The 288358-nt window shown below is 43.2% G+C and overlaps 3 protein-coding genes across 3 annotated transcripts; 1 reads left to right on the top strand and 2 right to left on the bottom strand.

The window, feature by feature from the left end:
* Positions 1 to 69090: 69090 nt before the first annotated feature.
* Wwc2 (WW and C2 domain containing 2) lies at positions 69091 to 227307 on the top strand. Its single transcript, XM_051182385.1, has 23 exons — positions 69091 to 69518; positions 133075 to 133184; positions 151139 to 151342; positions 152529 to 152605; positions 164273 to 164352; positions 168684 to 168813; positions 172504 to 172650; positions 173813 to 173886; positions 177507 to 177749; positions 183420 to 183509; positions 184021 to 184637; positions 188619 to 188748; positions 189275 to 189355; positions 189433 to 189519; positions 192947 to 193139; positions 195311 to 195475; positions 205430 to 205551; positions 207852 to 208035; positions 212815 to 212979; positions 214190 to 214282; positions 215026 to 215268; positions 220914 to 221041; positions 224629 to 227307. Exons 1-23 carry the CDS (start codon positions 69388 to 69390, stop codon positions 224693 to 224695), a joined length of 3561 nt encoding a protein of 1186 aa, XP_051038342.1. The 5' UTR covers positions 69091 to 69387; the 3' UTR covers positions 224696 to 227307.
* A 1106-nt stretch (positions 227308 to 228413) lies between these two features.
* LOC127220545 (claudin-22) lies at positions 228414 to 229102 on the bottom strand. The gene has a single exon (XM_051182406.1). The coding sequence runs from the start codon at positions 229099 to 229101 to the stop codon at positions 228439 to 228441; it is 663 nt and encodes a 220-aa protein (XP_051038363.1). The 5' UTR covers position 229102; the 3' UTR covers positions 228414 to 228438.
* A 1371-nt stretch (positions 229103 to 230473) lies between these two features.
* LOC127220547 (claudin-22) lies at positions 230474 to 231429 on the bottom strand. The gene has a single exon (XM_051182407.1). It carries the CDS (start codon positions 231204 to 231206, stop codon positions 230544 to 230546), a length of 663 nt encoding a protein of 220 aa, XP_051038364.1. The 5' UTR covers positions 231207 to 231429; the 3' UTR covers positions 230474 to 230543.
* Between the last annotated feature and the right edge of the window lie 56929 nt (positions 231430 to 288358).

The raw sequence follows: 288358 nt of genomic DNA, 5'->3' as shown, positions 1-288358 counted from the left end.
CAAAAAAAATGTGGTCAGGCCTATCAGAGAAATAACCAGGTCCCTGGTACCAACATTTGTCTTAGGGTTTTTATTGCTGTGAAGAGACATATGACCACAGCAATTCTTAAAAAGAAAACATTGAATTGGGGTGGTTCGCTGACAGTTTCAGTCCATTATCATCATGAAAGGGAACATGGTGGCATGCAGGCAGACATACATCTTGCAGGCAACAAGAAGTTGACTCCGACATTGGGTGGTATCCTGAGCTTAGGAAACCCCAGAGCCTGCTCCCACAATGACACACTTCCTCCAGAAAGGCCATAGCCACTCCAACACAGCTACACCTCCTGATAGTGCCACTCCCTATGAGATTATTGGGACCAGCTATATTCAAGCTACCACACAAGCTAGCAAGGTTCCTACTGGAAATGGGTTTGGGAGCACAAATATCACCTAGGAGATGATGACAGATGAGGAACCTGCTGAGATATCAAGAGTGTCGTGTATTAAAGATGAGGCCTCAATGACTTAGGATTCTTTTGCTAAAACTGGATATTGCAGGAAGGTGCCCAGATGACTGAAGTGCAGCCCCTGGAAGGATCTTTATTGATGGAGGTATACATAATGACCAAGGCATCCAATTTGCTGCACTCTGAAGGGTCTCAGAGCATCCACAAAAAGAACTGTGCCATCAATATTTTGGCCTGTTTTATAAAACAAACAAGTCTCTCCTTCATTTTTTTTAAACTTGCATGTGTGCTTACCTTATACTATGACATCTTCCAAATTAAGAGACACCTGGTATTTTTATTGTGCATGGGTAATATATTTACAGATTCATGCTTACTGTGAGTTAGGCTATTTATAGTATTTTGTCAAAGCAATCCTATATCATGTAGCTTTCATGATATTAAAAATTACACAAAACAATTGGCTGAAAAGATGTCTGAGTGGTTAAGTGTTTGCTCTGAAGTTACAAGGACCAAATTTTGGATCCTAACAGTCACAAAACACACTGATATAATTAATGTCTTTAGACCCATCTCCTAGGTCAGCAGAGCCAGGAGAAATGCTGAGGCTTAGTCTTCCAGCCTAAACAGACCCTGCCTCAAAGAATAGGCAGAGTCATAGAGGAGAACATGTGATGCCTTCTTTTGGTGTCTGCATACCTACACCACCATGCACATCAGTGTATACCAATGCATGTGCGCACACACACACACACACACACACACACAAATAAATAAAATCTTCAAAAAGTTAGATGAAATGAATTAGATTTTAAAACCTTTTATAAACCAAATTAATCAAGATAATAAGCATTCCCAGTTAATTTCACATCTATACTGTATAGTCACACTTATACTGTAGTTATAGGATCATAGCACAGAGAGACATGCACTCCCTCACAACTCAGATGACAGAGAGAGATGACATGCCTTGCATGTGCAGAATCATTCTGCTTAGCAAGGGGACACTGTATGAAATTTAAAGCGCCTGGAAATGCAAAATATTTGTTTTTCTGGAAAATCTAAAACCCCACACTTCCTCATTTCCTCTGGGACATGGTGAGAATCCCTTGCAGTCAGGCAAGGTCTAATTGGCTCACTAAAAAACACCGGTGAGGCTCATTGTACTGGGATTCTATCCATATGTGGTTTTCATTCCCAGAACCAAGTCCTTTCATCTCTTCCCGTGTCTTCCAAAACTTCAGTACCCTTGTTGGTAAAGAGTACAGATTGTCATTTCAGTTTTGAGAGTCATTCAGAAAGAAAGAATCATACTACAAGCTTGGGACCAGAAACAGATTGAATTCATTAAAAAAAAAAAAAAAAAGTACAAGCCAAACTGTTCATCTCTGGTACATGAAAAATTATCACTGTTGTTGTTAAAACCATATGCTCTAGGTAAGAGGACAGGTTTTGTATTCACTGTGACATTTGTTCTGAGGAATGTTAATGCACTTAATGCTAGTATGTGCTTAGCAATAATTTGCAAATTTGAAAAACAACTCAGAGTTCAAAAGTAAGGGAAATACAAGCCTTTGCTTGAGGGATTTCTCAATTTTGTCTGGATGTTAGATCATCAGTAAAGATTTACTATATTTGACAATGTTTTATAGCTCGAGGTATGTAGATTTAACTTTTTAAAATTTATTGTGTGTGTGTGTGTGTGTGTGTGTGTGTGTGTGTGTGTGTGTGTACCACATGTGTGCAGGAACTCCAGGAGGCCAGAAGAGGACACAACTGCTGAGCTATCTCTCCAACCTTCAAATTTAGCATTTTTTTTTAGAAAATATTTATTTTAATTTTTGTCTGTGAGAGTGTCTGAAGTGTGTGTGCCATATGTGTGTAGATACCCGAGGAGGCTAGAAAAGAGACTGGATTCCTTGGTTCTGCAGAAAAGAATAAAACGATACCCCAGTAAGATTTACAAGAAACAAAGGGAAGCATGAGGGATTGGAATGACAATTTAAAGAAATAAAAACATTGAGTAATAATCCTGAATCAATCAATAGTAACAGTGAAGTCATTCCTAGACACACAAAATGGTGATGACTCATTTCTAGCTAGCTCAGCAGACTTCAAAGCTAAACCCAAGTGATCCTTGACATCATTGTCTCCCAAAAACATTTGACATAATCCAGCCCCCTTTCTCAATGGAGCCAGTCAACTACAGCCATATTCCCAGAAGAAGTATGTCCATTCATAGCCTGGAAAAGGAGTGTTAATAGGTTTTACCCATAATAGTAAAAATTTAAAAGCAATTCAAATGTCCAACTAGTAACGTGTGGGAGAAACAATATGTAGTACACTTACACAATGAGATACTGCTCATCAATAAGAAGAAATGGTACACTAATGCATGCTATACCATGAATGACTCTTGAAACATACTAGATGAGGATATGGCTCAATGGTACAGTGCTTGCCTACTATGCACTGAGACTCCTGGTTCAGGCTATAGCACTATTGAAATTGCAATTCATATGGAATCTCAAAACCAGTGAGGTTTCTAGACATAGAAAATATATTAGTTGTCACCTAGCACCACACAGAACAAGGGATTGGAAGGTGATGCCTAAAGGTAGAAGGCCTTCTTTATGGGCATATTAGTCAGCTGTACATTACTGTATTGGTTACTTTTCTTTATCACACTATGATAAATACTATGACCAAAGCAACTCCAGGAGAAAAGAATTTCTATTGGCTTGTGATTCCAGAGGGCAAGAGTCCATAATAGTGGACTCATGACATAGCAACAGGAGCGGGCAACTGGCTGATCACATTTTATCTGCACTCAGGAAGTGAGCAGAGAGAAGAGGGAGTGGAGCAGAGCCCTCAAAGCCCGCCCCTAATGATGCACTCCCCCAAAAATCCTCCACTTCTAAAGATTCCATAACCTCCCCAAACAGCACCACCAAATGGGACAGAGTAGTCACACACACATGAAGGAAATTTCCCATCCAAACCACTCTACAGTCACTGAAACAAATACCTGAGAGGTCAACTTAACTCCTAAAGAGAAAAGCTCATGGTTTTACACAGTCTGGCTCGGGACAGCTCATCTTGTGGGCTAGGCCTGTGGTAGTTTATGTGCCAGGAGAACATTGAAGAGCAGTACTGCTCATAACCCATGGAGGAGGCCTAAGAGGGAAAGATAAGAGCCAAGAACCATACGGCATTCCTAAAATCATGTCCTTAGTAATCTAAGGACCTCCTATCAATCCCCAAGTCTTATAGGTTCTCTTGCCTCCAATATCACCATGCTGGCAATAAGCCTTGACCACATGCCTAGCGAGGACATTTACGATCCAAGCTACAGCAGAGGGCAATGAAGATTTTCCTAAAATCAGAAAAGCAAAGCAACCAGCCACTAGCTCTTATCTCTACCTCAGACTGAAAGTTGATCCTAGCTCCACTACACCTCAGACTACAATCCAAGACTGCTATGCTCTCCTCAGTGTGGCTGGAGAATCCTGAGACTGAATGCCAGCTCTGAGACCTTGCTCCTATCCTATATACCTCCCTAATGCTGGGATTAAAGCATGTGATCCCAGGTTCTGGGATCAAAGGTATGAGCTCTGTTACTCTTAACTCTTGTGTAGGCCAAGATGGCCTTGAACTAACAGAGATCCATCTACCTCTTAATCCTGAGTTCTGGGATTAAAAGGGTATACCACCACTGCCTGATCTCTATAGCTTGAGGCTGACTTTGCTTTCTGAATCCTCAGAAATAAATTATAAACAATAAATCACCACATCTCTCTCTCTCTCTCTCTCTCTCTCTCTCTCTCTCTCTCTCTGCATGCAGGTGGGCATGTACATCAGTGTGTTATTATTTACATAGGTTATATCTCAGACTCTTCTTGGTCTCAAGAGCCCGCAGGCTATAAAGATCTTCCATGCATAGAATCAAGATGTAGTGTAGAGACCCTCTCAAAGGATGGTCAGAAATTGCCATTGCATTTTCTCCCCAGAAACTTGGTGTGTGAACATCTCAGCTTTGCCAAAAGAAGTGAGCAAAGACAAGATGAGTAAAATGTCTCTTACCAGAGAGAGTATCTCTGACCTTGCAATTGCCTTTCTGCCATTCTTGTCAGCTAAGATAGCAACAACGCTGGCCTAGACAGTCGTGGATCGAAGATGGTTAGAGCCACTTACTGCATGGAATGTGAGCAAGTGTCCCTGCAGAGATGGAACACGTGCCCTGAACTGCGGCATGAATGGAACACAAACTGCTATCTTATTTGATTCTCAGCTTTTAAGTAGAGTTGCCATGGAGAGCAGCTTTCTGCTTCCTTTTGTTGTCTTCATTGTGTACTTCAAGATGATAAACCCTTCCTTGGACTACAGCTTCCAGGATTCACTGGTTACTAGGAAAGGTTACCTAAGAAGCCATGAAGATTGGCAGGAGAAGACTCATCTGTGGGAGCTCAGCCAGTCTCCACATGCCGATCATCTCCAACATCACATGTAACTAAGCTACCAAGGGACAGCCTCCCTCAGTATTCCCTGTGAACTGCTCTTCCTCAAACCAACAGCTAGGAAGTGTCTCTCACCAAGATAACAAGGCTGAAGTTATTTTCTTAAAATCTATTCTAAGTAAACATATACCAAGTATCCCCAATTTTGAGAAAAAATAATCATAGATAAAACGAATTTTGAAATGTTGGTATAACACCACCAGTGAGCAATGCCATGCCTGACCTCATGGGAGAAGTGACATTCAAATGTATACCAGTGAAGACCAGGTTTATTCAATATCTTCAAGGAGGAGAGGCCCCTCGCAGGCTCCTTTAATAGTAATGTACCTTTTCCTCGTGTTCCCAGAATCCCCTGCATGCAGCATTCTACTGAGGGTGATGTGACAAGAGTTCACTGTCAACTTGACACAATCTAGAATCACCTGAGATGGAGGCCTCTGGACACTTCTGTAGAGCAGTGATTCTCAAATTCCCTAATGCTACAACCCTTTAATACAATTCCTCATGTGGTGGTGTCCTCAAACCATAAAGTTATTTTCGCTGTCACTTTGTAACTGTAATTTTGCTCCTGTTGTGAGTCATAATGTAAATAGCTGATATGCAGGATGTCTGATACTCCATCCCTGTGAAAGGGTCGTTTGACAACAACACCCCCCCTCCCCGTCGTGACCCACAGGTTGAGAACCACTATGTAGAGCCTTGTGTTGGTTATGTTAGCTGATGTGGGGAGACCTGTGTTGACCTTAGGCTGGAGATCCTGGATGGTGTGAAGAGAGAAAAGGAGCAGAAGAGCATCTTGTGTTGCTCCCTCTCTGTTTCCTGACTCTGTGTGGTGTGACCAGCTCATCAAGCTCCTGCTGCCTTGACTTCTCCGCCATGATGAACTAGGAGCAAAATAAACAGTTTTCCCTTGAGTTGTTGTTGTTATCACCTCAACAACAGGAAAGAAAGCTAAGACAGAAAGTGGTGCCAGGAAGTGGGGCTATTGCTGTGGGTCTTTGGCCACTGAAACTGTTTTGTGACTGGAATGGGAAAGAATTTGGAACTTCAGTTAGAAAAAGGGTAGCATGGGGAAACATTCTCCTGGGAGTTTAAGAGGACAAGAATATTGAAAGACACATGGACAATGGGAGCCCAGGTCAGAGGTGAACAAGGACTCTGCTAGGAACTGGGCTAGGGACCATCCGTGTGGTGCTGTGACGAAGACTCATGGCTTAATTCTGCCTGTGTCCTGCGAACCTTACTGAAAATGAGTTTAGAGTTCATGGATTCATTTGTTTGGCAAGGAAAATCTCAAGCTAGGAAAGCATCCAGATGGGTTCTGAGAAAGCATCTGCAATTGTTAAGAAGATGAAAACCACCAGGAAAGGTGGCCTGAAGGTGCCCCTCCCACCATCCCCACTCCTCTTCTGGAGATCCCATTCATTCAAGGGTTCCCTCATCCACAAAAGCAGCTACCTCAGAAAATATTTGCTCTGGGTTGCTTTCATCAAGGAGTTTAATCATAGCAACAGCTGAGCACATCTGGGAGATACCCCTTGAGTTTTCTTATCCTCTGCCCTGTGACTTTAAGATGCTGAAAACATAGAGCTCAAGGAAATAGCCCGGTCATGAAAGTGCCTGTTGTATAAACATGAGGACCTGAGTTCAAATCCCCAGCACCCACATGGGAGTCATGTCCCACATATGCTTGCACCTTTAACCCCAGAACTAGGGGAGATGTAGGACAGAAATGGATTGATTCCTGGAGCTCATCCCTGACTAGCCTAGCGAATTGAGTTCCAGGCCCTATGAGAGACCCTGGCTCAAAGCAGAAGGAGGAGAGTGGTTAGCCAAGAAGATGCTGTGATGTCCACCTCTGGCCTCCGCACACACATACATGTACATATCACACAGACACACAGCCACACATCCCCCGATCCACCACCACACATTTTTAGAGTATGACAGTGGTGGGAAACCACCCCAGACAGGTGCTAGGACGCCTTCCCTTTCTAATGGTTCAGCTCACACAAACTTTGTTTCCTAATCAAAATTATTTTCTAATATATAAAATTACCTCCAGTTTCTCCATATAAACTATTTACAAAATATTAGCTTTGTGCTTAGACTTGGTTCCCATTCCCAGTTATAACTGTGTTTGTATGATATTCCAAAATCCAAAGCCCAAACAAACATTAAAAAAACCTGAAACAAACAAACAAAAAACAGAACTAAACTCTAAAGTACTTCAAAGCACCTTCAAAGACACTTCTCTGTCCAACAAAGAAAACTCACACTGTGATGGCCTTACTTCTTCTTTACTATTTAATATTGTTTACTTCTGTATATCTACACACAGATTTGATCTGTGGGTACAAGGCTGACTGAACTAATTCCAAAGGGTCCAGAACACTCAGCAAGAAACTTGAATGGTACCTTCTCTATCATCAGAAAGTAGCATTTGGCAAGTGTCCAGAAGCATTTTTGAAACTATCAGGTATTCTCATGGAGGAGTATTTTTTTAAGGTACCAGCTGAAGGATAGGTGCTTTTGAATATGCATTCTCATGCCTAGGATTCTCATGACTCTAGGATTGCTGAAATTACACTACCACCTTGAAATCCTTGTTATTTGTTTATGGACGAAAACGGCTTATCTAGTCAGAATCAAACATAAAGCCACATGCAACTGTACTTTCTGGTATTAATATTCTGTGAAATAAGGTGACATTAGAGAGGGATTAGCTCCCGCCGATGCACAATTTTACATAAATGAATGCCTGATCCTATAGTTTCTCAGCAGACCTTCGAGGCTGCAAATCACAAACACAGCATCAGATCCTCTTGCCTCTCCTCCCACGTGCCCTAAACAAACAGTAACCTTGAATCATGATTTCATTATCGTAGACAGTAGAATTCCATCAACTATCTAGAGCACCGACAACATCAAAGTTATGGAAGGAAATCTAAGCCCAAATTCTCAGTTTACCCATTTCAAGCAATAATCTACAAATCCAGCTCCCACATATCCGGAAAGTCATAAATATTCAACGCCTTGGAGTCTTTTCCAATGTTCAAATGAGAAGGCACAGCTTGCTTTTTAGAATAAGTTTTGAACTGCAACTCATAAATAACAAGGTATGTCACCGAAGACCAAATAGTTATCTTTCCTTTAGTGTAAACAAAATGTCCTGGGATTGGGCCTCGGAAGAAAGATTCTTGGTGACATATGGAGAAGCTCAAGAACGTATCTCTGTTCTTCTCTATAAACATAGTTCTAGCTACCAGTAGCTATTGCATAAGCTGTGCATTATATCACACTTGAGGCTTTTTAGCGGGCAATTTTTCACACGCATATAAGTGAAAACAAGACATTTTCTGTATCCAATAAGTTACTAGCCTCTGAGACCAATAAGGGAAATTTTGAATTGACAATTTTCTTCAGAGAAGCTGTGAATAAAGGAGCCTGGCAAGGAATAACTAAATAATATTCTCTTCTATGTAATGCTTCAATAAATCCAGTTTTTTTCCCCTCTAACTAAGATGTATTGGTGCAATAAAGGTAAGTAACATTGCATGCCCCAGACATATTTTACATTTATTCTGGCTAAACACCAGGTACAATCTAATTTCTACAATAAGTGAATTGGAAAACTCATGCATCTTATTATTTGATTGGTTTTTACTTTAAGAGCTAAAAGAAAATTTGCATAACAGACTTTTTTAAAAGATAGAATCCTGCTATATGGTCCAGACTGGCCTCAACCATGGTGCTCTCCTGCCTTAGCCTTCTGAGTGTTGAGAGTTCAGCTGTGTGCCACCATGTCTGGCAAGAGTTAACTTTATAAAGTTTATCAAAGTTAAAATTATCCTTTGAAAGAGTCTGGCATGTGTTGGAAGGCAGATCTATAAAAATGCATAAATGCTATACTGTATTTACAGCCAACCACTCCAAAAATCCATAATCAAATGAACAATTAAGCCTGAAAAGATAAAACTATAAAAATAAATAAGCATACAGCTCTTACAGAGCAAAATAAGACATACTAAGCCAGAAGAATTTGTATTTAAGATTTATTTATTATATATAGTGTTCTGTCTCCGTGTATCCCTGCAGGCCAGAAGAGGGCACCAGATCTCATTACAGGTGGTTGTGAGCCAGCATGTGGTTGCTGGGAATTGAACTCAGGACCTCTGGAAGACCAGCTACTGTTCTTAACCACTGAGCCATCTCTCTAACCCCCCCCAGAAGAAGTTTTTAATATTGATTTATTCTATTTTATGTATATGAGCTTTTTGTGTGCATGTATGTTAGACTCCATACACAGAGAGGCCAAATATAGGTGTTGGATCCCCTTAAAAGGTAATTATGGATGATTATGAGCCATCATGGGGATGCCGGGAACTGAACTCAGATCCTCTGCAAGAATAGCAAGTACTTTTAATCAAAGAGCCTTCTCTTCAGTCTCCTTTTAACTGAAGTTGTTCATGCATCCTGAACACCAGATGTCTAGCAGGACCATCTCAGCCCATGAGCCTTTGTAGAAAAACATACCAGCCATGCTCTAGGACTAGAGACTTAGTGAGGCTTACACATTCTGGCTAAGAATGAACACACACACACACACACACACACACACGCACACACACACATATACATATACATATACATACACATACACATACACATATACATATACATATATATATGCATCACCAAATGGACTCAGCAGGCTATGTATACACACAAACTTCCATATACGTAACAATAGTAATTAAAGAAGAGGTCAGGAATTGGAGAGGCAGCTTTAGTGGGAACCCAACAAGAGTAGGAGGGAGAAAGTAGAGGGCTGAAATTCTCAAAATATGTGTTATTAAAAAAAAGAAGAAGAAAAAGGAGTGTCATCCCCTCACTTTGAATAAGAGCTTGGAATACTTCCTTTTGCATGTGTGCAGTTCTGAGCGGTTGCACATAATGTACAAGAAGTCTACCACTCAGACAGGGTCTCGCTATATTTCCCAGCCTGGTCTTTTTTATTTCTTTATTTTTATGTGCGTTGGTGCTTTGCTTCCATATATGTCTATGTAAGGGCATAGGTTCTCCAGAACTGTCTAACAGACAGCAGTGAGCTGCCATGTAGGTGCTGGGAATTGAACCCAGGTACTCTGGAAAAGCAGTCAGTGCTCTTACCCACTGTGCCATCTCCCCAGCCCCCCAGACCGGTCTTGAACTCACATTGCAGGCAGGACAAACACTCAGCCTGTGCTTCTCCTGCCTCAATCTTCCCAGCAACTGGAATCACAGACCTCCACCTCCAGACCCCATACACTATTAGCCTGTATGTTTATGACTCTGAAGACTGTTCACTCAATCAGGGCGGTGGTGGCGCTCTCCTTTGATCCCAGCACTGCAGAGGCAGAGGCAGAGGCAGGCCAATCTCTGTGAGTTCAAGGTCAGCCTGCTCTACAGAGTGAGTTCCAGGACAGGCTCCAAAGCTACCCAGAGAAACCCTGTCTTTAAAAAAAAAAAAAAAAAAAAAAATTCCCTCCTCACTTCTCCTCCTCCCCCCGCCCGCCCTCTCCTCCTAACCTCCCAGTCTCCCTCTCTCCTCCCTCTCCATCACTTTATCTTTCCTCTTCTCTTTTTTCTCTTCCCCTCCCCCACAATCCTTCACTCCTTAATCTGTCACCCTGTCAACAGCCCTCTAAAACAAGTAACATCATTATCTTTCCATGTACTGTAGTAACACGGGACTCTACTGGAAAGGGCAGAGGTCAGCACACAGAGCCCCTGAACACACTTGCTATGTTCTATCTTTCATTTGGGTAACAGATACATTGAGACATCTGTCTTTAAATCATACATAACCTTTTATTTTAATTATTTGTATTTCCTACAGCATGCATGTGGAGGTCAGAAGACAACTGGCAGGACTCAGGTCTCTCCTACCATGTAGGTTTTGGGAACTGAACTCAGGTAATCAGGTTTGGGACTAAGCGCCTTTACCCGCTGAGCCATCTTGCTGGCCCATATCTGTTTTACATACTGTATCATATTGTAGTATGACACGATTAAAGTTCTCCTTAACAGGGTTAGCTCTCTTTTACCATGTGGTCATGTTGCTACTTCCCTAACGATGGGCACACATGATCCACAAATTTTCTCAGTCATTATGGATCTGAAGGTGGTACCCATCAAACAAACCACTCATCACATAAAATTAGCCAGCATTTAAAACAGAACACAAATGCATGCCAACCATTTGAGCAAAGGAGCCCATGACAGAACCAAAGACCCAAGTGTTACACTCAAGGCTTTGCAGGCTCAGCCTCCTCCACTACAATCCTGGCCGTGATTTTAACTAATTAGAAAGTGCACTTTAACCTAAGAGTTGTTATTCTTTCTTGCAAATCCACAGATCTCATCAGCAGGTTTTCCCAATGGCCCTCAGACACTCTGGCCAACCTTCAAGCACTATTATATCATGAATTATAATAAGCAACTAGTTTGAACTTGGAACTCCAGGCCCAATATTCAAATTACTTTTTATAACAACTTGGAAAATCATATTTGTGTCACAGTAACTTTTGAGGGGACAGTAACCTGTGACTCTATGCAAATGAATTGCATGTGCATAGAAATCTTATTTTCCACCCTTAATTTAATTTTAACTGCAGGAAAACTGTACCTGCCTAGAGGCTACTGGAAACATACTTGAGTCTACCCCACCTTAGGAGTTCCCTGGAATTCTGTCCATGCTTTTTAGACTCCATATTGGTTAGATAGCTAATACCACAAGAAAAATTCACGTCTCCTGAGCCAGCCTGCAGCGCTATAGAAAGCCAATGCTGCTGTAACAGAAATTCTATTCACTGGGAACTTTCCAGTGACTACAGGCAGAGAGAGAGAGAGAGAGAGAGAGAGAGAGAGAGAGAGAGAGAGAATCATTACAGATTTCTTGAGAGTGACTGGAGCCATAACCAGGACTCTTGGATGTGTGACAACTACATGGCCTTAAAGTAGCTGTTAAGTCACAGAACCGTGAAGCTCAAAGGTAACTTAGAAAAGATTTAACTCAAATATCCTTAGGGAGCTCAGGCTCTTGGAGGCTAAAGGGCTCTCTCAAGGTCATCCAGTAAGCCTTGGACAAGATCACAAGTGGGGTCTTTAATGTTTTCTTGAACTCCCTGCCCCACTGACGGTAAGGAATAAAATAAGAGTCTTAGTCTGTCAAGTGTCTGCATATCCCAATTGTTTACTGGTTAGTGGCTCCCCAGGCTAGTGACATCTACTTAACACCTACTTTCCATCTGTCTTTAGTTTACCATCGAAAGCTACCTACATTTTTCTCACTGAAATAGTGTCACACGGGAAACAACATCCACTGGGTATATCTTACCTGCCAATTACATAGCTACCTGCTGTTTAGAGTCAAGAACTGGCAGTCAAGCTGAGTGATGGTGGCGCACACCTTCAATCCCAGCACTCAGGATGCAGAGGTAGGTGAATCTCTGAGTTTGAGGCCACCCTTGTCTACAGAGTGAGTTCCAGGGGAGCCAAGATTACACAGAGAAACCCTGCCTCAAAAAAAAAAAAAAAGACAAACAAAAAAAGAGAACTGGCAACAAATGCCTTTGTAGAAAATATAACCAATAACCAATTTCATAATATCCATCAGTAGAAATTTACCTTAGAGAAATGTTTTCAGAGATGCAGATGGAGATCAGTTTGTAGGGTGCTGGCTCTTCATGCATGAATCCTGGGGCTCACTCCCTAGCACCAAAGGGAGAAATATCATGTAATGTCCAATCAGAAAGCAGAATACATCCCACCACTAAAAAGACTGACACTGGATGATTTCCCTGAGCCATATAGCCAGTCTTAGCAATATTGTGAGTTCCAGGCCAGCCTGGGCTACAAAGAGAGACACTGTCTCCAAAACTGAATGAACAAAAGAGGAAGAGGTATGCACATGCATGTGCATATGCACACAGACACACACATGCATACATACAAGTGGGGAGAGCCTTATAATAACCCCTTTAAATTGAAATGTAATCCAACAATTGCACTTTTCCAATGAAAATTTCTCCCTAATTAACTGGGAACTTTTACAATACCTCTGAGCATAAGTCCCAAAGAACTGATACATGGGATTCCTATAGATATTAATATACAACTGTGCACAGTAATGTTATTCATAATTGCCAAAGGGTGAAAATGCTGTGTCTATCAACAAATGACTTATAGACCCACTTGCATGTATGTGCACACACACACTCACTAAATCGATTGCTACTCCCCTTTTAAAAGCAATGGAAGAGAAGGTGGCAAAGAATAAAGTCTCTAGGAATGTGACTCCCCTCCTAGGTGACAACTGCACAATCACAGTTGGTAACATCACCACTTTGGAACTCAGGAGTCTGTTGAAGGCCTGTGGTAGATTCCAGGGTAAAGCTTGAGTAGTGCTTCGCTAATTAATTTTGGCCAGTGTCTCTTTGAAGCTTCTTTGCATGGTAACAGCTACCCATCTCTCACCGCCAGGCCTGAGGCAGGCAGCTGAATAATGTGTACAGGCCAAGGGACCCAAAAGTGCCAGTTCCCCAAATCTCCAGGGTCTGTGCTGTGACCACTGGTTGCTCATTCCAGAGATGCAACTGGAAAGATGTGTGCTGCCGTGTCCCATGCTGCCACAAGCCCCTCCACTTCTGGCTGAAGTGACTTCAGAGAATCAAAGGAGACTACACCTTAGCCTGTGGCTCCCAGGGCTTCTCCCTTTTCCTCTTTCAGAGGCCAGATGTTAAAACCATTAGTCCGTTCACAAGCAACTGAATTTATGGGACAGATACAAAGTGGCCATGCTTGTCCAAGTCAGGAATTGCCTTAGGCCAATCTTTGTCACAGAGATGGACCACAATAAGAACAATAACAACAAGATCCACATCCTACTGGGCATGGTGTCACAGGCACAGGCACTTAGACTAGGTAGAACAGAGGCAGGCGGATCTCTGTGGGTTTGAGGCCACCCTGTTCTACATAGTAAGTTCCAGACACAGCTACATAGAAGGAGTCTGTGTCACTAAAAATCACAAAATACAAATAATCTTTAAAAAGCAAAATCTGGGTAAAGGAAAGAATATGATACTAAAATCACCTGGGGTGGAAAGATGGCTCAGCAGTTAGGAGTTAGGAGCACTGACTGCTCTTCCAGAGGGCCTGGGTTCAATTCCCAGCACCCACATGGCAGCTCACAACTATCTGTAACTCCAGTTCCAGGGAATCTGATGCCTTCTTCCAATGTTCATGGGCTCCTGCAAATATGTATACCTACATATACTCTCAGGCACACACACACACATAATGTTAAATAGATTTTTCTTTTAAGAATCACCTTATTGTTAGATTCAAGAATACAATTTTTGGTTAAATATCAAGTCACAAAACAAACAAAGAAATAGGAAAGTATGCCCTGTTCTCGGGATGAGGATCCAAAGGATCTGCCCCTTGGAAAACCTGATGAGATACGAACCATTGCTTTAATTGCAGAAATTAGTAAAACCAGCCTGAAACCGAACATTTTTTCCACAGAGCTGGAAAGTGATGTATATGTAGCGTGCTGGGAACAAAAGACACCCATGGTCTTAGGGATGGAACCCTCATGCTGCAATACTGACATACAGGGCAAGTTGTGCCTACCAGTGCAATAGTGGCGATTGTTATGGGGTAGCTATTTCCATAAGAGGGATTTTTGTACTCAGTACTACTGTAGTCCTGGGGATCAAGCCATTAAGCCCATGGTTGGGGAGGTTCTTTTCTAGAGTTGAACTGCTTTTCTTTTCTTTCTTTCTTTCTTTTTTTTTTTTTTTTTTTTTTTTTGTTTTTGTTTTGCTAAGTGGTCGTACTTATACACACATATGATGATGAGTGCTGATCCCTAATCAGGACATGTGTATTAAGACCACTGCTACCAAGACTCAGGGAACTTTTTGGAAGAGGAGCCTGAAAGAATTCAAGAGCCTGAAAGATAGGAAGTACCATGAAATGCGTTCTTCTAGTCATGGCATGGCTAGCTCACTCACAAACTCACAGCCTCTAGGTTGCCTGCATAAGATCAAGCCAACCAAAGTTGTAGCATAGATGGAGAGATGATCTCTGGGCCCCAACCATTCCTGAGGGGCTATTGGTAGTGGATAGATGCTCAGGGAGAGAGAATTATTCTTTTTGAGGATGTGGCCACTGATAGATTCTCCAGGCTCTAGTGAATGGCCACATACCCATGCACTGCACTATATGGTTCACACTAACTGGGCTTAGTGGGTTACCAAAAAAAAAAAAAAAAAGACATGAAGTTGGGGGGATAAGGGGAACACAGGGAGAGGCAGGAAATGTGGAGTAGGTATGATCATATACATGTAGGAAGTTCTCAAAGAATAAATATAAATGATAAGTTCTTTATAAAGAAATTAAAAACCTAATAAGAGTCAGCAAGATGGTTCATCAAGTAAAGCCACTTACCGCCAAGCCTGACTAGCTGAATTTGATCCCCAGGTCCCACTTGGTGGAAGTAGAAAAATGACTCTCGAAAGTTGATCTCTGACCTCCACTCACACAGCATGGCATGAGTGTTCAAATACCTCAGACACCCATACACAGACAGGCACAAAGTGAAAACAGAGGACTCAAGGCCACATTTCATCAACAGATGAAAATCCATGGACCACTATAGAATGTAATATAATTATAATTTTGCAGTCTAACTCTAACTCCACATTTTGTTTTCTCCATAATTTAGGAGAATTGTGCATTTCTGTGAGTTAGTCTGCTAGGGGCTACACTATGTAGAAAGATACCTCTTTCTTTGTACAGAAGGAACTAAGAAATGAATAATGAATTTAAGCTTCAGTAAAAAAACAAAACAAACAAAAACCCAGCAAAACACAAAAGAAGAGTGTAGTGCATAAAACAAATGGAGAAAATGTTAGCACCTCCTTCTTAGTAATTAACTGTTCTTTAAAATCAGATCAACCATTCCTCTCCAAATTAAAAAAGTACTCTCCCTCAGTCACTCCCAGCAAGTGACAAAATGAGGAACATTCATGGGCACAAGAGAACTGACCCCATTCTATCAGGAGGTGGGCAGGATTTCCTCTCAGAGAGGGCGTGTTAGAAAATGTTCAGGTGGACATTTGACTCAGATAAACAAGGGCCTTCAGACAGGTAAGAGATCTGACTCAATTCGTATTTACTGCCTCTTTACAATCAGCTTTATTGTCGGGACACTTGACAATGAAGAAGTTATCATTTATTTCCATTGCTGAAACAAAATACTTGACAAAAACAAATCAAGCAGAGAAGGGTTTGTTTTGGGTCAGAGTTTGAGAGTAAATCCATCATGGTAGGGAAGTCGTTACGGTCCGAATGTGAGGCAGCTGGTTACATTCCATTCATAGTTAGGAAGCAGAGAAAGATGAACGATGGTATGCATATCATATTCCCCAGTTCATTCATTTAAGACTACAGCCATGATAAACAACAGCAGGGTAAGTCTTCCAACTTCAGCAAACCCAGTTTAAAAAACACCCTCACACTCATGCCCAAAGGCTTGGCTCTGACACGATCCCTGCCAAACTGACTGACAATCTACAATAGCCATCACAACATACATAGTACCATCAGTGTGTGAATCTAAACACACTGTGAGTTCGAGCTATATGTGGAAGACATACGCAGTTCATCAGTTTACTAGCCTTCACCTGTACAAAAGGTGTCATCAGTAAGGCATTACAGTAGACAAGCTTTCATTGATGTCAGTAATGTGAGTTTACAGGACAGTGCTGATTCTAACATCCTGAGGGAATTAACAACACAATACCTGCCACACAGCCTGTCATTGTGTACCAGGAACTCCAGGCGACCAAAGAGCAAGCTGCTTGCCTGCTTTATATCAAGACCCGGAAGTGTGGTAGTGCAAGTGCTGGAAGGCAGGAGCTGGAGTTCTACATGAAGAAGACCAAAGCCAGAAAGTCCAATAAATCATCATGAGTCCAACATGTAATAAGGCCAAAAAAAAAAAAAAAAAAGGTTCAAATATGGCTGGAGAGAGAAGGTTAAGAGCACTGGGTACTGTTCCAGAGGACCTGAGTTCTTTTCCAAGCACCCACATGGTGGCTCCCAACCATCTGTAACTCCAGTCAGATCTGACACCCTCTTCTGAACTCCTTGGGCACTACATGTACATGGTATGTAGATATGTAAGTAGATAAAGCATTCATATACAAAATAAATAAATGAAAATATCAAAAACAAAAATTAAGAAGGTCCAAGTAATCCAAAGGAAAAGTGGAAATGAACACATGACTACAGACTCAATACAAATAAAAAAGACTATGAGGGAGTATTATGAACAGGTGTACAGTGATAAACTGAGCAGCTTAGATGAAATGCTTAGAGGTGCAAATCCTACCAAAACTTAATCCCAAAATCGAAATAAACATAAGCAAGCTCAATCAGTGATCATAAATCACCCAGCAAAGGAAAAGCCCTGGATCTAATGGCTTCACAGGTGAATCCTACCTCATATTTACAGAATCAACACTGATTCTTTTCAAACACTTCCCAAAATACTATAAAGGAAGGTACTTGTCATATTCATTCTATGAGGCTAACATTACCCTGATAGTAAAGCCAGGCAATCACACACACACACACACACACACACACACACACACACACAAACCAACAACAAAGACCAAACAGCTGCAAACCAACAATCTTTTATAAATATTGTTACAAAACTTCTCACCAAGTACTACTACCAGCTGAGTTCAGCAGCAGGGAGAAAAGAATAAATGTCATGACTAAGCGGGATTTATTCCTGTAATCAAGGAAGTTCTTCATGTAAGCACTGAGCCATGTAAGACATCACCTAACAGAATGTAGGGGGGAAAGCCCACAGTAATCTCAACTGATACAGGAAAGAATTCCACGTAGTAGAACACATTTTAAGAGGGGAAAGAAAGTGTCTCCATGAAACAGTAGCCAATTATAAAAATCCACAGTGGACATCAATAGTGCAAAACTAAAAAAATGTTAAGTCAATGATCAGGAATGACTTCTGTTTTTGACACATCTAGTCAACATAACATTTAAAAACTCTAAATAAAATAGGTATTCAAGAAAAATAAATGAAGTTGGGGAGTATAACCCTCAGGACTTATGTTACAAAAAACAAAATATGAAGTCAGATACAGTGACGTATTTGTAATCCCAGCTATAGGAGGTAAAGATAGACAGAATTGGGGCTTTCTGGTCAACCAACCCTGCCAAAGTAAGTGGTATCCTGAGGAATAGGAACTAAGAATAGCCTATGTCTTCACAAAAAAAAAAAAAAAAAAAAAAACAAAAAAAAAAAACAAAAAAAACTCACACAAGTACAAACAAATAAACAAATAACTAAACACATGACATTCATATTATTCATATTGGGAAGAAAGTAAAATTATCTTTGTTTGTAGATAACATGATCTCAAATGAAGAAAACCCTAAAGACTCCATAAAAAAAAAATAGGATTGAGATGTAAATTCATCAGGACTGGAAAGATGGATCAGAGGCTAAGAGCATTTGTTTGGCTTTATTTTTTATTTATTTGTTGGTTTTTTGAGACAGAATTTCTCTATGTAGCCTTGGCTGTTCTGAAACTCACTCTGTAGACCAGGCTGGCCTCGAACTCACAGAGTTCTACCTGCCTCTCCCTCCTGAATGCTGGGATTAAAGTGATTAAAGGCATGGACCACCCCTGCCAGGCTTGCATTTGTTGTTCCTATAGAGGACTCAGTTGAGTTCCCAGCACTGACATGACATCTCATAACCATCCTTACCTTCAGTTTCAGGGGAATCTAGAATCTTCTTCTGGCCTCCTCAGGCACCAGGCACAAATGAAGTACACATATATACATGCAAACATCATACACATAAAAAATAAACACATTTCAATAAAGAAATCCTTCAAAGTAGCAAAATACACAACACACAAAGATCAGTTGTGTTTGCAATGTGTTGAAAATGAGCAAACTGGAAGGGAGTTATGACTGTACTTCTCACTAACAAAACAATATCATCAGCAAAAATAAAATACTCAGGGATCAACCAAGGAGATAAAGGTCTTGTACAATGAAAACTTTAAAATATTGCTGAAAGACATTTAAACAGACAAAGCTAAAAGCATATAGCAAGCACTTGGGAGGCAAAAACAGACAGATCTCTGTGAGTTTGAGACCAGTTTGGTCTGTAAAATTGAGTTCCAGAACAACCAAGACAGTTACATAGAGAAATCCTGGCCCTTCCCCCCAAAAAAAGTTTATGGATTGGAAGCCTTATTAATATTAATATATCAGTTTTGTGAAAATAATCTGTAAATTAAATGCAAACCTTATGAATATTCTATTCATTTTATTTTATTTTTGGTTGCAGAAGTAGAAAAGTCCATGCTATTCACATAGAGAATCAAAGAATCTCAAATCCCTAAAACAATGTCAGAAAACAAAAACAACAAAGATGGAGGATGCATGATGGGGTTGTTCTTCTGTGTATATGTTTCTCTTATTGGTTGATGAATAAAACACTGTTGGACCAATGACCAATGAGGCAGGAAGATAGGCAGGACTAGGAGAGGAGGAGAAGTTTGGGAAAGTGTAGGCAGAGAGCAGTCACAATGTAGCCTGCTGAAGAAGTTGCAAGTCCAGCGTTCTCTGGTAAGCTAAGACCACATGGAAATCCATAGATTAATAGAAATGGGTTAGTAATTAAGACAGAGCTAGCCAGTAAGAAACCCTAGTCACCAGCCGACAGTTCATAACTAATAATAGTGTCTGTGTGCTCATTTGTTACAAGGCATCTGCTGAACCAGGTGGGAAATCTTGTAACAATGTAGTCTTCTTAACTAAAGCTTCATACAAAGATAAAATAACCAGAAGTGTGTTTCTGGTAGCTCAAGAGAGATGCATGCCACCCAGACAGCAGAGTGATTGTGTAGGATCCACGGGACTCTGGGTTCAGTCACCACCATTGCACAAATCCGGCATGGTGGTGCACACATATTATCCCAGATCTCATGGGTAGAGGCCTGAGGAACAGAAATCCGAGGTCACTCTTGGCTACAAAGTGAGTTCACCACCAGCCTGGATTATAGGAGAATCTGTCTGAAAAGACAAAACAAAGCAAAGGTGTTGTTCTGACACCCAGGCAGGATGACTGACCAAGGAAATCGAAAAGAAAGCCGAAGGTAAATGCTTACATTCAACAAATGCCTTTTGGATAAGGGCTTTAAAACCTCAGAATGAGGTAAAGACAGTTTCCAAAAAAGGTACTAAGAAAGTAGATTTGTACATTTAGAAGAGTGTGGTTGAACCCTTACCAAATAGCATGCACAAAAATTAACCTGAAATGAATCTCAGACTTAACACATTATAACACTCTTAGTGAGTAAAAAACAAAACAAACATAAAACTAGGAGCTGGATCAACAGCTCAGCCATTAAGAGAACTGACTGCTACTCCAAAAGACTCTGGTTCAATTCCCAACACCCACCTGGGGGCTTACAGCATCCATATCTCCAGTTCCAAGGGATCTGATGTCCTCGTCTCTGGGCACCAGGCACATAATGTGGTGTACAAACACACATGCAGGCAAAACATCCATTATACATATGCAAAGTATGAGATAACAAATAAATAAATTTAAAAAAATACATCAAAATCTTCATGGAATTGACTTGGGAAATAATGTCTTGTATATGACACCAAAGCATAGACAACCAAAGGAAAGAACCAACAAATTGAACATAAAAATTTGTGCATCAAAAACTAGTTTCAGCTGGGCCACAGTGACACACACCTTTAATCCCAGTACTCGGAGGCAGAGGCAGGAGGATCTCTGTGAGTTCAAGGCCAACCTGGTCTACAGAGGGAGTTCCAGGACAGTGAGGGCTACACAGAGAAACCCTGTCTCCAAAAACAAAAACAAAAAAAGCAACCCAACCCACAAACAAGATGTACGTGAAAAGATACTCAACTATTAACCATTAAGAAAATAATGAATACTATGAGGAAACACCACTTCTCACACATTATGTGGCTACTATCAAAAAAAGATGAGACATGCCTGGTACCCTAGGCCTAGAACCTCAGCTGCTTAGGATACTGAGGCAACTTAGTTGGGCCCTATCTCAAAATGCATATCAACAGAAACGGTAGAAATATAGTTCAGGGGTAGAGGAGTTGCCTAGCATGCTTGAGCCCCTGTGTTTAATCAATGCTACAAGAAAAACAAAATAATAAGGTGTTGCCGTCTGCTTCAGTTGCCAATCCTAGGAAGAGAGAGCTTCAGTTGAGGAATGGCAGCATCTCTTGGATTGGCTTGTGGGCATGCCTACAGGGCAGGGCATTTTTTTATTGCTACACTCACTGTGGATGGTGCCATCCCAGGGCAGGTGACCCTGGGTTGTATAAAGAAGGTGCCTAAGCAAGCCACAGAGCAAGCCAATGTGCATCATTCCTTCACAATCTCTGACTCATTTCTACCTCTAGGTTCTTACTTGAGTTCCTGTCATAGCTCCCTTCAATATTAGGCTACAACCTATAAAACAAGTAAAGCCTTTTCTCCTCAAATTGTTTTGGTTATAGTGTTTTATCACAGCAGCAGATAAGCAAACTAGGACATTTAGGAGATCAACAACAACAACAAAAACAGTGAAAGAAAAATAACAAGTAGGGCTGGAGAGATGGCTCAGTGGTTAACAACACATGCTGCTCTTTCCATGGATCAAGTATGGGTCCCAGCAGCCACATCAGGAGGCAGCTCAAAATGCCTGTAACTCCATGGGATCTCATGCTTCTGGCCTCCTTGGACACATGTACTCATATGTACATACCCATACACAGGCACATGCAATACATATTGCTTTACAAATGAAAAATAGCTATCATTAAAGCAGAATGGAATTCCAGCATTTGCCATATTATGGGTGGGTGAACCCTTAAAAACATATGCTAAGTGGCAGAAGCTAGCCACAAACATATAAATATTCATGATCCCACTTATATGAAGGACTTGGAACCCAGGCTTGAAGACAAGGAGTAGAATATTAGTTGGTAGGGGCTGAGGCAAGGAAAAATGATGAGGATTTTAGAGGCCCAGAGAGTTTGTTTTATAAAATAGAAGTGGATGATGGCAATGGTTGTAGAACAGTATATAACAGCAATATTTAATTAAAATGAGCCGGGTGAGAGTAGTACACACCTTTAATCCCAGCAGAGGCAGGCAGATCTCTGTGAGTTCCAGGCAGCCTGATCTACAAGAGCTAGTTCCAGGACAACCTCCAAAGCCACAGAGAAGCCATGTCTCGGAAAAAAAAAAAAACAAAAACAAAAAAAAAAATCACCTAAAATGGTTAAGATGGTATGTATATTTTAACACAATAAAATAACAGAAACAAATAGGAAAAAAATCCTGATGCATATTACAACACAAATGAACATTGAAGACATCACGGCATTGGAATTAAGTCAGACACAAAAGAACAAACACATGTTTTCATTCCCTTAAGGCACCTGGAAGTAGTCAGCTTCGTGGAATATAAGGGGAACAGTGGTTCCCAGGAATGGAGAGATGAGGGGGAAATTAGGAGCTAATATTTCTGGTGGGGATGATGCATGTTCTGGAAATGAATGATGGGGATGGTATCACAACCAAGTGTGCATACTTTCTTTGAACTATGTTGCCTAGGCTGGCCTTGAACACACAGCAATCCTCCTGTCTCAGCCTCTTAGCTGTACCACCAAGCCCTGACTTCTAAGGGAAGATACTTAGTGTCATCAAACAGTATACTTAAATATCATTGGACTGGTGATTTTTATGCTATGTATATCTGACCATAATGGAAAAAAAGGAGAGATGTCTCCGTAGAATTTAGAATCAGTATGTAGAAGGCATGAGAGAATCGGCAGGCTATAAAGAAGAGCTGCCTTCTAAAGAGACAGATTTATCACTAAATTATGTTTCTCCTTCCTGAAAGCCAGGAAGGAATTGATGTTGGGATGTGAGACACTCCTACCAGCATGGTGGGACATTGCAAGGAAGTCGCTGTTATCTTGATCCTGTACCTGAACAAATCTGCTCATATTTGCTGTGGCACTTTGATGTGTACCCCAGCCATCAAGCCCTCCATGGCTGTGTAAACTTCTCCTCTTGCCCCCGACCCCGGGGTGACCTGGCACGTTAGTGACTCCTAACTGAGGTAAATGATACAGCCCAGAAATAATGGCAACTGTCAGATCTCTCCCTTTTATCTACCTCCTTCTCCTGTGAACTGTTTCTCCCTAACTCCCTCCTACCAGGTATCAAAACCACAGATGAAGAAGAAAGGAGTTACCTGAAGCATTGTGTGCCCCTGTAAGAAATCCAATTATTTATGGTCACAGAAGCCAGTTTTTTTTTTTTTTTCAAGCACATTCGTGAATGACCTAAATGTAGAGTTTTCTTCCTAAGATGAACAACGTTCTTTCTTTATCCTGCATTTATAGTCTTAACAATTCCTTTCCTCCTTCAAGATGAAGACACTAGTTTATGAATATAATGTTGGACCTGGTTACAATTACAGGGTAGGCTTGGTACTCTAGACCTTTCTTTCTTAGGATTTGTTTCTTTTCTTTTCTTTTTTATTATTTAATAGTTCCTAGCTGATGCGATTTTTTTAAAGATGGCTAAGTAAGACCATTGATGCCAAAGATTTCTGCCTTGTCTGTGATCTGTCCAGGGTAGGAAAACAACAAAAAAGAATTCAATCATTGCAGCCAGTATCACTGTCCTCTGTATACATCGTGACTTCCAATGTGTAAATCTGTAAATGCCACATTAGTGGAAGACTTCATTTTGTTTTCTGAAAACATGTCATACTACCCTGCCCTCGTGCCTATTAAACCCAAGCAACTAGAGCATTCTAACAGAGTCCATGGACTAGAGAGATGGAGAAACTCTGAGTCCCTGTCCTCAATGGTGCCCTTTCCTGCAAGCCGGAGGTTCATTTTTCTTTTTTTAAGGAATTTTGCCACTCCTGTGTGTGAGATGAATTCACCAGGGAATCCTGAGGAGTTAGAGAATAGAAAGTCAAAAGGAGACCTAGCGATGGGCTCTACTTATTAGGCATAGTCTGTTCCTTTTCTGGACTTCCACGTTCAGAAAGAACAGGTGGCTCCACGGGTCCATCATGGACCACAACAAAAGTGAGTTGGCCAGTTCACTGAACAACCACCCTGGGTGAGTCACAATTTTCTTTTTTCCCTTTGCCTAGCAATGCTCAGCCTTAAGAATAAAGTTACTCCCACCACCAGAAAGAAGGGTCTCAGGCATTTCCCCCAAGAGACTCCCATCTCCCCCAGAAATGTCAGTGCCACTCCACTGGCACCCTGGATATCTCTATTTCTGATCTATGTTAGTACTTCATAACAATGACACGATTTCTATGTCTTTCCAAGAATTTTAGCTTCACTAGGGACAGTGTTGTCCCCACTTGAAGGTGCTTAGAGTAGATGTGATGAGAAGGTGCTGTGGTGTGACATCTTCCTATGGCCAGTCTGGCAGAATGGGAAGACACGCTGACTCTGGGCTGGAATGTGCCAGGTCTGTGCACAAGCTCCACTCTTCCGTAGCTAGACCAGCTAAATTTAGGAAATGCCCACACTTTCTCAAGGCTCGGTAGACTCAGCTAGAGGGTGGGAACCATGCCTCTCCTCAGGATTGTGATGGTGTGTGTATTACAGAAAAACGCACTTGTCTCTCTGAAACATGCCTGCATCTGAAATACAAAATTCTGAGGCTAAAGATGTAGTTGGTAGAGTACTTGCCTAGTGTGCATGAAGCCCTGTGTTTGACCCCTGTGCTAAATAAAACTAAATATGGCAGTGTGCATGTATGGAGAGGCAGAGGCAGGAAAGCAAGGTCATCTCCAGCCATACAGCAAGTCCAAAGCTGGTCCTGGCTACATGTGATTCTGTCTCTATAAGGAGAAAGAGGGTGGGTAGTAGCGGTGCACACAATTAATCCCAGCACTCAGAAGGCAAAGGCAGGCAGATCTCAGTGAGTTTCAAGACAGCCAGGACTGTTACACAGAGAAGCCCTGTCTCAGGAAAGAAAGAAAAAAAAGGAAGGAAGGGAGGGAGGGAGGGAGGGAGGGAGGGAGGGAGGGAGGGAGGGAGAGGAAAAGGAGGGGGCAAGAGGAGAAAGATACAACATTTTGTTTTATGAGATCTAATTTACAAATGAAATCTAACTTACAAATGAATGTAATGGTGTGAAATGTTACATACCATGAGCTAGCAAACATAACCATGCATCAGGGCAGAATAAAAAGTTACATGCATGCTCAAGCTTTACAATTCCTTTGCACTTGAGAAAATCTGGAAACATTCATCACACTCTCCTCTGTGCTTCCCTTCTGTGATCAACTTTCATTATTCTTCATTTACAGCTCCGCGGTTAGGATACCAATGAGATAGAAACTGGGTTTTGTTTTTGTTTTCTGAGAGAAGCTGCATCAGGCTCCACTCAAAAGATATTTAAACCTCCCGGGTGAAAATCCAAAGATGACTGGCCTTCTCTGGTTCATCTACCCATATGTTACCATCTATCTCAAAGTCAGGGTTAGTTTTCTTTAGAATATAACATATTGATTGATGGTGATGGGAGTGTTTTGGAAGGTCTAAGCTGGGATGAGAAGGTATAAAGAGTAAGGGTTTTCCTCCCGCTGCCGGTCTTGTACCACTGCCGCGCCAGCCCCAATTAACACACCGAGACTCTGTATTTGATACAATGCTGTTAACCAGGTACTAGTTTCTTATCGGCTAGCTCTGCCTTAAAAATTAATCCATTTTTGTTAATCTAAGTATTTTCACGTGGTTTCATCTTACCGGGGAATGGGGCCGGCCTCTGGTCTCCCCAGTCTCTCCATGCTGACTCCTCCTTACTACTTCCTCTTTCCTCCTTGTCTCCTAGTCCCACCCATCTTGCTTTCCCATTGGCCAGCAGAGCTTTATTCATTAACCAGTATGAGAGACATATTTACAGAATGACATCTCCTATCAAAAAGGACATATGTATATATATATATATGTATGTATGTATGTATGTATGTATGTATGTATTCTTCAAAGCAATGTGTTTCCAAGATACTCACCTCCCAGGGAGTAGAAAATGTACATCACACATGCTTAAATTGAATAAAATCAGTCATTTTATGTAAGTAAATAGTCAAGATTTGAAGACACTAAATATCAAAAACTAAGTTGAGCTTCTGGTGTGACGATCCATGTTTCCTCCATAAGTATGAGTGGTGAACAACAGGTGTTCCTGAATTGGCTTGTCATGAGCTGTTAGAATTTGTGTGTTGTCAGTCACCCCTGAAAACAGTGAATGGTGAGTCAGAGTCCCTCATGGAGAACATGCCCCCTTGTGAGAGAAAATATACAAGTCCACCATGTCCCCTTGTACATACCAGGGCTGTGCTGTATGTTGATTTGTGGATTTGTTCTTGGCATAGACACAGATAAGCAGTCCTTGGTGTGTGCAGTATACAAAAACTATGGCCAACACCACAGGGTGACCATAAGTTTCATTTCCAGTTCACACACAGTCCAATATGGGCCCAGGGACTATCCTAGCCTTCTGTGTCATTAAGCAAGGTTGCTTACAATAGCTGATGTAATCTGTCCCACCTGCAACTTCAGTTCAGAAGTGACACTCATCTCTACTTCCCTTCTGCCTGGAACCAGTCACTGCTCAAGGGTGTGGGGGACTGCTAAGTGCATGAGGGAGTCTGAGCTTCAGGCACTGTCCAAAAGTGGGTTCTTCCTCAAAACCCTGGAGTAGGGGACTAACTTCAACCTCTTAGGGTCTAGAGTCTATTTCTCCTCAAACGTATAGGCCCTGTCTGCCTTTGAGGATAAACTCGGTGTTGTTGGCTATAGCAGTAGGAACTGTGTTTAGAAAGCCTTGGCTTCTCACATGGCTCTAAGTTGGCTCCTATTAAAGGGATAAATTTTAGGCTTAAGAGGCCAATCCATATTGCTTGATAGGACAAATACTCATTGCTGGCCATTTGAGCATCTTATCTACAAATGACTTTTTTTTTTCCAAAGTATTTATGGAATCAAATAGGATTTTGTCTCCCAGAACTGTGTTGCTTTTGATAAAGGCTGATATTCAAACCCAAGTTAATCTGGAACGTGCAGGCACCTGGGACCACTGATAATGACAAATGAGACTGGCCCCATAAACACAGATGGCTGGTAAGCTTGTGGTAAGAAGGACTCATTTTCAGGTATGTGATCAGGCATGATGGAGCCAAGTTATTTTCTATCATGAACTTTTAATGTTTTTGGCATACTTGAAAAGTGTAATAAAAAGGGAAAGGTGTTCATCAATATTAGCAGATCTCAGTTATCCTACTGTTGCATAGTAACATCATCAATTATGTATGCTTCCCATAGGGCAGTGGGTTTCAAGGGAGTGAAAACTGAACACAAAGACTTCTTGCTTTCTCTCCAGCTTCGGTCATTAGCCCCCAGCATGCCCCATCCCCATCCCTGCCCTCTCACAGCAATCTGCTGGCAAGCCAAAGCGCTAGGCCTTAAAGGACTAGGTGGTCTCTTCCTCCAGTTCTTGGTGAGTGAAGCATGATTTTAAAGAAGTGACGTGGTCTAAAATGGCCACTTGTTCACTGTATAAGAGGCACAATTTTGTTGTGAGTGTGACACATGCATTTGCCCTTTCCCCTTTGGACTGATATAACAGCTTGACATTTTGGCTGCAATCACACACACACACACACACACACACACAGAGAGAGAGAGAGAGAGAGTATAGAGATAGCAAGCTAGGAGACAATATTGAACTTTTGCATGTGTATTGAACTTTTGCATTTGAGTGTCTCCTTACCAGCTGGGCTCAGGTCTTGACATGTTCCTGGTTAATTCACACCCTGGAGGCCAGACAGCAAACTCTGCTGAAGGTGACAGTGTGAGAGCCTCAGGCTGAGCCAGAGCCTGGACTGGGGTGAACAAAACGTGTAGGCTGGTGCTAATGGAACAGGACAGGATGGAGAGAAAGAATAGTGCTGGGTTGTCTTGCCCATTGTTCACAGGACGTAGCATGTGCACGTGGCTGGTGGGTTCCCACATTGCCAATTCTGTTCCCAAGCAGACAAGGAGCACCTTGGGGCTTAGCACCCCACCCCTGCCCCGTTTTTCTCAACATTCTGCCTTCAGTTTTGGCTCCTTCTCCTTTCTTACAAAAGCATTTCAGGTTCCTGGTGGTAGAAGTGTGTAAGAGACAAAGGGCTAAGAATTAGAGATCACAGCCTGCAAAGGGGCAGAGGTAAGATACCTCTAAGGACTGTAGCCAAGTGGCCTAGTTACTTCAACTAGACCAAACCTTCCAAAGTCCCACAGCCTCCCAAAACATCACCAGCTGCAGAGAACAAGCCACGTAACCATGAGCTTGTGGACATCTCAGATTCTTAGACATTTTCATCGTCTGGACAGCATTCCCTGCCAGCTGGCATGGCTGAGTGCAGCATAGGATCCCAGGCCAGACTGACTTCAGCTGGGGTTCACTCAGATCAGCCAGGGAAGGACTCAGTGCCAGGCCTGCCAGACCCACAAACAAACTTCAACAGTTAGTAAAACCAGTCAAGCACCAAGCCTTGTCTTACAACACCGTGGCATATTATGACACCAGCAGAAGCTTTACAGGAATAATAGTAATAGTAATAATAATAATAATAATAATAATAATAATAATAGAAAGATCATTTAAATTAATTTCCCAGGACACTTACAGCAACATTTTTAAAATTCAGAATGACAAGTCTATGGATCATTTAGGGACCTTGGTTTCTGCAAATGGAAATCTTACAAGTTGCCCTCGTTATCCGATGTTTTTTGCTGTTTCATTGTAAGTAACCAACCAGAATGAATCCTGAGAGGCATGGTGCCTGGCAGAATACTTACCAGCCAGTCACACAGCAGAGGGACCCAAGCTATTCAGACTAGGTTAAACTTTTACAATAAAGTCACTGATGGAACCGAACTACACTCTGAGTGCCATTGACCCTGCTGGCTGGTGTCTCTGCTGCATTCTCTGGTCCCTATTCCTCTTTTTCCTATGGGTTTTTGGACAAAGCTGACTTGAACTTGACACATTCCTCGGCTTCAAAAGTTTCCATTAGATGGTGACATTCAAATATCGAAAGGCCTCATACATTTTCTTTAAATCTAGATTTCCATCTTCTCATTTAAAAATATCAGATCTGCTGGTTCACACTTGTAATCTCAGCACTTGGGGAGAAGAGGCAAGAAGATCATAGTTAGAAGTCAGCAAGAGCTGCACATAGCCAGACCCTATCTCAAACAAGCAAATAAAAACCAGAAGCTATAATATCAACACTTGGCATGAATTACTATATGCAACGTTGACTGCACGTGAGAGAGACTGAGTCATTGGTAGTTTGGGTGAGAACAGTAGTCATACTCGATTACATAATCACAGCCCTCATGAAATGTTTACCATGTTTAATTCTCACTCCATGCTTATGAGGAAAGGTTGAGGCTCATAACATTACCCTGGGAAGGTTTCTGCTTTGTCTCTTTTCTTCCTGAAGGAAAAATTTCAGCTGGATGATAAAGATAGTCACAATAGAAGTTTACTTAACAAAGCAAAGTGAAGTGGAGGACCCACTCCAGAGAGAATAGAGTATACTGTCCTGAAATCAAATGAGTAACATAGTGGGTCTGTGACATGGGTTTTTAGGGCAGCTTGTGAATATTTACGGGATAAGTGACATATTCATGGAGTAAGATTGCGGCTTAACTTCTCAAATCACAGTGAACTGAATCTCCCTTTTGAGATATTTCTTCCCATGATCCTCTTGAAAAGTACAAAACAAAAACAGGAAAGGTCAAAATCCACACTGTGCAAAGCAGTAAGGAGTCCGCACTCAGAGCTTGGAGTGTTTCTAAGCCTTCTACAGAGGAGGACAATGACGTGTGCCCTTAGATATTCAGACTCTACACAGATAAGCAACACATTAAAATCTTGTATGTAGAAATGCTCAGTTGGGGCTGGAGAGATAAGAAGATGACACACTTGGGAGCATGTATTTCCTTTGCAGAGAACCTGAGTTTGGTTCCCAACACCCTCATCAGGTGGCTCACAATCATGTGTAATTATAGCTCTACAGCTCTAAGGAATCTGATGGCCTCCAGGGATACCCTCTCTAGTGTGCACACTCTCATACAGGAATGCATGTGCATGCACGTGCACGCGCGCACACACACACGCACACACACACACACACACACACACACACTTAAATAATAATAATATTTTACAAAGGAAATGCTGGATTACATTGATTGTTGTCCTATCAGGCTTCCTCAGATATTTACCACTTTTCAATTTTAGATAGATGCTAGACGGTTCTTGGCCTTGCTAATGGTCCTGAGCAAAGACTGCTTAACTGACAGCAGCATTATATACACTCAAGCTACACTTTAGTTTTTGTTTCTGTCCTTCAGCAAACACCTATTGAGCATCTGTTAGGACTTATCCATCAAGGTATATAATGCTTTCATCTGGTTCATCATAGACATTCACATAAATATACACAGAATGGGCAGAAGATGGAAGAGGAGGTGGCTTCCGTTGGCAGGAAGTAGAGTCAGCAAACCAAAGCTTATCAAAGATATTTTCCTTGTTAAAATCAGAGTGCATCAATGTCATTGTGAAAACAGGATGCAGAGCTCGTCTGACATATTTTGAACCATTTAAAGACAAGCATTTGTATGCTGCAAGCCACAAACAGGTGGCCACTCCAGTGAGGACTTTCTAAGCCATCTGCTAGTCGCCTAATGAGGCTAGTAACCATCATTGTTTACAGTTAGGCATTGGGGGGCCATGGGGATTTGTTTATAACAGAAGCTTCAGTGCATCACGGCAGAAGCTAACAGAGTTTCTTCACTGAGGCTAATTACAGATATAATAAAAAAACATTTTTTTTAATCTCTTGGAGTCCAGAGAAGAACCTGAGTTGGCAAAAGTGCAAACCATAGTACTCGCTCTGTTCTCCATCTAGTGATTGATATTTAACTATTAACGATCCCAGGCTAGCGATGGGTTCTTTGCTCCAGGTTGCTTAATCACAGGATGCTCTGTGAGCCATCTGGACCCAAGGATGTTTGCACAGAAGATCTATGTATGGAGTATGCAAACCCTTAGCAAGGCCCACAAAAGATTTTGAACATGCTTTGTGTTGTTTTGTTTTGATAAACAAGCGATTACTTGGAAGTTATGCCCTCCTGGTACCCAAGCTGAATTTTCTGGCTTAGTTAATTTAGGAAAAAAAAAAAAAAAAAAAAAAAAAGAGGTGGCAAATGAGAAACACTTTGGCTTAGACTCATGGAGACAAAGAAAACTGAAGGGCCAAGTCAAATTTTACTTTTTAACCAACATTAGAGACCTAAAGATGTAATCCAAATTACACCGGCCTTGGTCTTTCGAAAATGGCAGATTCTCCATGGTCCATTTGGAGGAAAATTGTGGCCTGTTGCATTAATGGATGGCAGCCTCTTCATTGTGGCATCGTAACTAGGAAGACTTGGTCACAGTATGTTCTTACATGGTTTCCTGCTGTGAACACTGCCAAAGCCTGTCAGAGCTGAGAAAGGCTTTCTACTTAGTTAGAACTGCCTGGGGGGCAGGTGATTTGTTCACAGATAGAGCCCTTGGCTCCCTTGCATAAGCACCCAGCTCTGCTCCCCAATACTATGGGGAGTAGGGGAGAAAGAGAGATAGAGAGAGAATATACAGCTATTAATAGGAATAAGAAACAACTACAAGAAGGAAAAATATCTGTATTGGTGAAGTATTTCTCACTTAATCCACAGTTTCCAGGGTCAGAGCTAACTCAGGAATATATCCATGTCTTGAAGAACAGCCAATTTGAAACTTAGAAAATGGAGGCAAAAGACAGGAACTAGAAAGGACATAATCCAGTGCTGATTAAAGGTATACAGTCTGAATACCCCTTAACTGAAATACTTGATAATAGATTTTGAATATTTTTTTTTTAATTTGGGAACATTGACATACATAATGAGGTATTTGGAGAATGAAAACAAAGTATAAAACCCAAGTTAATTTGTTTTCACATTTACCTTTTCAATAGACCCTGAGGATAATTCTGTGCAGTGTTTTTAACCATTGAATGTAGGAAGGAAGTTTCATATAGTAGGATTTTCCAGTATCATGGTGGTGCTCAAACATTTCAGATTGTGGAGCATGTCCAATTTTTAATGTTTGGATTAAAGCTGCTCAATATTTAGAACTTCTGGAGGTGACAGAAGCCATGGGATAGATGTAATTCAGACCATAAGTCACTTCCAGAATTTTGCCTCACTGCAGGCAACTTCAGCGGGTATCTATAGGCTTGCTTACCTACCTGCAAAACATAAATTTAAAAATAAAAGAAAAACCTAAAATTGATTAGATTTCAATATTGTATGTGCCTATAAGCACTGTTGATGGTTTTGATGGATATTAATATCCAGCAAATATGGTATACTATTTTTTGACTATGTGCTTCCAATTAATGTAAGTGATACTGTTTATTATATATGTACCACATACGCTTTTTAATTTCTCTTCTTGCTTTACATTTTACCAAGCTGGTGGCCCAAAACGGTCTATTGTAGCATAAAAAGCAATAATGAAAACATCCCATCCACGCTGTAGTTCAGAATATCATCCTCCGTGTAGTAATCAAGTACACAGGCACAATGCGAATCCTTGCATGTTGGAGCAAGTAAATCTGTGATGGTGATGACTTCACCCAAGCACCAAGAAGGAAAGTGAGGGTGGGATGCAGGCTGATGACTATCTGAAAATTAGATTTCATCCAAGCAGTCCTGTCACTTTTTATTTCCGTGTATTGTCTGGATCAAAATTTTGTCACATAATGACACAAAACCATCCAAGTGTCTGTATCATGTTCACACAAACAAGGTGTCCTTTCTGATACCCATAGGAAGTTTCCAAAGGTAAAAACTAAGTATTGTTTTCCAAATAGGAAAATAATCAATTGTCTCGTGGAAAGAAAGGAAGAAGAAATGTCAGTAACAGGGTCAGGGGTATGGCAATTAAAAATTAGTGTTGGAGAGATAGCTCAGTGGTTAAAAGCACTTGCTCTTCCAAAAGACTCAGGTTTGATCCCTAGCACATTTGTGGGTGCTTAAAAAGATCTGGAACTCCAGTTCCAGTACCTCCTTCTGGCCTCAAGGGCACCAGGCACACACTCAGTGTGCACACATTTTGCAGGCAAAACACTCACACTAATTTTTAAAAAGTGAATAAATTGTTTTTGAAAAGACAGCATGAGTTCACAGGAATATTACTCAGACAAACAACAACCAAAGACCAAAGCAAGCAAATAAAATCAAACATAAAGCCAGAGTTGTGAGATGGATTAGAGGGTAAACTGACTTACTGTGCAAACTCAGTGACCTGGGTTAGTGTTCCTGATTGGAACCCACATGCAGCTAGAAAAAGAGAACCAACTCTATAAAGTTGCTCTCTGATTTCCATATGTGTACTGTAGCATTAAAGCCCACATATGCACATTACATGCATACACACAACCACAACAATAAATACAATTTATTTTAAACAAAGTATGAAGCCAGCCCTGAAGTTCTTGGCTGATATTATAAGGTAGAAGCAGAAAGCGAACAAGTTTTGGCAAAACATCTATATCAGAAGCCACTGGCTGAACAACACACTAGCTCAGAATTCCTTGTTCTACTGTGTTAGTTTTCCTCTCTGTGGGACAGGAATCCCAGTGTCTGTATCATGTTCACACAAACAAGGTGTCCTTTCTGATACCCATGTACTGTATATGTGCAGTACATCTCAGAAAAAGATTCTATGGTTTTAACATGTATCAATCTCTAATGAGCCACGCTGTATAACACAGTCATTTTCTTGTTTCATTAAGGATTATTTGGGAAGCTGAATGGTCTTTATGACCACAGGCATCAAAGCTGATCAGTGATATACTAGCGTTCTAAAGAGGTGTACCTAAAGAGGTATTCTAAAGAGGTATATCTCAGGGGTAGAATGCCTGCCTGCCTGCCTGCCTGCCTGCCTGCCTGCCTGCCTGCCTGCCTGCCTGCCTGCCTGCCTGCCTGCCTGGTCTTGGATTTGATCCCTGACCCTGCTAAGAAATGGAAATGAAAGATACACCTCAAACTAATGCATTCACTGTCTTAGTTATGGAGCAAGTGGTGGACAAAAGTCGCCATTGGCTCTCAGTGAGAACTGAATGAAATAATGCAATATGTCAGTATAACAGAGCTGCCATGCTACCTGTCCCCTGTGTGAGGAAAAGGATGGTGAGTAGAGCCTGTTTTTCTATGCTGAGGAAATTCTGGTAACTTAAAAGATGGCTACACAAAATTTCAACCTTTAGATAACTTTGATGAAGTCTCTGTCATCCATAATGACCCTTCTATGACTGGCAGGGACTTACTGCCAATGCTTTAATGGGAATACATTTGCTGGATCTCAGGTCCAAACTCTGTCTTGCAGCCTTGACTTGACATGAATGTTGGCTTAGCATCTTACAGAGCAGCGAACACACACTGTAGCCAAAGCACTCATCATGTTTTCAAGGGTTATATTCCATAGCATGCAGAAGAGCTGACAAGCCATTACATACTTCCTGACATCCTGGGGGCAGGAGACATAATAACAGCACACTAGAACATGGGGACTCTGTAATGGGGTGAGACATTAAAAAGGACTATGGGTCACTCCCTAACAGAGTCTCCACATGCCAAGTTGATGTGTTCTGATAAAGACATCAGAGCCAGGACAGCAGCTAAAACGGAGTATGATATGATTGCATTTGTGACTGTCCACTGCCATGTGCCATGATTCCTTCATATCCATTTTCACATTATAGGAGCTAGAGTGGTAAGTTAGATGGGACTATGAGGAGCCTATCTTTGAGCTACATAAATTGTCAAGGGTACCACTAATTCCAGCTATCTCACTCAAGAGGGAGTTGTGTTAGGAGCATCCATACTTTTTCTTTTCTATTAGTTTAATTGTGTGTGTGTGTGTGTGTGTGTGTGTGTGTGTGTGTGTGTGTGTGTGTGTGTTTAAGCACCACTCAAATGTGGAGGTCAGGGGACAACTTGCCAGAGTTTTCATTCCTTTTACCACATGATTCCAGGGCTAGACCTCAGATCATCTGTCTTGGCCTCAAGTGCCATTACCCACTGAGCCTCTTGCAGGCCCATGTGACTTTTTCTGCATAACTATTATTCTAGGATTCAAGAAATCCTTGTTCATAAAACTGATGGAGGGACACTGCCAGCTAAGTGATGAGACCAATTTATGTATTATGTATTGTAGACCAAGGCGACGACACCTGGGGCTGGAGGGGCCAGGGTCAGTAGAAGAATGTTTCTGGAATTGACAGGACCCAGGGACTCAATACACAATGCTGTTAAGGACATGTATGCATGTATGTTCGTATGTATGTGAGAATATGTGCTTACACATCTGTGGAAGTGCCTTATGGAGGCCAGAAGAGAGTGTGGGTCCCCCAGAGGTGGAGTTATCGGTGCTTATGAGTCACCCAATGTAGGAGCTGGAAATCAAACTCCAGCTTTGGAAGAGCAGCCAGTGTTCTTCACCCTGAGCCTCCTGGTCTCTGGTGTTCTGTGAGTCTCTTATCTTCAGTGCTGTTAAATAGACCAGTTCTATCGCATCATCTCATGTCAGATTGGGCCTAAGAAACAGTGCACTGAGTTTCTTGATGGCCCGGGTACCCTCATCTGTGCATCCTTATCCCCTCCATCAATGAAGTGTCTGCTCAAGACAGGCAGTCAGCTGCTCTCACAGAGAGGCCTGTGTTAGCTCCTCTATCTCTCTAAATGTTTTGGTCTTTTCTCAGAAGCCTCGAAAGTTCTGTCTTTACTTCAGGCAATATTTTTCTGAGTTGCAGAGTTATGCAAGCAGTGTGCTAGATCCACTTCCTGGGACTCCTGCTAGGGAGCTAAGCCAGTCTTCTTCTACTCTTACATTTCAACAGTGTCATGTTTATCAATCAAACATACACACCAGTTCCAGAGTGTGTCAGCCACAGTCTGAGGGGCTTGGTGCCAGCTCCTCCTCCCTGAGTCGGGTTGCATTGACAATTGACCCTTATTATGAGTTTGTAGCCAGTAAATATGCTGGCAGATCCCAAGGTGGACAAACACTTTCCTGTCTTACTCCAGACTCTTCAGAAGACAGAAAGCCAGTATATTCTAACAAGGTAGTGAGAGCCACATCTACAGCTCCAGAGCCTTTAATACAGCAGTTAAAAGTTTTCTCCAAGAATCTAAACCTAAGCCGTAAGTTCCTGATCTTTGCCATCCATATTTAGCTCTGGACACCTCTGTCTGTGTTTGGCAATAAACCAGTGTAGGACGATTAATAAAAAATAATAATAATAAAACCCAGAGACAGATATTGGTGTTCAAGCTGAAGGTCAGAAAAGCAAAGCATTCAAGCCACTAGAGAGATCTTACCTCTACCAAGGCTAAGACCAAGGAGGGGCAATCGATCCTGTCCTCACCGTGACTGTAGCCTGCAATCCTCTCCATCAAAACCTCAACTGCTCTCAGAGACTGTACTGAGCTCCTGCCTTAAACTAGATTAAAAGAACAGAGACTTAAGAAGCCAGAGCAAAGAAAGATGAAAACAAATTCTAGTCTGGTCAACACAGTGAATGAAATGACGCCTGCCCCCACACTGATGTGGATGGTCCTGCTTGTGGATGCTATGAATCTTCCTTGATGCCCTGAGACCTCCCCATGTTGGAAATTTTAAGTACTTGTCTCTTACAGCTCTCTTCCTCCCCACCCAGCTGTAGAACTCCTGTGCTTTCAAGACTGATCAAACAAGGTTGTTCTCATAACTTTCCAGTGTGCAGTGCCTGTGCCTTGACTCCAGATGTGGGTGGTGCATGACTTCCTCCTATGCTTAGCCCATCCCCTGGCTTGGGCATATGAGCCCATTGCTCTCTGTAATAAACGGCGGCAGCTTCCTCTTCACTTCTCATGGTGGTCTGTTAAGTGTTTCAATCCCGACACACTCGGTCCATCTTGGTACTCTGGCCGCGCGTGTGAGGCATCCCCCATCCTGATTTTCTACCCATCATTGCATGTGTGGGGAGGGAGGGCTGTAGTCTGGCTCTTTCTCTGTATTCCATGTACCTTGAGAGTCAGAAACTCCTCCCCACATCTTCTTGGCCCTACATAAGAACTAGATATCTTCCTTATGTGGCAAGGTAGGAAACAGTGCTGACTGAGAGTATCCATGGCTCAAACATATGTGACTCCAGGATTTGCCAAGGAAACAGACAAAACCAATAGAAGCTGAGAAGTAGAATATTATCTGCCAGACAGAACGGCAGAATGGCAGTGAACACAGAGAACTGGGCAGGGACTCCCAAGTTCAGAAGCAGTATGTGTTCAGGAATTCTCAGATTACAGTATCTTCAAGGACACTCGATCCGGTCTACAGCTAAGATCCTGTACACCAAAGAAAAAGGGCCGAAAGCCCCACCACTCCAGGTCTGAACCAGTAGGATGTGGTGTTTCAGAGGAACTCAAATACTTGCTAAGGACAAAGTCTCTTGAGTGTGAAAACAAATGGCTGGACACAAGTTGGGTTCAAAGCTGGGCGATGGTGGTGCCCACCTTTAATCCCAGCACTTGGGAGGCATAGGCAAGTGCAAATCTCTGAGTTTGAGGCCAGCCTGGTCTACAGAGTGACTTCCAGGATAGCCAGGGCTACGCATTGAAATTCTGTCTCAAAACAAAAACAAGTCATTTTTGCTGTAGTCTACTTACAAGGTTTACGTGGTACTGGGACTAATTATTTGTGAGAATGAATTCATTCTGTCAAATTAAACAGCATTTTCCACCACACTGGGCCCATAATTAATCAAGAGCTCAGAGTTAAGGTTTTAACTGAACTGAAAGCAAAAGCATGTGAAAACACTTACTGAGGTTTGTGGAAAAGAGAAACTTGCAACCCTTATTATCCTGGATACTCCAACAATGCAAAGGTTTCTCTCACTTTCCTCTGTAGCATCTTGCAATCAGTATGAGAAATCCAGAGTGTCTAGGAACTGGGGTCCTGAGAAAGGTGTCAGCATCAAGGAAACACAGGGAGAAGAGAATGCTGCTGGTATGATGTCTCTCGGGCCATCCTGCCTGTGTGAAACAACAGACCTCTTTGGAAACAGGTCAGCATTTTTCATGGTGTAGGTTCTAAAGCAGTCCCTGGTACCACAAAGCCCAACCCTGCTTTGTAGTCAACCTCATTGTTTTATAGTTACTTGAAGATTAGTTTATGTCCTTGTATTAGCTTCCCAGCTCAATGGTTGGATCCATGAATCCAGGTCTTTGCCTGAATAGAATGAGCATCCATAGAGGTCGCTCAATGTGTGCTTCATATGTTGACTGAGTAGAAATTAAACAATGACCAACTATATGAGAACAAAGGCCATTTATTCCAAGGTTGCTGTAGGTGGGACTTGCCACTGCTGGTTTGCGTCTTGGCAGCCCAAGGGAGAAAACCAAAGTGAAAGTTTTATGGTGGGAAAGGAAAAAGCCTTGGGTATGCCTTGCTCAGGTCCTCTTGGCACAGGAAGCTGCAAGCAGGCCAAGGAAAATGGGGTCTCCAGGAGTTTGCTCAAGGGTATGTGTTTGACTCTTTTGTTGATGTTAGGTGAGGAACAGGGATTAAAATTAAGGACACTATAATTTAAGTCAGGTGGTGGTTGTGCATGCCTTTAATCCCAGCATTTGGGAGGCAGAGACAGGTGGATCTCAATGAGTTCAAGACCAGCCTGGTCTACAAAGTGAATTCCAGGGCAGCCAGAGCTGTTACAGGGAGAAACCCGCCTTGAAAAACAAAAACAAAGAAAACAAAAAACAAAGGACACTATAACTTATTAATCAAGTCCTGGCCACTGGTTAGAGAGGCTATTGTTTGGCTCCCTGGATTGTTAGCATGTACCAGTTGTTATCAGCTGACTTATCAGTCTGTCTTATGGCCAAGTGGCTTCCTAAGCTAGGGCTACAGTTATGGTTAAGGTTCTGTCTAAATATGCTCTAATTCTTGACTGTTTACAGTCTCTTAATTAACTGAATATTCTTTCCCCCAGCTTATATTAAGGAACAGACTTCTCTAGAATAGTTGGGAAACTGCCGGTCTTGCTAAAACTTTTTCTAATGTGTCTAGTATTCTTGATGCCTTGAGGGCTGTTTCAAATCCCATCTGGATTTGGAGGATCATTTCCAATCTGTGGTGATATTTAAGACAGGTTTCAAAAAGAGAATAGCAATCATCCAGTAGTCAATTGGGAAGCTACACCTGGTGATAAAAGAAAACTAGGAACTGGAAAGGCGTGTATCAACCTGTGAGGTACCTCCTGTGGAGTTACCTCATGCAAAATTGAAGACTCAGTGAAGATTGGGAAAGTAATCATTGGATAAGTATTGATACATTTCACATATTAAATAATATTAAATATGAAAAAAATGACTTGAGCAACAACATCTATAGGTATTCTTTTTTGGTTTTTCCAGACAGGCTTTCTCTTTATAGGTATTGCCATTCTATACAGTTTAATCTTAGTGTTAGTCTTAATAATTGCTATTAACAGTTGATGTTAATTGATAGGACCCCCATTAATTTGTGTGTGTGTGTGTGTGTGTGTGTGTGTGTGTGTGTGTGTGTGTGTTACCAAGTAGAGCCATATTCTCAATGCTGGAGCCTTAGGGTAGAATTTGAGACTTGCACAACAAACTTAACAAAGAATAAGATTCTAGAATAGGTTTATGACCTTTGTTAGGCTTGGCAGCACACATCTGTAATATAAGCACTCAGAAGGCTGAGACAGGCAGATTGAAAGTTTAAGGTCAACCTGAAGCTACATGGTAAGTTCCAGGTCTGAACTACATGGTGCAACTTTGTCACAAAACTAAACTAAACATGGAAAGCTTACTTCGTATAATAGGACCTGTCTATCACCTACCTACTCCACCTCAGAACAATGAGGCTAGAGGGCTAAGAGTTTGAGCTCAACCTAGGCAAACAGTGAGACTATTTTGGTATGAAATTGATGTCCTCCATGGTGTTGGACATTTGAATAGCAGATTCCCGGCTGATGGCAATGTCTGAGATGTGGCCTTATTGAAGGACGTATGTCGCTGGAGGCAGGCTTAAAAAGTTTTGAGTTCATTCTCTCTGCTTCATGCTTGCTGTTCAAGACGTGAGCCCCAACTGCTCCAGCAACCATGCCTACTGTCCCATTTCCTACTAAGATGGACTCTAGTCCTCTGGAAACTTTAACACAAATAAACTCTTTCTTGGTCATGCATTTTATTATGGAAAATAGACAAGGAATTAATACAGGCCCCATTCAAAAAATATTAAATAAAAGACAGACAACTTATCAGCTGAGAATTCAGATCTACGTCTTCACAGTGTATGTTCATAAACTTTAATTACTGCTATTAAAGGGAGCACCACATATGGTTAGACTACCCTAAAATGTAAGGTGGCAGATGTCTATAAATATTAAAATCCTGTAATTATCAGTACAGTTCATTAATTATCTGTCATTTGGATCTTACTTAAAAATAGGCCTGATATTTATTTCCAAACACTCAGCCATTTAATGAACAGGCCCTGTGTGAGAGAAAGGAGATGAAGCAAGATGAGAGAGGCCTCTTTCAGGTGCTATTTTACTTCAATAACCACACAATTAGAAGTATTGTGTTGATTTCCAATTTGAATACCCCAAACCAGAATTTAATCTGAGCTGAAGTGCACTTAACTTCCCCTTTCTGTAAGTCTGTCCTACTAGATGCAAACAGCCATTTGTTTGTTGCTATTTTTCACTTACATTACCTTCTTTGTTCTCGATATTTCCCCATTTCTTACTCCTTGTAAGCGTTCATCCTTTTTCTTTTTCTGTTTCCTAAGCCTCTGAACTGTTTATTGTGCAAACCATCTCTAATTGTGAGGGCGACAGGAATTTGCTCTGCAGGTTTTGTTCCTCACCCCCTCTTAGGCTTGGGATGTAAAACAAGTGAACTAAAAGAAGCTTGTGAATAAGCATTGTCTTTGCTGGTGGGGAAACTCCGAATGTTCTGCACAAGGCATTAGGAAAACGGGATTGATTTCAGCTACTCTATCATAAATTTAGATCGAGATTTGCACTTGATATATTGATAGCTGTTTGCTGATGGCCTCACTATAGTCAAATTAAGCTTTAAAAGTTCGATTTCTGAAACATTGCCCATTAAGTATCAAAGGGAGTGGGGGCGTGTCCAAATACATTAAAGTAAATGGCAAATTATTTTCTTTAAAATTCCATTATTGGGGCCAGTGAGATGATTCGGTGGCTAAAGGTTCTTGCTGCCAAGCCCGGGGATCTGATTCAATCCCTGGGGCCCACTGAGGTAAATGAACTTTCAGAGCACTGTGGTATATGGACTCTCTATCATCTATCTATTTATCTATCTATATCTCTATATCTCATATACAGACTCACAATAAATAAATAAATGTAAAACTTGAAATTTGAAAAGCCATTATTTGATAAATCTATTTACATTTTTAAATCTACTTTTTGATTTCTGCATACTTTCTAAATTTCTGGTGAGGCGTGATGGTAAACACCTTTAATCCTAGTCCTTAGGAGGCAGAAACAGGAGGGTCCGTGTGAGTTCAAGACCAGCCTGATCTATATAGTGAATTCTAGGCTAAGCAGGACTATACAGAGAGATCCTGTTTTTGTTGTTTAAATTCATCTTTTTCCTGAAATTTATTTTAAAAAGCACTGTTATCAGTGTCTTATCTTATAAAATACCATTACCTTCCTATGTTATTTCAATTGTATTTTCATTTAATATCTAGATGATTGAAAACTAAACAACCCCCTTCAGAAAATGCTACTACAAGCTCCTGTCCCCACAACGTTCCTTGTCATCTCCTCGACATTGCTTTGGACTCTTGTTTTTGTAAGGGTGGGGGGAGGAGATACCAGCAGAAGAATCCTTGTCCCAATTTAGTAGCAACAAAACGGTACCACAAGCTGATGTTTTCAATGTTATACCCTTTTCTTCTCCCATTAATATGAAAAATATCAAAAACACAGGTCTCTCATCTCAAACAGTCTCTGCACTCTGGGAAAAGGGCAAATCATCCATGCAACACTTTTAATTCTATGTTGCTGGACTTCATCTCTCAACACTTATTAAGGATTTTGGTGCCTATTCATCTATTCATAAGTAAAATTCATTTATAACTTTTCTGTCATGTGCTATTCTAGTTACTAGTGCAGTGAGTTCAATAACCCTCATTCTTTTTATTCTTTTTTCTTTTTCTTTTAACTTGAGAACAGGTTTGTATTATCCAGGGAACCATCTGTTGCAAACTTAACACTTGTAGGTTTGGGAGTCTTCTCATGGGTTGACTTTTAACTACCTGATAGAATTATCTCATGATTATTGACATGTGAAGTTTTTTATTCCTTTTCAAGTCCCTTTTTGTAAATTATATTTATTTTAGGAACTGTCCCTCTTATCTAAGTTGTAAATTCTCTTATAGTTTCTCAAAACCTCTACTTCTTGCACAGGAGCTTATTTTCTTCTCCTGTGTGTGTGTGTGTGTGTGTGTGTGTGTGTGTGTGTGTGTGTGTTTTCATATTGAGTCATGCTTGATGGCCTTTCCATTTCATTGAAGCTTTTGCACTCTTTTCTGTATTGCTTGGTTGGTTTTAGTGCATTGATTTCTGCTTCTTATTGATTCCCAACATTAACCCTTATATTATTAATCCCCTTTCCTATTTGGGGGAAATACTCTGCTGAGTGTTTATCTCATTAATTTTCTATCTTTTTCTTTTGTACTAAGATACACAAATAATTTGCTATGCTTTTCATGGAATCATAGTTTTACATAAAAACCATTACACAATCACACATTTATGTACTTTCCAAGTGAAGTAGCTTAGGGTTGTGATAAAGAGACTGTGTCTTCAAGCCCTAGGCAAGTTATTAAATCACTCTACCTCAGTTTCTTTGTAAAGTGGCGATGATAATAGATCTTTCTGTATGGTATAGAGGATTCAATGAGTTGATACATAGAAATGTATAGAGGAATGTACGACTCATGGTAGATGCTCAGTTGCTGTTCAAATTTCTAATTGTCTTTCAACTATGGATCTTTTGTTACTTTTAGAAGTTTTTTTATTTCTAAAAATGTAAAACATTGTCTACTATTAATTTCAGATCAATTGGATTAAGGTAAGAGAATGTGAATGATATAACTAAATGGGTTAATCCAAGTTAAATCTCAAAATCATTTTTTTTTTTTGAGGTTCTGTGTGAATGTAAGGAAAATGCAACCCTTACATTCACACAGAACCTCAAAAGTCCCTGAACAACCCAAGAAACCTTGGAGGAGGAGGAGGGGGAGGAGGGGGAGGAGTAAGCAGCAGCAACAGACACTGGGAGGAGTCATCACACAACTGGATTGCAAACTATACAATGAAGTCATTGGAATGAAAAGAGAAAAGTACTGGAGTAAAAAGACTCCTCAGAGAGAGAGAGAGATCAATCCAGCACTTACAGCCAGGTTTTTCTTACCTCACAAACACACAGCAGAGAAAGGGTATTCCCATCAACAAATGGTTCCGTAAAAATTGGTTATTTACATGCGGAAGAATGAGGCTCTCTCCTACTGCATATGGAAACCCACTCAAACTGAAGTCAAAAGAGAGAAATGAGGGGTGAGGGTGCTGAGTTCAATGCCTGGAACCAAGCTTTAAAAAAAAAAAAATCTTTGTTGATGTGTATTTGTCATCTCAGCACTGGGGCAGGGGCAGGAGGACCCCTGGGGCTTGCTGATCATCCAGCCTAGCCTAGTAGTTGAGCCCCAGGGTAATGAGAGACTAAGAGACCCTGTCACAAGAACAAGGTGTATAACTCCTGATGAACAATCCCTGAGGTTGACCTCTGGTGCACGCGCACACACACACACACACACACACACACACACACACATACACACACACACACACCAGGGAGTGGGGAAAATACTTGCCATCAGACATCTAATGTTAATGTCCCAAGTGTATGAACCCTCAAACAATCCACTGTCACAAAAACAATTTTAAAATGGACACAAGTCCCAAACAAATGCTCCTCACAAAAAGGATTTCGATGGCTAAGAGGTGTGTGAGAAGATGCCGTGCCTCAGAAAGCATCAGGAAAATGCAGATTAAACCTTGATGAGACATCACTTCATACCCACCTCCACAGTGACACACCTCCTCCAACAAAGCCACACCTATTCCAATAAGGGCATGCCTCCTAATAGTGTCATTTCCTTTGGGGGACATTTTCTTTCTAACCACCACAAATGGTAATCAGTGGCAGCTCAAAAGTACAATGTTTTAGCTAAACATAAGGATTAAGTCTGAGAACCACTGTGACTATACAATGAATATAACCAATATAACCTATGTATTGTGTGTTTCAAAGCAATAGACCAGAATAAATTCCAGATGTATCATCACAAAAACGTTAAATGGGATGATAGATACATTGTTATAGATGTATCTTACTCTAATCACTCCATATTATGTATATATACACTTATTAATGTCAGTGTACCCCATAAATGTAATACAATTATGATTTGCCTATAGAGATAATGTAATATGGACTGGAGAAATGGCTCAGCAGTTAATTGCTCTATCAGACACAAGTTTAGTTCCCATCATCCAAGTCAAGTGGCTCACAACCTCCTGTAACTCCGTACCCTGAGGATCTGATGCACTCATCTGTCCTCCTTGGGAACATGAAATGATGGAGATAAACAGATAACTATGAAAACCAGCATCCTGGAGTAACCCTCTGGTTCTGCATGAACATCACCACTGCAGAACGAGTGCGACCCCTCTCCTCTTCCTATTTCCCACCTTGGATGGAGTAGCCATGAGCAGGGCTGCTCCTCTGTGCTTTTTATTCTTGCTCTGAACACTAAATAGAAACTTCAACTTGAAGTTTAACAAAGAGCTATGCAGCAAGGGTGTGAGCACAATTCACATAGAGAATTTGCAGAACAACCTGACACACATCCTTCTTCGAGCTCTCGCTTCCCTCTCCGCCCAGAGGCTGCACCTCTCCTGCTGTTTGAGTAATGACTTCTTTGCTCTTTATTTCCCACTTGCATACATTCTAAACAACACAATATCATTTTGATGGTTTGGGAACTTGACATCAAACTTTAAATGAGCACTATGTTTAAGTTCCTTAGAGACCAGGGTTCCCCTTAGCATTGGTTCTTGGGAATTGTTTGCAGCTGTAACTGACCTCTTGACATGGCTATGTAGCAATCATCCTATGATGTATTCATTACTTTTTCGTTGTGGTGACCAAATACTTGACAAGAAGCCACTTAAGGAAAGAAAGGTTTGTTTTGACTTGTAGTTTGAGAGGACAAAACCCATAGTGGAGGGAAAGACTTTGTAGCCACAGGTGGCTCCTCGGCCATGGGAATTTTCGGATGGGACTCCTCAATCTCCTCCCACTTTGGGGAACAGGAAGCAGAAACAGAACATGAAATCCACCACAGGAAGTAGTGAGCTACTTTCTCCAGCTAGACCTTCTGTGTCTGGCTTAGTTCACCCCTTGGTGCTCTTAACAACTGAAGAATTATGATGTAAGGCCCATCCACTTCACAAACTAGTATCCTTGACACCCTGGTCTCCTCCCACCATGTGAGTCAAATAAACCACCAGGGATGCTGAAGAAAAAAAAAAAAAAAAAAAAACCTGTGGCCAAGAACCTTTTAGATGAGCTGTGATGTAGCCAACAAACTGTTCATTGTTTCTGCTGTAGTGTTGTTTTTCATTTTATTTTGAAATAGAAAATACAGAAAATGTTCCAAAACATGCACATCACAGTTAAGGAGTAGCCTAAACCACGTATTCACATAACAGGCCACACCCCCAACCCTTCAGCCCTGCCAAAGGTAACAGCCTTGAGAGGAAGCCATTGAAGAGAGCTCTTAGGGATTGTGATAAGGAATCTGAGGTGTAGCTCTCCATAACTGATGGCTTCTGGCAGGGCAGAGCTGTGGGGGCGGAGGGGAGGGGGAGACACGACCATCTCAGTTCTATTTAAGGACAGGCCACTGAGAATTTGAGCATGCTCCGGTGAGTATATAGATAACACATCATACTGGTCTTTTGTTTTTAAACCCTTTTTTCAGGGAGGGGAGGTCACAAGGGAGGGGACATGGAAGGGCTGGGAAGTGAGTGTGATTGGGGTGCATGATGTGAAATTATTTTTTTAATAAAATGAAAAAAATTTTAAAAAAAGAAGAAATAAAAGGGTTTGCAGACAAGACTTTATGTTGCAGCGCTGCCTAGCATGCAGAAGGTCCTAGATTCCCAGCTCCGCAAGGGAAAACACACCCTATCCAGAGCCCTTAAAAGTTCCGCCACCCTGGACTTCTGCACTAGAGACCTTAAGCCATTGTGTGACCTTTCTAAGGATCACTTTCTTGTTCTCGCTGTCAATCCACTGTCTAAAAATGTACAATTTGCCTTATTAGACTCTATAAAAGTAGAATTCGATTGCACGTTATTTTTTGACCTTTGTTCATATTTAAGTTCCATTTAAGTTATGATATAAAAATGATTGTCTTAACTACTTTAAAATGTGCTCTTCAGTAACAGGAAGTGCAGTCACATTCTACTGTCCCCGATGCCATGCAGCCATTGAAAAATCTCAGGTCTGATCCTACTGTGTAGCTGGCCTTTCCTTCCTGTCGCCAGCCCCAAGGACCACCTTTACCTTCAGTCTTTATGAGTGGAGGACAGGCTAGAGAAATGGGTTGGTGGTTAAGAGCACTTATCAGTTTTGCAAAAGACCCAGGATGGTTCACAGTTAACTCCAGTTCCAGGGACCTGACACTTTCTTCTGACCTCGACCAGCACCAGGCATAACTGAAGTGCACACACATACATGCAGACAAAACGCTCACACTCACAAAATAAATTGATTAATTTAAATTTTTTTGAAGAAAGAAAAGTAGCTAGCTGGGTGTGGAGGTGCGTACTTTTAATCCCATCCCTAGGAAAATGGAGACAGTGAGAAGACCCCCCCCCCAAAAAAAAAAAAAAACCCTGGATGAGCCAGAGGAGTGAATGACACCTGAGGTGTCCTGTGGCCTCTGCACACATTGACAAACACACACAGGTCTACCTGCACCCATGAGCATGTACATGCACAGCACTGACTAAACTAATAATGATGACGTCTTGGGTATTGAAAACTAAACCATAGAGATACAATTGGTATAGCCATGACGGTGCACACCTTTCATCCCAGCACTCAGGAGGCAGAGTTCAAAGCCAGACAGGGAATTCCAGGACTTTGGGGAGCCTGTCAAAAATAAAGAGAAAAGAAGGGAGGGAGGGAGAGAGGAAGAAAAAGAAGAAACGAAAGAAAAGAAAAAAGGAAGGAAGGAGAAGGAAAGAGGGAGGGAAGAAGCAAGCAAGGAAGGAAAGAAAAGAGGAGAATTCTCTACAGAGGAGAATTTGCCACATCTATTAAAATCACAACTATCTATACTCTTTGATTTAGCAATCCCACAAAAAATTCTAGGGATTTCTTAGAAGGTAACATATCCCATGTCATGATTTGTCTTGACTGTTGTTTATTTTGCTTGCAAGCAAGGGCATTTTATGTAACTGCATCCTTGGAATAAACAGAGTCCTGGACTGTTGAAGTCCCTCAGAATTCTCTGAGTGTCGATGGCTGTCCCTGTGGTATCTTTGGGGTTTTATAAACCTCACTGCCTGAAAATGCTCTACACTCAAATCCCAGTTTAAATGCATTGAGAAAAAAAAATCGCATTATTTAGAGTGCATGATAAATTACTCTGGGAAGTAGCAAATATTTTTCTATTATAAACAAAATAGCCACTGATTTATCTGTTTTTCAGCTGCAGAAAATGGCCTGGGTGAAGTAGACTACATTTCCAAAGCTTTTAAGCTATTTGTTCAAATTCAGAATAAATTCTTCCCCAAAACAGTTTTATTACTAATGATTATATTCGAAAACACCCTTAAGAAGGCTGATTTAATCCACAGTGAAATGATTTGAATATTTATGATAGAAATAGTAAAAAGCAACATTTATTATTTCTAGAAAATTGAAAATGGAAGAGACGAGTGATCTTTTTTCTTCTATGTCAGTGTCTCATAAAGAGTACGTAGGGCGAGCAAACAGCACAGCTAGTTGCAATGGCCATAAGAGATTTCTGGAGGAGAATTCTAGAGTCTTCTGAGGCATTTAGAAGTTAATGGGGAAAAAAATTATTAGTTTAGAATTTTCATTTGTCTGGGGAAAATGTCTAACCATGTTACACTTATGCTTGATAGTTGTGGGTAGTGTCACTGATGGCACAAAAAAAAGGAACCTCGGAAAGAAGGCAAATTGGGGAACCAACGAAGGACTGAGAAAGTAAGGGCGATGGAGGGAGGAGGGTTAAAGAGAATGTGAATCCCAAGAGCGAATGTGTGTAGGGTTAAATAAACTGGATTGCAAACAGTAACACTAAGAAAAGGTGGAGACATAGCCGCTCCCTGACTAATTGTCACATTGCCTGGCCTTCCTAGAAGTTAATAAGAGTTCATTAAAGAGAGCAGAACCCCGCGAACTCCAAGTAGGATGCTCCTGAATGGTTTGGGGGCAGATGTTAGTTACCCTTCCTGACCACCAGGTGGCAGCAGCAACTCATGGCCCCTCGATTGTCCCAGATAAAACCCAGGCAGACAAAAGTCAGCCTACAAATGGCTCCTAATAGAGGAAGGATTCATGTGGTTTTTTCAACTCATCAAGCGAAATACAGCTAAGGTAATCTCTTTAGTAGAATTTTGTTCCCAACGTAGTATCCACATACAACCCCCCTCCATATTTCCTCATCTTTAATTATTAATATCAAGTCAAACACACATGGAATTGGGTCAATGAGATGGCTCAGTGGCAAAAGTGCTTGTTGCCTAACCTAGTGACCTAAATTTGATCCCCCAGACATACATGGTAGATGGGACCAATTCCAGAAAGTTGTCATCTGACCTTCACAGATGCTCCCTGGTACATGGGCACACACACACACACACACACACACACACACACACACACACACACCCCTTCACACAAACATGTTAAAATCTTTAATTAAAAAAACACACACACATATGAAATGGGTGATGGCAACAGTTTTGATGACCAATGTTCAGGAAGAATTACTGTTATACCATGATGCCTTTAGCCATGAATTGACCTATTTCCCCAAAATACAATTATTTGATGCTTTATTATTTCAGGCTCAGTCACATATGAATACTCCTCTGGGTATTGCTAAAATAAAAATAAGTGAAACAGATTAAAAGCTATATTTACTTGCCCCCAAAGGAGCTCCTTCTTTGAAACCTTTCTTCCAGTCCATGCAGAAGGATGATACCAAAATGGATTGAAAGTTGAAGAAAGTAAAACAAATTGGAATGTAAAATGAGTCATTCTTATGGCATGTTGATGGAGATTGACAGAAGCCATTCGGAAGTCAAGACACAACCTGAGAGATATGTTGTTGTGGTTGTTTGCTTTGTGTAGTGCTAGGAACCAAACATGTGGCCCCACACAGGCTAGGTCATTTCTCTACCACTGAACTGTACCCAAGCCCTGTGTGTGGCTTCTGTCTCTGATTTAGTATTAGTTGCTGTGAGTCTTGTTCTGCTCTGTGTGGTCATGAATACTTCCTGTGCTCCCCTTTCTCCATGTTCAAGCACTCCCTCTCTGCTCTCCATGGTCAACCATGTTCCCACCAGTAGGGTTCCTTCTAGCTCTGAGTGCACAGCCCACAGCCATCTCTCCTTTACCAGCTCAGCTCTCTGTCTGCTGAATGAGCATCTGTGATGGCAAATGTATGAACCCCAGGGCTCCCAAATCTTTCAAAGTGAGGTTCCATTTCTCATTCATGTGGCTAAGGATGCCATACAAGAATGCTAATTTGGGCACAGCTCGTTGGCCTCACTGGACATGCATTTGATTGGAAAGGATTAGGACTTGTGCTTCTGACAGCTTCATGAGTGCTCCTTGACATGGCCCACTGGGAAGGGTGAGGAGAGGATGAGGCAGCCTTGGAGTTCTAAGCCAAGGTACATAAGGATTGAAGACACACAAGCGAATGTTGTCAATTCCACAGTCATTGTATAAAGGTGATGAGAGTGAATGGAGGTAAAAACAGTGTTTCTGTTCAGGGCATAGTGATACTTGCTCTAAATCCCAGCACTCGGGAGACAGAAGCAGACGGGCCTCTGTGAGCTCAGGACCAGCCTGGTCTGTATAATGAGGTCCAGAATATCCAGGGCTACAAGTGAGACTCTGCCCCCAAAATTAATTAATTAATTAACTAACTAACTATCTTAGGAGGGTTTTTTTGCTTTGATAGGACACCATGACCACAGCAACTCTCTTATGAAGGAAAACATTTAACTGGGGCTGGCTTACAGTTCAGAGATTTAGTCCTTTACCGTCATGGCAGGGAGCATGGCAGCATGCAGGCAGACATGGTGCTGGAGAGGCAGCTCAAGGTTCTACATCTGGATGGGCAGGCAGCTGGGAGAGAGAGAGAGAGAGAGGGGGAGAGAGAGAGAGAGAGAGAGGGAGAGAGAGAGAGAGAGAGAGAGAGAGAGAGAGAGAGAGAGAATGAGACTGGGCCTGGCTTGAGATTTTGAAATTTCAAAGTCCCCCCCACACACAGTGATACACTTCCTCCAACAAGGCCACATGTTCTAATCCTTATGAGCCTACGGAGGGCATTTTCATTCAAACCACCACAGCAGTATTTGTGTAGAAACTCAGAATGTCCTCCATTTTATGTACCATATGGAGACAATTTGGGGGGGACATATTGTCTTTACAAGGACAACACATTCACAGAAAGAAAAAAAAAAGATTATTATTTGCAGGGCAACCACCCTGCTGGTTTTGGAAAGTCTTTCATGGAAGAAACATAAAGAACATGGGTGATTTCATAAAATCAGAGTTGGTGTGTGTGTGTGTGTGTGTGTGTGTGTGTGTGTGTGTATGAGTGTTTGGCCTGAATGCATGCATGGATGGTGCTCTTGGAGACAGGGAGAGAACATCAGATCCCCTAATGGTGTGAGCCACCACGTAGGTTCTGGGAACTGAACCCAAGTCCTCTGCAAGAGCAGCAAGTGCTCCTAACTGCTGAGCTCCACTGTTTTGTTTTGTTTTTAATATCCTGAAAATGAAGGACATTTACTAGGTCATAGGAAGCCATGAATGCCAATGGAAGTAATCCCAGCCCTCGCCTGTTAAGTTAGGCAAGGAGTTGCACCAAATTTCAGAGTTGAAACCAATATAATTTGTGCTTTAGGGGAACATTTCTCAAGGAATTTAAAACAAACAAACAAAAAAAAAAAACAGGACATAATTGCAGAATATTGGGTAAGAGGTGCTGGGTTCTGGATCCATATAGTAATTGAAAGTGGTAAAAGATAGATATTGAAGAGAACTAAAAACAATGGGTTTTATATAGTATTTAGGAACAAGGGCTGATAGAAAGGCATGAATGATGATTGAATTTCATAACTTTGGCCACTACAAAATAATAGTCATTAAGAGTGTATGGGAAAAAACACATATGAGAGGCAATGACTGAGTGGGCATTGTATCGGCTGTAGTGTGCCAGCTCTGGTGTTGACCTCAGACCCTCACACATCAGCATCACAGGAAGCTATGTTGAAGCTTTGAAAAAGGAAAATAAACTCCAACAAGCTGATGCAATGTTCATATGTGATTTCAAGATGACCAAAACCAGAGCTACAGATTTTGGGATTCTTTGGCATAGAGATGTCAATGAAAAATAGTATGGTACAGAAAGAGAAGGAATAAAAGAAGGGAGGGAAGGAGGGAGGGGCAAGAAACAGCTTAGGGGGCCCACAACCCTCCCACCCTGCCTCTGATATTCAACAAGACAGATCCTGGTACTTAGACAGATGAGCCTAGAAAACATTTGGATTCTAGATCAGAAAGCTTTTCTTCTCAAGCCATTGTAAATGCCATGTCTCGGTAAGGAGACAAACAGGAACACCAGACTGAGAAGACTGCCAGGGGGTGGAAGATGAGGGCAACAAAAGATGGAGGGAGCGAACCAATTCTAAATGGTGCCTTCTGTCAGGAACACCCAGACACATGATCCCAACACCCACATAATCCCTGAGGTAGGTGATATATGAAAAACTGGGAAGTAAGGCGAAACCAGGAACCAAACAAAGAGTTTTTGTGACCCCAGACTCCATGATATTCCCTAAGCACCAACCGGGTGGGCCATGGCATTGTGTCAAATAATTGAAGCCAAGGAGCAGCTAGGCATTGTGGAAAATTTGGCAACATTTAGGTGAAAGGTTTCTGAACACACAACAACAAAAGAAAACATGTAACAAAGCTGAGATGTTTTCTAGCAGAGCTTGCCGGTGTGGCACTGTGACTTCACTGCAGCCTTGATTTGGGGCTGTGCATGGGAAAAGCACATTGGCCACTGACCATGCCTCCAACAGTTCAGCTCAGACTGGACTGTCCAACGTTATTGGCTACAGTGTTTCACTGTGCATACAAAGTTTTCTGCTCTGTTTGGTTGGTTGGTTTGTTTTTCTAGACAGAGTTTCTCTGTGTAGCTTTGGAGCCTGTCCTGGAACTCCAGACCCCAGATATGCACGTCCACGTATTCCAAATGTATGTGTGTGCATGTGTTACCTCTGTGTCATTAAAAGAAAATGAGGAGAGGAAGGGAGATGGCAGGTTTTGAATGCTCAAGCTGTCCAGCTGGTCTCTGAGCAGGGCTTCAAGAATCCGGATGTCAGCCCTTCCTGTGGCTAGTCAGCTTTACACAGCTCTCAGTAGCATGCCTGTGTTCCGGTAGTGGTGGGGCTGCACATTTAAAGAGACTCAGGCGAGGTGTGAAGCTAAATGGCAAGGTGTGAAGCCCAGACTGGCAAGCTGTGAAGTCCAGAGTACAGAGGTGTGAAGCCCGAGTGGCACTCTGGAGCAACAGGGTCACAGGCTGAACTTAATTGACAGGTAGGAGATTATCTCTTCTCTCTAGATTGCACCTTCAACTTTTCAAAAGAGGCTATGAATTCTGCCACCAAAGAAGAAAATGTCGTTGTGCTAAACAAATCTCTTGTCAAATCTTTACTCCCACCCCCCAGCAAAACACAGCAATGAATATTGTAGCCATCTTACTCCAATCAACAGTACGGTTGTTAAGAATCTGACAGTGATTGGATGGCTATCTCTGTGTGTGCAGAGATGCCCGTGGGCATTCAAAAACACACATGTACATGGATTTGGAGGCCAGAGAACAACCTCAGTTGTCGTTCCTCAGAAACTGCCTGAATCCTTTCCCCAGTCCTGGATAGCTTTAAATTTTGTTTTGTTTTTCAAGACAGGGTTTCTTTGTATTGCTTTGGAGGCTGTCCTAGAACTAGCTCTGTAGACCAGGCTAGCCTGGAACTCACAGAGATCCACCTGCCTCTGCCTCCTAAGTGCTGGGATTAAAGGCGTGTGCCACCAATGTCCGGCTGCTATGGAATTTTTTAACTGAACATTTGCAAACATTCTTACTTGTTGCCTTACATAAATGGCTATGCAAATGGTTTTGTTATGGGCAACCTTTCTACAGTTACGTACAAGTTTGTTCTAGTGCTATGACCTGTATGTCTGCCTTCTCCTAAGAAATACAACTGATAGGTGACTCTGGTGTACGGTTAGTCACAGACATCCCAATCTGAAGTTTCTCCAGGCATTGAGCCCAAAGCAACTCTATGGTGCTTGACCTCTTATTTTTGTTTTACTGGATGCTTTATAAAATCTTATTCTATCATTTAATTGGACTTTGTTATATAAAACAAAAAAAATCTTATTACATTGTCCATGACACTTCCACAGAACAAAATATAAGAATGGACTAGAGGATAGGCAGTGGTGGTATACACCTTTAATCCCAGCACTAGGGAGGCAGAGGCAGGCAGATCTCTGTGAGTTTGTGGGTTCAAGTCCAGCCTGAACTACAGAGTGAGTTCCAGGACAAGCTCCAAAGCCACACAGAGAAATCCTGTCTTGAAAAACAAACAAACAGAACAATAGAAAAAAGAGAAAGAGAATGGACTAGCATGGTGACACTTATCTGTAATCTTGGTTTATGGGAGGCTGAGGCAGGAGGATCAGGAGTTCAAGGTCATGTTCAGTTATTTGATGAATATGAGGCTGCCCTGATCTGCTTAAGACACTGTCTCAAACAAAACAAAATGTAATATATATATATATATACACACACACAGATAAATGTGTATATGTCATAAGTTTATGCATTATACTGCTATATATCATCTACCTAAAGTATAAGATTATACAGTTTACAACCACAATAACAGCAGAAATGACTTTTTATTAGTTACAATATAAGAGCCAAAATAGACAGGAGAATTTTCTGGCCTTCATGGCAGGTCAGCGACCATCTGTTTCCTCTGTATTTAGCTGTCTGAACAGTTGGGCTGCATTTCCTCTGCATAATGCTTAACTTTTAAGACCAAAAAGGTCTTTCTAAGGACGGTGTGCAGATGTGCTGTATTGCAAATTCAGATAGGCATTTATATGTACCTCAGTTTATTTCTGAGATAGCTGATGGAATTTGGTCTAGAATTATATTTTTGGATCATTTAACCCGTGATTGTCCCCAGCTTGATTAATATAGTATATAATCCTGCACAAAAGAGCCATTTAAGAATATGGTATTTTTGAGATATTGACAGCTCATATAAACTGTAAAAGCAAAATATTATTTAGAATTAGTACTATTAGAATTTTTTTTTTTCTGAGTCAGTCAATGATGTCACACACCTTTAATCTCAGCACCTGAGAGGCAGTGGCAGGCAGATCTCTGAAAGTTCCAGGCAAGACTAGTCTACAAAGCAAGTTCCAGGACAGGTTCTAAAGCGACACAGATATCCTGTCTTAAAAAACAATTTTTATTTTTCTGGACTTGGGATGCACTTCAGTGTTAGAACACTATGCTAATATGACCCCACAATCGACTCTTAGCACTACAGAGAAGGAGGAGGAGGAAGAGAAGAAGAAGAACCATGGTACATGATGAGGTCTGTATACAACACAATACAATAAGGGTTGCCGGGCATTGGTGGCGCCTGCCTTTAATTCCAACACTCATGAGGCAGAGGCAGGTGGATCTCTGTGAGTTAGAGGCCAGCCTGGTCTACAGAGCTAGTTCCAGGACAGGCTCTAAAGCAATACAGAGAAACCCTGTCTCCAAAAACCAACAAAGAAAAAAAAAAAAAAAAAAACCAATACAATAAAGATTATTGTTGCATACTAAATAAATGATGTTTCAAAGTACCCGATGTGACCTATATTCATTCCTTGGCATTCACCTGGGGTGGTTTGAGTGAGAATGGTCCCCACAGGCTTATGTTTGATGCTTGGTTTCCACCTAGTGAACTGTTTAGTAAAGACTAGGAGGTGTGGTCTTGTTGTGGGAGGCATGTCCCTGGGGGGTGGGCTTTAAGGTTCCAAAAGCTTACACCAGGCCCAGTCTGAATTTCTCTGCTGGTTCTTGTAGGTAAGATGCAAGCTGTCATCTACATTTCCAGTGCCTGCCTACCTGCTACCATGTTCCCCGCCATGACGGTCATGGGCTCACCTCTTGGAACTGTAAGCAAGCTCCCAGTTAAAAGCTTTCTTTTGTAAGATGCCTGAGTCAAGGTGTCTCTTTACAGAAATAGAAAAGAAGCCAAGGACATTACCAATGCTGTACAAATTGAACTAAAGTGAATGCCTATCAAAGAAGAATCATAGGCCTTGAAGAAATCTCGAGAAACAAAGGGCAACTTTAGGTGAAAAAAAAAATCACCCTTCTTCTTCTCCTGAGAGAGAGAGAGAGAGAGAGAGAGAGAGAGAGAGAGAGAGAGAGGAGAGAGAAAGAGAGAGAAAGAGAGAGAAAGAGAGAGAGAGAATTACATTCATATGCTTAAAAAATGTCTTCCAACAAGGAGAGCTCACATTGCAGCTTAAGTAGGTTTGGTGTTTGCTGTTTTGAAGAAGTTGTTCTCTAAGTTATTTTTCTTCAGTGAAGACTTTATTTGAAATAATTGCATCTGTGGTTTATGGGGTGGAATGCTCCCACGCAAGCTTCACCCAATCCCCCATAATGCTAAAGCCTACAAAACCATTTGTCCCAGGAAGAAATTCAGTGCTTTGCCATCCACTAGATTCCAGTCCAGGGAACATTTAGTCATCATACCACCGAATCTTCTCTGCCCTTGCTGCCTCCTCAGACTCCTCTGTTCTCCCCAACTTGTAGACTGTGTCCCAGTCTGGGCTTAACTGAAGTTTTCCCATGATAAAAAGGAGTTAGGGGCTAGGGGGAAAGTACTCAAAGGAATGGACTGCCCTTCTTATCAGCATATTTCGGGGGACTACACTAGCCATATGACTTATCACTAGTACTGTTCACCTTAATCCAGTAGTTTACTAGTGTTTGCCAGTATGAAGTTACTCCATTTTAACAAAGGTGTCTCTACCTCCAAGCAACACTCAAGGGCTGAAGGATTAGGACTCTTCTCCTACTTATACATTCATTCAACCAACCAATCAGTCAATATTCTGGCTTTGGATTCATGCATAATTTTATTTTGGGTTATAATCCAATATGTTTGGGGTTTTTGTTTTGTTTTGTTTTTGTTCAGACAGGGTTTCATGTGGTAGCCTGAGATCGTCTTGAGCTCTATACATGACCAAGGATGACCTTACAACCCTGCTTCTTGTTTCTTCCAACCCTCAAGTGCTGGGATGATAGCATCACACCTGGCTTGGCTTATAGTTCAACCCTATGTTACTTATTCTGTTGCTCAAAATATCCCAATAGTAAGATGGGTTAATGGGTAAGTGTAGTGAGATAGTCCTTCTGTGGCACTGACCACGCCCATTGGGGGTGGAGCCATGGGCGGAAGTGACCTGTGGAAGGAGGTCGGAGAGAGAGCCAGGAAAATCTCACTACAGGTAAGTGTGCTTTATATATGAACATGAGGTAAATGGGGAGCCCCGAATCCCACATAAAAGCCAGATACAGAGGTATACATTTGCAAACCCAGTACCAGGAGGAGGAAACAGGCGAGGCTCCAGAGCCCACTGGCTAGCCCATGTAGCACAAGTGGCAACCTCCAGTTTCAATGAGAGACTTTGCCTCACTAAATAAGTAAATAATAAGGTAGAGAGTGAGAGATAAAGACACACAATCTAACTTCTGTCCTGCACACATGTACAGACAGGTACATACACCCGAACACACATATGTACACATGCACAGCACACACACACACGCACACACACGCGCGCACACACACACACACACACACACACAAATAATGAGTTTCATTATGGTGTTTTCATGCCTGTATCCATCACGCTTCTATCACATCTAATTAAATCACTACAAAGCCCTGAATGTTCTGCTCACTGTTGCCTTCCTTCCCTGCCACTCTGCAGTGATGTAGCTAAGAACACAGACATCAGGGCCAGTCCCTTGGCTTGAGCCCTGGCTTTATTACTCACTAGCTGCATGACCTTGGCTTGACAAGTTCATCACCTATACTTTGTAACAGTTGTATTCAGGAGTGTGGTGATACATTGTTTATGATCCAATAAAGCCACTAAATATCAGATGGCAAAGCCAGCCACACTAGTTAGGCATACAAGCTGGGCAGTGGTGGCACACGCCCTTAATCCCAGGACTCAGGAGACAGAGGCAGATGGATCTCTGTGAGATCAAGGCCACCCAGGGCTACATGAGAGTGAATCAGTCTAAAAGAGAAACGGAGCTCATGCCTTTAACCCCAGCACTAGAGAGGTCTATAAGGAAGAAGCAAAGGGTCCCATGTGAGATTCAGTTTCCAGTCACAGGGAAGACAGGATCTCCATTTCAGCCTTGGTAGAGATGAGAGCTACTGGCTGGCTGCTTTGTTTCTCTGATCTTCAGCTTGAACCCCCATATCTGTCTCTGGGTTTATATTATTAGCCAGGAGGCTAAGGCAAGTGCATACCCACAGATACAAGGCCAGAACGGATTATATAGTGAGTTCCAAGACAGCCTAGGCTACAGAATGAGATGCTCTTGTCTCAGAAAAAGAGAAAAGAAAAGAGCATTGACTAAATGGGTTCATACAAGTAAACCGCACAAAGTAGTGCCCTGCTCACAGTAAAGTGCTAAATAATTAACTCTTTCAAAAGTCTCAATAAGATTTATTGGACAAAAATAATCAATAGCCAACAGGAGCTTGATGTCTAAGTTCTAAAGGTGTTTGTAAATATTCAAAAATCAATATACTACATAAAGGAAAACCATCTCAGTGGTGGGAAAAAAAATTCATTCATTTAATATTTATTCTCGAGGATCACTGTGTGTCTCTGGCAAGTCTTTTAACAGTCGCTTCTCCACATTGCATCCCTGTTGTTCAAGTACAATGTGGTAGGGGCTGCTTTCACTCCCTCTTGCCATTATTATGGGTTTTCTGCTGTGCATATCTTCTTTATGCTTGAAAACTGATTTTTTCTTTTTTCTTTTTTTTAAGTTTTACATCAAGTCGGATCTTCCTTTAGGTATGAAGTTTTTATTTGACGATGTAGCATTCCATCACTTTAATATTCCCAGTGAGAAAACGGAGCAGCAGTGTTGGTATGCATCTTTGACATTTTAGGAATATTTTAAATCTTTGAAGCGACAGCTCCTTTAAAAATGGAAAAATATCTGAAATATTTAGGCTTGACAAAAAATACAAACGATGTGTCCTGAACCCATCATTTATACTTATCTCCTTGGGACACTGTGCAAGTTCTGTAGGCAGCCTGTGCTATTTCCTTTGAAGGGTATGTCTATTGATCTGTAATTAAATGAGGTCTTACATGGTTAGGAAAAACTGAAACATTACAGATCTGGAGAGGACATTTAGAAAAGTCTTTTAATTAAAGAAAGACTGTGGAATGTCTTACTTTGGTTCCAATGCTGTGATGAAACTCCCTGACCAAAAGCAACCTGGGGAGGAAAAGGTTAGTTTCACATTACAATTTATGGTCTATCTTGAATGGAAGATGGGGCAGGAGCTCCAGGAGCAAACCTGAACTCCAGAACAAAAGCAGAAACTGGGGAGGGGAGGTACTATTTACTTGCTTGCTCTCTGGGGCCCACTCAGCCTGCTTCCTTATACCACCCCGCACAGCCTGCTCAGGGATGGCACTGCCCACAGTGTGTGGGGTCCTCCCACACCAATTATCAGACAAGAAAATGCCCCACAGATTGCCCTACTGGGCAATCTTTCCTAGGAATTTCCTCAGTTAGCTGACAAAACAACCAAGCAGCATGTGGATCTTATTCTAGAAAAGCTAAAGGTCGTGCCTAAACAGATGTGATCTGACTCTCTTTCCCCAAATCATTTAATGTAATATGCTAAGCCTGTGACTAGGCATTTTACACAATGATTCCAACTGACTTCTCATCAGACAAATGTGGAAGAGCAGATATAATCTAAGAGCAGATTCTATATGTGGAAACTAAGGCCCAGAGGGAAGATGATCCGCACATCCCATGTGCATCAAGCACCTTCCTTTCTAGAACACTGGGGAAGTAAAACAGAAATGTATCAGAAAAGCTGGGTTGATGTGCTGCTGTGGGTTGCTGGTGGGATTATAAACTGGCACAGCTGTTTTGTTTTGCTTTTTGCTTTTCGAGACAGGGTTTCTCTGTATTCCTTTGGAGCCTGTCCTGGAAGTAGCTCTTTAGACCAGGCTGGCCTTGAACACACAGAGGTCGATAAACTGGCACAGCTCCTCTGGCAGACAGGCAATGCATATCATAGGACTAAATGTGCATATTACTGAAGCAGTAACTTAGGATGGAAAAGGAATTTCTTTAAAAAAAAAAAGCTTTTTAAACATGTATTTCTTTTTTTTAAAATAGTGTGTGTTTGTGTGTGTATGCACATGCATGCGTACACACAAAAAACAGAGAATCATGCCTATGGGAGTTAGAGAACAAATAACTTAAGGGAGGTGGCTCTCTCCTTGTACCATTAAACTCAAGTCATCAAGCATCAAGCTTGCCACCAAATGCCTGTACCTGGTAGGACATCTGTCCAGCCCACAAAAGGTATTCTTTAGCTGACCACTTGCATCAGAAGCACCGAGGTTGCCGTGGAGGATGCCTACCTCGAGGCCCCATTCAGATAGACTGGATTGGACTCTCTGGGCATGGGGGGTTGGCAATCTGCATTTGTAGATGTTCCCCATGAAACTTTCATGTTCACTAAGAGTTAGGAAATGCTGTCCTATCAGGGGAACTGAGGCTTGAAAGATCACAAGGGCAAGAAGCAGTGGTAACACACACCTTTAGTCCCAACAGAGGCAGGTGGATCTCTGTGAGTTCAAGACCAGCCTAGCCTACAAGAGCTAGTTCCAGACAGGCTCCAAAGCCACAGAGAAACCCTGCCTCAAAAAAACCAAAAAAAAAAAAAAAAAAAAAAAAAAGTCAGAAGCACAACAACTTAGAAGGGCTATCCTGTAGTAAATATCAGAGTCCAGGGGCACAAAAACATCCACTTGTGTGGGGAATGGGGAATGAGATAAGCGGGGAAAGGATGGATTTCCTAGAGAACAGCTTTGGGTAGAGCATCAGCACCCAAGAAGATGAATGGCTGAAGGGACAGGATGCCTTGGTGTGGGGAGTTTGAGCTTGAGGGGGTGCAGGGCGCCCCTGTGCAGGTAAAGGTTTTGATAAGGCAGTTGGCCAGTCATGAGGTATGCAGACCTGAGTAAGGAGGACATCTGGGTGAATGAAGGGAAGTGACAGTTCCAGCAGATGGTTCTACACAGAGGCATTGATGCAATGTAATGCATAAGTGTGTTCGGGTGAGAAGGGTAGGAAACAAAAGTGTACTGGCCTGAGGATTGGGTTTGAAGTAAAAGAACTGTGTAGTTTAGACAGACAGACAGGCCTGCAAATACTTCTAAACACAATAGTGAATCCATCTAGCTGTCCAGCCCCTCCGTCTCGAAGGAACCAGAGCCCTTAGAGAAATAGGGATGCCAGCTTTGGGATGGAGAACGTAAGAGGACCCCCTGACAGGAAGGTGGGGTGGTGATGGGAGATTCTGTAAATATGTTTCTCATACTGGTTAATGAATAAAGCACTCTTGGCCAATAGGAAAGCAAGATAGGCAGACTAGGAGACAAGGAGGATTCCAGGAAGGAGTAAGGAAGAATCAAGATGGAGAGTCTGGAGAGAGCAGGATGCCAGCTGGCTCTCGGTAAGATAACCATGTGGAAATATTAGATTAACAGAAATGGGTTAATAATTAAGACAGAGCTAGCCGAAAAGAAACAAGTAACTGGCCTACAACAGCATTATATCAAATACAGAGACTCTGTGTATTATTGGGGCTGGCATGGCGGCAGGACAAGACCAGCGGTGGGCTGGCGGGGTTTGCTCTGGTTTATAGTTTGAGGGGATGTAGCCCATCTCGGAAGAGATGGCATGGCAGTGTGTGAGGTGGAAGGCCATGCTGCATCAACAGCCAGGAAGTAGAGAGGGAACAGGAAGTGCCACCAGTCCCCACCCCCACGCCCCCAGTGACCTCTTACCACCAGTAGGGCTCTACTTGCTACGTGCTCCAAAACCTTTTGAAGCAGTGCCAAAAAGCAGGAGTCCAAGTCTGTAGGGGACATTTTACATTCAAACTGGATCCCTTCTCATTATTTGAAGCAGAAATGTTCCTGCCCCCAAATGTGGAAGTCCAGATAAACCAACATGGGAGATGGAAACTACCTTTTGCCTGCTTGCCTTCACTCTTGCTGGCAAGGTCATCTGCCCCACTTCCGAAGCACTCCTTCCAACTTCCAGATAGTTGTGGTAGCATAAGGCACTAAGCTCAGCACTCAGGAGGCAGAGGCAGGAGGATCTCTGTGGGTATGAGGACAGTCTGGTCTACATAGAGAGTCCCAGACCAGCCAGGCTACATAGTATAGTGAGATCTGAGACCTGGAGAGAAAGAGAGGGACAGGGAAGAGGGGAGAGGGAAGGGGAGGGGAGGGAAGGGGAAGAAGTTGCCACCACTACAGGATGCTTAAGGGACAGTTAAGGCCATTTGTAAACTAAGATTATTTAGTAATTATAAAGTTTGCTTATTCATTTATTTTTGGTAATCCTAAGATTTAGGAGGCTGAGGCAGAAGGATTGCTATGGGTTAGTTCAAGGCCGGACTGGGCAACATAGTGAGTTCTAGGACAGCCTGGGCTACAGAGTAAGATCCTGTAGCTCTAGTTTGAACTAACAGTTTGGAGAGATAGAGCTTTGTATTGTAACATTACCATAGACAGATCTTATTTGCCTACATGTACCTATCAACTAGCAAGAGAACTACTGGATTCTTTTTAGAAGAATAATCTTTAACAAAATATTTGCCTCTACACTAACCATGCTAATGGTAGGCACATTTTTACTCAGTAAAGCTTGCTTCCCAGGGTTGGAATAAGTGTTGAGCGATCCTCAACACTTGAAGACAGTTCTATAGCATTTGTGTGTGTGTGTGTGTGTGTGTGTGTGTGTGTGTGTGTGTGTGTGAGTATGATGGGGGGCGGTGGAAGTGGGGGAGCTTAAGGCAGGAGCCTGGAATCAGGAATTCTGGAGGAACGCTGCTTGTTCTCTGGTTCCCTAACAGCTTAGCCAGCATCTGCTAAGGGGGTAACATCACCCACAGTGGGCTGGACCCTCCTGCATCAGTTAACAATCACGAAAATCACCACAGACATGCCCACAGATCAGACTGATCAGAGCATTTCCTCCATAGAGGCTTTCCTCTCAGATGATCCTAGCCTCAAATTGACAGCAAATATTAACTAAGAGAACCACCTTTTTTTTTTTTTTTTTAATCACAATTGGCAAACTATTTTCCTCTTTATTTAATTTGACTATCTCTCACTCAAAATAAACTTGGGAAATTATACTATAGATAGGTTACTTTCTTTTCCTTCCTTCCCTTCCTCCCCTTCCTTTTTCTTTTCTTTCTTCCTTTCTTTCTTTTCTTTTCTTTTTCTTTTCTTTTTTTCTTTTTCTTTTTTTTTTTTTTTTTGTTGTTGGTTTTTCTTGTTTTGGGTTCTTCTGTATAATAGCCCTGGCTGTCCTGGGACTCCCTCTGTAGACCAGGCTGGCCTCAAAGTCACAGAGATCCTCCTGCCTCTGCTTCCTGAGTGTTGGAACTAAAGGCATGTGCCACCACCATCTGGCCTAGACAGGGTTCTTTTAGTTATTTGTTGTTGTTTTTGTTTTTGTTTTTTTTCTTTGTGGTTATGGTGCTGGTGAGTAGGAAAACAGTGTTGTTGTTTATAGCCCAGGCTGGCCTTGAACTTGTTCTCTAGATGAGAATAACCTTGAACTCCTGATAAGCTGCCTCTATCTCCCAAGTCACAGGTATGTGTGTGATGTTGTTTTTAAGAGTGTCTTCTTATCTGAGGTTGGCTTCAAAGCTCAGGGTTTTGTTTTTTTCTTTCTTTCTTCTCCCCTCCTATGATCTCTTTGCTGGGTTTACAGGCCTAGGCCACACTTCCACACTTTTCTTACAGACAGGTTCACACCATTAAGTTAACATCAGGAGACAAGAACAGAGAGAGGAGGGGGGGAGGAAGTGAGAGAGGGAGGGAGGGGAGCGAGAGAAAAGGAAAGGAGAGAGTCCTCTTGTCTGTTTCCCAGCTTCCAGAGTTACATTTGTAAAGAGTTACTCAAAGGGGTTTGCAGAGCTGTAATTCTATTGTCACTATGACCTTGTATTTCATTGACAGAAAGACAAACTTACAGTAAGAATATTTGTTATTAGTGCACTGGAGTCTGTTCTCTCCTTTCACCATGTAGTTCCTAGGAATCTAGCTCAGGTCATAAGGCTGGATAGCAAGTTCTGCATGCTGAGCTATCTCACTGGCTCCAAGATAAAAATGTTAATGAGAAATCAGAGGGACAAGGAAAAAGAAGAGAGATAGTTTAAAGAGACTGAGATGAGGACACACACAGTGTGTGTGAGTGTGTGTGTGTGTGTGTGTGTGTGTGTGTGTGTGTGTGTGTGTGTGTCTGTCTGTCTACAGGGAGGCCAAAGGAAAACCTCTGGTATGGATTCCTGCCTTCCATCTAGTCTCTAGCTAGGTATGGTAGCTCATATCTTTAATCCCAGCACTTGGGAGGCAGAGAAAGGATCTCTGTGAGTTCAAGGTCAATCTGGTCTACATAAAAGAGTTCTGGGACATCAAGGGCTACATGGAGAAAGACAAGACATGAGGTAGTGTCTGTCTGTTTGCCCATTGCTGCATAGGTCAGGCTGGCTGACACCTGAGCTCCAGAGCAGTCTCCTGCCTCTGCCTCTCACCTGCTAGGAATACTGTGAGTGTGTGAGTGCAGACATGTGGCTACAGTGCCTGGCTTTGTGTGGGATCTGGGCATTCAAACTCAGGACCTTCTCAATGCATGCCAAGTGCTTTTTACCCATCAAGCCATCTCCCTAGTTTCCGCAATCACAGAAGAAGGAGGAGGAGGAAAAGGAAGAGAAGTTGCTACTTTTTCCATAGAAAATAAAATCGGGGTGGAGGAAAAGCTACAAATTAAAATAGAACTCTGTATTATATCTATTTCAGAGTATGAAAATAGATCCTTTGATCGCCTTACACAAGCTCATGACATCTGAGCATCTTTTCTTTGTAAGATGTGTTGACTCTGGCTTTTGATGGAGGTGAGGGATCACCTAGGGTCCTCTGGGTGCTAGGCAAGTACTTTACAACTGACCTACATTCTTCACCTGAGAGGTTGGGGGGGGGATGACAGCACGGGCCGAGACGGGGTGGGGGATTCTTGGCATTGTTCACTATCTTCTTGGTAATAACAGAGTCTGCTCATTGGGGTCTCCTACAAAAGATTAATGTAAACCCATACCTGGCTGGTGTTGAATGTTATTGAGTCAGAATGATTGTTTTGGCCTAAGGTGTTGGTACAATAATTAACTGGAAGAGAAGTGGTTATGGTAATGAGAGATTCCAGTTTGGCCCAGCACTGGGAATTTTTAAAGATTAGCATACTTAGCTTCTGAAAGACCTTTTTAGATGATAAAGCTTAGGAAATGTGGGTTAGGTTACCTATTCATAATAACTAAACACACCATTTAACTAGTTTGGTTGCACAAGTGCAAAAAAAAAAACTCCTAAGTTTGATTCAGGAAAAACAGGAGGGTGGGAGGGTGAGGGTGTCCTCTTTATTTAGAATTTCCGTTTATCTAATCCTTGATATCCTTGAGAAAACATGAGACTTTAAAATATTGAAACCAGTTCGCCTTGCCTTACACAGAGTCAATTCACTACCCGAACAGTAAAAGCTGTGGACAATGGTTCATTCGAAGTCGGTTTCCACGCTAGCGACTAATTCTTACACACCTCACTGGAAGTGGAGGCCATAAAGAAATAAACAAAATTGTATCACGTTACTGAAGAGGTACAGGCCAAGAATAGGATTATAGATGAGCTACTTAATTCCGTTCCACTTGCATTTGCTTCCTCCTCAAGTCTCGATCCTGTAGCTTCAGCAATCTACAAACTTCCAGCAGGTATTCCGACAGCCTGACCTTTTCAATGAGCTGTGCCTCTTTGCCAAGCGCCTCTCATTTCTAAACTCAGATCCTATATCAGATTCCCCTGTGGACTTCCTCATCTCCAGCTCTGAATTTCTTTCAACTGTCTGAAAACTTGGACGCATCCCAGATTCCAACTTCTAGTCTATTCACCTCTCCCTTCTTAATCTAATCAGTTGCAAATTCTTGCCAGGTCATTCCTTTTCATCCCCCATACCTTATTTCTAATCCTAGCTCTTGTCTATCTCAAATGTACACACTATCACTGTGACCTCCTTAACTGGATGGCTCCAGCCAGTCTTGGGTTCCTTCATGCCAGATGCATTTTTGAACTTGGCTGTTCATTGCTCCCAGCTCCCCGCTGTGCCTGTCCATTTTGGTATTGCATCTGTGCCCTAACCCTTCTCATGATCATTTACCTTCTGTGTAACTCTTGGACAGCTCCAGTCTTGCAATAACCTCCCTCCGTTAAGAACTGTGCTGTACCCTTGACATGGAGCTATTGTTTAGGAGACTATGTGGATCTTTACATTTTCTGTCCCCACCCCAAACTGCATTGTAATGCTACTGAAGTTTCCTTATGTCTTTTTGCCTCTTGACTATTCTTAATATAGCTGGGGCCTTGTTCCTTTTTTTTTTTTTTTTTTTTTTTTTTGAGGCTTGGTGATTAACGGGACAATAAATGCCACCAAATACTATGAGCTAGTTTGTATTCCTCATTGTCTTCATAGAAATTGAGTAATATAGCTGGGCGATGGTGGAGCACACCTTCAGTCCCAGCACTAGAGAGGCAGAGGCAGGCGGATGTCTGTGAGTTTGAGACCAGCCTGGTCTACAAGACTAGTTCCAGAACAGGCTCCAAAGACACAGAGAAACCCTGTCTTGAAAAACAAAAACAAACAAACAAACAAAAAGAAAAAGAAATTGAGTAATATTTAGCCGAAAACTTACCAAACTTAGCTATACTGAGGACTTCTGTGCAGTATCCCCCCCCACCCCCCCCACTGTGAAGCAAGCCAAACAATTGTAACACCAAAGCATACTGCTTTACTTTTGAGTTATAAGGTATCTGACAAGCTAGCACAATGCATAGTTTCAATTTCTTTAGGGGAAGGGAGAAACTCACTAAATAAGCAAGACTCAAAGTAGGATGGCTGGTTTTAGTTGCTGATTACATTTTGGCCATGTGAATGGGCCACTCAGCATAGATCATTATACATCAATAGTCGAAGAGGTTAATTTTAGACAAGCTCCCTATGCCCACCAGGATGTGTCATTCCACTGAGGACTGGGCCTTGACCTATCATCTCCAGATTAGTGGGTTGAGGAAGAGTACAGGTTAGGGAGTGGAAACTTCCCTCAACAAAACATAAAGCCCAGCTTCCATAGGCCTTGGCATTATGCGGAAGACTTAGATAAAGTGAGCCTTTCTCTTGGGAACCTCTGTTTTTCTCTGATTGTCCTCCCAGTGTTCCTGACTTTTCACTTTGGTGTGTGTGTGTGTGTGTGTGTGTGTGTGTGTGTGTGTGTGTGTGTGTGTTGGGGGGGCAGGGATGGCTTTCAAATTTCTGCTAGTGCAGAAAGGGCTTCATTACTAAGAGTCCTTCCAGGGCTGTGAGTCCTTATCTGGAAGCTTGTTTCAAGCCTCTGCCCTTACTGTCTAGTTCAATGCTCAATTTCTATAACAAATGCCCAGACATAGAACATGTCCTGGTCCATGCCAGGTTCTGACAAACTGAGAAGTTGTTACATTAGCAGGTTATTACATTGTTGTTACATTAGCAGGGTAGGGTTAAGAGAATTGGTCCCAAGAGACAATGACTGGGCTCTGGGGCCTTTCTTCCTAAGCTGCTGCCGGTTCTAAAGAATGTGCTTAGAGACCCGGAGCATACCAGTGAAGGGTGGTGGTACACAGAAAACTGTAAAGGTTCAGGGGCAGAAAGGCTCCCAGACAGAAGGACAAGGGACATTGCAAGCTCTGTGTCTTGACTTTGCCAGGGCTTTGTCTTCTGAGGGGTCTGACACCCAGCTCCTACCAAGGGCGGACTAGCACTTAATAGCTGAATAAAGAAATGCTTGTGAGAGAAGATCTACATCTCATATCAGATGAACCTTTCACCCTGCTTTAGGGTCCCTTCGGTGTGATCATCAACGCCTTCTGGGCCCGGTTGATTGGGATTGGGGTGGGGAACTTCCCGGGATAGACAGCTGGAAAGAACTAGAATATTGAACGCAGCCATGTCCCTTGGACTTAAAGCCAGCCGGGATCGCCAGATGCAGAGGGCCCTGGCCCTGCCGGTGCAGCGCCCCGACGCGGCAGGGAGGCGCGGGTGGTTCGGATCCCCAGGGCCCGCGGGTGGCGAGTGTTGGCGACAGCGGCAGGGTGGCCCGGTCTCTTCTTAGGATCAGGCCGGTGTTCACCCGTAGGCCATTAGAGCGGACGTGTCACGGCGCTCACAGATCGGGAACCCGCCTTCACTTTGCTCCCCGAGGCCCGCGAGGACCTTGGTGAGGTCACCGAGGGCCAGACTCCCAGCAGAGGGCTTGGGGGCGCCGCGGTCCCGGACACGCCCCGGACACACTCCCAGCGCTTTTGCACACTTCCCCACCGCCGGGAACCGCCAAGGCACGGGGCGCGGCGTGGGGGAGTTTCTGTGCCCTCGCTGTTTGTTAGGACTTCTTCCCAGGACAGCATTCCCCACCCTTTCCTCTCGAAAGTCTTGTGGTTTCCCTAGAAGACGGAAAGAAGTTGAGAAGCTTGCAGACTTTTCATTTGCCATCTTTCTCGCCCTGGAACTCTTAAATCCCCAAAGGGTCTGCTCGAAAGGAGATAACTCGGGGTGGAGAGGTGGGAGCGAGCTGTGCATTCCTTCGCCCTCCCGCCTCCCACCTGGTCTGGCCGCTCCCTTCCCCCCCCAAACTACCCCCGCCCCGGGAGTGCAGCCCGGCGTCCCGCCGCGGCCACCCCGGCAGCTGCAGGGTTAAGCTCAGGAATGTGGCGGCGAGGAATGTGCATGCAGATGAGGCGAGCGCGGGGCGGGGCCGGGGGCGGGGCGCATGCTAATCGCACGCAAATGAGGAGGCCAGTCGCCGCTGGGCCGTTGCTCTGCGGAGCTTCCCGGATCCGAGCCCAGACGGCGTCGGCCGGGGCAGCCTGGGCGCCGCGACCCTCGGCGGCCACAGGGGGACGGGGAGGAGGAGGAAGAGGCGGAGGCAGCGGCGGCAAGGAGGAGGAGGGCTCGCTCGCCTGTTCCGACGCAGATATGGTGGACTGATCCCCGGCAGGACCGAGAGCAGGGATTCCCGAGGCTTCCCCGCGCGTGGCCCGCCGCTCGTCCTGCGCCCCGCACGCCCCTCGCCGGTGCCCGCGTTCCCGCTGCGCCCCGTGCCCGGTCCCTATGGAGGCGCCGCTCGCCGGCGAGGCCGCCGACCATGCCTAGGAGGGCCGGGAGCGGGCAGCTGCCGCTACCCCGGGGCTGGGAGGAGGCCAGGGACTACGACGGCAAGGTCTTCTATATCGATCACAACACCAGGAGGACCAGCTGGATCGACCCCCGGGACAGGTGGGAAGCGGGGCCCCGGCCGGGCGTGGGGACCCGCCTCGGAAGTGTGGCGGCGGCTGTTGTCTGGGAGACCTGGCGGGCGCGGGGGGCGTGGGGCGTCGCCAGCTCTGCACCCCTGAGGTCTCTGGGTTGGGCGCGGGACCGCCGGCCTAGGCGCGGTTGTATCTATCTGCCCGCCAGGCGCCCCTTTTTGGGCCCCATTGCCCACTGCCTTCCCCACGCCCCTCCGGGACTTGTAGACACTCCCTGCCCCCAAGGGAAGGGCTGGGTTGGTGCTTCAGGCTGGTACCCCAAGTTCAGCTAGCCGGATCAGGGTAAGGGATACTTGAGTCCTCTGTAGACCTCCGGTTCTCTTTAAAGTTGGTCAGATGGAGGCAGAGGGCACCGTTCGACCTCTGTAAGGCACTCTGGGCTTGGGGCCTCCTGGAGGCCTAAGTGCACAGTGAGCAGCTAGCCATCTGGGCCACCTGTGGCATCTCTCCAGCCATCCTTGACTCCTGAGCTTTGACTGCAAGCTTTTGCTAGGGTGTGCCCCCAACCATGCTCTAGGTCGGGAGCATGGAACGTGGAGAGGGATCCCACTCCTGGCTGGACTTTTCTAGATTTGCCCCTCGGACTTTATAAACACTGTTTTGGAGTTTTGCTTCTTGCAATTATTCCTCACCTGATAACTTGAACTTGGTCAGATTTTCTTGTTGAAGTGGAATGCTCACTGGGACTGAACCCTGGCTACGGGTAGCCCAGACTTGGGCTTAGGCTTAATTTTGGACAGGTCTCTCAATACTAGCGTTTTGTTTTTACCTGGAGATCTGAAGCACACAGGCATTTAAGAAGTTCAGGAGTTGAAGTTTCGTGGAGTGCTCGCAAATGTTCCATGTCCCAACTTTCTTTTTACTCTTAGGGAAAGCATTTCTTAAAGTTGTTAGAAGACCACTAGGAGGGCATAGTATGGTGTCACACCTCTGTAAAAACTCAGCACTTGGGAGGCGAAAGGAGGAGGGTCCGGAGTTCAAGACCAATCTGGGTATAGGAGACCTTATCTTAAACAAACAAACAAACAAACAAACAAATCCCCCAAAACTATGTTAAGAACACTTTTACTTGTAAATTTGAAATCTGTCCATTCTAGGAGCTATTCCTTTTTGTTTTGTTTTATATTTCTAAAGTGCCTCATATGGTAGGTATGTAACTCAGGTTGGCTGGCTTGGAACTTATTATGTAACACAGGCTGTTCCAAACTCATAGCAATCCCCATGTCTCAGCCTCTTCCATGCAGGAATTACAGGTGCCAGCCACCATTCTAGATTAGTTCCTCCTTGTAAACTTGACATATACTCAGGGATGTCCCTGTCATTTACAGTTTTATATTTTCTGAAAAGTCTTACTGGCTTTTTATGTGATATGGGTTATAGTCTTTTCAGGTGCTTTTCTTATTGAACAACCCCCCCCCCCCAACTTCTTAGTTTGAACCGGAAATGCTTTTCCTAGAACTTTTGAAAGTTATTACAGAGCAGTTATAAGAAAGTCCCGTGCATCATAAATTCATGGACAATCCTTGTTAAATTATCCATGAAGATCTGGGTTTAGGTTTCCATCCCACTGAGGAAAGACACCTGTACCCAGGCCCCCCACAGCCCCACGGGCCATTGCTGGCCTGCTGAAAGTTATGACAAGAGTCACGCCTTCGAAGTCTCTCCAGGCATATTAGTTGTCATAAACTTCATGCTCCTGAGCCTGTTACTTAAGCTGTTGCACTTTGAAACTACTTAACAGATAGTAAATGTGGGGTGCCGATGGTGTGCACACAACAGTGGTTTGTGAGGCACCTGTATAAATATTTGACTTTTACAGTTGAGCGTGTGGTAGTTCTGTCTGATACTCAGAGTTTCAAGTTAACTTCAGCCCATGCTTGTACTTTCTAGGCATTTTACATCCTCTGCCACCTCAGCTTTCAAATGTATCGTTACTTCATCTCATTTGTCTACCAAAGAGGATTATAGGACTATGCAGTGGCTGGGTGAAGCAAATAGAAAGCGAAGTTTTATTACTTGGCTTCTCCGTATCGCTGCTGCTGCTGCTGCTTCTTCTTCTCCTTCTTCTTCTTTTTCGAGAAAGGGTGTCTCTGTATTGCTTTAAAGCCTGTCCTGGAACTAGCTCTGTAGACCAGGGTGGCCTCAAACTCTGAAGAGATCCACCATCCTATGCCTCCTGAGTTCTGGGACTAAAGATGTGCATCACCAACGCCCGGCTTTGTATCACTGTTTCTTATATAAGCCAGACATGCCTTTTACTTTTAGCTGGAATGGATTGTCAATTACTGTGAATGCTGTCTTTAGGAAAGTGGGAACCAAGTACTGTGTTCGGGACAAACAGTTTTGACCAAGTTGAATTCCTTTTTTTTCCATTTTCCTTACAGCTGTTAGTTAGGTCTTTAAGTACCAGGAGATATACATTTGAATTATTAGAAATATTTCTGAGTTGTGGTGTGAGAACTTTAAAAGATAGTACATGAAATCAGCCACTGTGACATGCTTTCTTTTAGTGCAACTGAAAAATAGTATGTTTTCCTAAGTAGTGTCAGGACTGATTAGAGATTTGGAGTAACCACTAACTCCTGTTAATTTTGCTACACAGCAAACATATGGATAGAGAGATGTTCCCCGGGCCAGTAGGAACTTTGAGGATTCTTTTGCATGATCAGATTGCAAACCCTGAAAGGAAAAAGAAAAGTGACTTGAGGTACCGTGGCCCTCAGTGGTTTTGGATCTTTAAAGCCACTTAATTGAAGTGCTTGGAATGATGTCTCCATTCATTATTGCTATTTTTATTATGTTAAGAGTGAGGATTTTGCTTTTGATAGTTCATCAGAATTCATCTAGTATCTTTGCTGGGCATTGGTGGCTCGTGCCTTTAATCCCAGCACTCCAGAGGCAGAGACAGGCAGATCTCTGTGAGTTCGAGGCCAGCCTGGTCTACAGAGCTAGTTCCAGAACCAGAACAGGCTCCAAAGCTACACAGAGAAACCCTGCCTCGAAAATTAAAAAACAAAACAAAACAAAAATCTAGTATTTCTGATTGGACAGAGAATTATGCTAAGTGAAGGAGGAGGCTGGGGAATTTTTTAAAATTAATTTTTATTTACATTAAAGACAATCTTATTTTACATACCAATCCCAGTTCCCTCTCCCTCCTGTCCTCCCATTCCCCTCACTATCCCTCCATCCCACCCCTCATCCACTCTTCAGGGAGGATGAGGCCTCCCATGGGGGCTCATCAAGTCTGTTACATTATTTGTGGCCGAGTGGAGGCCCTCCCCCATGTATCTAGGCAGAGAATATCCCTCCATAGGGAATGGGTTCCAAAAAGCCCATTCATACACTAGGGGTAAATATTGGCTCTGCTGCCAGTGGCCACAAGCCCCCCAACTGTCACCCATGTTCAGGGGGCCAGTTTTACAGCAACATAATTTCATACAAGGAGTACTGCAGCTAGTGCATGGGACCCAGTCACACGATGCAGACTTTGCTTGGGATGTACTAGACCTCTTACTGCTCTGTCTTGTATTATGTTGGACCAAGTTTTGGCATCAACTCTAGAATGTGGATAACATCACATCCTCATTGTGATATTTTCAGGGTCATGATTAGGACCCAGCCAACAGTTTTGTCTGTTCCATGAGTGTGTAGTGCCTTTGGAGGCCAGAAGAGAGCATCAGGTCCCCTGGGGTTGGAGTTGCAGATGATTGAGAGCTGCCATGTGGATGCTGGGCAATGAACCCTGCCTGGGTTCTCTATAAGAGCAGCCAGTGCCCTTAGCTGCTGAGCTGTCTCTCCAGCCCTTCGTTAACACTTGACCTTCGGGATTGAGCCGTGGTTCAGGAAGACCCTGATAATAGTGGAGACCACGTCATATTTACTGGGCTCTGTGAAGGTGATCTCCTTTTATTCTCCCTTCAGTTCTCTTGAGGTAGGTTTTTCTTACCTCATAATGACAGTTGAGGAGCAACCAGAGAAGCTAGCACTGGTCAAGTGTGTCATCAGGGTCTGGTACTACGCAATGTGTTTGTAGAGCAGGGGTTCTCAACCTGCCTAGTGCTGCAACCCTTTATTACTGTTCCTCATGTGCCGGTGACCCTAACCATAAAATTATTTTCATTGCTACTTCATAACTTTAAATTTGCTCTGTTATGAATCGTAGTGCAAATGCCTGTGTTTGCAGATGGTCTTAGGTGACCTCTGTGAAAAGGGTCAAGACCCACAGGTTGAGAACCACAGTCTAGAGCTTGTGCCTGGTTCCTTGGCTTCATGGAGGCTTTGTTTCCTGAGGTTGTTATTTTGTGGGTTCTCTCTCCTGTCCCCCTCTTATTTTGCTCACCATGAACACTTTTTGACTACCCCAGTTGGTATTAATGGTGGATCATAAATCATGGTCAAATGGGCTGGGGTTTTAGAGCACTACCTTCAACACAGGAGAAGCTGGAATTGGGAAGGATTGATTCATGGCCTCTTGAGTAGAGGGCTGAGTGGGCAGGCATTAGCATTTTGCACACTTCCCATCCTTGTGCTAGATGCTAGTCTGAGATGCAGTAATTTTGTCCAGTGAGGCAATTTTATGTTATGATGGACTCTAATCTGTAGTTTATGCCTAAGGTCAGGTAGAGAGTGAGTTGTAGCTTCAAAGTGAAGAGAGACTTGTGGTGGTGTATGAACGAAGGAGGCAGGAGTGCTCGCTCCCTGCATTACTGATGTCAGAGCAGCCTCTGTGTCCACACTCAGTTGTCAATCTCCTTTCCTTTCAAATCGGGTTAAGTACTGAACCAACATTTCTCAAGTCTTAATTCCATATTACTGCCTTATGTGCCTTTTGTTTGTGTTAATTGTTAACTGAATGTTGGTTAGGTCAATTAATTGAAGGCTAAAATCAAAGAGTGTAATTTGAGCTACTCTCCTATTTTTAGTTTCTGATTGGGCTTCCAGAAAAAAAAAATCAAACATACATACATACATACATATCAATCATACCCTGAGCTACCAACAACCAGAGACTATCAATTTTCCAGGTGTATTAGAAATAATGAGAGAAGTGAGCTGCTACATCTCAAAGCATATGAATATGTGAATTACTTATAAGTGCAGAAAACCCACCATCAGCTCCAATAGTCTTAATTGTACTGCTGTGGTTATAGTTGCTGGATATTGTTCCTTCCCAGCAGGCTTAGCGTCTGGGTGCCAAGTGATGCTGAAAGTTAGCTGAATGATTATGGTGTTTGAAGTTGTGGAGGGGTTGTAAATAGAGTTTGGACTTTTAATCACTTGAGGAAGTGTTAAACTAAACTATGATGTCTCCTAAGAATCCCCATAGAAATATTTCTAGTTTCCAGCACAGTTTGCTCCTATGCTTGCCAGAGTGAGCAATCATTGCTTGGTATATTTGAATGACTAAGGTTTCTTCTGTGACTTTAATGGTCTTCAGTATGTAGTTTAATTTTTCTGTAAGGTTCAGGACAATAGTTGGTTTTTCAAGAAAAACTGGTATTTATAAACACACTATTTGTTTTGAGCTGCAAATTGCTAAGTTGTCAGCTACAGTCAGCCATTGTGACATGTGGTCTACAAGCAAGTGGTATTTAACTTTAATGAGAGGAAGCCTGGTACATTTCGAAGTGTGGAAGCTGCCTGCAGGCCCTGCTCTGCCTTGTAAATGCCATTTGCTTCCCTTTCTTGGTAAAATTCTGTAGAAAGTGAGGTTTTCTGTGTGTGTGCCTGGCTTCATCTTGCTGGTGTGGGAGTTGGTGATACTATGTATCACCTCCTGTGTTGGCTGGAATCCAGTGGCAGTTCTGGGAGCCTGGTTTGCTATAGGTCCGAAGTAGAGATTATTTTTATGGTATGTAGGTAGCTCAACCAAGGTTTCGTTTGGTAAGTTAACAAATCCTTGACACCTATCAGATTTATTTTATTGTCGTTGTGTTGTTACTGCCACTATTAATGCATTTATTTTGGAGAAAATCTCTAGTCTAGGTTGGTGTTCACCTTTCTGTGTAGTTGAAGGATGACCTGAAGAGGGAGAGGAAGTAGATTGCTGGTGACGATGTTGTGTATATGTGTGTGTCTGTGTGTAGGTGTGTGTGTGTATGTGTGTGATGTGTGTGAGTGTGTGTGTGTAGGACTAAACTTGATGTTGAGATTCTTCCTCCATTGCTTTTCACCTTATACGTTGAGTTGTGGTCTCTCACTGAACTCAGAATTTAGCAATTCCAGATACTCTAACTAGCCAGCAACTCCGGGAATCCTAAAGAAGTAGGCTTTGATGCCAGTGAAGGAATGGACTTGCCAGGGAGAGTGAGGGCAAGTCGGCCAAGAGTGGGCATGTCCTTTCCCCCTGTCCTTTATTTATATAGGCTGCCACCAAAAGGTGTGGGCCTAGATTTAAGGGGGAACTTTCCACTTGAAAAGATCTGGGTTTAGGGTGGGTCTTCCCATCTCAAATGATTCAATCAAAAAAAAAAAAAAAAAAAAAAAAAAAAAAATCCTTCACTGGTATACCCAGCTGCATTGGGTTTTAGTTAATTCCAGATGTAATCAAGTTGACAACCAAGAATAGCCACCATACCCTGTTCCTGCTTCCTGAGTGCTATGATTCCGGGTGGTCTGTCTACCTTCATTCATGTGAATTCTGGAAATCTAACCTCTGGTCCTCACATTTAAACAGCAACTGCTTACCCTCTGGGTGATCTCCCAAGCCCCTTTTAGTAATTTATTTTCAAAAATTTAAAATTGTAACATATGACATGCACGCATACACTCACACTCACAGGCATGCACACACAGACACACGTGTGCACTCACTTGTGCATGTGTACACCTGCACAAGCACACATAGTCTTGGGAACCACAGCCCCACCCAGTGTGGAGGTCGGAGGACAATGGGTATGAGTAGGTTCTCTTTTTCCACCATGGGAGTATACCTTGATCATCAGGCTTGGTTCTGTAGCCATCTCATCAATCCATTGGTCTTTATTTGTGAGTTGGAACCTCTCTCTATAGCTCACGGCTGCTTTGACATCTTGAATCTGCTGTTTCACCTTTCCTGGTGCTGAGAGTGGAGAGTGGAGGTCCACACTGCCTTGCCTGGCCTTAGAAACTTGTAAAAAGAATTGTACATACAGATATGGGAAAAATATCCAACAAAAAGTACCAAAATTTAAAGGTAGAATAGCAGTAGGAGGTATTTAGTATTTAGTATTATGTCTTCATATATGGAAATTCTAGGTTTTGTATGTGTGTGTGAGTGTGTATGTATGTAGGCTAGAAAATGACTTTGGCTGTCATCCCAGAAACATCATCCACCTCTTTTGAGACTGGGTCTCTCAGGTGGTCTGGAGCTTACCAGTTAGGCTAGATGGACTTGTCTCTGAGTCCCAGGGATCCTCCTATCTCTGCTTCCTTAGGGCTGAGATTACAAGTATATAACACGTAGAGCATTTTACTCAATGTGCTCAATACTTTTATGCCAGTTTGGCACAAACAATAGTCATCTGAGAGGAGGGAACCTAATTAAGAAAATGTCTCCACGAGATGGGATTGTAGGCAGTCCTGTAGGTCATGTTCTTAATTAGTGATTGATGGGGGAGGGCTAACGTGGAATAATAAGGATCTGGAAAAACAGATAGGCTAAATAGATGTTTATTTAGGGAGAAATAACTTAACAACAGAGACAGATGAATGCCAACAGGTTCCCGTCCCAAGGATGCCTCTGGGAGAGTCCCTACTTCAGACCCCAGGTCATGTTCACACCTGTCCCTACCCCCAGTGGACATGGTCAGTGTAACAGGTGCTGACAGAGTGAATATCTCACTACAGAGGGCTAAGCTTATTGTGGGTGGTGCCATCCCTGGGCTGGTGGTCCTGGTTGCTGTAGTAGGCTGAGCAAGCCAGTGAGCAACATTCCTCTGTTGCAGAGGAATTGTCCACACAAACATTCTACTATCCCAATAAAGCAACCTTGAATCTAGGATGGAGGCATCGATTGGATGAATGGGATTAGTCATAAGGTTCTTGGAGGGCTTTGCAGGGTGAATAGAGAGGTCAGTAAGGGACTCAAGAGGAGTTGGAAGTCTGGAGAATGTGGAGAGAGGATTGGCCAATCACTCTGCTCTCTTTGGATTTTTCAGGTCTTTATTTCAATTTCTGACTCCCAGGTTTTTATTGTACTAGAATAAATTAGGTAATAATTTCCCCCATGGCCTCTGCATCAGCTCCTCCCTCCAGGTTCCTGCCATGCTTGTGTTCCTGTCCTGGCTTCCTTCAGTGTTGAACTGCCACCTTGAAGTGCGAGCTGAATGAGCCCTTTCCTCCCCAAGTTTCTTTGGTGTTTCCTTACAGCAGTAGTAACCCTAACCAAGACACATGGGTTTGAGCCATTGAACTCAGGGTCTGTTGCTAGCAAGACAAGTGATTTATTGACTGAGCTAGGCTTGCACTGGGAAAATTAACTTTTCTATGGCATGTTGATATTATTTATACCAGTCACAAGCTGGTGATGATGATCAAACAAAATAATCCCATGTACTAACCTTACTGTATACTGAGAGCTGAAACTTGTTATAGTCAAGAGTGTCCCCCAATATACTATATTTACTTTTGTTTTGTGAATAATTTTTTTCGTGTATTGTTAGCTCTGCTTTTAGTAAATAACTCATAGTTCCAGAAGTGTAATAGTGAGAATATTTGAGAGCTGGAGAGATGGCTTAGTGGCTAAGACCACTGGCTAATCTTCCAGAGGACCTGGATTTAAGTCCTAGCACTCACATGGCAGCTCATAACTGTCTGTAACTCTTATCCTAGGGGAAATCTGTGGCCCCCTTCTGGCCGTTGAGGGCACTGCATGCATATGGTACACATACTGCAGGCTAAACACTCATACACTTTTTTAAAAAAAAGTGAGAATGTTTGGAAATAGAACTACCTGGGCCATTATAGGATAGCACAATTAGGCTTTGAGGATTAGTTCTTCACATCATAGCTTATGAGGAGTTCGGAAATATAGTCTTCACCACTCCTGTGTGTGCAGAGGCTTTCCTCTGTGTGCCATGGCCTGTGCTGATTACCAGTTCTGAATGTGAGCGACAGAGAGTTGTGCTATAAAATCCCGATTGAAATTCTGTCTTACTAATAGACCATGGAGGAGTGTGTGTGTGGGTTGGTTTTTTTTGTTTGTTTGTTTGTTTTTATTTTATTGATGTTTCTGTTATATAAGAAGGCTGTTTTATTAAGTTGCAGTGATCCTCAATAAAATTTAAAACATGGTAGGCAACTTTTATTGCAGCAGATTTGAAGGACACACAGTTTTGTTTAGTGTAAAACTTTAATCCCTCAGTTTCCTATGCACGTGATAGTCAGTAAAGATAAGGGTTCAGTTTTTCTTTCTCCCTTGAAATTATGGGGAGAATGTTTGCACCAAATCTGTGCTATCACGGTACTGGCCAAGGTGAGGTTTTGGGTGGTCAGTAATCCTGACCCACATGGCATATTTTTATTTTTCCTGGTTATCAGGGGATTTGAATTTGGTTGAAACAGTTCTTATATTTACTTTCCCCTTTGCTTCCCTTCATTTCTGCTGAGTGGTGGAATTTATGACACTTCTTAAGACAGTTAAAAATGTGAACTGGTGTTTGACTTGGCAGGATGTTTAGTGCCCTGGTTTGCTATAGATACCAGGAACCAATGTGGGTGTCTGACTCGGTCCTTGTCTCCGCTCTAGTGCTTTGCCTGTAGGATGTGTGTAGATGCATTCTTGCTGGGTTTCCTAATGTCTCATATACAAGGAGCACACCTGCGTGCCTGCATCACTAATGATTTCATAAAATTCATTCCTGTTCATTGAAGATAGAGACCTGCTTTGTATGTGTACCACCCCATTTTGTTCCTCCTTAGATTACCTGTCCCCAGCGGACACTGCATTCACTGAACAGCTCTGTAAGAAGGAGGTATAAGATGCAACCATTTGCCCCTACTTAGTTTACCTGGCATTACCCTCTTGTCATTCACTCACACATTCACATATTCATCAAACATGTATTGAAACCAGTATTCAGGCACTGATAGATCAAGAGGACACAGCGTTGAGCAAAATAAATAAGGTCTGACTTTCGTAATTCTTATATTCTAGTTTGGGGAAGGGCAAAGAAAATAATGTTCATCATCCTTCACTGTGGCCATGGTGAGGTGACAATGATGTCGTTGGAAACTGCTTTGAGTTGGGAGGTTGTTCGTTTTTGAGGAGCTAAATTTATCTAAGAACATCCATCCACATGGAGATCTTGGGGGAGACTAAATGGTGTAGGCCTACTAGAAGGCCAAGAGACTTCCAGACCAGGGCTTTAGGGTAGGGTAGCCTCTAGGAGTGTGACTATTACATATCAGCTAATGGAGATGATGTTGGACGTTTGATGATGGATTTTTACTAGCCATGGTTTCAGTGTGTGATAGAGAACATCTCCTTCAGTTTCGAAGGTCTTGGGCTGCCTTCTCCCAAACAGATGTGCTTGATGTATTTAAGACGCTGAACTGGAAGGCCTTTCTTTAGTGGTGCTGTGGGGCTGAGACTGAGCGAAAAGGACCTGACCATTTTCGTCTTGTAGAATGTTTCACTTCAAGCTTTTGGAAGGCCTTAAAAGCTGGAGATTTTTAGTTGGTCATGGAGAGTGCTATAGTCCCACCTCTTGGGAGGCAGGTGCAGGGTTGTGAGTTTGAGGGCAACCTGAGCTACAAGAAGCTTAGTGGTAGAATGCTCACCTAGCTTGTGCAGGGTCTTGGACTCAGTCCCCAGTATGGGGTAAAAATTGAAAAGACTCCAGACTCTGTGTTTTATTTATATATGTAAAGACGGCTCAGGAGGTAAAGTGAACACCTGATGACCCAAAATCCATGTAGCAACATCTCTAATCCCAGCATTCCCACTGTGAGGTGGGAGCCAAGAGACAGGAGAATCATCTCAGGCCACACAGGAACAAAAACAGGCAGAGCCCTGCCTGCATAAGGTGAAAGGCAGGAACCAACTCCTGCCCTCTGACGGCCACATGTGAGTCATGGTGTTTGCATGCCTGATTGTGTGTGTGCGTGTGCATATGCAATACATGAAATAAATACAAATAACGGAGACCACTCCTCTCTGGAGAGGGGATCATAGATGCTGTTTCTGTGAGAAACTGTTGGAGCTTGTACTAAAACGATGGCCTCTTAAATGGGAAACAGTGAATGGATTTCTGTTTTCAGGGTAGTAAAAAAGAACATGCTAATGGTTTAGGTGCCTGAAACCCGAGAGCAGGGAGGATGGAAGCTTTTCTGAATTACTGTTGGGCAAGGACCAAGAGGGGTGTGGTTGACTGTGCTTGACTGCATTGGAAACCCAGAGTTCTTTTTCAGATGTCTAGGTCTAAGCTGTTCAAAAAGGATACCTAGTAGACATCTGGATGTAGAAGCTGGAATGGAGGAGACAGCTCAGAACTGGAGATGCTGAAGTGGGTATGAACAGCATTTAAAGCTGTTGACCCTTGAGTCATGTGCCAGTGTGTTTTCGTGTTTTGAAACTGTTCCAGCCAGGATGGCTTAATTTTTGTTTTCACTAGAACATATGTAATACTTACTGACAACTACTGTGCTAAAGAAGATGATAACGATGATGGTAATGTTGATAAATACCATTCACTGAACCTTTTTCATGTTGTCTCAGGCTATGTGAGGGCAGGCACTGTGTCTTGTTCTATATTTTAGTGTCCACCTGTAAGCAAGCTCTTAACTTACTAGGCAAATGAAACCTTTGATAAGCCCATTAGCACCCTCTTCTGTTTTTTGAATGAGGCTTGAATTTGTCCTCCATAGATTCAGGGGATGTCTTAGGTCTTCCGGGAGCTTCTCTGAACAAATGCTCAAAATTCTCTAAGGAGGGAACCAGCTTGGCCACACTCCTGTCTGTGTGGCTTCCTGCACCGTGATGCCATCCTTCACAAGGTCTTCACCAGAGCTGGGTACAAGGTGCCTGGACTTCGACCTCAAGGCCTTCTTTCTTAAAAATGTTAGCCACCTTTGAATACCTTTGTATTATGAAACTGAGTTAAGGCAAGGCGGTGGTGGTGCATACCTTTGATCCCAGCACTTAACTTGGGAGGCAGAGGCAGGAGAATCTCTGTAGGTTAGAGACCAGCCTGGTCTACAAAGTGATTTCTGGGACAGCCAGGACTGTTACATAGAGAAGCCTTGTCTCAAAAACTAAACCAAACCAAACACCCCAAAAACCAAACCAAACTAAATACCCCCCATTTTAGCATCTGAGAGCTTGCAAGTTTAAGTGACTTGTCTTGAGAACACAAAGCTTTGGAGGGGTGGCAGAACCAGGCTTGTGTGTTGGACTTCAAAGCCATGCTTTAGCCACATGTTGTCTACAAGTTACTCCTTGTACAGCCTTTATCCTCCTGTCTGGGGCTTGGGAGTCATAGCTACTTTTGAGGACTTAGTCTAAATTTCATCATTTGAAACTTCCTCCAATCTTAGCTGCATCTTATCTCGTAGGACCTTAATTGCTCAACTTGATTCTAGCTTCTGTAATGTGTACGGTGTTTGCCACCTCCAGCTGGATTACTGCCTTCTCCGAGTTTGTCCTCTAATCTTCCCAGGCGATCGGGTAGGTACCACTTAGTCAAATCATGCACAGCATTATTTATTTATGCGGCCCTCAGGACACATAGCAAAGATACCCCGTGGGTATTAGTTGCACAAATTCAGTCTAATTTGATTCTGTCACTTCTGCCTTATTCCAGTGTTTTAGCCTCTTTCAGAGACTGAGATGTGATACACTGTAAATCCTCTTTATCCCTGTCCTCTGGTTCTAAAACCTCTTTGCCCTTGGATTGTGGCCTCCTCCTGACTCACTCAGTAACCGCTTTCCGCCACCTGGGCCCTCCAAGCTTGTCCTCCCTGAACTGTCTGTAATGGAGCAGACCTTCTGATAAAGCCAGGGCTGCTTCCAGGGCCTTCCTTTCCTGTGCATCCCTTTTCATCAGTGTCAGACCTGTTGTGATCCACTGTGTGAGCGAGCCTGAATCCCATTCTAGATGTGAGAATTACAGACCTTATTGGAATTCCTTTCTACCCTGAGACTTGTAATTGGTCCTAAATCTTGGTTGGGATAGGGTAAGGTGGGGTAATGCCAGTATATTGTTAATCCCAACCATATAATAGTATGCTTTAAATGTCTTAGATTTGGATCCACAGCCTTTATAAATAGCAAGTGACAGAAATCAGGGTGTATGGTGTTTCACTTGATTTGCTTTTTAGCCTATGGGCCTAACCTGGAAGGATCTATTTAGAAGGATGATTGTAGAGAAAACATGTGATTTGCACATTCTCTCTTCCTGTCTGAACTGTACTTTTTTTTTTTTTTTTTTTTTTTTTTTTGAGTTTGTAGTAATTGACCAGCATGCCACATACTTGCTTCTATTTGGGCATCTGGTGTTCCTAACACTTCTACTGTTTACTTCCTCAGAGAGGCAAGTTTGTGAACTCTAATTAAACGCTTAGATTATGCATGCAAAAAAATCTTTTGTTCCTATGTTGCTATGAGCAACAGTTGGAAAAGTTAACCTTCCCTATCACAAGGAGTTGTAGACAGATATGTGAATTTTAGCAGATTTTTTAAGGAGCCATCATTCAGTGTTGAGTGTTCTACCTATGACAGAAACTGCTACTTGACCATAATTATGGTGAAGGAAGAAGGCAGTAGATGTGAATAACCACATTGACAGAACATTCCTAAAATACTATTCAAATGAGGCGAGGCTTTGCTGGGCAGTGGCAGAGTAGCCAAGCATTGAGTATTTTAGCCACTTGTCTGACTGGATTTGCTGTTGTGAACTAAAAAGAAGCTGTGCTCAGTGGCTTGCATGGAAAGGCCATGACTTACCTGACTTTTCTTGATGTATGGAAGGCTTTTCTTTCTTTCTTCCCCATACAACATTATCTCTTTCTCTCCCCACTCTGGGTTTCAGTGCCCCTACCATCTTGTCCACATCTGACCCAGTCCTTCTTGATGACAGGTCAGAGTTGTTATCCGATTCTGTTGCATGACTTTTAAATTATATTTCAGTGTGCTTTTTATGCTAACAGTGTTTACCAAAATTAGTGGCGGTAATGAAGATTGACCCATTTGGATAAAAGTCTTGCCCTCAGCCCTCCCTGCCTTTGAACACAGACAGGCTTCATATATTCTTTCCCAGAAGTCACTGGGAATTAGGCTGGACTGTGCAAGTCAGGTTCACAGTGCTGAGAAGTGCCCCCACAGAGAGAGGTTGATAGTGATGATGCAATTACTTTTCCCTCTCAGGGTCCAGCACTCATTGAGGAGGAGCAGGTGTCCTCTCCTGGCATGTTCTCCTCTACCCCAGCTCTGTTGAGAGCAGACCCTGAGGTGATAGTCAGACAAAGTTTGTGAGGGATTCTAGAAGGGCCAGCTGAGGGTCCATCTTCAGGAGGAGTGCAGGCTCGCACAATTGTTGTTCAATGAAGCTGTAGATTGTCCATATATGTTCCAATGATTTTTTAAAAAGTAATATTTTAGGATCAAATATTCAGATTCCGTTTTGCATATATTAAGATGATAGTTTTTTGTTTGTTTGTTCATTTGTTTTCCTTTTGCTTTTTGGGACAGGGTTTCTCTGTGTAGTACTAGCTGTCCTGGGATGTGATTTGTAGACCAGGCTGGTCTCGAACTCACAGAGATCTGCCTGCCTCTGCCTCCCAAGTGTTGGGATCAAAAGTATGAACCACCATGCCTCAGCCAAGAAGTCAGTTTTTAAACTATAAGGATAATCTTAATTGTCAATTCTAAAAGACTCTGGATTATGCTTAATTGACATTTAAGCAATCCATCCATTGATGTTTGTTGAAGGGCTTTTAAAAAAGGAGACTGCGACGTCCAAATGACAGCAGTGGTACTCTTTGTAGCTGTAGGGAGAAACATCACTAAACATCACTTTACAAATAAAAAAAATAAATCATTCTAAGTTAATCAGTAATTTGGAGAGAAAAAAAAAAAAAAAAAAACAGGAAAGCTGGGTTTCCTTTTCTGGTCTCAGGACAATGAGGAATCAGTTGGAAAACCAGTTATCCTAAGAATTTTAGGGTCAGCTACCTGAAAGGGTGTTTATTTATACATTTTATTGAAAAGCTCCGGTATTCACATTCATGAAATCATGGCATAAAGATGACATATTGTGAATTGATAACAAAAAAAGATACTTAATTCTGAGGTACAATGATCACCACCATGGTTTCATTTGAGTTAAAACAATTCTTAAAGCCATACCTTCTGACATCTGCACACTAGTCATTTTGAACAAGGAATCTTTATTAATGGCTCTTCTGGGAGGAAATAGAAGCAGATTGCAGGAAGTTGAAGTTTATGTAATAGTTTTGGAGGCCACGTGAAATGATTCTATACATAAATTCATAAAACTCTACCTTTACAAGAAAGGAAATGTACAAATATTTCAAATTTGTAACTGAGTGCAAAAGTAGTTAATATTATTGACTTTCCTGTGCCTTTATCTGCACAAAAATTGTCTGAGCTCTTCTGCTGCAAGATACACTTGACTATGTAAAACACATTCCCATTTGTTTTTCATAGCATTGGAGATGCTGGGCCCACATGTGGTAAGAGCTCCGCCTTGAGCTGTCCCACAGTTCCCAAATCACGGTTTAACAAAGGACATTGCAGGAGAGCATGGTGTATTAAACTCTTGTGATGATTGCTGCCCTAATGTAGAGGTACAAAGTTGTCTGTGGGTGCAGGGCTGTCAATGGAGGGAATGAATATCTTTGGTTTCTATGGCTTTTAGTTTTGCTGGGTTAAAATACCACCACCTGGTTACTTGATTTAGTTAAACATTAGTCCAAGTTAAAAAGTTTTATGCAGTTGAAGATCATCCAAACTGAAAATACCTTGCTTCTTTTTTTCAGTGACATGAAAAGGCTATAAAGTTGAAATTTTCACGTTCATAAGTAAAGTTTTATCATAACAAAGCCCTCTCTCTCATTTACAGCTTGCCTGTCTTCTCACTCTGATGGCAGAGTTCCTGGCTCTAAGTGTGTGTGTGTGTGTGTGTGTGTGTGTGTGTTTTTCTAGCGCTGTCACTTAAGGACCAACTAGGCATACATTATGAGCATAACCTATATCATCTAACATAAACAATAGCTTATAATTCATAGAAATGTAAACAGTTTATTTTGTCTTTAGAATTTTAATGAACCATATATTCTTTAAGCTTTCACATACATTCTTCATGTAATTCTTTTAAATTAATATTTTTTATTTTGTGTGTGTGTGTGTGTGTGTGTGTGTGTATGTGTTCCATAGGCCAATTTAACTGTGGTCTTCACTTACTCTTCACCCTTAGCTGTGGAGGCAGGTCTCTCAGTGAACCTGTAGCTCAGTATTTGGTTAGGCTGCTGGCCATCGAGCCCCAGAGATCCTCCCATCTCTGCAGTGCCAGACTACAGCAGGCACATATTACTACAGCCAAATTCTCATGTGGGTACTGGAGATTCGAACTCAGGGCCTCGTGCTTGTGTGGCTAGAACCTGACTGAGTGAGCCACCTTCCTACCTTATCTCACTTAATTCTTACCACAACATCTTGAAGTGAATATGTTCAGTTGTTCCAATTTCATTTGTTGTTGTTTTCATAAAAAACAAAAACAAAACAAAAAAAACCAAAAAACAAAAACAAAACAAACAAACAAACAAACAAAAAAAACCCCAAATCTGTTGTTTATTATTTCTGCTGACTTTCCTGAGCTCTGAAAGTCTCTTCTTGCCATGACACTGTCCTTGGGACACAGTGAAAGCACCTTTCCCCACCTCGCTGTGGAACGGAAGATGCTCTATTGTTCTCTCCAGGACAGGTTCTACCAGCCACTCTCTTACATGAGTTTAAATGTGTTACTTTTGAAAGGGTACTAGCTGGACAGGTACACAGTTTGAATGAATAAAGGCATGCTGCTGTGACTTGGCCTTGGCTTCGTGTGTCTTTTCAGGGTTCCTGGCTGTCTATGGCCTTGGTCTCCAGTGTGACTGTGTTTTGGGGTGGTGGGGAAGTTCAAAGGTTCGAATCACATGAGGTTCTGAGGCCAGAGGGCTGCTGCCATCTGAAGGGAATAAGGTAGTTCTTTTGGGACCCAGTAGCTCTTAATTTTGGTTTTTATTTGTTTGATTTTTCATAACAGGGTTTCTCTGTTAGTAGTCCTAGCTGTCTTGGAACTCACTTTGTAGAGCAGGCTGGCCTTGAACTCACAGAGATCTGCCTGCCTCTGCCTCCTGAGTGCTAGGGTTAAAGGTGTACAGCCACCACCGCCCAGCTATTTGGACCCAATATTTCTTGCCAGACTAAGTGGTTACAGAAACTGGAGCTCCAAGCCCGGTCTTTCAGTGGCTTCCTGTCTGGCCCTTCCTCTTGCACAGGCTCCTGCCATTGTGATTTTGTTCCCATAAGATCCTCACCAGGACCCAGCTAATGATAATGGCCTTGAACTTCCAGAACCCCTAAGTGTCTAAACCACTTTTCTTTGTAAAGTTTTCCAGGCTCCAATATTATTAAAGTAATAAGAATTGTACTAAAACATACATTCAATGAGAAGAAATCATCCATTGCTCCTGGATCCCCTTTTCTTTTCCCAAAGGAGCCCCCTATGGTGTCAAACCAGGGAGAAAGGCAGCCTGAAAGCAGGCCGAGGCTGAGGTGAGTTCTCGAACTGTAGGATCTAGCTGGTTAAAGAGGAGCTAGTCTGTGCTCTGGAGTGCCTTGATGCTGTCCTGGAAAGCTGGGGGGGGGGGGAGTTGTCGGGGGACTACTGCTGCCAGTGAGAGAGGTACAAAGGTCATTGAAAACCTGGCCCTAAAAGATGTGGGATGAGCACCAGGAAACTGACCTCCAAGGAGCTGAGCTTGGTGTAGAAGAGGTGGCTTGGAAGTTGGTTGTTACAATTGATGAAGGAGACTTGGAACCTGTGGGAAGGGTGAGGTAACCTGGCAGTTCTGCTGTGGCCAGCTGGATGAGCAGATCACACTGATGGATGGTTCCATCTGGACACCTCTGGAGAAGAGGAGCCCCCAAAGAAGGCAAATCAGAGGAAGAGTTAAAGATTTTTAATGACACACTAAAGGAGGCAGGGACCTCGGCAGAGCTGGCTGAGGGGTGACTGATGGCCTGGAAGATAGGTACCAAAGATAGGTACCTGCTCAGGAAGGATGCTGGACTAGGCTCTGCTTCTTTCCATCTGACCAGGATTCCTGAGGCCAGAATCTTTAACTTTGCTTTCTCCCTTCTCTCTCTACCCTTCACCCCTCTTTATAAAGAACCCACTTGGGCTAGGGGCTGAGCACATTTGGGAACAACACTTAAAAGACTGAGCAGCATGTCAAGTGTCTGTAAAAGCATGTTGCAATGTACACGCTTTATAATTACTTTTTGTTGCTGTTGTAGCAGCCATTGGCAGGAGACTCCAAGTAATTGCACGGCTCTTGCAAGCAGCAATCTACTTCCTTTCTGCTTTGGGAAGGTAGATTTTTAGCCTAATGCAAAGTGCTGGAAACTCGGGCGATGGAGCTGCCTTGCTGAGTTCCAGATGGAGCCCAGGCAAAGACTTCACCAAGGGAAACCTCTTTAAACTGTACCCAAGTACCAGTCAAGCCTGAAGGGGTGTCTAGGATGAGTTAACCACCCCCAGAATAGTAATACAATACTGCACTGTGAAGGTTTTCAGCTGTAGTATCTTATAAACAACTTTATTTCTTGATTGATTGATTGATTGATTGATTGATTGATGAGAGACATGCTAAAAGTTCTTTGTCCAAACCGGTCTCTAATTCTTTCCAAACCTAAAAGTAAATGGCAAAATATCATTACCTAAGTCTTGGTATTATAGACACACATTTTCATTTCTTTTTATTTTTAAATAAACAGTAGGCATGTATTTTAAATATTTCTGCAAGCTTCTTATGTAGACATAGTTTGTGACTTAAGGCACCAATATGATAAATTTTACTAATACATTTCCTAACTTTGAATTTGGATCCAGAGCTCATTTGACTCTTTAGAAATGTATATACTAGATTCTGTTGATTCTACTGCTAATATTTTATGACACCACCCCCTACCCCACCCCAGTGCTGAGAACCAAATGTAGGGCCTGGCTCTTGCTAGGTCAGCGTTTTACCTCCTGGCTAAGTCCCCAAGCACCTATAATGGTGGTAGGTATTTCTGAGAGTGGTCTGATCCCACCATGACTCTCAGAGTTCTATTCACTGGGTCGTGGTGTTATGGTTATGATTTTATAAATTTTTTTTTTTTTTTGTTCTAGAGTAGTTTGGCTTCTTAGAGTTGGGTGTCCCTTGCAGTTGGGTGTTTCCTGCAGTAGGGTGTTTTTTTGCAGTTGGTGTCCAGAGTGTGTTTGTTCTTAAACTTTTTTAGGATTGGGGGATTATTCTTGTCCTTTTTTTCTGCATGGGCAGTTCATTTAAACACAGTTCACCTCTGGCTTTTCCTCTCCCCCTTGCCTTACTTAGGTTGCTTAATTGTTCAGATATGTGTGTTATCTCTTCTTAAAGTAACTGCCACCTTGAATATTTTGGTAGTAGTAGATTTAAAAATTTTTTTCCTCTGAGTCAATGATTTTTCACTTTTTGCCTTTATTTTTTCCTTCTTTCTGCTTTTATTCTTTTTTTTAATTTTTTGAGACAGGGTTTCTCTGTGTAGCCCTGGCTGTCCTGGAACTCACTCCGTAGACCAGGCTGACCTTGAACTCACAGAGATCCACCTGACTCTGCCTCCTTAGTGCTGGAATTAAAGGCCTGGCCTTCTACATTGATTTTCAGTTTTTGAAAATTTTTATTAATGGTAATTTGACATTTTGTTTTTGTTATGTTTTATTCATTTTAATTTTAATAATTATAAGGATAAGTTGTTTTAAATGAAAAAAGTTAATTTTATTGTACTTAAAAAGCTTTATTATTACTATTATTTATTTATTTATTGTTTTCTGAGACAGGGTTTCTCTGTATTGCTTTGGAGCTTGTCCTGGAACTCACTCTGCCTTATGCCTCTGCCTCCCGAGTGCTGGGAATAAAGGTGTGCGCCACCAATGCCTGGCTATTATTATTTTATGTATATGGGTGTTTTGCCTTCTTCTATTTCTGTGCACCGTGTGTGTGTGTGTGTGTGTGTGTGTGTGTGTGTGTGTGTGTGTGTGTGTGTGGTGCCTGCTGAGGCCAGAGACAGTTTTGGATTCCCTGGAACTGCAGTTTCAGATGACTATATGATGCTGTGTAGATGTTAGGAATTAATCCCAGGTTTTCTGAAAGAGCAGTCAGTGCTCTTAATCACTGAGCCAACTATCTCTCCAGCTCCTTGGTTGTATTTTTGAAAAGACTTATTTTATTTTCAGTTGTGTATACCTGAAAATCAAGGACTCAGTGTAAAGTCTTGGATGTCTGGCTTGCAGCGCTTCCTCCCTGGCCTCATACAGCATCAAGCCCATTGAAAATGTTCGATGCTCAACTTAGTGTGTCATTTTAGGAATTATTTTAATTTCAAAATAATAAACTGTGCCACTTTTGTCTGTGGGTGTTTTATTTATCTGAGTGTTTCAGGAGAATTCGCTCTTATTATCATGGCCCTGTGTGTAGATGAGAAGGGAGTAGCCCCGTTCCATGTTCCTAAGTGCACAGCATAGACATGCTGATTCCCGTGAGTGCACACTGCACGTGAGATAGAACGCTGGCCTCCCCAGGGCTGGTCCAGGGCAAGACCAGGCACCGCACTAGAGTGAGGCAGTTGTCTGTGACTCCTGCAGAGACGAGGGCAGCACTGCCTGACTCTTAGAATGGGGGTTCCCTGTGATTTTGGTGGCCCAGGGTCTAGGTTTACCTGATGCAAGCCAACCTCAGGTGTTGTTCCTCAGGGCCACACACCTTGTCTTTTGAGATGGGGTCTTCCTCTGGGACCCGAGGCTCCCAGATTAAGTTGGAGTGGCTGGCCAGTGATCCCCCAGATACCTGCCTGTTCCTGTCTTCCCAGAACTGGGATTATAAACACATGGCACGGCCCCGTTTTTAAGTGGCTTGCAGGGATTGAACTCAAAGGACCCTTAAGTACTTCACCATCCGAGCCCTCTCCTCAGCCCCTTAGTTGCATTTTGTACTAGGTACAAGATTGTGTGGATATGTGTAGGTGGTGTGTCTGCTAGTGATTGCTATGTAACAGCTAGCTTTGTGTTGTGGCTTCTGTAACAGCTTCTGTACATTGTGACGATATTCACTTGACGTTGGAATTTCTTCAGAATGCTGTACCACATTTGTGAGTCAGAGTGCCATTCTCAGTGTCTGTGGAACAAGTACCCTCAGCGCTGTCAGGCATTCTCCTCTCCCTACCCGAAGTCACCTCCCTTCCGTGGCTTTAAGACAAACTGCTGTCTTCTCCACCTTTCTCTTAACTCAGTGTTGTTTCCTTCACTGGAGCACACATCATTTGTTTCTGTCTTTCGTGATGACACTTCGTGATGAGCTGGTTAGCATGCTCCTCAATGTGGGTTTGTCTGATGCCATTTGATTTTTGGGCATGTAGCTCAGCACAGCACTACATAAAATGACTTTATGTCCTCATGTGTCACATCTAGAGGCACGACATGGTCCTCTGCTCTGTTGTATCTTTTGATTGCCCTGAAAGATGGTCCCTTGTTTTGCACTGTACGTTACTATTTTTGAATATTTCTTTTAAATGTATTTACTTTTATGTGCATTGGTGTTTTGCCATGGATGTCAGATCCCCTAGAACTGGAATTACAGACAGTTGTGATCTGCCATGTGGGTGTTGGGAATTGAACCCTGGTACTCTAGAAAATCAGGCACTGAACCACATCTCTCCAGCCCCTATTTTTAAATCTTAAAACCAAAATCTAGTGCTGGGAGCTGTCAAGAAGCTCAGTGGGTAAAAGACTTTGTGTACAAGGCTGAGTTCTGTCCCCAGAACTCATGTAAAAAGACAGGTGGCACACACCTACAATCCCAGCACTCAAGGGAGAAACAAGAGAAACCCCACCTTAGCAAGGTGGGGTGAGAACCAACTCTCAAATGTCATCTATGACTTCTGCATGTGCGCACAGCATGTGTGTGCTCCTACTCACACACACCGTACATACACAAGACACATGCACAATAATAATAACAGCCCAGTGATAGGGACATTTGATAAACTGTATTTATTGAATCACTTAGTGGAAAAATTATTAAGTGTATTTTTATCCTCTTTTCAGGATGCTCTGTATTGGCAGATAGATGTCATCTTCAAACTATGTGTTTCAAAATAACCTCATGTAATAGACATCATTCACAAATTTGAACGTCTTCAGCATTTTTGTCAGGTATATTAGTAAATACATGATGACTAGTGGAAGTGCAAGGAAAAAGATTTGAAAGTGTGAATTATAACTTGGACTCTACCTGGGTAAAAGATGTGGCTTGGTTTCTGCTAGGGGATCTTCTATGACCAGAGGAATAAATCCTGCATTTTCTTGTGACCTTAAACCTGGAGATGTATGTATGTATGTATGTATGTATGTATGTATGTATGTATCTATCTATCTTTTTTCTTTTGAGACAGGGTTTCTCTGTGTATCCTGGCTGTCCTAGAACTCACTCTGTAAATCAGACTGCCTTTAACTCGGAGATCTGCCTGCCTCTGCCTCTGCCTCCTGAGTGCCGGGATTAAAGGCGTGCGCCATCACTGCCCAGTGTTGATCATCTATTTTACTACTTGGACTAAGACCCTTCAGGAGTCTTGGAAAAAGACATGTTGATAATTATGTTGAAGTCATGTACACAGACTAGGATTAGCCTAGAGTTCTGAAAGTCTGTCATGTGAACACGGCACTAGATTTCGTTTGTGGGAGGGACAGGACCAGAGGACACAGAGAAGGAGGACACACTTCCTTACAGCCTCCCAGATGATGAAGAACTGTCTGACAGGGTGAAGTGCTTCTCATCCCTGTGGCTGCCAAGGCCTTGCACAGCACCCAAGGCTTGGTCCTGTACAGGGTTGGTGAGCCGATCTGTCCCAGTCTATCAGACTTTCTTGTATTTAGTCTTTCCAAGTGTTATGTAGATGTCTGTTTTCTGTAAGTGTAGTCCATCCTTTCATGTACTCCTGGCCTTCTACTACTGAAGGTTAGAATTCACTTCTTTGATGGCTTTTACGAAAGGCCTATCTCTCCAGTCATCTGATCTCTCATACGGGCTGCAGCATCTGTCCTGCCTGTATTATACATGAACCCTTCCTCCTCATTCAGCAGAGTGCAGGGCTGCCTCACCCCTTCAGCACCTTTGTCTCCATTCTTGTGTGGACACTTCTAGACGAAGGCATTACACCTTCTGCTGCTGCTGGCTTGTTAACAGTCCCTCTCTTCCATATCATTCTTCATTACTTTTGTTTTAGTGTGCATCACTTTTCCTGCTAAGCAAAAGGTGTTTTGCCTTCATGGCAGAATGATCTTTTAACTTGGAAGGGATACAAACTTTGGGTCAGTACCATTGTTGCTGTCAGTACTGTGGTCCCTCCTTGGCTTTACCCAGGCACTGGTGATCTCTTGAATCCTGGGTACTTTGTTTAGCTCAACTGCAAGAGGCAGGATGGCCGTTCCCATTTAATGAGGGGGTGTAAGAAGGTTAAATGATATGTCTGTGGTGACCCAGTCAGTAGGTGTGGAAGCTGGCTCCAAGCCTGGGTCTCTCTCTGTGCATGCAGTCATTCAACAGCTGTCTAGATGCTGGCAGCCTGCCAGACATTGTGCCAAGTCCTGTCTGCTTCTCCAGATCATGAGACATTACCTGCGCCTTTCCCCACAAATGTACATTCTGGTCATCTCAGACAGCTGTTTGTTCCCATTGGTGCCACGATACACAGACTGTACTGTACCCTCATGGAGTTGGGGGTCTAGCTGGACAGGAAAGCACATAGTTCTGCCTTAAGGGTCATAAGTATCTAAAGGGGATGTAACACAATGTGTTAGGTGGCCCTTGAGTTACTCTTGGAGTCAGGGAAGCCCTCCTGGGGTTTAACAAGTACCATTTCTCCAGGGTCTGGAGAGATGGCTCAACGGCTAAAAGTATACTGTTCTGCTAACAGACATGTGTTTTGTTTTCAGCACTTAAATGAGGTGGCTCACAACCACCTTCAATTCCAGCTTCAGGAGATCAGACATCATCTTCTGGACTCCTTGGGCACTGTACTCATGTGTGTACCCCCCCCCCCCCCAATTTATAAACAAGCATTAGGTCCTGAGAAATAAAGAGGAACTGTTCACCTGGGAACTTGAGGATGGTAGGAGGGACAGAAAGTGACTTGGACAGGACCATTTTTAGGGTCAGAATGAACCAGCCTGTGCAAAGTCTGAGCAGGGAAAAACATCATGCTCTCAAAGCTAAGACAGAAGTGGGGATGGGCAGGCAGGTAAACGTGATCTCAGATTGGACACATGGGGAAAGTTAGCTCAAGAGCTTGATGGTTTACATTGCAACAATATATCTTTCTTTCCTTTTGATTTTGATTACTTTTGACTAGGTGTTCTAATTTCATTCTCTTGCTGTGAAAGAACACTAACCAAAAGCAACTTGGGAGGAGGAAAGGGTTTATTTTAGCTTACACTTCTAAGTCACCATTCATCATAGAGGGACGCCAGGGCAGGAACTCCAGCAGGAACTAAAGGCTGCTAGAAGAATGTTGCTTGCTGGTTCATTCACAGGTGCATGCTTTCTTCTATCTATTACCAGGACTAAATGCCTAGGGATGCTGCTGCCCACAGTGGGCTGGGCCCTCCAACATCTGTTAACTATCAGGTCAGTTTGCCACAGGCATGTCTACAGGCCAGTCTGAGCTAAGCTGTTCCTCAGTTGAGTCTGCTCCTCTGGGATAACTACAGGATGTGTCTAGTGGACAAGCAAGGCTAACCAGGACACTAGATAAAACAATTCATAACTTGATATTCAAAAGCTACAAATGTGTGTTACAGACTTCCTCTGTGTCCTCTTCATCAAGTTCCTTTGCCTTAAGGTAGTAATACTTTCATTTCTTGTGTGGCCTTCCATCATGGTTTTATACACTCAGAGATTGACACATAGGTATGTATTTTTCCCACCTTTTAAAATTCCAAAATACAAAATATTAAATAGTTATTTGCCATTTTTTTTTAACTTAACATATTTTGGATAATATTTCATGTAAGTATAAGAAGAATTATTTCATCCTTTTAATGGCAGTATTATATTCCCTTATAAATATGAATTTTATGTAATTTATCTAACCAATTTATTATTACTTACTTAATATAACTAATTCATGTATGGGAAGCAGAAATGATTTGATGAGGAAGGTATAGTCTAGTCACTAGACTCTAGTGGGAGATAACCAATAAGCTGTGCCAGTAGCTCAGGCAGTGAGTAGACGATTCAGATGGTGACAATGGAGATGGGTAGGATGTGACTGTTTATAAAGAGAATTTAACATTAAGATGTGAAGGGAACTGTTGACGGCTAGGGTATTACGAGTGGGAGTGACAGATGACGCTAAGGCTTCCTGGTTTTAATATTTGGGAAGATAGCGGTGTCATTTGGCAATATGAGTTTAACCTTCGATATGTTGGGTTTGAGGTATCTGTGAGGCATTTGGGTGGAGGTGTAGAGGGGTCATTTGACTTGCCTTCTGGAGCTTAGGAGACAGGATACAGATGTGAGTGGTATACATTTCTAGTAATAGTAATTGAAATTTTGACTCAATTGTGGATGTGGTAGACTGTGCCAGGAAGTCTGCCCCCACTTGTTTTTAATCTTTGAGAAAATGATACATAATATAGAGTAGTTATGAAATTCTACTGGATCAATTTGTAGAGGCTGTTACTTGATAACAAAAATTAGCATATTCATTTGTTCAGTATTCTGCCAAGATGTTGGCTGCTATACAGTTTAGCATAGCGTCTTTGTTGTACACACATAACAGATTGTGGAGTTATGCAATTTTCCCTCCAGTCCTGCATTTAACCATGAAACACACACTGTCCACCTTCTCGAGGGCAGTGTTCGTGTTTGGAGTAGTCTTTGCAGTTCTTTTTCTTACCTACAGATTATTAATTTTAGTTACCTGTATTACCTGTAATTTAGCTCTAGGCTGCTTTATTAACTCTGTTGTTATACACGCGCGTGCACATACACACACCTACAAAAGTGTTTTTAATTCATACTTTCCCAATAATAAAACTTTACACCTGGGAATTGTGCTTAAAATATGAGAAAATGCAGGGTGTGCTACTACATTCCTTTAATCCCAGCATTCAGAATGCAGAGGCATGGTGGATCTCTGAGTTTGAGGCCAACCTGACCTACATAGTTGAGTTCCAGACCAGTCAGGGGGTACACAGGGAGTCTCTGTTAAAAACAAAGAACAAAAAACAAAAAACACCTGTATATGTTTATTAATTAAAATATTTGTTTACATACATATATGTGTACATCTATATGTACTCACTTGTACATAGATGTACATATATGAAAACATGTATCTCCCTCATGGACTTCTAAAGATTAGCTGTACTTTTCTATTAGTACTGATTGCTTATACCACAACAAGTAGAAATGGTGAGGGTAGGTGGGCTACGAGGCATTTAACTTTTCAAGGAGGATTCAGTCAAAGAACTTTTATTCAAGCAATTAGCTTAAAACATTGTATGCCCCCTGCCCCTACCCCAATATGCACTTATTGAGGAAAGATGGAAACTGGAAGCAAAAACATAGTAACCACTGAAACTGAATGCTAGTAGGACATACTAGTAAGTATATAAAAAAAAAAAAGCTATGTAGTAGATGCAAAGCTTAATGGATGGATTCCTTCCATTCATATTTCCAGTTAAATAAGTAAATACCTCATTTTAATCTCATTAAAACTTAATCATTTTCCACAATTCAGTCAAAAAGAAGGAGGAGGAGAAGAAGCAAGCACACAATTTGATTCTTGATCCAAGATGATGAACTGATGGAGAGTAAACATGCGCTAGGTGTTCAGCATCCGTGGGAAACCACTCTCCTATTGGAAATGACCAGAGCTAATCTCTGATGATGCAATGTGCTCCTTACTTAGGGAGGAACTGGAAGTCCCAACACAGTGTGACATAGCTATGTCAGTAGATGACTTAGTACACCTTTTTCACTCAGGCCAGCATCCCACTCCAGGCCTTTCTTTGAGAAAAATCGCCACATAACCCTTCACTTGCTAAATGAATAAGCAAGCTAGCATTTCCATAGCAAAATACTGCTTGAACAAGTGGCCGGCTGCTGGCGGCCCATGCCTTTAGTTCCAGCACTTGGAGGCAGAGGCAGGAGGATCTCTTTGAGTTTGAGATCATCCTGGTCTACAGAGCATCATTTCTTCATGATCTCTGCATTAGTTCCTTCCTCAAGTTCCTGCCTTGACTTCCCTCAGTAATGGAATGTAACCATAAACCAATTAAACACTTTCCAAGTTGCTTTGGGTCAAGGTGTTTATCACAGCAACAGAAACTAGCCTAAGACAATGAATGTTATGGTATTTAATTATACCTAAATAAGCCTGACTTTCCCATAGTTTTCCCAAATCTAGAAAAATGGTTATGGGACCACGACCCTCTGCCTGAGGAATAATCAGCTTGACTCAAAATCTGCAAATTTAAATGCTGACACATTAGGACCCGATAATATAAAGTCTGCATACATTATATATCAACTAGTAAAACCTTAATGTTGTCCTTTGGCAGAGTATGTATGAGGAGTGATGAGATAACATGAATGGGTTTTTTTTTTTGTTCAGGGGTCCTGATGGCTCCACCCTCCAGAACAGGCTAATCAGTAAGGTTGGAAGTCCTATTTTCTCCTTGGGATTGAGTTTGTAGAAACAGGAGGAACAGCCAAGTGGTGGCGGTGCATGCCTTAATTCCAGCACTTGGGAAGCAGAGACAGATGGATCTCTGTGAGTTTGTGGCCAGCTTGGTCTACAGAGTGAGTTCCAGGACAACCTCCAAAACTTCACAGAGAAACCCTGCTGAGAGAGAGAGAGAGAGAGAGAGAGAGAGAGAGAGAGAGAGAGAGAGAGAGAGAGAGAGAGAGAGAGAGGAGGAACAGTGGAAAGTCACTTCTGTTCTTAGTGGATTTGACATCTGTGTTATTCTGACTTCCCAATGGAAGAAAACCTTTTTGTGCCAACATTGCGTCCTTGTGGCTAAGACTGACTGCGGGCTCTTGTGTGGAGAGCAGTATGGAGAATCAGGTTGGTGGAAATACAGGTTCTGCTTCTAGAATTGCTGTCTCAGGTATTTAAAAGGTAAATGTTGCCAAGAAGTGGAGGTCCTTCCCCCTTGAAAGTTCTTTTGTGTAGTGGTTGTGTGGCATCTGATTCTGGGCCAAAATGCTATATTTCTGATACATAAGTAACAAATGAGTTCTGTACCTCAATCATAAGGAGGCCAGGATGGCTGCCACCACAGGGCATCTGGTCAGTCCCTGTGGATGATGTTCACAGTATGCTTTTTGGGGTAGTTTGAGAGCATTTTTCTAGGTACAGAGGGGATGAATGAAACTATTTAAGTGTATGTCAAATCTTAAACTAGACTAATGACACATCTTTGGCTCCCTTATTTGTCCATCTACCACACCCCACACAGTCCTGATTGGCATTTGGATGAGGGTAGTGACTGTCAGCTTTCTCTACTGAAAGTCAACTCTTCCTTTTTCCCTTTCTATAACAGACTCTGGAAGAAAACCACTCAAGGGCTCTTCCACGTGGGTGGAGTAAGGGCATTGAATCAAAAACAGTAGACAATGGAAAGTGAAATTATAAGAGCTTCAGATGCTGAAATCCCAAGGAATAAATTTAGCTAAATATGCACAGATGCTGTGTTCTGAAAATGCCAAATTGTTGACTTAAAAAAAAAAAAAAAAAAAAAAAAAAAAAAAAACGAGAAGAATGTGAACAAATCTAAAGGGGGGTCTTGGCACTAGGGATGCAGTTGAGTTGGTAGACTGCTTGCTTGTCTGGCATGTGCAAAGCCCTGGGGTTTGCCCTCAGCACCGTGTAAAGCAGGCACGGGAGCAGACATGGGCTGTCCCAGCACTTGGGAGGCAGAGGCCGAAGGATCAGCAGTTCAAGGTCATTCTCACCACCTATGTAACAAGTCCAGAACCAGATACCCGAGGCTCTGTCTCTCGTGTATAGGTAGGTAGACAGACATATATAGATGGAGAGCAAGAGTATTGTGAACTGGAATAATAAGCATGTTAAAAATGTTACTCATTACTTTGTTGCTCCTTGACTGTCTGAAGGCAGGATGCATCACCAAGAGATCACCTGGAATCACCCTCAAAATGTGACTAGGGTTCATGCTATGAATTGCAGTGGTCTGCTGTAGAGTATGGGCTGAATATGTGCAGGCCATGTTGCCACAGGTACCCAAGGGCCGGGGATTCATTAAGTTGGACTGGGCAATTTTTCTTGAATGGATTATTCGTGCTTATTAACCTAATGAAAGACATCATGCTAGTCTTTGTACATAATAATAGAAAATACCTTCCAAAAATGTCATTTTTCCACAAAGAGATTTGCTTGAACTCCAATTAAAAAATGTCTACACATCACTGAGGGTGAAGCCCCGAGGAGGGTGCCTTCCAAGCGTAGGGGAGGCCTGACTTTGCCCCAGCATTAAAAAAACTAAAGAGAACCTCTCAGGAGCCATTCTTGTACATAAATATGTGCTGATTCCAAAATGTCTGTGACAAGTGTCAAAGAGCTGGAATAGAGAAAATAACTTTATAAAGGGAGGGTGAAGCTGGCAGTGTTGTACTCTCCAGTCATGACTTACATTTTCAGAAACTGTAGAAGCCAGGGCTCCAGAAAAGCCCCGTGTGCACACAGACAGAAAATGCACAATGCATATGTGTGTTTATGAATTTGGACCACACAATTGTGGAGTGTGGCATGTACAGGTAAACAGTCAGAACAACTGAACAGAGGCATCTGAAAAACATGTTCACATCGTATCCAGAAATTAAAACAAGATGATCTCTAGCCCAAAACACGAAATTACCAAAAAAAAAAAAAAAAAAGGCTTTCTATTGTGAAGAGTTCTCAGATATGCCACCAAATGTCTGATTCACTTAAGAAACAGATTTCAGCCAACACACTAATTCGTCTGAGAGAATGAGCCGAGCACACTTTCCTGTTTGTTGCCATTTGTTTCTTTTTCCTTTGCAATCTCTGGATTGTGTTTTGTTTGCTCATCCTGTTATTGGCTGGACTTTTATTGATTCTTAGACATTTCTTACATAATTTAGAAAATTCCCTGTGGGTTCTTTGTGCTGCAAGTGCCTGCCGGCCCACCCTTTCTCATTTCTTCCCTCCCTTTTTGCCTTCTTGCTTATGGAGTTACATATTAAGTCTTTAGAATTATTTGCTTTATGTATGAGAGTGTTTTGCCTGCGTTGTCTGTGTACCATGTGCATGCCTGTTGCCCACAGAGGTTAGAGAGTGTTGGATTCCCTAGAACTAAAATTAGGGAAGGTTTTGGTCCACCTTGTGGGTGCTAGGAACTGAACTGAGGTCCTCTGGAAGAGCAGCGAGTGTTTTAAACTACTGAGCCATCCCTCCAGCCCTGAGGTGTTTTTATTTTGTTTTTAAATGCATAGCAATGCTTATTACAGTTGTATTATCAGGCCTCTAATTTATGATTGTGCATTTTTTTTCTTGCTCAAGAATCATGTGTTTTATATCTCTTTGCAGAGATTTGAAGATTTGGGTCACTAATTTCTGAGGACTTTGAGTGTTATATTCTGGACATAATGGCTTTCTTTTTCTGCTCTGTGGCTCTTGTTGCAGGTACCATGTGCCAAAATGCCTAGCCTTATCACTAGGTGTGATGGTGCTCTTTAACACTTCTCACAAGTGTTCATCTTCATCTGTGTGTGTGTGTGTGTGTGTTTTGGTGTTGTTGTTGTTATAATTTCCTTTACTCTGTTTAATTCAGTCTTTTACTAATGTCATATTTTCTCTTATTTCAGTTTTATTAGAAAGCTTGACATTTGGTAGAGAAAGTCCCCAGATTATTTATGACGACAATAATAACATTTAAGAATAATGACTCTTTGTTCTTCCTTGTTTTCCCTTAATCCTTTAATATCTTTTCATTAACATACAGTTCTAGCCCAGAGTTGGAATACATGGTTGAACTGAACTAGTAATAATGGGTGTCTTTGTTCGGTCCAGATCCTACAGGGAGTGCTGTCAACCTACACAGGTATTTTGTAGACATCCATTATCAGGCCAGGGAAGTTCACTTCTGGATTCAATGATGATATGGCTGTGACAGCTTTTGCCCTTTTTATTGGCAGGGTTGATTCAGCTGACCTGCCACGGTGCATGCCTCTGTCCCAAGCCTTTCCTGGGAGAGGAAGGGTGCCCCTAACTCAGCCTCAAACAAGCTGTCATGACTGCATTCCCATCTGTTTACAGCACACCATGGACATTTTTTAAATAAAATGGTTGCTGAATTTTATATTGATATTTTCTATATACGCACATGGTGAGTGTGTGTGGGGGGGATGGGGAGAGACAGAGACACACCCAAGTAATAGTAAATACATCAATTCATATTCCAATCTTAATCTGGCCTTCCATTATTTGGACAAACTTAAATTGGTCTTGAATTGCCAGTTTTTATTGTATTTGCTAGGTTACAATTCACTAGTGCTTTAATTTTCCACACTTAAAACGCCATTAGCCAGGCGTTGGTGGCACATGCCTTCAATCCCAGCACTCGGGAGGCAGAGGCAGGTGGAACTCTGTGAGTTTGAGACCAATTTGGTCTACAGAGCAAGTTCCAGGGCAGCCTCCAAAGCAACACAGAGAAGCCCTGTTAACCCTACCCCCCCAAAATAAATGCTATTGAAGTAAGGTATATTCCTATTTCAGGAACACACACACACACACACTCACTTACTTTAGAGTGACTAATTATAGGGTGTCACATATTAATGTAAATTCTGGGTTCAGAGCTGTTAAGGCATTTTAAAATGTATGCCTTAATGCCACTCAGGAATTTGATTGTTTCATATTTTATATTTATGGACATTTGCTTCTTGTCAGGTTTTGTCACTCACTCACTTATGTATGTATGTATGCATGCTTGTGTGTGTGTTTGTGAACAGGTGGGTGTGGTGGTTTGAAAGAAAAAAATGGCCCCCAAAGGAGTGACTCTAATGGGAGTTGTGACCTTGCTGGAGTAGGTGTGTTACTGTGGAGGTGGGCTTTGAGGTCTCTTATGCTCAAGCTACACACAGTGAGACAGTTCACTTCCTGTTGCTTTTGGATCAAGATGTAAGGACTCAGCTCCAGCACCATATCTGCCTACATGCTGCCTTGCTTCCTACCATGAGATAAGGGACTAAGCCTCTGAACTGTATGCTAATTAGATATTTTCCTTTATAAGAGTTGCCGTGGTCATGGTATCTCTTCACAACAATGGAAACCCCGATTAAGAACAACAGTAGGTATGAATGCTGTGTGTGGAAATGAGAAGTCAACCTTGGGTGTCATTCTTTAGGAAGATGTGTCATCCTGTCTCACCCCTGCCCCCAACCAAGTGTCACTGGGATCAGGGGCATACTAACTAGGCTATGCTGGATGGCCTTTCTCCACCTTTTCAGTTCTGGGGTTACAGGCCCATACCTGGCTTTTATATGTATGCTGGGGATTGTAGGAGGGCTACATATGTAGTCTAGGTTTTTGGATCAGAGTCCTGACTTTTTTGCTATCTTTCTTTAATGAAGTTTCCTTAGGAATGGCTCCAAGTTCAGAATCTCCCTGTTCTTCCCATTTGAGCAGGAGAATCAGGGTGGCTTCTTTTGGTCGTCTTGGTTTTCATTTCGTCTCTGTCTAAAGAATCTGCAATTGACATCATTGGCTTCTTTTATAGAGTGTCACTTGGGAGTGAGATCTGCAGCTCACGTGTCATTCAGTGCTTTTCTTCATATGGAAGCAAAGCTTGACTGGGACTGAGAAGCAAGCTTTGATTATGTGCTGTGCTGACAATACAGAATCAGGGGTCGATGTGGAACTGTCCCGCCACTTTGTACAGGAGCCCTCATCCCTACCGTGTCCAGAGCTGAACTCCAGAGCTTTCTGCACCCTCAGCTGTTTATTTGTCCTCTGGGTAAACACCAACACCATTTCACCAACAGGTCAAAAACCATTTCTACTTCTTTATGTCCTGTTTCCTTGGCCAAAGCCCGAGTGATAACTAAGTACAAGACCTTGTGCACAGGCTGTAGGAGAGTAAGACGGGACTCTGTCAGTTTTAGCTGCTGAGATTGCTAGACTTGCTTCTGATCTTGGAATAACCTACCCTGCCCTAACCAGGACAGTTTATTATGCCATGTGTACACACTACATTTGTGCATTTGTGTGCCTTCACATGCCAGTTCTGGAAACATGACTTACCTTGTGTATGCTGTTCTCCCTGTGTACACAGGCACTCAATAAGTTTCCATGAATGAAATGTAGGGGTTGGAGTTGCTCCAGAGTATACAGCCTGCCTCAGAACCATCTAGATTACTCAGAGTGGGCATTTTGTGCCTGGCCTAAAACCCACACACTCAAGATATCTAAATGTATGGTTGGGACTCTTCAAGCAGTTATTTCAGGGTTTGCCTGTCTGTCTTGATCTCTAAGAACTTGAGATCACCCTCACCCTTCAGTGGGACTGTAGTCATCAGCTGCAGGCTCAGAAAGATGCACAGGAACAGTGTTCCTTGTCCTGTGAAGGAAGATAGAGGCTCACACAGAAGTCATATATTGTGTTAATCTGTTTCTGTTGCTGTAACAAAGTACAGGAGGATGTGTGAGCCAGAATGACTCTGTTGTTTTCTTTTTATAAGTACCGAGTCCTGCTCAGTCAGGGACCCCTGTTAACAAGCCTTTAACCTGGATTTCCCCTTAAAGAACCTGTTTATAAATAGAGTCACATTGGGAGTGACAGCTTCAAAAGTGAATGCACAATGCAAGCCATGACATGCCGCTGCCACCTGAGACAGCTGTGGCGACACAGCATAACAAAGTGTAGTCGGTTCGTTAGTATATCTTAGTTAGAGTCCATTTTCAATTTTAAAAAGTGTGTGTGTGTGTGTGTGTGTGTGTGTGTGTGTGTGTGTACGTGTACGTACCATCCTGCACATGTAGAGGCCAGTTCTCTCTTTCCACCCGTGGGCCCTGGGGATTGATAACTCAGTTTGTCAGGCTTCGTGGCAAAAGCCTTGACCAACTGAGCCATCCCACCAGCTCCAAGACAATTTTTTATATGTAGTTTGTCACTAGGAGTCAGGTTCACATTTGTGTTGATCTTGTCTTAAAGTTATTGGTGCTTCTACATATGGAGGTGTACTGTGGGTGGTGGTGTACTGTGGAGACCCTGTGAATACACATTTCTCTGTACTGTGAGGAGTTCATCCTGTAGGTATCTTTATACATGATGTCTTTATGTTAGACCTTTCCAAGGAAATAGCATGTAGCAGTCATTCCCTTATTAGGGATTATTTATCCTGCTACATGCCAGGCACTGCTGGTAGGCTCAGAGACTGTTATCCATCAGAGCGAGGCCTTGCTTCATAGAGTGTGGAATATAGCAGAGGGATGCATATTTAACAAACACAGACCCAGCACAAGTGTGCTGTGTAGGGAAATACAGAAGAGATGTGATGACGGAGGGTGGTCTTGTAGGTGGGGTGAGGGTGCTGATGTAGAGAATTCAGAAAGTGTGGGTATGGACCAGGGAGATTCTGTGAGGGACACTGGACAGGTGGGCCTCCTGTTGGGGTGTTCTGGATAAGCAGCACAAGAATGCTCATCACTGTTTAGAGTCTTAGTTGTTAGAAGTGCTCAATAAATGTTTGATGTTACTCTTACATGGTTAAGCAAGCTGCACAGATTTAGTTACAATAAGGAAATTTGTCTTCCCCAGATAGACTTATTGTTGTTGGACATCCCTTCCTTGGGCTCTTGTCTTATTTTGTGCCTGTGAATGGATTCATGCTGTTACTGTACTGAATTTTCACTGGAGCATCTTAATGCAAAGAATAGTGAGCCCCACAAGTTGTGTGTGTGTGTGTGTGTGTGTGTGTATGTGTATGTGTGTGTGCGCGCATGCGCATGTGCTTAAGCGCATAAGCGCACGTGCGCAAGCGCTTTCAAATAAATAACAAGCCTTTTCAAACTGTCTTCCTACTATTCTAAAGATTCTCTCCAGTTCTGTGGTCCTTTAAGTAATACATGTGGTGACTTGGGGAGTGTGCTCTGCCTGTTTTGTGGGTGAATCCCTTCCCCTGGCCACACTCTGCCCGCATCAGTGCAAGGAACCCTGGAACAGAGCCATGTGGCCTGTGTTCTGGCTCAGCATTCAGCAGCAGGCTGAGGCTCCCCGAGGGGACTAGGGTGTGGCTGGGTGGTTTCACTGTTCAGTATCCTGTAAGGCGAAACACAGAAATGTTCAGTTTCCTTCCATAAATTATATATGAAGTCAAAACCAAGAAAATGCCCCTGTCGTCCCAGAATGAGCAATCTGAACAGAAGCATAAGAAAATTCAGTATCCAGGCCAGAATGAGCATGAAATCCATCTGGTCATCATCAGAGGAAGAAAAACCAGTTGGAAAGTTGAGTGACAATCGTTTTGAAATTCTTTAGCAGGCTGACTTTTGTTGTCACCTGCGTCTTACTGGATTCATATTTCATCAACTTGGCAGCCTCTTATTTCCATTAAGACTTCAGTAATAGTAGGTGGGTGACTTGGCCATGGCTTTTGGGGTCAGAGGAGAGACATCCTCACCACACTTTTGAGAACACGCTGCAGTGGATGGCATAGATCCACGGCCTGTGCCTCTGCTCTTGCATTCTGATGCGTCAGCTGCCTCAGAATCCTGCCCAACAGTTCTCGAAGAAGTCATTACTAATTGATTAGAGTTGCCTGGAGATGAAATGCGTTTGGTAACTTCATCCTGCTAAGTAGAAATGAACTTCATTAGGATAATTGGGAGCTGTTTATAAAGTAGTGAGTTCTATCATTCTTGGAGGTTTATGTATTTTTAATAATATATAAACATTTTAGGCGAGTGTTATACCACTTTATTTCTAGATTATTAAATGAAATACATTTCAAGTCTTTACTAAAATTGAAAATGGTGTATATTTTGAGTTAAGTGGCGATTTTATATATATATATATATATATATATATATATATTTTTTTTTTTTTGGTGTTCCTAGCTTAAACTATTTAACAGCAACACCAGGCAGCTAGGTAATCTGCAATCCAGATTGCTCCTGGAGACAGAAACTGTAGTGGGCTCTTTTCTGTACCTTCAGGCTTAGGGACAGTTGGTGAGACCACCACTTGTCTTCAGAACCAACCCCAGTACTATTAGAATGTCCTCATACCTGAAAAGGTGCAAAGGCAAATTTCTTTTAGATAGTAGGTGAGTTAGTTCATTAGTGTCCCGTTAGCGGAATCAATTTCCTCTCCTGTTCATACAGACACGGAAAGGAAGTGGCTGTAGAGATGGTGTCGGTAGAATTGGGAAACTTGTGACTATTTGAGTGCGATCTTTGGAGGCCGCTTACTAGGAAAGCATACCCTTGTGTCTAGTGTCCTGTTTGGAATTCAACTGCCAAATTGAAGGAGAAGTTACAAAACCGAGAGCATCTTGATGAAGATTGATACTAAGATGTACATACTGGGGCCAAGAAAACCGCTTGACATTAATTTCAAAACTTGGAGCATTGTTCAGTCATTCATTTGAAGGTTAAAATTAATATCTGAAAGCAATAATTAAGTCCACGACTGCCAGGACTAATTGGAGAGAGAAAATGTGTGATCCCAGATGTCATTACTTATTCCTGATGTGTCTTACTAATAAGAGGTTCTGGTTTCTGTTGTTTTCATACTAATTGTTTGTAACAGGTCACGATCTGTTTAATGGAGCCCATTGTACATGGAACATTATTCATTGTAATTAGATGATAACAACCAAACAAACATGATTATCTTTAGCAATCGGAAACAAGGGTCGTCTAAATAACATCATTTTTGAAGCCGTGGTACTTTCATTTTCTTCTCCAATTCAGGCTAGATTTGGTTTGCTTACATGACAAGATGTGCCTAGATGCATGGCAATAGGAGGTACCGTGCCCCAACAGTTTCCCAGTGGGTTAGGGCCCTGCAGATGAAGAGAGGGGCTATTCAATTCAGACATGCAGTAGCATGGTGTAGTGGTTCAGGGAAGGGTCTTAAGCTTGGCATTCTGAATTCCCAGTGCACAGCCCTGTGGCAAGGGACTTGTCTCTCTCTCTCTCTCCCTTAGTTGTATGTTATTTGAAAAACATTTAAAATTGTAATTGTCTCATAGTGAGAGAATATATGTGGCTTTAAAAAGTTCTTGCCAATATTGATTTTCAAGTTATTTGGGAATAAATCAGACAGGCTTTTGTTTTTTCCCTGGTAAAATGTGCAGTCAGTGTGTGTGTGTGTGTGTGTGTGTGTGTGTGTGTGTGTGTGTGTGTGTGTGTACAGGTTCTGCAGTGTCTATATAGAGGTCATAGAGCAACTTTAGAAGCCAAGTCTTGCCTTCTACTGTATTGGAGCAGGGTCTGCCTTGCTCCTGCTGTACTGTGTACTCCAGGCTATCTGGCTGGTGAGCTTCTAGACAATTCTTATATCTTCATAAATACAGGTCTAAGCATGTGGCTTCTTTACATGGATTCTAGGATCAAACTCAGGTTATTAGGGTTGAGTGGCAAGTACTTTTACTTGCTCAGCCATTTCACGGGTCCCAGATTTTTCTTTTTTAATTGTTATTAAAAACAAGATCAACAGGGGAGTCATCTACAGTCCTCAGCTCTACCAGCTGAGCTATCAAAGGGACACAGAAACTCACAGAGACAGCTGAACTGAACAAGGGGGAGCTAATGGACCTCTAGACTGATAACTGGAAAACCAGCATTGGACTGACTCAGACCCCCTGAACATGGGTCTCAGTTAGAAGGCCTGGGCATCTAAGGAACCTCAGACAGTGGAACCAGGATGTATCCCTGGTGCATGAAAGGATTTTGGGAGCACATTCCCCATGGAGGGATATTCCCTTAGCCTAGAGGCAGGAGGGAAGACCTAGTCCCTACTCCAAATGACTTGACAGATTTTGATGATCCCTCCTGGAAGCTATCACTCTCCCTGAGGAGAGTGTGTGTGTGTGGGGTGGGGGTGGGATGGGATGGAAGGGGGTCAGGGGGCATGGGAGGGAGGGAGAGAGAGGAAACTGGGATCGATATTTAAATAAAAAATAATAAATATATATAGAAAAAACAAGATCAACAATATTAAAGAATTTAAAGGTAATTATAACATTTAAAAATAACATTTGTGTATACCTTCTGATTATAATTTACACACATGCATATTTACACATGCATATTTTATGTAACTAGAATCATAACATATATAGAATTCATTATGGGCAGCTGAATATGATTTGTCAATCTTGACCAGATGCTGGGTAGGCAATAGGTTGGGCATTAATGGTTCCAGTCACAGCCATGTGGGAGAAGGGCAGGCAAACTTTCCTGACAAAGAGTAGAATGCTTAAGCCCTGAAGCAACAATAAACTTCCCTATCATGGACACTGAGACTTCTCATGCTGTAAAACATAGGTGTTGGGTAGGCAGAGGAACTGGCCAGTAGGGATTCAGTATTGCAAAGGACTGTTTTTTTTTTCTTTCAGGGAGTTGACCCAACTTGGTAGGAACTTGGTAGAAAAAAGAACAGAGCCAAGCTGGAATGAAAAAGGGGAGAATTAGTTGTGAGAAGATGCGCATCATCCTGTTTTTTTTTTTTTCTCTAGATCAGTGGTTCCCAAACTTCAGTGTTTTTAGGGAATGCCTGAGACAGTTCCCTGGCCGTCCTCATCTATTCTCTCTTACTCCATTCTTCTGGGACCATGCTATAGCTTTCCATTTTCCACAGTCCCAAGGGTGATGCCAGCTCTGCTGGTCCTGGCGTTGGGAGGTGGGGCCATGTTAACATCGCTGAAAAGCAAACAAGTAGGACACTATGATCTTAGGGACACCATGGGCTTCTCAGGAGTGGCTGTAATAAAGTGTTTCCATGAGGCTGCTGAGATTCAGATAGGCTGAACATCAAGGCTGTTACAGCTGGCTTTGTTTGTTTGTTTTTTGTTTGAGTTAATGGCAAATCCATGGGTGTGATTCTTTCTTTATTCATTTACATAGCGGGGTATCAGAGGGGCCCCTTCACACAGTTTAGATAAAGACCATTTTATCTACTTATCATTCAGTGCTACTATAGATTTTTAAATTTATCTAGACCCAAGAATCTGGCTGGTGTCCTGGGTAGACTTCAGAGGCTACAGTTGCTAAAAACATTTTATTTCTTGCTTCAAGTCTATGAAACTAATAAAATTGAATGTGTTTAGAATCATGGAACATGGGACAGAAGTTTCTGGCATATTTCACTCAGTTTTGTTATGAGAGATTTTGAGCATTAGGACACCGAGTTTGGTGTATTTGTAGGTAAACACACCATGAAAGCATCTCCAGGCAAATAGAAAAGCAATCATGAGACATGTTTTTCTTTGGTAAGGTATTCATTGGCACACGGTTATATATGTCAATCTCGTTGTTCAGGATGAATTGTAATGGCTTTTATAAAATACATAGTGATTGTATCAACACTAAAGCAGTCTATAAGAAATGTTAGAACTCTGAATTTTTGCTTTGCAGTAGACAATCTTACAGAAACCACCCTTATGCTCTGTCTTACCTTCCAGAGGACAAACGTGGCTGTACCATGTGACATTGTGGCTCTCCCACATAGCTGTAGGGGTGTACCTTTCAGTTGCATCTGTCAGTACCTGTTTGGGTACTTTTACCAAGCAGTGGGTGGTTTTTTTGGAAGATAAAATACTAATGAAGAAAACTGTTCAGAAGATATCCAAAGATTAATCTGGTGGTATTATTCCATCTTTATATTGCTCCTAATGAATCTTGAATTTTAATAAGTTTAGACTAAGAAACATGTTTAATGTCTTTCAATTAGATGAGATCTTAACCTTGACTGGATATGGCTTGATTTGCATATTCTCCCATTTAATATTATGTAAGACATTGCATAAGAACCTTGAGGCCCATCTCTGATTCCCATGGTTAAGCTGGCTGAGTGTTCAATGAACTCTCTTGACTGTGTGGAGTGTGTTTCTATATGTATGGAAGCGGTCTCTCTCTCTCTCTCTCTCTCTCTCTCTCTCTCTCTCTCTCTCTCTCTCTCTCCCCCTCTCTCTCTCTCTCTCTCGCTATCTATCTATCTGTCTGTCTCTCTATCTCTATCTCTCTATCCCTGGCTGTCCTGGAACTCACAGAGATCCTTCTGCCTCTGCCTCCGAGTGCTGGGATTACAGGCATGTGCCACCGCCACCACCTGATTGTCTTTTTCATTTTGAGATGAGTTCTTGGACTGTATGTAGCCCAGGCTGTCCCAGTCCTCCACCTCTGCCCAGTACAGCAATGGAATGACAGGTATGGGCCGATGTGCCCAACGTGGTTCTATTTCTTTCTTAAACTGACTCTGGCTTTCAGAAGATGGACACATTTGCTTCTTTACAAACAGCTTGGCTGCAGCTCTTAGCTATAAGTGATTATTTATCCATGTTTATGTACAACTTCTGCTCCCATTTTGTACCTCTCCCATGCGGAGTATGGCAGTGCAGACCGGCAGCCTAGCACAGTTCGAGGCCAGCTTGGCCTACACAGTGAGTACCAGGGTAGCATGAGCTACTTGGTGAGGTTGCATCAGTTTGCTTTTGATGCTGTGATAACAGACCATAACTAAACATGGAGCTGGAGTTACAGACAGTTGTGAGCTGCCTGACCCACGTGAACTGAACTCTGAGCCATTTCTCTAGCCCCTGATTCTCACCTTCTGCTGACACTCAGATCATCAAACCTGGCAGTGCACACACTCACTCTCAGAGCCATCTCCCTGGCTTTGGAGTCTGTTGTCAGACTCCACTTAACCCGAAAGTTATTCAGTATTCTTTAAATTACACTCTACTCCCAAATTAATCTGCATGTATGTAATTCAAATATTGTATTTGGAGGCTTTTTTAGAGCTCCTTATGTATTTGTCCTTTTTAGGAATACATTCACATTTGTTTCGTATCGTGCTTCACAGTATAGGCTGTAACAGACAAACTCCTGCTGTGTAACCCAGGCTAGTCAGTCTCCTTGTCAGCAGTGTGGGCTTGAGAGTAACAAGATGGACTTTTAAAAATGTCCTTCACTGGATGTTGCTTGTGGATGTTGAGGACCCGTTTCCAGTCATTGGCAGAAACATGTCTTTCGAGGATGGGCTAAACTAGCCTTTCCTTCAAAGGCAAAGTTGGTGATAGAAATCACCAGTTTTCAACCTACATTACTGAGCCAAATACTTTATATGCTTGTCATTCCTGTCTGAGTTCAGATTTAAAATGGTGTAGTATTGTTATTTATGAGTGTACAGTTCTCCGTGTCATTTGTTACCTTGATTCTCTTCAAGTCTTAAACTGACAAATACAGTTTTATCAATCCAGCCAGCAATCCAAGAAGTTATTTCAGCTTTTAAAGCTTCTTGTTTTCAGTGGCCTTTCAGACAGGTGATTGAGAATGTACATTTCTGTGGCTGAACTTTGGAAGAAAGACAACATTTTTCATACATTAGAAAATATTCAAGCGTGCTAGTGGGAAGTAACTATGTAATATATGCAGTGTGGCAGAAACTTTGACCATGCTGTTCAAGTAACCTTGCCAAATTTGAACTGAACATCTCTAGAATTATAGAAGAAATATTTGACTATAGGAACATTACATCACCACCATTCCAAACTCAAAGCCACAAGAAGTTAATGAAGGTAAACTTTCCTGCATAAAACAGTTATCTCTGAGGCATGAGACAAGCCAATAAGTTCAAATGGGTATCTGGACCTGATAATCATTTCTGAAGGAACCAGGATGAAACTATTGGCATCCAGGCCAGAATAAAAGGGAGGGTTGCAGCCTCCCAGGGGTGGGATGCAGTGGCGGGGTGAGGGTGGAGGGGTCTCTTTCCCTCAGGCCTACAACCGGAAGGAAGCAAACCTCCCTTCACTAGTTCCTTTTTAAAAAAGGAATAAATACGACTTCTCAATGCTTCTAATGCTTTAAACTGCAATGTGCTATGTTGAAACCTTGATTTTTTTTTTCTTGCTTAATAAAATTTATAGTTTTGAATGCTTTGCTGAAGATTCCCAAGGGTCTTCTCATTAATTATTAAGACCACTTTGTATAGCTTTGGCTTGCACATTCATTTGTGCGGTGCTACTGTGTAAGACAAGGGTTGCAGTTACTAACTGCCATCACTGTCCTCTGGCAGTCATTCATTATCCACTGTTGTATTATTGTCTCTGTGTCGCCCTATTCCTGGACTTTCAGTGCCGCTCTCTCTGAACTGTCTTCTGAGCCTTTCCTCCTGGACTCCAGCATCTGCTAACAGTTGTAGGGGACTCAGGATTTAGCACCTTCCCCAGATCTGGTGCATCCTCCCCCCCCCACCATTTCCCCAGATGTGGTTCCCAATTGCAAACCTGACAGCTGGTTTAATTTGTAGAAATTTAAGTTGTCACTTAAACTAGAACACAAAACTAGAACACAATCTAATCCAGCATATCCATCCCCATCCCTCCTACCCTCACTCCCATCCCCTGGATTCAGCTCTACTCATCCGAAGCATCACGAACTGTCCCCCATCTAGTTACTGTGTTTGGTTTCCTGAGCATGTGCATGGCATCTTCTCTGCAAATCAATCCAGGGTTCCATCAAAGTCTACTCTGTCTCTTGTGGTCTCAAAAAACCTTTAGTATTTCCTGTGTTCGATTTTATTGTTCTTTTCTAGAGCACTTTGGTGAGTTGGGATGGACTCAAAGGAGTGAGCTCTTTTTCCAGTTTCATAGTAATAATTGTTAACTATTATGGCGGTTTATGTGGACTCAAAAGATGGGATAGTGAAGCTGGAGGCTGTTTCCTCTACGACTCCTTCCAGGAGAACATGACTGGGTGCCCGAGAAAGTGGACAGAGTGAACAGGAGAGCAGGCAGACCCACAGAACGGTCAGCTCAGAAAATGAGTGCCTGGGCAGAGGTGACGCAGTGCCTCCTGTGAGCAGCGCCTCCTGTGAGCAGCGGGTGCTGGAGACTGGAGGTGGCCAGGTGCTCCTTCTCAGGCAGCAGCTCTTTAGCCCCCCTTGGCCTGCTCCCTTCAGTGCCCTGGAAGAGGGGTGGGCAGGGGAGTGGGGTCAAGGGGGTGGGAGGCAGGGATCGGGGGAGGGCTATGTTTCAGCCTGAAGGAGTGGCCTAGAGCCGACATCTACAGAAACTAGCCGTGTCATAGTCCTTGTGCCAGTCAAAAACCAGAGCCAAAAAACCATACCTTGTGATGAGGAGGACATAGGACTATTTCTGTGGCTTGGCTTGGGGCCAATGTAATGAAGACGCTGAGACCTAAGTTAGTGTTTTTGGAGGAAAGCCATGTCAGTTAGGGTATGTCCACTTTTCCTTTGTTTTCCATTTTGATTGTTTGACTTAAACCAAAGTGAGGGGCCACCGCTATATTACTTTGGAAGTTCCCCATGTCTTCCATTATTCAGTGTGGCTGGTACTCTAAGTTATTAAGAATCAATTTATGATATTTTCCATTTTATGAAGAGATGGTATTTTCTAGGTCACAATATAAAAGTGATTTGTGATCTCGCTTTTGGGTGCCTTATAATTTTATAGCTTAATTATAAATAGAATTGAATCATCAAATAAGGTGGCAGGTGGGAGTGGCTTGCATTAATGTTCCAGGGTGTATTAATTTTAGATAAAATGAAATTAGTATTCCTATGGACAATTGAACGAGGTTTCTGAATTGCTCTATTCAGTTGGGATTGACTCAATTTAACAAAACGGGCCTTTTAGAGTTTTTGTAGCTAATGAGAAAATGGAACCGAAATTAAAATTCTCTCAGTGTGGTCAAATAATTTCTGTGAGCTGCAATTAAGAAGGTCCGCGGCAGAGTCGCCTTGTGCTCCAATTTCACTTTGTCATGTTACATGAGTTTTAAGCCTCCTCTTACTTTATTTGAGGAACATATATATGACTTTGTTCAAGCCAGGGTATTCTACATTATATGAAAAAAAAAAAGTGATTAAAAATCTCAAAAGACAGAAAGTAAAACAAAGTCAGTGATTCTCCTATTTTTTAATTTATTTATTACATTTTTGGTTTTTCAAGGCACAGTTTGTTTGGTAGCCTGGCTGTCCTGGAACTCACTCTGTAGACCAGGCTGGCCTCAAACCCACAGTGGACTGCTTGCCTCTGCCTCTCAAGTGCTGGGATCAAAGGCATGCACCACTACCACCACCTTATGTTTTTTGTTTGTTTTTTAAATCAAGAGTAGCTTGAGAAAACTTCTAAGCCAAGTCTACACTGGGTGAGAAACCTTGTAATAAGCCTGTCTTTGGAACCAGCAAAGACATAACCTTTTAGTGGCTGAGGGTTCTAGAATGCATTGGACTTAAGCCAGCCTGACTCACTATTATGGAAATGCATTTTGGTGGAACGGAGAGGTTCCTGTACATGCATTGGCTGTGTGACAGCCTCCAGTTTGACGTACCCATAGCTCGACTGCCATAGTAGGTTTTTGAGGTCCTGGAATTCTATAGAAAAGGACACTGATATCTGTTATCAGGGGCTGGAACTGAGGCTAATCAAGAATGTTTGCCTCTTTGCCTACTGTGCAGTCTTCGCCTCTAACACACTTCAGGCATTCCTGGGCTGGCACACTGTACATTCTGTTCGTTTCAGTCTTATCCACGGGGTAGATGCCTATGGGAATTCAAACCATGGCTGAGCAAAGTTGATTTGAGGGTAGGTCAGGGAGTGGGGGCTGGGGAGGTGGAGGAAAGGGGTGAAAGGGCCTCTTCCCACTGAGTGTTCACCCACGTTCCTGTCAGATGTCAGAGGGGCCTCTTGATGGGGTTTGGTATGTGGAGAATGGAAAGCTGAATTGGTAAGCTTTCTTCTTTCCTCCTGAATTCCACCTGATAATGCCAGAAAAGCACATTTGACATGGGTGGCATTAAAACAGGTTCTAGCTAGGCCCGAGAAGCTGCCTAAGCCATACATATAACTGTGGTGCTGATGCAATGTCTTCCATCACTGAGGAACAGGTACACCACTTTTTTCTTAGTAACCAGCATTTACTGTTGAAAGCACACAACAGGCCCTTTGAAAGCACTTTAAGGAATGGGTGTGGAAGGGGGTGTGGGGGAAGGAAATCTCAGCAGAATGCTTTTAGATATTTCCTGTTGTATAAATGCTACATACTTCTCATGCCTTAAGACTGCTAGTAAACGGGAACAGAGCCCACGGAGGCTTAAAATTAATCACTGTTACAAAGAGCGTAGATACTTAAAAACTGGTGCAGAAGGTGAGTTTTACTTTTTCATCACATCTTTATAGTATAGCATAATGAAGTTTACTTGGGCCCAATTGCTTTTGTTTAATTTTTGGTAAAAGCCATATAGGTTGGATACATTCCAGATGATAACATGCCTTGGTGATAGTGTTTCCAAAATACCTTGATCATTGCAGCATTTTAGTGTGCTAGCTTTTTTTTTTAATTATTATCAAGTTTTTTATATCATTAAATTATTCAATGTTGTACATTTCACAATAAGCTGTCAGATAGCTTTTTAGAATCTGAATGTAATCTGGCTAGCTGCATTTTGTGTTAGAAGTTTTCCATCTCTTAACTTCTAGGATTTGAAATTCCCCCCCCCCCCAACTTTCGTCTCTCTTAGCTAGAGCTTTACCCATCCAATGCCTGAAAAACAGCAGCCCCTGAATTTTTCTTTTAAATCTCCCTCATTTTCAATAAAGTAACAGAATTTTGAAAAGACATTTGGGACATTTATTGTAAATCTTTTCTTGCCTTTTTTGGGGGTGGGGATGGGAGTTGGAGGAGGGGTTTGGAGACAGTATTTCTCTGTATCCCTGGCTGGCCTTGAACTCAGAGATCCACCTGCCTCTCTGAGTGTTGGGATTAAAGGTGTGCACCACCACCGCCCAGTGTAAATATTTTCCTTACATAGATGCCACACCTGTTTGGCTCATAGCTGTGTTGCCGGGTAGGTCAAGGTTGTGCTGGCCGGTGGGCAGAATGTTTGGGCCCCCAGAACCGGCTGCTCCTTTACTGCTCACTCAAGACAGTGCTCTTCATTTCTATGGACGTAGTGTTTTGTAAAGTGGGCACTTATTAGCTCTACCTCAGAGTTTTGCATATTGAGGAGTTGAAAGAAATAAATGAAGCAGAGCCGACCCAGGTGGCCTCTGTTTGAATTGTGCCTCAGCATGAGCACAGGAATTCTTATTTCAGTGAAGATACAAGCTCACATCATTCGCTTATGGCTTTCAAAATTAACTCTGTGATGGGCTGGAGAGATGGCTTAGCAGGTAAGAGCACTGACTGCTCTTCCAGAGGTGGTCCTGGGTTCAATTTCCAGCAACCATGTGGTGCCTCACAACCATCTGTAATGAGATCTGGTGCCCTCTTCTGGCCTGCAAGGACACATGCAGACAGAAGACTGTATATACATAAATAAAATTTAATAAAAAACTAACTGAATATTCATCAAATATTTCTGGTGTTATTCTGTGTGTTCTGCAGGATACAACGATCAGTGCCTTATAAAGAATACAGATTAAATACCCTGAGCAGGTTATTCAAAACAGTGTTGGGATACCAAGTAATCCCCAGCCTTTTGTCCAGAGGACTAATGTTCTCTGAAGCTCTACTAAGACAGAGCAATGATTTTCATGACCTTCCGCATGGAAGCCTAGAATTCAGTTTATCTTATATCAGAACGTAATGTACTGTCATCATGGTTCCAAGGGGTTGGGTGGCATGTTTGTGTCCTAACTTAACATCACATGTGAATTTGTTGGGGACACCAAAGAAATGCACCGCTACAAACAGCCATAGTGAATACGGGACATCACCAAGGGAGACAGGTCTTTGATGTGGCTAAGAAATATGATTTCTTCTTATTTTTCATCTTTATCTTCCTCCTCCTTCTCCTCTCCCTCCTCCCCCTCCCTCTTTGTGTATCTGTAGTAAGAAATGTTTTTTTTTTTTTTTTTTTCTGTTTTGGGGGGGCCTGCCACCCAGCTCCCAAATATTTGAGTCACACACGGAGGTTTATTCTTAGTTATGAATGCCCAGCCTTAGCTTGGCTCATTTCTAGCCAGCTTTTCTTATCTTAAATTATCCCATCTACCTTTTGCCTCTGGGCTTTTACTGTACTCTTTCTTCTGTAAATCTTACTCTTATTCCGTGGATTGCTCAGTGTAGCTGGATGGCTGGGTGACTGGTCCCTGATGTCCTCCTCTTTTGTTCTCTTGCTGCTTCTTCTATTTATACTCTCTGCCTGCCAGCCCCACCTATCATTGCTCTTGCCTTGCTATTGGCCATTCAGCTCTTTATTAGACTATCAGGTGTTTTAGACAAGCACTGAATCACAGCTTCACTGAGTTAAACAAATGCAGCATAAACAATTCACACACCTTAAAAGAATAGTCTACCACACGTATCTCTGTGTGTGTGTACATGTACACATATGTGGGTGGCCTGTGGAGGCTGGAGGTGGGTGTCAGGGAATCTTCCCTAGTTCTCTCCCACCTCATTCATTGACTTAGGGGCTCTCTGTCAAGCCTGGAGCTAGCCATTAAGCTAGTCTCCCCAGCCAGCTTGCTCTGGGGACCTTGTGTCTTTGTTTTTTCAGCTGTAAGCACAAGTGGGCCACCATGCTCACCTGACAACCATGGATTCTAGGAACCAGAACTCAACTTTTTGTTCTTGGGCAGCAAGCACTTTTTAACTGCCTCGCCATTTGTTCAGCCTCTTGGTTCCTCTCTGTGAGAACTATGTTGGTTTTTCAGAAGACTTGTCCTAACTTTCTGAAGGTAGGCATATTTAGGAAATCATCCAGACTACTACATACATACTAAGCATTGAGAGGAGTGTAATGTTGAGTCATGGCATGACTCAGTGGGTTGGGAGGAACAACTTTCATACACACGGCTCAACGATGTGGCAAAAATAATAAGTGCAGCAGAATACGGATGTAGCAGAAGGGCAGATGGAAGAGGTTTTTTTCTATGAAGTGTGAATTTTGTAGGCTCTCTCTCAAGCCCTTACATTCCCATTCTACTTGAACAGCTGTCTTTTATTCTTGTTATCCCAGTTTATTTTACTTTGGCTATATTTATTGAAGTAGCCCTTACTATAAAAGTTTTAAGGTTTGAAGAAAACCTCACAAATATAATTTATATGTTTTCATACTTTTATGGACAGTATTTTACCATTTTTTTTAAAGGTGGTCATTGGAGAGGACATTTAGAATGACCCTGCAGTGCCCATTGGTGGGATGAACACTTTACATCCTTAACTTGTTTACATGGCACAGTGTTTATGTTAAAGGAAGCAAGTAATTTTGGGGACTCAAGGCAGTATGAAGTGTCATACAAAGTCTCAAACCTTCCCCTCTTAAAGCAACCAATCACTGTCTTAACGGCTGTATTATCAGAAGTGTTTAAGAAAATTTCTTCTATCCCAGCAGCATTTGTAAAAAGCTAATCCCGTGTTACTTAATGTAGCAGGGAGGGAGACATTTACCTAAGTTGACAAGTTCCTATAAAATCAACACTTTCTCATGGACACTAATTTGCGCTTCAGAACAGGGTAATTAAAGGGTGATTGTTTTCTTTGGGAAGCAGCAGCTTGAATTATTTAGAGACTAGTAGGTTTGTTGGGCCAATTGATCATAAAGCTGGAGCAGAAATAATGCCAAGAGGATTAGCGTTCCAAATGCTCATTAACCTAGAAAGACAAAAACATTAGATGAACGGTTGCTGCACCCTTGGTCAGATGCCTTCCAGAAAAGACCCAGGATCTGTCACCTGGCTTAAAACAGCTTTAGGATGCAGGTGCCTAACAACTCTACAGGGGACCAGCTCCCAGGCGAGGCCAGCCTAAGGCAGCTCAGAGCAGAAAGGGCTTTCAGTCTACATGCCTGTGTTGGGCAAGGCTGTGAGGAGGGTGCTAAAGGTGTGAATGCACTAGAGGGAACCACTCGTACTATTTATTGTATTGCTGCTCCTACTGTTTACAGAGAGCAGGCGGTTAACTGGACAGAGAGGCGCTCATCATAGACTGCCATTTTGAAGGAGTGATTGGCTTAAATAAGGAAAAGTGGATGGAAGTTTACTGGGTCAGCCATTTCAAATACAGTCACAGGGACACTTTCCCCACCAGTCACCTCCTCTTTGCTGCCTTCAAAGTGCCTAGCACCACTGCTTGCATTGGAAACAGTTTTGGATATGCTTTATCTTCCCATATACTGTAACTTCCTGGAGGGCGGAATCCATGGGTCTTTTAGTAGGATGTTGACTGTAAAAAGGCATCTAAATAAAAGGCTAAACCGCTAAGGTGATGGCACATGCCTGGGGTCCCAGCATTTTGGAGGCTAAGGCAGAAGAGAGGTTGATGAGTTTGGGCCAGATTGGGGACAAATTGTTAAACCCTATTACAAAAACAAAATCAAACAAATCAAAAAATCAACCCAGGGCTGGGGAGATGGCTTCGTGGGTACAAGCAAGCTCTTGAGGATCTGTGGTCCAGTCTCTAGCACTCATGTAAAGCCGGGCGTGGGTGGCTACATGTACCTATAATCCCAGAGAGAAAGATCACTGAGGCTGGATGGCCCCCTAGACATTGGGAAATGGTGCGCTCCAGGTTCAGTGAGAGACCCTGTCTCAAAGAAGTAAGGCAGATAAGATACACAGAGTAAAATGAGGCAGTAACTTAACTGTGGAGACCCGTGTTCTGTTCTGCACCCACCCACATGCCCACACCACACAAAGACACCACCTAGAAGAGCAGCAGAAGAGCAAGGTCATTTATATTATTAACCTAAAACTCATAGAATGTGCTCTATACTCAAAGGCTGCTAAGTTGTTAATATCCTTATGTTTTACATTTTTGCATTATTTTAGAGTACCGGAAACTATATTAACATCTAAGAAAATTCTAACTTTAAGACTTTATATGAGATTTCTTTAGGGATGATCTTGCAACCAATTCATGAGGCAGCAGGAAGTTTCATGGCTTTAAAAATGAAAATTGGGGAATGATTGTTAAGGAAGATCTCACAGCTTCCTGTTAGTTGTACCTGTGGATGATGAATGAGTACAGAGTGGGTTCCCACTGCAAGGTTCCTGTCTTACTGTTTATCCCCTGAGTCTGTCTTCACAGGGTGAACCACGTAATATACGTGACAGTTTCTCTAGCGTTTATCTTTGTTTTAAAACAACATTTATGAATTGTTTTCCCATTGTTAGGGCTTTTGAAAATATTTTAATATTTTTCCTGTGTGCGTGTGCGCAGAAGTGCATGTGTGTGTGTGTGTGGAGGTCAGAGGTTGGTTATCTGGTTGTAGTGGTGGTGGTGGTCATGTGGTGTGGTGATGGTGTGGTATGGTGTGGTGTGGTGATGGTGTGGTGATGGTGTGGTGTGGTGATGGTGTGGTATGGTGTGGTGATGGTGTGGTGTGGTGATGGTGTGGTGATGGTGTGGTGATGGTGTGGTGATGGTGTGGTGTGGTGATGGTGTGGTATGGTGTGGTGATGGTGTGGTGATGGTGTGGTGAGGCTATGAATGAACTGGCTTCCTGATCTCATTCTCCTAGAGTTCATTATGGGCCTGTTTAAAAGCTGCTGAGTTTGAATCCTGCTGCTTTGCTGACTTTATTGGTTCCCAGAGCTTTTGGTGGAGGCTTTGGGGTTCTCATATAGAATCATAATTTGAAAATAGCAGTCCAGGTTTCCTCTTTACCGGGAGAGTGTTCCATGGTACAGCTCCACCAGTCACCGGCCTGACAAATGTTAGCCCAGTTTCCCGGGTTCTCTGCAAGTGCTGGAAGGGAACGGGGAAGCTTGCTGGCCACAGAATTCATAGTCCTTTTAGTTTTTCTTTTTTTTGAAACAAGGTACTTGTCGTCCCACTGCATGGCGCTTGTCGGCAGGTCTGTGGTGCCTCTGATTGAGCCTCTGCAAACGGTCAGGTTTTCAGGTTCTTCCAGGCTTAGGGTTTGACTGTCTTCAGAGGCTTTGAGGGAGACCCCATAGGCACAGCTCACTGGGAAGCCTTTGACGCTGGGATCCCACTTCAGGCTGTTGCAGGAGGGGCTGTTGCAGGCTTCTGGCTGTTTCTTTGCTGACTTGTGCCCTCCATTTTTCTGGTCTGCTAAATGACCTCTCTGCCACTGCTGCCTGTCACCCCTAACTAAGTTGCTCTTGTCTGCTGACTCCCTTTATCTTCCTGTCTTTGTTTTTAATTTCTTTTTGAGGTTTTTTTTTTTTTTTTTTTTTTTTTAATGTTATGTGTCTGAGTGTTTGCCAAAATTTATCTCAGTGTACCATTTTGCAGTGCCCTGGGGCTAGAGTTAGTGACAACTGTGAGCTCCCATGTGGGTGCTGGGAACTGAACTCAGGTCTTCTGAAAGGACAGTCAGTGGTCTTCTCTGCTGTATCGTCTCCCCAGGCCTTTTTGTTATGACTTTAAGACAGAGTCTTGCTATGTGGCCCAGACTGGTCATGAACTCATGATTCTCCAGCCTCCGACTCCTAAGTGTTGGAGTCACCACACGTGACTATGCCTCCCCGCTTTAAACAAAGCAACCCACTTGTGCTGTTTTCCAGAGGGAGTATAATACAGGTAAATATTGAGTCACAGCTGTTACTAGAAATATCTTATTAATGGGTTTTAAGTTATTTTTATTTAGTGTGTAAGGGGGTTGTGAGTGAACTCTCATACAGAGGCTTACAGCACTGCATAAGGTCAGAGGACAACTTCGGTTTCCTCCTTCCACTGTAGTTTCATGAATCAAATTTATGTCATCAGACTTGTACAGCAAGAACTTGTACCCAGTAAGCCATCTTGCTGGCCTTGTGGATTTTCTTCCTCTCTCTCAACTTTTGTTATAGTCTTTCAAACGTGAAAACAGTAGTAGAATGACTACTTGTGTGCTTGATAGTGCACTCTTTACCATGTCTGTTTTATCGCCTGTGTGTGTGTGTGTCTGTGAGATATTCTGCACATGTGTGTGCCTTTGTATGAGTTAGGTATATTTATATGTTTGCTTTTGCTGTAACATTGAAGATAGGTGGCAGATATCAAGTCACTACCAGAAAGTTTAGGATATATTTTCCAAGAACAGATGCATTCTTGTAGAGAACCATATCATTATTATTATACAGACAGAAAGTTGTAAAAATGGCCCTGCAATATCACGTGATATCTGCGTACAAACCAGTCCATTGTTTAAAGACGTGTATAGTCACTTTTCATTTCCCTTACTTTTTTCCCTTTATAGTTCAATTAAAGGATATAATGGATTAATATTCCCTGCACTCAGGAGGTAGAGGGAGGCAGGTAGACTCTGAGACTGAGGCCAGCATGGTCTGTAGAACAAGTACCAGGAAGGGTGGGGGGGAGTTCAGTTAAGGTAAACACACCTCACTTGACATTTGCTTTTTGAATAGAGCGAATCTTTCAATCTTTTATTTTATTTTGACTTTTGGTTCTATTTAACCTTGAACATACTTGCACCCATAGAATTGGCTGAATTACTAGATACGCGGCCCCGGTAAGGCGGAGTTGGTGAAAGCATATGGGGACAGGACATATTTTATTGTACAACCATCACAGTGGCTTTTTCCCCCCCTCTACCTCCTGCACTACTAATCTAAAGTTTAAGAAAGGTCTGGTCTGTATGCTTCATTAGCTTTTAGAATAAAGAAACAGTATTTATGTTAGCAGTGATGGAGAATTATATTTAGAGCTCTCCAAGCCTAGCCCATGTCACCTTGTCCCCTTTGCCAGCGTTCAGCCTCATGACTTTTGTTTGCCTCAAATTGAATCTGAGGCTAAGCTCAAAGGGCATGCATTTTTGTGTATGACTAAGGGCTGATCTCTGAAGTTATCAGACATTCTTCACATTCCATATGTCTAATTTTTAGTGCTTGACGGATCTGGTGCTATGCCAGAAGAAAACAGGCTAAAGAGGAGGAAACACCACCAAAGAAAGTCTCCACAGAAGTAGAAAAAGCCAGCCATATGTTTAACGAGCAAAGCAAACTTGTGGGATGGAATTGATTTGTAGCATGTTAATGCCATTCCTTAGGCTGCTTAGGAGCATTGCTCAGTTTTCTGATATTTGATTCTTGAAATTCCAATCCAGGAGCTTTAGAGACTCTGTGATTCCTTCCATCTGTATGCGTGTTATACTCAGGACAAGCACACGGTGTTTTAGTAAAATAACTACTTTCAAGAGCTAGTAAATACTGTGGGAGTGACTTAGTGTGACTGATGGGAGCCATTGGTAGAGGTGTCATCAAGAGAGTCAGATGTAGTGACCGTGTTGAAGGAGTACCAACTATTGTTTTGTCTTCCCAAGACTGCAGGAGTCATGGGGGGTGTGCATCAAGGAAGATAATGTCAGTAAGGCATGAAGGGTACACTCATATTGGTCAGTCCTGCTAAGGAAATATGCAACTTGTAAACTCTAGTGACTATTTGCCCATACAGACCTCTTGCTCATACAGATCTCCTGCCCATACAGCAAGTCAACTGGCAATTCAAATAGGGAAGCACTCGTGTAAACCATGAGTGTCAGGGCGGGCATCAGACATGGTCATCTGTCACTAAAATGTGTGTTCAAAACTCAAATCTGTCTTGGTCAAATATTACATTCTCTACAAATACATCAAATTAGATTCTCATGTTGATAACTTAAACAGCTTTTGTAAACTTATTAGGAAATAATTTAATCCTACACAGACATTGTAGCATCCCAGTCAGCAACTTTAAATGTCTGTTGTCTCCTTCGGTGTCCATCAGGAGTCAGGAAACGTAAGTAAGAGGAATGTCCCCTCATCTTAAGTAAAGCATCCTATATAAAATATGTGTGCAGATGTTCTGTAGATCTAAGTGTAATTGAGTTATATCTAAATTGAAAAAAATTACCCAGTGTTCCTAAGAAAAACAGTAACATATATGGGTGTAGACATGCACTTTCTGCATGTTTCAGCTCTTTGACATGGTAAGCACATTGTGGATGTGCTCTCTGTCCAGTATGAGAGCTGCAGGTTTACAGAAGCTGTCTGACTTCTTTACCATCTCAAAACTTTCTTTGGAAGAGTCAGATTGTATTGGATTGACTAGGAATATGATCTGATGCCTCCCTGGTTCTCAGTGCTGGAATGCCTGTATTAGCTGAGAGGTCTGAAGACCAAATGCTAGATAATATGACACAGTGAAAGCCCAGGCTTTGCTCACTGCTACACTCCAGCATTGGAAGTATGTTCAGTAAGTCAGACAGGCATGTGCTGAGAATGGGGTCAGACCAATGGGTGCATCTACCCAGGCAAATTTGACAGAGTTGAGATTTGCTAAAACTCTAGCTTTGCAATGTGAGCAGTGGACTACAACTCATATGAGATTCATCTCTGAATGTAACAATTGCTGTGAGAATATGCCCAGGGTCATCAGGTCTTAGCGCTTCTGGCTCTTTCTATGCCTTTGGCTAGGGGCCCTGATTAGCTACATCTCTGTGATATAGTTGAGCACTCCTTTCAGAAAAAGAGGCTGTGGGGCTGTGGCATCCCAAAACTTCCCCAAGTTCATCACTTTGCTCCGTGCTCCGGTCATTGGCCCACATACTTGGTGCATGTGTAGATGTGTGGCAGGTGCCACTCTTCTGAGGTCACCTTTCTAAACCTGCATCAGCCAGTATGCCAGTCAGTATCTACCTAGAGCTTATCCAAGGGTACTTGATACATTGTTGTTTGGGTACCGTTAAAACCCCCAACAACACCAGATTGTACTGGACCTGCCAAAGAGACTGGTTAACAGTGGAGGAAATAAGTTAGCGTCATAAAAAGTCTAAAGCAAATTATTGGGTAAAAGGTAAACTGAAATATGTTGTGTATGTAAAAACCATGCCATGTATTTTCCTGGCTCCTTGTAAAATCTACAAGGACAGATGCTCGTCGTAGAAGGTACTTCCTAGGAGAAGAATGTGGGAACTTGAATATTTGCTATAACACTGCAGCTTTACAAAGAAGATGTATTCTTTTCCTTTCCTACTAACATTTTGGGTTTTGTTTGTCTATTTATTTTGGTTTTTGAGACAGGGTTTCACTTATGTAGTTCTGGATTGTTCTGGAACTCACAATGTAGACTGGGGACAGACTTCTCTAACTCACAGAGCTCTACCTGCTTCTGCCTGCCAAGTGCTGGGAGTAAGGACAAGGCCTGGATCTACCAATGTTTTGCATAACAAAATTTTAAAAGTTGTTTCCAAAAGACTACAGCTGCTGCATGGAGACGCGAGTGTGGAGAGATGAGAATGGGTGTGTGTTAGTTCTGGGAGCAGCACACCGAGTCGGTGGTAGAGAGTGTTCTGGAGTGTCAGCCTGCAGGACTTTGGTGAACTCAATAAAGGGATGTTGACAAGGAGGAACTTGGAATGCCTCCGGGGTGTGACTTGAGCTTCTGGGTTGGTGACACTGCCATCTTCTAAGACTGGATTGTTTGGAGGAAGAGGTAAGGTTGAGGGGTGTAAGTTTGGAGGAGAAATCAAATACTGCACTTTATATGAGTTACATTTGCTGTGGTACTAGACAGTCCCATAGCATTGTCAGGCAGAAACAGCTGGCTGGGAATCACACCCTCATTGTTTTGTTTTTTTTTTTTTCCCCTGAAGGTATGTCTGCCATTTGGCATACAAAGATGAAAAACCAGTAGGGCTAAAGTGGACTGAGCAAACTAAGAAATGCAAACACTGAAATATCTGAATGGGAAAATGTTTTTCAAAGCTTATGCAGTGTCACTAATTAGCATCATCCCAGAGATGAGGGCGACTTCCTTCCTCAGCAAGGTGTTTGGGTTAATTTTAAGGATATTAAGGAATCTTAAAGGACAAACATGATGAGAAAGAGAAAGGGGCTCAATACAGGAGAGTGGGGGGAAAAGAGAAGCTGATGTGGGGAGCCGCTTTTAAGAAAAAACACATGCTTTTGCTGCCTGGGTCTTAGGTTCATCCGGTTTTCTCGGCCTCTTCTGGGCTCCTGTTGGTAGACTTCAGTAGTTGGCATCACAGGGCTCTGCTTTGTGGATGTCCTGCTCATGAACTGTGAAGTACTGGAATGTCCCTGCTCCTTGTCATCTTACCTATGCTTTCCTGCTGTTAATGAAGGTTATCTTGTTGGAACTAGAGGGTTTTTCTTTCTTCTCTGATGTTGGGTATTTGTAGAACACTATGTCAATAATTTTTGGCAGCCATATTAAATGCAATGCTAGAATTATTAAATTGTAACATGACTAGTAATGAGCCAGACCCAGAAACATTCTTGTAGGTAGAGCGAGCAGGTAGACTTTGTATGGAAGGTACCTGTGAGTGTGGTCTCAGGCAGGTCATTTCCTTACCTCTGAAGATCACTGCCCTTTAACAAATATGGAGTCTTCAGATGGGTAAGAAAAAAAAAAAAACCCAATCAATGATTGTTCTGTTTTCAGAGGAGCACAGATTTGTAGCTCACTGCCCTTGGGAGTTTCAGCACATGGCTAGCTAGCTGTTGGCTTTAGGATGGTAACAATGCAGGAACAATGATGAACGGTCTGGTACATGTCAGGGCTCACTTCAATGCAGCTGGGAAGCAGACAGAATGTAAGATGGTTGGTTTTGTTTGAGATTCTAACCCTGACACTGCACCTTTGCTGTGAAGATTGTTTTGTGTTCAACCGAATTATCCACCTACTTCCTCTGTCCTCATGACTACCTCACCAACATTACTTGAAGAATTTTCTGATAGTGTGGGAAGAAGCTGCAACAAAACCTAATTTGTTTCCAAAGGAAGCATGTACGCCATTGTGTACAGGACAAACTGCCAGAGGGTAGAACTGAACTCTGTATCTTAAGTCTTGTTTGCACAGCCAATAGAGCTTGCTTTCAGCTTTTTGATGGGGTAGCTCTCTCCTTGAAGCAAGCATCACTGCTGTGTTTCTGGGAAAGAAACTGGATATTTTTTTGCATTGCCAAAAAGTCCAACACACAGAGCACTGTTAGACTCAGGTTCTAACAGTGGTGGTGGTTAGAATGGTTGGTGGATTCTGCCATTCCCTGCTGCAGTCCTAAAAAAAAAAAAGAAAAAGAAAATCAAATGTTTGTTATAGGCTAAGTAAGTTTTATTTAGCCTCACAACCATCTGTAGATTTCGTTTTGTTTGGGGGGGGGTCTTAATATTATATTTATCTCATTTTGGTGTGTGTGCGCGCACATACATGTGGAAATCAAGGGACCTCTGGTAGGAGTCAGTTCCACCCTTTCACCATGGAGATCCTGGGAACTGCATTCATGTCATAGGGCATGGTGGCAAGAGCCTTTGTCCTTTGAGCCACCTCATCAACTCTGTAGTCTTCCACTGGTCTAAGACCTCCCCAGCGTGGGTACCGTGGAGCAAGCGTGCAGTATAAGATAACTTATACATATCCCCCATATTTCTTTTCCTGTATCTCCTTTGATAAGCCAAGGAGAAAACATGTTCAGCCCACAAGTCTCCAGTGCCTTTCCAAACCCTTATCAGTTACCCTGTGGGCAGTAGCAAAGGAGGCAATGCAGTAAGCTCAAGGCCCTGCTCAGTTCTGCAGTGTGGTATTGTTGTCCTGGTGTTTACTTCATGTGGTGTGTGCTGTTGGAGGACAGTAGTGGAAATGACCAGGTTAAGGACAGAACCCAGAATCTCTCAAGAGTTCTTGACATAAACTTCCTCCTGGTAGGTGCACATGCTTGCCGTCTTCTAATCACTTTATTTTTCACAGTAACTTGACTTCTTTGGAGTTAATTGTGGTAAAAGGAAGAGCCAGGATTTAGCGCGTCCCCCCCCCCCCCGCAACTTCCCAGCCAGATGGTGGCGGCGGCCCACACCTTTAATTAATCCCAGCACTCTGAAGACAGAGGCAGGCAGATCTCTGTGATTTTGAGGCTAGCCTGGTCTACAGTGTGAGTTCCAGGACAGCAAGGGCTACACAGAGAAACCCTGTCTCGAAAAAAAGTAAGAAAGTAAGTAAATACATTTTAAAAAGTCCCTTCACTCATCAACAAAGTTAGTACATAAATAGTGTCTTCATGAAATACTTGCAACTTCAAGAGGCTAATATCTGAGACCTGTAAAAAGCTGCTGTAAATCTATAAGGGCAACTGATACAACCTTAAGAAGAAGAAAAGCAAGGATCTGACCACCTTTCTGCAAGTGGCACACCCACACTTCAATCTGAACTTGCTGTAGAAGCCAAACCCTTGTGGGCCTGGGACATAACAGCACAAGTGAAAAATTCCACGCCATGAAATCTTATTTCATGCACAAAAGTCTTGAAATTATTGTATAAAATTACCTTCAGGCTATGTGTGTAAGTCCCATATGAAGCATAAATGAATTTCATGTTTAGACTCAGGCCCCATTTCCAGAATATCTCATGTACTTGCAATATTAAAAACAAAACAAAACAAACAAACAAACACGACAAAACCAGAAGCAGGCCTGATCTCAAGTATTTCAGATAAGGAATCCTTCGTGAGCAGTAATTAGATTACCCAACCCTAGACGGTCTCCAGGCTGCTGGGATGTGGGTGCACATAAGCTCTCTTCTGTTGCTCCGAGTATAGGTGGGCAAAGCCCACATGCAAAAGAAAAATGTGGAAGAATTACACATTTTTGTAGGTGCATGGGCACTTGCATGTGCATGCACATGTAGTCAGAGGATAGCCTCAGGTACCACCCTTAAGAATGCAGTTCCTTTGAGTCTCTTATTGGCATGGAGCCTGCCAAGTAGGCTGGCTTGGCTGAGTGAGCCTTGTGAGCCTCCCTTCTCCAACTCCCCAATGCTGGGATGGATCCTAAGTGCATACCGCCAGCCACTCCCACTGCTTTTTTTTGGGGGGGGGGTATATTCTGGGAATTGAACTCAGGTTCTCATGCTTACAAGGCAAGCAAGTGCTTTACCTACAGAGCTATCCCTTCAGCCTAAGGATTGCAATGTTTTAGTAGCAATATATCTTTAAAAGCATGCCTAACCTGTGTTGGGGTTTTGCAACTTAAAAAATAATTGACATTTTGTAACTTTAGGAATGTGCCTATTCTTTTGTCCAACTACTAGGAATTTAATAGAAAGTTCCAAAATAAAAGTACGCGAAAAATATAATTATTTAAAAAAGTATGCTCACTGAAAGGAAGATTTCTAAAAGACAATAGATATTAGTAACAGACTGCAGCCACAAAATGGGTGCAGATAATGATAGGTTGAGGGGGACTTATATTGGACTACTTTAACCTAGAGACACTGTGTATAGTGGCCCGTTTTTATGTTTTCTAAGAGTCTGTGACTTTATGAGCTGGGGAAGTACCAAGCTATTGCAATCCACTCTGTGGGGACTGGGGGCGCTTTAATAATAGGATATGCTATTGGCTTATGGGGTCTTCATAGTCAGAATATAAAGGAGGCATTCTTTTCTTTTTTAAAATATCGGTATGGGTGTTTTGCCTGCACGTGTGTCTTTGCATCTTGTGCATGCCTGGCTTCCTCAGGAGCTAGTAGACACTGTCTGATCCCCTGTACCTGGAATTACGGATTGTTGTGAATCACCGTGTAGGTGTTAGGATTTGAACCCGTGTGCTCTGGAAGAGTCATCGGTGTTCTTCACCATGCAGCCATCTCTCCAGCCTTTAGAGGATGATTTTAAAGTTGAGATTCAAAACTATGGTGTTTGTATAACTTATTTAGTATAATTTCAACTTTGTTACATATTTAACAAACACAGCCTGAGGAAACGTCACATAATTAACTGAGGTTACTCCTGTATAGTGCAGATAAAGGGATTTAAAGAAATCCTCCTAGTTCTGTGGCTTTGATAAAAGTCATACAGGTCCATTTGAGGTACTTCTCAGTCTCTTTACAGAGGGCATAGCGAGACTGTCTCCAGATGGACAGTGGAGTTGTGTTGTCCAGACACATCCCATGTGAGTTCTCAAGCTTCTCTGCTCTTCCTCGCTCAATGGTTGCTGCCTCGATGGGCTCCATAGTATGGTGTTGAGCTCCAGGTTGGGGGAGGAAGCCATCTTGGTGCAATTCCATTTGTTTGAATAATAATTTAAGAAGTCCTCTTAGGAAGACCTGCTGATGTTGTGGTCTTCTTGGCTGGCACAACCACTTACATTCCCAAACCATCTTTGAAAACCAAATAATCTGACAAGCAAATATTTCTTGGCTCTTAGCAGAGAGAAGAGGCCAGATTAGTATTTGCTTGATTAGTCTGCTCTCTTCCTTCTGTGGAGTGAATGCACTAAAAAGGCAGAAAGACACCCACTAAATACTGGAACACCAAGATACGTTCTGTTACATCTTCATTGTTTTGCTTTTCATTCTGATTCATAATGAAACTATAATAAATAAAAATAAATAACAAATTTTGATGTAGTTCTGGAAGATCTTCTGTCTTTTGTCCCAGTCCTGGCAATTCAGGCCTTGATGCCAGCTTTCATGTTGTTATTTGCTTGAAGCACTTTCTACTTTTGTATACAGATACAGATGGACCTTTAAAACAAACAAACAAATCATAGGGTCTTTCTTTATAGCCCTCGATGGCCTGGAACTTGCTATGCAGATCAGGCTGCCCTCAAACTTTTCTTCCTTCCCAAGTGCTGGGAAGCCATAAATGGAGATTTTTCAGAAAGAAAATTTATAATCCCTAAGCCTTCTTTCTAATTATCATTATTTAACTGACATTTATTATACCCTGACTGTGCTACAAGGCAGGCTGTGTGCTTAGGGACACCAGGCAAGAGCAGAGCTGAGGGAAGCTTGGAGCCCAGAACATGCTGAGGGTTGTGATTTACTCTGCGTAGGTAAACAGGTAACTGAGGGTTCCTGGACTGCAGAATAGCATGGTGGGAAGTTAAGTCAACATTTATGAAAAATAGTTTTACTTTGTCATTATTATATGCATGCAGAGAAAGATGGAGAGAGGGGAGAGAGAGAGAGGGAGGGAGAGAGAGAGCACAGCCTTTGGAAGTTGGCTCTCTCCTTCCATTATGGGTTTCAGGTGCTGAACTAAGTCTTGGACCTCCTAAGCTACCTCGCTGACCAGTTGTTTTATTTATTTTTGCTTGCTTTTACTACTGCCAAATTGTTTCATAAAAGCATTGCATTTGAGAAAAAGTAGCTGACCCCCCCCATATTATCACCGAAACTGAGTTTCCTACACAGACAAGGCAAAACCAAGCCAAACCTTGAGAGCTTAATAGGCTTAAAATTGCAGCCTCAGTATTGTTGTACTTGGCATTTCTTTTTATTATTAGGGATGTTGAACGTTTCCTCGTTTTTAATTATTTATTGTCTCTTGTGAAAAGCCATTATTCACTTGGAGTCTTGGCTTTGCTATGTACTTGTTACTACCCTTTAAAACAACTTATTGAGGCAACATTTATATAACATGGATTAACAATCATTATGTGAACAATACAATGGCATTTAATACAGACACAGCACAGTGTAACCCCAGACCTGTGTTCAGTTTGAAGATTCCATTTATCTCCTGCCATTTCCACAGTATTCTGAGATGTAGATGAAAAACTGCTATTCTGATGGACGGACGGGTTTGGGAAGTAATCTGTGCAAGGTTTTTGCTTCTCTTCAGCACGAGGAAAGGGATCCTGGGAGATTTCACGTGGAAGAGCCATGCCTGGGCTGTGACGTCATATTCAGAAGACATGCTGAACGATGGCAGCAGCTTCCCTGCAGCAGGGCATTCCCACCCTGCAATAGCAACCTGCCATGTTTTAGCCGCAGGGGTGGGGGTGGGGGATGCCCAAAAGTCAAGTGAGGGATGTGAGGGAGAAGTCAGTCTGAGGTAGGTCTGAGCTATGTTCTGCTGGAAGGAGACTGCATAGTTTCCCCATCAGTTTCAGAGAGAGAGAGAGAGGTAATAAGGCTGGCCAAGCTAGTTTTAAAGAGTACCTGTCTTGAGAAAGTCCTCAAAAGAGTAAAAGCCTAAGGCAGTTTTGAAAGGTGAGACCATGTTGATATGTGTACGAATACTAGATAGATGTGCATGGTCCCGTAAAATGTGTGTCTTTCCTCTCGGAGACCTTATAGCAGACATTTAAGTCAGTCAGACCACTCAAATCTGAAGTTGGAGTAGCCTTGGATATATGTATATAGAGTGAAGTCACCACACACTCATGTGCACTCACACACATTCAGTAGTGTGTATTTGCACACTTGCATATGTGTGAAGAGTACATGAATTTATGTTCACACGTGTGTAGAGGCCAGAGGTCTTCCTCAATTGCTTTCCCTTAATTTACTGAGCAAGGTCTCTCACTGAATCTGGAGCTCATCTATTCCACTGGTCCAGTAAGCCTGCTTTGCTGGGGGCTCCTTCTCCCTGTTGCTGGATAACAGGTGGCTGCTATCTCCACTCAGTTTCTACTTGGGCGATGGTGATCTGAACTTACCATGTCCCTATGTCCATGAAGCCACCTTGCTCCCCAGCCTCCTGATGCATTTTGTCTCAGAAGTGTCTGCACTTCTGAGAAGTCCCCTGTATCGTTTTTAGAATGGTAGTGTTTGAATCCTGGGTCAACTTTTTATTCCTATTGGGATATCTGCATTGCTCCAAGGTTCCAGCTAGGTCCCCATTCTCCTCTCTCAGCTTTGGGTTCTGTGACTGAACCTGCTTCGTTTGCAGAGATTTATCTCCTGGTTCTAGGAATGATTGGCTCTACATTTTTGAATATGCACTTCTGTAATTTTGTCCTTGAAAAAGAATGAGACAGTTAAGAAGATAAAAGCACTTGCAGCCCTTTGAGAGAACCGGAGTTCGGGTTGCAGAACCCATGTCATTTGGTTCACAACTGTCTGTGATTGTTGTTCAAGGGCATCTTACTGCTACACTCACTCGAATGCTCACACACACACACACACACACACACACACACACACACACACACACCATAGATTTAAAAAGAAATTTCAGGCGCAATAATGCAAATTCTAGGGACAATTGAGAACTAGAAGAAAATGCAGCCTGGATGCTTAGTTAGGATTAGCATGTGCTTTGCCATGCCTGCTTTGATCACCGTGTGTTCCTTTCGGTTTGTTGTAGGTTAACGAAGCCCTTGTCTTTCGCTGACTGTGTCGGGGATGAGCTGCCATGGGGATGGGAAGAAGGGTTCGACCCTCAGATCGGTGCCTACTACATCGATCACATCAACAGTAAGTTTTCGTTCGGTGAACTAAAGTACATCAGAAAACAAACCTCCAAAAGCCTGTACTCGCTCACACAGAAGACAGACAGTTGGTTTACAAAGGAAGTTGCCTTATTTTAAATTTTTTTCTTTTTAATTTAATTAACCTTTTTTTCACTTTACATACCCACCACAGTTCTGTGTTGTGTCCCCCACTCCATCCCCAGCTCCCATTAGCCCCTCCCCCATCCACTCCTCCATTCAGGTCCTCTCATGGCTTTGAACAAAGCATGGCACATCAAGGTGACAGGACCAGGCTCTTTCCCCTGCATCAAGCCTGGGCAAGGTAATCCAGCATGGAGAACAGGTTCCCAAAAGCCAGCTAAGCACCAGGGACCCAGGTCCTGATCTCACAGTCAAACAGACCAAGCTACATACCTGTCACACACATGCTGCAGGCCTAGAGGGATGACTCAGCTGTTAAAGGCTAGGTTCTCAACTAAAAGTCTTGTTTTTTAATAACTAGTACTCAACTTCAGTGCCCACTTAAGCACTGGGGGTGTATATAAGGAACACGGAGACAGAGGGTGAGGATGTCTGGACCGTCTGTTGGGCAGACAATGAGTTTATAATCTAGGATAGAGCTGTGCTCCAGAGCCACTGACTGGGTGCCTCTCTCTGTGACCCTGCTCCTCTGATTGGAGTTCTCTTGCTTGTCCCAGAAAGAGAAGAACAAAGTCTAAACTGGTGTGGCCTGGTGGCTGGGAAGGGATGGGCACTCATCAGTAGCTCTGGACACTAGCACATTGGTGTGGAACTGACCCAAACCCTTTCCTTCTGTGTGTGATTTGCTTCTGGCTTATTGGGAAGGAGCTCTTGCTTTCATAGCTTTTAGATCCGTCAGGTACTGCTAAGGCAAAATGGCCATGAACTTTTTATAAAAAGATTTATTTTTATTTTTTCATAATGTGCCTATGTGTGGGTATATGCATGGGCGTGCAGGTGCCCGTGGAGTTCAGAAGAGGGCATCAGATCCCCTGAACCACTGGAGCTGGAGTTACAGGCAGATGTGAACCATCTGATATGGATGCTGGGAGCCAAATTTTGGTCCTCTGCAAGGGCAGTGTGTGTGTGTGTGCTCTTAGACACTGAGACTTTTTTTTTAAGCCTCCAACCATACACTTCTAAAACTACACATTCGGAGTATTTTTTTAAATGTATTTGTGTACCTGTAAGTGCATGTTTACATGAATATCCATTTCTCAATTGAGCCCTTTAAAAGTTTATTCCATTTGTAATACACAAATCAGAATGATTCAGTGTATTTCACTGAAAACTATTTTATAGACTTGAGGGAGTCCATAGTTAATTGATTGCCCATAATTATGATACACAGAAGTCAGGATGATTCACTTTATTTCACACAAAAAAATTATATTATAGGCTTGAAGGAATATGTAGTTAATTGGTTGCCTGTTATATTATTTTTCCTAGATCTGTTCTGATATGAAAAGATTTACAGACAGTACTCTTTGATATCGTTAGGAATTATATCACTCATTGCTCCCCCATAAAGATTTATAGCTGCCCTGTGTAGGTACACAGTACATTTAAAATTATTATCTCATTTTATGTGTATGGATGCTTTGCCTGCATGTATGTATGTGTACCATATGTGTGCTGGTGGTCACAGTGGTGAAAGAAATTATCCAATTCTCTGAACAGAAGCTTTGGATGGTTGAGTCACCATGGGAGATGTAGAACCCACCCTGCCTCTCCTGGGTGCTTTTCACTGCTAGACAGTTTCTTCAGCCCTGTATGAGAGACTTTGTGAGAGGCACAGATAGCTCATATTAATAGTGACTTCTTACAGGTAGGTGAGATTCAGGAGCAGATACTCTTAAGATACCAAGTCAGAGTTTCAAAGTGCACAAGTGTGTATTTACTTTATTTTTCTGTCTTAATATGTGAACACTTGAAACTCTCAAAATGACTATAAACCAAAGCTACAAAAGAAGAAACAGTAAAAAATTTCTCCATGCCCTCTCAAATCTATCCCTTCCAGGTGTGTCCAGCCCACCCCAGGATAGGTATGAGTGAAGCCCAACCCAAAACCATTCTTACATAAACATTGTGTTTTTGTGCATGTGACTTGCTTTGTATGTTTGTTGAGGGTATCTTGAAGGTACATTAGAGGATTAGACATGCATGTATCCCTTACTGGATACAGTTTTCTTGGAGGCAGGCTCCCTGAAACCATGGCCTCAGTGACCTTCACCCCTTCTTTCACAGAGCTAACACTTGCTGAGGTCATCTGAGACACCTAGGTGACAGCTAGGCACCACTGTAATCTTGACTGGTTTGTCACCATGGGTCATCCCTTTCTCCTGGCTCCTCTGGATTTTGTGGGATCTTTCTCCTAGGGATCCTGTTTCAGTACCCTTGTAGAATTGTCTGTTCTGATGCCCCCTCCATTGTACGTTCCCATTCATTAGTCCATTCATTTCTGTAATTCTCAGTGCATAGCAAGACTGAAGAGCGTTGCCATCTTGCACCTGTATTTGTTGACTCTACATCAGCTCTTGATCCTCTTGGAGGCAGTGATGCACCTTATGTATTTATCCTTAAATTCTGTAAATCATGGAGGGAGAGCTGTGGCACAGAATTCACAGAATAAAGGTTGATTTTTAGAAAGGATTTAAAGTGCATTTAAGCATATGTCATACTTCAGAAAGCCACATTTTGAATATATAAAACCTTGATTGTCAGAACATGAATTTTTAAGCCCACCACTTTGCTTTATTATATAATTGTGGCCCTAGTGACCTGATGGATTCACTATGCCCCGAAGGACCTGAATTAGCAACAAGTAGTCTCCTTACTGAGAAGGAGCTGCCTGCTGTTTCATTAATCTTTGAGACATACCTGCAAAGTAGTTTATCGGGAGCAAATGGTATTATCTCTTCTTAGCAGCTGCTCCACACATATGTTGTGCTTTTGACATTGTGTAGTTTCAGCGTTATTTCCTCTTTATTTAGATAAAAAATGCAACAACGAATGTTCTGTTGCTTAATAGTATTGCTGCAAAACATTCCTAAGTATTAGCAGTGAAGGATTTGACCTTGACATTGAAAGTAGCCTCAGGTCATGTTTCGTGTGTGTGTGTGTGCGCGCGTGCGCGCGCACGCGCGCGCGCGCTCATCCATCCATCCGTCCAATAGACATAAGGGCAAGATTGTGCTTACCTAGAAAGTAAAGTTTTGATACTATTACTACAACAGGGAGGAAGTCAGTCTTAGATTTATTTGTATGTATATGCATGAGCCTGCCTGAGTGTGTGCGCATCATGTGTGTGCAGAAGTCAGGGTAGTCAGGAAGAGGTCATGAGATGTTTGAGCTGCCATGTGGATATGGGGACCATCCCAGGCCCTCTGCAAGCACAGTGAGTTAGCACAAGTCCCTGAGCTGGCTCCTCAGCCCCAGGAGAACAGTCCTTTTTTGTTTGTGTGTTTGTTTGTTTGTTTTCTGTGTTGTTTTGGAGGCTGGCCTGGAACTAGCTCTTGTAGAGCAGGCTGGTCTCGGACTCACAGAGATCCTCCTGCCTCTGCCTCCCAAATGCTGGGATTAAAGGTGTGCACCACCACCACTAGTGAGAACAGCCTTTTAATAGCTCACACTACCATGGTTTTTCCTTTAGTGATGGAAGTGTTAACACATAATTGCACAGACACCGCATAGTTTCTCAGTGAGCTTTGGCCAACATGTAGTCCTTTGTTATTCTCACTACAAATAAGACGCACAATATTTATGTCATCCACTCAGCCCTTCCTCGATGCTGTATTGTTCAGATTTCCTCACCATAGCTTAAGTTTGCCTTCACTACTGTAAAAGACTGCTGTGGGATGGTTTAGGGCGAGAGCTTTTTTTCTTTTTTTTAAAGACGATGTCTCACAATCAGCCCTGGCTGTCCTGGAACTTGCTCTGTAGACCAGGCTGGCCTCAAACTCAGAGTTCCTCCTTCCTCTGTCTCCATGTGCCACCTTGCCTGGCTAGAAGTAGATTCTTTTATTTGACATGTTAAATTGTTGATATTTTAAAAACTCTGTACTCATCAGGGTTGGAGGACAGATTAGAGGACTTGCTGCTCTTTTAGAGGACCAGGCTGGTTCCCAGCAGCCAAAAGGGGAGGCTCACACCACTTGCAATTCCAGTTTCAGGAGCTCCAAACCGTCTTCTGGCCTCCTGTGGCACATCTGTGATGCACATACTACACTCAGGCATGTATACATCAAGTCAAATAAAAAAAAAAAAAAAAAAAAAAAAAAAGCTTTAAAAATCAACCATCTTAATGAATTGAATGGTGGCATGGAAGAATATGCTTTGTAAGTGTATTTGACAAGGAACTCATATTCAATTCATATGAGCAAGTTTGCCAGAAGTGAATGTCAATGAGAAAAACTAATTTCAAAATAAACAAAACTAGACACTTCATGAACATGACGGTGGCCTCCTTTATATTCGTCTATGATGTCAATATATTATATTCCTTATTAGTATTCCATTTGAAAATCTGTTTTGAAATTGAAATTGCTCTTGGTTGAGACTATCATGAAAAAGACTATGGTGTGCATTAGTATAGAAGGCTTTTGTTTTTTGGATAATGTAACAAAAAGTGTAAAACTTTTTGTCTTAACCTGTGCATAGCATGCTGGGAATGTACTGAATCCATGCCCTGTGCAGCCAGACAAAGTGTTCTACTACTGAGCTACATCCCCAGCTCATTAATAGTTTCTAAGTGTACAGAATGTTAGTGAACTCTATGCATATTACTGCATGTGCAACAGACATGGGGTAGTGTTACCACCCCCATTAGTTGCCCATGGAAGCCATCATTCTCATGTTCTAAATAAGGGTCTCTCTCCATTAGATGCCTTATCTATTTTTTGAAGTAAAAATTTGTGATTAAAATTCTCCTGAGTCATGTGTAGCACAGGCAGGGGCCCTTGTTTTGTAAACTCATGGTAGTCTAGGGTAGGTTTACAATGCATTGGCATTTGCTCATGCATCAGGGGATGGGCATTTAGGTTGCTTCCAGCTTTTAGTTATTGTGAATGGTGTTGCAAGAAGCATGGGCCTGAAAGAAATCTTCTCAGACCCTGTTTTGGATAAATACCTGAAGTAGGATGACTGGGTCACAGCTCTGGTTTTGACTGAGGAATTTCCACAGCTTTTCCCACCCATCTGCCAGCAGTGCACAAGGAGTCTTGTTCTTGGCACTCTTGTGAGCATTATCTCCAGGTGACAAGACTTAGTGAGAAGACTTAGGTCACCCTAAGGGAGCCTGACAGAGACACTAATGTAGATCTCATTTGCAGTTCCTATAATAGTGATGCTAAACATCCTTTCCGATGTTTATTGGGCACTTGAATATTTTCTTTGAGGAAATGTCGAGTTGAGGCCATGGCCTATTTTTTTTTTTTTTTTTTAAACTCTGTAGGAATTCTCATAGTTGTTATTCTGTACATGAATCCTTTATCAAATGTATGCTTTATGAGTACTTGTTTTCAAGTTTTGGATGTATTTACTTTGAGAAGTAGAATTTAAATTTCCTTTTTTTAAAAAAAATGTACCTTTTTTTTTTTTTGAAGAAAGTCCTGCTCTGTAGCCAGACTGGTCTTGGATTCCTGCCCACCCTTCTCGTTCCTGAGTGCGGGTATAGGCTTGGGTGGTCAGCACTCACTCTCACCATCTGTGACTGCAGCCCTAGGGGTTGTGACCTTCTGGTCTCTGCAGATATGCACACGCACACCCAGAGACCCACACGCACAATCTATTAATGGTAACTTCATCTGCAAATCTTCATAGTTTTTCCTTCTTCCTTTTCTTCCTTCCTCTCTTTTAATATACGAAGCTCATTACACCACCAGTTTTTCTCCTTTGATTAGTGGTCTTATGTTCTGGCTGAGAAATCTCCACAGGTAGTAAGACTCCCATGACTGTTTCTAGGGTTCAGGGTTTTTGTTGGTTGGTTGGTTTTGGTTTTTCAAGACAGGGGTTCTCTGTGTGTAACAGCTGTGGCTGTCCTGGAACTAGCTCCATAGACCAGGCTGGCCTTGAAATCACAGAGTTCCCCCTGCCTCTGCCTCCCAATGTTGGGATTAAAACTGTGCACCACCACCTGGGTTGATGTGTTAAGTTTTATGTGTGATCTTTCTTGTTCTTCCATGCTCTTACTTGCTCCAGGCCTGTCAGTGGTTTTAATTTCCTCACTGAATTGATTTAGAGCTGAGGTTGGAAGTGGTTTGGCTATCTGTGTGACTTTACTTCATTCCACTGAACTATGCCTCTCTCCCTACTCTTGGGCTGTAATGCCTTCGAATACTGTGAGTGCTTGATGAGTCATGAAGTGAGAAGCCTACAGCTCTTGTTCATTTTCCAGTGCGTATTGGTGATTTTACACATAGCTCTTATTTTCTGGATACAACTGCAGTAGTAATATAGAGTCAACTTTTATGTACATAATTTACATACAAAATGTGTGTGTTTTAAGTATGATTCCATCTTAGTCAAGATAAAGAAATTTTTAGTCATGGGGTAGTTCTGTCTTTGCCCTTGACAACCAGCCTTTCTACAACACAATGGGGACTGAACTTTGCCACCAAAGATTAGTGTTACCTTTTTCTAAAAGCCCAAGGAATGGTGCTTTAAGTCCATTCACTGTTATGTATAGGTGTTTTACTCTTCTTGTTCCCTAGAAGTATGTGGCTGCATGGAAGTATCTGGGAATGGATGTTCAGGGTTGCTTTTTGTGAATGAATCAACTGTGAGCTGCCTTTTGTGAACAGACACCACCATGTATTATGTAAAGACCCAAGACATGTGTGAAGCTTTAATATTGTCACTGTTAGCCTTGGAAAGTTCTAGATGCTGTCTGTTCTTTTCTGTTGTCACCCTAAACTTTAGCTGGCTTAGGTGAGTGTGAAATAGTCCCCTGTGTAGTTTTGATTTGCACGCTCTTGCTGGCTAATGATGTGGAACGTCTCTAAATGTATCCATCACCTTTGCAGTATGGATGTATATAAATGTGAAATTTGTTCATATGTTTTGCCCATGATTCTAGTTACTCATCCAGTAATGAGTTGCTAGAACTCTTCATGTTTTCTACATTAAAGTCTTGTGAACCCTTTTTCTTTCTCCCATGGCTTCTCTTTTCAGTTTCCTTACAGCAGTTGGTACTGAGGAGCTGAAGATTTTAAAAGTCCAATTAATTTTTAAAAATCCCTCCTACCTTTTGCGTTCTAAGAAACCTTTTTTCCTTTGGTAGTTATAAAATGTTCTGCTTTCTGTTGTAGATTTTTTTCTTTCCCCATGAAGCATTTACAGTTTAGATTGCTGCTCCACACCAAATTAGTTTTTGAGTTTTGTGTGATGTAAAATTGAGGTCCTTTCTTTCCTAAGTTGGTGTTATATCATTCCACATTCACTTCTTTCTGTTCTTTCTTTAGTGTGCATGTCTGGTTGCATGCATCTTTGTGTATGTGTGATGCATGCATTTGTGTACATGTACACTCACTATGCATGCCTGTTAGAGGCCAGGGGCTGATGTCAGGGGTCTTTCTTTGTTGCTGTTCATGTTATTTTTTAAAACAGACTCACTGAACCTGGAGCTCACAGATTTGCCGGTGAGCCCATAGGATCCACCTCGCTTCCTAGCACAGGAATTATGGAAGCACACTGTTCCCAACTTTTTGTGTTGGTGCGAGGATCTGAACTCAGTCCCTCCTGCTTACATAGCAAGCACTTTACCCACTGGGCCATTGTCCCAGCCCCTCAGGAACCAGTTCTTGTGTGGAAACTCTTCCTACCGAAGCCAGTGGTTACTTTGTTGGAAATATGGTGTTTGTCTCAATCACTTCATAGGTTGACCAAGGCCTTGGTCAACCTATGAAGAGAGGCGTTTAATTGGAGGCTTACTTGTAGTTTCACTAACTCTCTGGAGTTAGTTCATGGCCATCATGTCAGGGGATGTGGCGGCAGGCGGGCACGCACGCACTATGACGATGCAGCTGTAAATGAGAGATTAATTTATCAGCAAGATGGAAGCTGGAAAAAGAAGCCAGACAGGGTTGGAGTAGGCCAAACCTCCTCCAGCTAGGCCACACTTCCTATTTATAAATAGTTCATTAGCTGCTAACCAGCTAATATATATGGGGAGGGGTGGGCATTTTTATTCAAGCCTTTAGTATACATCTATTTGTGAAATTTCTGTTCTGTTCTGTTGATGTGTGTATTATCTTTATGTTCAGAGCATATGACCATAATCACAAGGCTTTCATGTCTTGAAATGGGTTGATGTATATTCTTTAACTTGGCTCTTTATTAAAATTGTTTTCAAAAATCACAAATTTTTATATTTCTATGTAAACTGTTGAACCATCTTAGCAACTTATATTTTACAGTCCACAGCCAGATTCTGAGTTTGTCTAATTAGCTGACAACTCAAGGAAGAATTGACTGCTGCTGAATCTTCCAAGGATGGAGTGTCTGAGTGTTAGCCTCCCGAGTCTGCTCAGTTTTCACCTTCCTGTTTATCCCACCGATTTATATTTGGGTGCTATGAGTAGGTTGCAAGTTTTAAAGCCTCATTTTACAACTCTTTTTATCCAGATGACGCCTTGGGCAGAAATTCCTTCTCCTTCTAAAGGGAAAAGCTTTGTCTTCTCTTTTCCAAGAGGAACTTATCTCTTCCCTAATTTCTTCCTCTGTTTTTTGCTTTTAATTTCTGCAGCATTTTAGAACCTTCACTGATTTGAATTGATGGAAAATGGCGGGAACAGACATTTGCACTTTCTGGTCTTTCAGTATTCAGTGTAGCTGTTACTTTGTTCTGTACTCGTGTAGATGGCTTTTGTGATACAGAAGGATTCCCTGGGACTTTACATGTAGGATTCTCATTTTGAGTAAGTGCTGAACTAATAATCAGAGAGTTTTTGATATTTTTTTTTCTTTATTTAAAAGATGCATTTATTTTATGTATAGTATACATTGTTCTGCCTGCACGCCAGAAGAGGGCACCAGATCTCATTATAGATGGTTGTGAGCCACCATGTGGTTGCTGGGAATTGAAATCAGAACTTCTGGAAGAGCAGCCAGTGCTCTTAACCTCTGAGCCATCTCTCCAGTCTCCAGAAGGTATTCAGTATTTCCTGAAGTGACTATCTCTCTTTCTTACTTTATTAAAGAAGTCCATTACATTTTTTTTTTTTTTTTAACATTAAGCCAAATAGAGTGTAATTGATAAAATACAGATGTTTTCAGCATCTGTTGGGATTTGGCTACTAGAACCTTCTATATAGATGTCTAGTTCTTCAGTGTGTGTGTGTGTGTGTGTGTGTGTGTGTGTGTGTGTGTGTGTGTGTGAGAGAGAGAGAGAGAGAGAGAGAGAGAGAGAGAGAGAGAGAGAGAGTCACTCACTGTATAGCCCTAGCTGGCCTGGAACTTACTATGCAGGTCTGGTTGGGTTCAAACTCAGAAATTTGCCTGCCTCTGCCTCCCCAGTACTGGGATTAAAGGTGTGCACCAGCATAGCTGGCCTCAACCCCCTTTATAAAGAGGCTTCGTGTTGGCATATAAACCTATATATACATCTTCCTTCATGCTTTAAATTACCTGTAGATTACTTATAATGCTAATGCTTGTTTTCTTAGCTTGTGTAGACAATAAAGGCAAGATAAAATGGATGTTGATGCTGAATTCTATTTTTTGTTTTAAATCATATTTTTAAAAATTTGAGCAGGTGCCTATGGCAGACAGAAGAGGTGTCAGATCCCCTGGAGCTGTAGCTGAAGGGCCCTGTGAGCTGTCTGTCCAGCATGAGTGCTGGGGACTGAGATTGGGTCCCCAGGAAGGACAGCAAACACTGAGTCACTGAGCGCCTCTCCAGCCCCTGAGTTCTATTATGTTCAGATGAAGAGTTTGCTTTGTTCTTCATGTCATTCTTCTCTCACTTAAGTTCTTAGATGGTTCCCTGTTTCTATACTTTTCTGTTTTGCTTTCTGTTCATTTCTTAGCATTTGCTTTTTGCCTTGTTGTGTGTAGTTCTGACAGCTTCTCTAAAGTCTCTGATTATCCCAATACCTGTTCATCTCAGGATTGGCCTGTATTAATCATTTTTGCTCTTGAAGAGTAGGTAGGTTCCTTTCTTGAAAAGAAAAAAAGAAAAGATTTATATACTCATTTATATGTACTGTGTGCCTGAGTTTATGTGTATACTCAGGCCAGCACTGCCTGTAGAGGCCAGAAGAGGGCATCCAATCCCTTGGAACAGGAGTTATAAAAGGTGAGCAACCATGTGGGTGCTAGAACTGAATCTGTGTCCCAGAGGAACAGCAGGTGTGGCTAACTACTAATGCATGCCTCCCACCTCTTCTTTAGGCTTCCTTAGTTCTGTGTATGTTGAACAATTTTAGATAGTGTCATGGACATTCGAGTATTGTGACACTGTGTACTTGAAATTCTGGAGAGTGTTGTTTTAGTAGGTGATGGATCTGACTTGTGGCAAGTTCTCTCCTGTCTTCTGTGTCATTTTACTCTAGGAGCATTTAGTCTCTAGACCCTCACATACTGTTTGGGTGTGCTTGTGCATGCGACACTCAGAAGTGACCAGACCTGGTGGCTCTCATGTTCCTTGGGACATTTATTTATCCAGTAGGTTCAACAATGAGCTCTACACCGCTCTAAAATCCCTTTCTGAAGTTTATCCTCTCGACCTCATATCTCCTCCCTGGAAACTGGAGCTTCATCCTTTACACTTTCCACGAGTGGATGTATGTCAGGGCAGAGTGGGAAGAATGAAACTGAGGCGGCCTCATGAGCTTCGTTGTCAGCCTGGCATTCTTGGGGAGATGGAACCTTAAGAGAGAAACTGCCTTCCTCAGACAGGCCTGTGGTATGTGTGTGGGGGTTTATTCTTTATTGCTCATAGATGGCAGGGCCAGCCAGCTGTGCCCAGTTCCATCCTTGGCACTGGGGTGGCCTGGACTGCAGGAGACAGGGGTTCAGCTTCCGTTCCTGTCTCTGTGTCCCTGTCTGGGCTTCCTCCATGATGGAGCATGTGACCTTAAGTCAAATAAATTCCTTCCTTCCCCAAGTAGCTTTAGTCAGGGTTTATCATAGCAAGAGAAACCAGAATACCATAGGTGGGTTGCTATTGCCTGAGGCCTTTTGTTCTTTATCTAGGATTTCCCCAAACCCTCAAGAGTTTTGTCTGGCAACAGCCCCTTCCCCATACTCTTGACAAGAAGTGCAGTTTTGTTTTGGAAGTTTTTTTTTTTTTTTTTTTTTTTTTTTTTTCTCTCCAGTCCATTTGTAATCTTGTGAGATCTAGGAAATAACAAGAAATATTGGAGGCATCAAACAACAAAAACAGGAGTTACTGTCACAGTGTTTTGATTTCCTCCCAGGCCTTCCTCTTGCTTTTCTGAGACTTCCTTTGATTGGTTAGTGGATTCTGTGTTCTGATTTTAGTAGTAATCTCTGGGAGCAACGGACAGTGTGTGCTTTGCCCCATGTTAGGAGGAGAAACAGCCTCCTAACTAGCACGTGTTTTGTTCAGTTTGAAGAGCAGTTCTGATGTATGTGTGATGCTTTTCTACAGAGTTGCTTCTCTGTCTGCATCTTCCAAGCCCCCTAGATAGACAATTTGTTATTTAGAAGGAAGAAAACATGCGGATAGTTAAGATGTCTTGGTACTTAACATAATCATGTAAAACTAGTACCAATGAGACGGATGTATTGGGATCTGCCTCTTCAGTTGCTGCTAGAGTGATTCTTTAAATCACAATGGTACTGATGTTAGACGTTTATTGTATGCATCCTTTTAGTGGTTAACTTTCCTCCAAGCTATTGGGCACCTAAGATAATTTTGACTCTGTAACTGACATAGTTAGTCCATTCCTTGATGTGCTAACTGCATTTAGTCTAGAACCACCAGCCAAACAGCTGGCCAGGCTGCCTTAGATACTTAGAACTCCAAGCCTGCCTTGAGGAAGTTATGCTGTAACTACAGCTGCTTGCTGCTGAAGCCCAATTTTGACTCCAGATGCTGTTACTCTAGCCATGACTGTTTGGAACAGTGTGTGCTAGATTTTTTTTTTCTTTCTATCATAATCACTAAACTCTATCAAGCATTTCCCCGAGGACAGCCAGAGAGCAATTCCCAGGGTGGTCACTGCGGCTGTAGGAGGGCTGGCTGTTCAGCTCACTTTTCTACTTGCCTAGAGACATGTCTTGGTTGGTCTTTTGTCAGCTTGAGTCAAGCTATCTAGGAAGTGGAGCCTCATTTAAGAAAATGTGTCTATCAGACTACATGTAGGGGAGGCTGTGGGTCATTTTCTTTATTAATGATGGATATGGGAGCATCTAGCTTACTACGGTGATGCCTCTTCTTTGGCACGTGGCAGGTGGTCCTGGGTTGTACAAGAAAGCAGGCTGAGTAAGCTGGGGAAAGCAAGTCAGAAAGCGTCGCTCATTTCTTCCTGGTCTCTGCTTCAGCTCCTGCCTCCAGGTTCCTGCCTTGAGTTCTGTCCTGGCTTCCCTAAGCAATGAAGTAGGACTTGAGAATTGTAAGAAGAAATTCAAAAACCAACCAACCAGCCAACCAGCCAACCAACCCTTTTCTCCTGACATGTTTGGTCACGGTGTTTTGTCACAGAAATGTAAACCCTAACTAAGACATAACACCGTCCCATGCCATCCTGGGTTGTCAGCAACATTAGACTCCTTACAAGAATTCCCTTGAATGGACTTTTTAAGTTACTATATTTTTATTATTCTTTCAGAACTTTCACATGCATACGGTATATTTTAATCATATTCATTCTCTCCCCCTAACTTTTCCCAAATCTCCCCCCCCCAACTTCTTGGTCCCTTCCTTTTAATCTCATCAAGTCCAATTTGTGTGGACTATATGTTCAAGGGTACAGTATCACCCACTAGACATAGTTCACCTACCAGTGGCTGCATTCTTAAAGAAAACTGACTCTGTAACCCCCCCCCCCCCATATTATCATCTCACTCACATTTGGCTTCTTCTCCTTCTCCTTATTCTCCTCCTCCTCCTTTTCCTTCTTCTTCTTCAAGACAGGGTTTCTCTGTAGCTTTGGAGGCTGTCCTGGAACTAACTCTGTAGACCACGCTGGCCTGGAACTCACAGAGATCTGCCTGCCTCTGCCTCCTGAGTGCTGGGATTGAAGGCGTGCACCACCTCCACCTGGCCCACACATTTGGGTTCTTATGAATAGTAAATGGAAAGTAATTTAAAATCATCTCATCTATCTTCATGATGCCTTTTCTCATTTGTGCCTTTTAGTCCTTTTTCTGTAGAGGCACAAACATATTTGGGATTTTAAAATTATGTTATGCTTTCAAGTACAATTATAGTGTTGTTTAAATTTCTTTCTTTCACATAGTATGTAAATTTCTTTACAAAAGGTTTCCACGCTATCATACCAACCCTTTTGGCAGGGGGCTTCACATTTCTGCCAGGTGGTCTTCTAAAACACAGATCCTTGCATTAGTTTGTGTAGACTCTTCTGTGGCAAACTACAGATTACAAGGGGAGTCTCCCATTGCACTGAGAGCAGGGAAACGGGGCAGTCCCTCCCTTCTGAAGTATACCTGGCTGCCTGTAGAAAGTGCTAGCTCATTCTTACGGGTTGGCTATGTTAACCAGAAAAAAAGATAGCCAGTGATGGAGTTTTGGGGATGGAAGAAGGAAGAAGGCCAGAGCTAGAGCCAAAAAGGGCTTGGTGCTTGGTGATAGAATATAGGAGACTCTGTGTCTGGACCGTGTGAGTCATGGCTGGAGAAGTGCACTGGGGCTAGGTCCGCTTGCCTGGGATCTTTGGTACCCTGTTAAATTACAGCTGGATTCACTGGCATAACACTCTCAGTCAGAAGAAACCCTGCACTCTCTAAATTGCTATATACTTAGCCATCCTTCTCTAAAGACAGTCCTCATTCTAGTAGGAATTTGTTGGATTGTTTTGTTTACTTTGTGCATAATGATTTCCTCCAACATCCTTTTTTGTCTAATGCATTCAGTCAGTGCTTAATAACTGTACGTAGAAGAAATGGGCAACATACAAATTTTTCTTTATACAGAGGAAGATAAGAAAAGTTGATCATATTAACTTCATTCTTTTGAACACAGCAGGAAGAATAGAAATGTACATTATTGACAGAAACACTTATTCTCTGAAGTGTAATGTTGTCTTCCACGATAATCTTTTGTGTTCCTTGCCTGTAAAGTCTCACATCTATGAAACTGATGGGATGTGAATTCTCTTGAGATATGTAATGTTTCAAAGCATGTAATAAATTACTTCTTTAATATAGTAGACAGCATGCAAATTACATTGCATTATGATATAGTGATCTCCCAAGGCCAGAAGGTCTTAATAAAAAAAAAAAGAGCACATTTGTAAAACACTCTTCTTGTGTGTTTACATTTAATAAATATTCTTTTCAAATCCATTCAGCAAATATAACAGATGGAGATGAGCCTAGTTCTGCTTTATGAAACCTTCGAAGATGCCTTTGGGAATTCTCTTTTGTAGTTCATATTTGAATTGTGCAATATTTCAGAAATATAAATGTTTCCTGCCTCTCTTGTAACAAATCCAAACCAGTCTACTTGAGTGCTTCTTCAGACTCATCAAAAACACATTTATTACTATCACACAAAGCCCTAATAGTTTCTTGCCATCTTTAGTGTTTAATTCCTTAATTTGAGTGTTAATGTTGTAGAAAGATTTCACGGCCTTTTAGCTGTTGACAAATATTTATTTAAGTCACTAGTTCCCAAACATGGGGACAAAAATGACTAGCTGGACCTGAGGGATGCCTCCTTATTATTCTGACTAAAAACATGCGAGTCTTTGCCTCCCTTCACTTGTTTGGTGTCATAGTTACACATCTCATCATGACAAATTAGTAATATCTGTCATCTTACAATTTCTTTGGGCCCTGAAGCAGGCACGGCTTAGCTGTCTTAGCTATGGTTTTTGTAAACTCGTAGCCAGGGTGAGTCACCCAGCCTCTGCTGGAGAAAGCTGTGCTGGGAATTCAGGCTGTGGCTCCTGGCAGTGCTCCTTCCTGATGCTAGCCGCTAGCCACAGGCCTCCTCATCCTTCCAGAGTGAGCTTCTCCACTGGGCACCCTACGCCATGGCAGCTGGCTCCCTTCCGGTGGCCAGGGTGGAGCAGAGAAAGAAATGGAGCACAGTGTGGCCCACTCCTGAAGTGCTGTCCCCCTTCAGCCCAAGAAAACGTTAGGACCGTAAATTCCTATTTTGTCCTGTGACAGCTTCTGTACCTGGAGGCAGAGGATAGTCGTATGTATATATGTATATGAATGCTGGAGATTAATCTGGCACCATTAGAAAATTGAAGATATTGTTGTAACGAATATATAAATATACAACTGACCACTTTAGGCTCTTATTCAGTAATCTCTGCACATCTTGCATAATCTCCAGATGGCTGGTCCGTGTTGTTTTGTCCTTGAAGATTCTGCTGTGGAGGGTCTGCCTGTTCAGGACATCTCCTGTTGAGACTGTGGCTGTAGCTTATATTTACTCCCAATAATTAATTACACGAGAGATTCATCTTTTGTATATTTACATACTTGTATTTTTAAAATGAGTATTTCAAAAATTGTGCTTTGGAGATCAGCTTTTATTATCCAGTGAATAGGAAGCCAGAACTGTATGTCTGAGGCAGTGGTTACAGTGTCCTACTGAACTAGACCACTCTGTGAATCACCCAGGGCCTCTCTTAGTTCCAAGAGAACCCAGCCTTCCCAGGTCACACATTCCCAGGACAGTCTGGCCTCGGAAGAGTCAGTCCCATGGCCAGCTTAGGCCTCGGTTCTCAAAGGTTTAAATTTTATTTTATGTATGAGTGTTTGCCTATGTGTGTGTCTGTGTACCATGCAAGTATGTCTGTGCCTGTGTGCTGTGTGTGTATATGTCTGTGTGAATCCACCATGTGTGTGTATGTCTGTGCACATGTACCATATGCATGACTGATGCCCAGATCAAAAGAGGGTGTCAGATCCCCCCAAAACTTGAGTTACAAATGGTTGTGAGTTACCATGTGGGTGCTTGGAATCCTTTTCTTTTGCAGTACCAGGGAAGGAGTGTGTGTGTGTGTGTGTGTGTGTGTGTGTGTGTGTGTGTGTGTGTCCTAGTCCCTTAAGGCAACTTTATTAAGGTGTAACATACACTGAGTTGCATCTGTTTTTAAGTGTACAGCTCATGAGTTTTGACAGGTGTATACTCCATAACCTTTGAAATAATCAAGATATGGAAGGCTCACTATAGTGAGCACTTCTCAGTGACTTTTCTGTAACTGGATTTGACTTGCTTTTGATCATGATTTCATGTAAATGGGTTATATAGTAAGTATTGTTTGGGATCTGACACAAACTTACATATTCTTTGTATCTCTTTTTGTTTGTTTGTTTTTTTTTTTTTTTTTTTTTTTTTTTTTGAGGCAGGGTTTTTCTGTATTACATCCCTGGCTGTCCTAGAACTCAATTTTGTAGACCAGGCTGGCCTCAAACTTACAGAGATCCACCTGCCTCTTCCTCCCCAGTGCTGGGATTAAAGGTGTGTGCCACCAACGCCTGGAGTTCTCCTTTTCTTTTTATTTCTGAGTAGTATTAATTGTATGTATATACCAAAATTGAAATACTCCAGTGAACGGCCTTTGTATATTGTGAATAAAGCTGGTAATGAATATCTGTATGCAGGTATTTCCACTAATACATACATAGTTCCTGAGTAAGTAAATTGCCGAATACTGATCTGTATGATAATAAGCTAAATGTTATATGAAACAATTATTCTATTGGACATTGCTAGTCACTATGAATGAAAGTTGTGTATAGTTGCTTCATGTTTCCTCTGGGCACTGGCAGTTTAAAACTTTGGCCGTTTAAAATGTGTGATGCTATTACTTCATAGCTTAACATATATGTTACTGATGATACGAGCTTCTTCATCTGTTCTTTGGCCAAAAGCGTGTATTCTTTGTCACTTGTCAGGACAAGCATCTCTTGGCCAACCTGTACTAGCATCCTCGTAGATTCACAAGCACTACACTTGGCCTTGTAACCGCCATTTATCCCAAGCCAGACACCAGTATATGGCGGCTCCTTGCACCAGTATGTGGCAGATGCATTTACTATAAAATAAAATGGTTTTGGGTGGACCATCCCAGGGCAGAGGTTATACTTGGTTTGGTGACTATCCTGGTAACTAAGGGACTTGCTCCTTAGAGCAAGAGCAAAGTGGCTTTGGTTTTCAATTGTTTTAAATTTAATGATTGATATTCCTGGTAAAATAAAAATGAATTCATAGAAAAATGAAATGCCCATAGAGAAATACAAGCTCCGATATTTATACATTCAACAGATATATAGTAACTGTATAAAATTGCTATTAAGACTTAAATGACCTCTTGATTTTCATATTTATTGTTGTGGATATGAAAGTGAATTTGAGGGCCAGTGATGGTCCATGGACCTGGCCTGTTGATGTCCTCTGTTAAGTCAGGGGAAATGTGGTCCTTCAAAAGCCCATGTGGCTCAGTGTGTCATGTGGCTCAGTGTGCCCATGTGTCGGATGCTCTTGTTTTCTGGGTACCTATGAGCCAGAGAATTCTCTAAAGGATGATGGATGGGTGAAATCTATGTAAAGGGCTTATAGTCAGAGTACATTGCTGCCAAGGACTGCAAATGAAGGGCCAAGGGGTGTTTTTTGGAGTAAACAGAAGAAAACAAGCCCATATCCAAGTTGTAGACAAGTCACTCTATCGAAGTTTCCGGTAGATGCTTTAGAGGGTGCAAGAATTTAAACTAGCTGGTCCCTCTATGAATAATCCCACAAACAGAGACTCCCACCTACTGCCTTTTCAGAAACCACACAGATTGAAGATCCAAGGAAACAGTGGCGGGGCGAGCAGGAGAAGATGCTCAAGGACTATCTCTCCGTGGCCCAGGATGCACTCAGGACGCAGAAGGAGCTGTACCAAGTGAAGGAGCAGAGGCTGGCCCTGGCCCTGGATGAGTATGTCCGCTTGAATGATGCCTACAAGGAAAAGTCAAGTTCTCGAACAAGCCGTGAGTACCGGTCACTACAGATTTGAGATGAGTTTGTAGATAGGTGTAGACCACTCACACTCCTGTGGAGTTAAGCTCTGAGCCCCTTTCCCTCCTAGACAAGAACTCCTCCAAGTCATGAGAGATGAGGGGGACCCAACAGATGGTTCAGGGAAACACCCCATCCCCACTTGAGCCACAAGTCTCCCCCATTTGGTCATCGGGCTTCTGTTTCTCCTGTTGCTTCTTCCCGATTGCCTTTTGTTTGGGTAAATTTCTTTGTAAGAACAAAGACAGGAGGTTAGAAGCATGGAACTAGTCACAGAGAGCTGCCAGCAGCCCAGAGAGTTGCCAGCAGCCCAATATGGGTGTTCAGAACTGAACTTAGCAGATCCTATGGAAGAGCAGCAAGCACTCATTGCAGCCCAAATTTGAGTCTTTTAAAGGTGGCTTTTGTTCACTGTTGCTCCTAGGAAGAAACTGAGACTGTTGGACCTCAGGCCCCTCCCTCTCCTCTATTCACGTATCAGTCATCAGGAGTTGGCTTTAGTTAAACACACAGCTATGATGAGCTCCAATTTTATGACATAGTCCCCTAAGGAACTGTGCAGCAGAGCTCTTTAAGGACCCAGGACAAGTTCCTTTCAGTGTTTTTGTACCCTGAGGTTTTGTTTTTAATATGACAAAGGCTTGAAGAGGCATACCTGGTGGTTCATGCCTGTAATTCTTGCACTTGGAAGGCCGAGGCAGGAGAATTTACTACAACTTTGAGGCTAGCCTGAGCTGCATAGTAAGACCCTGTTTCAAAAAATAAAATAGGCTTGACATAAGTGTGAAAACCTATCTCCTAAAAGAAAAAAGCAGTTCCTACAAAAGAACTTAAATCATGGCTCTGTGTGTGTGTGTGTGTGTGTGTGTGTGTGTGTGTGTGTGTACACATACATGTGTATGTGCGCATTCGTGTTAAAGGGTTTTTATTTTGGGACAGGATCTCACTAAGTTGTTTAAGCTGCTCTTGAACTTGCCTTTTAGCCCAAGAAAACTCGGTTTTGCAATCTTTCTGCTTCAACCTCCCATCTAACTGGGATATAGGGCTGGCCTGGAATGCCAGGTCACAACCCCAAAACATTACTTCTAAAATCAGTAAATTCTAAGCTTACAATTACTGTAATAGACAGGTAATATTTTTTTTTTCCTCTCTTAAAAGTCTTCTCAGGGTCTTCATCCAGCACTAAATATGATCCTGATATTTTAAAAGCTGAGATCTCCACCACGAGACTAAGGGTAAGATTGTTTTCATTGTGGTTCTTGATTGAATAAGTGCACAGAGGCTTGGGCCATGGGGGAAGCATGAGCGACTGCCTCCCATCTCTGCCTCTGAAGGGAGGGAACTTCACTCTGCCCTGCAGGGCAGCCTTTCTCCTTTGTTTGAAGGATGGTTGGGGTTACTTTTGTCTCCCATCCAAGTGCCAGCCAGACCTCACCCTGCTTAGCTTCAGAGATCAGATATCTAAGTATCGTGGCCTAGCCTGGGATATGTGTGTTGCCATTGTTGGCTTTTCTTATTAGCAGTTAGTGTATGCAAGGGAAATCTACATCCTGATGATTTACTCTACCTCTTTGTCTTTCATCAGACGCCCTGGTATTTAAAAGGGTGCCTGCAACTTCCACTACCTTGTTGGTCTGTCATCCCTTCTCAGGATGGATTATTTCCTGATCATTGGGCTAATTATTTTGATTAAGCCGTTAACTACAGATCTTGTTTATCCTTGATTGGGGTGATCATATGGGCTGTTTATGAGCAAATTATATCATGTGTAATAATTACCATGGTCATGAAGCAGATTATCATCATAACCTCCATTGCACCCTCTCACATTATAAACTCTCATTGCCATTCTCTGCTAGGAGCAATGCTCGCCTTGCTAGCGCTGAGTCTAATGCTTTCATTAACATTGCCAAACTGGAATGCTTCTCATGTATGTTTTCCATGGCATTTTCTTCCTGCGTTCTTCCAGGATTCATCCACCTTCACTTTTAAAGCTAGAGAGCTACTTCTTTGGCAGATACACTTCTCTGGTTTACCACCGATGTGTATTTGTTTACTCCATTTCCTGGTCATTCATAACTGTCTCTGTGTATGCATCATACATACTTTTGGTACATACATGTACGCAACTTTTTGTTTTTTGAGGCAGGGTTTATCTGTATAACAGCCCTGCATGTTCTGGAACTCACTTTGTAAACCAGGCTGGCCTTGAGCTTACAGAGACCTTCCTGCCTCTGCCTCCCAAGTGCTGAGATTAAAGGCACATATCCCTGGCTACATCTACACATTTTTAAGAAAAGAATGAAATTGGTGTGTTAAAGAATGAACACATCTTTTAGTAGGGCTAGCTTAGTGGGAATGCTTGCCTAGCATGTGCCTCAAGACAAACAAGCAAACAAAGCCACCTTCTGTTCTTCGGTGGGAATTGCTAGAGGTTTAACCATTCTTGCTTCAAATATTTGCATTGAGGCTCTAAGTCACTTAATGCCTATGATCTTTGCTTACATTCCGTAGGTTTTGAAGTTTGAATTATTACTCTCATGAGCTCCAAATCCTTGCCTGTCTCTCTGAGAATTCATAGATATAAGTATATTGCTTCATTTTCAAACAACTGGAGATTTTTATCACTATTACTTATCTCAAACATTCTATGTACTTTTCAATGGTTTAATTTATTTATTTGGTTCCCAGTTCCTTGCCCACATTCTGTACATTAATATGTATAGTTTTGACCAAAATAGCCATAGTACTTTACATTTCCATGCCTTGATTAATGCAGGGCCTGAATCTCCTGTCATCTGGGTCCTTGGGTCTAGTGCTTTTCTGTTTGCTTTTGATCAGTTCTTGATCCTTATAGATGCTTACTTCTTAGGAGCCATATAGTATGTGTACAGTAATACAAAGATAACTTTAAGTTTTGGACGATCTTGCATTTTGCAGAGCACTTAGCTTTGCTTCATGTAGGCATTTGGGTTGGGAGCAGATGGTTAAAATCCAGTCAGAATTGGAAATGATTGCAATCCCTTTCTTAGGGTGGGTTGATCTCTCAGAGCTGCCCTTGAGCTCATGAAAGCAGACTGCCCCCTACTCCCACCCCAAACTCCATCAGCTTTGTGAGGCTGAACTCCCAACCTCTGCCCTGAGCTGTGTGGGCTTGACTGCCCACCATTCTTGTATGCTCTGCTTACTGCATAGAACGGTCCTCAGGACAGAGTGTCCCATGGGGGTCATGGCTGTGTTCCTTTCACCCTGGGGGTCTTTAACATAGTTCTGTGGGCCTAGCGGTTCTCCAGGAACTTCAGATAGATGGTCTGGTTTGGTTTTCCTTATAGTTTACTCAGTGGTTCTCAGAAAAAAAAAAAAAAAAATGACGAAAAGTTCACATGTGGACTCCTGTGTGGGCTGAGGCTGTAGCGAGGGCCCTGAGTTCATTCTCTAGGACAAAACAGAAACAAACCCCCCAAAGCACAAACTCAAATCCCATCTACCAAAGTCCAGATTCTCCTCATTTCATTTATAAAATTGTGTGTAGAAGTGGCCTGTGTCGCCTCATAGTAAATAGTCTTCAGGGTGTCATGGACCCTCTTGCCGGCCAATCATCTATGTTTCTCAAGAGTACTTGTGCAGTGGGCTCAAATGCTTTGTCCCATGTCTGTGTGCCTTGTCCTTATGTTACTGTGATTTATTTCTTAGTATTAATAACTTACTTTGAGAACATGGAAATAAAAGCATTTTTGTTAAAACTTGCTCTTCCCAAACTTACTACCACTTCATTGAGACTTTTTCAGGAAGTTACTACTGTCCTCTGAAACGTTAACCATTTTCATAATTATATTTTGTGACACAAGTCATAGCCACAGAAGACCACTGTAGTCTGTGCATTCACGGCAGAAAACATCGAAACTTTGGGAGGGGTTAAAAACAAAGACACACTAAGGCCCCTCACACAAATAACCAATAAGAAGTTCCTGTCAGTCAGGGATCTCAGGTCACCTCTATGTGGTCACATCCCCAGACCTGCTTCCTAATGAGTCCTTGACAAGGCTTGTGCTGTGCCAGGATTTCTGGTCTTAATTAGGGGCATTATATATTTATTGTACCTGTTCTGTCACCTCGTGACTGCAAGGTGAGCCAGAGAGAGATGCTCTCCTTCAGAAAGTGGGTCCGTGAAGAAGTGGATGTAAGGGCTGTGAAGAAGTGGCCCTTATCGCTGTCCTTAGATAGATGGACAGTTGAAAATGCCCTTTAGAAGCAGTCAGAGCCCCACTCTGCCACTGCTTTATGCTGGAGCCTGCTTTGAGCACCGGGGCTGGCTCTGCTAACTCTCCCAGTGATGGCTGGGTGGCACTTGGGGAAGGGATGGCTGGGTAGTGCTTGGGGAAGAGATGAAGGGCATGGCTGGATGGCACTTGGGGAAGGAAGGAAGGTGATGGCTGGGTAGCACTTGGGGAAGGGAGGAAGGGGATGGCTGGGTAGCACTTTGAGAAGAAGAGGATGGCTGGGTAGTGCTTGGGGAAGGGAGGAAGGGGATGGCTGGGTGGCACTTGGGGAAGGGAGGAAGGGGATGGCTGGGTGGCACTTGGGGAAGGGATGGGTACCAATATAGAGTCTCTGAGGACATGAAAGCTGCTTTCATAGGTTGATTCTGAAGGTAGTAATTGATTAAGGAACTAACCACACCCCTCTGGCACCCACCTGCATTTTAAATCACACTGTGTCATAAACAAGCACTATTTTTTTTTTTTTACTTCATTGCTTTGATGGAGCAATATTATCAAGTTAGTACTGTATAGCTTTTCCTGGGGAGATAGATAGGTGCCTATCCACAGATAGGACATGAATAGGCAAAAGAAACTACTCTTATTTGGTCCATCCTGGTGATCTAGGAGGGTTACTAGGGTCATACAGCAGGAGCATGGGCTACTTACCAAATTGTGATACATCTTAGATAGATATATCACCAAAAAGCCCAGCCCAGCATGACTGAGGACTCATTACAACTGTATCTCTGGAGTCTCCTGTGCAATTAAATTTAAGGTTTGATTTGTAATTGTGCATAGAGAACTAATTAATTAATATAAAATATTATGCTTTAAGCAGTATTCTAAATAGGTAATAAAATCATACCAATGTGTTTGACATAAAAATATGCCATATGATATGAATCACTACAAATAAGGATTGACTTTTTATTTCCCATGAAAAAATCTCTTTATTTACATTTTGTATAAACTTTAGCTTAAAGAGGTAGATGCCTGTGATCCCAGCCTGGGCAATCCTACCAATCCTATTAGATCATATCTCTCTCTCTCTCTCTCTCTCTCTCTCTCTCTCTCTCTCTCTCATTCTCTCTCGTGCTCTCTCTCTGTCTTATGCACCACACACACACATTCTGAACTCTTACATTCTGAGTTTCAGATGCTGCTGACCTTATTTCCAGTGACGAATGCTAATTTGTAACCCCAGCATTTGTATTAGATGTTTAGATGAATTTATTTATTAATACTTGGTGTTTGGCTAAAGAATACAGTACAACTTCTTAGCGGTTTTGAATGAAGTTAAGAATTAATATGGCTAAGAAAAAGAGGAACCTGGAAGAGAAATTGAGAGAAGATGGTCCAGTACAAGAGCTATCTATACACATGCCCTGCTAGTAACTTCAAGGTAATTCATAGCACATTCATGCCCCCTTTTCCTCAAAAGAATCAGTGTCAGGCCTTGAGAAGATATAACAATCATTTTGTGGATTTAATGATATTTTAGTTCTGTTTTTCTCTAATGATTTTGACCCCTCTGCATTCTTTTTAAGGGCTCTGTACTGCAGGCTAACTAATATATGCAAATGAATTCTTCCTTGACATTGTGTTGTTGAGAGATTCATAGCTTCTTCTCAGTCATGTAAGTCACTAGCCTCTCTGCCCTGACTCTCAGTCACCCTTATTTCTACTGTGCTTGGAGAATTTTACAAAATTAAATGCAGCTGACTTCTCTAGGGAAGAATATAGTGTCTTCCTATAGTAGACACACACACTCACACACACACACACACACACACATACACGACAGTATTGGCAAGGGAACAAATACATTTGTAAATGATCAGTTTCGATGGTTTTATGAAGCCTGGACAAACGGCCAGAACAGGAAAAGAAAATTTAAAGCAGACTAAAGGGGAATTAGATTAAAAAATACTTTATTAGGATTAGGAAGGGAATATGATGGAAATATATTGTATGCTTGTATAAATTCTCAGAGGATAAATAAAAACACATTTAAAAACTAGTTTTCCCTTTTTGAAACAGAGTCTCACTATGTAGCAGTGGCTGACCTGGAACTCACTATGTAGACCAGGCTGGCTTGAGTTCATAGAGATCCACCTGCTTCTGCCTCCTAATCCCAGGACTACAGGTGTGCACCACCATACCTAGGTTAAAACACTTTTTATAGGAAAGATTAGGCTTCCTTTATGGATGAGGGAGAGCAGTCTAATTACCCTTGTATTTCTATCACATGACCCAATGCTTTTATTCCTTTTCTCATTTTTAATTAAATATTAATTTTAATTAGCAAACCATTGAGTTCTGTTATGGAATTTGGAAACATAATATGTTTCCCCTCCCTCCCTCATTTTCTTATTTCTTGTACCACATGGTCCTTTTGTCTGGTTTTATATCATATATAGCCTACTACCTTTCCCCTCTCATAGTTCCCTTTCTAGTTTCATGACATATAGCCCCCCACCTCTGTATATATTAAACGTTGGTTTCTATATAGGAGAGAGAATATGTCGTCTTTGTCTTTATGAACCTCCTGAAAAGAAGCCTGTCCCCCATTAACAGTGACTCCTCATCCCACACACCTTTCTTCTCCAGTCACCTAAGTCCCAGACTTCAGCCTGTTTACTCTGCCTCTCCAGACTTGTGTGTTGTGACTGTCTCACACAAAACTCAATATGGTGGCTTAAGTAAGAATGTTCCCATAGGCTCACATATATGAATGCTTAGTCATCAGAGAGTGACACTGTTTGAGAAGGATTAGGAGGTGTGGCCTTGTGGGAGGAAGTGCATCTTTGGGATGGCCTTTAATGTTTGAAAAGCTCATGCCAAGCCCAGGTCTCTCTGCTCTCTGTCTGCTGCCCAAGGATAAAGGTGTAGACTTTCAACAACGTCCTACACCACGCCTGCCTTCATGCCACCATGCTCCCTGCCATGATGATCGTGGACCAAGCCTCTGAAACTGTTAGCAAGCCTACAATTTAAATGTTTTCCTTTACAAAAGTTGCTGTGGTCATGCTGTCTCTTCACAGCAATAGGACACTGACTGAGATCGTCATCTGTAGCATTCTGTCTTCTTTAATCGACTTCTTTGTTTCTATAATGTCTTAAAGGTCCCCCTGTGTGGTGGTAGCATATATCAAAACATGATCCTTTCTACTGAGGAACATACTGTATGTATTCTTCCATTTTAGTTGTAGTTGTTTCCACATCTGGGAGGCTGTGAACATACATGTATACATGTTTGTGAAGATACATTTTCCTGTCTCTGGATACTTGCTTGGAGTGGAATTGTTGTGTTATCTGATGACTTGCTGGTTATTTTTATGTGGTTGTAGAGAATTTTTACATTATTTTTTATTTTTGTCTTCAGACAGTATAATTTGTAGATGTTAATATACTTTTTCCTCATTGCCTTTATAAAAATTTTTATCAGAGTTAAGAATATTTCATTCAGCCATCTTGTTTCTTATGACAAAAATCCATTAATTAGCAATCACAAATGGTCCTAGCAGCACCTGGGGTTCTGGTCTCCCCACCCCCCTTTAAGTTTAGAAGTGTTGACTTTGGTCTGACCATCTGGAATTGATAAGGTGATGGTGTAGACCAGGGTAGTAGAGATTCCAGAAGGAGCAGGTTGACAGTTGCCCTTTCTTGTCTTATAGAGGAGCTTCCTGCAAGACAACAGAGAGACCGTAAAAGAGGAAGGCACTCATTAGTAAAATGCCATTTTTCTCATTATAGCTTTAATGCTGCCGGGTTCACCTCAGGGGCGGCCCCAGGGAAACCTGCTCGTCTCCTGATCTTTCAGAGCCTTACAGGTTTCGGGTTTACTTCTGTTCCTTGTCATCCTCTTCATTCTCCTGCTTTTGAAATAAGACAGCGCTCTAGTCTATCCGAAGTGGGAAGAAGCGCTGTGGTCTCCAGTCATGCTCACATGATCACAGTGTCTTCCTACTTTCCAGAGATAACTTTGAGATCAATTTAAAATGCCGGCCTCTTTAGCTTAGTCAGTAGGGAACGCAGAGACAAGAGACCCAAAGTCCTGGGTCTCTCGCCTCTCACTTCGTACCCTGGGTTGTGAGATTTGATTCCCAGGGAACTGAAGCATAGAATTAGATGGTGGTTACGGCTGCCGGAAGTTCAGGCATCAGAGAAAGCTCCAGCTCTGGGCTTGTGAGCTGTCTATGTCTTCAGTTCTGGGTCAGGAATATCAGCGCTTCCAAGGTGGAAGAAAGAGTCATGGGGTTCACGTAGACGACTTTGCTGTTATTCTAACTTTAAAACGTCTCCTGCCTTCCACCCTGGTCTCTGCTAGATTCCCCACTGTTTTCTCTTCAGGTCCCATACTCCTCACCTATATAATAAGAACTGGAACTATGTCAGTATCATACATAATGGTAAGACTTGAAGGTTGGTGTGATCAGCATAATGCCTAGAATAATAGAATTGCCCATTGTTCCCTCGGTGGAGACTGTGCTAGGTGTGTAGACCACTGCTGGCTTCATCCTCCAGCCATGCTCCAGACTCTGTCTTTTCATTTTGTGGCTGTATTTGAGGGTGGCTTGAAGTGGAGCACAGAAGTACAGGCATGACCTTCCTATAGTTAGTAAAGAAAGGTGGGCGAATTTCTACAGAAGCCCATACTCACAAAACCAAAGAACAGCTAGACAGTATGTCTGGCCAGAAACGACATCTGTTCTCATTTGACAGTATAATGGGAGTAAATTGAAATAAGAATCATTCAGGGAATGTACCAGACTCCCTAAAATGGGCAGGTGCTTTAATGTTAGGTAAACTAAGTCATGTGAATGTAGACAGCTCCGGTTAGCATCCTGTGTCATTGTCATCCAGTACGCAATAAAATCCAGAGGTCAGAGATCACCTTTAGCTTTTTAGAATTTCAGTTTTATTAGGTGTGAAAAGAACATGTAACATGAGCTCTAACAGACGTTGAGTGTGCAGCGTTGACTGTAGGTGCCCTTGTTGCACAGTATGTGTGACAATCTGTTACCCCTCGAGCAGCAGCTCCCCTGCCCTCCCCTCGAGCCCCTGCCTCCTGAGAGTCTGACTAATTTGAGTACTTACGTAAGTAGAATTATCTACACTCTTCTTTGAGTGGCTTCTTCTATTTAAAATCTTCAAGGTCCATCCATGTTAACACATATAGCATAGCAGAATCTTCTGGCTTTTATGCGCCTAAATACTATTTCACTGTGGGTATTTAGCATATTTCCTCTACTTATTTGTTGATGGACATTTAGAATTTCACCTCTTGAGTGTTATTGTGGTGACTGTGAGGAGTACTAATATCCCTGAGATACGGAATACTTGAAACATTTAAATTAATCTGCTATTCTACCCCAAATGATTCTAAGCACAATACCACGTGTGCTTACTGATTGGTTTAACTCAACGGTTGTACCTACGTGGTCTCAATAAAAGTTTTTACCAACTCTCTTTTCAAAGGTAAAGAGGTTTTGAAAGACCCGAAGAGGGTGTGGACCCTCACGCCCCAACTCAGGAAAGGCGGCCCCCCAAATCACTCACTAGAAGCAGTCTTGATGCAAAAGCATGAGGTCTTTTATATTCCAGTGCACTGGGGTCCACAGCCATACTCCAGGTGGGGTAGAGGACTGAGAACCCTGGGTACAGGGTTCAGACAGCTTTTATAGGGTTACAGCAAAGCCCGTGCATCACAAACCAATCATCTCATAGCATCCAGTGCGGACCAATCAATTTGAACTATCCAAGCCCGTGCTTAGCCCAGGAAGTCTGCTTTCGCTAGGGCTTCTGGGTGGTATGACAAGGCTCATTTCCTGTTCATTCACTCACAGGTGCTGTCCTAAACTGCCCTGTCAAGAATGTGACCTTTTGTCTACTCACTGCTAGGGGGCAGAGTCTAGGGAGAATTAGGCTACATTTTTCCATCCTTACAGTTTCAGCCCACCGAACTGGGTTGCTATTGACTTTTTGACATGCCTTTTTGTTGTTGTTGTTTTAAATAAAAGGGGTATTGTCTTTTTTTTTTTTTTTTTTTTTTAAACAAGAAGTACGGAAAATGCTGTCAGATACACAAGTACACAGGGAATGAGCTATTGATTACTTGTGGCTAGTTTGGCGTGCTAACAGTGAATGTCTTTCTGATGCACTGGGAATGCTCTGTCTCTCACTGCATCTTCCATTCATTCCAGTGCAACCATCTCCTTCTCCATCAGGTAGCCTCACCCCAAGTCATCTCCATCTTCTCTAGATTCTAATAGTGTTGCTCTTACTTCTCTTTGTAGTTACAACTGATCTTTGAAACATAATTACTTGTATTATTTCCCTGATAAAATGTAAGTGGACACAAAGTGAGACATTGGCTTTCACTGCTCCTGCTGTTTCGCTGACACTCTTCCCACCCCCCCACCATGCTCTGTCCTCTCCTACCTTGCCTGCCACTCTCTCTGTTTACTTAGTCTTTTCTCTGGGATTTCTGAATCATGAAGATATTTGGGGTTTTACTGTCTCAGTGATGTCATACATTCTCCCACATCTTCGCATCTCCTTTCTCTAATCCACACACTTTTCTGAGCATCGAGTCCATATGTTGCACTTGATCGTACTTTTCAGTCTGCTCTTGAGCTCTCATTCTCCCTGGGTACCAAGCCAGGTACTTGATCGGGGTCTTTGCTACCTCTTCTCCCTCACCCCATGCACTGAGCCTATCACCGAGTCCCCAGATTTGTGCCTCTTCTGAGCTCTGCTCTCTGAAGTACTTGCCCACATCCTGGCCCACAGGGCAAGCACCACAGGTCCTGCTGGTCCTACCAGCATAGTCACTGCCATGTTCCTTTAAACTCATAAAGCAGATCGTGCTTTAAAATCCCTCCGACTATTATGTCGATGTGCTTTCTGCTGGGATGATAACTATAACCAAAAGCAACTTGGGGACAAAAGGGTCCATTTGCTTTACACTTCCATGTCACACTCCATCACTGAGCAAAGTCAAGGCAGGAGCTGAGGCAGAGACAATGGAGGAAGACAGTTTCTTACTGGCCTCTTCTCTCCCCTCATCCTGGCTTACTCAGCCTGATTCTCATACCACCCAGGGCCACCTTCCCAGGGGGAGCACTGCCCCTCCCACATCAGTCTTTAATCGAGAAACTGCTCTACAGACATGGCTGTTGGCAATCTAATGGAGGCATTGTCTCAGTTAACATTCTTCTTTCAAATGAGTGGAAACTGTCTGGATGTTGACAAATGCCTATGCAGGACGATTCTCATTGCTCTTAGCCTAAGGTGTTTATCTTCAACATGGCTCCAAAACTGCATCTCAGACCTCCCTTTGTAGCCTCAGGTGTCTCCTGTGTGAAGTCAGCCAGAGGAGCATTCCTGAGAATTAAGTCCTCCCTTGCTTTCAGATCTGGACACTTGTCCTACTCTGAAACCCCTCCCTTTCCTACCAAGTGAATGCTCACTTCACACCGCTTCCTCAGACGACCTCTGTCCAATTCCTCGCAGGAACTTGAGCCCCAAGCCCCTTATGTAGCTCATCTTATACTGAACTTTTCTGCACAGAACTGCCAGTGTTTGGAAAGGTTGATTTCACTAGGTGACTGTATTTCTACTGTACCAGGCTCTGTGGTTCAGTAAGTACCACAGAGGCAGGAAGAGGAGGAGTAAGAGGTTTCTGTTTGTCCATGCTTCAGGCCAAGACCTGGCCATAGTGGAAACTCAATAAATATTTTTAGAATGAGTAAAATAAATAGAAAATGAAAGTTCAGAAACACATTAAAATAACAGAGTTTAACACTAAAGCTATATAGCTTAACGTGTGAAAATAAGTTTCTTCTGCTCATGTGATGACGTTCATTAGGTTGTGACTAAACACCAGGCATGTCTACTGTTCTAATCTTCAAATTGTCACATCACTGTCACCACGGAATGTAACGGAGAACAGGAAAAGTACCTCCATCAGTGTGATAACAAGTATTTATGAATCACTTGTTTTCTTAGTAGCCTTGTGGATGTTTGGGATACCCATGGTTTTATGTAGCATGCAGTCTCCGTGGCAGACAGTGAACTTCTGCAGCTAACTCTTGAAGGATACTCTGGGGTAAATAAAGTGGAACAGTGGTGCAGAGAGGGTGATCCAAGAAGACTACTGAAAAGGGGACAAGTGAACTAATTTGACAAGATAAGTGAGAAGGATCAACCTTGAGAAGCTTGGGCAGAGCCTCAGGCAAAGGGATAACATGTGTGAGGTTCCTGAGGTAGGCGGCAGTGTGCATATGTGAGAAACCAGGGCATGACTGGCCATGCAGAGCCCAGGAAAGGAAGGGAAGAAATCCAGGGTACAGACTTAGATGTACATGGTTACAAGTTCTAATGTGACCCTGACTGGCTGTACCACAAAGCCAAGATCGGATAATGCCCAGCTCGTCACAGTGTTGAGTAAGTGACAGTGAGTATTGGTGGTTATGTACATCACTCATAGCTTAACTATATCATGGACTGCCCATAGAATGTATGTGATGGAGAAATGGCAAATTTTTCTTAACTTACTGATGTATGGCCTTCTGAAATAATGAGCTGTTACTAATATTTATAAACACTAATGGTCATCCTGATTTCTCATGAAAGGTTAAAAAGCTGAAGAGAGAACTCTCCCAGATGAAGCAAGAACTTCTCTATAAGGAGCAAGGCTTTGAAACGCTGCAACAGTGAGTATTAAAATCCTAAAATTGACTTTACAGCAATTCAAAGCTCCCTAATAAAAAAAATAGATACACCAATTACATAAGAGATTTCTCAAAGAAACATGAAGTAAAAGGCTTAAAGCTCTGTGCCAAAAAGTCCAAAAGCAATCTTTAAAAAAAAAAAAAAAAAAAAAAAAATACTTGTGTGGGGGAGAACCTGTACACTTTGAAAAGGTCTGAACTTTTTCCTTAATAATTGAAGATGAGCCAAAGAAACCAAAGGTAAAATTTTAACTTTGTGCCTTGGACAACTGCCAGCCTTCTCTCTGATTGTGGTATAGGTCTGCTGCCTTGATGGCTGCACTGGGTGGGCTGTACCTGAGTTCCAGAGACCACATGGATGGAGCCCAGCCTGATGCATCCCCAGGGAATCAGGGCAAGTTAGGCTCTGCAGAGGGGCCTGCTCATCATTTGCCACATTCCTGTTTTTTGCATTCCAGCTCTAAGTGGGGGCAGACCACTGGGTTTGGGTTAAAATGGCCCAGGTTAAGAGAAAATGTAGGTAAGAAAAGGAGGCTTGTGGTTGAAGAACCCATGCCATTCCCAGCCTGTAGAAGACTTTGTTCTCTCTACTGATGGGGCTCATGCCAACCAAACCATGCCAGGCTCCCCTGAGACATTGTCTCCCACAGATAGGAAGGAAGAAGCCTATGGTCTTCATAATCATGTGACCACGGAGGACACCAACGGTGTCCTATAACAGCATTCAGCTGCTTTGTATGTCCTCTTGCTAGGGCACGGCTGGGTACCATCAGCTGCAGGGCAGTCTTCTAGGGCTTTTTCCTGGCCACTTTCTTGTGTTCGGAGTTCTCCCCAGCAGTTTGCTCAGCAGTGTGTTAGCAGTGTTCACAGGAACCACCTCTCTGGGAAGTAACCAGCTCCGTTCCTTTTGCCTATGAAATCCTAGTCTGCCTTCTCTTCTTAGGAAATCTCGTGCCATCCAAGGCACTATCCCCATTAAGGCTCATGAATGCCACTGGCGTATCATGAGCTCATTGTTCTTCATGCTGAATGGTGACTTGTGTCTTGTGATGCCCACCCACTGCTCTTGATCAGCAGTCAGACACATGACTGTAATCTCAGACATTTGTCCTTATGATTCAGCCTTCTTGCCTCATAGAATCAGGGTGCTAACACCCGTATAAGTCCGTTCATCCTAGCGCTTCTCAAACCCGACTATTAGAATAACTGAGACAGTCTGGAGAGACCTCCATGCCAGGTGTATTTGATGATGTCTGTTTGTAAGTCTCCAGTTTAGACTTGCAGCAGCTTCAGCTGGCTGCGGACCAGAATGACCTAGATGTGTTATCTAGTAATTGTGTATCAACACAAAGCACACAGACTTCTAAAGAGTGTCACACAATATTTAGCCATATAGTAGACATTTTAAGACACATGAAATTATAAGTCATGTTAACCACCAGGGCTAAAGGTTAGCCAAACTTGCTGGCTTTTGTTGTGTTGATGTGACAATACTCTGTTGTTTCAAAGCAGTCTGCTTGCAAACACTTTTCATAGGAATCTAAGGCATCTTTAAAACTGTGCCAGTGACATTCCATGAGAAAACAATAGACATCTGTGTAGAGATCCCGGATTTCTCTGGGAATGAACAGAAACATACAACATCTAAGGACAGCGACCTCTCCTGTTGATGTTAGGTGTACACAAAGCAAAGCCTTTTCCTTCAGCTGTTGTCCCCATACCACTAAAACACTGAATGATAGCTGATGGGCCCAGAGACTACACTTTAAAAACAAAAACAAACCTCACTGCTAACTCCATGAGAGAGTTTGTTTGTTTATTTGATGTGGCCATGACAGGTTTCTGTAACATTTCACTTCTTCGCCATAGAAAGTGATCTTTTTGATGAATCTTGAATTATAATGTGATTTATCCTTGAGAATTCATTTTACTTGGCACAACAGTTTTACGCTGAGTGAACAAGCATCTTTCTGTCTGCATTACTCAGTTCATGCCCTCAAATTTGACAGTGCCTAACAGAAGTGTGGCTTGTGTCTTGGAGGTTACCAGAACACCCTATGCTGCCTCCCCAGAAGAGAAATGATAGGAGCACTTAGCAAATCAAAAGCAGGTGTGGTTTCCATGAAAATCTGGCTCTGGCGCACATTTTCCAGAGAAGGCATGCAAGTGAAAACCTCTTTCAGATATAGAGTAAATGTTTTAAAGTTTAAAAAAAAAAAAGTAGGAAAAAAAAATAAAGCTTCTTTTTATTCCAACACTGAAAAATGAAAGCATTTTACTTCATCTTAAGAGCAGAAAGTGGCTAAGCCTATGGCTCTATAACGACAACCACCAAAAAAATTAATAAGCCATCAAAGCATATTCATATTTTTATAGTCAGGTCAAATGAGGGATGTGGAAAGTAGATGGAGAGTAAAAGCAACAAGCTAAAACTGGAAGTGAGCATTTGAGGTAAAGGAGGGAGACTTGAGGGAGGGCTCCAGATACATTAAGGCAGCTGAGAAATTGCCATCCGAACGGAAAACTCTCAAAAATATAAGCCGGTAGTGTAGCCTTGCTTCTTATTTTTAAGTGGCAAAGTATGATTCTGAATACAGGGCGTGTGTCGCCATTACATCCCGAGGGTTTGCACAGGTAGGAAGAAATCACTCTGGCTTTGCAGAGTTACTCTGACACAGTTTCTGTTTTATGAAACCCAGTTTGTCTCCAGTTTTTGTTTGCTTGTTTTTAATTTATAAAGTGCCTTGCTTAAAAACGCCAAAACAGCTTTGGAAACAGTATTTCTTTTTGCCAGTGAGCCTCTTCCTGTGTTAATCTGGTGGACATAATTCTTCCAGGATCCAAAGTTTGCATTAATTATCCCTTCCCAAATAAGTGAAACTAAAGAATATTAACAATGTTGTTTTCATGAAGTATTCTAGATTCCTGGTCATTAGATTCCTCAGCCAGGGTCTGAAACATTAGAATAGTCACCTAGCTGTTCTGTATATTTTCAGAGGTAAATTTGCATATGGTTTCTGGCCTCGGTTCTTCATTTGGAACAATTGACATTGGGATCTCCAAGGCCCACCTCCTACCCTAAATTTTGCATGCCTGCGTGGGTGCGTGCGTGCGTGTGTGTGTGCCTGCAGTTCTGAGACTCTGTTGCTTGTACTTCATTACCAAATGACCTTATAATCAAGTTTATTTTGCTAGGCTTTTAAAGGCTTAATTGCTTGTTCACTAGCATAAAATATTCACTAAAACAGTACTTGGGGAGTTGCATTATCTACAGACTGCACTTGAGTTAACCTTGTTTGGCAATGGGATTAAGATGGCACTGTGTCTTATTCAGATGCACCTTCCACATTGAAAGTGCATATTAATTATTAAATGGCTTAAACCAGACGAGCTCAGAGTCCGCTTCTTCTGATTTAGTGTCTGCCATCTCTCTGGAGGGTCTGTTGATAAGTCCTAAAGTAGGCCTGAGAAACTGTAGAGCTGAGAACTGGTGGGGCAGGGGCCTTACCTGTAAGTAAAACCCAAGTTGTGTCCATAAGGAACCCCAGAGGGACCATAGCTAGAGAGAGCGGGATGCTATCATGACCAGAAGACCCAACAATTTCTTAAGAAGTAGAAGAAAGGTTGGTTGAACCCTTCAAAAACAGTGAGCCTCTCCAAGTCCTCTAGCCTACAGTGATAATGATGCACAGTAAGTACATCCGTGGGGACACGGGACAGATTGACTCACTGAAGAGCTGTTTGCTCAATACACACTAGCAGAGGAGCACATCTGCCATCTGTCTTCTTCCTAAATTCAGACTCATTCAGCAAGAAGTTTCATCTCAATTCATAGCTTTAATAAATACTTTTTAGATATCTGACAGAAATAAGAAGCCACATAATTCAAATATTGTAAGAGATTCACTAGTACAAGAAAGCATTTGTCAGGCCCTCCTTAAAGACTCTCCGAGCAGCCAGCACGCTCTGCCAGGTGTGCTCGGGTGTCATGGCTGTGAACTTGAGTGGCTGCTGCTACAGCAGTGTCCATCTCTACCAGTTTTCTTTCTTGGCTTACAGATAAGGCTGGGTGTGGTAAAGACTGGGTTCAGACAGCATCTGGAGCAGCCAAAAATGTTTTCGTGCCCAAAAGTGGTTAGGAAGCTGTAAGGTATGAGGTAGCCGATGGTGAAGTCGAGCCTGGCGGAAGAGGCATGCAGTCTGTGGTGTCAAGATGCAAAGTCATCTGCCAAGGAAGAGACCCCCAAAACCAGTGTCTCCTCTGTAGTTATCTGTTTTTATTTCTTTTCCTTCATCTCCTCCTCTTTTAATAGAATTGATGAAAAGATGTCTGGAGGCCAGAGTGGGTATGAACTTAGTGAAGCCAAAGCCATCCTGACAGAACTGAAGTCTATCAGAAAAGCAATCAGCTCAGGAGAAAAGGAAAAGCAAGATCTGATGCAGGTATGTCGAGGGGTATCTGTGTCTGTCTACTCGGGGCTGGGAAGCTCTGCCTTCTTGTACTGATCATGCCCACCCTAGATTGTTACGGCCTCTGAGGAACACATGGAGAATGAATTGGTTCCCAACTTGTGATGTCCCTTGTGAGGTCAGGGCTCACATGTCCTTTTAGACAGAGAGAGTAGAGTCAGGGGAGATGGAGCCTGGTATCCATATGAAGAGCTTAGTGTATTGGCAAGCCCATTGGAAACTTCAAGTGGGATCTCCCCACCAGTGACCCTCACCCAGGGTACATGGGAGTGTGTCACCATCATTGGTAGGTAATGGGCATATTACCTACTATATTACCTCTTGGGCTTGGGGGTGTTGATCCAGCCAGGGCATAGGCACAGTCACCTCCAGCCTACAGATCTTAACTCCTCAGATCCATCCTCACACAGAGGAAAAACAAAACAGCAGCTGGGTAATGAGTATCCCGAATATCTGCACCTGGCAGAGCCGTGTCCTTGTCTTGAGGACATCTCCGTTCTGTTCCTTTCCCTCTGCCTCATAATTTAAAAAGAGAGGAAGCAGAAATTAGGAGTTCATCACCATGTAATCTGGCTTCAGTCTGTATCTTTGACTAGTGTTGGAGCCAGTAATGATACTTATTTTCTTAACCAAACTTCTCCATTTAAATGTGACATTCAGCATGTTGGTTTCCAGATGTTAGCTGAATATGATAAATATTCTTATATCCATGTGATTTTTCATTTTGGAATTTCAAAATAGCTTGCAAGAAGTGATCTGATGCAAAAGACACTAGTGATAAAGGCAAATACTTTGAAGTGTGGCTTGGTGCCAGGTCTCTCCGGAGTGCCTTACTCACATATAATTCCCTTGCTCCTTATAGATGGTGAGGTAGTGTGGCCCTCTTTTTTTTTTTTTTTTTTTTTTTCTTTTTCTTTTTAAGGTGAGTTAGAGCATAGGCAATTCAGTAAGTTACTCAAGATCATAGGGCCAGTAAATAGTAAGACAGAGGTGCAAGTCCAGCCAGCCTTAAACACATATGTAACACGTGCAGAACTTTACTCACACCTATTTTATTGTTGTCCCACAATTGTCCTGCTGATTAAGTTAGTGACTTCTGAAGTGCACATAGTTGTTCTGTCATTGGAACCTGGAACACATCTACACTGGAGTCTGTAGTCAATCAGGTTCGGATCCCTTCTCAATCTTCTGTAAACTCTGGTGTCTTCAACAGGTCACAGTGAGTTCTTTTAGCTACTGAAGTATATGGAATAATTTATTAGTAGTTGCTGAGATCAACAATAAAACGAGAAGGGAAATCAGATACCCACTCTGACTTTCAAACCTATTTGAGCACAATAACAAATATTTTCCATAAAAATCCAATAACACAATTACGTACACCTAAAGATAAGCACACAGCAACTCAGAACCAATTCCATAGCAATACTCTTTCTCCTTATACTGGTAATATGCTCTGAGTTTATTTTCCAGTATCTTCTATTTCATTGAAACATATTAGTCACAAGTTACCTATGTCATTATCATAGCTAAGGAAAAAATACTAATCTTTTCCATTTACACAGAAAAAAAAAAAAAAAAAACAGAAACAACTTGTCCACGTTCACCAAAATGTTTCTTTGTTCCTTGCTATAAGAGTTTTATAACATGCACTTGTGCATGTTATGCTGTATGTCTGTTCCTGTGAGGTGAAAATTAAATGTTGGATGACTGTTTTCTCCCTCCCTCCTTACCATGATATCCTCCTGTAGCCTAAGATGAGCTAGAATCTCCCATCCTCCTTGAACCTCCCATCCCCCTTTCCATGGCCAAAACTGCAACTCTTATAAAGAAAAATCATTTAATCAGAGGTTTAGTCCATTATCATCATGGTTCGACATGGTGGCATGCAGGCAGACATGGTGCTAGAGCCATGAGAGTTCTACATCTTAATTGGCAGGCAACAGGAAGCAGTCTGAGACACTGGGTGGTATCTTGAGCATGTATGAGAGCCCAAAGCCCATCTCCACAGTCACACATTAACTCCAGCAAGACCACACCCACTCGAACAAGGCCACATCTCCTAATGGTGCCATTCCCTATGGGAGTCTTTTTCTTTCAAACCACCTCAAGTGTTAATGTAAACTAAATATCAGGTCTTGCCTAGGTATAAAGTTGTAAATTATAGCCCTATCCAAATAAGAAGATGTCTTACTATATATATCTAAAATGAGAGAGATCACATTATAAATATTCATGGTTCTATCATTTTTGTTATGTTAAGTGAGCAGTTCTGTAGTAGTTTGTTCTCTGTTGCTATAGCAAAAGACCTAAAGCTAACAACCTTATAAGGACAGGAGGCATGTGTAGCTTACAGTGTCAGAGGCCGAAAAGCCCAATATTGTATGGCCCTATTTTTCAGCCTGTAGTAAAGTCCTCATGTGGCTGGTGTCACAATGAAAGGTTTGCACCTTAATGGGTACTGTGGAGATATATTGTTTATGATTTATTAAAGTCACTGGAGATCAAAATGGCAAAGCAGCCATACTAGTTAGCCATAGAAGCCAAGCAGTGGTAGCACACACCTTTAATCCAGAACTCAGGAGACAAAGGCAGATGGAACCACCCGAGGCTACATGAGATTGAATCGTCTAAAAGAGTAACAGAGCTCATGCCTTTAATCCCAGGACTCATGAGAGGACAGGAATAGGCACTCGGTGCTGGCTTTCATTCTCCAGCCACATTGAGACTTGGTGAGAGCTGGTGGAGACAGGATCAGCACTTTCAGCGTGAGCTAGAGTAAGAACTAGTGGCTTGACTGCTTTGCTTTTCTGATCTTCAGCTTGAAGCTTGAACCCCAAAATCTGTCTTTGGATCCTTTATTGTTCATGATACAGGGTGGGTGGCAACTGAGAGACCAAACCTGTATTACACTGTAGTGACCCCTACTCTTAGAGGCCCTGCCGCTTCTGAGCATCATCACACTAACACTGACATAGCTTTTAGAGAGTGCATACAGTCCATATTCAAACTATAGCCAATTGAAATAGATCTGGCTTAAAAGTAAGAATTGCACATGCTGTGTTCAAGGCTAAAGGCTGAAGAGATGAGCTGGGCGGTGATGATGCACCCCTTTAATCCCAGCACTTGGGAGACAGAGGCAGGTGGATCTCTGTGAGTTCCAGGACAGCCTGGTCTACAAATCCAGTTCCAGGACAGCCTGGTCTACAAATCAAGTTCCAGGACAGCCAAGGCTACACAGAGAAACCTTGTTTCTAAAATCAAACAAACTAAAGACTGGAGAGATGGCTCAGTGATTGAGTTCTTGCTGCTCTTCCAGCCCCAGGACCATATCAGGTGGTTCTCAACTGCCTGTAACTCCAGTTCTGGATCAGACGCCCTCTTCTGGCCTCTATGAGCACCTGCACACATGAGACTCTCACATGCAGAGACGCACGCAAACACACATGCATCAATACAAAGCTAGAGTCTAGGATCCACAGGAGAAGGGGGGACCTGCTGTTGCTGTGTGTGCTCTCACATACTTCTACAATCGCGCCCTTGTGTAGAAGATACAGATAAGTCATGGCTTTCATCAGGATGACACCTTCCATTTAGTGACACTGTGGAAAGGAACTGCCCTTGTGCAGTTAGTCTTAGGAAGTGCTGTGTGCTTCTTAACAGAGTCTCGCCAAGCTGCAGGGGCGCTTTCACTTGGATCAGAACATGGGCAGTTCCGAGCCAGACCTGAGATCTAGTCCTGTGAACTCACACCTCTCTCTATCCAGACAGACCCTTGACGCTGGGTCACAGACAAACATTTCTGGAGATGTAAGTAGCCAAAGGGCCTCAGCTGCCCAGGGCTGTCTTCCATGGGGTGGGGTGGGGTGGTGAGGGAGGATGGGGTGGTGTGATGGGGGCGGTGGTGACTGGATGGGAAGGACTAGAACAGGAGCTGGAGAGTGTGTTCAGTATCTCACCCTCCAGATTCAGTTTAAAAGTCACAGCTGCGCCTTTTTCTGTCAAAGTGCCAAGTGCGCACACACAGTTGGCACATTCCCAGCTGCATTTCTTTACGGATGCTATTGAAAAGGTAGAAACACAACCAAGTATAACTTCTTCCCAGCTCAATTTACAGCCATATGAATTGGAACCACTTCAGGTGAACGTTAAGGGAACCCAGAAGCAGAAAAGGTACTTTTTAAGGCTAACACAAAGGGGCTGGAGAATGGCTCAGCCTTTAATAGTGTATCTTGCTCTCCCAGAAGCTCCCAGCACCTGTGTCAGACAGCTCACAACCTCTGACAGCTAGATCTGGCCTCCCCAGACACCCACTTGCACTGTAGGCTCACAGACACATACATCTGTGTATGGGAGTTTGGGATTTTGTTTCTAAAAAAGAAATTTTTATAAATTTAAAGTTGAGTATTCATGAATTATAACTTATGTTTGAAAATATTCCCTATGGCCTGTATACCGTTATTTCCCCCTTTCCCTGGAGAACAGTGTTTGGTTTTGTTAGGCTCCAGCTTTTGTTTATGACTATTAGACGCATGCCCTGTGAAAATGAAGCAGACATGTGCTGACAGTAGGTTTTACCTGTTTGAAAATTAATTCCTGAGGTGCTTTCATCTACATTGTGCAGAGTTGTGAGTTAAATAATGGAAATTTTGGCAGGGAAATCCGTTCCATTTCGTAAATTTCATTGACCTACACACCCTTCATAAACTCTCAGACACCAGACACATTTCCCTGATATTTTTGTCTTGGATTTAATCTGTGGGGAGAGTGTCTCGAAAGTCTTTGCGAAGCAGATGAACCTGGGTTGGAGGATACCTCCCCCTGCTGAGTAAGTGCCTTTTAACCTGCTCTTCCCCATTCGAGTGCCATTTTCTCCAGCTTTTCAATTACTTGTGCTTCCTAGAAACAAAAGCAGTTTACTCCATTCATTAGCACAGTTAATTGACTTTTTTTTCCTTCTGTTTTTTACTAGATTGGGGTACGGAGCAGATCAAATTTAGCTGAAAAGGTCAGGCTGAGTCTCCAGTATGAAGAAGCCAAGAGAAGGTGAGGGCCAGGGGTTGTCTTGCCTCGGTCAATAGGCTCCAAGGATGGTCCTTTCAGGGTTAATCTTTGCTTTAACCTGTAAATGTTTCTTCCTGACTCCCAGCTTTCTTCCCGTTCCCTGCAAAGCTGAGAAATAGAGGCCATTGATTGATTGATTGATTGATTGATTGATTGATTGATTGATATACTGTTTCTCTCTATGTAACACTGGGTGTCCTGGAACTTACTCTTGTAGACCAGGCTGCTTCAAACTCAGAGATCCACCTGCCTCTGCCTCCCAAGTGCTGAGAGAAGGTGTGTGCCACTGTGTCCATCTTGAATAAGGACAATTTAATGAGAAGTATGGGGATTAAAGTTTCCCCTTCCCTTGTGGTGGGGGAGGGGTAGTTTTAAGCTTGGATAATACATCCAATTGAAAATGAGGTAGGTGCTTCCTAGACCTACACGCCCCACACATTTGCTGGGGATTGCCTCTGGGTAGCCCTTTGTCCCTAAGGCTCCCTACCTAGAAAGTGCTGCAAACCTGTTCCAGCAGACAGGTCAGGGAAGGAGGAGGGACTCTCTCCCTTACGTCATAAGCCTTTGTGTTCACATCTTTTTAATTCCTTATCTCTTCTGGTCCTACATATAGCAGGTCACCCCGTTCTGAGGCTGACGGTCATTCTGATACCATTGACTTCATTGTTTTTCTTTTAAAGAGCTTAAAAAATGCCATTGATTCTCATCATCTAGGAGACAGTAAGAGAAACTGCAGTTACCACACAGGACCAAGGAATTTATCTTGTTCCCCCTCAACCCATGAAGCCCTCCCAGAGCATTGTGGCTCTACATAAAGAGGGACCCTCAGACACTCATATGTGTCCAATATTGCTAGAGACGATCCAATTTTAATGCAGGTTATCTGGCCTTAACACAGTGAGATGAATATTACTACAATATTTGCCTCTGTTTGCCAGTGTTTCAAATAGTACTTGGGTCTTCAATTTACTGAACAGAAACCCAAGCTTTTATTTCACAAATGATTAACCACATGACCTTGAACAAGTCCCTTGGTCACTCTGAGTGACATTTAACTCAGCTAATTTTAATGTCTTTAACTTCCCCCAACAGATTTTAAATGTCTTGAGGGTAGGAAAGCTTTTTTAATTATATTATCTCCTTCCCAGGAACAGAACTGGTGCTTGCCTTCAGTAGGTTTTGAGGGCTGATTTTTTGCTTTGGAGGCCCAGAGACAGGACAGCGATTCCAGGCTGGCATGTCCAACCCTGTAACAGCCAGAACTCCTTGGTTCTGCCATGGACACAGCCCAGGATTTGTGTCTGGTTTCTGAAGTCTATTGGCCATAACTCAGAATTACAGAGCACCAGGGCTTGTAGCATCGCTTCTCATGGGCGTCACCTTGCTGCCTTTGGATCACCTTGACCTTTCTCTCTAAGGTGACCAACCGTAACAGTGCCTACCTTTCTTCCCGGTACCTTGCTGTTACTCCCAACTCAATTGGCTACTTTGGTCACATCAAAACTTAGGCTGATGGTTTTTGCTATTTGGCCGCACTGGTGTGTTACTTGGAATTGATTTTAGGGCTTCTGGTGATGATGCCTAGAAGGCAACTCTCAAGAAATTTTGCATATTTTGAAAATGTATTTTTCTCCTCAATTTTTAACAAGGGAAGATGTGAGTTGTTCTTCCCTGAACCTGCTTTCTCCTCCAGCTTTTGTTTTATATGCTCAGTGAAGGTAATAATCATGCTTATTTAGCAATTTGGTGATTAATTTTCCAGTACATTGAGACAGTTTACGGTTTTGTGTTAAAACCGAAGGATAGCTAATGTTCTATCTATGGTAAGTGCAGACAGGAGATGGAAGAGAAGTATACACCGAATGTTTCCATCTAAGATAGATTTTGCTTTTTAACAAGGCACAGGGATGTGGACCTTGTTTTGAATTGTTTTTTCATAACAGTCTCTTCCTTTACTTTATAGTTTCTTCCTACAAAATAGGGAACCTCCCATTTCCTATGTGTTTTTCTCACACGATCTGTGCCACCACACTAGCCAAAGCAATCACCGAGCAGTCTGTGTAGGGTTAGGGTTTCTTGTGTCAACACAAGTGTGTCTCTAGTTTATCTGGGTCTTGTACCTTCTGGCCAATGAGCCATCTGCTTTCATCTTGTAGGAAGTCCTGACTGTCTTCATAGAGATAGATGCAGGGCAAGTGGTTTCATTCAGGAGACTCAGCACTTTGCTGAATTGGGAGTTATGTAAATTTGACCATCTATAACGTGACTGTAGACATGGGAGTCCCCTGTCAGCCAAGACTGACACTAGAGGCTTCACAGTGGCATTTTCCCTCTTCTTCCTCTGTTTCTCCTTCACTCTGTGCTTGCCACACCGGCCACCTTTGCTTTGCTGGTTAAGGTCCACTGTGCCTGCTCCTCTAGAGCCAAATAACCAGACAGAACACAGGTCAGAAGTAACACCTCAGATGGTATGAGATTACTCAATAATGAATGCTTACCATACAAAGACCCCAGTGGAGGGGCAAATTTCCCAGGCTTGGGAAAAGTGGGGTGGGAGGAAGTGAGGCCCTGCCCATCCTCCTTGGTGATATGAGACCAGAAAGAATTTGTTTTGGGTGGCACAGGCCTTTAATCCCAGCACTCGTGAAGCAGAGACAAGCAGATCTCTGTGAGTTCGAAGCCAGCTTGGTCTTGGTCTACAGAGTGAGTGCCAGGACAGGCTCCAGGGGTACACAGAAGAAACCATCTTGAAAAACACAAAAAAAAGAAAAGAAAGAAAGAAAGAAAGAAAAAAAGAAAAAAGAAAAGAAGAAAGAAAGGAAAAAAAAACCAAATTGGTTTTGCCCTGATATGAGTGAACTACGTCTCTTCTCCTTTCTCATTTCTTCCTTCTGTGATCCACTATTACTTCAGCTTCTACTCAGCTCTGGAAGTACCATTTAACTTGGGGACAGAAGCGTTACCCAAAGAATTCTAGCCTACAACCATGGCATATTGGGGCACCCTGACATGTTTGTTTGTTTGCTTGCTTTTAGAGATTTATTTATTTATTGTGCAGTATTCTGTCTGCATGTATCCCTGCAGACCAGAAGAGGACACCAGATCTCATTTCAGATGGTTGTGAGCCACCATGTGGTTGCTGGGAATTGAACTCAAGACCTCTGCAAGAGCAGCCAGAGCTCTTAACTGCTGAGCCATCTCTCCAGCCCCCCCCCCCTTTTTTTTTTTTTTTTTTTTGGTATTGGTGTTTTCCTGCACATATTTCTGTGTTTGGAGTTACAGACAGTTGTGAGCTGCCATGTGGGTTCTGGGAATTGAACCCAGGTCCTTTGGAAGAACAGTAGTTCTCTTAACTACTGAGCCATCTCTCCAGTCCCTGTTTGTTTCTTAATGGAAACTTCTAGCTAGCCCTCCCATGACCTCACACAGATCACAGATGCCTACCTGTGGTCCTCTACTTTAGATGTTTCTGTTCACATGTTCTGGAGTGTGTGGCTGCTGCTTGCCCGCCGGGAAGATGTAGATTGCAGCCCAGACATAGCCTGGGCTCGTATTCCCATTTCCTGGGAGTCCTAAACACGTGTGTCTTGTATGTCTTTTAGCATGGCTAACTTGAAAATTGAACTGTCAAAGTTGGACAGTGAGGCCTGGCCCGGGGCCCTGGACATCGAGAAGGAGAAGCTGATGCTGATCAATGAGAAAGAAGAGCTTTTGAAAGAGCTGCAGTTCATCACCCCGCAGAAACGCACCCGGGACGAGCTAGACCGCCTGGAAGCAGAGCGCCAGCGGCTGGAGGAGGAGCTGATGTCCTCGCGGGGCTTGCCCAGCAGGGCTCTGGCCGAGAGGTGTGGTTGTTTTCTGGGAAAAAGGGTGACTAGAACCTGTGGTTGTGCCTTATGGTGACATTTCCCTGGGTTTGGATATCTTAAATAACTTCTGCTGTCAATGAACTCAGAAACAGTGCAAAACACTTTCCTTTTTGCAGAGCAATAAAGCTCGCCCTCCTCTGTATCTATTAGGAATGTGAAAGTGCTCTTGACAGATGTCTAGTAGCTAAGGAATGTTGACATAAATCAGGAATGTGGTCCATCCCTGAGCAAGTCTGATAGCAATAGCTGTAAACTGTTGTTCTGTGAGGAAGATGATCTGGACTGTTCATACAGCAAGGGAGCCTTCCCTGGTACTGACAAGAAGTCATGTGTTTATTGCTTTTAATTTCAAAAGGAGAGGAACAGACAGCTTGCTCTCTTTGATATCTTAATCAGTTGCAAGATGTTCCCTGAACGTGGCGTATCAGCTGAAACCCGCTTCTGAGACAAACCCGCTTCTGAGACAAAGGCAGTAGTCATTCCAAGCAATCTTCTGATTTTTCTGTGGAAAGGTGTGAGCTGTTTAAAATATGCAGTGCCTCTTGCAGACTGGCAGGAAGGTTAATCAGAGGACATGCATGTCCCTTGGATGTGAACACACCTGCAGCACAGCCTTGTGCTTTCATAGATCTTGTGGCTGCTGCAGCAGTGTACTCATTTGGTGACAAACTGTGGCCCTTCAGAACCAGTGTGCATCATAGACCAGCACGGGAGGGGCAGGTTATGTCCCAGGCAACTAACTGCATGTGTATCCCTAGTGACCTGGAAATAAGTTCAGACATCCATCCAGAACCCAGTTTCTCTTTTCATTCATTCTGTCTCTTGCCTTCTAATCCCTGTTTCTCAATAAATGTCTACAGCTTTAAATGTTAAACTATTTTGAAAGTATGGGAACAGGGATGGGAAGGGGAAAACTTGCCATTTCTGATGAGGTCTTAGCATGTGCATGTTTTGAGTTTAGCCATTTGGGGGAGTCCTGGTGATGCTCCATGTGGCCGCAGCATCCCGGTTGTAGGGACCATGAACAGGTATCCCAAGACAAACCCTCTGCAGACTGCACACATTCCACTAAATTCTCACTGTTGCCTCGTGTCCACTTCTCATCCATCTTCCTTTGCTTGCTCTGTCTAGTGTTGGTAGAAGAGATAGTTCTAGGAGTGAGGAAAATACCCAGGTAACAAGCACCCAAAGGCACAAGAGTAAGGAGAAGGGAAGGGTGACTTTCACTGGTCTGCATTTGTACAATTTCAATTTCCTGCAGACTCGGTAGTGAATGTAATGAAGCAGGCAGCCTTTGTGGGCTCACTGTGTATAACACCAGTGCATTTCACATTGCACACAGTACTTACTAAATACCATGGATAGTTGTTCTCTTGATGTCCAGGACCCCTCGCAGATACCCAAACCACAATGCATCTGTACAAATTGTGTAGTGTTAACAGGAAACACACATGTCTCCTTTTAAGCTTTGAACACTTTCTAGGTTACTTACAATTCATAACACAAAATAAATGTTATGGACATAGCTGTATTACTGTGTAGCTTAGGGAACAATGACAAAGTGAAGGCTCATATGTGATCAATACAAATTCAGGGTTTTCCACGGTTGGTTAGACCATACTTGTCTAATGTGCTAAGTGTAAGTCTCTTATCCTTTGTGGCACATGAGCCTGGAAAAGGCCTCTGATCTTCTGTTCGCTTTGTTAGCAGGAGACAGGGAACGTGTCCATCTTATCCACATTTAAAGGCATGCCATGCTTCCTGCTTGTCTGTTTTATTGGGCATGGTTTGTTCCTGAGTAATTTTTATACTTTGTTTGCACACACATAACGACGGTCAAATTTCTAGTGGCAGGTTGGGACTCAGCAGAATCAGGTACTACATAGTACATATATAAAATAATGATAATATTTAGTGAGAAGCACCCGTGGGGTTTGTGCCATATGGGGAATAGTCTCAGTGTGGTCAGCTGACTTCACCTGCACAGCCCATCTATCATTGACTGATAGCAGCAGGAAGGGATGTGTCTATCTTTTGTTTATGTAATATGCTGATTTTCTGAGTCCTCTGGAAGTCAAGCCACTTGGCATACCAAGCAGGTGCATACAAATGCCCTTTTAGTATCTGTGATCAAGGGCAAATCCCACCACTATGCTACACCGCAAGGGGGAGGGACTCAAATGTTCCTTTCGATCAACCCAGCCCCCCATGCTTGCTCACAGTTCACTTCCACGCCTCCTAAGGAGCAGAGCCTTGAGCTGCGGGAAGCAGACACAGCACTGGAGGGCCTGGCTGTTCCTGCTGATGTTTTGTTTTCTGTCCCATCGCACTCCCTCACCTTTTGCTAGTCCTTGTCCCCCCATCCCTGCTTCCTACGATGTAAACTTATTTTTGCTAGTTGCTCCGATCCTTGAACCTTAGTAAGTAAGAGCCTACCCCTCTGAGCCACATCCCCGAGGTGGTAGAGCAGGTGGTGGCCAGCAACACCCTAGGAAGGAGAATTCAGTTTTCATCATCGAGCACATGGTCAACACCAGACTCTCGCTTTCTTCTTAGTGCTGACATAATCGATGAAAGCTCGCTGCTGCCTTGCCTCAAGCTTTTCTGCTTCCCATCCTGTTGTGGGTTCATTATTTCAGGGGTGAACTCAAACTGTGGTCTCCAAAGACACTAAATGCACATGAATTCTCAGGCACCCCGTGTCTATCCCATGCTGCCACTGTATTGCAATAGCCTTGAACCCCACAGCAGTGGCACACATCTCCCTCTAGTGGTAATAGAGCCAATCTGCACAAGCCAGAGCTGTCCATTGATCAAAAGAGAAACTGCTGAACCAACCCCTTCATACTCTCCCCCACAGCATTGACATTCCATAAGCTGTGGTTTCCTGTGGCAGACAGATCTTTGCTGCTTCACACAAATTCCAAGGGCTCACCCAGAAATCATTAGTATGCCTGAATTACTTAAAAGTTTTTGCTAAGGCATCTGGAGATTATTTAAAAGAAATGGGCCGGGCACATGAATGCCATCTGTTTTTATTTTTTAATAGAAAAGAGACTGCTTTGCTGTATCAATGGTATATGTGCTTTCTCAAGTGCAAAGTTGTGAGTTCAGGAGACACAGTGCCTCTCTCCCTCCAAATGCTGAGGTAGAGACAGGAAGAGATGATGGCCTGATGTATTGCCAAGGACAGCTTGAAAGGCAGTGAAGAGAAACAGGATGGATACAGGGTGGAGGTTACTCTTTATGAGCCCCTTTCTCTCTGAGGAAAAAAGGTCAGGACTTGGAAGGAACGTAGAGAGCCAAGCTCAGGAAGAGGACCATGTTCATAATCCCAGGGCATGGAGGACCTTGTCACCTACAGTCTGAGGAAGACTTCCAGCTGCCCTCCACTGACAAGGCTTAATGATTACATTAAGGGCAGAAGCTGCTGCCCCCACTATGGGATTTCTGTGGCTTTTTACCATTCCTTTATCAGCCTTCTAGTGACACCAGCAAGAAGTTTGTATAGAGGAGCAAGGAAGAGCAAATGCCCGCCTTCTAGGGTCTTAGTGTCATTTGTGGGAACTTGTGACCAAGGACACTTTGGAGATGGCTCAGTCGAGTGTCTACTCTGTATGCACGAGGGACAGACTTTGGAGCCAGAGACCTGCATTTACAAAATTAAAAAGCCAAGCATGGCTACAAGTGTCTGCATTCCTAGTGGACCCTGCAAAGGTGGACCCTGGGGACTGACTAGCCAATCCATGAGTGCCAGGTTCAGTGAACCCAGTGTCTGAAGAGGTGACTCATTGGTTAAGACCACACAGAGTCGGTTCCTAGCACCCACATGGGTGGTTCACAAGTGGCTGTAACTCCAGCCCTAGGGGGTGGGGGATCTGACACCCTCTTTTTCTCCACAGGCAATGTATGCATGTGGTACACAGACATGCATGCAGACAAAACAGCCATACACGTAAAATAAATAAGGTAGAAAATGATCTTCAAAAGATACCAGGCATCAACATCAACTTCTGGTGTGTACACACACACACACACACACACACACTCACAAACACACCACACAGGCACACACATGCGCATGCATGAACACACACACAAACCATGCACATGCATGTGTGCATACACACCGGAGAGTACACATGAGCACAAAAGCCATGCACCAGTAGTTGAGAGACAGCCTGCAGGAGCTGTCACAGCAACCCCTGAGCATCATCATGGCCTTGAGAACAGAGGGTGCCATCCTCCTTGATGTGATTTCAGAGCCCCTTGGAATGTGAGGAGGTATCTTTGTATTAGTAAAAGTGATATTTAGTTTGAAAATATTACGTATTTCTGGAGTATTTCACCTGTTACTAGAGATACATGTTTTGGCAGTATTTGGGGGTTGCCCCCGGACCCTTGTGTCTCCTTCTGATTGAGTTCATCTCTATTTTTCTTTCCGATTGAGTTGATTTGTTTGAGAGATTTAAAAAAAAATAGACTGCACTTCGTAAAAATGAAGTTATAAAAGTTATGAAAGAGTTCCAGAAAATGGCAAGAATTACTTTTTAATTGTAATATGTAATGGGAAACTGTGTTGTTGACACATCAAAGGGATAGGTACCTATAAATAAAATGAGTACATCCCCTCACTACCCAAGATATGCATACAATTTCAAAGTCTTTGGAAATTGGGGGTACGTTCTTTTTCTTTAAAGCAAAGCAATGTGGTTAATTGTATATATCACCACCACGCAGGGCTGTGAACAAATGGGATTGTTCTGAGGGCTGTAGACCACTTTCCCATGCCTTACTCCGTTTGATCCCTTTAACAGCCTTATCAGGTAGACAGAAGGATTGTAATCACCATTCACAGAAGAGAAAGGTGAGCCCCGCTAGCCCCTGGCTTTACCGAAGGTTACTGGGCTCACAAACAGCAAATCCCAGACTGGGCACTGGGCACTGCCTTTCCTGGATGACATGACGTATCAGGCCTCTCAGCTGATGCGATTTGTGCAGGCACTAAGCTTTTCCTTGGATGTGTGACCTATTTTGAAACATTTTTGTTTTAAGATAAAATTCTCCAGTATTCTAACTGTGTGATAATCTGCTTCAGATGATGAGGCAGGATGGAGCCAGGGACTTCTTGCTGAAAATGTAATGGCAGGCTACCTTGTGGTAGCATCTTTCCCAATGTTAAACCTCCCAGGAAATTAGCATTGGAGTGTTCATCATTAAATGCTGTGTTACAACAGCACTTGCTAAACTCAGTACTTCAGGTGACCTTTTACATATCTCTATTATTGCTGCCTAGTGTTTTTCAAATGAGAAGCCAGCCTACAGTTATGCTTAGGCTTTTGCTGTATTCCACATTGCTGCTGTTTTCTCCACGACTAGGGCCAAATCATTTACCAACCTAAGAAAAGTTTACACTGTCAACATTTTAAAGCTTTCCTGGCTTTGGCACTGGATATAACCCATCCAGATTCATTTATCATGGCTGTAAAGCTTTGCCTCTTGTCTGTTTTCTCTTTATCAAGTTTGCCCAGGTGTGTCCCTCTTACATACTATGCCGGGATACTGAAGTTTTCTGTTGTTTAGCTTTGGTTTCTACATTATTTGGAAATTAATGTCTGTTTTTTTTTTTTTAATTTCCTTTCCTAGATTAAAATTAGAAGAGAAAAGAAAAGAGCTGCTACAGAAACTTGAAGAAACTACTAAGTTAACTACTTATTTGTATTCACAACTTAAAAGGTAAGCTTGTCAGGTCCTTGCAGGGAAATGTACCACAGCACCCAGGCAAGTCCTGGTTCCTTGTTGGTTGGTTTTAGCTGCTTAAAGTAAGCATACAAGTTATGCCCAATCAATTAATGTTTAAATTACCAAAATATTTTGGAGACCTGGTCTCTCTGTATAGCCCTGTCTGTCCTGGAGCTGACTATGTAGACCAGGCTGGCCTTGAACTCAGAGACTCTTCTTCCTCTGCCTCTAAAGTGTTGGGATTAAAGGTGTGTACCTCCACTCCTGGCCATGTGTCCTGTGTTGTTTAAAGACCAGAATTGCTGAGGTGTGTGAGAGCCAGGTTGCTAATATTAATGAGTGAGTAGGGGAATGGTTGTTCTGCCAGTGAGTTCCTCTGCCCAGGCCAGAGATTTAACTCCTGGGCACCATTGTTTCTATTCCCTTCCTGTCTGAAGGAGGCAGTGTGCACTGTCGCTGTGCTTCGCGGAGAGTGCCAATTTTACAGTGTCCCGTTCTTCCCCAGCCTCTCCTCCAGCACACTGTCCATGTCGTCTGGAAGCAGTCTGGGGTCCCTGACATCCAGTCGGGGCTCTCTGAACACCTCCAGCAGAGGGTCCCTCAACTCCCTCAGTTCCAGTGAACTCTACTACACCAGCCAGGGCGATTCGATGGATGCAGACTATCAATGTAAACTGGACTTCCTTCTTCAAGAGAAGGGCAGCTACATCCCTTCTGGACCCATCACCACCATTCACGAAAATGAGGTGGTCAAGTCTCCCAGCCAGCCTGAGCAGAGTGGGCTGTGTGGGGTGGCGGCTGCAGCAAGCAGCCACACTCCGCCACTGACCGAGGCCTCCAAGTCAGTGGCGTCCCTCTCCTCCAGGTCCTCTCTTTCGTCCTTGTCCCCTCCTGGTTCTCCTCTGGTCTTGGACAGCACATTTCCAGTGTCTTCACACGACACCCCTCTGCACCAGTTCACTGTTGACTTTGAGGACTGTGGATTGAGTAGCCACTTCGCTGATATTGGCCTTGGCGAAAATCAGGTCTTGCTGGATTCGGATTCAGGAGCATCCCAGTCTCTCTTGGAGGACAAAGACCTTGATGAATGCACAGGGCAGTTGCTATATGAAGGAACAACAGGTGAGTGTAGATCTTTGCTTCCCCCCGCCCCTTAGGTCACTCTTTCCACATATAAAGGAAAGATGGCTCAGAGGTTGAGAGTAGTGGCTGCTCTTCCAGAGGTCCTGGGTTCAATTCTCAGCAACCACATGGTGGCTCACAGCCATCTATAATGAGATCTGGCACCCTCCTCTGGTGTGCAGAACACTGTATACACAACAAATAAATCTTTAAAGAATGGGTATGGTTCCCTCCTCATTCTCCAGGGTGTTCATTTAAAGAGCATTTATTCTATATGTAGACTTTTTTTCTCTGTCAAATAAAAATTGCCATTCCAGACAGGGGACATAGTTACAGCTCAGTGGTAGACAGCTTGCCTCATGAGTACAAGGCCCTGGATTCAATATCCCGGTACCACATAATGAAAACAGGGGCTGAGGAGATGGTGTGAGGTCTGCCAGGTGCTTGCTGTGCAAGTATGAAGGTCAAAATTTAGATCCCCATCGCCAATGGAAAAGCCGCTGTGACAGCTCACACCTGTGATTCCAGAGCCAGGGAGGCAGAGGTAGGAGGGTTCCCAGGGTTTTCTGGTCAGACAACTGAATCTGATCTGCTGAACTCCAGGTTTTGTCCCCAAAAGATGGAGAGTTACTGAGGAAGACACCAGTGTCAACTGCTAGCCTAGACATACAAGCACCTGTGTACACAAATGTGTACGTGCATACACTCAAAATATTGCCTTTCTATTTAATAGACTCAACCATCGGTGCCTGCTCTGTAGTCCAGGGGTTCTCTGTGGGTGGTAGATATCCAGGCTGTATTTTATGGGCAGTACACACTTCCACCTGGTGTCTGGTTCAGAAATAGCAAAGAACTTTCTTTTTAAAATTGCCCTGAACAGATGAAAACAAAGTCAATTAGCATATTGGCTAATTAGCGCAAAGGTTCAGTGTTTAGCTTGCTTGGGGAGTTCTATATAAACAGTTCTTGGTGTATGTCAGACTCCTCTCCTTTCTGCCCCAGTTACTTGGTGGCTGTAGTCCAGTGTCCGGAGTTGGTCTGCCATCTGCTGGCTGCTCTCCCAGCTGCAGGTCCAGGAAGAGATGGGCTGATGCTGAGTCTGGAATGAGCACAGTGTTTATTAACCTTGCTTTCCTCTGCATTGAGGAAGCTTGAAGTGCAGCGAGTCCTGTGTTCTGGGGATAGTCCATTCTATAGCTAGCTTGAAGCAAGGTGGGAATCGAACTTTCTACTCGTGCCAGAACATCCTGTTCAGCCAGCATGTGTCAGTGTGTCCCACACCATGTGCAAAAAACCCTGTCCTTGCTGTTTTAAGGCGTGTTTTTATTTGTGTACACAGGTGTAGGAATTTTAAGTATTAGCTGATTGGTCGATTGAGATTTTTAAAGATGTAGATGAATACAACTTGATTTAGGGGTTTCTTATGCTGAATAATGAAGTGCTGTGTTCTCATCAGTGGCGGGAGCAGAAATGGAGTGGATGAGACCTTCCTACAGTCTGTATGCCCTCTATCAGAGATGTGCCAACATCACAGGCCATTCTGTTAAAATATGGCACCCACTCACACAAAAGAGCGCATGGGAGACGTAACCATAATGGCTCCCTGCACCAGAGAGCCGCTGGGCTCCACTGGGCCGTGAGAAGAAGTACCACGGAGCAGTGCCTGCACTCCATTCACTTGCCTCTTTGGCTGTTCTGGTGAGCGAGCACACTATCCCTGTCATGTAGACCCATTCCTCATCTGCACAGTCACCCTCACAGAGTGCGAGACCATGAATGGCAGTCTGTGGTAAGTGGTGGCCTGTGTAGGGAAGGGGGCCATCGACACGGGTGTGCCCACTCGCTCCACACCACGCTGCAATGTGGGGGAAGAAGCAGAGCACATTTGTGGTCGGGCCATCCTTGCTTTTTGCTTTCTAGGGCATGACACTTGTTGAGCATCCTTTATGTATTTGCAATATTTTCTAGTGAATGTTTCTCAACATCCTGTCAGATGGCAAACCCAGTACCCAATAACAGATGCTCAGAAAGCAGGAGGGTCCCCAAAACTTCAGCACAAGGACTGTCACCTAATGATCCTGATCCCCCAGTTATACAGGCATGGTGGCTCAACGGCTACCGAGGTCCTAATACTGGAGTTTGCTTGCAGCTCTGTTGATGACTTTGTGGCTGGAAACAGGTGCCTGGAGGAAGTTCCCATGAAACCAGTTTTGTTTTGTTTTGTTTTAAAACCTTTTATGTGTTACACAACACTGTTATTAAAAAGGTACTGTAGGCCTGGCTGTGGCTCAGTGGCAAAGGCTTGCCTAGGACATCTGATGTCCTGGGTTCCATGTCAGGTACTGGGAAAAATCCACATGGGCTTTGTGTGCGGTTACCTTTCAGTTTCCTGTCTGAGAAGAGCGGAATGCATGTGTCTTAACCGTTGAGGCCCCGGGAACATCTTCCCACCCCTTAAAGGGAGGGAGCACTTAGAAGGACACTGTCTTAACATCCTAGGGCCTTCCACAGGTGAAGCCCAGTCTATTCTCTAAGACAGTTTTCTCTCAGCACCAATCCCTGCAGCCGGCTGACAGAAACCAAGCTGGAATTAGCTATGAAGTCTTCCCACAGTCAGTCTCTGTCATTGTCAAAGTCAGTTTCCAGACTGCTGCGGTAATTCCTGGGGGTAATCAATAAATCATGTCATCACCTTCACCCCTCACAAAGGGGGGTGGGCAAAGAGAAGGCACTTCATCATCAAGGGAAAAGCATTCTCACTGCCAGAAATAAAAGAGAAAATGCAGCAATCAATCCTGTAATCTGAAGCCTTAAAACTTAAACATCTTAACAGGATGTAAAGTCACGACTCAGAGGGGGGCCGCAATGCATAGCAATACTGCTCCTCCGGCTCACTACCAGGCGGATGAAAGAAACTCGGCGCTAGGCGGGCTTGCAGCTTATTACAGTACAGAGCACAGCTTTAAGTGAATGCTCCTTGCTCCCTGCAGGATGCTGGCATATGAATATGAGTTAGAGATAAAAGTTAAGTGGTAGCTGTAAAGAGTCAGCAGCACAAAAAAAAGTTTTGGGGTTTTTGTTGTTTTTTTTTTTTTTTTTGGTATTAGCTGGTGAAAATCCATCTAAATCAAAGTGGTTTTCTCTTTCATTTCTGTTAGAAGACTGGCACAAGAGAAGGGAGAAAGGGACCTGTAGACAAACGTGGGAAGCACCTCTCCTCTGTGGACTTGCTCGACAGTGTTTGATGGGGGCGCACGGTTGCTTAGGCAGAGTTTGTAGTGGTTCATGGGAGCTTGAAGCAAAGAAGCAGAGGGTAATGGGGAATTATTATCCCTTGTCTTAAAATATTTTAGGGCAAGGACCTGTGAGATGAGTCAGTGCATTGAGGTATTTGCATCCAAGACTGACAACCTGGATTCCATCACACATGATGATGGAAGGAGAGAGTTGCCTCTTGCAGGTTGTCCTCTTTACCTCCACATGTCCATCTCACGCACGCACGCACGCATGCACGCACGCACTACACTTAGGTATTTTTTATTGTTTTTTTAGTTGGTGGGCAGAATGGGCTTGAGAGCTGGCTCAGTAGGAGCACTTGATGCTCTTACAGAGAACTGGAGTTCAGTTCCTAGGACCCACATGTTGGCTCACAATTACCTGTAACTCCAGACCTGGGAAATCCATCGCTGTTTTCTGGCCTCCATGGGTACTGCAGGCAACAGTGCATTTATAAAAATGTAGGCAAAACATTCAATACACTTAAACTCTTTTTAAAAGTCATTTTTTAGACCAAAGCAAAAACAGTTTTTTTTCTAAGCAACCAAACCCCAGAGCCTCTGAATCCCAGGGTCTTCTCTCACCCAACTTGTTAATATGGGGGGGTAACTCTTGACTTTAAGAAGGAAGTTGTACTTTGGGCTTCTATGGTGTGAGTACTTTACACTTTTCTCACTATTGAGGCTATCACTTTCTCCACCTTAGATATGGAAAAGTCGTTACCCAAAAGAGGAGGAATCCACCTGCGTGGGAACAAAACTGCATGTGTGTCAGCTGCTGCCTCTGATGAATCTGTGGCTGGGGACAGTGGAGTCTACGAAGCGTCCATGAAACAGTAAGGAATCTACAGGGGCACACTCAGTCCCCTGCATGCCAGCCAGGCCCATGCATACTGTAAGGTGTGGTCCCCTGCATGCCTGCCAGCCAGGCTCATGCGTACTGTAAAGTGTGGTCCCCCACCAGAAACATCCTGCCAGCTGTGGAAATGACGGGCAGGTGGGTGTACTCAAGGCAGCTGTTCTGAGATTTCAGACACTGCTATTTCTAGGAATTTTGGTGATTGGCCAATGCTTATTTGACACATGAAGTACCTTGTTTAGATATCTGAAAGCTCTTGAGGTAGTGGGATAACCTCACGGGGCTCAGGAAAGCCAGACGTCACAAAGTTTGTTCCCTAAGCTCAAAGTCTGACTCTTGATAGACTTGAAGAAGCCTGAATCAGCAGCTCCCACAGGGGTCAGTTCCACAGAAGTGGGATAGAAGGGCTGCTAATTCAGTTTCCCTTCAAAACGAGAGAAGGCAAAGAGGAGCTATAACAATGAATTTTCCTGTTAACTGACCGCTCACCTGCTCCTGCATAGGCCTGGCGAAGTGGAGGACGCTCCCTATAGTGAAGAGGATGTCTCTGTTGTGGAGACCGCCCAGGTGCAGATAGGACTCAGGTAAGCCAGTGAGGGTGGGGGAGGTGCCTGGCCAGTGGCTGTGGTTACCACACTTGATTCATTGTCTCTTTTGACAGATATGATACAAAAAGTTCAAGTTTCATGGTGATTATAGCACAACTCCGAAATCTTCATGCCTTCTTGATACCTCATTCTTCAAAAGTGTAAGTAATGTCAGTAAAAAACAAACAGAAACCAAATTTCTCTCTACAATAATTCCATGTGTGATGAAACAGTTCATCAAAATGAAGACATGGCGAGAGGGTGGGCAACTCAAAAGATGGCTTAGTGGGTGAGCGTTCTTGCTGTTCTTCCAGGGGACCCAAATTTGTTTCCCTAGCATCCACATTGGCCAGCGCCCAGTCGCCTGTAACTACCCTTTTCTGACCTCTGCAGATGCACATAGTTCAAAACAAAATAGGTCATTTTTTTTTTTTTTAAACCGAAGAGATGGGGAGAAGTAGCCAGGCCATCGTGTCTGAAACAATAGTAGGTAAAGATGAAGAGGGACGTGTGAGAAAAGAAGGTCGTTATTCAGGTGGCTGTTACTAAGGTTAGGACTTTATATATAGCTCCTTTCTTAGACCAGAGGCTGTGTAAAGAATGAAGTCAAGTGATTACTATGCTGTTTATTAAGAAGTAAAATCTGTGCATAGTTACTATAGAACAGAATGGAGACTCCTAACTGGGTCACCTGCTGCTACACCAGCTACTCCTGCTTCCTCGGTCCAAAAGGACACATGCGTCCCTTCTCTCCACCTTATCTTTTGGTCACATCACTCCCAATAAATAAAAACTCCACCCTTTGGACTAAACCATTCCTTTCCATGGCTATCGGACCAGTGACACAATTGCCATAATAGCTGTGTTGGGGCCTGATTGCTGGAAATATGGTTTCAATTTTTATTATTGCATAGTAGTCACTCCTATTGGTTTGGAGAACTCTTTCTGATATCATACTTGGCTATGTAGTGATGACATGTAGCATTACCACAGAAACATTTTATTCTACATGAAGAAGCATGTTTTCACACTCCATGTTCACTTCCAGTGACCAGTGATGTCTCAGTTACAGTCATATCACCGAAGTGGTGACGAAATTCTCCACTGCCCACTGCCCATTGGGTCATTTCCCAAGAGAGCTGTTTGCTCAGCTCTCTGTCACCAGTCCCCCCTAGAGCCAGGCTCAGCATCTCTCTAAGAAGGGCACGTGGCTGTGTGACACAGAATACTTGTCTGCCTGGTCTGAACTTTCCTGGGCTGTAGTAGCATTTTCTTAAGGTCATACAGAACCCTGAATAATGGCACTGCCGAAAGGCTCCACCACACACAATATTCTGAAATGTTCGTTAGTTCCAACATTTTGAGGGTTTTGTTGTTCTTTATTTATCTTTAGTTTTCCTTCTTTTCTCTCTTTTTTTTTTTACACTTAAACTTCATTATTTAAAAAAATTACAAATAATAAAAAAAAAAAACACATGCACCAATCAAAATTTACCAGACCCAAATACTACATAATAACTCCGTGACCTTCTAGGCAGTTAGAGAAACCATGCAGAAAAGAAGCTGTGGGGCTTCACATTGGGTTTCATACTTTCTGTATTGAAAATATTTTTATGCCCTTAGCCACCCACCAAAATGAAAAGTCCATAGCGGAGTTAGAACTTATCTGTCCTCTCTGATGAGTCATGTTCCTTGCGTGCACACAGCCCTTCCTCTTCCCTTAATATTTACTTTTCTGCTAGTTAGGCTATGCCCACTTGTACATTTGTTTGCATATATCATATATTGGTTAGTTTCTGCATATGATCTCACTTAACACTATATAGTCTAAGTCCATCCATCTTCCTAAAAATTTTGTGATTTAATTTTTCTTTAGAGCTGAATAGTTAGCTGTTCATCAGCACATGAGTGGATAATAAAAAGTGGCATATGTGTGTGTGTGTGTGTGTACTATTCATCTCTAAAGAAAAATTATTTTAGTTTTTTTGAGACAAGATCTCATATATTTCAAGCTAGCCTCAAACACCTGATCCTCCTGTCTCTACTTCCCAAATGCTGGGATTAAGGCCATGGGGCCACCATGCCTGGCTCTAAACTTCATTTTACTACTAATTATGACAAAGTAATGTTGGCCCTCAGGTGGTTGGTAATAGCACAATGTTTCTTGGAGTGGCTCTCAGCTTGTGGCTCTGGTTGGCAACTGCTCTTATCTGTAGTTCCTTTGCCTTCAATCCTCGTCCTCTCTCTCCTCCTCCCCCTTCTTAATATTTATTTATTTTTATTTTATGTATGGGGTGTTTTTCCTGCATTTATGTCTGTGTAGCACAGGCATACCCGATACACACACAGGCCAGAAGAGGGCATTGATCTCTGGAACTGGAGTCACAGTTGGTTGTGAGCAGCCGCGTAGGTGCTAGGAGCGGAACTGAGGTCCTCTGGGAAAGCAGCTAATGCTTTCATCACTGAGGCACCTCTCCAGCTCCTGCCTTCACTTCTGTACCCCATTAGCTCAGCCCTGTTTGATGTGGAAACGTCTTGAGATGAGCCAAACAGATCATGGGTATAGAATAGCCGAAACCCAGAGGCTGAAGGAACAGACAGCCCTGCCTTCCATTTCCGATGCCGACGTGAAAGCAGAGGGGAAATAAGACCCTCTTCTCCTGAGCTCACAGTCCTCTGGGGCAGCTGAGCCCTTCATCAGCCAGTACTGGAGCTTTAGTGCTGAATCTTTGTAACCAATGTTGATATAAAATGAAAAATAACATGACATTTTTAGTTATGGGCATGAATTTACAGATTTCCTAACTAGGAAAAAAAAGGCATATTTTAAAATCTCAACTAGACAAGAATGGGAAGTGGGGAGATTTAGTGGATTGCTCTTTCTGAATTAGGAGGACTCTGCCTCAGGCTGCTTCGGGAAACTGGGAGTCTTCATAGACTGTCACATAAACTCCCTGAGGAGCAGAGGCACACTGGGAATCATTGCTGCTTTACACTTGCTTTTGCGTCTACACAGCATGAGACCCTTCTGCGAGCTGTCCCGTCTGTGCCTCCGGAGATGCTAGACAATGATATTTTGGAACTGCCACTTCATCTGTTTTCCATCTTGTTAACAATATGCTCCTTAGCCTTTCTTTGTCTCTGGTAGGGTAATATATTCTGTTCGTAGGCTTGTTCGTCAACAATCTCTTGTTTGATGCTGTTGATGGAGGTTCTTGGAGAGAAAAACCCACATTAGTGTGTCCCCGCCTCCCCTGGCTCAGAGACAATTTACTTTTGAGTTGATGTACCTGGGGAGAGAGGGTCAGCCCGCAGCTCTTACCCATCACTTCCCGACTGCGCCTTTGCCGCAGTCCAATGATGAGGGCAGCCCGGATTTTTCGTGTTTAGGGGGCCAATGGGCACGCGTGGGGTAAGAATGGGGTGTCTGTAGCTGCTCGTGGATCCATTGTTTCAGCGGCACTACCTTCTGATCATGCGCTCCAAGCTTCCTCATTTTCTCTCTTTTGCAGCTAATTGCAGATGATTGCTGCAGATCCACTGTAATTGAAGTCCCTGTGAGATTCATTCTGTTCTTGTTCTTCGCAGGTATTTTAGGGTTGCTGTGCTTCCCTCCTCGGCTGATGTTAGCTGTCTGTTTCGAACAAAAGTCCATCCTCCCTCGGAATCTGTGCTGTACAATGACGTGTCCAGGGTGGCCATTTCTCAGGCAGCCCTGCAGCAGAAGACCCTGAGAGTCGATCTCTGCTCTGTCAGTAAACACCACAGGGAAGAATGCCTGGTAAGCACCTTTGTAATTGCTCCCAAGAAACACTGTGGTCTCTATTCTGAAAAGTAGTTTTCTTCTTACTGCTTTGCCAGCAACAGCCCTGCTTTTGTTTTAAAACGTTTGTTTATCTGGGTGTGGGTGTGTTCATGTGCCTCACACATGTGAGGATGAAAAGGTGACTCAGGGAATTAGTTCTCTGCTGTCACCACGTAGGTTCTGAGGCTAAAACACAAGTCACCTGGCTTGGTGGCTGCTGCACCATCTTACAGGAGGTCTTTCTAGAATGTTTTCCCTCTCATTCCAGATTTTTAAATCAGCTTATAAATGGTGTTCTGTAAAGCTTGACTTTCCAGTCCTCTTCTTTGAGTATGGGAGAACTTTTGAGGTTCCCAGTGCTAAATGGGTATGTGGAGGGTTTTCTATACTCAGCTGCTTTAAACCCTGAACAGTGCCATGGAAGCTGGATGATAGAAAACTTGATTCCCTGGGCTGGAGAGATGGCTCAGAGGTTAAGAGCACTGACTGCCCTTCCAGAGGTCCTGAGTTCAATTCCCAGCAACCACATGGTGGCTCACAAACATCTGTAATGAGATCTGGTACCCTCTTCTGGCATTCAGGCAAAACATACACAGTATACATTATAAATATTTAAAAAGAAAATTTGATTCCTTCCATTTTGGGGTAAACCACTACACAAAGTAGGTTATCATAGCAGATGATGGAGTTTGGTACCAAAAAAAAATCCCATCCCATTCATTGATACAAACTGAAATTAAGCAAGGCTCTAAGTATATGGTTCCTGTATTCAGCCCATCTGCCTTTCCATTGTGTTAGAGCATCTAGACAGTTATTACTGTTTAGAACAATGTGATTAAATGTGATGAGTGATAGGAAATTTTCATACTTAACTAACACAGTTAGGTGGCTGTCTCCCTCCAAGTGGCCTGCTTAAATGCAGGCATCCAGACAGGAGCCCACATGGTCAGAAATAGCTGTTTCTCTATGATCCTGTAGGAGACATTTAATTATGACCAGCCAGAAAAGGACAGTAGTTTTCCTTTATTTAAAAAAAAAAAATGCTGTCTCAAAATAAATCTAGAATGACACCAACATGGCTCTGTTAGGACAGGCGTTGGTACAGTAGATACCATGCTTGCTATGTGTCAAAGGTTCCAGTAGCATTACCAAAGGTGCCGATCGGTGCTTCACAGAAACAGTGGAGTTAAACCCTGGCTGTGGCTAGATGGGCTCCAGAGTCACTTTTATCTGTTTGTCTTTCTTTCTTTTTTTTTTTTTTTTTTTTTTTTTTTTTGCTTTCTAGTGACCCATGGACACACACACACCCCTCTAGCTACATTCTCATTCAAGAACAAGAGTATCAATCTTTAAACTCCTTTCTGCATAACAATGTGTTGTCATAATCAAGTCATTCTTCTGACATTTTTTTTAATTCCATTTAAATATAATTCCACATTTAGAAAAAGTTGCACATTTAGTCATTGGGGAAGTTAGTTGGGAAAATTTAACATTACAAGGTAATCCCAGGAAAATTTAATGTTACAAAGTAGTCCCAGGATGGGCATTTCAGTTGTGCATTATTTCTTACTGAGCTATAACTGAAGATATCAATATGCCCAGATTTTAAAACCCCACCAGTTCAGAGTAGGGGAGATGAACCCTTGAATTAAGTGTTTGCTGCCCCAGCATGAAATCTGGGTCCAGATCACAGCACCCAAGTAAAAGCGGGTCTCAGTTGTGCATGCCTTAACCACAGCATCGGGGTAGAGGCCAGTGGATAATAGGGCCTTTTCTCCAGATTCTGTGAGACACCCTGTCTATCATAAATAAATAAATAAATAAATAAATAAATAAATAAATAAATAAATAAATAAATAGTGGAGAAGATTGAGGAAAATATCTCAGTGTCATCCTCTGACCACTGCACATACATGTGTACACACATGAAAGCACACACACACACTCAAGCACATGTAGGTGCACATAAGCACATACACAGTGCACAAGCCCACAGGCACAAACACACAGCCAGTGCTTTATGTCACCAATAGTGTGTTCGTTCTGCTTTACAAGCTCGCCCAGTCATCTTTTGTGTTACCAGAGAGGACGAATGCTAATTTAAACATTCCATTTCTCTCTCTCTCTTTTTTTTCCATTTCCTGTAGGCTGGGACTCAGATCAGCCTGGCAGATTTACCATTTTCCAATGAGATTTTCATGCTGTGGTATAATTTACTTCCTTCCAAGCAAACGCCTTGCAAAAAGAATGAAGAAGAAAGCGAGGAGCCTGTAGTTCAATCCAACGAGCCAGAACTAGATTCTATAGACTTGGTGAGTCACAACTGGAAAAGAGTGGCTGAGAGGCAGTCATGCAATGTGGGCGACAAATTGCAGAAGACAGCAGGCCCTGCTGTCATTCATGAGTTTTTCCTCCTCCTCTCTCAGCCCCTCTTTGTTCCCAGCATCCCAAGAAAAATCATTTCCAGCTTAGATTCTAGTAGAAGTTACGAAGGCATCATGCCACCTCCCATAAAAATGATTTTTTAATGCTTTGTATTTTGTTTTTCGAGACAGGGTTTCACTATATAACAGCCTTGGCTGTCCTGGAACTCACTCTGTAAACCAGGCTGGCCTTGAATTTACAGAGCTCCACCTGCCTCTGCCTCGTATGTGCTGGGATTAAAGGTATGAGCCACCACCCCTGGCTGGAGGCTTGAGTAGAGTAGGAGAAGCCCTTATACCTGTGACCAATCACTGTCACCTCTTCCCTGCTCTGTAAGTTTGCTTATTCTGCTTATCATATGCTTTCATATAAAGGAAAGTGTGCAAGGTTTGCTCTGCGTCCACTCATTTCTTTCACTCAGCATGGTAGTATCAAGGTCTTCTATGGGCACAGCTAGTGTTTCCTTCCTTCCTTCTTCCAGAGAGTGTTCTAGTGCAGATGTCCCACTGTTGGCTTTGCACTCCTCCGCTCATATGCATCTCAATGGTCTCTACCTTTTGACTACTGTGAATGATGCCAGTGTGAAAACTTGTGCCCTGGTACTTGTGTGACTGTACTCACCAGGATGCATAGTAATTATGCTTAATGATTTGAAGTATTGCAACCTGACTTCCTGTTATATAGAGTAGCTGCCTTTTTATTATTGACATAAAAAAGTGTGTGGGGGGGAGAAGGGGAGAGGAAGGGAGGGACAGAAGGAGGGAGGAAAGGAGACAGGCAGGGAGGAAGTGTCAGAGCCTTACTATGAAGCCCAGGCTGGCCTACAGCATGTTATACAGAACAGGCTAGCCTCTAACTTTGCAATCCTCCTGCCTCAGGTTTTCTGGGTGCTGAGATTATAAGTGTGTGCCACCATACTCAGATTTTATCTGCAGAGTTGTTCCCCCCCCCCTCCCCATTTTGCAAGGTGTCTTTTCATTGTCTTGTTAGCAGCACGGAGGTTTATAGCTTAGATGCAAATGCACCTTGTCTCCCTCCCATCCTCGCCTTGGCTTCTTTTGTTCTGTTGATGTCTTATCTAAGACTAGCTTAGTCACATAGAGATTCCCCCAAGGTAGTCCTTATGAATCTTAGTCTTATATCTAGACTTATATCTAGACTTTATTAACCAATGCTAAAGCAATGGTTAATAAAACCATTTGGGTTATTTACAAGGCCTGTGCCTGGGGGGGGGGGGTGTCCAGTTCATTCTTTTGTGTGTGGATGTGTAGTTGCTTTTCCCAGAGCTTCCCACTGTTGGGATTCCAAGAGAATGCTATGCAAGCTTGGATCTTCATGCTCTCAACACAACACTTGCCCAACAGAGCTGGCTTCCCAGCCCTCTTGCCACCCCCTTCAGTATTGTGCAATATGTTGTGGCCAAGGCACACGGGCAAGAAATCCATGTGACCAAAAGGAAATAGTAACCTGTAGTTCCAATAGAGACAGAGACAAGCAGATCCCTGGGGTTCCCTGTCCAGCCAGCCTTAACTACTTGGCAAGCCACAGGCCAAGAAGAGACTTTGTCTCAAAACAAAGCTAACCCCACCGAGGTCCTGTAAGGAATGACAGCCAGGGCTGTCCTTTAACTCCATGAGCACTCGCACACGGGGGGAAAATGCACACACACACAAGGGAGGTAAAAGCAGACATCTCTATCTTCTTACAGATTTTTAAATGTGTGTGTGTGTCTGTCCACCAACATCATGCACTCATGAGTGCATGGTACCTGTGGAGACCAGAAGACATCAGATCCCCTGCAGTGGTGAGCATGCTAGGGATTTGACTCAGGTTCACCCTCTCTGGAAGAGCAGCAAGCTCTCAGCCACTGAGCATGGCTCCAGCCCCCCTTGCTCCTAATTTTAGAGGGAACTTTTCACCATAAAATGATGGTTTTCAGACATTCAGACATTGAGGAAGACTTTTTTTAACCTAGATACCTGAGTATTTTTTTTTTAATGCTTTTTTGTTTGTTTGCTTGTTTTGGTACCTATGTCTTTTTAGGAACATAATCATTTCATGAGAGGTCATATTGATTGGTTCATGTATAACGGTTCATGTTTTCTCATGATTGAGTTCATATATGAAAAGTTGTGGAGAGGTTCAGTTATTAGAAGCTAGGCACATAACCTGACTCCACCATGTTCATTTAGAAACTCAGCGTTGGAGAGACTTCAGACCTCAATATTTTTCATCATCGGGCCAACTACAGGTTTGCGTATTTCTGAAGAACCAACTTGGATTTTACTTGCCATGAATTTACTCCTAGTGTGCTATCCCCTTTCTTCTGCTTGCTCTAGGCTTCTTGCTCTAGGATTATGTTGCCCTTCATTCTTAAAGGCGGAAAGTTAGGCTCCTGGTTGATGCCTTCCTTTTGTAAGGTAATCCTGACAGCTCTGCTTAAACATCCCAGACATCTCTCTCTATGTTTTCTCAACTGCCATGTGATCTCCTTAAACTTTGCTTGTTTAGGAAGGTTAATTTCTGCATATTTCTTTATTTCTCATATTCCCTTCTGTTGCTAGTTTTCAATTTCATCCCAGTCTGACCAAAAAGCCACACTTAGCATGCATGAATTTACCGAAGCCATATTTGTGGTCTAGTATATTCCAAAGTATGTCCACTTGAGAGAAAAATACTTGTTCAGAGTGTTCTACAGATGTTTGTTAGTTCTGTCTGGTTTATAGCGCTGCTACACAAATTTTATTGCACTTTTTTTTTTCTTCTTCTAATTTCTATCTCTGGTTTATTTGTGGGAAAGGGCAATGGAGGGATTTATAACAAAGTGCACAAATCTTACCCAGTCTGAATTTATTGCAAAGCAATGGCGCCTATGTAACTGTGACCCACATCCAGTGGGTTGCCATCGCCTCACAATCTTTCCTTGTGTCCCTTCCCTGCTGTCACCACACTCTCCTAAAGGTCACTTCCCCCATCCCTTGTGTCTGTCTCACATAACTTTGAAGTTGATGTTTGAAGTCTGCTCCTTATGTCTGGCATCTTGTGAAATTCACTTGTTACTCTGTATTACGGCTCATTCACTGTCATTGTTAGACAATATTTTATCATATAATTGTATCTCAATGCATCTGTTCTATTGCTGCTGAACATCTGCATTGTTACTAATTTGGGGCCTATTGTAGCACTGCTATTAATCTGCACATATAGTTGATAAAACTACTTGTGTCTTCTCACTTCCACTGTTTTGCTGTGTGCTTAGATTTTTAATTTTCACTTCCTTGATTATAACATGCATACCACCAAATGGGTGTTGTCTTTTGTAAAGTGTATATTCTAGTTTTTAATTCCTTTTATTTGTTCTTGTAGTTTGATCGAAATCTGTGTGTTTGGAAATGAATATTTTAAAAATAAATATATAACAGGTGTCTGTTACTTTCTGTGACTTACCTTTTCTGTTTTTTTTTTTTTTTTTTTCATAATGTCATCTTTGGGTGAGGGGAACAGTTTTAATGAGACTTTGCTTGTCAGTTTTTCCCTTTATGCTCCACCCGTACTTTCCTTTTAAGGACTGTTTGCCTCCAGGATGTGAGGATTTTTGTTTGTTTTGGGTTTTTTGTTTTGGTGTTTTTCAAGACAGTATTTCTCTGTGTCTCCTTGGGTGTCCTGGAACTTGCTGTGTAGATGAGACTGGCTTTGAACTCACAGAGATCTGCCTGTCTGTGCCTCCTGAGTGCTGGGATTAAAGGTGTGTATCATCATCACCCGGCTGAGATTAGTTTTTTCCTTGTGATGTTATCATCACTTTGGCATTTAGGTTTTGCAGGCTTCATTGTGTTTTGGGAAATAGTTGTTTTCTACTGACTGCAGAAACAGCTGTAATTAGATATTTCAATAAAAATGTAAAATTTGACAAATACCCGGGTAAGAATGCACAAATTACTGATTTCAAGAATAAGAAAAATGAGGAAGCCCTTGTACATGTGAAAGAATAATGAAGTACATCATGCCAATTTTAAAAATGTATCAGTGACGTAACCAGGGCTCTGCAAGAGAAGTAGCCCTTCATAAAAGTCAGGTGACAGCTTATAGAATTGCCCCAGAATCTACATGCCCTGTTTTGAGTTAACCTGAAGGACACTGAGGCTTTGGGCTTGGATCCCAGTTGCAAAGGCTATTTGTAAATTAAAGGGTCAGTTTCTTTACTAGCACAAGGCTGGTCTGGTTTTTCTCTACTTGCTGTAGGTTTTGCTTTTCACCGAATTTGTCTATTTAATCTATTTTTATCATCATCATTATTATTGTGGCAATTCTGGAGACAAACCCAGGGCCACATGCATGCTTGCCAAGCCCCCTGCTGCTCTCTGGGACTAACAGCCCTACCCAGCATGAGTCAGTCATAGAACCTTATTGTCCTTCCATACCCGCAAGGACGTTTTTTTATCCCTGATATTGGCAGTCTGCGGCCTTTTTAAGCTCTCTTACCAGAGACTTGTCAATTTATAAATTTTGAATATAATTTTGATCTTCTGATCTTCAATATTGTGTGTGTGTGTGTGTGTGTGTGTGTGTGTGTTTACTGTTCTCATTGCCACTGTCACCTTATTATTTCTTCAAACCCACCACTTGGGGTTTAATCTGGGACTCATTTTCTTCTTGAGACGGATGCTTAGATAGCTGCTTTGTTGCATTGCATTTGGGGCTGGAAATGTTTTTTTACAAGTGTGGTGTGACAGAATTGTCATGAATTTAAAACACTTTGCAATCTCCATTGTGACTTCTTTATTAATTATAAAATTTTAAAGGATATTTATGAATGACTAGGTGGCTGGAGAGTTTTACTCTGTTGCTGGTTTCTAGTTTTATTTTACTGTCTTCAGAGAATCAAACATGTACCATTTGGCCATGCTTGCTTTTTGGTGTAGGGTGTGGTATGTTTGGGATAAACATTACATTTCTTTGCTGAGAATGTTTGTTTTGCTGTCAGGTTGTTAATTTTGTTTTTAGAGTTTCTTACCTGTAGTGGTTTTTTGATTTGCCACTTTATTGTTTACTGACAGGGATATTATATGTCATTAACCCATGATAGCACTAATTATATTTTGCCTTCTTAGTTCCAAAGTTTTTTTCATGTCTGTGTTAATAGGTGAATATAAATTTAGCCTTAAATTGTATCTTTGTGCCTAGCTGGCCTTTTGTTATGATGAACTATCTCTACCTCCAATAACACCTTGTGTTTTAAAGTCTACTTTGTCTGATAGTGGCAAAGCTGTGTATGTCTTTTTTTTTAATGTACATCTACATGGTTTATTATTTTTCCATTGTTTTCCTTTCAAGCTTTTTATTATTTAAGATGCTATATTTGAAAACAGCATATAGTTGGTGTTGGTTTATTGCCCGGCCAGTATCTTTATTTTTTAATTGAAATGGTTGGTGCAGTAATCTATTCACATACTTGAATTTGCTTTATAGTTTGTTGTTGTGGCTATTATTAGCCTCATCTTTGTCCCCCCCCCCCCCAAGCCCCTAATTCTTTTGAGTTAATTCAAGTTTTTAAATTTACTTTTCCTTCCCATCCCATCACCAGTAATACAGCTCCCCGCCCGCCATCCCGTATTTGGCAGATGTGTTCCCAGACCCACTAGTGGATGTGTTGCACTACAGACAGCACCAACCCCTCCGAGTGCCCTGTGCACTGTGTGTGTATTCCCATACAGCTACAAGGCTTCCCTGCCTTCCATTTCCAGACACTGTGGCTGTAATTTTTTTGCAGTTCAAAATGTGACAGCAAAATCAGCATATGTGTTTTTTCTTCTTCTTCTTCTTCTTCTTCTTCTTCTTCTTCTTCTTCTTCTTCTTCTTCTTCTTCTTCTCCTTCTCCTTCTCCTTCTCCTTCTCCTTCTCCTTCTCCTTCTCCTTCTCCTTCTCCTTCTTCTTCTTCTTCACAATTTCACAAAAGATGCACTTTCTCCAGAGATATTTGCAACTCTGCACATGATGTGTTTTTCCTTGTTGAGTGCTTTGGGGAATTGAGCACTTTACAGCTTTTCCTTGAAGGCCCATTGAAGTGTTTATCTAATTATTCTTTATCAGTAAAAACTTGGGAGTCTATGAATGATGAGATAAGCAGCAGAAAAGTGACCGATGATTCCTCCTTCCTCTCCCTCCCTCTCTCTCTCTCTCTCTCTCTCTCTCTCTCTCTCTCTTCCCTTCTTGATCCAAAAACTCTAAAATTCTCTCTAAGCCCCTCCCTACTACTTCCTATGTCTCTCTATATGTTCTCAGTCCTCCAAAACCCTATGGCTAATTTTGGTTAGCTAGTAGCTAGTTCTGCCCTCTGATTCAAAGCAAACTTTATTGTCAGTCTCAGGAGTGTCAGAATATGATCAAAACATCCCATAATGGCCCACAGTGCCAGCATCACTGCTACTCTTGCGCTTTAGAGTTGATATAATTAGATGAAGGGATGAGGCTGTCCTCTTCCTCTGTGAATTCCCAGCCATGGTGGCTTAGTTGTCAGGAATGCTTTACTGTGTGTCTTATTTCCCCACAAGTTCTAAGCAGTGGCTGTGCTGATTGTAACAATCTTGGGGACCATTACTTACTTTCAGTGTTTGTATCATTCTGTGTTCTCGTGGTTGTAGGACACTCGTGAAAAGTCTCATGTTTATGCCTTTGCATTTTCCCTTCCAGCTTTTAGTGGCTACTTTGCCGTGTGTCATTAGGTGTTTTTCCCTTGGTGTACGTGCATATTGTATATGGATATGTTTGTGTGTATGTGTGTGCGCATGTGTGTGCACACAGATGCGTGCAAACACACATGCTTTCGTGTATACTCGTGCGAGCATACATATGCAAGCCAGAGGACAGCTTCTGCTCTCATACTTAATGCATTTCTCACTTTGTTTTTGAGACAGGCCCTCACTGGCCTGGACCTTGCCTTAGTGGCCAGGCTGGCTAGCCAGCAAGTCCCAGTTATCCATGCATTCACAGCTCCCCAGGCCTGTATTACAGATGCATGCTGACATGCCCAGCTTTTTTTTTTACATGGGATCAGAGAATCAAACTCAGGCCCTCATGCAAGCAAGGCGACCACTTCCCTCACTAAGCATTTCCTCAGCCTCTTCCTTGTACTTTTGGTACCCTGATTTAAGGAGGATCTTTCTTCTCTGACCATGTCTGTTTGCAGCTCTAAAAGCTTGTGTTTGGATTGTAGCTCTCATCTCACTGAATAGATTGTCAAAGGCTTTAGAGGTTATCTCAGCTCCTTGTGTGGTGGTTTGGTCTCTTGAACATATTCCAGTGTTCTTGGGAGTTTGGGTCACAGTCATTAAAGGGTTTTCTTCATATGTGTCTGTAGGTACTGCCTTGACCTCATCATCCATCCCTGAAATGAGTTCTTGCTTGATCTTGATTATTGATGCTGCACTCAGCATTGTAACAGCCCGAGCTGTCCCGGAAGGACCGCTATCTTTAAAATAAAAAGGCAGGCTGTTTGCTCTTTGCTCTCTTTCTGCTCTTCTCTGCTCTGCTCCCAGTTGGCCAACACATGACCTCCCCACCCCTTTATTTCCTCCACCAATAAACTCCATGTGGGCTCCTTGGAAAAAAAAAAATTATAGAAAGGCAGTAAAGTGAACTAGAAAGTACTATGCTCTTTGTGTGTTTCCTGGTTGGAGAAGTGTGGGTTTTCTCCCCCCCACACCCCACATCCACCTTTCTTTGTTTGTTTTTCTAATCAGGCTCCAGGTTTTCGAAAGGAGGGCTGCTAGTCCCAGCAGTTTAGCTAAGTTAAGCTACTGTGTCCTTCTGAGGGTCCCCCAGCATGATTTCCTATCTCTGGTGTTTGGGGCCTCTGTTGGTGTGCAAATCCCATGCTCAGGCTCCAGGGGTATACAGAGCCCACCTACCTGTGTTTACTTTTGTCCCATCCATCAGGATGCTACATCAAGTTCTGCCACTAACTTCCTGTGGCCCTGATCTGAGCGTCCCCATAAGCTTGTCCTGGCAGTGGCCATGGTATCAGAGAGCGGAGAGTGGAGAGTGTCAAGACTCTCTCGGCCTCAGACTCCTTTACCGAACTGGGTCCCCACAGCCTGTGCTGACCCTCGGGCTCCTGCTCTTCTGTGACACAGATCCTTGATCTTCCCAGCTTGAGGGATGGTGAGCCTCGCTTGATGGGAGATGTCATTCTGTAAATATGATTCTCTTGTTGGTTAATGAATAAAGCCCTGTTGGCCAATAGGAAAGCAAGATGGGTGGGACTAGGTGACAAGGAGAATTCTGGGAGATGTAGTAAAGAAGAGTCAAGATATAGGGACTTAAGAGGTCCGGATCCTCTCTCCAGTAACATAAGACCACGTGGAAACACTTAGATTAATAGAAATGGATTAATATTTAAGACAGAGCTAGCCAGTAAGAAGCGCTAGTAACAGGTCAACAGATTCATAATTAATACACTGTCTCTGTGTATTATTTGGGTCTGAAGTAGTTCTGGGACCAGACTGGCAGAAAACTCATAAAACTCGCTCATCTCTCCACCTCAAACTCCCGTAAGATGCCATGCTCCACTTTTCCTCACAGTGGGCTCAGCTCAGGTCGGCCTCTGGTTTCAGTTACCAGCGATGCAGACTGCCCCCCCCCTCCAGTTTTCTGTCACTCCAGTTCTCGGGGTGTTAAATACCCAGAGTCCTCAAACACTCTTCCCTTGATGGGACTGAATGCATACAAGCACCTTGGTGTGATTGGGTCACCAGCCGACCTCTCCCTAGCTCATTGGTGGCTGTTTATCATGACTTTGCTCCCATCTGCTCTCCTGATCTCATAGACATGACCTTATAATCTGTCATCTGGCCACTGACCCAGGCTACGATGTAAGGATTCACACACCCTTTCTCCTTCCACTGCTGGCAAGGGTCCCTCTTCCTTAACTCACAGCAGCTTTCTTGCAATTCAGTGATGCACTTCTTTGTGTTCATGCTAGACCAATCTGTAATTTCATCAGTTTTTCTTTATAGGAGTTGTAAAAGCTTAATTGCTATCTCTGAAAAGCTGCAGTGTATGAATCACTTGTGGGTCTGCCTCTGTTGCCTGTTGTTTCTTTTGGCTTGTCGCCATTAACTTTTAGCTGGCTATATTGAAAGAGGGGTTGTAAAAGCTGAAATACTCTTCTAGAGATGAGTTGATGTTCTTCTGGAAGGCAGATGACAACACGGGAAAGTTGCCTGCAGCACCTGGGGGTTTTGAATTTCAAGTTTTCTCTCTCCAGAACCCTGCAAGGCATGAAATACCTGCTTACTGTTTAGGCTGCTAGCAGCTGGGTTTTGGCTTTACTTCTCTGTCTTGTGCTGTACAGAGGCAAATCAGGAAAGGCGAAGGCCTGGCTAGAAACATCCTGTGTGATGTAGGGCCCATTTCACCATTCATTTCCTCAAACCCCTTTTGTGTGGACCGCCTTGGTAGCTCTGCACTCCGGGCAGTGGACTGTGGGGCTGAGATTACAAGCAGCCCATCTGTTTAGCCTGCGGGCCTCGTGCCTAGGTTGACAAATGCCTTTAGAGGAAGCCACTGGCAGTGATGGTCATCTCTCTTGTATCTTTGCTTTCCCCGGGACATCAGCCCTCCAGCCCTGCAAGCCCCATCAGTCTTCTTGCTTTAGAACATCTGGGAGTTTGTATTTGGTTTTGGTTTCATTTTGTTCAGCTTTCATATTTGTTCTCAGCAGGGGAACTGGGTCTGGTACAGGCTGTTTCTTCGCAGCTGGAAGTGTAAGTGTGCATCCGAGGAGTTTCTGAATCATAGCTGGAGTGTCTGGTGTTAACTGCCATATGGTTTCTGTTCTGCAGGATGCCGTGTCAGCCCTGCTTGCAAGAACTTCAGCTGAGCTATTGGCTGTGGAACAAGAACTAGCCCAGGAGGAGGAGGAGGACCTGAGGCCAGAAGAACAGCAGGGTCCCGGGGGAGATTGGTAAACACCCATTACCTTTCTCAGGTGGACTGTGGCTTGCTTGGTTTCTCAGAAGAGGCTTCTGGGCCTTTATAGGCTCATCTTAGGTTGGAACTATGGCACACACTATGACATCAGGGAGTGCTGGCTGTAGTGTTGTGTGTGTGTGTGTGTGTGTGTGTGTGTGTGTGTCTGTCTGTCTGTCTGTCTGTCTGCGCGCGTGCGCGTCCCCCTGGTCATTAGAACATTAGAGGAAGAAATGGCCAGGTTGTGGAAAAGTCAACACAGTGACTGTGCTTTTTATTCTTGCTTCCAGTAATGATGTTTACTAATTTTCTATGCTTTTGCTTTTTGCCTAAGCTATCCATTTAGAAAGCAATGATGCCTTATTATATATAGATCCATGGTTGTCAGTCTGTGGGTTGGGATCCCTTTGGGGGTTGAACAACCCTTTTACAGGGGTCACATATCAGATATGCTGCATATCAGATATTTACATTAGGACTTATAATAGTACAATTACAATTACACAGTAGCAACAAAATAACTTTATGGTTGGGGTCACCGCAGCATGAGGAATTATATTAAAGGGTCACAGGGTTAGGACGGTTGAGAACCACTGTAAAGAGTCATAGATAAGTATAAGTGGCTGTCTTCCCCCGCCTCCCTTTTCTTTCTCTTTTGACCAGGAGTGCCATTTAGCATTCTTAAACAGAATTGCTATTTAAAAAAAGAGCATCCAAGTAGCCATTGAAGTATTGGTCCTTCCCCTCGTCCTTTTAGTCTCCTCTTCCGTATCAGTAACCCATCCCTTAAGGATGCACATACTGTGTATCTATATGTCTCTGCATGTGAAGGCTGTCTTCCCAGGTTTTCACTATATTCTTTAAAAACATATTGTAGTGGATGTTTCCATTCTGAGTATCTTCCACATAAAAACACACTTGAATCTATTTTAATGTACCGCTGTTGTACTGTTATGTGTGGTTGGACTTCTGTTAGCATGTATGGCCTGCACTTGTGTGTATGTATGCATGCAAAGATAAAACATGCTATAGAAATTCTGAGTGATGGATGTCACAAATGTTACTGTCAAGGGCATTAGAAGGAAGGGCTCCAGTGGTGATATAAAAAGGCATAGCTACACTTAGTGGATAACGTCTGCACCGGGACGGAGAGGGATGTAAAGACTTACATCGTATCTTAGCTCTAAGCTTGTAAAACACAGTTTGTCTCACATTTCCAGGAATATACTTAGTAGGTTTTAGTTCACTGTAGTCATCGCTGGTTCTCCTTCATGCTCATTTCTTGGCTAGACATGTAATAACTAGTCTGTGTCAATCTGCCAATATGTCACCAATTGCAATTAAGGCTTGATATTCAGAAGTCAGTGAAGAGGCTTCTTTCTATTCTTAGGACATGAAATTCAGCAAAGCCTGCCATGTACTTTCACAATACCCCTACTGTGTACATTCTGTATAAACTCTAGTAGTATTCTTTTAAAATATTTTCTGAATTCTAAATTTATTTTTATTTTATGCATATGGCTGTTTTGTCTGCGTACACTTGTGTGCCAATGCATGCAGTGCCCTCAAAGGCCAGAAGAGGGCATCTGCGATCTGGATCTGGAGTTTACAGAGGGTTGTGAGTCAGTCAATACCCAGGGGCTGAGAACCAAACCTCCTGGGTCCTCCGAAAGAGCTGCTGATGCTTTTAACTGCTGAGCCATCTCTCCAGTCATGTGGTCACCTATTCTTGTCACTGTTTAAATCCCTGCCACAGCCTTTATTAATGAGCATGTGAGGCAGAGAGTCACCTGATAGCCCAGTGACAAACCCTTTAGACATCTGTGCCTGCCTGATGATGAGTAGTTAATAATGGGCAGCCCTCATGTCTTTGCTAAGAATAGCCAACTATTATATGACTAATTCTATAATCAACTGAATAATTCCAGGTTAGTGAATGTCATGTTTCTACATGCTGAAATCAAAATCTGTATGTGGTCCTTGAATATCTCTATTGAAAAATCTAGAGATTTGATCAAATTTCATAACTTTTAACTTAACATTAGCATTAAAACTAGCATTATTGTACCACACTGTGATTTTGCTCTGGACTCCTGAAACATACAATGAGAATTTATTTTTCTTGATCTGCTTAGTTAAGAATTTGCAGCTGTCACAGTAGGTCTTGGATCACATGTATGAATCTGTTACTTCTCAGGTAAGGGATTGACATGCCTAGTCACATGGCATGGAGTATCCCTGCCAGACCAAAAATGGCTTTTGATTTTTGTTTTGTTTTGTTTTGTTTCACCACAGCTTAACGAAGCTAAGAGAAGCCTCTGATGAAATTGTGGCTGGTGTTCAATTGGTGGAGGGCAGTTGCTGCCCAGGAGACCCGAGTTCATGCACTAGCGTGCCTGAAATGAGTGAAGACCAGCGTAGGATCGAAAGCCAGCATGCTGAAGACCCTCATCAGCCACCAACTGGAATTCCCACCCTGGTAAATGCTCTGCTACACTCCTCTCAAACAAAACTCTGTAGACGCCACATACTCAAGGGGTGCTTGTCTTCTCTTGAGAACATTCTAAACCAGGATTTGGGCCCCCAAACTGGCTGTGAAAGGCTTTCATGGGAATATCACCAAGAGCATGGAGAATGCTCTACAGTTTTCACAATGCTCAGAATATTAATTTTTCCTTTATATGTGGCAGAGACAATGTTCACTACTTTATATCTCTATAAATGTTCTGTGCATGCTTGTTAAGTGTTGTCTGAGGCTGGAGATGGAGCTACATTGCTCCAATGCTCACAGCCCTGGATTCGATCCCCAGCACAGTTTTACCCCTGGTTCTCAGGATGTATAAGCAGAAGGAACATCAGGTGTATAGGGAGTTCAGGGCCAACCTGAGATGTGCAAGGCTCTGTCTCAAAACAAATAACAAAACAAGTACTTTCTGACCCTGGTGTGGTGATCCCTGTAATCCCAACCCTCAAGAGGCTGATGCTGGAGGGTCACAAGTGTCAGGCCAGCCTGGACTCCACGACCAAACTGTCAAGGAAGTATTTTTCTATTTTAGAGAAATCAGAGGGTGGGGATTACTCAATGTATCAAGTTTCAAAATCTATTTCAATGTTAAACATGAAATAAGAATTTGAAGTTCATCTTGGCTTCTGGAGTTTGAGCTGAAACCTGCTCTGAAAGATAACTCGGACTTGGTTAGGCACAGGTGAAACCAGTCCTTCTCTGCACTGACAGCCAGTCCCTAACTAATGACATGGAGACTTCTTGTTAATTATGAAAGCTCAGCCTACAGCCTAGACTTGTCCCTAACTAGGTCTTATAACTTAAATTAACCCATATTTTTATTAATCTACATTCTACCTTGTGGATTTTTACCTCTCTCCTATTCTGTGTGTCTAATTGGTTCTGCATCTGGCTGATTTCTCCCCCTTTCTTCTTCCCAGAGTCCTCTCTGTCTCCAGAAGTCCTGCTAACCTCTTCCTGCCTAGCTATTGGCTGTTCAGCTTTTTAAGTACACCAGTCACAGCCATACATTTTCACACCATGGACAAATCTCCCACAACATTTCCCCCTTTTTGTCTAATTAAAAAGAAACAGCATAGTAAACTATATAGTAACTAGCATAATAAAACTATATACAATAAGAACAATTATCAGTTAACAATTACATTCACAATGTCCAATTTGTATTTGGCAAATTATCTATCTTATCTTGATGAATTTAAAGTTTCATACCTAAGCCATTTTTTAAAATTATGACTTGTATTTCCATCCTAGAACTATCTTTTTAGACTTCAAAACATTTTTGTAGATAAACAATTTACTCCACTTATGTGAGTTTCTTTTCTGAATTTGGTAACAAGGAAACTATGTAGTCTTCAACTCCATCAGAGACCCAAGAAGAATATAACAGTACCCGAGTAAACAGGAAGTAAATAACTTCCAAAACTATAAAAACAACAGAAGAATCTTGCTGCCTGGACAGTCACCCAAGGTTCCTGGGCAATGTTGGGGCATCCATCTTCAGCCTATAGACCTAGAATTCTGACAGACTTTTCTGTGAAGCAGGAATTTTGAAGGACTGTCCTACTTGGTCTTGGCAAAATTCAGCAATAGCTTTCTTTTGTGTCCTGCTTGTCCATTTTGGACAGTATATTGTCAGCAGTCTAGGCAAGGGCAGTTTCTTGCCCATGTAGCTAGCTTTGTCATAGTGAAAGCAAACTCCACGTGGAGGGTCTTTGATGCCCATTACCCTTTTTTTGGAGTAAATTGGCACTGGCAGGAGCACATGTGTCTCACTGTTATGAAAAATCCTTATGTTATTAAAACATGTTAAATCCCATATTATGTAGGTCTTTGAAGTGTTTGAAGTCCCTCTCTCTATCTAAAATATTTTTCTCTATTACCATGAAGACATACCTAACATGACTACAAGTTTGATTGTTATAGAGATGACTAACTACCTGCTTTTCCCAATTATCCTAAATGTTTTATAATAAAAGCTCTTAATGAATTGAACTTTATGCTGCACCTTTAAATGAGCTACATAGGCGCAATACTTTCAACAAGAGTAGAAACATATATACAAAATATATATGCAATATATGCATAATAAAAATAGCCTTAGATTTGTATCTATAAAAATCCATACCAATGTAAAATATTTGAGACTAGTGGTTGTTCAAAAATTGACTCAACAATCCACCTTTTATCCTATCTTTCTATACTATACAGCCCCCTTCCTTTCATAAAGAGGTCCTTGAATCTAATCTCCTTTGTTTAACTTTTTTCCTGACCATGACCAACAACTTTTAATCAACCCCCCCCAACACACACACACACACACACACACAAATGATGATAAACATCCATAATCCATTGAATGGCCTGAGAAAAATGAGATGATGGTCAAGTCCTGGGAGAGCTAGCTCTATCATTTGTTGTCCATGTTCTGTGTAATGGGAAAGCACGGGGCTTATCTGAAGTTCTAGCTGGAGTAATCTATGAGGCTGGACAACCTCAGTTAGCAACTTTGAAGTTATTCTGAATGCAGAATTTTGAGGAAACTGCAACAAAGGCATTTTGATGCTGGATCACCCGGGCTCCTTGTCTTCACTAGTGTTTGGTTCTCTTTTTTTTTTTTTTTTTCTGAAAACATACAAACTTTTAAAGGTAACATATATGTCTGTATTAACACAAGTATGGAATGTGTGGTGTACACAAGTCAGCTAAAGATTTTTGTTTGTTTGCCTTATGTTTATGTTTGAGCAGGTAAAAAAGCATCTGTCGACTTTCTTTATAAGTCTGTTTGGAACTGTATAACCATGCCATATAAAAGGATGGCATGTAATAATAAGTCATGAGGACTCTGTAGCCAACAAGATTTATCATGTCTCATCCAGGCTCAAAGCTATTCCCATAGTAGAGGGGCTCTTGTATGTCACCTGTCCTGTAGTCTTTCATGTCTGTAACCAAGATTTTTCAGGAGGCCTCCCCCAATCAAATCTGACCTTCATTAATTTTGAAGAGAAACCATAATTTTTTGTTTCCTGTGGAAACAAAGGCATAATCTGTACCTCAGTGCAGCACTTTCCAAAATTCCATTTTGAAACCAAAATTTTGACATTTCTAAAATATACAGGCTGGTTTAATTCAGGATTCCCTTCCATAATTCAGTGTTTCTCAGAAGCTGCCTTTTACCCATCAGCATTCAAAAAATTCAAAGTCAACAACAGCACCATACAGGATCCAGATTCCCATTTTCTCCTTCCTTCCTTCCTTCCTTCCTTCCTTCCTTTTTTTCTTTATTTCTCTTTCAAGCACTTAATCCTTCTTAAATATATTGTATCTGTTTTGAGGTTTTCTTGGTCTGGACATGATTTTTGTGTGACTGCAGCCTCCTCTGACTTCTTGAGCCAAATCTTAAACTGTTTGGCTCTGCTTAGCATATGGCTGCCCCCGCCAACCCCACCCACCCCTGATTCTGTTAGAACCTAGCCTCAAGCCTCGGGTACAGGTCCACAGTCATATTTACCTGCCCCAGTTCTGGGAATGTTATATCTGTCTGTACCTGGTGCCAGCTGCTCAGCTGCTCAGGTACACAACAGGGCCTCTTAAAAGAGCCACACCTACCAGAGAGACCCATGTTTATGAAACATGCAATTTGACCCCTTGGGTAAGAAACATATCAAATGCTGTCATTACCGGGGCATCTTTCAACAAGACTGCAGTGCCTGTGGGTCAGTAAAGGGCGTGGAGATAAATCACTCTAAAGATGGTTTCAGGGCACAGCATCTGCCTCATGACTGTGATTGGTTAGCACCATTGCCTTGGATTGGATGGTGAGCACTCACACCACCAGGGTCTCTGCACCATAGAAGCATATTTAAGGAGAGGGGAGTGTGCAGACTCCACAGTTCTGGCTACCAGCTATTCAAGTACAGAGTGCCAGGGTAGCTGACTTTATGTTTTTGTTGAATTTCCGAAGAGCCAGTGAAACTTCGTGGTCAGCTTCACGAAAGTCATTGTGTTCATTTAGTATGACTGCAAATTCCACTCATCTACAATTTTATGTTATCGTTTGTTTTCATCTATCTTTTATTTAATTCTATTACGTTTATGGGTATATTGCTTGCATCTGTCTGTGCACCATGTGCATGCAGTTCCCGCAAAGGCCAGAAGAGGGTGTTAGATACCCTGGAACTAGGTAGCTGTGGGCTGCCATGTGGGTGTTGGAAATTGAACCTGGGACACCCTGCAAGAGCAGTCAGTGCTCTTAACTGCAGAGCCATCTTTCAAGCTGCTATATTGAATTTTTAACCACTTTTTTTGTCATTATACCTTGTTCTGACGAAGAACACTAGTGTTCAAAGATGATGCATTTCCAAGTAGAAAGCCTCCTTCCCATCTCTCCTTCCCGAAACATGGAGCAAGGGTAAGCCTTGCTCACAGTGCTGGAGGAGTCTGCTTAGCTTTAACTATTTCCTCACTCCCTAGAACAGTGGCTCTCAACCTATGGGTCATGTCCCAAGGATAGCCTGCAGATATCACAGATTTACATTATGATTCCTAACAGTAGCAGAATTATAGTTATGAAGTAGCGATGAAATAATTTTATGGTTGGTGGTCACCGCAACCTGAGGAACTGTGTTGAAGGATGGCAGCATTAGGAAGGTTGAGATCCACTGCCCTAGAAGAACGGCACACCCAGGGACACCCACTTGCCAGCCCCTGGTGATTCACCGACTTTCATTGTAGGTTGATAAGGAGACGAATACTGATGAAACCGTTGATGGCAATATGGCAGTTCGCCCCAAAGACCGTAGCAGCCTGAGCTCTCGAGAGCATCCCTTCGTGAGAAACAGCGTGATAGTGCGCTCACAAACCTTCTCCCCAGGCGAGCGGAGCCAGTACATCTGCAGGGTAAGGGACAGCGCTGCTGATGAAACACCAGCAATGGTCCTTCCTCTTCCCCTTCTGCCAGTGAGTGGCCCACAATAGCCAAGGACTGTGCATGGGGACTACAGATCTGTCTGCAGACACCAATGGCTACAGGCACTATACAGCAGGTGTAGAATATCATACCCTGGGGGTTCTGTTTAGTGGGTTTGTTTTCCCACACACTCAGTGTCTTGCTGGCTCTAATGTGATTTACTTGGCAAAAGAAAAAAGTTTAAGGATTTAGATGCTGAAAATTGTTGGACTTCTGTGTTTAGAAACATAAAATGACTTAGGAAATGTATTTTGTATATTTCATATGCATTTCTAACCATGTTAATCTTACTGAAGAGGAAATGTGAATTGGATTTTACAACAAAAATTCAGTTCTGAGACCTTATGTCCCTGAATCAGACTCATAGTCCCAGGAAGAAAATTGTGATATTTACTTCGGTTTCCCCAAAGTCTGCTTCATGAATGATTTATGAGCCATAGTAAATGGATTTATTATTACATACAACTACATACATACAACTTTTAAAATTCTGAACTTACCCAGGTAATAAAACCCTTATTGAGCACTCTCCTAGAATCCCCCTTCTCTTTTGTTCTTGTCAATGAGCCAGACCACAAATGGTAAGCACGCTGAGGAAGCTGTGAGTTGCTATTGGTGTGATCAATGCTGTGGGAAACAGAAGAGCAAGGCTATGGGGCTGGAGTGACCAGAAGGGCTCTGAGTGGCCTTTCTTGGTGAGGTGACCTCAGCAGAGCCGGAGCCTAGCGAGGAGTGAGCATGTGCGTTCCCACAGCACAGGCTCTCACCACCATCCTTTAGAGAATCAAGCCATGTGAGCTACAAGTACAGAGCTCACCACCTCATAAAACAGCTTTATATACAGACTGTGATGACTGCTACCAAAAGGCAGCCCTGGAAGTTACTTAAGAAAATTAAGTTCAGAAAACCAAAGAGTAGGGAAGAAATTATGTATTTTGAAAAATACAGCTCATAGGCTGCACATAAAGCCCTGTGGTTGATCAGCTCCCTAGCATGTGTGAGGCTCTGGATTTGATCCCCAGCACAGAAGATGTGGGGTGAGAAGAGGGTGGGTCACATGGCCTCTCACAACCTGACTGTCACTAACTGTGTTGGTTACTTTGTAATTATTTTCCTGTCTTTTTTATCTTTGCTTACCAGTTAAATCGGAGTGACAGTGACAGTTCAACCTTAGCCAAAAAATCATTGTTTGTGAGAAACTCCACCGAAAGACGCAGTTTGCGGGTTAAAAGGGTATGTATTCCCTGAGCCAGAGTTGAAGAACATGAATTCCAGAAGGGTTGAGAGTCAGCGTTCCCAGCTCTCAGGCTGGTGAGGGAAGCCCCTGGGTCTCACAGAGCTGCCTCTGAGCCAAGGAGGATGTGTTTGGCCATGGTTTAGAACCTGTGCCACTTAAGGCTGGAAACTGGTTTGCACTGTCTTTGGAGAAAGTAGTTGCTAAGCCCCCAGTGTCAGGAGTTGAACCACCATTTCTAATGGGGGCTTCAGGGTCTCTGCCATGTCCATCTCTTGAGTGTGGGAGAATTTAAAACCTGGCCCCTTCCCTAGGGAGCTTTTCTCTCCGCCTTTACCACCATGTAGGTCCCAAGGATAAAACCCAGGTCTTCAGGCTGAGCCCTCTCACTGGGCTAGTACCCACTTTTAGATCTCTGTCAGTCTAAAATGATACAGCTTTCTTTCATGCTCAGCTACTAAGTGGCAGGCTGGCCTGGTACCAGCTCCTGCTGCTCACACTGGTACCCAGGCTGATGGAGCTTCCCTCTCTGTCTAGCTCTCTGTCTGGCTCACTGCTGTGTCCCCAGTAGGAGGCAGAAGTGTACAGCTCTCACAGCACCTTTGACAAGTGCCTGCCTAGAGGTGATACCTCACCCACTGCCCTGTCGTTGGCCAAAGCAAGCCGTGTGGCCACAGTTATGTCCTGTCATGGGAGGAAGAGCAGAGACAGTAACGGGGATCTGTTGTGTCTTCCTCCGCAGGCAGTCTGCCAACCCACCCTCAGGAGGACTGCTCAGGAATGTCCCGTGCGCACATCTCTAGACCTGGAGCTGGACCTGCAGGCATCATTGACTCGCCAGAGTCGCCTCAACGATGAGCTGCAGGCCCTGAGGGACTTACGGCAGAAGCTGGAGGAGCTGAAAGCTCAGGGAGAGACTGACCTTCCCCCAGGCGTGCTGGAGGATGAGAGATTCCAGAAGCTTCTAAAGCAAGCAGAGAAGCAGGTATGGAGGGCCTGGTGCAGATGCATCCTTGGGGTGGTAGGCACCGTGGCGTAGGGTCCCAGGGTAGGCATCTCCCCATCGTTTTCCTAGGACTGAGGCACACGCTTTCCACCTCCCCCCAATATTGCAGTGGTAGTGCTTGTGCGCCCAACCCCAGGCAGCTTTGTAATCTCCTGACAGAAAGGCGGCTTTCCAGTGATTCAGCAATGGTGCATACTGTTTACAGTTCAACACTTCGAAGCTTCGTTAGCCACGCTAGTTAAAAATACATTGCTAATTTTAATGTTTCTAAATTTTCGCTTTCCTTTCTTGAGAAAAGATCACATTGCACTTTCATAGCATGCACTTGCCTCTCACTCTAAAAACATGTATAGAAAAGAAGGTAAGATGACTGAATAAACAAATACTTTGTTTTGCTTTGGGGGCATCTCAGTATGTAGCCCTGGCTGGCCTAGAACCTGCTATGTAGACCAGGCTGGCTGGCCTCAAAGAGATTCACCGTCTCTGTTTCCAGAGTGCTGGGATTAAAGGTGTGTACCACCATACACAGGTTTTATTGTTGTTATTGCAGGGTTGGTTTTGGTTTTTTCTTTTGGAGGTCTTGTTAGTATTTTTGAGACAGCTTCTCACTGAATAGTTCAGGCTAATCTTTAAGAACACCTTTAATCCCAGCACTCTAAAAGCAGTGACAGGCAAATCTCTGTGAGTTTGAGACCAGCCTGGTCTACATAGTGAGTTCTGGGACAGCCAGGGCTACACACCGAGACCCTGTCTCAAAGATACAAACAAAGCAAACAGGAGAACATGCAATCAATGCCCCTGCCCCAGCCTTCCAAGTGCTGGTGTCACAGGTGTGCACCATCCCTCCTAGCAAAAGGCAAATGTTCCAATGGGATGATTTTTTTTTCCTAATGCGCTGACTAAATATTACTGTCTTTGCCTGAGTATAATACTGATTTATTCTCAGTGTTAGGATTTATATTTTGGTTTAGCAGTCAGTACTCACTTCTACAGATAATCTAAACATTATTCTTTTGATGGTTCAGTAGATAATTCCTTGGAAGCATCTATTAGAAAAGAACTCTCCCTAACAAGTTTGTCTTTGAACTGAGATGCTTGGTCCCACCTGGTGGCAGCATTGAGGAGCAACTGGGCCACAAGGACACTAAGTTCCTCAGCAGAGGACTTCATAGCTGAAGGGGTTGTTGGAAGGTGGGAGTCTAGCTGGGAAAGGGGAGTCACGTGGGTGCCTTTGAAAGGCCTGCCTTCCAGATAAGCCTAGGCTCCATGGCACATCCCTGCCTCCCTGCATGGATTCACATTCCCCACAGTCATTCCCTGCCTCCCTGCATGGGTTCAGATACAATGGATCTGAACCCTGTGCCAGAGGGAACCTTTCTTTCCTTTACGGTTTCTCTCAAGTGTTTGGCTACAGCAACAGAAAGAGGCTAGGATGTTGATGACCAGTCCAAACAAATGTGAGATTTAAAATGATTCTTTGAATGTGTTAAACATTCTATGCCCACAATTTAGACACATGTCTAGGAAAATACAAGAGCTAATTTAAAAAGGAGATTGAAAAGTCCTGTCTGTTAAAGAAATGGCAGCAGAAATTTAAAGTCTATCCATAAAGAAACCATCAAGTCAATATATAAGTTCCACCAAACTTTAAAAAAACAAATTGTCTCAATTTCCTACCATCAAGAAAAATAGGCCATACTTAAATCTGTGTGGCTAAATTCCGGATTCTAAAAGAGAAGATACTATCAAAAAGGAGAGTCCCTGGCTGAATTCACTATGACTGCAAATGCAGAAACCCTCAATAAAATACCAATAAACAGAATATAATGACATATTTTTAAAACACTTCCCTCTTACAATATGAAACTGAAGTAACTCCATTGTGAGTGGCCTCTTTGAGGAGTCATCTAACAATTATATGACCTAGGAGGTGACTCCACTTTGACCTCCTCATTAGCATTTTATTATCGGTCTCACAAGTCCCTGTGTAACGGTGGGTACTCGTGCGCAGCACCAGTTACCATACAGGTGCTCCTCCAGTCTCACAGGCCTTGTGACTCTGCAGTCACAGCCCAGCCATAACTGAGCATAGCTGAGTGTGGTTACCTTGCCAGCAGTCAGCTACCACTGCATCCCATGTGTTTTCCTCACAGAATGGGTCCTGTGCAACACACAAGGTGTTGCCCACATACACGAGGCAAATCTGGTTGCTGAAGCTCAGAGCTGCCTGGAAACCCTGGAAAGCTCACCTTTCCATTTTGCATTTAAAACCTCAAAGAGGCACTGGAGATGTAGAGTTCTTGCCCAGAGTGCATGAGGTCTTGGGTTCATTCCCCCAGTACTACAGAAGATTGGGCACGAAGATGATGCATACCTGTAATCCCAGCACTGAGGAGATAGAGGCAGAAAGGCCAGAAATTCCAAGGTTATTCTCTGCTACATAGTAAGTTCAAGGCCGGCCTGGGCTACATAAAACCTGGTCTCAATAAAACAAGAATTCCCAAGAGTCAAGACATGAGTTGTAGCTCAGTGGTCCTGCACTTGCCTGACAAAAGAGAAGCTCTGGGCTCCATACCATACTGTAGGGGAGGGAAAGTCGAAGTGTAATGGCCAGGATCTCCTTTGCTTTGTCAGGCTTCCCATTCCAGCTTTGGACTCTTGTCTTAAAGACTGACACCTTAGAATTCTCTTTAGTAAAATGATGCTTTTCCTCATCATTAATCTGTGGTTGTTTCATATGAAATGATGCTAGCATGTGCCTAGCCCTGTAATGTCTGATGGTGGCTGTGGTCGCTGGCATGTAGTGGACATGCTGGCATCTTAACAGAATTCCAAGCTGTGCTTTCTGAAGGGCTTGGTTTCACAATCATTTTGTCATCAAGATAATGAGGGAAGGAGAGGAAACTCAGGTGATTGTAGTGGACCCCGGGATGGAGACATTCTCACTGATGGAAGTGGAAATAGATGCCAGTGCTGTAAGGCTGCACACCCCCACGTGGACAGGTCCGGTGCTCTGATACCTCTCTAGACCCCACCTTTAATGTTGCTCCAAGGGCAGTTAAGTTGCATCCTGATTTTGGAGGTCAGAGTTCCCCTCACGGCCAGTGTCAACCCCTGAGTGCACTCTGTCCGTGCTCCCTCTGCCTTGTGACAGCTTTACAGCAAACGGTGGTGCAGGACTCACAAAACGAGGCACATTTATACTGCTTTAAAAATGACTTGAGTCCCTGAGCACAGAGAGTCTTTATCTTTATTTTTACCAACTCTGTGGGTAGATAAACTGTTTGTATCACGTACTGTTTTTGTTTTTTTTTTTTTTTCTCTGTAACTGAAATTTGTAATAAACAGCTCTGAAAATCCATACTGAGCCTTTTGTTACGGCTGCAGAAGTGTGCAGTCACCACTGGTCCATCTTCTCCTTGTGTTTCTTCATCTTCACACCCACTGGCAGTGTGCACATGGGCACAGCAGCCTGTACACACACCACCCTTTTATTTCTCCCATTTCCTTTGGTACTGGAGATCTGTGATTTTTCATCGGGTCATCATAAAGTACCTCACAGTGACCCTGCCAATTGCAATAAAAATATATGCCTCCTAGAGAAGCTGTGCTCAGGCCAGCAGCAGACCCTGGATCTGCCTCCCGCATAGGCTCTAAGCGTGTCGTCCTCCGTAAACCTCCGTGTTGGCAGCCGAAAGCCTCTTTTATAGCTTACAGTAAAAACCAAATGCCCGTGCCCTCAGATTGTACTTCCCCCTTAGGAAGCAGAGTGAGAAAGCCGAGGACTGTAAATTTAGACCGCTATGTTCCTTGTTCCATCAGGCTTAACATGGCTGTGAGTCACTGCACCTTTCTGCGGGGCAGGCTTCCATCATGTAAACCGAAGGCTAATCATTCCCTTCTGGAGTCTCAAGCATAGAAAGTGGCCAGTTCTCATGAGCCAGAGGAGAACTAGAGGGGGTGGAGGGAGGACTCTGTTCTTCAAAGAAGCCTATTTTCTTCCTCGGATTGTTTCCATGTCAACATGCCACGATGTGAGGAATTTGCTGTTTTTGTTTTGTTTTGTTTTCAACGTCAAGTGATACATATGCTAAAACTTTTGAAAGTTAGTCTACACTGAAAAAAAATCGTCAAATATATTAATATTCTGTTCTGAAAGTCCCGGGTACTCTCATTGTGTGTGTGTGGGGGGGGGGGACAGCAGAAAACAAGCAAATCCCAGGCCAAGGCCTGGAGGAGAGTTCATGAGGAGTAGGAGGGGAAGGTGCCTGGTAGTCCAGAAATGGACCAAAAGAAGCCCGCCAACTGAGCAGTCCCGCTGCAGTACCCACAGGACGATGTGTCTGCCACAGCCCTGGCAGCTCCCCAGGTGCCGCTGGGAAGACTGGGAAGGAAGTTACCCTGGAAGGACACCAACATTTGCCCATGGAATTCCTCCTTTTAAAGCAGCTTTCAAAACAAACAAACAAAACGCCAAATCCATAGTCTCCCTTGTCCACAGTCATAGATACACATGGTCTCAGCCTTAGTGAACTAGAAATGTTAAATAGGAAACTGCAGAGGTGAAGGACTGGTGGTTCCAGGTGTTGTAATGGCTATTGTGCTCTGTCACTGTTACTGCTCATCTCTCACTGTGTCCAAGTCCTAACTCTTCTAATAGAGTGCATATCCTACAGGAATACAGCGGGAATGACTAAACACTGAGGTAGTAGGCTTAATGATGTGTTGAATCAGACTCTGAGTGATTCACTTGGATTAGCTCATTTAAACTCCAAAGCCCTCAGAAGTACTTGCTCCCAAAGAAACTATGGCCCAAGAACTATCCAAGCCCCTTTCTCGGATTCATAGCTAGGAAGTGCTCAAAAGGGACTTTGAATCAGACAGTCAGCCCCAGGATCTGCCACATTCACCAACATAAAATACCCCTCCTGAAGGTGATCCATATATATATTTGCTGATTAAGTGAGCAAATGAATGAAAGGGAGAAGCAGCTGTCAGTGAGAACACTATTGGTCCATTTGTATTAAATATGTAAACATATGTATGTATATAATATATCCAAGTGTCATTATTGACAACACAAAGTTAATTTTAGTAAAGCCTTAATCAGCAGTGAGAACTTGGTGCCGAAAGGGGACTAGGGGATGGCACCTTCTGTCCCTTCACCTGCAACAGGCTACTTGGTGTGTCCCTGTGTGAGGGTCTTGGAGCTCTATACTTATATGTGCCATTGCTGAGTAAGTCCAATGCCCTTTAGGAAGCTCTTTAATTGGCTGACGCAGGGAGAGGGGCTGAGAGCAGGAAAGAGTTTGCAAGTGTATTTGCCAAAATGTTACTTGAGAGATGCTAGTAGTTTTCAGTTTTATTTTTTTGTGGTTGTTGTTTTGTTTTGTTTTGTTTTTGTTTGTTTGTTTGTTTTTGAGAGTTCTCAGGTTTTCCAGAAGCAAAACGTTTTAACATGATTAAAATAACTCACCTCTGGATGAGGCAGTGCCTCCTCCCCTTGGCTGAGCATGTGGGTGTTGCCCCCTTCTGCCCATCCAAAGACACCCTTGACTGTGCCTGCTTGGCTTCCCAGCTTAGCCTTGCAGCATTTCTAATCCGATTTTGATTTCCTTTGCCAGGCTGAGCAGACAAAAGAACAGCAGAAGCAAGACCTGAATGCAGAGAAGTTGATGAGGCAGGTCTCCAAGGATGTGTGCCGGCTGCGGGAGCAGAGCCGGAAGGTGCCTCGGCAGGTGCAGTCCTTCAGGTAAATGGCTTCATGGGACCAGCTGGGTGGTGTCTCTCTCAGGTGGTGTGATTGGGCATGTATTCACCCCAGGACTAAGTGAGAGTTACCACTATGTCTCTCCCTGGTATGAATATAGTTTTGCGTGTGTCCTATCCTGAGGTGACACCCACTAAACCTGTCTCCCTGGGAGTCCAGAACCTCTCTTACTATTATTGAGAAAGCTCCACCCAGGATACAGAAAAGTCATAGGTCTTTGGGGAACTTTGCTCATTCATTTTCTAGACACACCTTGGGTACCGTTCTTCTCCAACACACACACACACACACACACACACACCACACCACACACCTTGCACTGTGCTGATCCCCACAGTAAAACAAGGGAACACACTCTTCCTACTCCTATAGAGGACCTCCAAACTGAGAGAACAGAGTCCCACAGTGCCGTGTGGATAAGTAGCGATAGGATAAGAGCCGTGTGGATAAGTAGCGATAGGATAAGAGCACATAGGAAGAATCAATCTGTGTAGGCCAGGTATGCAGGCGCTAGCGCGTCAGCTCAAAGGAAAACATCACTGGAGTCCATCGCGGAAGGATTCCACTGGACCTTCAGGCCCTGGCTGTGGTGGGAGTGAGGCACAGCCTGCAGGTCAGCCCAGCACAGCTGTGTGTGGCAGAGCTGCCCCAGGCGAGCTTGTCAGGTAGAGTGGGACTCAGAATCCACAGGGCCTGAATGCCACACCGAAGGATTTCAATTGTGGCTTGGGTACTGAGGGAGCCAGGTCTCTGAATTCAAAAATCAAGACGGGGAGCATGTGGGGGCAGGCATTGGAGGCACGAGGAAACTGAGGCAGAAGGGAGGAGAATGTTCACAGTGAGGACTTCCTGCATCCTGCTTTTACATAGCCTGGTTAACCATGCTGTAGGACAGACAGCCCAGGTAACTCCAGCCATCGGACAGTCATAAATCAAAACAAGGAGGAGGCTGCAGGTTCACGGTGGTGGTTCCCATGGTGGAAATGGGCAGCACATCCAAGAAAGTGGGGGAAGAGGACCAGGGGAGGACACCTGCTGGGTGCTGGCAAAAATAAAAAGGAGGGGGGGTTCAAGAGCTAGACAATGAGCCGGGGTGTGGCCCCGTAGCTGAAGGGCCAGGAAGGACGGACTGTGGGACACAGAAACATAGCAGAGAATTGAAATGTCCCCAAATCATGTGACATGGAGGCCTTGGAGACCGTATCAGTTGGTCAAGTGACAAGAGGGTCACAGGTTACTTGTTTTTTATGTTCATCTTAGGTTAGGCTTGGGTTTTGTATAGAGAAATCCTTAGGGAGCTTCTAAGCTTGGGCCAGCAACATGGTTCAGTGAACAAAGGAGCTTGCAGCCAAGCCTGATGACCTGAATTTGATGCCTGGAACCCACATGATAGAAGGAGAAAACCAATTCCAATGAGCTGTCCTCTGACCTCCACATATACTGTGACAGGCTCTCCCTCCCTCTCTCTCTCCCTCCCCTTCTCTCTCTTCCCCTCTCTCCCACCCCCTCTTTCTTCCTTCCTCTCTCACATGCTCGCACACGCACACACACATGCGTGGGCGCGCGTTAAAAAATAGAGTGAGAAAGAAAGCTGACTAGCTAGCTTTTAGGCTCTGGGGAGAAATCGAGAGAGATGCTGTCTGAGAGCAGGGAAGGGGGAATTCATGGCAGATGGAAGGCCACCTGTCCTGGGGTGGTGGCACATGCCCCTTGTCCCAGCAGGGCAAAGGCAGAGGCAGGCAGATCTCTGTGAATTCAGGGCCAGCTGGCCTACATAGTGAGTGCCAGGGCTACATAATGAGACCCTCTCTTGGGGGCCAGTGGGTGCGGGGAGACCAATCCATTGATATCACAAGGCAAGTGATGGAGTGAGGTAAGACACACCATGTGGGAACTGGGTGACACCTATGACAGCTGAATGTGCTCCTTGGTGCCTAGGGTGGTGGGAGAGTAAGGAGTGGCAGCAGGTGGGGCCAAGCACAGCCCTACCTCAGCCTCTTGGTTCATGTGGAGACAGGGGCCCAGTGTCCCTCGGTGTCATGTTGCTCAGGCCAGTCAGCAAAGATTCCTTGTGACTCCGAGGCAGGCGCTATAACTGATGTGTAGTTAAATCCTTGCAGGGTTTGGCAGGGCTGTGTGGCCTCCCAGACATTATGGTGACAGCCTCTGGCCTTTTTAACCTCCTTGCTCATCTTTTACAGAACTAGGCAATCTCAAAGGATGCTGCATCATAGTAACCCTGTCCAGAACCCTGCTTTTCACTCTTTTCTCTTTCTCCATTTACACCGTTGTTTGTGTGTTGGGAGAGCGAGCTCGGTCCTTCCTCCTAGCTGCCAAAAGCACAGCTCAGTGTGGAACATACCCTCAATGCAATGACTGATAGCATGCTATGCATGTGAAGTTTCCTAAGACGATAAGCGCTGTCATCCTTGGCCATCGTACACTCCTTATTTTTCCTATCATTGTCCTAACATGAATCCCATTCTGCCCCATCCTGGAAGGGTCTCCCAGGGTGGTTTTCCTCCTGAGATACTCAAGTGGGGGCTGAGAAGATGGCTCAGTGACTAATACTTGCTGTTCAAGTGTGGACGCCTGAGATCAGTCCCCCACTGCCCACCTATGAAAGCTAGGTGACCTGTAAATGCAGTGCTGAGGTGGGCTGAGGCAGGAGGCTTCTGGGAGCTTGCTGGCTAGCCAGTCTCGAGGAATCAGCAAGCTCCAAGTTCAGTAAGAGACTCTGTCTCAAAAACTGAGGTGAGAGGCTGGCAAGGTGACTCAACAGTTAAGGGCATCTGTCCCCAAGGTGGGCTACATGAGTTAGTTCCCTAGGACCTACACAATGAAAGGAGAGAACCGACTCCACAGGGCGCCCTCCAACCTATACACACACACGCACACACACACACACACACACACACACACACGCACGCACGCACACACACATAAATAAATGTAATGAACAAATTAAAATAATAATGTGGAGAACAGCTCAAGAAAACATGAGCAGTGCCTCCCCACCACACAGACAACCAGGTGTCACTCCTAGTCTTCCCATCCCTGCCTTCACGTGAGTTAGTTTAGGATTCTCTAAGGTCTCTGGGAATTTCAGCCCTCTTGAATCTTCTCCTGCCCTAGCCTAGAAATATCCGAACAGAGCCCACACCCCTGGTGGAACAGATGCTCTTCAGAAACTCTAGGGGAACTTACTGGTGTGGCGTGTAGAGGACTTACAGCCAGGGGAGCTGTGTGTACTCCCTACCCCCTCTTTAACGCAATGAAGACTCAGCCTGGCAAGATGGTTCAGTGAGGAAAGGCACTTGATTCCATGCCTGATGATCTGAGTTCAAACCCCCAGGACACACGAGGAAGGAGAAGCCTGACTCCTACAACAAGTTGTGCATGTCATTCTCTGACTTCACCCCAACACCATGGCATGCACACCCCCTACACACACACTTAGTAAAATATTAAAAATGAAGGCTTTTGTGATTTTAAGTGTAGTTTCTGGGATTGTCAGAACGTGCAGGCTCATACTGAGTGGTTCTCTCCCTCTCTCTCTCTCTGTCTAGGGAGAAGATAGCCTACTTCACACGAGCAAAGATCAGCATCCCGTCCCTGCCAGCTGATGATGTGTGACCTCGAGGCTTCTCGCCTGCTCACTTTCCAAGGGAGGGTCAAAGACTGAACATGTACTGGTTTTGGTTTTTGTTGGGGGAGGGGCTTTTGTTTCCTGTAACATAACTGTCAACCCTTGAAGAACTTTCATTCCACACCAGTTTCATCAGGTTAATCTGTAAAGTGAGTTGAATGTAACTCTTACATGCTTTAGAAGGAAAAAAATTCACACAACAAAAGTGGGGTAACCTGGTCCACACTTGTTGTACAGTGTGTATGTGTGTGTGTCACCCCTGGGTTTCCCTGTGCAGAACGAACAGAGGCAGAGTGCCTAGTGTCTGCTGAGCCGACTGCAGAAAGCAGCCATCCCGGAGTCGTGAAGCTGGTACCACACCAGTCTAGAAAGCCACGCTTTCCTTCGAATGTGCACACAAGCAAGCATCACTCGAGTCCTCCCAAAACAGATGCCCTGTTCCTTCCATCAGCTATGTCTGGCCACCTTGTTTCCGCACGGCAGTTCTTTCTGCCCTCCTAAACTTGTCTAAAGAAAACAAAAGCATGGAATACTGAGTATAAGAATAGGAAAATCAAACGTATACTTTTACTGTTGAGAGCTGTGGTTGGGACAGAGAGAAAAGGAGGGGGCACCATCTCCCAGAAATCACACCAAGGAAGCTCAGCTAGCGCTTGAGTGGCCACTGCTTCTAACGCAATCTGAACCTGCAGGACTTTGTCAGTTTCTGGCCTGTGCCAGGTTTTGTCCTAGGGATACAGACAATGCCACAGAGAACCATATGGTGGTGGCCCTGGGCTCTGATTGAGTGCAGGCTGTGTGGAGGGGACACACCCATATTCATTAGGTGAGATGAGGACACGGCGTATCTTAATGAGATCAGACTTGCCAAACAGAAGAGAGTTAATCAACAGGTTTCTACACTTACTTGAAATTATTTCGCAGCTGTCATCTTTAGGGGATTCTATCAGTGATTCATAGAAAGCAGTCAGAAGCAGAAACAAAGAGTGTTCCTGAGAGGGCTCGGAGTGTGGACTGGATCATTCAACAATATATATTCTGGGTGAACAAGCTTGAGCTAGAAATCGTCAAAGTGTCCTGCTCTTCAGGTTAGGTTTTAACTCTTAACTCACCAGACCTGGGCAGTTCTTAAAAAAAGAAAAAGGAAAAAAAAAAAAAAAAAGGCTCAGTATAGCTTTGCCAGCATACAAGTGTTAAAATACATAGTTTTTAGGTCATTTAAACCATATTTACTTAGTCTTCATACTGGAAGAAGCCGTGTTATGGTGAGCCATCTTATATAGCAAGCTAAATTATTTTTTATTTTTTTAATGCAAAATAATTTTATAGGAATTTAAAAAAAGTTAGGCAAGAAAAAAATCTTTAAAAAAGAATTATGTTTTGCTGGAATCCCCATTAGTAAGAATTTTTATTTTTTTGAATCTATGCATATTTTAGAAAGTTCATTTTATCAGAATCAATATTTATACTCAGCCAGAACTTCAATTATCAAGTTACTGCACCTAAACCTTCAACCGTTTTTCCCCTAAATGTTGTGCAGCTTACCCAACCTCTTAGGAGATGTAACTGGACGTGACACTACTTGGAACAAAAAAAAAAAAAAAGAGCCTAGTGGCAGGCTGAGTGCTCTCCCGGGCTGCCCAGTTTGCCCTGTGGGTAACTGGGAGAAGCTGGAGTGCCATCCATCCTTGTCAAGGTCAAATGTGAACAGCAGAGTTTTATTTAATATAGCGCTAAATAAAGGTCAGCTGTCCTCAGCATCATATTTGACCCACGAAAATGTTCATAGAATTTTGTGTAGTTGTACCGTACGATTTTATTTTCATTTATTTATTTACGGTCTTATTTATGTTCTGTTTAATATATAGTTTGATTCTGACCATCTTAAATGTTGGGCTTACAAGAGGCTATATTGGAGTATTTACAACTTCATGATCTTCATGCTAACTTTTTGTAATATGAAAAGTCTCAGATAAGTGTTAAAAAATAGAGTGTCTCAGGCTGGTAGTTCACAGTTGTGACTGGGGGACTTTGGTTTTATTTTACAAAACATGCTCATTTCTAACATGAGAGAGAAATGCATTCTAGCAAGACCCTTTTCCCACACTCTAAAGTCAGCAGTAGTTTTATGTATTACAGGCAGCTTTATGTAGTCCTGTCACATTTGTATTAACCCCATGATTCAAAAAGCATTTTACTAACTTGATCACACAACCATATGGACAAATAAAAATTTTAATATTATGAAAAATATTTTTAAAGGTAGAATTATTCTTCACAGAATAAAACGAATTTAATATCTAGCTGTCAAGTTTGGATTATCAGTATATTATTACCATTTTATATATCAGACTCTTAAATGTTACAGGTACAAAAAGAGTATTACTTGCCAAACGAACAAAGTTTAGCAGAGTCTCTAGCATACAAATTAAATACATTTAAATTTTTTTCTGCTATGGATTTATATTATGTTAAATATGAGAAGCTCAGGACTGAACTAAACATTTAAGCTGGTTAAATTCTGAGTATGTCTCTGTTTTCATTCATGCTGTTTGTAAGTGTTCAGGTGGTCACACAGGTGAAGCCCATCACTACACAGTCCATGGAAAACAAGTTCAGATCTTTTTAAACAAAGATACATATTTCCTAACACTGTATTTTAATGTTGTCTATTGTTCACTTAATTTCCCTGATTGGCACAAGTACAAGAATCTACTTGAACCATGTACCAAGCAAATATAAAATTTTCCATGAAGAATTCCTCAGGCCAAAACTTTGTCACGAATAGTTCTTATTTAGGCCATATATTTATATCCCATGAGATGGGATATTTTCATTTCTCAAGGGAAACAAGGACTGACGAGTATGTGGTTCCTGGGTTAAACTGCCCAAGCCGGCAGTGTTCTGTAAAAAGAGGCAGCCATCCCAGGAGGCAGTATGCCCACCCACACAGCACATGCCCGTCCTGACCTCTGCCACAGAGCCAGAGCAGGCAGGACATTCCACCCTGCCACACGGGACACAGACGCACGTGTGCATTGCACATTCTACCTGAGTGCTCAGAATCCATGGTTGCTCTGATCTGTTCAGAGGCATGCATACATGGGTGTCTCTGATGTGGGGAGCACTTTAGAGACACTGAGGTCTCTGAAAAGGAGGTGTCCCATTGAGCCCTTTAAGGACCAAACAGGTGTTTTGTTGTTGTTTTGTTTCTACTGCCATCACTTGTCATGTATTTTAAATAAGTATAGAACTGAGACCATGCTTTCGTAAGTTATCTTACACACCTAAAAGTACATGATCAGCCATCACATCTGTTCCCCACATGACTCCTCTCCACTTGACCCTTCAGGGACACAAGTGTTCCTAGAATGTTTTATTTGCCCGTTCCCTGTGTGTGTGTGTGTGTGTGTGTGTGTGTGTGTGTGTGTGTGTGTGTGTGTGCAATCACAGCCTATTTTAGAAGTTGATGAAGCGCTTATGCTCGCTGATGACATATTACATTAATAGGTCCTGTTTCATCTGGTCTCCAAATAGGAAACAAGTGCTTTGCTCAGTTGTAGGAAGAAATTGTATGTATTTGAAGAAGTTAGTAGTCACAGAAAGGAAATACACATTTCAGAAAATCAAAAATCACAGTGAGGAGGGGGTGGTTATAGCAGGAGATCCTACCAAGTCCAGCTGGAGCAAGCACCCACTGAAGAGTAGAGAGGCCACTGATCCCTCTGGCTTAGATTTCTGGGCTGGGGTGTTTCAGTTCCAGTTGCTGGCCGTGGTCTTGCAATCCTGTCACTGCATAGTGTCCCGAGGCTGGAGGAGCTGGGCTGGAGCAGATTGCACAGTGAAGCAGACACCCTCCTAGCACAAGGCAGAAGCCAGCAAACCAGCCGAGGAAAAGGGCCTCCCCAAACTCCCACCTGGGCACAATCTCAGGCAGGGTCTCATCCCAGAACTCCTGCACTGTCATGTGGGCCACCCAGGAGACAGGGACCAGGACCATCACACCCGAAGTCCAGAGCAGGAACCCTCCCACGATGAGCAGTCGCCTCTTCAGACCCTTCTGGGTCTCTCCAAGCCTCAAGCAGTCCAGGCCACAGCCAGAGGCCAGCAGCCCCAGCAGCCCCAGCCCATTCGAGAGAGACATCAAGATCCTGGAGGTCTGCAGTTCAGCTGGCAAGGCCAGGAAGGAGTCAAAGTCCTTGCATTGCTTCCCCACTTCCTCCTGGGTGACGCAGGATTTCCAGAGCCCCATGGTCCAGTTTTCCATCTCGTTCAGCTCCAGGTTGAGGGTCTTCCAGTGTGGCAAGTAGTTTGTAAGGCAGGCTAGAACCCATCCCAGCAGTGATAGCAGAGGCGCAGCAGACTGCGTGGCTGTTCGGAAATCTAAGCCCATTAGAACTGTGAGCATGAGCCAGCCCGACTCCTGCCCTGCGCTTGCTGTAAAAAGTGTGACACTTAGCGCTCAAAGAGCTCAGGCATACTTTTGCATTGTGTGTATAGGAGGACGCTTGCCAGGTCTACTATTGTTTGATTCCATGTTGAAAAGATTTCCGAAGAGGACAGGGAAACGCAGCTATGAACCAGTAATGCTAAGGTGTGGCCCGGGGCCGTGTTTGTGTCCCGTGGGCTGAAGTTTGTGTAGGGCACTTTGTCAGTGAGCCTCTGAGGTCAAGTTGTGCTAATCTTTTCATTGTGAAGGTTTACCTGGCTTTCACATTCCCAGCGCTCCTAACAAGTCAGAGAATTAAGTCTAAATGTTAAAAAAAAAAAAAAAAAAAAAAAAATGTTTAATTGAAGGTTTGGTTTCCACTCCTCCCTCTTTGTGCTGGGCTAATTAGATCTGTCAGATTTTCATCTGTTTAAGAGTTCTCGAGTTTCAGTGCGTGTGTTATGATAATACTGGGTGTTACCATCTTTGCAAAAAAAAAAAAAAAAAAAAAAGAGGTTCAGAGAGAAGTATTTCTTAACCAAATAAATCAATCTTATCAGGAATCCCTTTAGACTTTAAATGGGGCCGGTTTTGAAAGTCTCTTTGGCTATAGGAGTTACAGAGCACATGAGACAATACTGAACTGAATGTGAGTCTCACTTATCTACACGCCTTGGTTAATCTCACTCACGTGCATAAGCTCTAACGGTTGTCTGTCTTTGACAATTTAGGGAATTTTTTCTTTTTCCTTTCTTCTTCTTTGCTGAATTAGCTTTCTAGGCTGTGGGAAAGATAAGCAATAGGGCCTTTGGGTCAAACTCAGCATTATTGTGCCCCGCTCCAGTATCCATCACCACATTTGTCATTTGTAACTGAACACAGAAGTTTGCATTCTGACAAATGAACTGAAAGGATCTAGATAAAAAGAAATTTGAAGCTTTTTGAGTAAAGAGATGAGGGCAGACAGCAACTACAACTTGAGAATAGGAAAGGCCCACAATGCTCCAGTGGTCCACCCAGAACATTCAGGAACACCCAGCTCCCTAAAGTCCCTGTAGAGTTCAACAGGCTCCTGGGGATGGCTAAGCAAGAGCAGAGTCACTGTGGAGCAGCACAACTTTCCCGCATCGAAAATCCATCCAAGCCCTGGATTGGCTGAACAACCCCCAGCACACACTGGTTTAAATAAGCAAATCAACGAGAGGTTCTTTTACACCTAGTGACAAACACTAATGTTTGTCATCATAACTTCCCTATAGATAGACTTCCTTTCATTCTTCAAATTTGAGAGGCAAACCTCTAGTATAGACCAAAAGAAAAAGAAATGTCAGCAGCACAATTGAGTTATACAGCAGAGACCTTTTTGTCATCAGTGATGAAGGACGTGACTCGGCCCTGCTGGCAGCTTACACTTTAGGTTGTGTGGTTCCATTTTCCAGGTATGGATGGTGTTGTTGTAATCTTGCCACTGCATAGTGTCCCGAGGCTGGAGGAGCTGGGCTGGAGCAGATTGCACAGTGAAGCAGACACCCTCCTAGCACAAGGCAGAAGCCAGCAAACCAGCCGAGGAAAAGGGCCTCCCCAAACTCCCACCTGGGCACAATCTCAGGCAGGGTCTCATCCCAGAACTCCTGCACTGTCATGTGGGCCACCCAGGAGACAGGGACCAGGACCATCACACCCGAAGTCCAGAGCAGGAACCCTCCCACGATGAGCAGTCGCCTCTTCAGACCCTTCTGGGTCTCTCCAAGCCTCAAGCAGTCCAGGCCACAGCCAGAGGCCAGCAGCCCCAGCAGCCCCAGCCCATTCGAGAGAGACATCAAGATCCTGGAGGTCTGCAGTTCAGCTGGCAAGGCCAGGAAGGAGTCAAAGTCCTTGCATTGCTTCCCCACTTCCTCCTGGGTGACGCAGGATTTCCAGAGTCCCATGGTCCAGTTTTCCATCTCGTTCAGCTCCAGGTTGAGGGTCTTCCAGTGTGGCAGATATGTTGTAATGATGGCTAGAACCCATCCCAGCAGTGAGAGTGAAAGCCCTACAGATTGTGTGGCCGTTCTGAAGATGAAAGCCATTGGAACAGATGTTGCAACTCAGCTTACTCTATAGGACCTGCCTCCCTTTGTGGTTGACAGTAGTGTGAAGGTCTTGATTCTATGCTCCCTGAATATAAGCTTTGGTCATTAACTCTCTGGGCTCTCTGAAATACGTTTTTGTTCTTCTTGAATATAGTGTTTCATGTAAAGGGTAAAGGACTCTGTTAAAAACTATGAGTTAGGCTTTCTGATAAGGATTTGATCTGTTTGGTAAAATTATATCCCCAATGCTTGACAAGTATAAGTCTAAAGATGAACAAAGAGGTCTCTATGACCCCTCACCCTAACGTACAACAGAAATCTTTGTGCTTCAGTATGGATTAATTAGATCTTAAGTGGTGATAAAAGGTCAGCTCTTTCTGCAACAGGACCTCATTGTAATAGCTACATCTGAGATTTCAGGGATGCAGAACAAGGCCTTGTAAAGAAAGGTAGACTGTTTGCCTATAATCTCTGTTCTCCTCGGAGTTCCTTAACATACACAGGAGCTGGGCCCATGTTCCTAAGTGTCACACGGATTCACTCAGGACTTGGCAGGAAGATTTCCTTAGATTCCTTTGAAAGCCAGAGCCTGGTTCACCGCGTTAATTAAAATGAAAAGGACCTGGGTTGATGCCCAGAGAAACTCAGTGCGGAAAGGGGCATTGTGGGAAACTCCAGCTCTCCTTTACTCTTTCATCCATCCTCATTAGACACCAGGTAAAGCCTCATGTCTCCAGCAGCTGTTTATTGCCCAGAGCTGAGCTCCTCTTGTCCTTTCACCTGCAAAGGCAGGGAGATATACTGCAGGAACAGAGGCGCCTGCCGCTTCCAAGGCAAGAGTCTGGGATGAGAATAATAACCACGATGGGGTTGACCTTTGAGGCTTCATCTTGTTGTTTTGGTTCAGGCCACACCTTGAGAGCATACCTCAGGCGAGCATGACCCCTCAGAGAACACTGGGCCTCCTAGGCCAGGACAAAAGGCCACATGCTCCAGATTCCCAGCCCTGTTCCATCTCTGGCAGGGCCCAGCCCCTCTTTCAGAGCCTGCAGCCTGGATGAGTATAGCTCAGTGAAGGAAACCACTGTACTTCATGGAGCACAGAACAAGGACAGTTCAGGCCCAGAAAAAAAAATCATTCATGATTCATGACACTGACACAGACTCCACAACCCATTGTATCCTCTAGGAGCCTGAGGAGTTTTAGGGTGTGATGGCTTTTTTTTTTTTTTTTTTTTTTTTTTTTTTTTTGCATTCAGCTTATTCATTTAAAGTTGTCAGACTAAAGGTGTAGTTCAGTGGTGGAATCCTTAACTAATATGCAAAAGGCCCTAGGTTCCATCCCCTTCCTCAGTGCTAGACTCATTCCAAGCACCAAACATACACTAGACACGCACTCTACCAGTAAGCTATCCCAACCATAGTTTCCTTCCTTTTGCAGATTTTCTGAGTCCCTCAAGCTAGGTCGATATCCTCAGTGTGATGAAGTAAACACTGAGTGTATACAGAGAGGCACATGATCCAGAAAAGGGCTAGCACTGGGCCTGGGGCCTGTCACCAAGAGATGGGACAAGACAGAGCTCAAACTGTTTGCAGAGACTGGCAGGACGAACCACTGATGGGGAAAACACTGACATCACATTGACAGGTCCTTTTTGAAAGCCTAATGAAAACAGTCTGTCATGTGAGAGAGTGAGTTCTCCGTCCCAGGTGCCTTTCATCAAGGACAACCTGCCTAGGGAAAGCTCTACTGTGAAGTCAGTATCATCTCTGTGCTCCTTCCACACTCACTCCTCACAGCTTCCCAAGCAAAGTTTGCTGTGTGTGATCTGTGATCTGCCCCAGAATTAAGTACCTAAAATGCAGCCAAGCAGAGTGGTACAGTCCCCACCATGGCCCTGTGGGATCCTCATTTGCATGGGAAAAGATCACCGGCAAACAGCCAAATCTGGGATCCAGAGCTTTGAGACAGGCCAGAAGAGGGTGTTGGGTGCCTCAGAACTGGAGTTGGAGGTGGTTGGGAGTCACCATGAGGGGGCCAGTGAATCAAACCTGGGTCCTCTAGAAGAGCAGCCACTGAACTATCTGGGTCTCCAAAAAGTGCTGGGGGCTAACAGGCAGATACCTGGACCACAGGCAAAGAGGTCTGTGCCATGAAGGAGCCAGCAAGTGGAAAGGAAGCCCAGATACAGGTCCAGAAGGGGCCCACCTCTAGAGTATGGATGGAGGGGACACTCAGCCAAAGGACAAATATTTCCACCCACTCACTATTCCACATGTGTTCATTCTGTCTCGGGGAGGGGGAGAGACAGACACAGAGACAACAGAAAGAGACAGAGTCACAGAGACAAAAGCAGAAATCACAAGGTCAGCATGCTCTGGAAGGAGCCATGACCCACCATCACAGCTGACCAGGGCCTGTCAGTTTCAACACTAAGAATCACATGCCTGGAGAAGCACTTAGTCCAGGGCATAGATAAACATGCTGTAACAAACCATCCCCACACGTTGTTATTTAAGACAATCATCTCCATGCATTTTGAGATTTGTCCATTTGAGTGACAAAGGTGCTCAAAGAAGCTGGTTGTGGTGGTGCACACCTTTGATCCCAAGGCTTGCAAGGCAGACGCAGGCTGAGCTCAATGAGCTTTGAGGTCAGCCTGGTCTATATAGTGAATTCCAGGCAGATCAAGGCTACATAGTGTCTCAGAAAAAAGAAAATTGGAAGCCTGAGTTGCGTATGACTGACATAGGTAGGTATGTTAAAATGTAAGAAAATACCGGAGACACATTTTTAAAAGGGAAAAAGAACATTTGGTGAAACAGCCTGTGACCCCAGAAGAAGGAGGATTCTGACTTTGAGGCTGGTCTGGATCCACATAGTAAGTGCTTGTCAATTAAAAAAAAAAAAAAGGAAAAATTATTTTGACTTAGTTCCAATCTTTTGACTGGGGGCCTGCAATGAATCAGTACCTTGTAGTGACAGCAGCTGGAACTCAGAAGAGCAAGAATGTCCTGGGAACAAAGACTGCAGGGGGTGGTGGGCAAGGATGCCCCAGGAACGTGAGGCTGTGGTGGGCATCGGAGTGTTTAATACCAAGTGCCAGAATTTCAATATAAAGATAATTAAGAACCTGGAAAGGTTATAAGCAAGCATGTGTGTGATCACATCTACATTCACAAACTAATTGGTGGTTCCCAGCGCCCTTATTTGTATCCCCGAGATCAAAAAGCCACAACCAAACTGCCTACAGACAAACAGTGGCCTTACTGGTGTTCAAAGTGCCTGAGGCCTTGGGCAGGGCGGGCTCTGTACTCCCATTCCTACAGCTGGCAGCCATGGTCCTGTAGAGGGACAGAGGCACAGGGAGATCGAGACTACAGAGCAATAGGGCAGGGGGACAACACAGCACTGGAGAGCTATAGACCCTAAGGTCAAAAGGAGGACAAAACCTCCTGTTGCCAGAATAATCATTTAAAAAACAACCCCTCTATAGTGAGATGTCTCAGCAAGTAAAAGCACTCACCATAAGGCCTGGCAGCCTGAGTCTGATTCCTCAGAACCCACAAGGTAAAAGGAGAGAACTGGCTCCTACAAGTTGTTCTCTGGCTTCTACACACATGGTGTGTTCACACATACATACACACATGATATACGATAGATAGATAGATAGATAGATAGATAGATAGATAGATAGGTAGGTAGATAATAGGTGAGAAGATATTAGGTAGATAGATAAATAGATGATAGGTAAATAGATACATATATAGGTAGGTAGGTAGTAGGAAGGTAGATTGGTAAATGATAGGTAGGTGTTACTTAGGTAGATAGATAGGCAAATGGACAGATATAAAATTGAAAAATAAATAAAATAATTCCTCTAGCTCTAGGGATCCAAGCCTACCATTCCATGGTGTGTATGTATGTTCTAGCACTGGGCCAGGTCACAGGTCAAATGTTAGGCACAAGATAAAGTCTCTGTCATAGTTGGAGACCTAGCAAGAAGGATGTCACAGTGCAGCCAGCTATTGGAAAGGCCATTTTACGCCTCTGTGGCCAGCACCTTGGGTGTGCACTCACCGCAATGCTGCCCTTTCTCCCAGTCACTTTGACATGTCAGAAAAGACAAAGGGATTCTCCCTGCCAAACACAACTCCATTTGATTAAAGGAAGCCTGTAGTTCCAGAGACTGAAGCAGGAAGAACACCTAAGCCCAGATGCTCAAGGCTAGCCTGGTCCAGACAGCATTACCTTGTCAACAAAAAGGAAAAGAAAGAGAAAAGAAAAAGAAAAGCTATAGTTTGTTTTGTTTTTAGTATATTCTTACCACAGTAAACAGTAATTCTCAGCGCATTCTTAAGGTTCCTTGGTACCTTCTACCTTACAGTAGCACACCTTGTGTTTTATGTGTACTCATCAAAATGTCTGTGCAGTGAATGGATTTGATGGCTCCTTCTTGAATAAGGACAGACTGTCAACACCAAGGATGCTGTGCCCAATGCCATACTGATGATGACACCAGCTGTCCCTGCACATGTGATGACACCAGCTGCAGTGGGGTAGGAGACACTGCTAAGGCTCTTGGGTTGCAAACAAGATCATCCTATTTCAGGATTTGTGGGCACAGGCATTCCTGAGGTCTAGGGGAAAGACTAGAAAGTGCAGGAACACCACAGTGTTCATAGGGTGCTGATGGTGTTTTTGAAATGGTCTGCAAAGAACACAAAGGAGTGAAAACCTAAATTTTATGCAAAGAATATATAAGGTGAAAAAATAAATTTGCAAAATAAAAAAAAAAAGATAAGGTGCTGGGCTAAACTCCCTTCTGTCTATCACTGTTACAGGTAGCAATTATGAAAGCATGTTTTGTATGACAGACACTACACAGACCTTGAGTACCAGTTATGTAAAGCACAGAAGAGTCAAGTTACTTGCAAATGGTGTCAGAGGTATGTCCAGACCTTTGAAACCCAAGCGTGAATTCTCAGAACCCAAAAGTGATGTCCCTTTCGCCTCTGTTAGAATGCTGTTCCTCCTAAGAAAACTACCCAAGGAGCTCATTCCATGTGCTTCTTGGTTTCACCCCATAGCTGGGTGTTGAGAACCCTGGGTGGTGGGTTCTGCCACAATCTGCAGTATGAGCATTCCCATGGTGGTGGTCCATCTCAGATGGCTGATTGGGAACTACAAACAGGGACACAGCAGCCATCATGAGAGTGTATTGTCACACAGAGACCATGGATAAAATAACTTCTAGGCATACACCATGATAAAATGAAGTAAAATAATTAAGAGGTGTTAAGGGGTTTGTGTGTGTGTGTGTGTGTGTGTGTGTGTGTGTGTGTGTGTGTGTGTAGCAAAGGTTGTCTTCAGGCATCATGCTCAAAGCCAACTACTTCCTTTGAGACAGAGCCTCTCATTAGCCTGGAGCCCACCAATTAGGCTAGACAGGTTGGCATCCTCCTGTCTCCACATCCCCAGCACCAGAGTGACCAGTACATACCATCACTTCCAGCATTTCTACATGGGTTCTGGGGATTAAACTCAGGTCCTTTATGTTTATGCAGCAAAAACATTATTGACTAAACCTGTCTCTCTAGCCCAAGAGGGGATTATTTGAGAATTTAAAATGTCTTTGTTTTTAATGTATTTTATACAAGTTTATATATAATTCAGTATTTAATGATGGTTGTATTCAACAACCATCTCCCAGTATCCCCAAGTCCTTCAGTAGCAGGTCAAGATTAGACCAATCCAAACATAACTGTGATGGGCCCATGTATTTCAAATTAGTGTCACCAGGGAGCTGGGGCTGGATTCCTCAGGTTAGAAAACCCCTCTACTGAATCTTAAGCACATCAAACTTGACCTTGGAGGCACCATGGCCCTTAGGTTCACTGCCTGGAGCTCAGGGTCTCAGAACCCTTGGGACCTACCATCCAGCCAGCGTACTCACTGAAGCTAGCCTCAGTGGCAAGCCAAAACCAGAATCGGTTCATCAACCTCAGGCAGTGCCAGGGCAAGGGCAAGATTGGCTAGAGACACTATGTCACAGCCTACTTGATCTGTGCTGTTCTCTAGGGCCTTCTGAAACTGATGAGGCTCCTCACTCTCTGTCCCAGGCCTCCAAAATGTGTCAGCTTGCCTGCAAGATTGGGGATGTTAGTGGTTAGGAGAAAAAAAAAAAAAGCATACATATATACAAAATCTTTAAGGTCATTTACCACCTACTTGCATTGGTTAGTTCAGTTTCATAGCAAGTCTGTGTATTAGTTCAGTGCCTTTGAGATAGATAGATGATAGATAGATAGATAGATAGATAGATAGATAGATAGATAGATAGATAGATAGATGTAGGGTGTGTGTGTGTGTGTAAAATGGAATATTTTGGGTTCAAAAGAATAATACCCCAGGGCTGAGGAGATGGTTCAGTGAGTCACAGAGCTTGCTGTTCAAGCATGAGGACCTGAGTTCAGATCTCCAGCATCCACATAAAAAGGCCAGACATGGCTGCTTGAACCTGTAAGTGCACATTAGAGGTTACTTTATTCCATGATACAAACACTGTCATCACCTCCGTTTGATAGATAAGGAACTGGAGATTTAAATAAGACCACTAACTGTCTTGGGAACAGTATAACAAAGAGACAAGTCCTGGCCTGTTCATGTCTAGCCTTAATCTTTTTAAGTCATTGGTCGTTGTCACAATAGCTTCTCCACTTTGTCTTAAAACTTGTTTGCTACTTATTTCTATGATGATTTCTTGGACTGTAGTCAGAACTCCAAGTGTGTCCTCCAGCAGTGGGCATGGACATCATGAGAAGCATCTGCTGGCTTTGTAGATGTAAAGTTAGAAACTGATGGAAAGGGACTTTAGAGGATTATGAGATTTCTCCTAACTTGGGACACAGTCTCCACCCATTCCACAAATAGAAGTGAAAAGACCTCCCGCTCAGGATTAACTGGGCACTTTACTTTGTAAATCCTTTCTAAATATTAACCTAGGCTCTCAGTTCTCTAGCTAAGCTAATTTCCAGTTAACAGATGGGGAAATCATCACAAACAAGCCTTTAACACCTACTCTCATCGAGGTGGGTGTCTGGTGACTCACAGGATCCCAGAGGCAGCAGATGCCCCAGACATCACAGCAGCCCCCTTTCTGAGAAGCTGAACCCTGAAAAGCTAGTAGAAGTTCAGAGCTATAGCCTTGGGAATTGGCTTCCTGGACTCTTCTCACTTTTTCTAAGGTGTGGACTCAGGAGGAATCCACTGCCCCACTTAAGCCCTGACCAACACAGACTGCATTTGTCCTCTCTCCAGGTCAGAGACCAAATTCCACACAAATATCAGCCAAGCACATGACCCACACTGGAACGTGTGCTGGGAGTGGTGGTAGAGGGCTTGGGGGATGGGAACAAGGAGTTCTGGACAGCACAAAGAGGAACCAAAGGAAAGGCCATGGTGGGACCCAACCAGAGAGCCTACCTGCCTTCCATGTCTATTAAGCTCTACCATGAGCCTTGGGACCTTAGAGTACTAAATGTTCTCCAGCCATAATTGAACACTAAGGTCTTCTGGGAGCTCAAGGTAGATTCTGAATTTCCCACCTGCCATGTGCATTGGGCCCCTGAATGTACCTGACTCACACACATCGCAGGAGCACACACTCCATAGACAGTGATGAAAATGCTACCGCCTAGCATCCCGCAGCCCCTACTGTAGGAAACCTCTAGTGTTGCCCAACAGTCATCCAATAGATGTTTCTATGTGCATATATGGTGCACTATGTGCTCAGGAGAGGGTGCATGTGTGTGTGTGAACATACATGTGAACATGCATGTATGTGAGCCAGAGCTCACCATGCCCCATTCACTTTGTGAGACAGGGTCTCTCACTGAACCTAGTTCATCCATTCAGCCAGAATGACAGGCCAGGGAGCTCCAGGATCTCCCTACCTCTGCATCCCCACCACCACCATACCAGTCCCTTACATTGGTGCTAAGAATCTGAACTCAGGTGTGGCAAGCATTTCACTGACTGAGCCACCTTCCCAGACAAGGGTTTCTTGAGCTATCACAGGCAAGGCCCACACATATGGGGATAAACAGACTTTTCCCATACTTGCTTTGTGCCATATGGAATCAGGGTCAGTTTGGGTGAAAAGAAAATGCGTATTTGGAGTCTAAATGAAACCACCTATGAGAAAGAATTGAAATGAGTGCCTACGAGCCTTCATATCTGTCCTAAGTGACTATAGGCCCCCTATGGCACAGCCTGAAGTCACCTGAGGAGGAAGTCTCAGGGGGATTCCCCAGATCAGATTGACCTATGGATGCGTTTGGTGGGGGGAATTGTCTTAATTGTTAATTGATGTTATTGGGCCCAGCCCACTGTGGGTGTTGGTTCTAGAATGTATAGGAAAACTAGCTAAGTAGGAGCCTGCATGGGAGATAGCAAGCAGAATCCCTCCATTGTTTTTGTTTGTTTGCTTTTTATTTGTGTATGTGTTTGTGTGAGTTTAAGTGCTCTGCATGAGTACAGGATCCTAAGGAGCAGAAAAGGTCATCAGATCCTGTAGAATTGGAGTTACAGATGGATATGAGCCATTATGTGATGTTGGGAATTGAACCTGCATCCTCTGGAAGAACATTAGTGCTCTTAACCACTGAACCATCTCTCCAGCCTCATTCTCTATGATTTCTGCTTCAGGTTTCTACTTGAGTCCCTGCTCTGGTTTTCCTCAATGAGGAGCTATAACCTGGAAATATAAACAGAATAAACCTATTCCTCCTCTAGGTTGCTTTTGGTCAAAATGTTTTATCACAGCAATAGAAAGGAAGCTAGAGCAGCACCCATGTTGGGTTCTTCAGATCCACCACCCTACCTGACAAGCATTGATAGGTATCCTTGGATTCACGGGAGGGGAAGCGATATAGCAACTACTCGACTCACCAAGCCTCAAAGGTCCTGGGATATACTGGAGGAATTCAGAACACATGCCCTACCGACCTTTCTGGAGACTTGTGAGGAAAATCCCCTGAAGCAGCCCACTGCTCCAGACCAGCCCACAACTCTGGCAGATAAGTAGCTCCACACAAAGCAACACAGAGATGCCAAGCTGTATGCAGCTGGCTTAGGGGTTGGAGGGGAACACAGGCCTCCCACCCCATCCAGGTTCACTTGCTGCTGCCGGAACACCTGTATCAGCAGACACAGCGCTCTTTGTTCCCTTCATGAGTGACTCCATGTCTATTTCCTGAAAACAGTACACTACAGAAGGCCAAAGGTTTCTCTCTTCCATTTCACTGCAAAAGAAATCAGGCACTGCGGTGGTGATTTCTGTGGTAGCTGCCTCTTTTGAAAACTCATCACCTGTAACACACCTGATTCCTATTCATCAGAAACAGCATTCCAGAGCAACAGACACCTCTCCCAACCATGGGGAGGGGGCGGTCATTAGTGCTCGAACCCACCAGCTATAGAATAAAACAGACACTAGTCCATCCAGGGTATGTTGGCTACTTTTCCCGTTGCCGTGACCAAACACCTGACAAAAATCAAGTTCAAAGAAGGAAGGCTTGCTTGCTCTGGCCTGCAGTTTGAAAGGATGCAGCCCATCATGACGGAGGAGGCTGGGTGGTGCTGAGGCAGTGAGACAGCCTCGTTACATCTCAGTGGACCAGTAGGGAAGAGCTCAGGCAGGAACCTAACCCTGCATCTGTGGCCCTATGTCTGCCAGCTAGCCCCCATGTGCAATGGCTGTCACAGCTTCACAAAACAATACCAGCAGCTGCGGGCCTGAGTATTAAAAACACTGGCAAGGGTGCTGGAAGACATTTCACATTCAAGACATTACCTTTGAAAATTCAGCCTAATATTCACTTTTAAATGGTATTACCCAGAAAGGGTTACAAAGATTTCCATTTATACCTCACATACTAATGTAAGTTGGGCTCTAGAATTAGAAAGACCTGGATTCAAAGCTTAACTCTATTACTTACAACTCTGTAACCTTGGACAGCTTCACCTGCCCCTGGTCTATGACAGATAATAGACCATCAGGAGTCACAAGGCGACTGAGAGCACTGTCAGTGTGGGGAGTCCCACAACACACAATGGGCTCTTGACAAATAGTTTGTTTTTCCAACCCACCTTCAGAGAATGTGAAACTTCCATGCTTCTGTAGTTGAGCTCTTTGTTACTGTGCATGACCTGAACCAGACGCCCTTGTCTAAAGCTTTATACAACTTGATTCTTCTAAAAGTGGGGGTTTGGACCATGGAAAGGGCTTGGCAGGCAAGCTCGGCTCAACAGCTTGCCTGTGAAACCCATTGTTTCTCCCAAGACGGAACTGAATGGCCCTGTGTCTCACACTATACCATCACATGTTGCTGACTCACTGGCCTTGAGGTAAGAGGAACACAGGCTCTGCTCTCTGAGCATGGTTCCTGCAGCCACTGGCCTACCTGCTCTGCCACCACTGCAGCTCAGAGGCAGGAGGCAGAAGCAGTGCTTTTCGACAGGTTTCCCCCAGCTCCTGCTGTGGAAAAGGGCTGAGGCTCTCATCAGCACTAAGATCTGTCAGTGTACGCAGGAAGGGAAATTTCACTTTTAAGAGGAGACACATCCATGAAAAAAGGTTACAAACATGAAACCCTTTATAGCTATTCCTGAATGTTTTCATTCACCCAACCATTGGTCTACCTACCTATCCATTTCCATCTTACCTTCCTAATCATCTGCTCATCCACCCATCAACTTATTCACCAATCCATCTACCAACCCATTTATCTACCCAGCAACCATCCCTTCCATCCACCCATTAATCTGTTCATCCATCCATCTACTCATCCATACATGGGTCCATCAATCCCTTCCTATGTTAAGGTACCTGTGTTGAGCACTAATATAAGCTCAACTACTTAATTCAGAAATTCTGAAATCTAAAATGTTCCAAAATCTGGAGCTTCTTGAGTGCTGATCTGACACTGTAGGGTGGTTTGATGAATTGTTGCAAAGGCCTGGTCCCCAGTTGGTAGAACTATTTGGGAAGGAATAGGAAGCATAGCCTTCTTGGAGCAGGTATATGGCCTTTTTGGAGGAGTTGTATCACCAAAGGTGGGCTTTGAAATTTCAAAAGGCCATGCCCCCCCTGCCCTGCAACTTGCAGATATGAACTCTCAGCTACTTCTCCAACACCATGTCTACTTGCCTGCCACTAAGCTCCCTGTCATGATCAGGGACTAATACTCTGAAACTGTAAATAGGCAGTTCAATGCCTTCTCTGGTGAGTTGCCTTGATCACATTGTCTCTTCACAGCAACAGAACAGCAACTAAGATGCATGACCAGTGGAAAATTCCACACTGACCTCATATGATAAGTATTACACAAAATGTAAGTACAATGAAAATGTTGCACAAAATTACCTATATATAAGACAAGTTAATTTCTTATTTAAACCTGGGTTCCATCTCCATAGTCTCTCGTTCTTTCTATATAAGAAAATATTTCAGAATTGCAAACTTCCAAGTCAGTTACTTCTGTTCCCACCTATTTTGGAGTAAGGATACTCAGCCTGAAGTTTTCATTCTAGGATCTAGGTGTGTGATTCATAGAGATCTGGGAAAAGGGTCCCATAGAGCTCTCAAAGGAAGTACTTGACAAAGATGCCACAGTGGAGGTGCTCGGATTTTGTAAGCATACCAGGCACGGTTCTCTTTGCAGCAGTCTCTCAGAGAGCCCCCCAAAGCCAAGAGAACTCTATGCTAGCCCATTTTCCCTAAGTACTGAGCTTGGCAGGCTATGCCCGGCCTCCTTCCCGAATAGTTTTTAATCAGGAATTAATGTTCCCAAGTGCAGGTTGACATAGATTGTTCTTGGAGTCTACCCTCAGGGACAAACTCAGGGAGCCTGCATTTATTAGGTGCCAACTGTATGGCTCACCTTGGCATGCGTGAAAGAGAGGCCAATGCTTGAGGAAAGGTGACAAGTCTGCTTAGGCAACCTTTTATTCCTTTCCAGATGTGGCTGGCTACATTCATTCCTTACCTAGGTGTGCTGTAGGCATCTGGTTCTAGACCAGCTTGATGGATTTCAAACCCCATCACCAACAGAAATGTCAACTAAAACAAATCCCAATCATGCCCAAATTTAAAAGGCGAAATAAATAAAGCACTCATCCACCCTGGTGAAATGTTAAGAAAATAAACACTGTTGGACCCTGCTGTTGGCTTGGTAGAATGTTTTTACTGTCTCCAGAAAAGTCACGTGTGGCTGGCAAGATGGCCCGGCAAGTGAGGTCACTTATTACCAAGCCTGATGGCATAAGTTTGTTTCCCAGGATTCACATGGTAGAAGGAGAGATCCATCTCATTTAAGTTGTTCTCTGACCCCCACATGCATGCTGTACTCCCAAACACACACAGGCTCAGATATAAATACACACACACTCACACACACACACTTATTCTCTCTTACACACACACACACACACACACTTACTCTCTCTTACACACACATACACTTACTCTCTCTTACACACACACTCACACACACTCTCTCACACACACATACACTCACACACACACACACACACACACACACACACATACAATCCAATATATCTTTTTAGAAAGACATTGATTGACAGTAGAGGTGCCCTGTGGCCTTTGATGCTTTTTTTCTTTTTCTTTTCTTTTTATTTGGGGGACAGGCAATGTTTCAAGGCAGGGTCTCATTATGTATCTCTGGCTTTCCTGTAACTCACAGAGATCTGCTTGCCTCTGCCTCCCAACTGCTGGGAGCAAAGGTATGCATCACTATGACTGGCTAACACTGACATTTTGTAAACATTGAGTCGTGATGTCTGCCTTACACATCATGTCCACCTTGCACATGTCACTTAGACATAGAACACTTGACCCTGTTCTCTGGGATGAAGGCCAAGGTGACACAGGACAGGCAGGCTGCCTCCCTTCTGTTGTGTGCAGTACCCAGTGAGAATAGACAAGATTTATACTGCAAAAGGTCCTCTCCTCTGTCTGTGCTGGGCTGGCATTTGTTGCAAAAGTGAATGAGCAACAGCCTATTAACTAGTCAGCTAGAAGAAGTTCACAACCACTCCTAGGAAAAAAAAAGAGACAGCCACCACGCATGCTTTTCCATGAGAGAGTCCAACCAAAGACCAGCTTTATCCTGAGCTATATCCATATAGTTCATCTAGCTAAGGTGTAAACCTCAGTGGCTGTTACATATTTCAGTTGAGCAATCACCACCATAGTCAACTTCAGGGCATCTGCACAGCCCTAAAAATAAAGTTCCCAGCCTTCAGCCACTGTTCCCTGATCTATGCATTCACCATTCTATCTCCATGAATTTACCTATGCTGGTTGTCACATAATGAGGTCTTTTTTTAAAAAATTTATTTGACTTTATTTTATATGCATTGATGTGAAGGTGTTGAATCTCATGGAACTGAAGTTGCAGACAGTTGCGAGCTTCCATGTGGGTAGTAGGAATTGAACCTGGGTCTTCTGGAAGAGCAACCAGTGTTCTTAACCACTGAGCCATCTGTCCAGCCCCTAGCCATCTGTCCAACTCCTATGGGGTCTTACAATATATGTTTGACTTCTTTCATTTAGCTTCATGTTTTTAAGTTTACTCCCTGTTGGAACAGGCACCTTGCTCATTTTGTTACCAATTATTCAATTATATAGGTATCTGTCCATTCATGGCTTGACAGACTTTCTGGTCAGTTCTCCTTCTTGGCTATCTTAGATATTGCTATTGTACTTTTCTTTGTTGTTCTTTCTTACCCAGGATTGGCTGTTCCAAACCTCACCCAGGCATTTGCCTTTTAACACTCTGAAGCCCTGGCTTGTGTCAGACTAGCGACATAGACCAAGCAGGTCTCAAACTCACAGAGGTTTGCCTGCCTCTGCCCCTGCCCCTGCCCCTGCCCCTGCCCCTGCCCCTGCCCCTGCCCCTGCCCCTGCCCCTGCCCCTGCCCCTGCCCCTGCCCCTGCCCCTGCCCCTGCCCCTGCCCCTGCCTCTGCCTCTGCCTCCCACATACTGGAGTTAGGAATGTGCTATTATGCCCATCTTGGCTTACTCTTCTGATCTTAGTACCACCGGGTAGATCAGTCCATTTCTGCCCTGATCCATACACCCTTAAGTCTTCTACTGGGGGAAGATAAGGCTGACTGGACCCCAACTCAAGAGTCTCTGGATTGCTCTTTCTTTCTCTCCATCCTTTTCCTCTCCCCCCTCCTCTCTCGCTCACTGTCTCTTTTCCTTTCTCTTCTCTCTCCCTCTCTCTTTCAGTTTCCTCCTCCATACCCCACCCTGTCTAATATACCATAGTCGCTCTCTTTCATTTATATCCCATGGCTCCTTTCCCTGCCCCCTCCACCCTCCACAGTCTTGGGAGTGGAGGGGCATCTCCAGGCCTTGTGTTATGGTCCTGACAAGGTTTCTCTGAAGCTTTGTAGGTTGGGAACTGACTCTCCAGACCCAGTTGGGAGATGGGGCCTAGTGAGAGATCTGTAGGTCCCTGGGGCCTTCACTCAGAAGACACAGCAGGGTTCACCAGTGTTTCCTCTCCAGGTCACAGTGTCCTATTGTTTATTCCTTGTTGTAGTTTCTGCTGTTGACTTTCTTGCCATGAAGTGCTGCATCCCAGGAAGCCCTTGCCATCCAGCCATGCCATGCTAGCAGAACTTCAAACTACCCAACACAAGCTAAACAGGCCTCTTGCCCTTGTGAACAGCCTGTGGGTACAGTGAAAAGAGCTGGTTGATACCACACTGTCCCTCCTTGAACAAAGCAAACACTGCGGCATTTCTTCACTGAATTTTATTCCCCACATCCTGCTGTGAGCCAGGTCTCTGGCCACACCTGACCACACTCAAATAGCGCCTTCCAACAATGGTTGACATGCAAGGTCATGTTGTAACTCTACAGGGTTGCACAACTGTGGTACAATCTGGTTTTACAGATAAGAATAAGGCCAGCCACATCCCGTCTTCCACCCTCAGATCTCTAACCCAAGTGCCTGTGTATCTCCCCGGGCATCAGCAGGGTGACCCCAAAGAATGCTGGGCTCTGGGAAGGACTGAGAGGGAAGTTGAGAACCAGGCCATTTCCAGACCCTAGACTTTTAGGAAGTTGGCATGGGATGGGGGCTGTTTGTTACTTTAAAATGTCAGTGCTTACATAATTTACTTTAGTAACCACTGCTCACTAAATTTATTGAGTATGTATTTTGCTTTGAATTTTAAGGAAGTTTTCAATTCAAATCACTGAGAGTATGCTAAGTTTAAGCCCCCCACTTTCCACACATGTGCTAGTCCTTTCCACTGAAAATTTCCTCATTGTCTCCTTTTGAGAAGGCCCATGATGCTATGATGCTCAAGTAGCATTGTTGCCACCCCAGAACCAAGGCGTGGAATTCTGCATGAGGACTGACAGTTTCTACACAAATCTTTGCGCGTGTGCATGTGCACACACACACACACACACACACACACACACACAGGTGCTTCACACATGCAAGCACACATACACATACAAAGGCATATTACACACACACACACACACACACACACACACACACACACACACACACACCAAAAGGGGAGAGAACTTCATAGGTAGTCATAGCAGTTTGCAAACTCGGCCCCACTGATCAAGACTAGCCTACTCTTATGCTTGGTTTACACTTATTTGTTTGTTTGTTTATATTTAGTGTTGTAGCATGTGTGCACATATGTATGGGCACATGTTTGTCACAGTGTGTATGGAAGTCAGAGGACAACAAACTCTCCCTCCCTCATATGGCATGAGATGAAGTCAGGCAGTCAGATTTGGTGGCAGGCACCTTGGCCTGCTGAGACAGCTCTCCAGCCTTGTGATGGGTCATTATCAAATGTTAACTACATTGGGCTAAGGAGTGCCCTGTGTCAAGTAAGCATGATTTCTGGTGTGTGTGTGCACCACACGTGGTACAGTGCCATTAGGTTAGAGGGTCAGAAGAGGGCATCAAAACCCTGGAACTCAAGTTAAAAGCAGTTGTGAGCCACCACGTGGGTGGTGGGAATCAAACCCAGGTTTTCTATAAGAGCAGTAAGTGGTCTTAACTGCTAAGCTATTTCGCCAGTTCCTGAAAACTTCTCTGTAGTGAGGTAGTCCTTCTGTAGCACTGACCACGCCCATTGGGGGGTGGAGCGATGGGCGGAGGTGACCTGAGGAAGGAGGTCGGAGGGGGCCAGGAAGGCGCTCTCTTTCTGGCGTGACTCGGACAGGAGAGGATCGGGTTGAATTTCCTGGTGTTCATCTGTCTAGGTTGTAAGTTATTTCTCCCTGAATAAACATCTATTCGGCCTATTTGTTTATCCTGACCCTTATTTACCGCAATATCTGGTGTCAGAAGTGGGATTTACCTGGGTTTTGCCCCCAGGCGGCAGAAGCCGCCCCCCCTCCCCCACCTTCCCCAACGGGCAGGGAGTAATCTTAATATGACTACGCCCCCTTTCCCTACCCTTGAAAATTTGGGATAATAGTCATCGTCTATGGGTTGGTTTTAGTTATTTGGGATTGGGTGATGCTTACACTCGGGTTTATCTTTTAGACAGGAATAGGGAATGGTGGGTAAAGGTATGGTTTAGATGGGATATAAGTAGATTAGCCTATTTCCTTGAGAATTTGAGTTTGAATGAGATAGTATTTTACAGCTTACATTGTTATGCATTCCTATGTGGTAAGCTATGTAAAATTAAGTTTATATTTTGTTATATTGTGTTAAATGTTTCCACTTATAATATTTATGCACATTATTTTTTACCATATTCTATGTATGTATACTTTTCTTGTGTTCAAGACATTTTGTATATTGATACAATTTGGGATATTTATCTTGCTGCCCTTTATAGTTCTACCTCTTGTCTTGACACTTATACTCTACCTCTATTTTAGGGATTTACATGTAGGTATATGTAAATAGTTATATTGTTTAAGTATTTGTTCCTGCTTTACTCAGGAAAGTTTTAATCAGTCTTTTTAGCTAAGTTCCCGAGTATTATAGATTATCTTCACTCACATTTCCTGTACCTATGAGATTAGTCAGATATAGATGCTTAATCTTCAATCCTTCATAGACATGCAGAACATGGCATTTAAATGTTTTAATATTAGTACTCCTTTGACATGAGACACTGTTGCTTCTGACAGCACCGTGCATTTTCCCGAAAATATGTTGGACACTGTTGTTGCTCCTGCTGGAGTTCAATCTCGCCTCAGCTAATGGCCTGTTGGGCATAGAATTGCCCCCACCTTGACCACTGATTTGGACATGCAGTCCTATGTGCTTGCAGGAGACAAATATAGAAGACTGCTTGACCTTGCCAAGTCAGGATAAGACAGCCATTCTATTTCCCTGCTGTTGTTGTGGTCTGTCAAGTTCTCTTGGCCTTAGCCAAATCTGGGTGTACCAACGTCGCTGTGAGACCTAGGGTGACTGTTCAGGTGGCTTGCTGTTTCTGTCCTTGCTGCACCGTTTTGGAAGTTGTCCATCCGCATTTCCTGTCTACTCTAGTATTGTTATTTTCCTTCTCAGGTCTTGATGAGGTTGAAGATTAAACTATCACAACTATTATTCTCTCTTCCTAGTTAGATATATTAGGTACTAGACTTACGTTTTCCAGCTTAGGACAACTCTATTGTAAACTCCATTATGCCCTCACCCTAGGACTAGATATGTAGGTCATTTTGTTCTCGATTTTCCTTTTCTTAGAGCACACTTGTTATTCACTGTTTTGTATATAGTTTTGTATTAAGCCTAAATCTTTTCTTTAGACTAAAAGGGGAATTGTAGTGAGGTAGTCCTTCTGTAGCACTGACCACGCCCATTGGGGGGTGGAGCGATGGGCGGAGGTGACCTGAGGAAGGAGGTCGGAGGGGGCCAGGAAGGCGCTCTCTTTCTGGCGTGACTCGGACAGGAGAGGATCGGGTTGAATTTCCTGGTGTTCATCTGTCTAGGTTGTAAGTTATTTCTCCCTGAATAAACATCTATTCGGCCTATTTGTTTATCCTGACCCTTATTTACCGCAATACTTCTCTACATATCATAAGTAGCAAACAAAGTTCCAAAGGACAGCAGAAAACCTTTGTGCTCCAAGCACTGGACAGAAAGGATTTGGATATAAGGGCTTCCCCTTTCACAGAATCATCCCATGTGTCAGGGTGGTGACTTCACATGTCATGATGCCACTGGTGGTCCATCTATGGGGAGAAATTTGAGGGTGAGAACTTCATCCTGAAGCATACAGGTCCTGGCATCTTGTCCATGGCAAATGCTGGACCAAACACAAGTGGTTCCCAGGTTTTTATCTGCACCATAAAGATTGAGTGGCAGAATAACAAACATGTGGTCTTGGAAAGAGGAAAGAAGAAATGGGCATCATGAAAGTGGAGTGTTTTAATCCAGGAATGCCGAGACCAGCAAGATCACCATCGCTGACTGTGGACGACTCTTTTTCTTTTGGCTTGAAGGCATCTTTACCCACCAACCATTCCTTCTGTAGCTCAGGAGAGTGCCCCTACCCCATCTGCCCTAAATACCCTATAATCTCTGCTCTCACTGAAGTTATTTGGGTTCTATATTTTTCTCATTCCCCACCCCCTCAAGAGTAGCTGGATTGCAGAATTAAATTTATGATTATGAATAAAAACTAAATAAGGAAACACATGTAAGAATTTAGATGTGGCTGGTGGTGATGGTGGTGCATGCCTTTAATCCTAGCACTCAGGAGGCAAAGGCAAGTGGAGCTCTATGAGTTCAAGGCCAGCCTGGTCTACAGAGCAAGTTTCAGGACAGTTAGGGCTGTTACACAGAGAAACCTTGTTTTGAAAAAACAAAACAAAAGGAGGAGGAGGAGAATTTAGATGTGGAACTGGGCATTGTGTCACATGCCTTTAATCCCAGCACCTGGGAGGCAGTTTGAGGTCTACAGAATGAATTCCAGGACATCCAGGGCTACACAGAAAAACCCTGTCTTGAGAGAGAAGAGAGGAGGAGAGGAGAGAGAGGGAGGGAGGAAGAGAGAGATTAGATTAGAAGTGGACTCAAATGAAGCCCAAGGACATCTTTTAGAGTTTAAGAGAAAAAAATATAGCACAGGTTAGGTAATAAGTCCAGCAGTCACCAGATAGAGATATGAAAAACAAAACAAAACAAAACAAAACAAAAAAAAAAAAAAAAAAAAAAACCAAAATCATACTTTTAAAGTTAGGCATGGAATACAAATAGAAGAAAACACAAGGGCTAGAGAGATGGCCTCGTGGTTAAAACCCTTGCTGCTCTTCCAGAACCCTTATTCAATTCCCAGCACCTATATGGCAGCTTACAGCCATCTGTAACCCCAGTCCCAGGGGTATCTGATATCCACTTCGGGTCTTCATGGATGCCAGGTACCCACATAGTGCCATAGACATACATACAGGCAAAATGTCCATACCCCTAAAAATAAAATGGATTTTTGAAAACAAGGAAAAGCACTCTCAAGAAAGACAGTGGGGTAGTGAGCTAAGAAAAACCCAAAAGCATTGGGCCATGTGGTGTGTAGTCTTTTCTAATTCTCTCTCTCTCTCTCTCTCTCTCTCTCTCTCTCTCTCTCTCTCTCTCTCTCTCTCTCTCTCTCTGTCCCTCTCCCTCCCTCCCTCCCTCCCTCCCTCCCTCCCTCTCCCTCTATTAGTTTTGCATAGACTGTGTTCTGCCCATGCCGTTTCTTAGATGATAATAGGGTCAGTAAGGGTTTCCCATCTTCATCTACAAACAAGCTGCCTTTACACTTTAATCTTGACATAGCTCTTTCTGTTCCCACTGTCCTATCACATCCTGAGTTATTTCATTTATCAAGCACTACTAATCTTTGTGGTATCTGAGGTACTGGAGATCCTTCATTTCCTACCAACTCCCCCAACAACAGGGCCAAAGAGAAAGGCCCGGATGCAAAATGAATGACTCAGAAGACCAGGACCAGATACAGAGCAAAAGGCAAAACAGGTACAAAAAATGCGAAACCAGAACAGCTACAGAGCCGTAAGCAGTAGACACCTTGTCTAAATAAAAGATCTCTCTTGTTTGAAACACCATTTGCAATCAACACACGCCTCTATATAGCAGCTTCTTCCTCTTTTATGGAATTTGTGTGAAGTGGGATTTATCAATTTCAAGTTACTAGTGATGCTTCAAGCAGAAAAGAGATAGATGCCTGGCTTTATGCATCCAAAGAGTTAGGTTAAGTTTTGGGGTGTCTGACACATCCCTGCCCTGATGAAGTCTGGTACCACCTACAAAATTGTAGGGACACAGTAAAATAACACAAGGACACACATATTCCCAAAGTGGGGCGTGATTCACTGGGATGCTATTTGATTTCATGCCTGTGCAGATCGAGGCAACAAAGCAATCTAAAATGCAGGTGAATTGTGCATGAGTACGTTACAGTTTTAAAGGAAATTCTAAAGCCCTGCCTGTTTCAGGTCCCGAAAACCTGACTCTGTCTCAGCTTGGTACTTTGATCTTCACACAAAGTGGAAACCAGAAAACAAACAAACAAACAAACAAAACCAAAGATAATGAGGAGGGGACACACTGTTCTATGAACAAAACAAAATAGGAAAATGTGTGTTTATATTTATAAGCTCCGAATTCAGTCCTACACATTTTAAATGGAAGTAAGGCATGTCTGGATGGATGTTTCTCACTTCACTCATTCGTATTATCTGCCTGACCCCTGTGAGAGTGTAAGTCTAGAATCTGAACGTCAGAAACTGGGTTTCAGTCAGAGGCCCATGATGGACATGGACAGTTAGAAGGAGCAAGTACCAGCCTACAGCAACTGCTGGTTTGTGCAGATTCCTGTGCAAGCTGGAGACAAGGGATGGTAACGTTGCAGAGCAGAACGGCGGCCTCTTATCACACAGCATCAGGCTGGTAGTTAGTCACGGAAAGGAAACAGTTTTTTACTTCAGGGACTGATAACGAATGATCTATGTTTGCCTTAATCATACTATTTCACTTTCAAAGACATAAATACACATCCACCCACTAATCTTGCAACATCAGGTGAAGCCTGTGCTTAAGATGGGCCCTCCAGATAAAGCATGGCTCTGGCTTTTACATAAAAGCCTCATGTGAGCCCTGCTCCTGCCACTTCTCTAGGGTTAAAGTGGAAGACAGATGGATGACATTCCAGCAATCCAGGAGCCAAGTGTGCCAACCTTCTTTAATACATATATGTACATATACATTCATATATGTGTGTGTCTGCCACTACTTCTCCCCTAAATGTAAATAAACATTAACTTTCTTTTTATTTTTGTGTATGTGTGTGTACATGCTTGTGTGTATGGGTGCACATGGAAGCTACAAGAGGGTATGGGATCCCATGGAGCTGGGCTTACAGGCAGCTGCTGAACATGAGCACCAGGAACTGAACTCAGGTCCTGTGGAAGATCAGCAAGTGTTCTAACCCCTGAGCCATTTCTCCAGCTCTGTTTGTGATTCTTTCACTAACACAAAATATGAGAGTGATTTCAAGTCATTTCTCTAGTTTTCTCTTAAGCCATCAAATGAATCTTCTTCAAAATATCTCTACCCTAATTGTCATCAGAGAGCCTTCATCCAGTAAGTGATGGAAGCAGATGCAAAGAATCACAGCCAAGCACCAGGCCGAGTTCTGAGAGTCCAGCTGAAGAGAGGGAGGAGGGATTATACAAGCAAGAGGCATCTAGGTCATGATAGGGAAAGCTACAAAGATAGCTGACCTGAGCTCATGGACCCTGGACCCACAGCTTATATGGAACCAACTGCATGTGGATGGCAGCTGTGTAGCTTAGTCCATTTGTGGAGCCTGAGCAGTGGGACCAGGACCTATCCCTGACACATGAGCTTGCTCTTTGGAACCTATTCCCTATGGTGGGCCTCCCCCAGCCTTGATGCAAGGGGGAGGAGCTTGGTCCTGCCTCAACTTGATATGCCATGCTTTGTTTACTCCCATGGGAGTCCTTACCCCTTCTGAATGGAGATGGAGGAGGGGTGGGTGGGAAGGGGGATTAAAGAAAGGTTGGGGAGGGGAGGAGGGAGAGGAAAGAGGGGAAACTGTGGTTGGTACGTAAAATATTCAAAAACAGGTCTTTAGTCCTACTCCTATTTGATCAGTGATATTTAATGGAACCACACTCTGCCAAGGATGCATGGGACATGCAGATGCAGATACAGAAGCAAGCATCCCTGCCCTGGACATATACATTCCATTGCTCCAGAGCAAGGCAGCCAGAGAGCAGGCCCTAGGTGATCCCCACACTAGTCAGAACTGGAGTGTTAGTAGCCCATCAAGGGAATGATCAAGAGCTCTGGTAGGGACAAAGCAGGAGAAAGGCCACATTCTCGGGATCAAAACCCCCTAAGAATATACAATGTATTGCTGAGGTGAAGATGCAAATGGCATGTCTGCTCTGCTCAGAAAGTTACTTCAAATGTTTTACATATTGTCTGCCCTCACCCTGAGATAACTTAAATACCTTCTTCTAAAGGTGCATGAAATCCTTGCATGCATTCGGAGATGGTTTCAATAACTTGGATATGACAACGTATGTAAAATAATCCCAGGGAGAAAGAGTCCCTTCTGATGGGCTGTGGACCATTGCAGGCTGACATGTTTGCAAATTCCCACCTCTGCTCTACTCAACCCTTTTCTATCCTGTTGCTCAAAGAAGGTCCGGAGTTTGGGGCCCTTGTGTTGAAGTTCTTTTGTTCAGGCTGCAAAGTGCACAGCTTCTCCCATCCTGAAGCTATCTATTCAGGACAGGGATCTATCTGCCTTATGTAATCATTTCATGTATATGGGTGTTGTGTCTGTATGTATGTCTGTGTGCCACCTGCATGTCTCATGTGCCTGGAGACCAGAAGAAGGCATCAGATCCTCTGGAGCTGTAGACCAGTGTGAGCCATCACGTTGATGCTGGGAATTGAACCCAGGTCCTGAGAAAGAACAGTCAACTGCTCTGAAATGCTAAGGCATTTCTCCTGTTCCAGGGCTGTGCCTGTTGATCTTCACACAGATTGAAGTCAGGATGAATTCCCTCTCCAATCATGAAGGTGAGAGAAGGGAAAGGCACAAATTTGTAATAAGTCTAGACCCCTGCACAGTAGCTGGTAACCACACGGAGCAGATCTCATCTGAATTAGAAGCTGTCTGACGGCCTGATCATCACTGAGGTTGAACTCTGCCAGGAGCACCTAAGGCCTTGCACCCAACCCCAGGGTCAACTTTGCAGGGTGCATGGGTTTGTATAGAGAAAGCCTGCCCCTCCCATATGACTGAAGGTCAAGTGTATGTCAAAACATTCGGACACCTGTAGGCATGGGATTTTTTTTTTTTTTTTTTTTTTTTTTTTTTGGCTCAAACCAACAAATACAATTAAATCAGTTCTGTCAAAGCCAAGATGAAGCCTTTTTCTTTATTGGGAAGGCACAAAAACAGGTTGTTGATGCCTCCATAAAACACAGTCAAATTGCTCTGAGTTTTCAAAATACAGCATAAATACCTGCTTCCCTTCATATCGTCAGGAAGGGAGCCTGGGTCAAATTATAACCAACAAAATTTTATTATTTGATCACACTCAAAGACTCTGTGTTCATTTTTAATCTATGTATGAGCGAGTTCTCAGTTTTTCACATGGATCATAGCACTAGATATTACCAGGCTTTTAAATGTATTCTTACTTTTATTTTTATTCTTTCTTTCCCTTCTGTTATTTGTTTTTCCATCCTTTTAAAAAATTTTTATTTGTGTGTGTACAAATATGGTGTGTGTTCATGTGTGTCACGCACGTATGAGTACCTGTGCATATGCATGCATATAGAAGCCAGAGTGTCTTCCTCCGTGACTCTGCTTTATCTTTAGGCACAGGGTCTCTTCATGAACCTGGAGTCCACCAGTTTGCTAGACTAGTTGGCCACTAAATCCCCAGGGTCCTGTCAGCACCTCCCCAGAGCTGGGAATACAGGCAAATGTCACTGCCCTAGGTTTTCTTCTTGGGTGCTGGGGATGTGAACTCCAGACCTTACATTAGCATCCTAGTATTTTACCAGCCAAGCCATCTTCCTAGCATTTTGCTATGCAGCCCACCCTAGCCTGGAACTCTAGATCCTCCTACTTCAGCCTTCCCTCCAAATGCTAGAATGACATGTGCAGTCCACCACATCCAGTTTAGTTTTTACTTTTTCACACTACAAAACTAATGCAGCTCACTAACCACTAACCTACACCCTCCTCATGTGCCCTCTGACCCGGGAGAACACCGCTCATAGGCCCATGCCCCTTTATGAGTGTTGTTAGCTCAGAGGCCAGCAGTAAGGGATGAGGAGATGGAAGGAAGGAGCATTTATTTCCCCTGAGCTCTGATCTGTGCGGTCCTTACATTCCTCCCAGCTGACTCTGCCTTTTGACAGCTGGTTACTCATCCCAAGTCTTTGCACAAGCTTCTCTTGTTAAAATATGGTGCCCCACCACCACCTCTACCATGTCCCTTTGGTCCAGGGGAGGAAAACTGCTTGGCTGATGTTTGGCCTAGGTTTTTGCTTTGTCTTTACATTTTCAACCCTGACTGACACTGTATCTTAAATCCCTTTTTTCACCACCGCGTTCAACAAGTTCATTTATATAGTGTGTCACCAAAATTTATTCATAATGTACAAGTTAATTTAAACACCCTTTTATTTTTATGCAAACAAGGGACTGCAGCTTTTCACTCATAAACAGTGTGTGTCTTTGTCATCAAATCACTTGCCATAGCCACAATAAATTTCTAAGAATACACTTATTTGAACAAACAACCTACACTATTGATAATTTATTGGATGTTAATGATTAACATTAGGTGATATTTCTTTAATAGCCATTAGTAATTTTTGTCAGAGGTCCCAGCATGTAGAACATTAAGGCTTTCCTGCAATGCTGTATTAACTTACACACACAGCAGTAAAGGATAAAGACTCCTGACTGGCATGGGGTCCAAGGTCCAGGGGTCCCAGGCTTTATTACCAAATGCAAATCTGCTCATTGTAAGTGAGAGGAGACAAGAAATCTTTCTGAGTGTCAAGTAGAGCTCTCTGGAACATAGAAGCAGCTTAAGGGGGGAAGAAATGGTGCTACCCTACTCTGGGGTTATCAGAAGCATGTCTGAAACTCCTTGTAATGGATGGTTTAGGTCAACGGTGGGGTGACTCCAATTAAGGAATTTTAGTAGCAAGGAGAAAGCAGCTGCTGGGTTGAATAAGTGAATGGCTATTATTGTCTGAGATTAAAGCAGCAAGCCCTTCAAATAGAGCATGCATTGTTCAGAAGAACTGATTAAGAACATGCTAGAAATAGACATCAGCATATAGGGGAGGGTTGTTCTAACTACAGAGATTGTGATATAGTCCATGACATTGACCTTATCTGGAGTGAATTATATTTTCTGGGTCTCAGCCACAATCTCTCTTAGTGAGCTCACCTCATCCCAGTAAAATAGTTCAGGTTTGTCATCACCATCAATCTGGACGGACTGAGGAACATAACAAACAGGCAACTGTGTGATGCTTAGATTTAATCTCATTAGGAGGTTTTGTGATTAATGTAGAGAAACTGGATCACAGTGCATTAATTCCACAACCTATTCTGTAATCTCAGAGTGGGACTCTAGTATTTAAAAAGCACTTATGCCTAACATTAAAATGCACCTGCCAGAAATGGGAGCCCCAGCAATTCTAAGCCCGCCATGCTAGGTACATAAAGAGTTGGACAGAGGTACAGATGGTCTGCTCTGAGCTACCATGCAACCTGGAAGGGCACTTCAAAATACCAAGGAGATGGTTTGTTCATTCATAAAATCCAAGTCCAAACAAAAAGAAAATCAGTAATCTCTCAAGATCTTGAAGAAGAGGAGGAGGAGGAGGAGGAAACTATAGGGAAGAGAAGTTGAAATAAAATTTAATATTTCCCCCCTCCAGAGGTTAGGACTGAACTCATTACTTTGTGCATGTTAGGTAAACACTTACCACTGAGCCACACTCCTAGCCTGTGGGATAAAGTTTAAAATTAAAACCTACCATTCTTATGACTAGCTCCACCCTCACAAAGAGTCCACCTAAGGGTTTGGATATAGTCAAATTGGCGGAGTTCTTGCCTAGCATGTTTGATAGCCAGGCACAGTAGTGCATGCCTCTAATCCTAGGATTTGGGAGATAGAGGCAAGATTGGAGTTCAAAGTCAGCCTCATACATGAAAATTTGAGGTCTGTGTGGGCTATAAGAGAGTCTGTCTCAAAAAACAAAAAAAGAAAGAAAAGAAAAGAAAGAAATGAAAAGAAAAGAAAGGAAGGAAGGAAGGAAGAGCTTTTATCTATGAATCCATTCCACCCAGCATGCTGATTGGAAATACAGGCTCAGCAGTGATATGTGTGTATGCAAATGTCATCAGATGCTAACTAAAAGAACAAAACGTTTTATAAAAAGGAAGAAAGTCTAGGGAGATAGCTTGGTGGATCCCAAGAAACCCCATAAAATCTGGAAATGGTTGTACTCATCTGTAATAGCATTCTCGTGGTGAGATGTGAGGCAGACATGGGATTGGAAACTCATGGGCCAATGTAAGTGTGTCACACACATTGCCTTGTCTCAAAAAAGTGGAAGGGGAAGTGTTACGAGCAGTTTCCAGACAGCCTGGTCCCAGAGCCACATCACCCCTAAATAACATGCAGAGACAGTGTATTAATTATGAAACTGTTGGCTGGTTACTAGGGTCTTATTGGCTAGCTCTATCTTAAATATTAACCCATTTCTATTCATCTAAGTGTTTCCACGTGGTCTTATCTTACTGGAGAGAGGGTCTGGACCTTTTCTCTCCCATCATATATCTTGCCTCCTCTTTATTATCTCTCTCAGAATCTTCCTTGTCTCCTAGTCCCATCTATCTTGCATTCCTATTGGCCAACAGGGTTTTATTCATTAACCAATAAGAGAAACATATTTACAGAATGGCTTTCCCAACAGAGAAGAGCAATTCCCAAAGTTATCCTGTAACCCCTAGACAAAACTACACTCAGGTGTATGAATGACCACACAAGCATCATATACATAAACATTCAGAATTATTTCTTTAATTTAAGATACACAGTCTTTGTTAGGTTTCTATTGCTGTGATGAAGCACCATGACCAAAGAAACTTGGGGAAGAGTTATTCAGCTTACTCTCCCACAGCACTGTTCATCATTGAAGGAAGTCAGCACAGGAACTCAAGCAGGGCAGGAACCTGGAGGCACGGAGCTGACGTAGAGGCCATGGAGGGGAGCTGCTTACTGGCTTGTTCCTCAGGGTTTGCTCAGCCTGCTTTCTTTTTTTAAATTTTTTTATTAATTTATTTTTTACATTCCAATTCCCGATCCCCCCCTCTTCTCCTCCCGCTCCCCCAACTCCACCCTCTACCTCCTATCTGCTCCTTGGAGAGGGGAAGCCTACTAAGTCTCTCCCATCATCATCTTATAGAGAAAGGAAAAAAGCACCTCCCCACCCCCCCACACACACCCCTGTGTCTAGGTGAGCAATGTAATCTCTCCATATAGAATGGTCAGCCTTTTCCTATAGAACCCTGAACCACCAGCCCAGTGATGGAACCATTCACAATGGGCTGATCCTTTCCATCCCCATCAATGGATAGTTAAGAAAACACTCTATGGCTGGATCTTATGAAGACATTTTCTCAATTGAGACTTGCCTACAGGCCACTTTTATGGAGGCATTTTCTTAATTGAGGTTCCCTCCTTTCAGCTTACTCTAGCTTCTGTCAAGTAGACATAAAACTAGTGAGGGAACAGACTTAGGAGTCAACTATAAGGGTTGAATTCCTGACCTGAATACTTCTCTGCATCTTACCTTGAAAATTTGAAAATGTTACTCAAATCTTTCGTGCCTTCATTTTTTTTTTTAACCTGTAGATGAGGCTACTACTAGTCCCAACATTGAGATGCCATTGGGGAGCTTCAGAATAAAGCATGGCACATAGTAGGAACTAAGTACACGTCCCTGTCTGTCTAAAAAAAATGTTCATCTAGTCCCTCCAATGGCCTATCACAGGGATGCAGCTCTGGCATACAAGATATCAGTACCAGCCCTGGTGCCCAGATGAACAGGCATTCCCATCAGTCTGGTGTGATCAAACGAACCCAATTGAAAACAATCTTCCCTCAGAAAAAGGAAGATGCCAGAAGGGAGATGGCTCCAGGGAATGAGAGACATTTGCGGGTGGCTCTGCCTGGCTAGAGTAGCTCCCCAGAGACTTCTTGGGGGTGGGGGGCAGAGAGCATACAGTCAAGCCAGGATGGATCTTTTCTGACAGACTTGAGAAAGTTGAATTGTATCCTAAAAGTCACAGGAATACCCTGAAGGATTTTAAAATAACCTGGCCTAGGAAGGGTTAACGGTCTAGCATACCCTGCCCAACCTCATCCTTACTGTATCTGAAAGAAAACCCACTTTGTTTGCTTTTGTGATCTTGAAAATATTTGTGAGCATGCTTGTGAGAGACTTGAATTGTGACCCACGTTTTCCCAGAAGCAGTCCTTACAATCCTGTGAAGGTAACTGGCTAGATAATAAGTGCTGGCTCCTGCAAGATACCCACGAAGTCCTTTTGTTCAATCATTTTCTGAAAGGGGCTAGGCCAATTGTATTTCTTCACCTGCAACCCGTGATGTGGATGGGTCTTTTGCAGCATTCGGAGAAAACCACTTGGCGGGGCTGTCAGGCCAATGCGAGGGTAATGAGCAGATTTATTTGAGGACACATATTTATGGTCCTAAATGGCTGTTCTAAACGGGATCATTATCTGGCCTTTTTGCTATTATCATAAATGTCCCTCCAGAACATGGAAACCCATAGTAAGTCCATCAAGCTTCCTGGACAAGACTCTGAGGCAGTATTTATGCTGCCTCCATTTATGTCTTTTGAATGCTTAAGCATAAACTCCTTGCTGGATGCTCCATGAAATATTCTCAGGGCGGTCAAAGGTGGAAGGGAGTAGGAAATCGGATTTGCTAAATTACTGGGAGACACCAGAGGATGAAACCTGTCCTATATCCATAGGTTGGGACCCAGGAGAATAAATCCTACTAAACACTTGGGAGGAGTTTCAAAGACATCAGCTTCCTTCTGGACCTTTGAGACCTGTCCACAAGAGTGGAGCGTTCCAACCTCACAGGGAGGCTGTAAGGATCAGCAAGGCCCAGAACTCTCAAGGTGAACTTCTCCAGAGACTATGTGTGGCCACACCTCCTGCAGAATGGAAACTCTTGGTTCCCATGGCTCCACATTCTAGTCTACAAATAGACTTTGGGACATAGATGCTTTGAAATATCTTATAAAACTCCTGTGCCAAACCCCAAAAATACTTTGCCATGTGTTCTTGTTTGGCTTGTATGACTCTGAAGCTTATACAACAGCAATGGGAACAGATTCTTAAGAAACTGACCCTTTTGAGTACTTAAAAACTGAACTGAGGATGTGTAGCCATAAGCATGTGTACATAAATACAGCAAAAATCACACAGGTGTGGCAAAACCCATATTTGCATACATTTAGGAGGAAGTGAAACATGCTATTTTTAAAGATGGAGTTCCTAAAGAATTCTTATATGTGAGGAAAAATGTATTATTCAAAGTAGCAGCACACTAGCTTAATGTGTAGGGGCTGGAGAGATGGCTCAGTGATTTAGAGTACTTGCTGCTCTTCCAGAGGGGGGCTCAGTTCCCAGCATCTGTCTGACAGCTAGCAAACCTCTGTCACTCCAGTTCCAGGGGGTCTGACGCCCACTTCTGGCCATGCATTAATTAATGTGCAGACTGTCCAAACAAAACACCCATACACATAAAGTATTTTTAAAAAATGTTTTAAAAGGAAACATATGTGGACTTATGGGTGGGAAAGATTTTATTTCTCTGTCTAGACATTGGTAAAGATCTCAAGGCTGTCTGAACATTAAAGGAAGAGGTAGTCTACAGAAGGTTGGAGGAGTTTAGGAGTCTTCAGACAGCCAACACTGGGTTACAATTATGCAAAAGTGTGTGTGTGTGTGTGTGTGTGTGTGTGTGTGTGTGTGTGTGTGTGTAAAAAGAGAGAAAAAATGTCTATTTGCAATTTTTAGTTTCATATCTTTCCTGGAAATGAGATTGACAACTATTGCCCTTTATTATTTAAGTTGTATTCTCCTCAGAATTTGTATGTTGAGTTCCCAGTCCCCAATATGTATTGCAAATGGGGCATTTAAGAAGGCATTTAAAGAGAAATGAGATCTTAAGGGTGGGACCCTTATCCAACAAGACCAAAGACCTAAGAACAGGAAGAGATCAGAGACCTCTGCATGCACTAGGGGTCCTCTACAAAAGCAGCAAGTGCTTTTAACCACTGGGCAATTTTTCGACCTCCAAACCCCATTTTTTAAAATTCACGTATTACAGAATCCTAAAGAAAGAAATTAAAATCTCTCTCTTTTTTTTTTCCTCATGAAAATGCCACAGTAGATGTGCACAGCTTTGGGGTTTAGTTGCAGAGGCTGTAGTTTCCTATAGTCTTGTCATGTGAACATCTTTCCTTGTCAATAAATATGGAGCACCACTTTAAATGGTTGCATAATATTATATTTTAGAGATTCTCAACAATTTATTAAGTCGGTCTCTTGTTTATAGACATTTCAGCGCAGTCCCAGACACCAGAATATTTCTTCTCTCTGTGCATTCATAGCAATGGATTATTCATAGAAGTTTCTGCTCACTTTTTTATTACCCTAGCTCCTTGTAGGGAGATAAAACAACAACTGAGCCAGCATTATGAAATTAGGCTTGTTCAGGGTTTAATTTGAATGTATAAATGCAGTTTGCATAATTACCTGAAGCGACGCCTGTGTTTCACACCTCTAGAATATTGCTCAGAAATTGAAGTTGGTCTTTTGTAACCTCCTTTGTCCAAACTTCCTTGATTTCCTGTGTTCTGTGACGTACGGCCCTTGTGATTCTTTCCATCCGGACACGGCTGCTTTCACCTGGGTTTTCCTAAACAATGCCCGCCACTGTGTATGTGAGTTCAGGGCAGGCAGCTGTACCAGGATGTGTGTGCGTTAACACACTTTTGTTCTTGACTCTGCCTGCATGGTATGCACCCTTTGGAGACTTTGGGTGGGTGAGATGAGGGGATGAGAAGGGCACAGGTGAGTGATGAGTCAGTCAGTCTAGGAGAACCTGAGAAGCTGGGCTTAATTAGCCCTCCTCTGGGCTGCAAGCCTATCAGTTACACTGCATACAAATCTGAGAGATCAAAGGCTATCCGTTCACTCACTCAACTTATATCTATTGAGTGCCTAGTCTGTGAAGCTCTGTCCCTGGGGATGCAATGAGTGTTTATAATCATATTCTGATGATAAGTTATTCTCTATTTCAGTTGCTACATTAGCAGATCTGAAAACTTATCCACTTTCCAGTAAATTCTATCAGAAGCAAAACCATTCAATCAGTGGCTTCTTCCCATGGAAGACTAGATGGAATGGGATGGGGGACATTGAGGTAGTGGAGCTCTCCTTGGATAAGGGAGAGACAGTGTGGTAGTTTGCAATTGGTCCCCATAAGCTCATAGGAAGTGGCACTATTAGGAGGTGTGGCCTTGTTGGAGGAAGCGTGTCACTGTGGGAGCTGGCTTTGAGGTCTCCTATGCTCAATACATCCAGTGTGGACAGACTCCTTTTGCTGCCTGCTGATCAAGATGTATAACTCTGAGCTCTTCTCCAGCACCATGTCTGCCTGTATGCCACCATGTCCCACCATGTTGATAATGGACTAAACCTCTGAAACTCCAGCCCCAATTAAATGTTTTCCTTTATAAGAGTCACCATGGTCTTGCCATTGGTCAATTGCAGTAAGCAATAGAAACCCTAAGACAAAAGTTGGTGCCGAGAGTAGGGTATTGCTGTGATAGGCCTGACCATGCTTTTGTTTGGAGGAATTTGGAATTTGGGAGTTAGGGTTAGGAAGACAGTGGAATGCATTAAGTGCTGCTTAATGGGCCACACTAGTAGAGGCAAGGAAGACTATGATTCTGAGGGTTATTTGAATTGGGGGGCCTAGTTCATAATTTCAGAGGAGTATGTTAGCATGCGGCCTGGAGACCGTGTGAGCACCAAATTTTCATTTTAAGTTTTAATTACTATGTCTAAGAGACTCATGAAACAAAAATGCCTCTGATCTACTAGCCCTGTACCCAAAGACAGAGATAATTCCTGAAATGCTGGAGGCTACTGTTTATGGGAGATAACAAGCCCCACGTTTTGACTCCCTTAGACAAGTTTGTCTGACTCATGTGCACCTGATGTACTTGGTCACATGTGGGCAGCCTGTCACAGGCAGGAAATACTCCAGGATGTACATCTGCCTCTGATTGGATGTAGGCCGGAGGCATGTCAGTATGTATGCTTGCCCCTGATTGGACCTGATGGGAAATGCAATGAATTATGGGTTTTCCTTCTTAAGCTGCTGCAAATTGTGATTTGGGGCCATTTCCTGAGAACCTGGGTATGTACTTGGCCAGAGCCCAATTAAACCTTGCTTCAAAATTGGCTTTAAATTGTGGTAGGGTGTTATTCTTGACCAGTGGGATTAACAACTGGTCTTATATTTTGGTGGAAAATGTGGCTGCCTTTTGCACTTGTCTAGAGTCTGCCTGAGGTAAAAGTGAAGACTTTTGGATTAATTCTGAATCTCAAAATAGCCTGGTATAGACTCTGTTGTGTAGTTACTATAGTTCATATTTATAAAGATTTATAATGAAAAGGAGCAATCTGAGCAGAATAAAGGAAAGACACTGGGGCCAGGCATCTGTCAGGGGCTTCCCTGAATGGAGACCTAGAGAAGTCATTGTGTGAAGTTGAAGCCTATATTGCCTTGGAGAATGCAAGCCATTAGAGATGCCAGAGTCATGGGACACCTGCCGAGGAGAGCTGCTAACAGGGAGTGGGACCAGCCAAAGAGAAAGAAGTGTGCTGCAATCAATAAAACAAAACGAAGCTGGAGAGCTGAAGAGCATTTTGACATCAGATATAGAGATACAGAGTTTGGAGCTTGCCCAGCTGCTTTTTGGTCACGCATTGATCCAGTATTTATTTCCTCACTATGCTCCCTTCTCTATATTTTAGAACAGTAATGTATATCCTGTGCCATCATACATTGAAAATATGTGATCTGGTGTTTTTGGGGGTTTTTTTGTTTGTTTGTTTTTTGTTTTTTGTTTTGTTTTGTTTTTGTTTTTGTTTTTGTTTTTGTTTTTGTTTTTTTGTATTTCATAGTGGATTACAGTTAAGAGGTTGCATCAATCTCAGAAGAAGAGACTTTGGACTTTTAAACATTGTTGAGACTATGGGGACTTATGAAGTTGAACTAAATGTGTTTTGCAGTATGATACTGTTACAAGCTTATGGGGATGAGGGTGTGGAATGTGGTGATTTGAATGTAAATGCCCCCCTTCAGTTCATAGGGAATGGCACTATTAGGAGGTGTGGCCTTGTTGGGGTTGGTGTAGCCTAGTTGGAGAAAGTGTGCCACTATGAAGATAGGCTTTGGGTCTCCAATATGTTTTCTACCCCCTCTCCCCATAATAGGTTTTTCCACCAACACAGTAAACCAGATCATGCCAAATTCAAAAACTATAAAAACAGGTTTATTTGAGCAAAGCAACTCCTGGGTGGGCTCTCTAGTCCCACAGATCAAGACTAGAGAAGCCATGCCCACAAACAAAAGCAGAGAGACTTTATAGGTTGTAGGTAAGGGGTGATGATGTGTTCATTGCAAGCTGGATTTGTGCCCAAGTATGGTCAAAAGCTGAGCTCTTAGTTGGGGATTTGAACTGCTGGCAGCAACAGGGGAGGAAATGGCAATAGTTGCCAGGGAGGGGGGGTGGAGGTTGGGGCAGTGAGGAACTGAGGCCTTTTTTTTTTTTTGCAACTTTTCCTTGTTGGAGACTCTCTGAAAGGGTGGGGTCTGGAGAGAGAGAGAGACAAAAATGGGGCTTTCTGGATCATGCAGCAGTGAGCTGGAGGTTCCAACCAAACATCTAGATGTTTTTGGATATATGAATGCTGGTTCTAATCAGTCTACTTTCTGTTGTCATGGGATGATGTGGGGACGGGGCATCAGGGGTTAATGGGCCTGTGTTCAATGGGAGGTACGGGTAAAGTAGAATCTGGTTAACTGGCACCCCGGACACCTTGTGAATCCATTCCTGGAAGAGGAAGATTGCAAGGTGCTAGGAGAAAAAAAATTTTATTATACAGATTATTATATACAGATTATTATTACCAACCCCATGAACAGGGCTAGCCATGGGAAGTAAAAACTTCCAAAAAGAATGAAAAAGAGACATGCCCTGGTTGCATTGATGAAGTTCATTGGACAATTTGTGGAGTGACTCTATATCAGTTTCTACCAGGCCAGATTCTTTGATACAGTAGTAGCAGTACTCTTTCCCAGGAACATGCAGGGTAGGTGTCTGTCAAACAGCTGCCATAGATTTACACCTTAGTGACAAAGCAAAGATTATAGCTTTGGGTTAAAAGCCATGAACATGTTTCCTATGTCTAGAAAGCCTGGTTCTAACCTGATAAAATACACTTTTAAGTCTATACTTAGAAGGCAACCAAAGGAAATTTAAAATCTTGAGCTTGTGACAGAACAGTAAGTAGTCAGTGATCTGTCAGTTTATCAGAGCCCCATTTATCAATGCTAAACATCTGAACCTCTGAAATTCCAGTGTAACAACAGCATAGAAAGGACAAAAATCTGAAACATCTTTACATACCTTAAATCGCTTACTGATACAGTTACAACTTGCATTTATACATCTTAAATCATTTTCTGTGTTTATTTAGTGGAAAGTTACATCTAAAATCTGTTTAACCTTTACTATGAAGCCTGTGAACAAGGCAAACCTGTCTATTTTTAACAAGAAAATTAACTAATGAACTACCAAGGTGACTGTAGCCTTGGGGGGGGGGGGAAGAAGTTGTTAAGCTGGCAAAGCTGTCACTCCCCTAGTTGCCAAACGCCAACAAATCTGAGAAGGATAAATTTCACTTGAGTAAGCAGAAGTAGAGACCAAGCAGACCATGTCTGCCTGCACACCACCACCACCATGTCCCACCATGATGACAATGGACCAAACCTCTGTTTTCCTTTATAAACATTTCTGTGGTCATAGTGTCTCTTCACAGCCAGAGAAACCATAACCAAGACAGACAGTTGGATGGTTCCCATCAGCTCGGATGACACCATCACACACAAGTTTCTCCCATGCTGATGGGACAGCATCATACTGTGTGTAGAGTGAGCAGCTCCAAAGTAGGATCCAAAATCTGCACCTGAGGACTGGGGAAGTGAGGGGCACCCCTTTGATTCCAGTACTCAGGAAACAGAAGCAGCCAGATCTCTGTGAGTTCAAGGCCAACCAGAGCTACCTAGTAAGACCCTGTCTCAAAGTATCCATCTTCTGGAACTCTAGCTTTTGTATATTACATACATTTTCCCATAGCTATTTTCGTTTTGCTTTTCTTTAATAATGCCTCTTTGAAAATGCTAATCTGTGTTCTCTATTCATGGAGACACAAGGAAAGGAACTTCGGTGAATGCTCGGAATGAACAGTCACCCAGAGACAACACAATTGGCAGAAGAACTAAAGTCATGGGGCTATGGTCTTCTTTCGACCAACATCAATCCTCCCTCTTCCTTTCCTTGTTTCCCTACTCCTCTTTCTTCCTTTTTTTTTTTTTTTTTTTTTTTTTTTTTTTTTTAAATCTCCTTTTCATCCTTTCTAGTCTGAGCTGAAATGTATCTGGATCTCCTAAAACCTCAGCAAGACACTTTGCAGAACTAGATGCTAAGACTTGACCTCAAGGGCTGCCAGCAAAGGGACTCACCAATGAGGAGAGGAATCACAATAGGGCTCTACCATCCAGTGTAGGAAAACCATAAACAACTTCTCCGAGCAAGGAGATGGGCTAAGCAGGCCCTATTGCTGGAACAGTGAGAAACATTAGAAGGGCAGTGTCTCAGGTTTCTGAGTAATTTCAATATAGTTCCTGTATTACAGTGCTTCGCTGTGGATTTGTAAATGAACATTCCACCCTCCCATGGTTGGGTTGTTTGTACTCCCTCTTACAGGAAAGATTTGGGGCTTTGTCTCCCCAAGAACCATCTAGCACACCCAAGCTTGAAACAAATCAAACTCAACTTGCCCTGTGCAGGTGGCTTGTGGGGGTTGTGCTGAGTGGCAATGCACATACAGACCCCATCGGGACAGCTGGTGGGCAGGGAAATTGGACCACGTCTCTGATATTTGTCTCAGCCACGGCAACAAATAATTGGAATTCAGAGAAAAATACAACTGTGGGCAAGTTAAAGTAGCTTGACAATCCCCATTGTTTGTTTGCTGACTTTTATTTTTAGACTTTAAGATTGTTCCCATTGTTAACCCCTCTGGGCATATGTACAGTAGCAATGAAGTTACACAGCCAGCAAGCTGACAATAGCCAAGAAGCTCTGAGCCAATTTTGACTGTCACTTTCTCTCACATCAAACCCAGAGTCAATGTTCATATGTTTGTTGTTCTCTGTCAGGGAAATTGAGGCTGGATTTCAGATAGGAAGGCCAGTACAGTTAAGAACAGATACTTGTTCTTCAGTACAGATGCACAAAAAATGGCATATCTCCTTAGAAATTGCTAATTCATCCTCCAGGACCCAGTGTAACCCTGCCTGCTGTAAGAGAGCAATGCAAGGATGAGTAAGGCTCAGGAGGGGACTGGGATTTTTCTCATTTCTATTTACGTATTTATTTATTTATTGTTAAAAAAAAAAAAGTGGTATCCCCTAGTGAATGACTCTAGAAGAAAAGGAAAAGCTGCTTTTTTTTTTTAACTAAGAACTTTCCTTGAATATATGTGTGTGTGTGTGTGTGTGTGTGTGTGTGTAATGTATGTGTGTGCACTACATGCATGCTTGGGGCTCTCACAGGTCAGAAAAGGGTGTCAGATGCCCTAGAACTGGAGATAGCCACTATGTAGATGCTGGTTACTAAAAAGGGGTCTTCTACAAGAACAAGGTACTAGATACACTTAGATTTGGAGAACTGACCTACGAAATCACCCAGGTAAATGGGTTGGTTTGGAAGACAGAAACTAATCAGATGCCAGCGTTCCAGCCCCAAGCAAAGCTTGTAAGAGAGATATTCCCAGCTCCGTGTGGAGGTGTGAGGAGGTGGGAGGGAAGGCGCTGCTTGTGAAGGCTGTGGGGGATTTTAAAAGTGTGAGACACAAGAACAGAGTGTTTCAGAACTGGGAGAGAGAGAGAGTAAAAGAAGCATTGTATGACAAGTGTTGGGAGTGAGACCAGTGAAGAGCTGAAGCTGGAGAGCTCTCAGGAACAAGGGGGAAAATAAAGCCAAGAGGTAGTGGGGATGCACAAAGTTTTAGTGGCTCTCCAATTCCTAATCACTCTAATACGATCAGAGAAATAAAACACGATCTATTCAAAATAAAACTCAAGGACAGGTGGGGAGATAGCTCAGTGGATACTGTGTTCATGGCCAGAGCCTGAGGACCAGGGTTTAGAGCCCCAGAACCCACATAAAATCCAGGGAGCTACAGCAGCTCGCCTGTAATCCAGCCCTGGGAATGTGAAAAGGGGACCTGCAGAGCAGGCTAGCCAGTAAGATGGCTTGGTGATTGACAGGTTCAACAGGAGTGCCTCATGATATTCATTCATTATATTGCTGGATTTGATTAGCTAATGGTTTTGATAAGCTACACAGAGAAACCCTATGTCCAGCACCCCACCCCTCAAAAAAGAATTTCTTGCACAATACACAACTTGTCAATTCATGTTACTGAACTTACATATTGTTAAACAGCAAAATTTGTCTTTTATTTGGGCTGTGTTCATATTCAAAACTACTTAGCCAATAGTTAATTTTTCCTCCCATTTTTTTTTTCAAGACAGGGTTTCTCTGCATTGCTTCCAGGAACTAGCTCTGTAGACCAGGCTGGCCTTGAACTCACAGAGATCCACCTGCCCCTGCCTCCTGAGTGCTGGGACCAAAGGCATGCACCACCAACACCTGGCTTTCCCCTCCCATTTTTATCCTTTGCCCATTTTATCACCACTTGCTCTAAGGGGGCATTTAGCAACCATCTTCTACTTCCTCTTAAAGGGATTGTGGGTGAAATTATTGAAATACCTTTACATCCCATCATAGAACAGGTCTTGAGTTGACTTAATGAGTATGGGAAAGAGGGAGCAGACGGAGGTTAACTATATGTGCATTTATAGATGTTTTGATGTCCAGAGTCCATGTAAACAATGTATCACCTCACTGTAAATATTAACTCTGCTTGAGTTTAGGTCTTTAAGTACAATTAGCAGGGGCTCCAGGAAGGGGAAAGCTGCCTTATGCTTAATAATCTCTTTAACACCAGGTACTCAGGACCCTGGAGGGAATTCCTGGAGCAGATAGTCCTTAAGCTGCAGGTCTCCTGTGATAAACAGTTTGTAAAAGAAAATGGGAAATGAGTCTTCTCTCTACAAAATTAAAAAAAAAATGAAGCAGGCAATAAATTCTTTCAGAATAATTACAATAATTGGTCTGCAAACTCCAGGCTTTAAACATCCAGGAGGGTTTTTTTTTTTTTTTTTTTTTTTTGTAATAAAAGCAGATCCTTTAACCTCAGAGAAGGCTCAGCTTGTCCAGGGACCCAGGATTCACAGTTTCCAATATGATTGCCAAACCTACTGAGCAGTTCTCTACAAAATCAACCATGGGATACGCATGCACCCCACCTCCATGTTTCTACCCCCCCTTTGCCCTTCTTGCCCCTTCTTGAGCTCCCAGTTTCCGTACTTGCCTAGTACAGATGTTTCCTGTGTGTCTTCTTTCTCCTGTTCCTCCTTCAAACACTGTACTTTTTAGTTTGAATTTTGTTTTCAATTTTTTTAAAAGTATTTATTTATTTATTTATTTATTTTACATCCTGGCCGCAGTTTTCCCTCCCTCCTCTCCTGCCAGTCCCTCCCCTCACCTCACCCTGTCTGTATACACACGTGTATACACACGTATACACACACACACACACACACACACACACACACATCCATTCCTCCTCCATTGCTGTTTAGGAAAGGGCAGGACTCCCATGAATGTCAACAAAACATGGCATATCTCCATTTAGAGTAGACTATAGAGTAGCTATAAAGTAAAGGATAACCATGCTATCCATGGCCTCAGAGAGACTAGGTATGTGAAGGGGCAAAGCAAGTTATGTATCGGGTTTTCTTTTGGGCCACCAACCAGCTCCTAAATCATGACACGAAGACTTCTTATTAGTTCTGAATGCTTGGCCTTAGATTATGCTTTTTCTGGCTAGCTGTTTTGTTTGTTTGTTTTTTAACTTAACCTGTTTCCCTTCATCTGCATTTTGCCTCAGGGCTTTTTACCTTTCCTTCTATGTCCTACTCTGTATCTGCGGCAGCAGCTGCCTGGTTGGTCCCAGGTGTCTCCCTTTTTTTTTTCTCCCTCATTCTCTCTTTTTTTTCTCCCCTTTTTCTCATGCTTAGACACTTCCTATTTATTCTTTCTGCCTACCAGCCCCACCTATCCCTCTTCTGCCTAGCTATTGGCCATTCAGCTTTTTATTTGGCCAATCAGGTGCCTTAGATGGGCAAGGTGAAAGGTGAAACAAATACAACACATCTTTACATCATTAACAAAGGCAGCAGAAACAAATGTAACCTTTACACAGTTAAAGTGCTATTCTGCCGCATAAACAAATGTAACAGATCTTTGACCAGTTAAAGTGCTATTCCACAACAGTTATCTGACTGTAATAAAAATACATTGTAGGGAGTCAGAACTTAGGGCATTTGCTGTGGTTCCTTTCCCAGGACCTATATCCAGTAGTTTACAACCACATGTAACTCCAGCTCAAGTGTGAGAGCATGCCTTTGGCCTCCTAAGCATCTGTACTCAGGTGGTCCAATACACACACAAGTACTCAGGTGCTCCAACACACACACACACACTCACACACACACACACACCAATAATTTTTTTTAACATTGTAAACATATTTTATGAGTTTAGAAAAAAAATCTACCTTTTTAATGACAAATACCATTATCAACTGGCGTATAATTTACTAGGGGAGATATTAGCCACTGGCCAGCTGACCCCTTTTCTCCCTCCTTCCCTCCCCTCCCCCTTCCTCCTTTTCTCCTCTCTCCCTTCCTTCTTTCTTCCTTTCCCTTTATTCACTTGGAAACCCTATCCTCACCCATGGGCATACAGTCACACTAAGAGGATTCCCTCTATTGTCCAAGGTTTCTGCTACTTGCTGATGCTGGAGTGCTGCTGCTATGTAGCAACCTGTAAGAAACCCTGGGCATGCTCAGGGGGATTTGTCCATGCCCCACCAGCTAGCTAGGGGACCACTGATGAGGCTGCTGCTGTACCACCCGGAATTGTGCCTCTTCTGCTGGTGCTCAAGATACAATTGTTTCCTGCTAGTGATGTCACCTGACTTCTCATGTCCAAATGGAGCAATAAACTATTCCAAAGAGAGCCATTGTGCTATGGCTTCAGCCTGAGTATTTCATCACATGTATTACAATACAGACTTTGGATCCCCCCCCCCCCTTCGTCCCCCTGAGATTTTTTTTTTTCCTGTGCTTGGAAACATACATAAGGAGACTGAGTCAGGCACTGGCTGGAGTAACAGCCCACACCACACTTCCCGACACCAGAAATCTTTGAGCCCAACTTCTCTGGGGAATTGCACAGTTCTGTCCAGTTGCCATGCCTGGTCTCCAGTCTCCACCCAAGCATAGCGCCTTCCTGGCAAGTTCCTCCACCCCTAACAAACACATCTCTGTTGGTCCTGGCCTGCTTGTATGCTGTGAACAACAGAAAACTAGCTTAAGTGGGGGCTCCAGTAAATGCTCTACAGATAAGCCATTTGGAAATGTATTTATAAACTGTTGTTTTTCAAAAAACTAGCAACAGTGTGATGGTGATTCCTGGAGGCACAAATATACCCTCACTAAGAATGATTTAAAATAAGTCAGCTGATCACGTAAAAGACAATTGATTGCTCTATACCTGTTTCTCAACCAGCCTTCCCCCAGAGGTCTCATGCTGTAGCTCAAGTTGCCACAGAACCCCTTGCCTCTGCCTCCTGAGTGATGGGATTATAGTCATGAGCCACCACAATTTGGCATTCAAAAAGCCATCAGGAAGTCATTCTGACCTGTGGAAAGTTCCTTGGGATCTTCCGCTTTCCTTCTGCCCCCGCATGGAAGTAGTTTGAATGAAACTGGAAGGAATCCCATAAGGGGAGCAGGAAAGCTCGACAGCTAAAAGTGCTTGCCCCACAAGCCTTGTGACCTGAGTCTGATGTCCCATCCCACCCTGCAACTTGTCCCCTGACCTCCACACCCATTCTGTGCCACAAATGCACACCAGCACACACAGTGATAATAAATAAAAGGTTGAGTATCTTGTTGTGGCTGCTGTTTTAAAGATAACCTCAGAAAAACAGGCTCTGGGCATCCAATGCCACATAAAATACCTGCAGTTTTAAAGGCAAGGAAAATGCAAATTTGGTGCTCAAAGTGTCATTCAGTCACTCAGTTAATCACCAATGTCTGTTTTGTTGTTGTTAATGATATCTTGTTTGGCTTAGATTTTTGAGATAAGACATCATTGTATAGTCCTGCCTGGCCTAGAACTCATTCACTACATGGAATGTTGGCATCTAAGATGATCCTTGTGGCTCTGCCTTCCTGAGTACTAGGATCCTAAGGATGCCCAATTATGCCAACTTTTCTGTTTTGTTTTATGTGACAAGGTCATACTATGTATGACCTGGGCTAGCCTGGAACTCATTAAAAACCAGGTTGGTCTTGAACCTAGGCAGCTCTGCCTTTGCCCTTCAGAGCCTTTCTTACAGGTGGTACCAACACACGAGGGACCAAAGGAAAGGTCAGTACAAAATACACCAAGTTCTCAGCACCAAGGAGATTTATTTGTTTCAGAGGGCATGGATAAGGGACAAAGACGGGAGATGGAGGATGAGAGAGAAGGGGAACAAGGGAGAGGGGGGACACAGATGTGTCCAACAGGCAAATGGCAATTTATAAAGGGAAGTGAGGAGGCCCCATGTTAAGCTGAGTTGGTGTGTTTTGATTGGGCATGTTAAGTAGGGCAGCCAAAGGGGGGCTTTTGATTGCTGGACTTCATTACTTTGATAGCTGAACCTTGGTGGTCAGCCTCAGGAGAAGCAAATGACCAAATAAGGGAATAGGCCACACAGTAGCTAGCTTTAGAAATGTATCTACAGGTCTAACAAGGAAGACGGGTTGGGGAGGGCAACACCTGCCAGAGCCATGTCTGTCATGCTCAGGTCACTGGAGCACCTTCAGACACTGTGATGAACACTAAGGATTCAGCTGTGAGTAAACACAGACCCTGCACTTAATTTAGGGGGTTGGGATGAATGAGAGAAAAGGGAAACTCCAAGTTGCAACGTTGAAGTCGTTTTGTTTTGTTTTCCATACTTGCTTCATCTCCCTTTTAACAAAGTCCCTGGCCAGGTCAACTGCATTAGCAAGCGCAGGGCCCACTGACCTAGGGCCAGGGTGTAGCTCAACAACAGAACATTTGCCTGTAATACCCGAGGCCCTGGCTTCGATACTCAGTATTGCCCCACCACAGGAATGGAGCTAACCAATTGGCTAGGCAGATTGAACAGCACATCCAGGGGATCTGATTGTCTCCATCCTGCCAGCAGTCAGCAAAGTCCAATGACCTGGGGAAGCCTGTACCTCCAGGAGAGGCCCCAACCATGCTACAGAGCATGTTCAAGGTTTCTGAGGACTGTGTGGATGTTGGTGCGCTTGTCTAATGGTTTCTCCTTCCTGTGTGGTCCGTCTCAACAGCACTGCCTCAGTCCTCAGGCCAGACGTAAGCCCTACTGTGTAAGCCCTACTGTGTGCCCAGTGTCTCTAGCATTAATCTCTCATACTCGATGAACTTCAGAGTTCATTAACTTTCACCCAAATCTAGTAACTGATATGTTGCAGGGCTCAGACTAAAAACTAAGACTTCTTAGAAGGAAACTAGCCAAGAGTAGATTGAACGATGCCTGCGATCCAGGCAGAAGTTTTGACCTAAAGATAGCATGCAGTCTATTTTCCTACAAAAATGCAAGCCAAACTGCTGGTTTCTTTGCACACACCTGGCTGACATTCGGAATAAACCCAGAGAACCCACCTCTGGCTTAAGGAGTAAGGGGAGAGAGAAAGCCTTCTGCGGTGGGCACCGTGTCCCATCTGTACGGTGTCATGTTTGCCTTGATACACCTTTCTGCAAGAACTGGCCTGTTGCACACACTTGCATACCAATGTGCCCAGGCCGTCACCCAGGCCAATGTGGCCTTTCACTGCTTGCTGACTGCCTGTGACTCTTCCCAAAAAGCGACCTTCAGCAAAATCATTAAAATCAGTCTAGCGACTTCCTCTTGGGTCCTTTGTCACTGGAGTTCACCAGAAAAGGTGCTGCCAAAATTTATTGATCCAAATCTTGCTCTCCAAAATGTATTGATCCAAATCCACTTACCTGGGTGGGAAGAAGGAAATACAGCTTGCAATTTGCTATTTAATACCCTGGCTAATTAAAAGAGGGATCCCCATGCATGCCCTCAGGGAATACAGGAGAGGGGAACTGCACATCAGACGCCCTCAGTCCCCTACCCCTTTTCCTCTGGAAAAAGTCAGGTTTCATCTTGCTAGATATTCATGAATAGTCAGACTAGGTAAGTGGAATCCATTTGCACTTCTTGTCTGTGTAGGAGCAGAATTAAAAGTGAGTATTGGGAGTCTGCAAATGAGCCCAAGGCACACAAATGTTGCTCCTCCACCCCCCCAAAAAAAAGAAGTTTAACCAGTCAACCTGGTGCTAATAAGAGTTTATATTTTGACTTTGGGGACCAGAGAGATGGCTCTGTGGGTGAAAGTGGTTGCCACCAAGCTTGACAACCTGGTTTCTATTCCCGGGACCCACATGGTAGAAGAAGAAAACCAACTCCAGCAACTTTTTGACTTCTGTGTGCACAGTGTGGCATTCCTATGTGCAAAAAACAAAAAAACAAAAAAAAAAAAACACACACACTAGTACATGCCTACATAGAGAATAAATAAATGCTTTTTTTTTTTTTTTTTTTTTTTTTTTTTTTAACTGGAAGCTTTAGTCTACAAAGCTTTAGTCCTGCCTTGGACCTTTTTATGTTTTTTCCTTTCTTGTCCATCAGTGATGTCTTTGGGGAATAAAATTATGATGTCTCAGTAGACCAGGAGTCAAAATCCCTGATTCTAATTTACTCAGGATGATAGACATTTGGGTCCTGGAGGTCTCTGGAGATCTTATCTTACCTGCACTCAGCAAGAAACTGCCCACATTTTCCGTGGTAACAAGAGCTTCAATGGCCTTGAAAAGAACCCTGAAAAGGGACATGCCACACTGTCGCCCCACCCGCATTGCTAGCTCAAAGTAACTCCCCCACTTGCCATGCGCATTTCATCTACTTTATCTCACGGCCTCCCCACCTCTAGGTGCCCAATTCTGGGGCCTGGCCTGACCTGGCCTTGTTCTTCTCTCTGACTTCGGCATATTTACCAAGTTTTCCATTCCTTAAGAGTATAACTGGGCTATCAGCAGCCTGAGTCCCTGGCTGAAGCCCAAGGGAACCTCTCAGCCACCCCTGCAACTGCTCAGTGACCTAAATACACCCCATGACTGAGATGGTAGGAGAAGTAATTAACCCCAATGTGGGATGAATCAATCGCTCCAAAGGCAACAGAGACCAAAGCCAAGAGTATGGAGCTATAGCCATCCTTGGTTGTTTGCATCTGACTGGAAGTAGTTTGCCTTTTCATCAACAGCAATGAAGACTTCCTGAGTGCATAGCAATAGCATGGCTTTGGATTAAACCCACCTCAAGCATTTTACAATGTAGAAGATGTGAAATCTCTAGCCTCAGTGAGCACACAAGAGGTGAGACAGTTAATTGGCAAATATTTATAGAGTTCTTCTTTGGCCTCTGCGGTTTGCTAGAAGCTTGTAGGTCGCAACTCAGAAACCCAGCATGGCTATGGAGTTGAGAGTTTGCTTCCACAACACCCCATACACACACACCCTGCCCACAGACACTCCCTGTTCCCTTAACATAATTAGAAGTTTCCAACCAGGAACAGTATCCACCCCCCCAAGGAGTGTTTGGGAATGTATGAGTGCATTTGTTGTTTGCTTTTGGCTGTTAACAAACTAGCATTAGCATACAGGAATGCTAATGCCCGACAGAGTGCCAGCCAGTTCTTCACAACCCAAAATGTTCCTTCTCACTCAGAGTGCCAATAAAATTCTACTGAAAGCTGACAGAAGAAAAGCTATAAAAATTCCTCAGAGCCTCAAGATATCTCACTCCAAGACCCTCCTCTACTGTGGGGAATCCTTTATGGAGGGTGGGTGACAGGTACAGAAAGCCAGGTAAATGCAAATAATCCAGAAGCCCGGCACTGGGAAGGAAGTGTTAGTGATCTATTTGGCTAAATACAAAAGAATCAGGTCTTTCGTGGTTGTCATTAAGTTAACTATTTGTGGAAGAATTTAAGCAATATTGTAAGCTTAGCATATTATTTGGCACTTGTTTCCAAGTCAATGATCACATCATCACAATTATTCTCTGGTATTACTTTTCATAAAAACTGTGACCAATTGAGAGGACTCAAGCTGTGCAGTGATAATGCTTGCCTTTAGTCCCATCACTCTGTAGGCAGAGGCAGGTGGATCTCTAAGTTCAAGGCCAGCATGGTCTACAAAATGAGTTCCAGATCAACCGGGGCTACACAGAGATACCCTGTCTCCAAAAAAAAAAAAAAAAAAAAAAAAAAAAAAACAACAAAAAAAACAAACAAACAAAAAAAAAAAAAACAAAACAAAAAGAAAGGAAAGGAAGGAGAAAGACACAAAGAATGAAAAGGACTTGGATGGCCTGCCCAGTTTGCAATGCTGCTTGCCTGAGGCATCCCCAGATGGACTGACTGATTTAAGCCCCCTGCAGGCTGTCATCCAGAAACCAATAAAGGAAAGCCTTTATTGGGGTGGGGTGGGAGGGATAGAATAAGCTATGACTGACTGAACAAGGGGTGGGAGTAGGAGAAACAGGGAATGACACCCAGCAGGGGCAGAGTGAGGATGCATTGGTGTCACTTTGCAAGGCAGAGCAGGGCATTTGGAGAAACACACCGAGATCAAACCCATTTGGGGCAATGCTTTTTCAGACCTGAGCACTGACCTCCGAAAGTGGCAGCTGGCTCCAAGGAAGGCTGAGGAAATCTTAGGGTTTCCTGGGGGGACATGAGCCAAGTCTTCATTCACTCACCAAGAAGATTAAGCCAGTTTCAAGAAGAAAAAAGTAAAAGTTGATGCAGACGGTTTGGGAGCTTCCATGTCAGTTTCTGGGCAGAAGGAAGCCAGCAGATTGTAATCTGGGCATACTGTGGTCTGCTGTGAAGAGATGAGCAGCTGAAAAGGCTCCTGGCATGTGATCTTGGAGATGCCCAGACGAGCTGGTAATATAGAGGGGAGATGTGCCAATGCAAGTCCTACCTGCATGACCCTAGAAAAGGGCCTTGATCTTTCTGAGAGTCAGCCTCCTCATCTTTATTTATTTTTTTTAATCTCCTCAATTTTAAATGTGGATACTTACCTTGTCCATCTAAAAAGATAAGAAATGAATAGAAATATCAATACTAATATGTAAATGGTCAACCGATAATAAGAGTTATTAGTTGATCCCACCCCTCAGGACACCCGCAACAGCTTCTTCTAATCTAAATTAAAATTTAATTACTTTCTGTTTTTTTCAAATATGTGGCCTTATACCTTCCCGAAGCAGCAGTTACAGAATAGGTTATCAGAAGCATTACCATAAGGTACTTTGTCATATGGTGTAAGAGCTTTGTGATGAGAAGGTATAGAAAACTCATTCAAGCTACTTTGGCTGTGTGGCTGTATTTGTGGTTTAAACAATACCATCAGAACTTGTGTCCATGCATTCTGGCCTCTGGCCTCTTCTTAAAGCAAAATCCCACTTTTGGCGGCCCGCATCTCCAGCTTCCAGACAGTCAGCCTCAAGCCCTGAACAAGGCTCAAGACACAATCTGAGTACAGTGGACAACCTTCCCAAACAATCACTGTGGCTAAGGAGACCCGATACTCTGATTGGCTGGCCTGGGTGTCTGTCACACCCCTGACCTGGAAGAGAGGAACTCCCTGAAGCACAAGCTTGAGAAGGAGGGGCGGTTCCCATCAGGAAATGTAAAGTGTATGGAGACTTGAAGGCATAAAGACCGACTCCAAGTTCTTCACACACGCTGCAGGACCTGTCTGGATTCCTCCAGGACTAGCCAGTCGGTGGTCAGGGATCTCCCACTACGTGAGCAATAAAGCTTGATTTGGAATTTCTCAACACGTAGGCATGACCCACATCTGGATCACGTGAGAGACTTGCTAAACACCTAGGTTCTTGGGCTGTACTCGGGATCGGATTTACTGGCGCTGAGCCCGGATGGACCTATGGAAGTAGGTGTTCAGAAGAACTAGTGAAAACAAGGAGGAAGAAGGTCAGGCAACAGAAAGAGGAGTTACTGGGACATGAGGAGAGGGAGAAGGGGGAAAAAAAAGGAGGAGGAAGTGGAAGAGACGAAGAGAAGGGAGGAGAGGCATAAGAGAAAATGGAGGAGAAGGCATAAAAGAAAACCTCAGCAAAGAATTTGGAAGAAGACAGCAAGAAGAGGAAGAGGAGAAAGAGGAAGGTATCTAATGAGCAGAAACGGTTAATAACTGAAGCCGGAACCCTAGGTAGTTCCTGGGCCTGTGGTGACCGGGTCCAACTATCTCTGATGTGTTCCTTGGGATTAAGTCTATTGTAAAGAAGCCACTCAGTGACTTTTCTCCTCCCGTGTGTCAGTGACTTGCCCTTTGCTTGAGATGCCATGTAGAACTCCTCACTTTCAGGTGGCAAAATCTGTGCCAGAACAAATCCCCAGTCTCTGAGCTAATGTCTGGATTGGCTCAGATTCCCACAACCCCACTCTTGCAGACTTCTTTTCATAAAGAGTGTTGAAATATAGCATTAGGCTAAATCGTTTTTGTTAAAACAACAATAACAAAACAAACGAACAAAAACAAAACAAAAACCCCAGGGCGCTGGAGAGATGGCTCAGTGGTTAGGAGCACTGACTGTTCTTCCAAATCCTGGTTCAGTTCCCAGCACCCATATGACAGCTCACAACCGCCTGTAATTCCAGTTGTAGGGGACCTAACACCCACGGCCAAATACCAATACACATTAAAAAAATAAATTAAAGAGGCAGACTTGAAGAAAACATCCTTATATTCAAGACTGAATTAATTCATTGTCTTCTCCATCTAAGCCTTTATTTTATTTACTGAGGTTGTCCTGCAGTATCCTGCCCAGAGCATAAATCCCTGGTTTGTTCAGCGTATCTGCACTGTATCTGCTACCCCCTCGTTAGTAACTTTCCGGCTGCTACTTACCACTGTTCCAATGTCCCAGTGCTTATGTTCAAGTATGCTCCTACCCTTGTCCCCAAGATTCATTTCCCTTCATCTCACCACAGAAGCATTTTATCTTCTCTTGTCATCATAACAAGGGTGAACAATAAGGTATCTCGAGAGGCCACAGTCACACAAGTTTACTACAGTATATTTACTACAATATATTTGCTGCAGTATATCACATGACTTTAGTACACTACACAGTACATATTATCAGGGCCAACCTCTCATTGACTCTAAACATTTGACTTTATCATAGATATGTATGTATGTATGTATAGGAAACTATAGATTTATGGTTTGGTGTTGCTGTGGTTTCATGTACACACTGAAGGTCTTCCAACATCTTCCTATAAACTGTATCAAACCTGGGGCAACCTTAAACCCCAGCCTAAAAGAATGCGAGCCCCATTGGATTTGATGCTGTCAAACAACAATGTGGTCTTATTGAGTGGTTGCCCCTGTAACCAGTCACAGAGGCAGCTTTTCAACACAGATACTCTTTTCAACATCCAACACTGGCTTTTACATCATTTTTACAGCACTCCTTTCTGCAAAGCTACAGTAGCATTTCACAGCAAAACTTACTGCCACACACCAGCCCTGCTGTTTCCACTTTCCAAGGGATCCTTTTCTTTACACAGCCTCCTGAGATGAGGCAGCACCCACAGGGTGGACTCAGAGCTACAGTACATTAAGTACAGTGACACCCTTGCTCTTCCTGCAGTGTGCTTTCTAAATAGCTTTCTTCCCTTTATGTATTTTCAGGTCATTGCTTCTGCCCAGGTGTACTACCTTATATTTAGCCATATTAAATCTCATCATGTCTGCTCATCTTCCTCAGTGGGTTTGCCAAATCCAAGCACAGCTTAATCCATATTCATCCTCGCTCCCTTCCTCTCTCTCCCCTCCCTCCCTCCCTCTCTCCTACCCTCTCCTTTTTCTTCTCTCTCTCTCCCAAAGAGATTAAAATATTCTCTTCTGGCATTTTGACTACTTAGCCAACGACATTCAAAGAACGGCAGGAACCAAAAGGTCACTTTGAACTTTGTGTGCTTTTTATTGGGAGCAAAAGGTGAGATTCTCATATCAAAACTCTCCCTATACTGGGAAGATGGCCCATCCTCACGGCAAAGATGAGAAGTCAAGAGCAAAAGAATTCTGTGACCTTGGTCAGGCAAGCCCATCTTTCCAGCTTGCACACACAATGCAGCTGCTCCCTTAACTAGTTACTCTTTATGAATACAGTGTAGAAGTTATGAGCCACAGTCCACAAAGACAGCAATCTCAAAGGCTGGAATTGCAAACGAGCTGGACACTGGTGGCACAACCCTTTAATCCCATCTCTCCAGAGGCAGATGAATCTTTGTGAGTTCAAGGCCAGCCTGGTCTACATAATAAAGAAAACTTGTCTCAAAAAAAAAAAAAGAAAGAAAGAAAGAAAGAAAGAAAGAAAGAAAGAAAGAAAGAAAAAAAAAAAAGGAAGCCGGGCATTGGTGATGCACACCTTTAATCACAGCACTGGGAAGGCAGAGGCAGGCAGATCTCTGTGAGTTCAAAGCCAGCCTGGCCTTCAAAGAGAGTTCCAGGACAGTCTCCAAAACCTACAAAGAAACCCTGTCTCAAAAAACGAAAAACAAACAAAAATGTAAAAGAACAAACCCAAGATCCTGAAAGATCAAAAAATCCCCAAATTAAGTTCTTGGGGGGGGGGTGAGGAATAAAAGAGGTATTGTTTTGTTTTTGTTTTGCTTTGTTTTTTTTACAGTGCTAAAGATTGAACTTGACTTCATATACATGAGGTAAGTACTCTACCACTGGGCCACAAGGGTTTGGTTTTGTTTTTAATAAATTTTGAATTTTAGATTATACCATTTCCCCCTTCCCTTTCCTCCCTCCAACTCTTCTCAAGTAATGCTCCATTCTCCTTCAAATTCATTTCTTTAATTGTTGTTGATGTTCCTAATACATAAATACAACCTGCTCAGTCTGTAGCACGGCACGTATGTGTCTATGTTTTCAGGGCAGGCCATTTGGTATTGATAATCGATTGGTTTGCTCTCCCCAAATTGAATGGGACTTTAAACCATCACTCAGGGTTGGTGAGAGAGTTCAGTGGTGAGTGCTAAGCCTAGGCTGGTGACCTGAGATCCATCCTGGGGACACACAGGTGGAGAGAACTGGCTCTGCAAAATAGGCTCCTGACTTCTACACCCCTTTCGTCATAAAATGTACAGCCCACGCACATAAATAAGCATACTACTTTCTTCAATTACAAAATTTTTAAATGTTATTTTACATTTTTATCTTAATTTTTGTGGTGTTTGGATTGGAATCCAGGGCCTTGCTCAGGCTAACCAAACTACCACTAGGCTACACACCCAGACCTACGTTTTATTTTATTTTAAAGGTTTTATTAGTTGCATTATTTTTAACTATGTGTAGGTGTGAGTGCCTACATTTGAGTGAGTGCAAATGAGTATAAGTTCCCTCAGAGGCCAGAGGCATCAGATCCCCTGGAGCTGGAGTTATAGATGGTTGTAAGCCTTGTGATGGGTGCTAAGAGCCAACTCATGTCCTCTTGAAGGGGAGCAAGTGCTCTTAACCACTGAGCCTTTGCTCCAGTCAAAAGCCCTGTATTTTAAAAGGGAATTTATTTGAGAAAGCAAAGATATAACCAAACATTTCATAGGCTGCTTTATATAATAAAATAGGCAATAATAATATTAACACACATCTTAGCAACCATAAACACTGAGATATACTAGTAAAGTTGGGTAAGTACACAGTTATGAGCAGATGAACCATATTCCCAGAAGTGTGTGTGTGTGTGTGTGTGTGTGTGTGTGTGTGTGTGAAGAGGCTGGGTGTATACACACACCACTACAGTGGGTATTATGTGCTTCCCACTTTATACCTGTAGCCACTTGGGATACTGCAACAGACAACGTTGGCATTTTGATAGCATACTCAAAAGCACCATAAGAATCACAATTTACCAGAGAGCTGAGACCTTGAGAGATTTTTTTTATCTTCCATAAATGTAGAGAAAGGACATTTTTTTTTCTTTTTCTTTTTAGGATATTTCAACATTTTTCATGCACCGGCATAATGCTTTCACACAAGGTCAAACACTGTGATAATTCACTGGCTTCAAGTCAAATTTGCAAAAGCGTATAACGAGAATTACAGTTCTATCCCAGCCTTCACACCTCAAAGTGACTTTAAACTCAACCATGGGGACTACCAGCATTGGAAAAAGCACAAGGATGAAATGCATAGTACGACAAATCATTTTTTTTTAAACAACTCACAAAAATCACAGAAAAGGAAAAGAGGGACTGGGAAATAAGAGGGCCAGAGGAATGTAACCTTTTAAAAAATAAAACCAAGAATGATTTTTTAAATACAAAAAAAAGTATATTTTTAGTGACAGATTACAGGTAAATACATGGAGGAAAGCCACTGAGAGTTGACCAAACTGATAATCACCAAAGATATTTTAACGTGAAGTCAAGACAGCTGCTCTTTTGTTTTAAGGCATTGATCTCTGTGGAGAATACATTGACATTCATTTCCTGTCATGAATTCTTCTATGACCTGATAACATATACTTATTCTGGATTTCTTGTCTCTTCTATGACCACTATATATAGAAACTTCTTCCAAATGCACACATACAAACCACAGACTTGGTGCAGCCAACACAACCCAGCAGCCCTGTCCCCTCAGGCCACCTCAGCCCACCAGGAGCCTCAGTTTTGCCAGTAGGTGATTTCCCTGCCTTCTAAAATGTTAATTCAGCCTGAATGCATTAAAAGCTCTCAGAAGTTTACCAGCTAGGGACATAGAAAAGTGACATTTTAAACTGAGGGTTTTTATCATTGCTGAATTGTATAGCTAATCCTTCTCCAGAATTTGGCTTTTTCCTCTTTATATAGCCTCTACACACAGACAGACAGAGGCACACACACACACACACACACACACACACACACACACACACACGCACGCACGCACGCACGCACGCACGCATGCGCACACACACAGAGAGAGAGAGAGATAGACAGGCACATACAGAGAGAGAGAGAAAGAGAGAGAGAAGCCAGGCAGTGATGGTGCACCTGTTTAGTCCCAGCACTTGGGAGGCAGAGGCAAGTGCATTTCTGTGAGTTCCAGGCCAGCTGCTCTACATGGTGAGTTCTAGAACAGCCAGGGCTATGTATGGAGACCTTGTCTCAAACAAACAAAGAAACAAGCAAATCAGAAGCTGACTATAATGACAATCCCAGCACTCCGGAGTCACAGGCAAGCAGATGTCTGTGGCATACAGGTCAATCTGGTCTACATGGGGAGCTCCAGGCTGGCCAGTCATGAGGAGAAGCAGTGATGGCTGCAATTCTATCTTTATTAGGGAGGAGTGGCTCTCACATTTTGTCCTTTGACCTCTACACCTGCCTCTTGGCATGTGCATGTACACATATGCAATAAATAAATATTTTGAAGATTTCTTAAACAAATAAGCCATACAAACAAAAACCGCCTCCCTTATTTTAGACAACTAGACAATTAACAAATCTATGAGGCAGAGAGGAAAACCCCAGTCGAAAAAATAATGACAAAAGACTATGAACAGACAAATATGAACAGACAAGTCACTTAGGATAAATACACATAGCTAAGTGACCCTTGTGGGTGCTGCTAGTCCTCAAGTGTGGTCTTTGTCCTAACAGCAGCCTGTCCCGCCCATCCAGCACCCTCTACCCTCTATGAATGAAGCCTCACTCTTATTAGGCATATCAGACCTGTCTGTCCCCAGCCCATCACCCACGCTTGCCGTCTCTGCCATGTATTTGGGGGTAAAGGCTCTGGAGACAGTGCTTGCTCTGGGATCCTGCTTCCTTCCTCTCAGTTCTGTAATACCTTAGGCAGGATGCTGAACTTCACAGATTACAATAGCCATGTTGTTGGTGAGGACCAAATGAGCTAATACAGAAAGTACTTAGCACCGCACTTGAGACAGAGAAGGGAGTTCTCCTGAGGGGAAGAAGGGCTAGAACCAGAAGAAAAGTCCACTCCTGGCAGGCAAGTGGGCCAAATAACAGAATGTTCTCCTTGACATTCATCCTCAGAAGTGACTCCATATATAAAGTACTGAGGAGAAAAGAGAGCTAGTTGTTCCTCATTGTCTCTACCGCATGCTGAGTCTGCCATGTCCAAAGGCACTTCAGACAGACCTACTTGCGGACTTTTCATGCACTAACTCTAGATGGTTCACTAAGTTCAGATTAACCACCCCAATCCTGGCTGGGGAAGGGAGCCGTGGAAAAAGGCTGACAAAGGCCCTCTTGACTTCCCAAATAATGAATGGAGAGAGAGAGAGAGAAATCTTATTAGCATTGCTCCCACAATCTTGTTGAAAACCACACACAGTTATTCTTCAGCTTCCTTGGGCATCCACCCAGTAAAATGCTACAGTCCCCAGATAGCATTTCACTGAGGCCAAGGTCTGTCTTGGAAATGACTCCAGACAGCAAACTACTGTTCTCTAAAGGTACGAGGGAGATACGAGGTTCATCTTCAAAATAAATGGCTGGTATGAAGTTTCAAGGTCTCTTGGATCCTGGCTTGGGAACAAGGCCATGCATAGCTAAGATGCTGGATATCTTCATTACACCTGCTTCTCTACAGAATGCCTTAGGAAGAGGAAAGTATTACTGGGGAATTTGCCTGGAGTAGAAGCCTAGTGTTATCCTGGTTCACAAAACCAAGACATACTCTAATACAACAGTAAAAATGTTGCTCTCAGCCATAAATATAGAATTCCCAAAGCCACTGGGTAGGCCCAGATTCTTGTTTTCAAACACAGAGATTCTTTTAAACTCCAACCATCCAGATTTGTATGTAGGATCATTATAATTCATCTAACATCCATATGTGAGTGTATTAATAGAATTGTAAAACATGAAAGAGATTCCATAGATAATGAATGTAGAAGGGGCCCATAGACATGCAGATTTCTAACCTCCTATTGTAGAGGAGTGTGTGTGCATGTGAGTGTGTGTGTGTGTGTGTGTGTGTGTGTGTGTGCGCGCGCGCGTGTGTGATATAAGAGGCCTTAGCTCTTATGTGGATGGTGCTACCTCTGGATAGATGGTCCTAGGTTATATAAGGGAAATAGCTAAGCAAACTAGAGGAAGTAGATCCCTCCATAGTCTCTGCTTCAAGCTCCTGATTTGCCTTGACCTCCAGGCTTGGCTTCCTTTGTTGATGTGCTACGTTCTAGTTTGAGTTTTATTGCTGTCAAGAGATCATAGCAATTCTTACAAAGGAAAACATTTCACTGCAGCTTGTTTTCAGCTCAGAGGTTTAGTTCATTATGGCAGGAAATATGGCAGCACACAGGCTGACCTGGTGCTGGAGAGGTAGCTGAGAGTTCTACATCCGGGTCAGCAGGCAGTAGGGGTGGAGGAACACAGAAGGACATGACATTGGGCTTGGCTTCAGCACTCAACACCTCAAAGCCCACCCCCAGTGACACACATCCTCCAACAAGGCCACACCTCCTAGTTATGTTGCTCTCTACGAGCCTATGGAGCCATTTGCACCACAGGCTACAACTCTCAAGATGAAACAAACCTTTTCTACCCTATGGGTTTTCCTCACCGTTTTATCACATCTATGCAAACCAAACTAGAACACAGGGAATCTGACCTTCTCCATCCACTCTTCTCTGATTTGCTCTTCTGCATTCAATAGCTACACAAAATGCCTGTTAGCCCCATTACTGAGAGCTGCACCATTGAAAGGAACGAGCCAAAATGGTTGCAAAAACCTTGGGATCTAGCTGGGCCAATGGAGTCCTCAAGAAACTGCTTCCCATAAGTAGATATAGGAGCAGGGTGAGCGAGGTGTGAAAGATTATAGCCACAGGAGTGACAGCAAGATTCTGGAGGTAAGAAAAATGGGGATCCTGAGATCTGATACTGTGTTTGGTCATGAAGATATTACAATCAATAAGATGATAAGATATCATATTAAGACAATAAAATAAATGTGTGAGCTTAGAGTTCAGAGAGGGGAATCACCCAGTAACTTAGAAACTGTTTTGTTTTTTAAAGTTTTTAATTAATTTTTATTAATTATTTATTATTTATTAAAAACCATCTTATTTTACGTGTCAATCCCGGTTCTTCTCCCTCCTTCCCTCCCACTCCTCCCACCATCTCCCCTGCCCACTCCCCATCCTCTCCTCAGGGAGGGTAAGGCCCCTTTAGGGGATCAACAAAATATGTCACATCATTTGGTTCAGGACCGAGGCCCTCCCCCATGTATCTAGGCTGAGAGAGTATCCCCCCATAGGGAATGGGCTCCCAAAATCCATTTGTGCATTAGGGATAAATACTGGTTCCATTGCCAGAGGACCCATAGATTCCCAAATGACACCCACGTTCAGGGGGCCTGGTTCAGTTTTATGCTGCTTCCCCAGCTGTCAGACTGGGGTCCGTGAGCTGCCCCTTGTTAGGTCAGCTGTCTCTGTGGGTTTCCCCAGCATGGTTTTGACCCCTTTGTTCATCACTCCTCCCTCTCTGCAACTGGATTCCAGGAGTTCAGCTCAGTGTTTAGCTGTGGGTGTCTGCTTCTGCTTCCATCAGCTACTAGATCAAGGCTCTAGGATGGCATATAAGATAGTCATCAATCTCATTATCAGGGAAAGTGCATTTAAGGTAGCCTGTCCACTATTGCTTAGATTCTTAGTGGGGGTCATCCTTGTGGATTCCTGGGAATTTCCCTAGTGCCAGATTTCCCATTAAGCCCAAGGAACTATTGATGTAATAAACAAACACAACAGTAACAGTATATACAGACCCAGAGGAATCCCTGAGAAGCAATGGAGAAACCTTGTCTGAAGACATAAGGACATTTTTTAGAGTAAAAAAAGTTTAGCTACTAAAGAGGACTTTAAATTTTTTTGTGCATTTCTTTGCCGAGTGTGTGTGTGCGTGCGTGCGTGTGTGTGTGTGTGTGTGTGTGTGTGGTGATCAGAGGATAACTTGTAGGAGTTGGTTCTCTCCTTCCACCATGTGAGTCCCAGGAATTGAACTCTGGTCATCAGACTTGGCAGCAGGCACATTTATCAGCTAAACTACCTCCTTGGGGTTTGGAAGAAGAGTTTGTAAACAGAGAGTAAGTGGGGAAGGGGCTCCAGGCATTAGGGGAAATGGTGTATACAATCTATAAAAGATACAAAGAATCTGTCCTTTCCCCTTCTCCTTGTCCCCAATAAAGACACAGGAAGCAGGACTGGAGAGGTGGCTCAGTGGTTAGGT

Source organism: Phodopus roborovskii, unplaced genomic scaffold, assembly GCF_943737965.1.
Source record: "Phodopus roborovskii unplaced genomic scaffold, PHOROB, whole genome shotgun sequence".
Lineage (NCBI taxonomy): Eukaryota > Metazoa > Chordata > Mammalia > Rodentia > Cricetidae > Phodopus > Phodopus roborovskii.
The sequence above is the reverse complement of the archived record's forward strand: the minus strand, read 5'-3'. Positions and strand labels throughout refer to the sequence as shown.

What these genes read in the sequence shown, in the direction of transcription:
- Wwc2 (XM_051182385.1), top strand. Translation starts at nt 69,388, where the DNA reads ATGCCTAGGAGGGCCGGGAGCGGGCAGCTGCCGCTACCCCGGGGCTGG. An exon ending in AGCAGGGCTCTGGCCGAGAG is followed by an intron (nt 177,750 to 183,419) that starts GTGTGGTTGTTT and finishes TTCCTTTCCTAG; the next exon opens with ATTAAAATTAGAAGAGAAAA. An exon ending in CGGCAGGTGCAGTCCTTCAG is followed by an intron (nt 221,042 to 224,628) that starts GTAAATGGCTTC and finishes CTCTCTGTCTAG; the next exon opens with GGAGAAGATAGCCTACTTCA.
- LOC127220547 (XM_051182407.1), bottom strand. Translation starts at nt 231,206, where the DNA reads ATGGCTTTCATCTTCAGAACGGCCACACAATCTGTAGGGCTTTCACTC.
- LOC127220545 (XM_051182406.1), bottom strand. Translation starts at nt 229,101, where the DNA reads ATGGGCTTAGATTTCCGAACAGCCACGCAGTCTGCTGCGCCTCTGCTA.